Source organism: Rhinolophus sinicus, linkage group LG10 (assembly GCF_036562045.2).
Source record: "Rhinolophus sinicus isolate RSC01 linkage group LG10, ASM3656204v1, whole genome shotgun sequence".
Classification (NCBI taxonomy): Eukaryota; Metazoa; Chordata; class Mammalia; order Chiroptera; family Rhinolophidae; genus Rhinolophus; species Rhinolophus sinicus.
The window spans coordinates 87,211,284-87,499,641 of record NC_133759.1 but is presented as its reverse complement, the minus strand read 5'-3'; the positions used below and the strand labels follow the sequence as shown (position 1 = coordinate 87,499,641).

The 288,358-nt window shown below is 38.2% G+C and overlaps 4 protein-coding genes across 7 annotated transcripts; 3 read left to right on the top strand and 1 right to left on the bottom strand.

The window, feature by feature from the left end:
* The first annotated feature begins 58,182 nt into the window (after positions 1 to 58,182).
* LG10H5orf46 (linkage group 10 C5orf46 homolog) lies at positions 58,183 to 66,087 on the top strand. The gene is made up of 2 exons (XM_074312194.1): positions 58,183 to 58,272; positions 65,813 to 66,087. Exons 1-2 carry the CDS (start codon positions 58,203 to 58,205, stop codon positions 66,013 to 66,015), a joined length of 273 nt encoding a protein of 90 aa, XP_074168295.1. The 5' UTR covers positions 58,183 to 58,202; the 3' UTR covers positions 66,016 to 66,087.
* Positions 66,088 to 79,536: 13,449 nt separating this feature from the next.
* Positions 79,537 to 83,138, bottom strand: SCGB3A2 (secretoglobin family 3A member 2). Its single transcript, XM_019739035.2, has 3 exons — positions 82,988 to 83,138; positions 80,079 to 80,278; positions 79,537 to 79,681 (listed from the first exon to the last, which is right to left on the bottom strand). The coding sequence occupies exons 1-3, from the start codon at positions 83,040 to 83,042 to the stop codon at positions 79,658 to 79,660; spliced, it is 279 nt and encodes a 92-aa protein (XP_019594594.2). The 5' UTR covers positions 83,043 to 83,138; the 3' UTR covers positions 79,537 to 79,657.
* Positions 83,139 to 116,395: 33,257 nt separating this feature from the next.
* SPINK1 (serine peptidase inhibitor Kazal type 1) lies at positions 116,396 to 122,027 on the top strand. The gene is made up of 4 exons (XM_019739036.2): positions 116,396 to 116,545; positions 117,281 to 117,312; positions 118,793 to 118,899; positions 121,907 to 122,027. Exons 1-4 carry the CDS (start codon positions 116,491 to 116,493, stop codon positions 121,950 to 121,952), a joined length of 240 nt encoding a protein of 79 aa, XP_019594595.1. The 5' UTR covers positions 116,396 to 116,490; the 3' UTR covers positions 121,953 to 122,027.
* Positions 122,028 to 147,871: 25,844 nt separating this feature from the next.
* Positions 147,872 to 282,129, top strand: JAKMIP2 (janus kinase and microtubule interacting protein 2). Of its 4 annotated transcripts, XM_019739109.2 has the most exons (22): positions 147,872 to 148,179; positions 227,337 to 227,612; positions 237,705 to 238,202; positions 241,893 to 242,102; positions 243,924 to 244,022; positions 247,185 to 247,331; positions 248,027 to 248,167; positions 250,087 to 250,143; positions 251,187 to 251,306; positions 252,276 to 252,404; positions 254,850 to 254,933; positions 255,618 to 255,680; positions 258,323 to 258,421; positions 259,678 to 259,776; positions 261,493 to 261,546; positions 262,426 to 262,491; positions 265,001 to 265,069; positions 267,412 to 267,489; positions 269,287 to 269,490; positions 272,305 to 272,370; positions 274,572 to 274,642; positions 281,587 to 282,129. In XM_019739109.2, exons 2-21 carry the CDS (start codon positions 227,484 to 227,486, stop codon positions 274,620 to 274,622), a joined length of 2,463 nt encoding a protein of 820 aa, XP_019594668.1. In that variant the 5' UTR covers positions 147,872 to 148,179; positions 227,337 to 227,483; the 3' UTR covers positions 274,623 to 274,642; positions 281,587 to 282,129. The 4 variants fall into 4 exon arrangements, with proteins under 4 accessions (XP_019594668.1, XP_074169834.1, XP_019594669.1 ...); XM_074313733.1 differs by lacking the exon at positions 274,572 to 274,642 and having other exon boundaries at positions 147,889 to 148,179; positions 281,587 to 281,741; XM_019739110.2 differs by lacking the exon at positions 255,618 to 255,680 and having other exon boundaries at positions 147,889 to 148,179; positions 281,587 to 281,724.
* The last annotated feature ends 6,229 nt before the right edge of the window (positions 282,130 to 288,358 follow it).

Here is a 288,358-nt window from a genome sequence, read left to right as displayed (position 1 = left end):
TTGAGCAGGCCATCGCAAAGGGGCTAAGGCTAGCGTGCTTTCTGCATGTGCAGCTTTAAATCTGCATGTCCAAGCCACACAAGTGCTCCTTAAGCCTTACTTACACTGCCCAGGCTCTGGCCAACCATGGTCCTGGTGAAGAGAAACATAAGGCTAAGTGGTCAGGGGAACCCTCCTGCTTCTCCAACTTTGGCCTCATCTCTAGTAAATCATAATATAAAAGGAGTCTGAGTCTTCCACTCCAGTCTGTCATGGGTTGGCTCCCCGTGGAACTTAGGGCAATGACGTCCGCCTTTGAACTTTAGTTAACTTTCCTGTAGAATCATAAAGTAGGCCACATGGCCTCTCAACCCCTTCTACTTCTGTACACCAATGATTCTACTGGCTAAGAACAGAGGTGCTGCAATTAAAAAAAAAATCTGGATTCAAATCTCACCTCTGCTACTTACTACATATGTGATCACGGGCAAATTATTTAAAATCTGTACCTTGCTGAATGCATCTTTAAAATGGGGATAACAATAGCATCTACTCACAGAGTTACTGTGTAGATGAAATGACACAATATATACACAGCTCTTAACGCAGTGGCTGGTATTTAGTAATTGCTCAATAAATATTATAATTGCCTGTCCTCCAGGAGCTTGCCCCCAAATGTCAATTCCTGTGGGTTAGCCCTGTTTTCTGAAGCCACCCACAAACCTGACTATAGTTCTACACACTGTATGTGGCTGGATACACCTACACATATCATAGCCTCCTTTTATCCTACTTCTGGGGCCCTCTTAGATCATTTGCCCTGTTCCCCATCTGTGTATCAAGTCTCAAAATCTCATCTCTTCTTACTCCACCCTGTTCCACGGGGAGAATTAGCCTTGGTTCTGACATAAGTCTGATGGACCCATCAGCTGCTCTCCTCGTAATGTCTTCGACCACAAATTTGCATCATCTAGTCTGACAAACTGAGCTTTGCACAGGAACACACAATGGCAGCCAAATGGAACTGTCTGCTTTGAATTGAAAGACAGGTTTCATTTCATGTTCCCTGAACCATGCATTCCCATTTAATCTTTGCCTTTCAGCTCCATGCTCATTATCCACCCATTGCTTTCTGATGTTGTGCCATCTGCTTTAGCTCACAGCATTCTCTCTGTGCCACAGGGACCTTCCAATCAGCTCCTATGAGTTCTTTCAGTAGGGCTGGCTGCATTATCCACTAAGTCTTCAATGTTCTATTGCAAAATCCTTCCAAAAGCTGCTTTCCACTGAGGGGTTAGATTATTGGCACATATCATTTCTGTATTGGTACCAGAATAAGTAACTTTAAATTCCTGACACTGCCCTTGTCAGTCTTCACAAGTAAATCTGTCACCCAATGTCACCAAGCAAAGTATGAAACAAATTGATCTAGCCTGCCTATTCCAGAGAAAGTTAACAATGATAATGATTATTCTTACAATTAGTAGGTAATATACATGGGGCACTTACTATGTTTCCTATCTGCCAAGCTCTATGTCTTCCTGCATTTTTATCGAATCCTCAAACAATACTAGGAGACAGCTACGACTTTATCCTCATTTTAAGTGTGAAGAAATGGAACTGAGAGCTAGTGAGTTACAGTGACTTGCCCAAGGTAACATGACTAGTAAGGGAATACCAGGAGTCAAATTCTGCTCTGTTTGACTTTGAAACCCATGAAGCAGAAGGAAAAAACATACATGCACATGCATAATTCTGATACAAATAATATTGCTAACAGCCATCAGAGTGGTATTGATAGAGGTCTGTGGGGATCTAAAGGATGGGATCCCTCCCTGCTTGAGGGAAGAAAGATGGAAAATGCACCTTGGGTATTGGAGCTTAGCTTTGAAGGATGTAAAGAAATTGAAGGACTATGAGAGAAAGAAGAGCAGGAACACCATGGAGACAGGAAGCCATAGGACGTATAGCAGGAAAATCATGTTTGACTTGAGCCAAGCTCACACATAAACAGGTGATGAAAAATCACTTTTGAAAGAAATATTGAGACCAAAATGGGGAATACCTTTAATATTAGGCTAAGGACATGTTTCTGAGTGAGGTTTTAAGCAAACAATTCATGCATTATCATGTGTGTGTTTTAGGGAGAGTCTTCAATTAGTGAACGAATGATGTCATTTGAAGAGGGAAGGATATAGGCAGGGGAGACTAGCTAAGTTATTTCAACAGTTTAAGTAAGAATTATGAAGGTCCAAAGTAGGAGAGGAAATAAGAGAAGAAATGAAGAAGAATGGCCGAAGGTGAAAGATGCTTGCTTCCAACATTGTGTTAAATGTGAAAGAATTTGTGTTCAAAAACTTCCCAAGTGTTTTTTGCGAAGACAAGATGTATACAAAACAAAATCAGAAACATTATTTAAACTTTGGCAATAAGTGGCACCAGAATACAGAGGAGGAATATATAACAACTAAGGTTGAAATTTCTAAGGAAGATTTTTAATAGGAGAGTTTATTTGACTCAACCAAGGGACATTTGGCAATGTCTGAATACCTATTTGGTTATCACAGCTGGAAGGTTAATCCTAGTGCCACTGAATGGATAGATGCCAGGGAACTTACTAAACATCCCACAATGCACAGGACAGCTTGCCCTCACTATTCTCCAACAGAGAATGACCTACCCCTAAATGTTCATACCGCTGAGATTGAGAAACCTGCTTTGAAGGAATTTGATAGACATGGGGAAATTTATTTGACCTCGCTGATGCTTCTTTCTCATTTGTAAAATGGAGCAATAAGGGTAACAGTATCTCCTTCATAGGGTTCATGACAAGATTAAATAAGCATTTATCATATGGTAAGTGCTCAATAAATCTCTATGAATATCATTTTGTTATTGTTATTTGCAAAAATGGGAAAATGAAGGGACAATAATTCAATCCATACTGGAAAATTTCAGCTCATCTGAAGTCACTGTGTTTAAACATGTAACCCAGCTCTGACCTCCCTACTAGACTCCCCGCCCACCACATGTTAAACTGCCTGCCATTTTCATTTGATTATCTCACCATTTTTCCAAACCCAACCTATACGAAATAGAATTTATAATCCCCCTGCAAACTTACCTCCACTGGTTCTGGCAAACACATACTCCCTTATTACTGAGGAAAGAAAGACGGTAAGTACGATTCAGAAACACCGTCTTCATGATTCCCATCTGCCACCAACATGGCATGGGCTGTGCACCGTTAGCAGCTCTTCTCTTCTTGGCCTCAACTCCCCAACTGCAAAGTTGAAGATGTTACCTGGCATGATCTAAGAGGCCCCTTCCAGAACTAATACCTATAGTAAGACTCTTCTCTACCCACCCTCCATCTCTTTCTCTACCATATAATGCCAATAAATAATGTCATTTCTTTTCTGGAAACGACACTCACATTTGCCCTCTTTCTCCCAGTTCCACTGGAGCAACGGCTCAATATCTTTTAAAAGGAATATTGCAACAGATTCCTAACTGGTCTCCCTGCCGCAAGCCTTTCTCTTCCAAGCCACTCTACATGCCACAGGCATCCTTCACGTCTCTTATATGCCACTCCTGCTCATCACTCTTCAATGACTCCCACTGCATGTCTCATTCACTGAAACTCTTCCTCTTGGTATCCAAGGATCTCTATGATCAAACCCAGTCCTGTCTTCCATGGTTCTCCTCCACATACTGCTTTCTAATCTAGACACACTTATCTCCTCAACAACACTCTGGCATGACAGATTCATTCCTTGCATGGTCCTTATATTGTTATGCCCTCTGAGATGCTTTTATGCATATCCAACCATCCCACTTGTTCTTCATTAGAGAAATACTAATCAAGGGCCTACTCAGACATAGTAAACATGCCAAATATTCTGGTGAGCAAAAAAGAAAAAAGAAAAAAAAAAAAGCATAGTCTCTGCCCTCACAGTGCTTGCAAGTTTGGAGGGAGACATGGACATTTATCAAGTAAATGTCACATAAGTAAATGTGAAATCATATCTGTGTTGAGTGCTACAACTGAAAAGCACGTAGTGCTCTAAGAGAATAATGTGAGATTTGACCTAATCAAGGGGGGCAGTTTCCATAGGTCAATAAGGCTGGTATTTGGATATCAAGCCAGCCAGGCCATGAGGGAGAAGAAGCCCCTGTGAGCGAGCTCACAGTCACATGAGGTTTGTTCAGTTTATGCAGAAACTTAAATAGTGCCAACTCATTTGATCCTGATGGGTACTCTGCAATCATTAATAAGAGCCCATTTTACAGATGAGTATATTCAAGTTCACAGATATTAACTAGATTGTGCGAAGGACAAAACCTGGAGTAAAGTATGGTCACTCATCCCTGGTACAGGAATTTTTCTTCCCAACTACAGTCACAGATCCTACAGTTTGCAAAGTCCATTCACCTCTGCTCAACAAGCAGCCCAAGTGTGACTGTTTTTTCCTGGGAGCCTTTTCAGTCCTCTCTGACCCATAATCAAAAGTAACTAGAGCAAAGCAAATGGTATCCTACAAACCAGGAAAACATCTGTAACATAAATGACAGCAAAGGGTCACTATAAAAAAAGGCTCATAAAATTGATAACAAAAGCAATGACAATCCAGTTAAGGAATGAATCAAATCCATAGAAAAGAAATTTAAGGGGATAAACAAATACAAAAATAAGTCAAACTTCATTAACAATCAATGAAGTGCAAAGGACAAGGGGGGGTAACTTTTCTCCATTAAACTAATATTTTTTTTAATTTGAAATAAAATGAAAAGCTGTCAAACTTGCCATAAAAAGATGGTATTAATGTGCATTGTTAGTGGGAACATAACAAAAACAGCAGTTATATAAAATTCTATGTACTTTACATCCACTGTTCTAAGTACTTTCCATATATCAACCCAAATCTATGAAATAGGTACTACTGTTATTTCTATATTAGAGATGAAAGAGCTGAAACACAAAAAGTTTAAGTAACTTTCCCAACCACTAATTAAAATAATACAACCATCTGAAAATTACTTAGCTGCTAAGTAATTTAAAGTATCAACATTGACTTAGTATAATAATTTATTGGAAAGATTAGTGGTCAAACAATTCAAAACTGTGTTAGCATCCAGATTGTTCCTGATTTTTTAACACTGTTATAAATGTGAATAGTAAAATGAAAGAGTGAAAACTCAGCAATGGTAAGAGAGAAATTGTTAAATAAGTATAGCCTATCTATATGACAGAACATTATTCACCCTCCAAAATAATAAGGGTAATAAATTTTGACTGATATAAGAAAATGTTATGGAATATTATTTAAGACGTTAAGGGAGAAAAATAAGACAAAATCATATACCATATAATGATTCCAACTTTGTTTTTTAAAAAGTACGCAGTTAATATTTCAATGCAGCTGCAAAGAAAGGCAATGCTATCTTTGGCTAAATGAAAAGAAATATATTATATAATCAATAAAGAAGGATATGGTAAATCTCCTTTAAAGGGGTATCTAACATGTTAACAATTTAAGATCAGAGGGACATTCTTCTTTTAAAATGGGAATAGTGATTAAGACATTATTGTTTTCATAAAATAGTTCAGAGATTACAAATTGGAGGAACTTCAACTTTGTTGCATTACACCTAAATCTCATTAAAGTGAATCACATCTGTGAGGCTTTTTCAGTATTATGGGAACAAAACTTAACTAAATCTGAGCTACTTGGCCAGAACCCTGTTCTTCAGGTTTGGCCAGTCTCCTTGACCCACTGGGGTTAGGTCCAGCTGACTCTCTGAACCTAGGGAGTCATATCTAAGAGTCCTGTTGATTCTTTTAAGTGTACGAGTTTAGTAGAAAGAGCCTCACCCTCTGGTCCACCCAAAGGAAAACCTGCAGCCATCTCCAAACTCTGAGAATCTTCCTTCCTCTCTTAAGCCTGTTTGGTTCAGTTAAAGAATGAATAGGTCCATAAAGTTCCCAAACTAGCTACTGTCAACCCCATTTTTCTTCTCTTAGGGCCTCAACATAATCCCTGATCCTTGGATCAATCCTCATTGGCGTTGGAGACTGGATTGTACTAATGAAATACTAATGGAACCTGGCCAATTCCCACCCTAACTCCAGAGATCAATTGCAAGACTCAAGCTCATAGGATATGGTGAAGGAATCCTAAAGCTCTGCTTTCCCATGCCCACCCTCACAATGAATGGAGGCTATGTATCCAGTTACCTCATCTCTGTGTCTCTATTTTCTCATCTGAAAAATGGGTATAATTATATTCTTTATCTCATTAGGAATATACCATGAAAAAGTTTTTAGCACATGGATGGCAAGTCCATAAATGTTAGTATTATATTAATGGTGAGTTGAGAATGATCACCAGGAGAAGCTGACCAATTCCCAGTCAGCCACAGCAAGTACAGAAATTCAACCAGACTGTGAACTCCTGGCTGCCTGATTCTACCCATTCTTTTATCTTCAGTACCCATGGAGTAGTGAATGGCACACAGTTGATACTTGACAAATATAGATAAATAAATGGATAAATGGATCTGGTAACCACGTTCCAGCTGCCCAGATTTTGGCATCCCTGGGGAGCTGTGATCTCTAACATACCTGGGTAAAAAGTGTGGGATTTCTGGGAGGGGCCTCTAGGTTCCCAACTCGAGAATCAGTATCTAGGTGTACTTTTCCACCAGTGGCTACCTTTTACTAGGTCTCTGTAACACTAGGCAGAACTAAGATTTCCAGTTCAAACTGACTGTAACGTATGGCAAACGCTGTCTGAGGTCACTCCCTTGGTTTGGGCAAAAACAGCTAGCACTGTTAGAGTTGGGAGCCTGGCAGTACAGACACATCCTGCCAGACCCTTTTTGGCAGAGGACAGATGAAATGAATTGCTGTGATCCAAGAGGCCACTCCTTGTGAGAGCCATCTGAGAAGTCCTGAAGCTTCTCTGTATGAGACGAACCTCATTAAACTCTGATGCAATCGTCACAGATTCAAGCAATCAAAATCTTATGTTTGTATAACAGAGCACAAGGAAAGGATTGTACATGGGTGGAGAGGGCTGCTTCTAAAACTGCTCTCCCAAACTACCTCCTCCTTCACTAGTTCTCATCTCTCCCAGCAGGCTCTTAGAATATGAAACTTAGTAGCACATACTGGTCTTTGTACCGAGACTAAAAGTCTCAGAAACCAGGTTTCTATTCTCCGATTCCCAGAAGACAAGCAATGTCACCTCTTTAGCATTACTAGTTGCCTGATTTGCCATATTGTTTGTTTGTACCATGAAAACAGCAATTGTTATGGGTACAGGTATCCTTAAAAAGCAATCTGGCCATTAGTTTTCATTTGCTAGTCTCATGAACTGTATACATAAGAATCACCTAGGCAGCTTATTAAAAATTCAAAAGCCTGGGCCCAAAACCCAGATATTCTAATTTAGTGGGGTTTAGATGGGACCAACCCAGTTACTTCCTTCCTTCCTTTTTTTTTTTCACATTAACTTCCCAGAAGATTCTGAAAGTCACAAAAATCTTCCAAATTTGTCTAATTTCCAGTCTGATGCTTCAGTCTCTCCATAACATTCACAGTAAATGACCAGCAAATCCATGTTTGACAACGATTAGAAATAGGAAGCGTGACTTCTGGAATAAAACCATCTTTTCAGATAATGATATAACTCACCGTAATTTTATCCTTTTATTCTAGTTTTAATCCCTTTGGGACCTTGAAAAATAAATATAATCCCTCTTTTACGTCTCAAATTTCTTCATTTGACATGGCTTTTTATAGGAGGATTAAAGGATTATTTATAATTCACTATTTCTCAAATTATGTTTCAGAGGACAGTGCTGTTAGGATGCATTCCAGAAAAATGGTGGTCTGTTGTCAAGTAATTTCACTGCTTACCAAAAACATAAGATGCATTCAGTGCTAGCAAGTACACATTTGATAAGCAGAGGCAAGATGGTGATCTCTTTCACGCATGCACGGGAAGGGATTTCCATAGTGGATGAAAGCATTGAGTTGATAACTAAACTATCATTTCTGGTCCCTCCATTATGAGTATTTTTATGAAAAGAATCTAGTAATTCCTTCTTGCTTACAATGACCCACTTCCATTTGAAACCTCATAGAAAAAGCAAGGAAAAGTGAACATTCTCTATTTAATCCATTCCCAGTCATCAAGGGTCAGCCCTTGGTCACACCCAGTCAGTAGAGTTTGTCAATGAGTCATCATCTTGAGGGAAGGGCCGGGTCTGTGTACTCCCAATATAATTCACTTAGTTCTCATCAATGGCAATAGAAGATTTCACCCTTCACTTAAAAGCTCAGCAGATTTCAGAAGAAAGAAAATCAGAAGTCAGGGAGGTCCACACCTACCCTTTCCCAGACACTTGGGAATCTGACCTAATTTTGTTTTTACACATTGTATAAACCCTTAGAGAAATTGTTTAAAAGCGTTCTTGTGATATGCCAACCTATTTCATGAACTGCTTCTATTTTTCCATAAATTACTCTAGTCCTATAGCAACCACTTACATATTTTTCGTAGTTGAAAACATAGTGCACGTATAATTTTGTGTACTATAATTTCACATATGTGTACACATCTTTCATATTCTTATGGAATTCACATTTATCACGCAATATATATCTGGGGAGCTCCCCCTAAGTGTCTTGAAGGTTAAATAACTTCAGGTTATTTCAAATACTTATTATGATGTAGTGTTAAAATAAATATTTTGTACAGAAAGATTTCTCCTCATCTTAATTTTGTTAGTGTTGAATTTTATGAGTAGGATTATTGACCTAAAAAGCATTAGCAATATTAATAATTTAAGGCAAATTAATCTTTTATAATGCTATACTAATTTATAATGATACCAAGAGTTATTAGAATTAGAATAAATAGTGTTTTAGGATACACATTTCATTACAATTTTAACAATATTGTATAATAATTTTTCTTTTACATTCATCTATATTTACAGCACTTTCACAACATTTTTAGAAAGAATGTATCAAAACCAGAATTTTTTCCAAATACTACAAAACATATCTATACAGAAAGATATCCTCAAATAAGTCTTTAAAAAAATTTCTTCAAAGACCATGAAAAACTGGTATGATTTAAATTAGACCTTGTGATAAGCAGAATTCTAAGAAGACCCCCAGTATTCCCACCCCATGTTTACATACCCTGTGAGTGCTTTTGAGTATGGCAGTTCTCATAAATATGAGAGCAAACCACCACCAACATTAGGCTATGTCATATGACAAAGTAAAGGGATTTTGCAGATGTAATTAAGGACACTGATCTATTAACTCTAAGTGAGTTAAATGGGAGATAACCCTGGGTGGGCCTGACAGAATCAGGTGAACCCTTGAAAGAGGGTCTAGAGAAAGGTTAAAGATGGAAAGTCAGAAAGATTTGAAGCAGTAGCATACACAATCCTGCATATTCTCAAAGAATCATACTGCCATATTTTGAAGAGGGCACTCTTTCAAGGAATGAAATGTGACCACTAGAAGCTGATGACCTCAGTTCAACCATGGCAAGGAACTAAATTCTGTCAACAACTGGTGACTTTGGAAGAAAATTCAGAGCCTCACATGAAATTCAAGCATCAACATATTGATTTCAGTCTAGTGAGACTGAACATAAGACCCATGTAATCCATTGGTGGACTCCCAACTCACAGAAACAGTGAGATAATAAATGCGTGCTATTACAATACATTTAGTTGGTGATAATTCATTACTCAGTGATAGAAAACTAATACAGACCCAACAACATATTAAAGGTAAAAAAAGAGAAAAAGAAAACTCGTGGTGTTCAAAACACTCAATTCATATTAGAGAAAAAAATAATAAAACATTAATGGCAAATTAGAAAAGTCAGAGCTAATAATCATTCCAAATTAATGTAATGTTTTGGAGAAGTGATAATGACGAATAAAATGTTATAGTCAAAGATGGGATTTCATTCTTCAGATTAAAAAAACAAAAATGCGCCGTAAAAATGGTCTCTTGTTTTTCCTATAAAAGTAAGTAAAATATATATTTTAAGTCAGCATAAATAGATAATTTGGTTAACAATGTTTAAAATTATATTAGGAAATAACAGCATAGAAAAAAGAATCTTTATGCAATTTTAAATATAAAATCAAATAGAAGATAGTTTATGCACTGATAAGCAAATAATAAATATAAATAAATCCAAGAAAGTGTACAAAAAGATAATAAAAGTAAAATTATGAAAAATTATTAAATAAATATATATGCTGTTAATTTCTCTAATCAAAGGCAAGGAGTCTCTAATTATATCTGAAAAGAAATTTAGGAACAATGTCTTGAAAGATATTTTTAAAACAAAATTATAAATTAATTAATTATTTCATTTAAAAGGCTGGGGGAAAATGAAAAAAAAAAGTTATATTTAAACAAAAGAAGAACAAAGTTGCCAATATCAATTTCCGGGGGAAAAAAAGAATTGGACAAAACAAGCAAGTTTCATAGGATTATTTTATAATAAAGTTATAATAACTTAAAATATACAAAATATTATGAATGGAGGGAATGTGTAAAGCAAAAATGTTATACATATTTCAAGAATGATCAGAAATATAGTTTTATATTAATGCAACAAAAGGAATCTATTGGAGATGAAACAAATATGTGACAAAAGCAGACCATTGAAAAATAATTAAAGTTTAAATCCTACATACTAAAATTTATCGAATCTGGTCAAAGAATTACTCAGAGCAAAAAATAAAATGAAGCCACATCATGAGAAAATAAATAGAAGAAAATCAATTAAATATAAAAACTGTTATATTTAATTTAGAAATTATAAGCACATTTAAATTAATCAAGCCCATTTCCTTAAGTATGACTAGCAACATAGACCAAAATCGTGGAATTTAATCAAAGGCAAAGCAGTAGCATACACTTTGGAATACTGAAGGGAGGATACATTAGTAAAATGGTCATTTTAATGACTGAATTTGTCAAATAGTGCCACTAACATGGATGATTTTATATAAAAAAAAAAAATCCAAAATATCAAAAATACAACACAAAAAGAAAGCTGAATAAACCTAAAAAATAATAATGGAAATGTAACTTAATCAAGGTGATTCTCTTTTTTTATATTTTATGATACAGGAAGTAGTCATATTTAGAGTCCTTCTGAAATTAAGGAAAGGGCCTTTGTGTGTTAAGCCTTTTACATGGTTTATAATTCTCTCAAAACTGTTAAGTATATGTCCTTAGTTTTGTTCTACAAAAGAATTTTCATTATTTCTTTGTGTGTGTGCACATACACACACACACACACACACACACACACACACGCGGCACCAATGGAATGAATACTAAGAACACTCCTACGTCCTCAGTGTGATACCAGAAAGGCCCCTGAGAACAATCCCACTGACAACATTGCTGTGTCCTCTCTTCTTCCATGAAGTATATTTTGGAAGTGAATCACGTAGAATTTTTCAAGGTCAAATATACTTTATGCAGTTTATAATAAAAAGTTCCCTTTATTTTTCCTTTGTGTGAGAAAGCCCATCTCAGCATCATGGATCTAGGGCTGAAGGACATGTCAGATAATGGCTTTATTTTTGCTTTTCATTTGTTTACAAACACTTCCTAGAGAACAGTACCATGAGCAGTTTAAACTTAGGTATAAGGCAGACCCAAATTGCCGAACTTCTCTGAGCTTAATTTCCTCATCTCTGAAATAGGGCTAAAATACCTTGCTTGTTTGTTTTTCTTTGAGACTTAAGAGAAATAGAGACTGCATCTGGAACAATACCTGAAACATTGCGCTCTTCTTTTTCTTCTTCAGAATTGTTTTAGAGGGGCAATGCTGGTGCTGCCACCGACCCACAAACTCTCTCTCTCTCTCTCTCTCTCTCTCTCTCTCTCTCTCTCTCTCTCTCTCTCTCTCTCTCTCTCTCTTCCCTCCCTACCCCCCACACTATTCACTCCTCATAGCATAAAGAATAGCACACTGGTGCTTTCCCAGTGGCTGATGAGGGCAAAAATCACAGAATACGCATATAAAGAACAGGCTTACAAACTGGGGAAGTGCCCTGGATCTGTGCTTGACTCTTGGAACATTTGCTTACCAACTCTGTGAACTTGGACGAATTCTTGAACTCCTCTCCGCCTCAGTTATAAAATACAAAAAAGTAACAGTAGCTCCCTCATAGAGACGCTATGAGTATTACATGAGTTAACAGATGTACGTAAGCCCTTGGATGGGAGGGTGACAGGTAGTTCATGTTCAATAAGTGCTAGCTGTAATTATATCATAAGTAGTCTTTGAATGTATGCTGAACTAAAATGCTCATCGCTTTGTATAATCCACATACTCCGGGCTTCACCAAGATATGACAATAACATAAGGTCATACTTCCTTTTTATAACCAAATTGTGATAGGACTAATGATCTCAGATCAAAAATCACACATCCTCTACAGGTCCCTCAAGTATTTCTGAGATTTTTTTCCCCATGACTGCTATTTACGTCATTAGGAAATAGAACCTTCTAGTCCATCTGCCCTTAATTCTTTCTCATGGCATCATCCCACAATCTCTATTCCCAGTGACCCTTGGAAATTATTATCTTGTTGAATATAGCTGTTATCCAGAGGAGATCATTGTTTATTCTCTTCTGGTATCAGCTGAGCGAAGGTGGAATACTGAGAATAACTTTAAAGGTTCTTTGCGTGGACAGTTCCTCTTAATTTCGGAATCATTTAAAATGTCATCTTCTCAGAGAGACCCTCCCAAATCATCCCCCAACACATCTTTCTGTTACAACTTTCTTCTCCTCCTTTTCCTTTTTATTCTTCACACTTGAAATTATCTTCTATATTTGTTTACTTGTTTATTTATCTATTCCCTTGTTTTAGAAAGAGGGTTCTTGTTCATTCCTGAGTCCTTACAGCCTAGAATAGGGCATGTCTCATTGTAGGAAAATAATACGCATTTGTCTTAAGAAAGGAAGAGTGAATAAATGAATGAATGGATGGATGTCCAGAACCAGACCGGCCATAGAGCATAGCTGATTTTTGCTCCCTTTTCACATATCAATTTACACATGACTTCCTCAGGCAAGGTCTTCCATGACCCACTAGACAAGATAAGCTCTGCCTGTGACATAATCCCTCTGCATTCTTTATTTATCTAAAATCATTCATTTAGTTATCTGTCTTCCCTGCTTGATTGTCAGGGCAGGAATTAAGTCTATTTCCTTTCATCACATGTACATGCCACGTAGCTCGTGCTTAATAAACTTTTTCCAATAAAATAATTATTAAAACGACTATTTGAATTGATGAAATAATATACAATTAAGAAGTAGCCTTATTTAAAGAAAACACAAAACTGAAATTTATGTGAAGGAATTATTCTACTGTAAAGTTGACCTGCCCAACATTTTTACAAATTATTTTTTGACTCTTTCCATCTCTCATTTATGAGTCATTCTGTTCTCACCATTACTAAATGTTACAAATTGTTTCACTGTAATTATAAGAGAATTGCTGAGAATACCACTTAGCAATAAATGCATTATTTAACCCATCAAGCACTACTGCCTTCCATTAACAAATCTATCAACTAAGGAAATAGTTTCCCTATGTGTACTTTCCCATTATTCTGTAGGGGGCAAAAATTATAACAGTCAGTGCTTGTATTGTTACATTTGGGTGTCATCATGAGAAAGCAACAAAGTGACGTGTCATGGGAGTCAAACTGCCTAAGGTTTCTCAGTGTTCAGGAATGTGAAGATAATAGCACTTTCCCACCTAAATTTCCATGACTTAAATAATAAAACAGCCACTCAGCTACTTTGATGCTTAGAATTTAAACCCTAGTTTTCACATAGGTTCACACGGTGGCAAAGAACACCATTTAACTAAATAAAGAAACATTACAACTTAAAAAACATTAGATGTATAAGTTAATTCTGTTGAAATAATGTTATTATATTATTTAATTCTATGGCAAAAGCTCTCAGCCTAGAAGCATACTTTATTTGTGCCTTGAAAAAGATATATATATTTTTACAGTGCCTCAGTTTCCTCATTTGTAAAGTAATATAATAATGGCTATTGAGCTGAAAGAACTGCCTTAAGTTTAAGGGAGAACATGGTCATGATCACAATAATTATAGCTCACATTTATGGTTTTCTATTTGCCAAGGATTGTGTTAATTATCTTATTCACATTACCTACACAAACTTTACAAAAACACTGTAATATTGATGGATTTCCAAGAAAAAAAATTTTAAATACGGAACCAAGGCACAAGAGATTAAATGACTTGCCCACAAGAACCACCACAGTGCAAAACTCTATTTGGCACCACATGTTGTAGGCTGTATGGATGGCTGGCCCTTGTATCGTCCAGCAACACAGCCCTGTGTGCCAGAGCCAGGATTAAAATCAAGCTCTTAAATATAATGCTCTACCACTCGGTTGGCCATAAAGTACACCACTGATGCAAAAATACTACCTAGTATCGACATAAACAATTACAAATATTAAAATAATTAATTTTGCTCTGGTGTCTTGCCTAGGAGAAAGTATGTTAATTAAATGTATTTAAATGAGAAAAATGGTTATTAAGTTTACCAGAAACACTAATTCAAAAGAAAAACCATTTAGTCAGGCTTGGAAGAATCACCAGTTTGACCCAAAAAGCACAGAAGAGAGTTGACCACTGGCTGAGCTTACAATGAGCTGTGATTACATTCTGTTGGTTCAGAGTATAACAGACAAAGGAACAGCAATATTACATGTGTTTCATGGAAAGAAAAACAGAGATTCAAGCTACAACATTATAAGAATTTGTATTCTAAAAGGATCCCTTCACTGTTGTATTTTTTGATCAAAGCTTTTGCAGTCCAGATTTCAAGAAACTGGTGTGTACATTAAGACTAGTCTTAATTCAAACTTAAAATCTCGTCTTGTCTCCTTAAAAATAATTTTTTATGATCTAATAATAATAACTACTTATACTTAGTTAGGGGTTACAATGTGCCAGGCTCCATAGTAATGATGTTACATTGATTACCTAATCTAATCCACCCAGCCTCTTTAAGAGTTACTAATATCATTATGACTCCATTTTACATAAGCAGAAACTGAGGCACAAAGGTATTACATAACTTGTCACGGGTCACGCAAGCTAGCTAAGAAATAAAGCTGGTACTAAAACAAGGCAGTCTAGACTCTTAAATGAGGCAGTGATAATACTCTTAAATGAGTCAGTTTCTTGAAAAGGGATTAATTCTAGGATCATTCCTGAAAACTGACTCTTTCCACCCAAACTACTTACCAGTCTTTGAAAACACACTACACCTTATTTCGCATTTGAGTCTCTCTCCACATCATTGTCGCTATCTGAACTTTTATTTTCATGAATTATGAAATAGCTGTATAATTCAAATTCTAGATCCAGGCCACTCTTCCTCATGAAACTCTTCTTCCTGAGATTTCTTATCACAGGCTGCCTGTGTTGTAGTTATGGGGAAACAGGAACCAGAGTCCTTTCTGTTTCTTTCAATGTGAAAAACTGCCATTATTCCAGTGTCTTCCAATGTCAAGTACAAACAGCTATTTGAGAGTTATCAGTAGAGTAAATAAAATCAGATGAAGAACAGAAAAAGAAAAGCAATTGATCAGACAAGAATTTTTTAGTTACATCAGACTATTAATATTTCCAAGATTTTAAAAGCAAGGTGTGACAAGACCATAATCACCAGAAGGACAGGTGCGACTCTTCTTGCAGCTTTGACTCTGGTAGTTCAGAATTCTCCCTTCTCTGTGGGTTTTTCTCTTTGACATCTGCTGCCATTTCTATGCCCAGAATCAAGAAGAGCCTACTCCGTCCCCAAGTGCAACTGTGTCCCCGCTTGGACCAAAATCATTTTTCTTTGATAATGTTAGTGTGGAAAACAGGGGAGTAGTATTTTTTGAAATAAACATCTTCATCAGCCTATGCCAAATGGAAAAATAAGATAATTTTAGGGAATAAAATTAAACAAGTTTTTCCAACAGAGAAGTTTCTGGTTCATAGTTAGTAAAGGTAGCAAAATAGTATCACTTTGCCAAACACTTTACATATATTACCTCATCCGAGTGAGAAAGGTGCTATTTTTATTTCCATTTTGTATTTGACAGAGAATTTAAGTAACTTGCCTAACTACACCTGATTGGTGATATAAGGGGAATTTGAACCCAGCTTTGTCTGATGTTAAAGTCATTTCTATTAACCGCTATGTTTTACTGAGTCTCCCAACTCCTTAAACCTAAAGAAAGCCTCACCAACTTCCCAACTGTGCTTATGTGTCATTTCTTCTCTCCCTCTTCAGTGGGATCACTGTTATCACTTTCTTTGTTGGTCTTGCTTAATTCCCTGAATGATTTGAGAAAAGCCTATAGAAAAATTTTTTACTCCTTGGTTTTTCTCATTCATAATTCCCAGAACCCGTAAACTTCTTTCATTTCTAGAAGAAGCTACAGAGAAAAGAGCAAGGAACCAAATCCTGGCTCTGATTCTGGAGACTTCCTCCACAGATGAGGAAGGTGTAGACTCAAGACATGATTTTGCTTCCTTTCCTTTCCTTCTCCTCTGTCCCATTCCAGGGACTGTTACTCAGGCAAGTGTCTCCATCCATCCACACATATGCACGGACTCGATTTTATTATTAATGATGATAACAGCGATGACGACAATTTGCATTTACTGGCATCTTCTATTTTTCTCAGTACTTGCTAAATGCTTCATATTTCTTATCCTACTTAATTATCACATCCACGCTAAACACTAGATATTACTATCACCATTTTGTAAATGACGAAACTAGAGCTCGTACAAATTAATTTTGCTACCAAGTGTGTAAGCTTCAGTTAGAACACTGGTCTTTCTGACTCCAAAGCCCTTGCTCTGAACCTTTGCTCCAAAATGCATTCGATCCCATCCCATCAAAACTGAATTAATATTGGAGCATAAATATTTGAGCATGAACACAGGTATAGTACAAACACGTACACACATGCACACATAAAATCTCCATATTTATACATTATGCAATTCCACACCTACAGGTATTTTCTCACAGTGTCTGTCAAGTTTCACTTTGCAGTGAGGTGACCAGGCAAGCCATAAGAATTCCACAAATAGCATTGATAGTCTAATGCAATTCAGTGGAAGCATTATTATAGACAAACTCTTTGTGGCTTTTTATAGTTTACAAAACTTTCATCTAGTTCTCACTGGATGTTCACGTGTCATGTGACATTACCCCATCCTACAGAGGGGGTGCAGCCTCTGATAATTAGGTAAGAAGCTGAAGTTAGAAGCGAGCAGAGCAGAGTGGGGAATTGAATCTCTGCTCAAACTCCAAAGACTGAGCTTTTGGCATCACTCCCCAATGGCTCCCTTCATGTGTTTCCTGGATTCCTTCCTGATATTGGTCATTGGTGGAGTCAAACATTTCCCCAGAAGGAAATCTCCAACCAATGGTATTACACAAGAATGCTTTTACCTAGGTGGAGTCCTTGATTTTCCCCCTAAGTCTTTCACTTTGCAGTTAAATGTCTGGATAAGGTCCAAAATAAAATGGGCTGAATGGCTCCATGCCCTCTAATGCTGAGTCAGCTAATGTGGGGCCTGCGTGACTGAGACAGCTGATTTCCAAAGGCAGGCCTCTTCATCTTCTCAGTAGCCCCAGGCTTAACAACCCAGTAAGCCAGCTCTTTGTCTGGGATGGCTTTTTGGCTTCTACACTGCAGCACTTTTATTACTTCATTTTTTAAGTGGAAGAGAAGGAAGGATGAAAGACCTTTCCCATCTGGCACTCTGCATCTACAGTTATTCTTTGCACCTTCTCGGATTCCATGTACTTATCTGAATGGGACACCCAGCCATCATTCCAAGCTAGGACTACTTGTGAATTAATGTGAACTCTTACAAATTACTGCCAATAACCCTAAAAAACAAAACAAAACAAACAAAAAAAACACTACGATCCCAATCCAGCAAAGAGAAGCCATATGTAGGACATATTAAGCAATTCGATGCTGTGGCACTGCCAAGGCTGGTGAATAGGCTAGACAGCACGACCTGTGATCTATTCTTGATGTCCCATAGGTCAAACCACACTGCAGCTGGGCTATACTGCTGCGTTAGCCTCCGTACTATTCTCTGCACACATTCTTTTCCCTCTACAGCCTAATCTCCAAACATTAGCTAATGTGATACTGAAAACATATACCCAATCATGTGACTTCCCTTCTTAATTCCATCCAATGGCTTCTCATTACTCCTAGAATAAAACCCAGATTCCTTAGAATGCTAGCTTCTTAGATTTTATTCAAAGAACATCCTCAGAGCAATGCATGGCAAATTCAGTATCATTAGTCCCTGAACACTCAGCAGAGGAAAGGTTTCCCTGTAAAATATGTGGATTCAAGGGGAAACTTGAGCGCAGCAAGAAACAAAGATCTTTATAGTGAAGAATGACAGACTGAGAGATAATTACCCCCCCCCCCCAAAAAAAATGATTTACTTCTTATGGGGAGCTGAAGAAAAGCTTTTCGAGTTGTGGTGGAGTTTTTACCAGAAAACAGGATTAGTTGGCTTGAAATCAAGCAATGGAGGTTTACTCAGTTAATTTTTTGCTTTAAAAAATTATTTAGGATTCTTGGAATGACAGCATCTTGAAAGCTGAAATGGAAATTAAAAATCAGCTATTCCCAGGTTCCTAATGCATTGGTTTTAAGTATAGGGCAGAAGGCCACACACACTAAGCATTGTGATCAACTTCAAAAATACTGAGACTGACTAAACAGCCATGACAGTTTCCATTTGGTAAACCTTTTTGATTTACCAAGAATTTCTTCCAACATTTATTTCCCACAGGAAGAAAACTTTGAGGAAGGTATAACCATTTTTCCAAAATTACCCTATGGTGTCCTCCTAGCCCAACAGCACTTCTTAACTTCTCCTGATTCATTTTTTTCCACATCAGCATTCAGCATATTTGTTTATTTGTTTTCCTGTGCCCACCAATAATAATAGTATGCATAGTATAATAAATTCAGCAGTTACTATTCTAGAACTTTATATACATTTATTCATTTAACCTTTATAACAACCTTGTGAAGTAAGTACTATTACTATCCTCATTGCTGAGATGGGGAAATTGAGAAGAAAGTCGATGTGTTCAGTTTTGCGTTTGATGAGACTGAAACACCTGTGAGATATTCCTGCATAGGTATCCAGCAGGCCACTACACACACTCCTGGAACTCAGGAGAGAAACGACATTAGATTTAGACATTAGAATCCCCAGTCTATGCATGGAAACTAGGGCAGCAAAACTGGAGGAAATCTCTTCAGTTGATGGCCCTGGTGTGTGTGGCTGGGTCTTTTTGTGCTGATCTTTTTAGGTAGCTGGAAAAGAGGTAGCTGGAAAAACTCAAGTTCCAAAACAGGGGAGACAAAGGTAGCATGCCAACTGCTATGAGCATGACAGGATGTGTGATGCTTTGTTGGCTTTCTCTGATACACGAGACCAGCATTTGGGTAGTACAACTTTCTCTGTGACTTTGTATAAGTCTTTTTTACTTTTAAAGACTTCTATTTCTCTGCATGAAAGATGAGTGAGCTATACAATGTAATCTCTAGGTCTCCAAGCTTTAAAATTCTAAGAAAATAAGCTCTCATATACTCTGCTTCTGGTATTGTAAAGGGAACATCTGGTATGGAGGGTAATTTGTCAATATCCTTCAAAACTACAAAGTCCTATACCTGCTGGCCCAGCAATTATACTTCTAGGAATTTATTCTGTAGTTACATGTGCATATGGAAAAATGATATAAATTCAAAATTGTACATTGCAGCACTGTTTGCATATCAAAGATTGGAAACAATCTAAATATCTATCAATAAGGGATCAGATGAATCATAGTATAGCCTTGCAGTGGAATGTTACATAGTCATAAAATAAAATGTAGATACAATGAAATACTATGTAGCCATGAGAATGAACAAAGTACTGTTACATGCAGGAGTATATAATATCAAAACAATATAGAGGAAACGCAAACACAAAAAGAGCACACTCTAAGAATATACTTATCTAAAGTTCAGAAACAGAAAAGAGAAATCTCTAGTGTTAGAAGCTGGGCCAGTGGTTACCCCTGGGCCAGAGCTCTAAAGAGCACAAAATACACCACAATCTATCACCAGTGGCTTCCTGTAAGTACATTCACTGGCTCCTTCATAACTGAACTGTTATGGAGAGCAACTCCCCTTATGAAGAAAAAGGGCCCCAGATTCCACACTCTCCGGCCTTCAAAAAGAGCAGAGATGCACTGCATTAGAACATGATGTTGATGACTAGGAAGGGAAGGTACTGGAAACTGTGCTTGAGAGGAACAGTGCATCTGTGGGAACAATGGAGAATGGCAGAAATCAACACCCACTGGGCAAACACGCCATCCGGCTGCAGCTTCCGAAGGGTTTCCATGGGTGGCAATGGGGAGACTCGTTCTTTGTGGTTCAAGGAGATGAAACTAGGACATGTGGGTGAAAGCTCCAGAGAAACCTATTTCAGCTTGTTTAAAGAAGGATTTTCCACAGCCAGACTCTCAGGGTGGAACTGGTTGTCTGTCAGCAGCCACTACTGAGAAAGACCAGGTTCCAGCTGAGAATTAGACAGGATGGAACCTCTCTGTACCCATGAAAAATCCTCACGGCCTTTCCCACGGCTGTGAGGAAGAATGTGAGGACAGAACAGTCCTTTTCCCGGGTTGGGCAAGAACTATGGGACAATAGCTGTGTGGTTCTCAGACAGCTCTCCTTGACAGTGACGTGGGTGATCTAAAGGCCAAGTCTGAGTGTCACAGCCAACAATGGTGCTCAGAGAGCAATGGCTCTTTGAGTCCTGATGAGCTGTAACTTAAGTGCCCTGCCAAGATGTAGGAGAAAAACTCAAGTTCCAAGCTTCTTCAGCATCTTGGAGTTCAACAACAAAGCAGAATTACAGAAGTCTCTCAGCTGGAATCATGTCAAAGTCCTAGCTGAGCTCCCACCCATGTAGGAGTCTCCCTGCAGCGTCCCTAACCAATGCCCAGCTGCTCTTGTTTACACACCTTCGATAATGAGCAGCTCTCTGCTTCACAAGGTGGTTGTCCATAGTTCAACAGTTCTCATTGTTACTGAAAAAAAGTCAAAACAATAGCTACCATTTATTGAGTTCTATGTGCCAGACTGTTGAATATTTTCCATGCGTTGAACTATTAAATCCTTGCCACAAACTTATTAAACAGGAAAGGAAATTAAGTATCATAATGTTAAGAACGTGTTCAAGGTCATGTGAAGTCATAGAATGAGCTTCAAGAAATACAATTTTCACAAATAAAAATTTCAATTTTATTTGCCGCTCGATCACCACTTGCAATATGTCTGAGAATCACCTTTACTATTTATTATTCACTTAACATTTCTCTTTAAATGAGCTTGTTTCATTAAAAAAAAAAAACTTACATACCTACTTTAACCACTTGTTATATATCTGAAATCACAAAATTTGTCTATTAGCTATGTATTTTCTCTAATACATATTAAAATAAATTCATAACTAATAAAAGATTTCATATATTCAACTGTGTTCAAAGTAAAAATATCTTCCTTAGCATCCAATTTGATGTACCATATTTTGGTAAATATTGTCCTAAGCTATATTCTCATTTTTAAATGAATATTTTTAATAAAAAACCTGATTTTTGCAATTATTTTTCACTGTTGGTATTAACTCTGCCCTGTGAGATTGCTGAGAAAAAGTCTTGGCAATATTGTCTTCACAACTGGTTTGTAAGTGTCTAGGAAAATTAATGAGATCTTCATTAAGGCTTCTCCAGATTGGTCATTTCTTGTTCCTCCAACTTCTTAGACAGGGTTTCTATGTTCCTCAAGACCCGCATAGGCTGGTCACTCTTGTTGGAAATACCCTATTCTGTAGCCCAGCCATAGCTATCATTCTATAAGGACATATACAACCCTCATTATGATTCCAGAATCTTTACACCTATATCCAGTAGCTGCTTCAATGCTCGGTTTCAGTTCTATCCAGGGCTGGGGACAGCCTACTAGAAAGAACATAGAACACAGTCCCAGCCCAGAAAACATGAGTTATTTCCCAACTCTGCCCACCCTTTAGCTATCAATTGACCTATAAAAGCCTCAGTTTACGCAACTGAAAAATGAATACAATAAGTCTTGTTTTTCCAACCTTTCAGGATAGTTATGAAAATAAAATGGGAAAACTGGTGTGTAGATTTTGTAAACAATGAAGTTACAGACATTAGTTATCATTAAAGCAGACCTCATGGCCTAAATACACCATTACTTATCCTCTTCTGCAATTTATAAAGCCAGGGCACCTTACAGCTCTTCTAGAAAACATCGAGTCGGAGAAAGTGGCATGGGGGCAAGACTTGATACTCCAGCAATTCACTGCGTGAGGAACTGCTATTTTCCATCACTGTTCTAGGCCCTGACATACAGTGTTGAATATGGGAGACATGTTGAATATGGAGGGATGATATTCAGCCAGTACAAACTCCTGGCTATATTGATTACTGAAATATTTTCATACTAATGGGCACATAGCCATTTCCTTGAGTTTCCTAGGTCACATGTGTCGCCCTAGTTACTCCAACCCCTCCCTCAGGACTCCTAGACCTCCCCAAAAACCAACAACTTAAAGGGTTAAAGGGCAGCTAGAGGTACCTCCTGGTACCTGTTCCAGGACTTTGGCAGGTGTCAATTCTGATTGATCAGTACCATGTGATACTGGTTGTTAAATATTTATAGTGTCACCCAGGGAGAACAGGTTTCACTCTATTGAGAAGATACAGAGTAAACAAGTCAATGAAACAATGCATAACTCAACTGCAGAGTGTGATAAGAGCTATAAAGGAATGAGATGGTGATGGGGGCAGAGGAGGGTACCCCAGGAAGCCTGACCGGGAAAGCCCTCCTTAGAGAAGTGAGATTTGAGCTGAGACAGGAATGAGGGTGAAGAAATGAGAGTCAGCCATGCAAAAATCTAGGAGGAGAGTGGAGCCGGAAGAGGGAAGAGTAGGAGCAAAGCCCGAGGGCAGGAATGGCTTTGTCCTGTGTGAAGAACAGAAAGGCCCATGTGATCAGAGTGTAATGCAGGTTGCCCAAGGTAGGCCAGGCCAGGGCATGCGAACACTGGCAGTCTTTGGTAACCGGTCTGGATTTCATTTTGAATATGAGGAGAAGCCATTAGAATGACTTAAGTACGTTGCCATGTGGTCATCATATTTACAAAACTCCTTGTTCTGAGAAGACACTTCCTTTCCTATTGTTTCTCTATAGAATTGGAAAACCTGAGGCTAATGAATGTCCTGAGAGAAGCATATGTGTTGGATGATAACTACCCATTCACCAGCATAGAGTGACCAGCTTTGGAAGCTCCACAGAGACCTAGTAACCCTGTCCTATGAGGTTGGAAGAACAAGAAATCACCAACCTGGAGAAACCTTAATGGGAAAATAGTGAATCTTTTCAGACACTGAAAAACCAGCCTTGGAGACAAAGTTGCCAAAACATTTTCCTTTATATCCATCTGATCTTCAAAATATCCAGGTAAAGTGGTCCAAGCTGAAGTTATTATTTCTTACTGTTTTATAAGTAAAAAGCATCAGATTCTGCAAATAAAATTACATGTGTGTTCTATAGGACGATAGTTCCATAGGCAAGGGTGATTTCCCCTCTTTTGCTTAATGAGAAAGCAATTAAGAATATTTGCCTCACTTTACATACAATTGTCACAGCTGGGTTGGCACTGGAATAGTATAGGTGCCCTGATTCTCATTATAACACTGCACTGCCTCCTTTTGACATTTGGGGACTATGAGCATTTTGAAACTTCTATGCTAGTCAGCTGAGGAATGACCCAGCCTATTCCCCGCGTACAACTCAGCTCACACACAAGCCATGACCATCTGGTCAGGTACTCAGAGAACGTGCATGCTCTATCTACTGTAGAGAGGGCATCTGTGCATCCAGCTCGGCATACATACATGTCCATTAAGTTTTATCCCACATTTTAGAGATGGCAAAACCTGCCCAGAAAATCATATGTCATTAAATGCCATCCAAGCTTTTAAATTATGAACCAGATGATCCCGGTGGTATAAGTGAAAGACGGATGGACTAGCCAGAAAGTGACGTTGCTTTGTTCATTTTCCTAGAGGCCCCTAATGACCTGTAGCTTTAACCCAGGGGAATCCCCCCGAAATACACAATAATAGCGGCATATATTTTCATGGTCCTGATGCAGTACTGTTGAGTGAAAGAGTCGCACAGAGGGCCACGGGGATAAGCTTTGGCCCACAGGATGGGGACATGACAGCAAGGTGGCCTTTCCCACACCTTTGCAATGAAGTTTCTTCTGAACTCTTCTCCAGGTTATAAAGTTCCAACTTCATCTCCATCAGTTCTTTCCCTCTAACTTTATCTCCCTTGTCCATTCCCCTTACTTATTTTGCTAATTTCTATCTCTTCCAATAGCCTGCAATGTTCTTTGAGGACAGGGAGCATGCCTCCTCCTTTATCTACTTCTATACCCTGTTTCCCTGAAAATAAGACCTAACCTGACCATCAGCTCTAATGCATCTTTTGGAGCAAAAATTAATATAAGACCGAGTCTTATATTATATTATGGTACATAAGACCTGGTCTTATAGTAAAATAAGACTGGGCCTTATATTAATTCTTGCTCCAAAAGACGCATTAGAGCTGATGGCCCAGTTAGGTCTTATTTTCGGGGAAACACGGTAGTACAACCTTGGTAGTTTTCATAATAATGATTCAGTACATTGTTATTAAATGAAACAGAATATAACTATGACTAGCCTTTATGGAGCAACATGTGCCAGGCATGATGCTAAGTGCTTTACATATTTTATTTTATTTAATCCTTACAGCAATCCAGTGATGTAGGTGTCTTCCGTCTTGTTTTATGGAGGAGCAAATGGAAGCTTTAGGAAGTTAAATAACTTGCCCAAGGTCACATAATTAGTAAGTAGCAGAATTGGGACTCAATCCATATTTTCTCTGATGCAAACGCAGAGTAACTTACACCCTAATCCATGCTGCCAACCTGTACTGAATACTATATTACAAAACTGGAAGAGAAGAGCCAGAGTGAGACAAGCAGCCACTTGCATTAAGGAAGCTGGACCAGTTGAACTGCCAAGTAGAGTCCACATTCTTGACTGGGTATTAGAGGGTGGGCAGGTATCTGTGGGAAGGAACTCATTTCAGACCTTAAGCTAGTTCCCACCTCCTTTTAATACCAGACAAACAGGCTGAAAAGGAGCTGCCCTGTGCTCGGTGTGCTAAATGCTAATCCTAGTCTCCTGGGAGAAGAGAAGCAATAAGAGATGTTTCCGACAACCCTTTGCCTGGTTTTGTAGATAGTGAGCTGAGTCAGAGAGAGAGTTGGCTGAAACAATGGAAAGGTAGACCAGCAACTTAATTCGGGGTGGTGCAGAGTTCTTGTTATTCAGCCTTTACCAGGAGTTGGAGAGCAGAATGCTCTCACAGTGAGAGTGGAGATTTAGTAACACTGGGTGGTGTACCGGTGAAGGTGCAATACGTCACTGCCCGTTTGGAAATCCAAGGTCTTGAAATTGTTTCTGAAAAAATTATTGAAATGAGTACGCTAAAGACAGTACAAAGGGTGTGGTCGACTAGAACAAGCACGAGTCGTGGACTTAGGAAATTGTGTCTTTGCATTTCAATACTGGAACGAATCCTAAAAATCATGAAGATGGATACTATTTTGAAATGTTTCGTTAATATGCTTTTGTTTTCAGAATTCGTTTCAACCCATGTTTCTTTCCTCATCCAGTCAGCTGAGCATTCTCCATCATTGCCTTAGAGATAAAGTGACAGGAGACAGCAAAGAGAGTTAGTTGTTGGTTTTTGAGTTTAGCAAAGCACATATTATGGCTCAGCTATAGGACACATGAGATTTTGAGAGAACAGATGGTATCATGATGAGATATGAATGATAAGAGAAAAATGTCCCACCTTCAAGATAAAGGGTAGAATTTTCTTACCTTCAAGATAAGCGATAGGAGAGACTAAGAGATTAGTTGAACAGAGAATGAGGGGACATAGCTAGTGAGACCATGAGGACAGGAGTGAGTCAACATCCAGGGAATGGCAGTGTCCATGGAAGGGTGCAGCAGCTGTAGCCATGGCCCATTTAGAGAAGCTACTGCCGTCAGACATGAAATCGTACATATTGTCTGTTCTGAGGCCATCCCTTTGACAAAAGTCAGCATCTATATGGTGATGGAAGGAGGACTGACTCGGGTAGTGACCACACCATGTGATATACAGATGATGTATTACAGAATTGTACACCTGAAACCTATATAATTTTACTAACCATTGTCACCCCAATAAACTTTAATTTAAAAAAAATGTCAGCATCTAGCCCATTGATCATCTAGCTGGAGTGACAGCCGTTCATATCCTCACTCTTAAGCATGTTTTCTTCCCATACATATTACCCTAGAATTGTCTGCCCTCATGAGCCTCTTGGGACATGAGTATACCAAGTATACCAAGGAGATGGGCACTTAGAGGGGTGGGGGTATAGAAGAAAAAGATCTTACATGTGGATTTAGGTGGGAATGAATGAAATCATCTAGGATATCTCTGTGTAACCAAAAATACTAGGTTATCATCTATGATAGAATGGCCTCCCAAAGATGTCCACATCTTAATCCCCAGAATCTGTAAATATGTTACTTTACAGGCAAAAGTGACTCTGCAGGCATGATTCAATTAAGAATTTTGAGATAGAAGATTACCCTAGATTATCTTGGAGGGCCCAGTCTAATCACAAGGGCCCTTAGAAGAGGAAGGTAGAGGGTGAGAGAAAGGGAGATGTGACAATGGAAACAGAAGTTAGAGTGATGCACGGCCAAGAACCAAGGAATAAGGGCAGCCTTTAGCAGCTGGAAAAGGCAAGGAAATGAATTCTCTTCCTAGAGCCTCCGTAAGGAAGCAATTTGTTAATAACACAGAATCTTGAGCCCTTCTCCATAGATAGTATACTAAGTCAGATTATCTGGATTTGGGCCCAGATTTATGTATTTTTAAAGCTACCCCAGGCTATTCTGATATAGCCAGCCTATACTTGCCACTGCACAGCAGGTTAAAAAATACTGAATCTAAATTGACAAGTCACTCACTGAGACCACTATCACATTCAAAAATTTGAATGTCCTTTACCATGGAAACCCCAAGGAATCATTCAGTTTCAGGAGAACACCTGAAGGGACTATGACCTCATCACCTCTTGAATAATAATAACAGCTTCCATTTATGAAGATATCCTAAAACGAGCAACATGCTAATATGCTTTCTGCATTTTGTCATTTCATCGCAGAGCAACCTTATAAAATACTCATTAATGTTAAAATCTACAAAAGAACAAAAATACCTAGAAAAGCTAACGCTAACTGATGGGCAGGGTAAAGAACGGCTACCATGTAACTGGAATTGCTGTTGTGAGTGTGAGGCTTTCCTTCCAGGTCATCAGTCCGCCAACAGGTGTTCAGGAGGCCTCCTGTCATGTCACGGGGACGTAGCCCGTACCTGGTGAACAAAAGTTGTTCCTCCACAGGGCAAGTTGGATGGAGCTGAGCAAAATGTTGGTCCCAAAGAGCTGTGGGAACTCTTACAGGATGATGAGCAGCACTCTGCTGGGGGCTCAGCAAGGGGTCTGCATTGGACATAATGGGGGGGTACAGCTCCATGGCATGGGGGGTTTAAACAGTAGGCCCACATGCCTACTGTGATCCTGTGATCTTCCTTAATGACCTGACTCCCATCCCACTTGGTGATGGGTGATGTTTCCCTGTTGGGAGCTGATGGGTCTTGAGTGCTGATTCCGCTGCTCTATCCCTGGTTCCTCCAGGCACACTGAGCCCCAGGCAGGCTGGGCTCCACCTACCTCCTCCCTCCACACCTTAACCTGTAGCCCTTGGAATTTTTATTTGGTCTTAGAGGGTGGTACAGTATGACTCCTACTCTGGATTTCCAAACCTATTGTTTTAGTATATACTTTGGGTGCTACTTCTTTCCAGATGTTCTGGCCTTTGATTTTAAAAGCCAGACTTCCGGTATTCAACCCCCGCCCCCACCTTTTTAAATCAAACTACTCTTGAGTTTCAAAATCCTGACAGTATAAGTTGGTAGTAAGACCATGAGCGACAAGGGCATGCAGAAAAGAGAGAGACAAAAAGAGCTATATCTATACAATGTTGCAAAATGTTATTTCTTTTCAGAACAGTCATTTCCAGCGTCATGTAGGCAATAAGGGATGGAGCCAGGAATTAATACCCACATCTCTCTGATGTCAGTCTATATGACAACTAGTTCATCATTAGACAGCTCTGACTAGTAAGCCCAACTGTAAATCCCAGCACATTCTATCCACGGGTCCTAGTTCTGGGCTTATGGAGCAGCTAAGTTCCTCCCTTCCCATAACAGTCATTGAGATATTTGAAAATCATTATTTTGACACCTAAGTCATCTCTGAGCTAAGTACCCAGTTCCTCCTACTCTCCTTAGACATGGTGTTTCCCATTTTTCATTATCCTGGACCTTCTTTTGGATAGGCACAAGAACTTGTAACTTTCCTAAATAAGCTGTGCTATTCCAACCAGGAAAATCGAAAGTCAACTACAGAAACTTTTCTGATCTCGTTGTTCCTGGCAACACACTCCTAAAGTGAAGGGTGTTTGTACCACGCAGTATATGTGCGAATTTCTACTGCATCTATCAATGAGATATTTGCAAACTCAGAGAAGACATTTAGATCAATTTAGGGTAGGCCTCAAATTCTCTCTAGAGCCCAAAGAGCGCTCACATGGCCAGGACATGACTAGACACATAAAAACACGAGGAAAAAGTTTTTAAAATGTATTGCATAGTAATAAACCCAGTGAGAGAGAGAATCTGAAGTCATTACAGGTGAGCCTTACTTTAGAAACACTAGATTGGAAGGAACAAAGGATGGGGTGGGCATGTTTGTAAAATGACATAGTGAAAAGGGCAGGAGACTAACAATTGACCCTGCCAATAACCTTGAACAATCATTGTTCCTTTTTTGGTATTATTTTTCCCTCTTGCAACACAGTAGGGTTAGATTAGAGTGTTTTCCAAATGTATTTGTTAACGTACTTTGATCAGAAAAACATTTCTGCACATGCACATAAAATTATGTATATTTTTTTATTTATAAATCATATATATATGAACTATTCAATATATTTTGTATAGTATAAAACAAACTACAAATGAAAGTTTTTAAATAGATTTTTTAATGCATCTGTTTTCCTTCATCCCAGTGAATCACAATAAGCATCTAGGGCAGGGAGCAAATTTTTTTTGTAGAGGGCCAGATAGCAAATATTTTAGGCTTTGCCGTCCATACATTCTGTTTTAAAGACTAATTCATCTGATGTTAGTATAGCCACTCCAACTTTCTTATGGTTGCTGTTAGCAAAATATATCTTTTTCCATCCTTTTACTTTTAACCTATTTGTATCTTTGTGTCTCTTGTAGGGAGAATGTAGTCGTATCTTGGTTTTTAACCCAGTCTGACTGGGTTAAAAATCTCTGCTTTTTGACTGGATTGTTTAATCTATTCACATTTAATGTTATTATTGATAGAGTTGGATTTACATCTGCCATTTTGCTTTTTTTTCTATATGTCTCATATCTTTTTGCTATCCTATTCTTCCTTCACTGCTTCCTTTTGTAGTAAGTGAATATTTGCTAATGCAACATTTTAATTCCTTTAATGTTTTTTACTTTTTAAATCTTTCAATTGCTTGCTGTAGGGGTTATTATATACATTTTAATTTATCACAATCTGCTTCAGATTTAGACTAACATAATTGAAGTCAGATATATAATTATTTCTATAAACTCTATTACCTCTATTACCCCTTTTTGTGCTATTATTGGTACACATATTGCATCACATCTGTTAAAAATCTTACATTGTTGTAATTATCTTATATAATTTTATGGATATTAAAGAAACTGAGATACAGAGTCTATTGCAACTACTCAGCTCGGCAACTGTAGCATAGAAACAGCCATAGGCACCATATATGTGTGTGTGTGTTCCACTAAAATTTTATTTATGAACACTGAAACTGAATTTCGTATGATTTTCACATGTCATGAAATATTCTTCTTCTTTTGCCTTTCCCCAACTGTTTAAATTGTAAAAATCTTTTAGCTTGCAAGCTGTACAAAAACAGGCAGGGGGCAGGATTTTACCCAAGGATGTAGTTTGCCAACCACATGACCTTCACCTTCAACAATGATTTTTCAAAATCTTTAATGTGGCACCCTGGGGTTACCCAGAGAAGCTTCAGGGCCTGCCACGGTGCAAAGGTAAGATTAGAGACTGGGCTTCAGCATCCTACCTCTGTTTAAAGAAGGATACCTTTGCTTATATGATGTTTTGTTTTCCAAGCTGGAAAGATTGCATTTAACAGTGTCCAAGAAGGAAGGAGGAAGGTAGGGAAGGAGTGGAATAGGAAGGAAGAATAGGAAATGCTCTCAAATGTTCTATCTAGCTCAGAAATTTTACTACATTCATCAAAACGGTACCAAATCGTCAACAACTCTGGGACTGACTTTAGTTAATCTTTAAATCTAAACATTTGTACATTAGGCTATATTTTCATTATGTCTATTAATATGGTCCCTAGATTTGTAATCTAAATTCTTTTCCACAATGGAAGCAGCATTAATGGAAGAGAACGTGGATTTTCTATGCCTGCGTCTAAAGAACCAGGAGAACAGGTATCTTTTAGCACCCTCTTGTGTCCATAATTAGTGATCACAATACTCAACCCTGCAAAATATCAGGGATGTCTAAGGCCTAAGGCAGTGGGTGAGAAATACATGGAAAAAAGAAGCTGAGGTAGTAATAGAGGTTCTTCTCTCTTATTTATACTGATCTGCTCTAATTGAACACATCTTCTACAAACAAGAATATGTTACAAAGAAAAGTGCTTCCTTTCTCCTCTTTATCTAAATGCTACGTACTCTTTGAGGGAAAATCGATCACCCTTTTAGGTTTTTCTTTAGTTCACCATAATGATCCCTTCTCTGCATAATTAGAGCAGTGAAGATGACAGGTTTTAACACCAGGGGTTTGATTCTCAACTCGGCCCTTCATTAGTTGTACAACTGTGGGTAAATCAATTAACCTGCTCTCCTAAGTATGTCTGCAGCCATTTATCAATAAATGGGACCCCGCACATTTAAGCATAGTTATTTCATCTATGATTGAACTAAGCAAGGTCACATGCCCTCAATAGTTATGACTGGAGGCATAAGTCACAAAAGAAAGAACAGACATATCGGACTTCATCAAAATTAAAAACTTTTATGTATCAAAGGATACCATCAAGAAAGTGAAAAGATGACCTACCAAATAAGAGAAAATCTTTTCAAATCATAATCTATTCTCCTTATTTGTGATACTTCCATTCTAAAAGTCACTGTAAACACTGAATTAGGAAAAAAAAATGGAAACATTGCTCCTAGGGATAAATATACACACAGAGAAAGGGGATTATACAGAGAGAGAAGGGAATAATCACGTAGATTACAATCTTAAATCCTAAAAACAACTCATCCTGGCAGATTCTATTTTCTTTGTTTTACAAGAGAAAACAAGGTTCAAAAGAGTTAAGTGACTTACTGATACCACCCTACTCACAGATACCAGAGCTGGGATTCCGGTCCCACTCAACTGCACCCAGAGTGGGAGCTTCTTCTACAGTGTTTCCCCGAAAATAAGACATAGCCAGACAATCAGCTCTAATGTGTCTTTTGGAGCAAAAATTAATATAAGACCTGGTCTTATTTTACTGAAAGATCAGGTCTATAACATAACATGACATGACATAACATAACATAACTTAACAAAGCATAACATAACACCAGGTCTTATATTAATTTTTGCTCCAAAAGATGCATTAGAGCTGATTGTGTGGCTAGGTGTTATTTTCAGGGAAACACAGTAAGTATACTGCACTGACCCTGCTGTCACCATCTTCTAATCACCTCTGTATGAAAGGCAGCACAAGAAGGCAGAGTGACACCTTATTTGACCTCAGCAGGGAATGTGCACCTCTGGCAAATAAATTTTTCACTGCTCTGCGTGTCTTCACATGACCACAATACCGTATTGATTTGGGGTTATAAACAAATTTTAGCAAACAGGCCAATTTGCAAATGCAGAATCTATAAATATTAAGAATCCACTGTATTAGGTAAGGCACTATTATACATAATATATAAATGTTATCACTCAATAAGAAAAAGATAAACAAGAAATTTTTTAAATGGGCAACAGACTTACACATATAAACACTCCTCCAAAGATTTATACATGGCCAGCAAGTACATTAAAAAGTGCTAACTGTTGGTGAGATTATAAATTGGTGTAACCATTATAGAAAACAGTATGGAGGATCCACAAAAAAATTAAAGACAGAGCTACCATATGATCCAGCAATTCCACTTCTGGGAATATATCCAAAGGAAATGAAAACACTAACTCAAAAAGATATCTGCACCCCCATGTCCACAGCAGCACTACTTGCAATAGCCAAGACATGGCAACAACCTAAGTGGCCATCGATGGAAGAATGGATAAAGAAGCTGTAGTATAGATAACAATGGAATATTATTCAACGATAAAAAACTGAGGAAATCTTCCCATTTGCAACAACATGGATGGACCTTGTGGGCATTATGCTAAGTGAAATAAGTCAGACAGAGAAAGACAAATACTGTATGTGAAATCTAAAGGTACCCAATTTGTGGTTATCAGAGTTGGGGCGGGAGGAGGGGGAAAAGGAGAAAAGTGGTCAAAAGGTACCAACTTCTAGTTACCAGATAAGTACCAGAGATGTCACGTACAGCATAATGACTATAGTTAACATTTCTGTATGATACATACCGTGTTTCTCTGAAAATAAGACCTAGCCAGACAATCAGCTCTAATGCGTCTTTTGGAGCAAAAATTAATATAAGACCCGGTATTATATTATATTACATTACATTACATTACATTACATTATATTATATTATATTATATTATATTATATTATATTATACCTGGTCTTATAGTAAAATAAGACTGGGTCTTATATTAATTTTTGCTCCAAAAGACGCATTAGAGCTGATTGTCTGGCTAGGTCTCATTTTTTGGGGAAATATGGTATGAAAGTTGTCAAGAGAATTAATCCTAAAAGTTCTCATCACACAGGAAAATTTTTTCTTTTTTTATTTCTCTCTTTATTGTATCTACATGAGATAATAGATGCTAACTAAACTTACAGCAGTGATCATTTCATGATATATGTAAGTCAAACCATTATGCTGTACACCTTAAAATTACGCAGTGATGTACTAGGTTGTCCAATTAAATTCGTGAACTTTCCACTGTGTAAATGCACAGTGGAAAGTTCACGAACTAATTGTGCAACCTTTTTTGTATGTCAATTATATCTCAATAAAACTAAGGGAGAATAAGGTGCTCAGCATCATTAGTAATTAGGGTAATACAAATTAAAACCACAATAAAATACCATATTACACCTATTAGAATGGCTATCATTTTTAAAAAAAGAAAGAAAATAAGTTTTGGCAAGGATGTGGAGAAATTGGAACACTTGTACATTGCCAATAGGAATATAAAATAGTGCAGCCATTGTGGAAACAGTTTGGCAGTTGCTCAGAATGTTAAACACAGAACGACCATATGACCCAGAAATTCCATTCCTGGGATATTCTCAAAAGAATTATTAATACAAGTGAAAACTGTAGCACTATTCACAACAGCCAAAAAAGCAGAAACAACCCAAATGTCCACCAACATAAATGGATGAATAAACTGTGGTATAGTCATACAATGGAAATTATTCAGCCATAAAAAGAAATGGAAAAAAAAAAAAAAAAAGAAATGGAGTACTGATACATGATACAACATGGATGAATCTCAGAAACATTCTACTAAGTAAAAGAAGCTAATCACAAAAGGTGACACACTGTATTATTCCATTTATATAAGACATTCAGAATAGGCAAATGCACAGAGACAGAAAGCTGATTAGTGATTGCCGGGGCCTGGAGCAGAGAGATGGGGAGTGACTGCTTAATGGGTAAAAGTTCTACTTTGGAGGTGATAAAAATATTTTGGAACTAAATAGAGGTGATGGTTTCACAACATTGTGAAAGTACTAAATGCCACTGAACTGTACAGTTTAAAATGGTTAATTTATGTTATGTAAATTTTACCTCAATAGAAAAAATAGATCACCAAAAATATGTTGGAATTGGAACCGAAAGTAAGATTTTCTCTTCATAAAGATTGCAGCATCTGTGATATGTCAGCTCAGAAACAATCAAATGGGTCTCTACTGCCTACCATGGGGGCAGAGGAGCAGAGAAAGCTGTTCTGCAGAGAAGTAGGGAGTAAAAAATTTTAACCTGTACCCGGGATGGAGAGAGAAAACAGCTGATATTCCAGACCCTAGTTTCAGTTATCTTTATCCTGCCTGTGGATTTCTTGAAACACCTCCTAATTCTTATAATTAACATTTTCTTTCTTAAACTAGTTTTTATTCTACAACTTGTAATCAAAAGTGGAATACGTATCTCAAAAAATTGAAAATGGAACTACCTTATGACCCAGCAATTCCACTCTTGGGTATCTTTCCAGAGAATTCCAAAGTGCTAATTCAAAAAAATCTACGCACCCCTATGTTTATTGCAGCACTATTCACAGTAGCCAAGACATGGAAACAACCAAAATGCCCATCGGTAGATGACTGGATTAAGAAACTGTGGTACATTTATAGAACGGAGTATTAAACCGCCATAAAGAAGACTGAAATCTTACCATTTGTAACAATATGGATGGACCTAGAGAACATTATGCTAAGTGAAACAAGTCAGACAGAGAAAGACAAATACCGTATGATCTCACTTATATGTGGAATCTAAAGAATAGAATAAATGAACGAACTAATCAGAAACAGTCTCAGAGATATAGAGGAAAAACTGAGGGTTGATAAATGGGGGGGTGGAGATAAGGGGGAAGGTGAGGGGATTAGAAAGCACAATCGGTAACCACAAGATTGCCACGGGGATACAAAAGTCAATTTGGGGAATGTAATCAACAATGTTATAAAGCTTTTGTAGCGTATCAGATGGACACTTGTCTTATTAAGGAGACCACTTCAGGTATGATGTAGATGCCTGATCACTGCACTGTACACCTGAAGCCAAGGCTGAATAATAATGAATATCAATTATAATTATATATATATATATATACACACACACACACACACACACACACACACACATATATATTCACAAGAAGTGGAGTACAACATAGAGACAGTGGAAATGTAATGGCTGTATGCAATGTCAGATTGGTAGCAGATTGTGAGGGGTATAAATGACAAATGTCTAACTATTACAGTGTTTTGTACACGTGAAATTAAAAAAAAAAGTTAAAAAAAAAAGTGGACTATGTAATGCCCAAGTCCAGCCGAAGGACCACTTTTGCCATAAAACCTATTGCAGTCTAAAGAATGTATTGTATTTTGAAATTTATTAGAGAAATATTGACATCTAAAATTAGAAAATACCTTAATTGTCCCTCTCAACGAGACGCAATCAATCACTATACTATAACAAGTATCATTAGCCTCTGTTTAAAAAACTCTAATAATAATAAATGTTTTATTATCTCTAAGAGCAGATTACTCCATATTTGAGCAATTCTGGCTATTTAGAAAATTATTCTGTGTAAATGGACCAAAATCTATTCACCCAAAATATGATAACATCTGGAATCATTTGGAAAACAAACATGATATTCCTTTCCCTATGACAACTATTTAGCAATTTGAAGACAACCATACATCCACCATTCTCCTTCCTCTGGCTCCCCTTGTGTGTAACACACACACACACACACACACACACACACACACACACACAATTTGTCTTTTCTCCAACAAATATTATTTCCTTGTCCAATCCTCTCACAAGCATCTTAGAGCAGTTAAGATGACATGCTGTAACGTCAGACTTGGATTTTATTTCAACTCTGCCTTTGTTAGAGATGTAACGATGGACAAATCTGTTACTTCAGAGTCTCAGTTTCCTCACCTGTGAATTGAGCGCAAGAGTTCTTCAATACAAAGAACAACTGTGAGGGTTAAACGAAATGATTCATATAAAGCAGAAGTGTCCAAACTTTTTTCAATGGTTTTCATCAAGGGCCATATGCAGTAAAATACACAAACAGCTGGACCACTCACTCGAGGTGATGTACGTATTGCCTCACCTGGTTTATTTAAGTAAACTAAATATATTTTTGGAATTTGCTGAGGGCCAATTAACAATAGATTGCGGGCCGCAGTTGGCCTGCGGGCCACAGTTTGGACACCCCTGATGTAAAGAATGCAGCACAGAGCCTGCTACCAGTAGGTATTCATTATGAACAATATCATTAACACTAGTCTTATTTGACAATGCCCTCATACTGAACCCAAAGGCATCAGATTAGCAGTTCTATGTGCTTACTATAATACCAGGCACCATGGGCGAGGTAGATTATCCCTATTTACAGAGGAAACTGATGCACGGTTAGGTTAAGTAACTTACTCACAGTCACATAACTAATAGGTAGCAGAGCAAGAATTCTAATCCAGGAATTCTGTCCCAAACACTGTGGCAACATGCCAATCACACCATTATAGCTCATTATTTATCCACAAGATGGCGCTCAGCAATAGAGTGGCTTGTTCCGCTGAAGACCTCTCAAGCAAAGGGATTAGCAACTCAAAATGAGGCCCCATGGTACTGAGCCACTATTTTAAACAAAAGCATTTTCATTCAATGGTCAGACTTTAAGCCAGCATTTAAGGAGAGTAAATAAGTCATGGGGATATAATGTACAGCATGGGAATATATTTAATGATACTGTATTACATATTTGAAAGTTGCTAAGAGAGTACATTTTAAAAGTAAAATACTACTACTACTACGAAGAACAGTAGATGGGTAGTTTGGTCAGTAGCACAAATTTAGGGCACAAGAGAGGCATTAAAATGCTTGAAAAAAATATGATGGATAAACTTATATGAGTGTAAACCAGAAAACAAGCAACTTCCTACAACTAACTACCTACCCTATGGCTGGTCCCATAACACAAATTTCACATCCCCATAGCTACACTGTTAATTCAGTCATCCCCTTGTTGAGACAACAACAAACTATTCTAAATTTAAACTACGTATGTATTAATTTACCTGTTCATTAACTTTTACCCTTCTCCAATGTATTAAAGAAAATTCTGCATTGTTCTGGGTTTTTTGCTAGACTTCAATCCTTGCCCAACTTCAAAAGATAGATTCAGAGTGTACCAGTTCTGCTGCTGGCCCATTTTTGACACAGAATTGGCAAATGAGAAGACAGAACAAATGGAAAAGAGGGAGATAATTTTCATCAGAAAGGCAAATATTTAGTCAACTAAGAGCATAAAATATAGAGGCTAAAACTAAGAGAGGGGAAGAAAAATGAAGGGTCACTCAGGCTCAGTCTGGTTTGGTTTTGTATTTTTTTCAAGATGAGTTTCATGAAAGATTGATAGTAAAGGTTTAAAATCAGGGCTTGGGGTGGCTGTAGAGTGTGAGAGATGTGAAGATTGAGAGAGACAGGGGAAAGGAAGACTGTAGAAGAATTCAGTATTAATTGCATCTCTGTTGATGTTTTCCAAGAGAGTCAAGATTTGAATCACTTTGAATTAGTTTTGGATAGCACACTTGATTTCTTGAGGAATACACAGAGAACTTCAGCCGGCTAAAGTTCTCAGGTTAATTCTGGTAACAGCAACATTCACGAGAAGCAGCCACACATGCACCCACCTTGCCAGAATGAATGATTCTTATCCCGTTTGCTCCCCCCAGCTCCATAGCAGAACCAGGCAAATCCGTTATTTCCAAAATGCTGATGAACAAATATTAAGCAAATTATGCTCCCTTGCCACCTGTAAGGATATCATATAAATACAAATCCCTTATACACCTGCTGTTCTTTACAGTTTGCAAACTTCTTTTTTTATCTCATTTGAACTTTATAACATTCCTGGAAAGCAAGCAATGGTCATTATCCCCATTTGACAAGATGAGGGAAAGGAGGTTCATAGAAGGGACATGGCTTTCACAAGGTCACACAGTCGGTATGTGGCAGAGCTGGATTTTAACTTTGGTCTCTGACAGCAAAATCCACTGGACTCCGGGAAACTGGTCACCACACGTTTCTACTGTTCCAGTGTGCTTCAAATACTACTTCATGGTGACTGCTCTGTGTGTAGAGGCAAAAGCATTTGGCTTAGAGCTTCCAGGACTTGGTTCTAGCCCCTACCTTTCTGGAACTTTGGTTAAGCCATTTTGCCTCTTTGGTCCTATGTTTATCAACTTCTTCATCTATTTGTATTTTAGAACTCCAATATTCTACATTATCAATCATAGTAGCTATTATTACTGAAGCCTTCTGTAAGGCAGGCACTACTAATAGATACATAGACTTGTTATTCATTTGATCTTCATAACCTTACAAGGTTTCAGAGGGGTTAAAGTAACTTTCCCAAACTGGCCAAGTAGTATTATAGAACCAGGATCTCAATGCAGATCAGACAGACTCTTTTTTCACAGTACCATACGGCTTCAGAATCTTGTGTTGAATATCAGAATATGTGAGTGACTGTGAAAGAGACAGGCCACTCCAGATTGGAAGGTGGCCATTTTAATAAGGAAGGGAATGTCCATACAAGGTTTGCCTTGGGCATCCCCCAGTGGAGTAGATTTCCACACCTGCCCATTAGAACCTTAAAAGTGTATACAGAGGCCTGGAACCGGGTTCAGTCATGTATGCCGCCCAGGCGGTCTCCACAACACATTATTCTCTCAACTTGCATCGCTGAAAACGGACCCTAGTGTGGACACAGTGGGCAGAACGTACACTGCAAGGATAGAGGAGGGGATGAGGAGCCTCCAGTTGCCCGGGTCCAGCTCGAGGGTCAACCAGCAGTCACATCCTCTCATGATCCCCTCCAACAGGTTCAGATCTGGGTTTGTCTTCCTCTGAGCCCATGTACTTAAAAACTGCATTGTACTGCTCAGATAAGTGGGACTTTTTCTGTGGTCCCTGTACCTGAGCCTCTGTCTTGAATCTAGGTGGGTAGAAAAACGTCTCCTTTGAGTGGAGCACAAACCTTTCCTCCATTACCTCAGTACCCTTTTCTCCATGTCTACTCCCTGCCGCTCATCGGCTGAATCACCTGTCTGAAATTGCTGGTGCATAGCCATCTAGTTTCCTTTCCCATTGCACTAAACCAGGATACACTCACTTATACAGTTTCTATTTATTAGAATGCAGGAAAGTAATCTTCAGGAAGTAGAACTTAATAATAAATTAGGCCTCTTTTCTCCCCATTAAAGGCTTGGGAACTTTATGTGGGAGAAGTGACATCCTCAGAGCACCTGTTGAGACAAGCTTTGGGCTTCATTCTGGATTGTGGCCACATTTCTGAAATACATATTCTAAAGCAAGTGGGACAGGTTTGAGCACTTAATCTAAAACAGTAGGCCTCTCCAATTCTTACACTGGGAGAGGAAGCCCAGCTTTCACTGGGGAAAACACAAGGGCACTCGAGTTCACCTCTGAATATCTTGGGAACCAACAAGCAGCTCTGTCCTTACTGAAGGCAAGTAGGCCTTTCCCACATTAGGTTCCTACCCAGCTCAGACATAACCTTAGCATTCCAGACCGTGACAAAGTCATCAGGCTTACCCCACGCCCTCTTATAGACACAGAAACTAAGGGCTGGAGACTTGCTCAATGTCAGACAACTCCTAAAGACCGTGTTTCTAATCCCAGCCCTTTTTCTAAAACGTGACACTACCTCTTGGCCAACCCTACAACGATTGGGAGTCATTTAGAGAGGAATGCCCTTGGCAAAATCCTCCTTCCCTCCTGAATTTTCTAAGATAGATCCACAAACTACCATATCCATAAATGGTGTTAGAGATCTCCCCAAATTATTGGGACAGAGAGAAAGAAATGAAGGAAGGAAGGAAGAAAGGAAGGAAGGAAGGAAGGAAGGAAGGAAGGAAGGAAGGAAGGAAGGAAGGAAAGAAATCTTGGTCAATGAGTGCCATAAATGCTGGTTTAGACCAAGTTAAAGAAGTGTTTTACTTGCTACTTCTTGAAGTCTTTAATATGGTAAAAGGTATTACGATTTCCTAATAGGGAAATAAACTTCCCAACTTATTTGGCCACAGATATGTTTTTTATTCCCTCCATAGAGAAGTGTACACATTTAGTGTTATATGAAGCATACTTTGGGATAGCGAATGTATGTAGTCCAATACCTTAAGATCTGATTTGCAGCATTCAGAAAGCTGCAGTGACTTCTGTAAGGTCTTACAATACACATTTAAAAGGACAACTAATTTGCGACATCATGAATGAACCTGGAGGGCATTATGCTAATAACCCAGACAGACAGAAACAAATGCTGCATGGTATCATTTTTATGTGAAATCTACAACAACCAACCAAACAAAAGAAAGATGATCTCATAGAAACAGAGAGTAGAATGGTGGTTGCTGAGGGATGGGGTGGTGAAAATGGGGAGGTGTAGGTCCAAGGATACAAACTGTGAGTTATGAATAAATTCTGCGATCAATGCACAGCATGGTGACTGCAGTTAATAATGTGGTCTTGTATACCTGAAATTTGCTGAGAGCAGATCTGAAGCATTCTCACCACACATGCACAAAAAAGAGTTAACTACGTGAGGTGATAGAAGTATTAATTAGCTTGATTGTGGTAATTTGTGTGTGTGTGTGTGTATGTGTATGTGTGTAATCATGTTGTCCAGTTTAAACACATACAATTTTATTTGTCAATTATTCCTCAATAAAGCTGGAAAAAATAATAAACAAAAGAGGGCTGCAATCTATGTATTCTCGACTTTGATGTCAATTATCTGTCTACAACACCATGCTGCCACAATCCAGAACAGGAATAACTTTGGTCCACAAGACTCAAGAACAATGTAAGCTGCACGAGGCCGGGGACTTTGCCAACTACTGAGCATCTAGCACAGTTCTTGACACACTGAAGGTATCCATAAGTATTTGTTTAATGAGTAAGTGCTACACAGCAATACAGGATCTCTTTGTCTTGTTGACTCTTCACAACAACCCTACAATTATTATTATGATTTTCAGATTACAAACTTGAGGTATAGATAAGGACAGTAATTAGTCACGAGTTCATACAGCTAATAAGTTAACTATGAGTGTATACCAGCTTAGTATTTCTCAAATCCTATATGCATATAAATCCCTTGGGATTTTTTGAAAATGTAGGCTCCAACTCATTGAGTTGGGGGGTAGAGTCAATGATTCTGCATTGCTAACAAACTCCCAAGAAAAGCTGATTCTGCTATTCCACAGACTACACTTTGAATAGCAAAGCGCTACTCCACAATCATGGAATGCCAGAGTTTTAAAGGTGGCCAAGTTAGAAATATGAAGCCCAGATATTACAATCTATCTATATTATAATCTAAATTATCTCTTAGGTGACTTACGGATGCTCACATCACTATTCTGAGTGTAAATTAGGCCCAAATCCTACTGCACACTACTACACACAAAGCCAACACACAAGGACGCAGCATGCAGGCAAGTGGAGGAAAAACACCCCATAACACTGTCCTACGGCCCTTTGATTTCCCACCAGTGATCACCAGTAGCCAAACCCAACAAGAAAACAGGAGTCAATTAAGCCCACTGATATAATCCAACCGAGTCGGCTTCAAAGGTGAATAGCAGAGTACAGAAAAACAGACGATGGCTTTAGAAGGGCAAACAGACTATCCAATGTGCTGGATTCTCTGTAGAGACCAGACCAAGCTCATTTCTACCTCCTTTCACCCAGAGTAGAACAAATGTCAAGAAAATAAAGAAGAACTGGGGGTGGGAGGGATACTTCTTTATTTTGTGCCTGAATATTTTACCTAGAACTGGATCATATTCCTGTCTGTGGAAAGATACATCTCTTTATTTAGAAAGATAAACCTTTTGCCTGTGCTCTTAGCATCATCTCAAAAACTTCTCACTCTTTTCTTCTAAATAGGAATCCCTTACCTCTAAATTCTCTTCTTTCTCATCTTCTAGAGAATTAACTCTCAGGATTCTACCTCAAATTATTTTACAGTTTCTATTCAGATACATTCTTCAGGATCTCATCTTTTTTTTTTTTTAAATCTGTAATCCAAAATGTTCTATCTGTTTAAGGTTTTAGCCATCCCATCTTTGGGACTCACCCTCAACTCCATTCCTGTACTTCTGTTTAACATCTACTGATGGGGAAATGCCACCTAGATGTTGAGGAAACTCTTCAACGTCACTAAGTGCTCAACTAAACTTTACATCTTTCTCCTCATATTCCTCCTTTGCTTTCTCATCATGACAAAGTCACACCACTCTCCTGCTAATCACCCAGGCTCAAAGCCAAGTCTAACAAATTCTAGCTTGACAATACCACTGGTAGTTATGCAAGTATCCTCTGCTTATTTCCCACTGACAAGATTGTTTAATTCCTCATTTTTTCTTGTCTGGGCTAATTAAATTGTTTCCCAATTAGTTTCTTGCTTCTTGTTTTTTTCCTCTCTAGTTCAGTATATGTGCATGGCCATAAGATTAATATTCCAAAATTACAATTCTGATCACATTATACCTTTAAAAAAAAAAAATTCAGTCTCTGAACAACTGGTAAAGGGAAAGGAACTGTGAATGTGTATGAACAAGGAAGGGCAGGCAAAGTTAGCATTCTACCTTTTTGGATTCCATCTTCTAGCATGTTCTTTACCCTCTATAGCTTTCTGTGGTGGCGATTGGTATATTTGTCTTCCTTTTCGTTCATTTCCAAATCTCTTGCAAATTTTGGAATTGCAGATAGTGTGAGAGGGGAAAAAGGAGAAATGTAATTTGTGGTAGTAGAGGAGGAGGGAGTAATGAAGCCCCGGAGTGACCAAATTGGTCTTTGCTAATTGCCAGTCGTTAACTTGGAAATTGAAAGCATGGATGGTTGTTTCAAAGAAGAGGATTTCTAAGTATGGCTAAAGAGGAACTAACTTCATTGACTAGTGTTCTCAGTGACAATATCATTGCTGGGGACTTGGACGTTCCGGAAGGGAAAAGTCGGAATTCTAACTATTTCAATATGAGTGGAACCAAAATCAAAATATTCCGTTCAGTAGATGTGCAAAATCTCAAAACATAGAAAATTCATGACTTGCTTAACTATGAGATCACAGCCCTAAAAGTTGGGAGAGTAGTTTTTAACTGTTGCAGCAAGACATACTTAGAGTGAGATGGTAAGAAAGATAATAAACATCAACTCTGAAAAGGAAGAGGATAAAGATGGAAATAAAGGTAATGAAGATAATGTGGAAGATGGAGCGAGTCCACCAGAGAATATAAGGAAAAGGAGGAGGAGGAAGAGAAGGAGGAGAATGTGGGCAAGATGACGCAAGCTCAGAATTGGGAAAGGAAGAAGACACAGACCTCTCATCTTCAGAAAAAGAAGAATTTCAAGATGGCTATTATGATGACTCTGTTGCCAAGGAAAGAGTAGAGGACAAAGAAGGAAGTCTTCAAGGGTAAAAGAAGAAACCAGATGCTAAGGATGAGAGAAAGAGATGACTAGGTAATTCTAAAGCCAGACCCCCTAAATGCTCCTGGTTTTGTAGCTGAATGGTCAGTACAATTATGTTTATAGAAAGCAAGTAACATGTAACTTTTATAGGAAGAATGTGTTTTACTGTCTTCACATTGTCTTCATTCATAATGAGCTTTATTAACCGGTAATGATTATATGTGTGGACAAAATTTTTCATGATCTCATTGTCAAATTCCCTAGAAATTTACTTGGAATCTTATTTTTTTTTTCCCTCATTTTCTTGTTCTTGTTAGTCATGACTAGCAATCAGTGAAAACATGGCTGATTTTACACAGGTTAAATGATAATTTTATTCATAGTGTTTTAAACTTATTTTTAAAATAGCAAATAAAAGTTGCTATAATATAAAAAGGTGGCAGTTTTTCTTTTGAATGGCAAGTCGATTATCTGTGTAGTTACCCAGAGATCTCAAGTGTTAAAGCTCTCAGTTTGTTGTCTGCTCGTTTGGCAAGAGTTTTAATTCTTTTAAAAATTTGATTATGTGTTTGTTTTGTCACATGAGTAGTTTGGAGAGTAGGAGTCGGAGTAAAATAATAAATCTCAGCCACATAGTTCATGGATTTTAGAAATTTGTATGACAGCACATATATATGTAGTGTGTGTTCAGTTCCTCATGAATCTCTTCTTAAAACTTCAAAATGATTATTTTTTTGTGTAACTGCATTTTTTCAGCATTATTGAGGTATAACTGACAATTAAAAATTGTACATATGTAAGGTGTACAACTTAATGATTTGATAGATACATTGTGAAGTAATCACCATCATCAAGCTAAATAGCACATCCATCATGTCATTAGGTACCATCATTTTCATGTGTAGTGAGAACACTTAAGATCTACTGTCTCAACATATCTCAAGTACACGATACAGTATTGTTAACTATAGTCACATTGCTGTACACATTGCTGTACATTAGATCTCCAGAACTGATTCATCTTGCATACTGAAACTTTGCACATCTTGACCAACATCTCCCCATTTCCTTTACCTCTAGACCCTGGCAAGCACCCTTCTACTCTCTCCTATGTTCATCAGGGATATTAGCCTGCAGTTTTCTTTCCACCTTCCTTTGCTTACTTTGTCCTTTCCACCTGAAGTACCTTAATTGTCTCTCATCACATAGTTGAAACATAACTATCCTTATAAGTCAAGTTCAAATGCCTCCCGCTCTGTGAAGATTTTTATTTTGACCACACTACACAGAATTGTGAATTTCCCCAATGCGTCACTTCTATTTTCTGATTCCCTGACATTTAAAAAATAACATTTTGTAAAAATAAATAATATTAGTAAGTTTTGTTCTAAAAACTAGACAAGTGTGTCCATACTCAATACCCTAAGAATCAGGGAAAGTTACAATGCTCCTATGAATAGCTAACACAGACCTTACGTCTGTTCCATTCTTTCTGGTTAACAACTGTCTGATCATGGCTCACATTCACTCCAAAGACACTGAGGAATCTCTGTCATCAACCGAATAGAATTCATTCCTTAAAAAAGCATTCAAGCCTCTCCCTTATCTGGCCCCCTAACCTAGATCCTCAAACTTAATTCCATAATACTTCCCATTGCACAGCCTCACTGCAGTTTAATTTTTCACCATCTCTGAACGCATCCCAGAAGGTCCACCTCATATCTTTTTTGCCTGCTGTTTCCTCAGCCAGCAATGCCCTTTACCTGCCTACTCCCCCCACTTCCAATGCTACATCTAAATTATGCCTTTGGTTATTAATAATCCTTCAATTCTCAGATCAAATGCCACCATCTCCACTATGGAAGAACAGAGACACCTTGGAGTGAATTCAAAATACAGTAACAATGATGGAGATGGACTTTAAAAGCATGGCATTTAATGAAATTGAAGAAATGGAGATGTTTACCAAGAAGGAGAGAAGATTTAATGATGGAAGAGCTGCTTGGGTCCAAGAGCAAAAACTAAGGCCAATATTTGGGAATTGGAGGTAAACACTTTCGGCCAAAACAATTAAGAAATATTCAACCAGTCAAAGGTGTCAAAAAGAAAACAATAAAAAAATACCTATCATTTTTTAACAGTGTCTGTGCCAGAGGCTGTGCTATTTGCTTTTTATGCCTCATCACCTTTGAGTGTCTTGACAAGTCTGACAGCTAGGTATTATCATCTTCATTTTACAGATAAGAAAACTGAGATTTAGAGAGATTACCTAACTTGCCCAAGATGTCATTGATAGAACAGCACCCACACCTAGTTCTGACTACATAGCACATGTGCTATGTAGCACCCACTGTGTTGTCCTAAAGGGTAATGAAGTGCCCAGCGTTAGAAGCAGAAAAGCAAAGTGTGGGTGCACACTTGGGGGGAACAATAGAATGAGGCTCTAAGAAGAGGATGAGTTGTTGAACGAAACCTTTCAGAACCATTAAGACCTTGATTTTAGCCTTTCCAATCACATGAAACTTTAAAGGTTATAACATTTTATAACACGCAGTGATGAATTCAACAGGACATTTAAGATGGAAGCAGCAGAATTAGCAAGAGCAGAATATTGTTTTTCCCTTTCTCTCCTGTATATCAAGATTATAACCTTATCATATTCTGCCTTATATTAGAAGTTTTTACATTTCATATATTTCTGAGGTAGAGAGGAGCCATCAACACCTGTGTTTCACAGGTAAGGAAACCAGCCCTGAGAGAGATGCTTATCCTCGTGGAATCTCCTATCTTGATTCCCACACCATCTAACGAGGAGTATGACCACCATGACACTAGCACTTCTTGCTACTAGGTTAATAAAACATCACAGTCCTCATCTTCCTTGCGCTCTAAGCAGCAACCAACACAGCAGAACCGTTTCCCCCTCCATGAATCCTCTCTTCCCAGTTCTCACAGTATCTAAATATCCTCTTTTTTCCTTCTGTCTTTCTGATAGCTTTTTCTAAATCTCCTCCAAGGCTTCTCGCTTGGTGGAGTCCCCAAATGTTGATGTTTCTCAAGCTCCTGCTTAAGCGCGCTTCCCTTCTAATTCTCCCCACTAACTATCCTTGAAGAGTCTCATCTACGCTCACAGCTTTATTTTCCAGTGATGACTCCCAACTCCATACCTCATGTAAAGTCCTCTTTCTGAGTATAGATCAGAAAGTATTTGTTGGTAAGTGATTAAATGCAGGAATGAATAAATCAGTCCATGAGAAGTAACCCAGTTCTCATATTTCAGACGAGAACTCAGTTAAGTGCATTCTTATCACTGGTTTTAGCATCAATTAGAACTAAATTCAAGTCCAAACTTTGCCCCTTGCTAGTAGAGTGACATTAGATTAGTGAATTAAAATGCTCACCCTTTAGTTTTATCTTGTCATTGTTGCTGTCTTTGTTCTCTGTAACAGTTTATAAAATGAGGCTAATTATACCCACCCTGACCTATATTTCAGGTAGATAATTGTGAGGAATGCATGAGTTCTCACATGGGAGAGGGCGTTAGGAAAGAGAATCCTTCTTACTAAACTGAATTAAGCTGTTCAAGTTAAGAGACAGCAGGAAGGATGCCTAGCAGTATGCAAACCAGATGTTTTGTTTTGTTTATCCCCAGGCTCTGGATAGCTGTTGATGGCAGCTGTTCACAGCTCAGCCATAAAGAGCCTGCTGAAGGACACTGGGTGGTGGCCAGATTAACTAGCCCCAGACATCTAACACATACCAGCCTATCAGGCATGGTGACACCTCAGAACAGGGGTCCAGCCTAGGCCACAGCCATAGTACCTGGTCTCAAAGATTAAGAACAGAAAGGCAACCAAAGAAACCACCTCTTCAGTCATCATAGAATGCCAAGGCCAGAAGGCACTCAAGCCATTATCCCATTCAACGTTCTCATTGGACAAATGGAGAAACTTGGACTCAGAAAGGGGATAAAGAAGTGCCCAAGGTCACCTAGCAAGTTAGTAACAGCACAACGTGATTATTACAATGACTTTTCCTGTATCAGGGAATAATGTACATATAGGAAAACACTGCAGTATAATTTACATACAATTTAAATATTTGTGTAATAAATAAAATATGAAGTTCTGTGAGTTTTGCCAAATAGAAAATTTTATCACTATGACCTCACGCATGGCATAAATGTCCATCATCCTGAAAAATCCCTTCATGCTCATTTACAGTAAGACCCCCCCCCCCTGCTCAATGCTTTTGCACAATGTTATGCAAATGAAATGAGAATTATACAGGATGTAGCATTTTGAGTTTGGTTGCCTTCACTTAAAATAATGCATTTGAAGCTCACCCATGCTGTTGCATATATCAGGAGCTCATTCCTATAGAGCTGAGTAGTATTCCTTTATGTGGATGTACCAAAGTGTGTCTATTTATTCACCAGTGAGGGACACTGGATTATTTCCAGTTTGGGGCTATTACCAGAAAAGCCTCTATAAACAGTCATGTATATTTTTTGTGGGAACGTATTTATTTCATTTGAGTATATACCTAGGAGTGGGACTGCTGGGTCATATGGCTAAGTATATATTTAAGGGTATGAGACAAAGCAAAATTGTTTTCTCATTTTACATTTTCCCCAGCAAGCTATGGAGCGTTCCAGAGTCTCTGTATACTCTCTAGTATTTATCATTGTCAGTTTTTGGTTTTTAAGTGTAGCCATTCTGATAAGTGGGTAGTGATACCTCATTGTGGTTTTAATTTGCATTTCTCTGATCACAGATGGTGCAGCATATCTTTTCATGTGTTTATTTGTTATCCACATATCGGCTTTGATGAAATATCTGTTCAAATATTTTTAATCTGATTATTTTCCTGTTACTTGGTTTTGAGAATAATTTATGTATTCTGCTATAAATCCTTTAACAGACTGCCTAGGGCTGGAGGTGAGGAGAATGAGGAAGAGGTCAGGAGTGGCTGCTAATGGGTACAGGTTCCTTTGGAGGTAATGAAAAGGCAATAAAATTGATTCTGACAACTATGTGACTATACTGAAAAACATTGAACAGTACACTTCAAATGCTTGCATTGTGTGGTATGTGAATTATATCTCACTAAAGTTCTTAAAACAATTAAGAACTATTTCCTCCTCTTCTATATTTTCAGTGAGTTTTCTGTAACTTATTATTTGTTCGCTGAATGTTTGATAGAATTCATTAGTGAAGCCATTTTATCCTTGATTTTTCTCTACTAAGAAGTTTATAAGTATGGATTTTATTCTTTCATAGATTAGAACTATAAAAATTAGTTATTTCTTAATAATCCTCTTCAGTTTGTATAAAGAAATGTGTCCATTTCATCTAAGTTGTCATATCTATAGTTGTTCGTGTTATTTATTTCTTATTATTTGTTAATAACTATAAGGTCCATAATGATGTTCCCTCCTTGGTCCTGATACTGGTAATTTGTGCCTTCAATTTCTCTCTCTCCTTCTCGCTCCCTGTCTTTCTCTCTCATTGACAAGTCTGTTTTGACGTTTATCAATTTTATTATTGTTTTCAAAGGGTCAGATTCTGGTTTCATTGATTTTTCTCTATTCTCAATTTAACTGGTTTCTGCTTTTATTTTTATGTTTGTTCTGTTTGTGTTGAGCTTAACTTGCTCTTTTTTCAGTTGCTTAAGGTGGAAGCTGAAGTCACTGATTTCTTCTCTTTTAATACAAGGACTTAATGAGATTAATTTACTGCTAAGAATGGCGTTAAATGACTCCCACAGATTATAATGTGTATTTTTATCCAATTCAAAATATTATAGTATTGTTTGGGCATCCTCTTTGGCCCATGGATTATTTAGGACTTTATAAATTTAATTTCCAAATATTTGGGGACTTTTGACATATTTGATTATTTGATTTCTAGTTGATTCCATTATGGTAAAAAACGTCCTTTGTATTATTTCAATTCTCTTATCTGTGTTAAGGCTTATTTAATGACCCAGTAAAGTCTACCTTGAAAAATGTTTCCTTTGCAAACAAACAGAAAAAATGTATATCCTACTGTTTGGGGTAGAGTATTTTATAATATAATTTAGGTCAACTTGGTTAATAGTGGTATTTAGGTTTTCTGTATCATTCCTGATTTTCTGTTTGTTCTATCAACCACTGACAGACTAGTTTTGAAGCCTCCATCTATAACTATTGATTTGTGTATTTCTCCTTTCTTGTCTGTCAGTTTTTGCTACATAAATTTGGAGGTTCCATTGGTAGTTGTATACACATATAGAATTCCTAAATCTTTTTAATGAATTGATCCCTTTATGATTATGCAATGTACCTCTTTATCTGTCATAATATTCCTTCCTCTGAATACTATATTTTCTGATATTAATAGAACCACTGCAGGTTTCTTTTGATTAGGGTTTGATGATATATATTTTTGCATTCACTTACTCTTATCTATATCTTTATATCTAAAGTGAGTTTCTGTATCCAGTCTGACAATCTCTGTCTTATTATTGATGAGTTTAGATTGTTTCCATTTAGTGGCATTACTAATAAGGTGTGTTAAAAATCTACAATGTTGTTAGATGTTTTCTTTTTATTCCATCTATTCTTTCTTTTCCTCTCCTTTTTGCCTACTTTTGGATTAAATTACTATTTCTTATGGATCTATTTTATCTTAATTATTGACTCAATAGAAAAGCCTCCTTTAATTAATCAGTTTTCCTTAAATGTATAGTTTTCAATTTGTAGTGGGATAATTTCTAGTTTTCCAATCAATTCTGTATCTACTACCTCATTTGATAATAGGAAAACCTTGTGATTTAAGTATTATGCCCACATCTGGCATAGGCAATTTACATATGGCTGGCACAGAAATATTTACACTCTGAATTCAGAGCTAGTGTCTTCATAATTTAAGCAAAAGTCGCTATTTCCATGTGATTAAGTAACCTTTTTTTTTTAAGTCCCCTTCATTCTATCCCATGTGCTAAGTGAGGCATGACCAAGTATGTCTTCTGGAATGTTGCCTCCTCCCTCAACCATAGCTCTGGCTGCTAAAAAACAAAAGCCACTAGACTCTTCATTGTTTGTACCTCATTTATTGGCCTTCACTTTGACTTCGTTCCAGTGAGGCTCTGGAATCACCTCCAACACTGGCCCAATTGTCCATTCACACACTTTATTAGCATCCACTGAATATCCATTGTATCTACTTGTCGGTCTAGTTGTAGGCAAAGGCTATTTGCGGATAAACAAGGCATGGCTCATGCTTTAAAAGCCTCTTGCTTAATGAAGGTGTCAGATATGAAACAATAACATGATTCAATGTAATACATGCTGTAATAGAGATGTGTGCAGAGTTGCGCACAACAGAAGTGATTGATTTTGCCATGGATTATGTAAGGATGTGGTCATGATGTTTTTCTGCAGGACATAACATTTGAAAAATGTATTGGTTGGGGTTGGATATTCCAGGCAAAATTAACTGGATGATAGAATAAGTAATAGTCTGGAGGTATGCCTGGTAAGGTAAGAGAGGAAGTCACATGCTCAGAGAGGGGTGGGAGGTTATAATACACATAGTAGCAACTCTTTATAGCCTGATCTCATTTAGGCTTATAAACATTTTATGAGGCCCACATTCTTGTTATCTTTATATTAAAGGTGAGGAACTGAAGTTTAGAGAGTATTAGCAACTTGCCAAGTTGCACTGTTAGGAACTGGGAGAATCTGATATAACAATGAGGGTACAGATACTGACCCTTCACAGCGGACTAGGTAGAAACCACCAGTGTAAGCATTCTAGTGCATGCCAGGTAAATACTAGCCCTGGTGAAGTCAGAAATGGAATGCAGAGATCTGACTGTGATTCTGCATTCTAAGACTTATTCTATACTACGACTGAGATACAGCTGGAGCTTTTGATTGAGAGTAAAATATGAAGGGCTTTCGCTATGTGCAGTAAGGAGCCAAGGAAATTACTCAAGAAGAAAAATGACAGAGGAAGTAAAGATAATTGTGTTTTGGAAAGATATAACAGCAATGTTGAGGAGGTGGGGGAGCCACACATCAGGAAGGGTGCACGGCTGTTACAGCCAAGACAAACTCCTAAACTATGATACTTAGTGTCAAAATAAAGAGAATTGGATACATTTGGAAGATATTTAAGAGGAGAATTACTAAGACTTTGTGAGCAAATGAATTCTGTGTTAAAAAAAGTTAAAGAAAATTCACATTTCTCACTCAGGTAACTGTATAGATGGCAAGTACTTATCTGAGATGGTATATAATCGGGAAACAGGAACAGCAAAAGCTAGCTAAGGGCTGTAAACTTCCTGATTGGTGGTTTCTTACTCCCCACTCCCAGTGCTCAGTTTCCTCTGTTCTCTCTCTCTCTCTCTCCTCCTCCCTCTCTCATTATCTCTTCCTCGCATGCTCATTAATAAAACAAATTTCAAGGTTCAGTTCGCTCACTTTAATTTTTACTTCTAATAGCAACACCCAAGAATTTGAGGGTCCACGCCTAGAAGTGTGCTATGCTCTTCCGTGCCTCTGTGCCTTGGCAGATGTCATTCCTCCTGCCTAAGTGTCTTCACACCTTGCTCACTTAGTCAACACCTGCTAACACACTTCACAAGGCCCCAAATGAACGCTACCTCCATGATGGCCTCACCAGGCAATGCTCACCACTCACCGGCTCGTCTCCCATAGGAATCTGTTCTTACTCCATTAGCATTTCCCAAATTTAAATTGCAATTATTTGGTTACATGTTTGCATCCTCCACAAATGTGAAGTCTGGGACTGCTGTTTTGTCCCCAGTGTCTAGCAGAGCATCTGGCCAAGAGTGCAAGCTCAACATATGTCCATTAAATAAGAAATTACTAAACTGAGCAGTGGCGTGAGGACCGGCTACTCGTACGTTATAAGCTACGTTTAGAAAGGTGATTGGCGTGACGAAGGCTGTGGCCACTCCTCAGTATATGGACACCATGGGAATAAGAAGCCTTCCTGAAGCCACATACGTCCCTTCCAGGGCTGGAATTAAACTTTAGTTGGAGTGAATCAAGAACAAGAAAGGGCCTAATGATTTTCTTATGAGGAATACAGGGGAAAAACATGCCCTAGCTGTGATATTAAAGAACTGGAGCTCTTCAATATCTTCCACTTTCCATATATGATTTTAGCTTTTCACATACTACCTGTTCATCATTGATTTGACCCCCTAAAGCCTGTCCTTCACTTCTGATCTGAGGTTTAATGTAAGAAAACACTCATGAGGGCCTCTACAGGTAGGGTTTCCAGATTCAGCAGATACAAGTACAGGATTAAATTTCAATTCAGCTAAACAATGACTTTTTTTTTTTAGTATAAGTGTGTCCTGTGAAATACTTGGGACCTACTTATACTAAAATAATAACTCACTGTTTATCTGAAATTCAAATTTAATTGAGCATCTTGTATTTTTTTCTACAGCCCTATCTCCAGTTCACTTTCGGCCCAGGATTAAGAAGGCACTCTACCCTGCATATTAAATACATCAAACTGAGCTAAAATAAGAGGTGAAGGCGTGGGTCAGGCCTTCATTAAGAGGTTAGTGGGGGCTGGCCCAGTGGCTCAGGCAGTTAGAGCTCCATGCTTCTAACTCCAAAGGCTGCTGGTTCGATTCCCACATAGGCCAGTGGGCTCTCAACCACAAGGTTGCCGGTTCAACTCCTCGAGTCCCACAACGGATGGTGGGCTGCGCCCCCTGCAACTAAGATTGAACACGGCTCCTTGAACTGAGCTGCCCCTGAGCTCCCAGATGGCTCAGTTGGTTGGAGCACATCCTCTCAACCACAAGGTTGCCGGTTCGACTTCCTCAAGGGATGGTGGGCTGCACCCCCTGTAACTAGCAACGGCAACTGGACCTGGAGCTGAGCTGCGCCCTCCACAACTAAGACAGAAAGGACAACTTGAAGCTGAACGGCACTCTCCACAACTAAGATTGACAGGACAACAACTCGACTTGGAAAAAAGTCCTGGAAGTACACACTGTTCCCCAATAAAGTCCTGTTCCCCTTCCCCAATTAAAAAAAAAAAAAAAGAGGTTAGTGGGAAATCTAGATCCTAATGGGGAAAACAGAGGAGACAAACAGGACAATGGCTGCAGGGTTCCTTGCTTGGCCCAGGCTTTTTGCCAGTAGCTGCACTCAGCACATGACAGCGCAACGTAATATAACAGTTAAGAACACAAATTTTGAAGTCACTTGCCCTTAAATCCGATTCTTGCTCTGGCTCATACATGATTTGTAACCCTGGACAAATTACTTAACTTCTCCAAGCTTGAACTTCCTTATATAAAATTAGGACAATAGTGGCAGCCTCCCAACAGCTTTGCGAATATGTTGCATCTAGTTTGATACCTGGCCAGAGTTAACAACATTAGCCTATTATTCTTATTCTTATCATTATCACTATTCTTAGCTAGTGATGCTTGCATGGCTAACTGTCACCACCTCCTCCAGCACAACCCACGGTAGAATAGGATAGGAAAGGACAGAACAGAATAGAACACAATAGAGTGTCAAGTCTACCATTTATTTTTCACTTAAGATGTACAAGGCACTGTGCTGTTTGAATGTATTTTCTGAACCAATGCTCATAACAACTCTGAGAGATATAATTATTCTTATTGTGTAGACATTAGATCCAAGGCACGGAGAAATCAGGAAATATTTCTAAGGTCACAAGGTCATACAACTTGTAAGTGGAAATTTAAAACTCAAACCCAATTCTGTCTGATCCTGAAGCCCAGGCTTTTAACCACTGACACACACATTAAAATCTCTCTATGAGATTTCTAACCCAGATTGTAATTCTTTCCTACCCTAAGAAAGAACTCTGATTACTTTCAGTTATGCTGGAAAATGTCCATAGGAATTAAAGTGCTCCATATTCCTTTCATTTTCATATCTTCTTACCAAACTAGAAAGGCATTCTAGAAAAAGGCCCTCACCTTCCTCTCCCAGACTGCGTAAAACCATCTTTCATAATCGCAGTTTTTCCTATCCTTAAAGTCAAATTCCTTTGCTTACACCAATGGAAGATAAGTGATAGCTTCTTAACTGCTAGTAATGTGGCATACATTAAAGGTTCCTTACAGTGTATCAAGCATTTTGTCTCGTATCTCCCACATCTTTAAAATAGTGCAGATAAACAGGTAGGAAATTGCAATATGTCCCAATTTTACAGATGAGGAAACTGAAACTTAGAGTGCTATCAGCATTTGCCATAGTCACACAAGCAATAACTAATAGAACTATTACATGAGTCCAGGCTTCTCTTCCCAAAATTATTCATTACTTCATCTATTCAGTGTATATTTGTTGGGTAGTTTCTGTGTGTAAGGCAAGGCCCGAGAAACCAGAGTTGAATCTGTGAATGATGGAGACCAGAATCCTTCCATCCTGGATTTTGACACTACTTGGAAATAGAGACATTAAATAATCAAACAAAAAAATAATATTTAAGTGCTAAGAAGGAAGACTACAGAGTGAATATAAGATTACAATAGAGAAATCTGTGTTGGATTAGAGGGTCACAGAAGTTTTCACCAAAAATAAAGACATTTTAGCTGAAATCTTAAGCTAAAAAAAAGAATAAACCAAGAGAAGAGAAGAGAACGCAGTAAACAGAGAAAGCAGTGTCAGGCCTGGCGGGTATTTAATCAGGGTCACACAGAGTAATGGTACTGACAGGACTTAAAACCAGCTATCCTGAAACTCGGGTTGGTGCTATTTCTTTGACACCAAACCACCTAAAGCACCTGATTCAGGACTTGCCTGCATGACCCTTTCAGCTGATATCCTTGAGAAGCCAGCACTTCTCTCCCCTAGGTTGCAATATCCAGAGCTTTTGCTTGCCTGTACAGTGTTCTTGTGGTGAATTAGAAACATATGTCTCCTTCTGGGCTCATTAAGCTCTGAGGGCTCCAAGTTTGTACAAAGTAAAAGATATCGATTGCTACTCTTTCCCCGCCAAATACAGCCACATGGCAGGGTTTATGGCATGGGCAGCAGAGGGCACTTGGATGTTATTTCTCCACACTTGGACATGTACAGTGCTCAGTCCTAAGCAGTGACCCTGATGGCATCAATCTAACTTGCTGAAAGCTTCCTACCGTGGACCACTGTCGTTAGATCACAACTCTTGGCATATGAGAGACAGGATCAGTCTTCTAGAGAAGATATGCGTAGGTTAGAGAGGCCTGGGAGGGCTGAAGTAGAGCTGCTTCAAGGCTTTCGAGTGCAGTTTGGTGCCTTGTAAAGAGTACAAAACTGGGAGCCAGAAGACAATGTCCTAGCCTTGGCCCTGAGGCACTAGACCAGCCTCCTTTGCCCAGACCTCAATTAATTTCACCAGTCATGAAAAGGGCCCTCTGACACTCACATTGTATAAGATTTGGTCAAACTATAAGTTTAAGAACCCCCAAGACCTCATCTCAATTGACTGAACTTACAACATTCCTCAGGATAACCAGGATCATCTAGACTTGAACCAAATGTTATCTCCTTGAGTGTTTGTATCTGAAAGGAAAGGTATTTTGCACCTGACATCGTACATAACAGCATCTCAACTCCAATATTCCATTGCACTGTGTGCAAAAGAAAACTGTCTTTTTCTTTCCTTTTAATGTTTGCTATATACCTTGAGTCATATGTTCAATGTATGATCAAAAAATATGGTGCAAAGTGGGGTGCTCACGCTCTTATGTGAGATGTGCCTCCCTCAAAAAAGCAAAAAACATATATATGGTGCATGTTTAAGTAAAAAAAAATATTACAGTAAAAGACACATTGCCATTAATCCTCCTCAAAATACCCCCCCTCACTTTGAACACACTTTTCCCATTGTTCTTGCCACTTTCTGAAGCAGTTCTGGAAGTCCTTTTTCATGTCTTTAGCTGCGCTGTCGTAGCTGCCTCCATGTCCTGAATCGATTTAAAACATTTACCTTTCATGGTCATTTTGACTTTGGGGAAGAGCCAGAAGTTGCATGGTGCCAGATTCGGTGAATAAGGTGGATGAGGACACCGTAATGTTTTTATTTGACAGAAATTGCAATACCAGAAGCGAAGTGTGACATGAGTGTTCTCAAATGGAAAATGAAACCATTTGCTCATTTCTCAGGCTGTTTTCTACACACACTGTTTCTTAAACGCTCATAAAGACACTCACGAAAGAGGACTTCCAGAACTGCTTCAGAAAGTGGCAAGAATGATGGGATAAGTGTACTCGAAGCAAGGGGGAATATTTTGAGGGGGATTAATGGCAATGTATCTTTCACTGTAATGATTTTTTTTTTAATTTAAACATTCATCATAGTTTTTGATCACACCTCATATTCAACTCTGAAAAAAGACAGTCTTGCCTTCAAATAGCCTACAGCCTATTGGTGGAGATATTTACTCAGGCACCTATTAGGCACATGAGAGAAACATCTAGTTCTTTCCAGAAGAACCAGAACAAGCTTCCTAATGAAGTCAAGCTAAGACCAAGGCCAAGCACAGGATTAGGCTCCTTGAGGAATTAGGAGTGAATAAAACATTCCGACCTTAAGAGATCCATAGACTAAACGAGAAGAGTATTATTAAAATACTTAGTTCTCAAGAATAGACCAAGGATTCTATATAATAGATGATGGAACAACTAATTCTCTGGAATTGGGTGAAATGGTCATCATGAAGATTCACAGAGAAGAGAGCACTTGAATCTGAGCCTCAGGAATACATAGGAACGCTCCAAGAGGAGATGATGGGGAAGATATCACAGGAGAAATAAAGAACAGGAGCAAAGGCATCAGGGTGTGAATGGACATGCCCCTGCGGGGACAATTAATTAGCTCAGGGCATGGGAAAAGAAACAGGGTGCCCTGGATGGGAAGTAGGCACACCTCACCTGATTTGATGTTTGTTCCTTGATACTGAATAATCATTCTGCCTGACACACATCTAATTGTGAATGCTGGCATTGGAACCACCTCTGAAAAAATTATCCCAGTGCCATTTAGAAATACATATTAAAAAAACCAATATGGTTTTTCTTTTCCTATATGAAAAATTGTAGTCTGGGCTCATTAGAGAAGATCCAAGAGCAAGGTGCATAGATATCTTGTGCAACAACCTAAATTCCATAGCAGATGATGTCACCTATAAATGCCCTATAAATAGGGCAAGGTTTCAGGTACATTAGAATGCTTTATCTGCATCAATACCCAGTGCTACAAATATGGCTGTCTCAGTGCTTCGGATGACAATCGTCCTGGGACTGCTTGTCTTATTCCTGACTTGCCATGCCGGTAAGTGTTTCCAACAGCAGCTCATGCAGTGAGCAGCCAGGATTTGGGGAAGTTGGTGGCACTGATCCAGAACAAAAACGCGAGAGAGGGGGAGGGACCTTTGCACACTGGACTGAGATACAAGAGGCAGATCTTCTAACAAAAAGAAAGTAGAATTTTATTCAAATGTGCTTCAGGTACAGCCTCTATCCTCCATGAATGTATGAAGTTCGAAATGGTTTTTTTCTTATATATTCATGTGATATAGTCACACTATTTATTATATTATAAATCCCTCAAGAGCCAGGGGTGTTTATTTTTTGATGATTATGAATAACAATGTTCAAAAGTTAAGAGTATATACTCTGGAATAAGACTCCTAAGCCTGACTCCACCACTAATCAGAAATGTGACTTCAGGGATGTTATTTAACCTCTCTGGACCTCACATGTAAAAGAAAATGTCAATAGTTAACTTTCTCATAAAGTTATAATGGAAATTAAACAAAAGAGACAAAACAAATTGGGTAAGTATTTGGTCCATAATAGGCACATAATAAATATTAACTGTTATTATTATCATGTATTATCTCATTTGATTCTCATAATAAACTTTTTATGCAAAAATGCACAGTTTTATAATTTCCCTTTTTGTAGGTTAATAAGTGAAGCTTGTAGAGGGAAATATACTTGCGCATTAAACACAGATAGCAGTAGCACACTGGGGACTGAAACCTAAGTCCCTCAATTCTTTCCATTGTAACTAAGCATCAACTTTTTCATGTCTGTTCCAAGCACACAGGGAACGTCAAGGCAGCATGCAGAATGCTCATTAATTAGTTTATTTTTTGTCTGCAGAAGATGGTGAGCTCTTGACTTGTCTCTATTCAGAATGATAGTTCAGAAAACATAGACAATGCAAATATTGCCCTTTAAACTATTTTAAATGTAATTTGGCAGAACTCACATGCTTCGCCACCCACAGTCCACTGGCATAACACACAGGCAGACACTCCAACAGTATTACTGTAGAGATGGCCTCAGAGATTACTATGTCCACTCATTCCTAAACTAATAACCGTGGTAAAGTGAAAGGTGAGATTTATATCCTAAAGACCATTCCCAGCTCTGTCTCTCATGAACTCTGAAACTGGTTAAATTAGTTCACTGCTTTGAATCTCAGTTTCTTCGTCTGTAAAATGGGATAACTATCAACTTTACTAGGTCAAATGAGCATACTTTTAGAATTACTTTGTGAACTATAAAAACTGTACAAATATCAGCACTACTGTATTTTTTCAGAACTTTTTGATGTAGTTAATGTAAATAATGTAGTTAATATAAATAAAGGCTATCTCATATTATATTTGAAAAGACAAAATATTCAACTGTTGGCCTTGATCATTTGTTTTTAGCATGTCAAATTTCTTAATTTTATTATTATTAATTTTGTTTTGCTGTCCAACATTTTCAAATTTCTTAACATTTCAACAGCACTTCTTAGATCTCCTAAAGCACTAGAGGAAAAAGCTACTATGAATCATTTTGTTATTATTAACCATAGTAACAATAATAGAGCAAGCATATCTTGTGAGCTTACCTTGGGTCTGGTACAAGACTAAGTGGTGTACACACACACACACACACACACACACACACACACACACGATGTATATGAAAATACATGACATATCTTTTAATCCTGACAATAACACAATGAAGAAACACAGACAGAGTGATTAAGTATCGTGTACAAGATTACCAGGCCAATTTTTGAAGCACTCAGGTATGCAGGACTCCAAAACATGTGAGCCACCAAATCCTAATATCTCTCAATACACATGTGGTCCAAGGACTGGGGCCGAGGCTCTGATCTACAAACATAGTCCAATCCAGGGCTCTTCATGTAGTAAAAAGCTACCATTTAGTGTCATGTTCAAATACAAAGTTGGTAAAGTTAAATAGTTACGCAAGTAGGCAGACAGGAACACGGGAAAAATTCACTTTTCGTGCAAGGAACTGCTATGTTGTACCTGGTCAATGTCTTCAGGGGACAACTGCTTAAAGGCAGTATTAGATCACACACATAACATAGTGGAGTTGAAAAAAAATAAATGTCAAAACCTGGCTCAGCCACTTTCTAGATGTGTGATTTTAGGTGAGTCACTGACTTTCTCTGATTGTCTGTTTTCTCTCCTGTAAAACTGTAGTATCACCACTCAACTGAAAAAGGATGAAGGCATGCTATGAAAGCACGATCCCAAATGTGCATTCTCATTCCTTCTCCTTCCTGTGATGAAAACAAAGCAATTCTGGCCGCTGTGGTTGACCTGCACTTTATATGAGGCTCATATCCATATATGTCCATTTTTACCCTAACTCTTAGCATATGCTGCTATGTACATAATAGTAGGCTCACAAAATACTTGTTGAAGGAAAAAAACAACCGCTGAATGAACGAATAGCTGGTGATTAGTATATTAATTTTGGTTATAGGTCCCAGACTGGTGCTTTTATCGAATCTTTTATTGTGGCATAGTAAAGTGTTTGCGGAATCTAAAGCCATATTTTTTTACTAAGAGTTTCCACTTTAGGATATAATATAGATGCAAGGTTTTCTAACATAAATTGACAGTCTCCATATTTCATTCAGAGTCAGGGGATACATTGTCTGGAAGTTGGGACTTCCTGAGTCACAAGTTGTGGTGGGGTTACCGGATAAAATACAGGACACCAAATTAACATTGAGTTTCAGATAAATAATGAATATTTTTTTTTAGTTTAAGTATGTCTAAATACTGCATGGGTCATTCTTATGCTATAAAACTATTTGCTGTTTATCCAAAATTCACCTTTAATGGGGCATCCTGTGTTTTTATTTATTCAATCTCTCAGTATTACTTGTGAGGCTATAATAAGAGGAAAAGATTAACGTCCTACTTTATCCTGGCACCAAGGTCCGGTGGGGAGGCCACATGCAGCTGCTAACTGCCACTCTTCATTCCTTTGACTCTCCTGCACCATTTAGACCACTAAGTAAAGGCAAACCCCTCCAAGGTCATCAGTCTCACTCTCTGGATCTTTGGCCTCATTCCAGAGGGCACCTGATTAAGAGTCAAGAATAAGAAGCCTGCAGTTATAATTTCATCTTCTTCTCTTGCAATTTGTAAGTCTTTTGCAAGTCACGTTACTTTTTCAGTTTCTTAGTCCAGTGAGCTAAAATCTACATATCGCATAAGATTGGTCAAGGGTAAAATTACACAGTAGTTTCTTTTCTTTTTTTTTAAATTAAAGTTTATTGGGGTGACAATTGTTAGTAAAGTTACATAGATTTCAGGTGTACAATTCTGTAATACATTATCTATATCTCACATTGCGTGTTCACCACCCAGAGTCAGTTCTCTTTCCATCACCATACCATACATTAGACCCCATTTATCCTTGTCTAGAGACCCCTCCCCCCTTACCCTCTGGCAAACCCTAAGCTATTGTCTATGTGTATGAGTTTTTGTTCCTTCATTTGTTTGTCTTGTTCTTTTGTTGTTTTCAGTTTTATATACCACATATCAGTGAAATCATATGGTTCTCTACTTTTTCTGTCTGATTTATCTCGTTTAGCATTATAATCTCAAGATCCATCCATGTTGTCACAAATGGTATTATTTCATCTTTTCTTACCACCAAATAGTAATCCATTGTGTATATATACCACTGCTTCTTTATCCATTCATCTGTCGGAGGACATTTTGGTTGTTTCCATGTCTTTGCCACCATAAATAAAGTTGCAATGAACACTGAAGCACGCATGTCGCTATGGATAAATGTTTTCAGATTTTTTGGGTAGCTATCCAGGAGAGGGCTTGCTGGGTCATATGGTAATTCTATTCTTAATTTTTTGAGGAACCTCCACACTGCCTTCCATAGGGGCTGTCTCAGTCTGCATTCCCACCAACAGTATATGAGGGTTCCTTTTTCTCCACAACCTCTCCAACACTTATTATTTGTCTTGATGATAGCCATTCTAACTGGGGTGAGGCAATATCTCATTGTGGTTTTTACTTGCGTTTCTCTGATGATTAGTGATGTTGAGCATTTTTTCATATGTCTATTTGCCATTTGTATGTCCTCTTTGGATGAATGTCTCTTCAGGTCCTCTGCCCATTTTTCAATTGGGTTGTTTGTTTTTTTGTTGTTGAGTTGCATGAGTTCCTTGTATATTTTGGATATTAGCCCCTTATCGGAGGCGCTGTTTGTAAAAATCTTCTCCAATTCAGTTGGTTGCCTCTTTATTTTGTGGATGGTTTCTTTTGCTGTGCAGAAGCTTCTAAGTTTGATATAGTCCCATTCACTTATTTTAGCTTTTACTTCCCTTGCCTTTGGAAATGCTCTTTGACCCAAGATCCATAAGTTTAGTACCTATGTTTTCTTTTATGCAGTTTATTGTTTCAGGTCTTTTGCTTAGGTCTTTGATCCATTTTGAATTTTGTACATGGTGACAGATATCAGTCCAGTTTCATTCTTTTGCACATGGCTTTCCAATTCTCCCGGCATCATTTATTGAAGAGGCAGTTTTTTGTTTCTTTGTCAAAAATTATCTTTCCATATTTATGTGGGTTTATTTCTGGGTTCTCAATTCTATTCCATTGGTCTGTGCCTTTTTTTCTGCCAATACCATGCTGTTTTGATTATTGTTGCCCTGTAGTACAAGCTGAAGTCAAGAAGTGTGATACCTCTAGCATTGTTCTTTTTTCTACACAGTCTTTTCAAAATCATTATTTTCAGAATGATCAGCTGATGTACAAGTGATATAGTTCTCCTTCTCCTCATTATTATCATACTACTTTCAATCTTATAACACCTGTGGTTAGATTACAAGTTTTCTATCAAAGACTATGCAGTTCATCACCGAGTGCTTAAGAATCAGAGTTTAACCAGGTAGACATGGGATTGAATTCAGTTTCTGCCGCTTCCTACCACTGTGACTCTGGACCAGTTTCTAAACGTCTCTCAAATTCTGTTTCGTGATCTTTAACTTGGAATAATAATTTTGCCTACCTCATAGCGTGGTTGTGAGAATAAAATGAGATAATGTATATTGATTTCCTGTCATAGGTATGTCCTCAACAAGTTCCATCCATTATTATTACATCCTCATCATCATCATTACTAAGGGCCCAGGGATTACGTGGAGAAAGAGATGTGAAACCAGGCATTCTGTGTTTCAGTCCTGGCATTAGCACATACAGAGGGTGCCAAAAAATATATATACATATTTTAAGAAAGGAAAAAATTGTATTAAAATTGTAATACTATACAACAAGGATGTTTTTCACAGAAATAGAACATATAATCCTAAAATTTAGATGGAACTATAAAAGACCCCGGACAGCTTTGGCAATCTTGAGAAATAAGAACAAAATGGGAGGTATAACGATGCCTGACATCAAATTATACTACAAGGCTACAGTAATCAAAACAGCATGGTACTGGCATAAAAACAGACACATTGATCAATGGAACAGAATAGAGAGCCCAGAAATAAATCCATGCCTATATGGTCATTTAATCTACAACAATGGAAGCAAGAATTTACGGTGGGGTAAAGACAGTCTATTCAATAAATGGTGCTGGGAAACCTGGACAGACACATGCAGAAAAATGAAGCTGGACCACCTCCTTACACCATATACAAGAATAAATTCAAAATGGCTTAAAGACTTAAATGTAAGACCTGAAACCATAAAATTCCTAGAAGAAACTATAGGAAGAAACTTTACAGACATTATCCAGCGTAAGATGTTTACTGATATATCCCCTCGGGCAAGGGAAGCAAGAGAAAAAATAAACATGTGGGATTACATCAAACTAAAAGGTTTTTTCACAGCAAAGGAAACCATCAATAAAACAAAAAGGGATCCTACTGAATGGGAGAAGATATTTGCCAATGATATATCCGATAAGGGGTTAATATCCAAAATCTATAAAAAATGCACTCAACTCCAAAAAAGCAAACAACCCAATTAAACAATGGGCAGAGGACATGAAGAGACATTTTTCTAAAAAGGACATACAGAAGGCAAACAGAATTATGAAGAAATGCTCAACCTCATTAATCATCAGAAAAATGTATTGTGGCAAATAAAAACCACAGTGAGATACCACCTCACCCTACTCAAAATGGCTATCATCAATAAATCAACAAACAACAAGTTCTGGAGAGGATGTGGAGAAAAGGGAATCCTTGTGCACTGTTGGTGGGATTGCAGATTGGTGCAGCCACTATGGAAAACAGAATGGAGGTATCTCAAAAAACTGGAAATGGAACTAACTTATGATCCAGCAATTCCACTCCTAGGTATCTATCTAGAGAAATCCAAAACTCTAATTCAAAAACAATTAAGCACCCCTATATTTATTGCAGCACTATACACAATAGCCAAGACATGGAAACAACCGAAATACCATCGGTAGACTACTGGGTTGAGAAACTGTGGTACATTTATACAATGGAATATTATGCAGCCATAAAGAAGAAAGAAATCTTACCATTTGCAACAATACGGATAGACCTAGAGAACACCACGTTAAGTGAAAGACAAATACCATACGCAATCTAAAGAAAAGAATAAGTGAATGAACTAATCAGAAACAGTCTCAGGGACATAGAGGGAAAACTGAGGGTTGCTAGATGGGAGGGGTGGTGGGGATAAGGGGGAAGGCGAGGGATTAGAAAGCACAGTCGGTAATCACAAGATGGCCACAGGGTTATGAAAGTCAATCTGGGGAATGTAATCAAGAATGTTGTAAAAATTTTGTAGCGTATCCAATGGACACTTGTCTCGTTAGGGAGACCACCTCAGGCATGATGTAGATGCCTGACCACTGCACTGTACACCTGAAGCTGAAGCTGAACAATAATGAATGCCAACTACTATATATATATATATATATATATATATATATATATATATATGTTTACAAGAAGCGGAGTACAGCATTAGGAATAGAGACAGTGGAAATGTGATGGTTCTGTGCAATATCAGAGGGGTGGTGGATGGAGGAGGGGTGTTGATACAGTGTGAGGGATATAAATGATAAATGTCTAACTATTACATTGTTTTGTGCACCTGAAACTAATAAAATAAAAAATAAATTAAAAATAAATAAATTTAAAAAAAAGATCTAGAAAAAGAAATTGTAATACTACATACCAATAACAAAAGATGAATTCAAGTCATGTGTATACTGTGTTTGGCACCCCCGGTCCTAGCTGCTTAACTCTGGGCAAGTTCCTGAACCCCCATGAGCTTCTGTCTTCTCATCCGGGAGGGGAAACAACATCTACCAAAGAGTGAATGTCTATCGGTCCGTTTGATTATTTTTAGGAATAAATGAAATCATGCATGTAAAGCCTGTCATTGGGCAGATATTAAGTGTTTAATAAACAACTCTACGAGGCTCTATAGTTAGAGTGGTGGTATCACGGCACAAGGGACTGCCTACAAGAAAGATGTCCCTCTCTTGTTGCTGAGAATCACCCGAGATTCTGTTGTATTTTTCAGATGACAAACCAGATGGCAAACCAGATGGCAAACCAGATGACAAACCAGATGGCAAACCAGATGACAAACCAGATGGCAAACCAGATGACTCAAACAAAAAACCAGGGCAAGACTTACCCCATTTTCTAAGCCTGTTGGGCACAGAGATCATCGAGAACGCAGTGAAGTTTGTCCTCAAAACCATGACGCGAAACAACCTGTAAGCACCGAGACAAGCCTTGCTTTTGTCCCCTTTGATGCTGGTAAAGACCGCCTTGTATTAAAATGAATGAGAAACAAAAGTGTGGCACGTGCCAATGCATTATTTGAATGGAAAAGTGTCACCCTACCTGAACTTCTATTTGCATTCAAATGAATTTTCCCTGAGCTCTTTTGGCGTGAGCACACTCCCACTGGGTGGTTCCATAAAATACATTTTAGCTCAGGACCAAGGAAAGAGGAAGAAGAGCAGCAAACCAGGGGACAGAAAGCCAGGTTCTGGTCTTGACACAGGTGCTACTTTACTGAGTGATCTTGGGCAAGCCGCTCCCTCTCTGCGTGCCTCAGTTTGCTCATCTGTAAAGTTGTAAAGTTAACGGAATAAGAGACAAACCCTGTATTATAGACACTGGGATTATTTGGTGAAGGTGGTAGGTAATGGTCTGTTCATTAGTTGTAGATGTGATGAGTCCTGCCTTTATTTTCTAGTTTGAATAACTCAAGAGGGTTAGCAGAGACAGCACTAATCTCTCCTCACAGGCATTCTAGAGACACTCTCGTCATATGCGTGTTTTAATCATGAGAGATTGCCTTGGTGGCAGATTCCACAACCCAGAATCTTTCCAGTGTTCTCAAGCTGCTTCCAAGCCCCTCGTGCATCTTACTCCAGACTACACAGCTCTGACTTTTACTCCTACTTCACCCTGTTCTTCATTCTCCCCACATTCATCTCCCCAATTTCAGCTCTCTGGAATGCAATTTGTTCTTCTGAATGTCCAGATACTTTTCATCTCCACCTCTCTGAACCTCTGTTCTCTGATGCTCTCCTTCTTAGACCTCTAAGCAGCGTCTGCCAGAGTGTGGTCTGTTACCCACCTGCTTCAGAAGTCCCAGGAGAACACAAAATGTAGGTCCCTTCATCCCATCTTGCACCTTCCTGGGACAAGGCTACGGCTATGCTTTTTAACGAGCTTTCAGGTGATTCTGACATACCGTACAATCAATTTTGAAAGCTCTTGATTAAATGCTGTGGGCTACATGGCTGGGCCTTAAAGGTCCACATAGCCTTTAAATTTGTATTCATATTTTGTGTACATGTGAGTATTTGCATTTTTTCTAGGGAAATTGCTTCTAACTTTCCTTTGATTCTCAAAGGGGTCTATGACCAATAACAGATTAAGAACCACTTCTGTATAGAAATAATCAGGAGTCATTTTGTAATATCTGATCTGCTTAAATCAAAATATTATCATGTGGGTGGGTAGGATTCTGTATACAAGCCTTATGCACAAGTGTTGAAACTCACAGATTTTACTTTTTCGATGGTGGTTGCTTTTGCAACTGTTGTATTTCCATGACTATCAATGTAAACAAGGAGAAAACTGACCAGCAAACAATAAGCATAACACACATACGTATAAAGTACAGATTAGACTCCAGTTGAATTCATATTGTCATAGAGCACAATAGCAGTAATGCAAGGTGTTGGAACAATAATAGATCTTTTTATTCCTCCCCTGGGAAATTCCCCAAATATATTATAAAATATAACTTTTTTTCTCTGTTAACCCTAAAAGTTGACTATCTGAAATACTAAAGACTTGCTCTGTGCTCTGGGTTCAGAAATGGCACCTTCATTTTTCTCTTTCTCTCATTATATTTTGAGGAAATGATGGTCTTTCTGTTTTCTGGAACTTAGAATCATGTCAGGCTCTCTGTCCTTGCTTTCATTTCTGCCTAAAATGCTTTCTCCTTTTCTCATGACTAGTGCTTTGTCCTGCAGCTCATAGAAAAGTCACTGCCTCAGAAAACTATTCTACAACCACTCATTGTCTTGTTTCATTCCCTGGTTATTCTCTATTACTTTACCTTGTCACAGTGTCATTGTGATATATATCGACATCTCAAATGATTTCTTTTTAATCATGTAGCTATATGAAAGTAGAGACCAGATCTATTTAGCTCATTGCTATAGCATAGTACCTTGTAAGTTGTATCAGGCACTTTATAAATAATTGTTGAGTTAATTAATTAAGGAAAGCTATCTTAGAGATCAGATCTAAAGCCCATCTACCTCCAACGGAACTGAGGAATCCTGAAGCATCTTTGTTGAAAGACACAGCAATCCTTGCTCAAGGGAACAAATCTAGCTCTCCTCCTTCTTGGGAGGAGACCATCAAGAAGTATTCCCGAAAAAAAGAAAAAGAAAAAGCTATTCCTAAACACTTAACACATACGGAGTGAGGACAGGAATTGTGAAGGAAAAATCTAGACTGTAAATCCCTTCTCCTCAAAGAATTTGCAGCTTTTATGGTAAGATGACAAGAGCAAATGCAATGATAATTAAAATGCTACATAAAATAAATGTCAGCCAAAAATCACAGGTAATTTCTAGAGAAAGGAGCTTTCAATGAAGCCAGGATGCTTATGGAGTGCTTACGACAAAGGTGAGATGCAATTTCGGCCTTAAAGGGCTCAATGAGATTTGATTAGAAAGAGAGAATGACAGGAATGATGGAACATCAGAAAGTGGAAATTTTGCTTTATTTACTCCAGTATACCTGACGTCTAAGTACTGTGTCAGGCACATAATAAATACTAGATATCTGCTTTCAGGACAGTGAACAGACCAGCTTGTTCCCTCTACGTGCTACCTCAACCTGCATTTTGAATTACCTTAGACCTATGGAAATTGGATTCTGGTCACTTTTGAGAAGGCTTCAATTCTTGTGAATTTTCCCCCACCCCTGGGTTTCCATGACATGACATTTTTTTGGTTCTCTTCCTACCTCTAGCCATTCTTTCTCATTCTTTTTATTTGACTTTTCTTCTTGTACCTGTCCCTTAAACATCATTGCTCCTCCAGGCTTCAATGCAGCCTGCCCGGTTTTTCATACTGGGAATAGTACTTAGAATTTAATGGGTTCCAATTTCAGATGTCTATTGCACTCTTTTTCCTAAGCTACATTCTGAAATGACTAATTGCTACAAAACCCCAGCTAGGTTTTCCATCAACACCTCAAATTCAATGGATCTAAACCCAAGCCCATCATCTCACTTACATACCTGCTCCTTGTCTCAGTAAGTCACATCCACTATCATCCCAAATCTAGAAACCTCGGGGCGGGGCCTTCTTGGGTCCGTCCTGCTCGTCACCACCTGCATCCAATTGCTGAATAGTCTACCCTTAACTGTTTTTCTTATACTATCCCTTTTCTTTAACTCCACTGACTCGTTGGCCTAGTCGAGTCCTTCATCCCCTCTTTCCCAAGATCTTTTTGTTAGATTTGTAGTAGTTTCACTGTTTCTGTCTATCCTTACACCAATTCGTCCTCTACCTACTACCAGAGTTATGTAACAAAAACACAAATGTGATTCTATCACTGCCACGCTTAAAGCTTTCACGAATTTCCTTTGCCTACAAAATCAGAGCAAATGCATTCAGCGGATGTTAAATGTTCTTCCCTGATGCCAATATATCTTTCTTTTTTTAAAAATTCAAGTTGATTGGGGTGACAATTGTTAGTAAAGTTATATAGGTTTCATGTGTAGACACAGACAACCTATCTCTCCATCATCTCTCTCACTCCTGAAGCCAAGCACTCGATGCACTAACGACAAATGATTTCTGTTTCAGAGCAGGTCATGTTTGTATAAACTACCAGTATCTTTGCATATGCTTTTGTCTCTGCCAGCAATGCCTGGCCCCCAAGCTCCGTTTTCTTCACCTGACAAGTCTAATCATTTTCTAAAGTCCAATTCAAAGACAAGCTCTGTGAAAACATTGTAAGACCCTTACCATTAAAAAATTCAGGTATTCATACTCTGGGATTTCATAATGCTTTGTAGGACCATACATAGCAGTTCCCCCCGCCACCCCCCCCACACCTTATTGTTTAAATTACTTGTGTCTCAATGCATCTGTTTTCTCTATTAGACTATAACCTCCTCACAGACCATATTGAATTCACATTTGACCTTCTCAGCAGCTACCCCATACCCAATCCTTGAACAGCAGAGTATAGTGGTTCTGGCATTCATTCATGATTGTGGAGATCTAAGTTTTAGATTTTGCTTTGAGATGTACCAGTCATGTGACTTGGACAGGTTGTTTAATCTCTTTGAGCTTCATAGGGTTTTTTCCATATATAAAAGAGATAAAAATTCATTCATTTTCCCGTTTAATATATATTTATTAATTTTTAATTTATACTATATACCAGGCATTGTTTTGGTGCTGGGGATATATTGCTGAATAAATATATCAAAATATATGTATACATGGAGTTTATATATGAATAGACACCTAACTAATAGATTTGTTTGCAGATTCAAAGAGATAATTCTACATAAATGGCTTTTCAACTATGAACTATCATGGAAATCTTAGATCTTATTTCTTTATGACAGAAAAATCTGGAGAAGAAAAGTGTGGCTTAAACATTATAAGACACCCTAGTGATTATTCTAACATTTCTATTCAGTCTGAATTATAATTCATTACTCTCTCTCTCTTTTTTTTTTTTTTTTTTTTGTTCTTTTCAAGAAGATGTATGGAATTTGATGATAAAGGAGAACACTCATCAAATACTTCCCAGGCGATTTTAACTGACATTTACAATTAAAATAACAGTATATGGAATAAAGAAAAAAGGGTCTGATTTTATTTAATGAATTTGGACACCCATGCCTACCTACAAACAGGAAAGGCGTTTCTGTTTTTGGTTTGCTCTTGCTGGATTTTTTAAAGATTAATTTTAAATAGCTTGCTTTTTATCCTCTTGAAGACAATAATAACATTAGGATTAAGGAGGAGGCCCGATGGCGGGGTGAAACAGGTAAGCACACGGGTTTAGGAGACCTGGTTCCTGCCCTGTCACCACTCAGATAGGAACTTGTTTTGTGTACATCCAGCCTATGGAATGAGAGGATAACATCCACAAAAATCTAAGGGCCCATATAATCAAGCAATTAGTTACTCACAAGGGTAGTGAGATGTGCTGAACCTAAATCCAGAAGGAAGGACTAGCAATCTCCCTAATCCCACACAGTCAGGTTTATGTACAAGCTATATGGTTTGAGTGCTCAGAAGTATCTGCTGTTTTTTTATCCAGTTCTCTCCAGAGAGTGGATTTTGAAATAGCAAAACCGAAATGCTAGAGCTGGAAAAGTAATTATATCAATAGCTAACATGAACTGAATACTTCCTCTGTTTTAGGCATTAAGCTAAGTGCTATATATGTGCTACCTAATTTAGTCCTAACATCCCTATGAAAAACAGGTATTGTTATCCTTAAATTTTATAAATAAGGAAACAAAGGCTCAGGGAGATTCACATATGGGGCCAAGTTATAAGGGAGGGAGGAAGGATTTGAACTCAAGCAGCCTGATTCCAGAGCCTATGTTGTTTCACGAAGCAATAGAGCTTGTGGAGAACAAAAGAGAATAGTGTAGAAGGAGACAATAGGAAAGTCATTAAGCTGTTTTACCTGAGACATGCAGGCCACAAGGTGTCCACATTAGGATATAAACCACTACCCCTTTGGTTAGTTAAGTTACCTTATTTGCAACTCCAGAAGGCACGATCTTTCCCACCTTCTATTCTGTATCTGATCTAGGAATGCTTCTTTTCCCCACTTGCTCCATTTCATAACTGGGGTGTGATTAGTGTAAGCTCAGCAAATCCCTATCATGTTATGCCAGAACTTAGCCCACCCTTTTCCATACGCTTTAAAGGACGGAAATCAGACTTGAGCATTGGAATCAAGACATGTCCAACTGACATTCCTGACTCTCAGCCCAAAGCCAGTTAAGCTCCTAAAAACGTATGTTTGCACTTTTCCATCTTCCCAGAGAACAACGTACCTATTGTTACAGGTCTCCTAATTCTTTGCCCTCATTCATACCTTTACCCATTGGTAACCACCCCCCAAATCCTTGCAGTATTTTCTCAGACGTTCAATACGCAGACAACATGAAGGAGTCAGAAAGAGTAAAAGGCATAGAAAAGAAGTAAACTCAACTTCTAACTTGATTATGTGACCATAGGGAGATCAGTTGACCTCCTTGAGCCTCCCTTTCCTCCTTATCAATAGTAAATATATGAGGGACTTAACTATTCCAGATCTTAATGCCAGATTTGTTTTTAATGGCACCTAAACAGCTTTGAATAGATTCATGAACCAATAGGCCTTACTGGTCAAGGAGGAATGGCTCAATCTAGGGATGGGGGGAAAAAATATGGGTTTGAGAGCAAAATGCCTGTAAGGCAGAATTAAATTTTGGATGGATTGATTAGGAGTATCTCTTTAAACCCTAGGGACTGTGCATTTAATTAGTAGTTTTATGTTTCATTTGTGTGATAATTGCCTCATCTAATCAAAAACAGGTCATTACTTTAGAAGCAAGTGATTCCCAGAAATGCCCGTTTCTAGAGTATAAAACATTTGGCCCAAGTTCCAGATTATTTCCTAAATTAAGATATATACATAGATAGACAGACAGACAGATATCCCATCTTTCTCCTACAACATACACCTTTTTCTTACACATTCCTCTAATGGTTAATCCATGCCTACTATGGGTCAGATTCTGCCAGTGCTACCAAGATGAATAACACTGTCCAGCCACTGAGAAATTGATAGTCTAGGCTATCACTTAGTACAGTGTACCCCAGGGCTGTGGAGAAAAATGATAAAGTTATATATGAAAGTGCCTTGCACATGCCTTGGAGAAAGGAGAGAAGAGGGAACATCTGGAGGAAGGGGTAGGAATTAAAAGGGCTTTACAAAGAAGGCCAGCTCTGCATGTGTTCTCAGATGATGTGCAGAGAGGGGCCAGGTCTCAAAAACAAATCAGCCAATATTTGGACACATAATTAACCTGAGACCATCAATCACACAAGCATGATTTCCTTGTGTTAATAGATTTACATCCTGAACTCCTGTTGTCCGGCATCACTTAATATCCTCTGTCTTAAGTTATTTGACATCTTAAAATGTAAATTTCCTTTCTTGTGATAAAAAAAAAAAAATCTGATAGACCTCACTAGACTACTAAGATTATCAAAGAAGTAAAAGATGGGAAAGTGCTTTATGAATTCTTAATTTCTATAGACATTTATTGAATTAAGAAAAATACACTATGGACACACTAGATTGCATGATTAGACTTGCTGAGTCAGAACTTCCTAAGGAATAAGTAAATTTAATAGGTAATTCTCATGTGGCTGATGAGCAAAACTGCAGTTAGACATGACATCACTCCATATCCACAACATGAAGTCTTATGGGAATAGATTCTTTTAGAATTTTGAGGGAAAAAAATTTGCCTTCCCTCAGAACTGCTTCCTCTTTTTTGATTATAAAATTTATATAATTTGGTCTGTTTCTTTTACTTTTTCCCTCTCTATCTGAAAAAAAAAAAGAAAGTGAACGCTCAATTTATCCTTAATGTTAACCTACGGGCATTCTCTCTTCATCCCTATTACTGATTCTTGCCCTACATATCTTGCGTTTTTGTTTGTGTCGTTATTGCTTATTTCCTTAAATATGTATTATAGTTGATTTCATTACAAATCATTTCACATTCTAAAGTGCAAAGGTATAAAAATCTTAAAGAAAAGATTTAAAGGCCTTTGTATGTTTCTTAAATCTGAAGCCCTCTCAAGCTGGTAATTGTCTCCCTCTGGCTTGTGTTTCTAAGGACACACCTACACAGCTCCAGAATAATCAAAGGGCAGCCAAATCCTGCTTTTCCAGTTCTTCTGTTTCACGAGTCCTTCAGTACAGAAGCCTTAAAGCCCCTCCCAGCAAGTTCTCAGGATTCAGGCCCTGGCTTCAACCAAATACAGCTTCTTACGGCACATCCTGACTTTGCGTTTTCGCTATTAGGTTGGTGCAAAAGTTATTGCGGTTTAAAAGGTTAAAAATTATAAAAACCGCAATTACTTTTGCACCAACCTCTTAGAAGTCAGAATAAATGTGTCCTATGTGAGGTGACATATCCTAGTTCACTGAGAAGATTTTTGTTAGTGGCAGTAATTTTTCCTGATCATGTTTAAAGTTTTTGATGCTGCAAGAAAATATTAAACATATAATTATTATTAGCCAGAATAACCAAAGAATGGTTCAAAATAAGGAAACTAAAGCCTGAATAAACTAAGAAGTCCAACATCGGACAAACAGTAGATGTTAAAATGAGGATTTTAACCTGACTCCAAAGAAAAAGCTCTTAACTCCTAAACATGTATGAAGTTTCAGAGTTAGACATTTCATACATCCTTTTTAGAAAATCTTTCAAAAAAGTATCTGAGCCTATGGGCGGCCGGATGGCTCAGGTAGTTAGAGCACGAGCTCTTAACAACAAGGTTGCGGGTTCAATTCCTGCATGGGATGGTGGGCTGTGCCCCCTGCAACTAAAGATTGAAAATGGCGACTAGACTTGGAGCTGAGCTGCGCCTTACACAACTAGATTGAAGGACAATGACTTGGAGCTGATGGGCCCTGGAGAAACACACTATTTCCCAGTATTCCGCCCCCCAAAAAATTAAAATTAATAATTTTAAAAAAAGTATCTGAGCTCACTCTCCTGGGCTAGTAAACAAAAAACTGACCTTTAAAATAATTAACAAGGTTATTGCTGTTCCACAGAGGCTTTATCAGTCTCTTAGAATAGCAAAGTGTTAGGGATGGAAGAGTCCTTGAAAAGTCTAGTTCAGCCATGTCACTGGTGCGAGCACCTTATCCAGAGGTTGAGTCCTCAGGAGGTGGCCAGTGCTGTGGGGCTTGCCAATTCGTCACAGAGGATGGTACCATCATAAAACCTGACCCAGCGGAGCCAGAAAGATTCTTCCAGGATTATTTAAGATGCACAGCAAGACAAGACTGAAATCAGAGCATGATGACAATTATAGCAGCAGTCTAGTCTGGAATAAAACATCTATATGCTCTGTTACTGGGTTCTCAAGAGCTGTCCTAAGTCCCATCCTTCTCAAATACTTGACTCTGAAAGCAACTCCTGTGTATTTCCAATAAATCTTTGGTCTGTTTGACTGTCTTCCTCTTTTTACTTAGCCAAGGGAGGTTCTCATGAAATGCAAAGATCCTTTAATAATACAAATGGCTAAATAGTGAACACCTACCAAATGCTGAAAAATATATATTACTTTCTACAACAAATTCAGAAGAACCACTCTCTGCATTTTCCAGAGACCGTTCCAAATTCTTTTTTTCCAGCTTTATTGAGAGATAATTGACATATAACAGTAAGTTTAAGGTATAAACGTGATGATTTGATATACATATATATTGCAAAATAATTACCACAATAAGGTTAGTTATAACATCCATCACTCACATAGTTGCCTTTTTTTTATTTGTTGGTAGTGAGAACTTTTAAGATTGACTCTCTTGGCAACTTTCAAGTATATGACATTTGTACAATATTGTCAACCATATTCACCACGATGTATTGTACTTTAGATCCCCAGAATATACTGATGTTCTAACTAGAATTTTGTACCCTTTGACCTCCTTCACCTATTTCCTCCACCACCTCTCTGCCCTTGGCAACCAATCTACTCTCGGTTTCTATGAGTTCCATTTTTTTTTTTTTTTTTTTTAGACTTCACATAAAAGTGTGATCATAGAGCATTTGTCTTTCTCTGTCTAACTTATTTCACTTAGTATAATGCTCTCAAGATTCATCCACATTGTTACAAATGACACGAGTTTCTTCTTTTTTCTAAGCTGAATAATATTCCATTGTATGTATGAACCACATTTTCTTTATCCATTCATCTGTTGAGGGACTCGAACACTTAGGTTGGTTCCATGTGTTGGCGATTGTAAACAATGCTGCAATGAATGTGGGGATGCAGCTATCTCTTCAAAATAGTGATTTTATTTCCTTTGGATATAGACCCAGATGTGGGATTGCTGGATCATACAGAAGTTCTATTTTTAATTTTTTAAGTCACCTCCATACTGTTTTCCATAATGGCTATAGCAATTTACATTTCTACTAACAGTGCACAAGGGTTCCCTTTTTTCCGCATCCTTGCCTGCTCTTATCATTTACCTTTTGATAAAAGCCATTCTAACAGGTATGAGGTGATACCTCCTTGTGATTTTGATTTGCATTTCCCTGATGAAAAGTGATGCTGAGCACCCTTTCATATACCTGTTGGCCATTTACATATCTTCTTTGGAAAAAGGTCTGTTCAGGTCCTTTGCCCATTTTTTAATCAGGTTAATTGTGTTGTTTTGCTATTGAGCTGTATGAGTTTCTTATATATATCTTATCAAATATATGATTTATGAATATTTCCCCCCATTTCATAGGTTGTCTTTCCATTTTAATTATTTCAAGACTATGCTAATTTCAAGTATCACACCCTCATAACCAAAATCACCTAAGATTTTTATTATATTTAGCATCTGACATGCAAACAGCTTCTCTCCAACAAATGTGACCCAAAAATCCCTTTGCAGATTCTGAGTGCCTAATTTGTACTTGGGAAACACCAGTACACTGGTTACTGTAGTTACAATAAGTATACAAAAGTGCGATCAAAACATACGGTGAACGTTTAAATAAAAAAAAATTATTACAGTAAAAGACACATTGCCATTAATCCCCCTCAAAATACTCCCCCTCACTGCGAACACACTTTTCCCATCATTCTTGCCACTTTCTGAAGAAGTTCTGGAAGCCTCTTTCATGAGTGTCTTTAGTTGCACTGTCGTGGCTGCCTTGATGTCCTGAATTGATTCAAAACGTTTACGTTTCATGGTCATTTTGACTTTGGGGAAGAGCCAGAAGTCGCACAATGCCAGATCCAGTGAATAAGGTGGAGGAGGACCCACAGTAATTTTTTTATTTGACAGAAATTGCCGTACCAGAAGCGATGTGTGACACGGAGCCTTTCTGTTGTGATCACAAAATACGGTGAATGCAGCTGCCTAGTGCCATCCAATGTAAAAGCAGGGATCTTCAATATGGAAAGTGGTGCGTCGAACCTCAGTAACAGTGTGTGACAAGTTTCAACTTGTTTGGTGCAGTCAGTTGGGTGTGAGCTATGGTTAAGAGAAAGTGTGTGTTAAAGTGTGCCGTAAATCATCCTCCATCATGACAACGCTCTGTGTCACACATCACTTCTGGTACATGGCAATTTCTGTCAAATAAAAACATTACGGTGTGTCCTCACCCACCTTATTCACCAGATCAGGCACCCTGAGACTTCTGGTTCTTCCCCAAAGTCAAAATGACCATGAAAGGTAAACATCTTGAATCAATTCAGGACATTCAGGACAGCATAGCTAAAGACACTCAGGAAAGAAGACTTCCAGAACTGCTTCAGAAAGGGGCAAGAACAATGGGATAAGTGTATGGGAAGCGAGGGAGAGTATTTTGAAGGGGATTAATGGCAATGTGTCTTTTACTGTAACAATTTTTTTTAATTTGAACATTCACCATACTGTTTAATCACACCTCATATACTAAGTTTTTTCCTATCCATACAAACTTATGATACAGTTTAACTTATAAATTGGATACAGTAAAACAGTAACAATGACAAATAAAATAGGACAATTATAACAATATATTTTAATAAAAGTTATATGAATGTCTTTAGGGCCATTATGTAGCAAAATAAGGGTTACTTGAATAAAAGCACTGCAATATCACCATAACTAATCTGATCACTAAGAGGGCTACTACTATGATTCCCCGAAAATAAGACCTAGCCAGACGATCAACTCTAATGTGTCTTTTGGAGCAAAAATTAATATAAGACCTGGTCTTATTTTAATTTAAGACCGGGTCCATAATATAATATAAAATATAATATAATATAATATAATATAATATAATATAATATAATATAATATAATATAATATAATATAATAATATAATACCCGGACTTATTTTAATATAAGAACAGGTATAATATAATATAATGTAATGTAATGTAATGTATAATATAATACCAGGTCTTATATTCATTTTTGCCCCAAAAGATGTATTAGAGCTGATGGTCCGGCCAGGTCTTATTTTCAGGGAAACACGGTAAGTGACTCATGAGTGGGTGTGTGTACAGTATGGACATGCTAAACAAAGGGATGATTCAAATCCTGGGTGGGACAGAGCAAGTCAGAGTAGGATGACACAGATTTCATCACACTACTCAGAACGGTACAATTTAAAACTTATGAATTGTTTCTTTCCGGAATGTCGCATTTAATATTTTGGACCGTGGTTGACCAGGGGATAACTGAAATCATACAAAGCAAAACTGCAGGTCAGAAGGGGATACTGCACACAGAAGTGATTCAATAGATGGTAGAAGACCTAAAAAGTCAAATAGGTGATGGTGAGGCAACCTAGAAACTGGTAACAGGAGGAAGCCACTACCAACCTAAGCTGCCGAGGGCAAGAGGTGGTGTAACCAGAGCCAGGAACCAGAGTCACCTGGCAAAAGCTAGCACCAATGAAGACCTATTCAGCAGGATCTGGCGGCTCAGACATGGTACTGGCACTTCCAGAGACTTCTCCCAGATAGGGAGGGAGAGGAGGCCACATTCTGGATTTCCCTCTTCCTACCTCCTATCTCCTGCCTGAGGCTCCCAGGGGCAGAACACAAGCCAAATGTCAGCTGACCTTGGAACTCAAGAAAGGCAACCTGAAGGGGTCAGCTTCATGACCCTGTCTTCCCACAACACAGGGCAGAGCAGGGGAAAGGTGGGGAATGGATCTGAGAGCAAACAGTTCCACGACTGCCACAAGATCAGGACTGAAGACAGACTATGGCAGAAGTTCAAGGTGGGAAGAAACTTGATTTTTCATTAAGGCATAAATGTTTTAGCAGCAAAGAGATGTAGCTCTCGCTTCAGCATGGCTGGGGCTAGCACACATGTGAAGAAAGGAACATCAATGAGACTAGACATGTATCAACGGACAGGGCAGGAAGGGTCTTGCAGGCCATGCTCAGGAGCTTGAAGTCTATTTTAGAGGTGGTTGTGTATAACCAGAATGACGTCTTGGGAAGTTAATTCTGGCAGCGTTGTAGATGGTAGCACAGGGGAAAGGAAAGGATAGGTCAGAACCCATTTGCCAAAGGCTGAGGTAGTGCAGGCCTAACTCGATGGAAGGGTCTGTGAAGCTATGGAGTGGCCCTACTGTCACTACCAACTTAATAGAAACTCACCTCCTGGTGGTATCGACTGCAAACCGATGAGGTTTGTAAGACCCTAGTCTTGTCAAACAGTACTTTGAAAATTCTTTCACATTTTGTTTTAAAATTTCTTTAGAAGTAGGGGAATAGGAGTATAAAAGATCTGGAAACACTGCTGCAGAAAATGGAGATGTTTAACTTACAGGGGAAGGAATGAGGATGTCTTATTGAAAATATGAGTTATCGTTATAACAACAGGCTCTCTAGAGTTTATGACCCAAGGGAAAAGTTATCTAGTTAGGCCCTTCTGAGTAGAGCCCCCAGAAACAAAAATAGGACCAGAGGAAATCTATTCATTGCTTTATTCATTCTTTTCAGGGGTCACTGCGTTTTAGGATGGAAGCAGTTTCAGCCAAGGAGGAGGAGGCCATCATCCTCCTTCCACTTTCACTCCTGCTTTATCCTGCCGTCACACCAAATGTGATAAGGCCTCCTGAAAGGCAGAAGGACAGTAATAAAAATAAGAGCAGCTTACATGCAATTAGCAGATTTGCAAACATAATCTCTCTCCTACTTAGACACCTTCTACTGATAGGAAAACAAAGGCTCAGAGTGGTGAAGTCCAAGCCAGAATCACAGAGCTGGGAAATGGCAAAGGCACAACACACATCTCTCTCGTTCAAATACTCCTGCTAGAAACTATGCGTAGATATTGTCCTTTCCTTGAGGTTCCTGGAGAGGCAAACTTTATATGAGCATAGTCCGTAAGGGGGAAATACAGGCTCACAAGTGAGAATAGGGTGAGGTGGGAGTGGGATGGACAGGGTAGGCATTCAGGGTGACTAAGCCCTGCCCCTCGGCCAATTAGCCCACAAGCTGTATGTAGTTACCAGCAGTTTCTTCACAGCCTCAGAAGCCTCTGGGCCCAGCTCATCCACACATTTCTTGAGCCCTGCCACAAGGTGCTCAACAGAAATGCCCAGAGTTTTCAGAAGAAGCTTTAATGGATCCAAGAGGGTGAGAACTTCCAGAGGCGAAGGTAAGACATTGCTGACAGGATTTGGCACACTGTTGATGAGGAAGGCAGTAGCTGCAGAGCAAAGGAGAGACCAAGTGAAACAGGAACATCCCGCTCCTATCTGTGACCTCACCGCCTTTCATTCTGTCCATCAGTGGCTTCATTCCAGCCTCACTCATCTTGATTTCCCATGAAAACTTCTGCCTCAGGGCCTTTGCACCTGCTAGCCCAGCTCCCTGGAACTTTCTTTCCCCAGATAGGTAAAGGTCTTTCTTCCTCGCATTATTTGGTCTGTCCTCAAGTGTTACATTCTCAGAGAGTGATCTAAAATGGCACCCCTCTCACCCTCTATTTGTATTTTTTTCTTACCACCACCTAAAATATTAAATCAATTTTGTGTGTGTGTGCCTTCATCCTCTCTCCAGAAGGTAGGATCCATGAGAACAAGGAATTTATGTTTTATTCATTACAGACCCTGGAATGTAGTAAGCACTCAAAAAATACTGGTGATTGACTGAATAGGGATGTATTTTGCTCATGGCTGTCTCCACAGCCCACAAGTTTGGAACCAAAGGGGAGATGCTACAATGTATCTCCATTTGGGGATATGAATGCACCCAACCACAGTCCAGGACAACTGCTCCAAACTAATTCAAGTCAATGCTACAAACATAATTGAGCACCAACTCTATGCCAGTTGGTACAGCTACACAGATGAGTAAGACAAGAATACCCCATTCAGAGAACTCACACAATCTGGTGAACAGTGAAAATCTGTGTGTCACAATGCAGCTTATGCTGTGCTAACATTAGGGACAAAGCTCTATGGAAACACAAAAGAAGCAATGACTAATTCTAACGTGCGAGTATGTTGCAGGAATCTTCCCAGAAGCTAGAGGAGTGTGTTGCAGCAGATCCCGGGATCACAAGGTAATGAAGGGAACAGCATTTTAAAAAAGAACAAAGTTAACAAAGGCACTGAGATGTTGAAAGTGCATACACAGGATGGTGAGTCCTCCCTAGAATAGCTGGAGTGCAGATTCCATTGGGGTGTGCTGAAGGGACATACAGGTGAGGCTGCAAGATTTGGGTGAAGTCAGATTTTTAAAAGCCTTGAATGCCATACTAACAAGTTTGAGATTGGTTTTCCCTGAGGGCAGTGAGGAGCTATCAAGGCTTTTATATGAGACAACTGCAGTTTATATCTTCAGTTTTAGAAAGACAACTTTCACAAAGAAAAGAAACCAGAGGGAAAGTATAGAGAATGAAAAAGTATGTATGACATATTTTTATAAAACACATGTGCAGATATGTAAACACACATGTACATCTCTCACACATAGACTGCATACCCTCCTGTTAGCTAAGACCCTAACATCGTTAATTTTCCTTTAGAATCCTTTTTGTTTCCCCATTCAAATTATAAAAATGGAACCTGTGCACCTGCCTTCCTTTCATCCTCTACCACCTATTTCCCCTCTTTCTCTTCCAGAGGGGTGATATTTATTTCCCTCTCCCCCATCTTTCAGTTGCCACCTCTGCCAATAGATACTTGTCCCTGGACACTAAAGAACAACAAAACAGCTAAAACTGGTGAAGTTACAAATTTGCGGAAAATGCAATAAAAACACAAGAAAAAGTTACCAATGTATATACAGTAGGTGTGGGCAGCACCCAGTTTCTCATGATTAATTTCCTTACTGCTTATTTTAAACACTTTAGTGAGTGTCTTCTCTGTACATATTTATACAGAGCGTGCCCAAAAAATGTATACACATTTTAAGAAAGGAAAACTGTACTAAAATTGTAATACTCAATATATATCGATAACAAGAGATGAATACAAGTCACATTTGACTTCTGCAATTACAAGAGGTGCTCAAAGTGGTTACCATCAGCGTCCAGACACTTCTGATTACGGTGAACTACTGTTTGAGCAACGTTGATCGAAGTGTCCACTTATAGACTTTTTTTGGCACCGCCGGTGTTTTTCTGGGGAAAGACCCTCAAAGCTCTCTGTTCTCTGAATGAGCAGTGGCCAATCACAATGCATTCTGATGGGAACTGACCCAAATATATCTTCCTGATACTTACAATAACTCCCTCCAAAACGAATGAGTCAGTTTCCATTCTCTTCCAAGAAGCCAGCTTTTATAGCCCACCTAGGAACTGAACTGCTTGCCCTTCAGTGTTCCCACAGAGCCCTAGCTATATACTACTGCACTGACTTCTGTAGAAGTCTTATCTCCCCTGCCAGACTCTAAGCACCTTGAGAACAGTATCTGATTCATTTCTGAATCTTCCAATGCTCATCCAGTGCCCAACAAGTTGTAACTACTCAATAAATACCCATTGAACTTGTGAACAGATAAATGTAGCTAAGTCTCAGGAGAAACAACCTGGCAACCTGATTGATTAGGGATGATAGATAGCAAGAATGACTCCATATGGTTTCAAGAGCATAAAGGAAAGAAGTTGCAAGTCAAATTGGACTAAAGATGAAGGAAGATAAAGAAAACCTATAGCGATGAGTGTTCAACAATTAAATCTGCTTTGTTGACCCTCAGTGAGAATTGGCCACTTCTTATGGGGGATGCACTAGGGGTGTTGGGTTAGGGCTTGGATTGAGGGCTGAGTAGGGTACCTCTGAAATCCCTTCCAACCTTACTGTCGGGTGGTTCCAAAACTCCCTCTACCATATTCCAGTGGGAGCCTAAGCTCACTAGTTGTGTTTCTAGGAACAGAAAAGTAGAGAAATACCCTATGTTCCAAGCTACTTACCAGAGTAACTGCAAATGCTGATGGTCACCAGCAGGAATACAGTGACCAGCTTCATGACAGGTTATCTATGATATTTACTTGGAGTTTAAAATTGAACTGGAAAACCCAGTGAATCCACGAACCAGTGTTCCACTTGCTGAACCAAGTGTAACAGCTGCTTCTGCACACGCACATATTTATATACCCACCGAGGACCTGAAATTCAGTCATCACCACTTGACTCGCCCCAGCGAAGAAGAGCGTGAAGATCATGTTTCCTCACTAAACACTGGAGGTTTTTCTGCTTTCCCCTATGTTCCCACGAGAAACCAAGCCCTAACTGAAAGCCTTCTCAAGGACCTCTTGCACAAGCCTTGCTCAGAGACGCCAGTGGGAGGCAAAGAATTCTACGAGTCCTTCTCCTGGAAGAGCACTGAAAAGAAGGGAAGGTTTTATATTTGGATTAAAAGGAATGGAAGTGGGTGGGAGATGAGGGTAAGGGGGATCGAATATATGGTGATGGAAGGAGAACTGATTCTGGGTGATGAACACACAATGGGATTTATAGATGATGTAATACAGAATTGTACACCTGAAATCTATGTAATTTTACTAACAATTGTCACCCCAATAAATTTAATAAAATAAAATTAAAAAAAAAAAAAAAAAAAGGAATGGAAGCGCTATTGTTTTCCTCTAGCTTTCTACTCATTTCAAGTTCAGAGAATCATATTACCTGAGGAGCTACCCAGCTGGAGAAGCAAGCTGGAGGTCCCATCAGCTGTGGTATAATACAGACTCAGCTTAATGGCATTTCGTGCCATATTTCTCTAGAATTTACCTCCACCCACCCCATCCTCACTCACACATCTACTATGGCAAGATCTTGTACCTTTTCTCGTTCCTCCCAGTTATTTGGGGAAGCCCCGGGGTACGCCGTCTCTGTGCTCTCATATAGAATAATAGGCTCAGGGTTTAAAATCAAAAATGCCTTTTTAAAACCCTGGGATTCGATTTATTCTTTGTGCAATCTTGGATTAGACTTTTTATTTTAAATCTATAGTATTGGTCTTCTCATCTAAACATTAACAGCAGGACAGTCCCAAAGCTGTGTGATCTTGAGGGAAAAAAATTTTCAAGACCTTCTCTGTATAAGCAATTTGAGTCGCCAGAATACGCATTCTAGAACCATTCTGACCATTCAACCCCTTGTAATCCTGCAAAAGAAATACTATGCTGGCCACAGAACAATCTGCTTAAAAGGGTGCCCTCCTGGAACCAGGACTCAGCCATGGGGACCAGGATGACCCTATTTGTAAGCCCGAATCTGGAGTGCCTAGGGTACCTGGTGCCTCACATGCAAGGAAGGGGGGTGGGGAAGAACCTTGAAGGAGAGAAATAGGGGTCAGGGCCCAAGTGGGTCCCTGTTCCAGCTTCTATTGGGCAGCTTCAGCTTCTGACCCCAGCTTCTCATTCTGTCCCTCCTGGCCAAAGAGCAGTAGCAGCTTCCAGCATTTTCTAATCTCAGTGTTGGCTCACCTTCACTGCCACACACTTGTTTTTAAATTGTGTTTCTAACACCTTGCAAATTACATTCCAAGTTAAGCTCTTCCTATTGGATCACCTGGTACGGTTTTGATTTTCTGGCTGGATTCTGACTAATAGAACAATGCTGTCGCACTTTTGGTAAAAACAGATCTTTCCGTTTTTAAACATAGGCCTCTCTTCCACAAGCACCACGTTATGAACCCATAAGGGGCAGGGCCAACACCCAGCCAGGACAAACGCAGCTTCCATACGCAGGGATGCTTCTCCCTTCCGGCTTCACAGGTGTGTGGTACTGTCTCGAGCTTGCCTGCGGGTCTCAAAGGTGAGTTCCTTCCAGGAAGCTCCTTAGACTCTGTGCTTATAGACTTCTGGTGGGCCTATCAAGTAGTCGGCCAGATGTGCAGTCGTGGCCGAAACCTAATAGGAGACATGGATGGCTTACACTAAAGACTAAAACCTGCCACACACACACAAATATCCACATGCAAATATCACATAGTCTTCAAGCAGTGCTGTTTTTACTCATTTGTTCCACAAATATTGAGCACTGATTGTGTGCCAGACACTGTGTGAGGAACGAGGACTGGACCAGTAAACCAGACAAGAAAATGTCATGCCTGCAAGGAGCTGGCAGTGTAATGGGATAAACAGATAAAATACAGGTAAACAAACAGAGAAAAGCAAATAGGGAGCCATACGAGAGAACAAGTGGATTGGGGTCCATCAGACTTGAAAAGAAACTTGGACTCGGCTACTTCCATGGTCTGGGCCATCGCATTAATCGGGTCTTTTCATTCCTTATTTTTGATGCTTTGACATGTTGGGGGCCTTGCTTGACCCTGGAGAGATTGCTCCTATCCGGGCTATTTAGTGCCTAGAGATAGCAAGCAATGTACCTGGGAGTGTACCTTTCATATGCAAACCAACCAATCCAGAGCCCACCCTGCCAACCACCTCCTCCATGGAGGTGTTACACTCTGGGCCACTATTCCCCTGCCCCACTCACCCCAGCACTAGGTACCAGAGACCTAGGGATAGCCCCTCCACCCAAAGCTCACTGACACTGTTCCAACTAGCCTATCCTAAACCCGCTTACCCTGTCTCCCACATCCTTTCTTATGGAAACCACAATAAAGGCTTTGCCCACTTCCTGTTCCCCTCCTAACAAACCTGGTGCTTCAGGAGTGCTCCCCACACCCCTTGTGGTGTGGCGTGCTCCCTTTTCTCGGGATCTGTGAGTATGATAACTACCTATTCAATGGCAGTCATCTCCTGATCTACTAGGCTGAATAATAATAAAACATATTTCAAAACAACCATCTAGCCTTTTCTTGTGCCTTTGTTATGGTACAGATAACTGTCTCTCTTTGAAGCATACTTATTGGTACTAACATCTTCTTTCCCAGAAAATGTATAAATATCTTGAGAGCGGTTTGTCTTGTTCATGTTTGGATCTGAACACAGAGCCCTACACACTTGATAGTATTATTAGGAATCACTAATCAGTTCCAGGCAACACACTGCATATGGTACCCATTTAATTCTCACAAAACCACTGCTGATAAGAGCTTTTATCCCATTTTATAAATGAATAGTCTGAAGCTGGAAGCAATGAATTCATTGCCAAGGTCGCGTAGACAATAAATAATGTGGCCAGAATTTGAGTCCTCTCTTTTCTGATGTGTATTTCTTTACCTTTCGACAATTAATATGCACTTCCAGTAAGCATTTATTAACTAAATTAATTCATGAAGACAAAAAGAAAGAAAAATGAATGTCAGTGTTTCTAAATTAATTTTGGATGTACTTTTCGAACGGGGGTTTGTGGAGGTTAAGTTTGTAATTGGGAGTAGAAATTCAACTAGCCATTCAACAACTATTTATTGAGCACCTTTAGTATACCCGGCTCTATGGTAGATTCTGGGAATACAGCAGCAACAAATCAGGCATGACTCTGGCCTCATCTTAATTATATTAAAGATAACTGTTAGAAGCAAGTTGGTAAGTTGTTTTTTTTTTCTCTGTAAGAAGAATAACAATTATAAAGTCACCTGAATGTAGATGTAAGACACTGATTAGGGAAAAAGAAAAGAATTGGCCTGAGATTTTTATCTAACATCCTTCTTCCTAGCTGAAAGGAGATATTCTTTGCAAATCACATTGGAAACAACAAACTAGAGCCTGTTATCTTCCCTCTTCCACTTTCTGCAAATTGGATTGTCAACATGGCCTAAACTTAAGGCTATATGAAAGGGGGAAAATTTGTCTTAAAAACCCAAGCATATAACATATAATCAAATGTCACAGCTCAGTATATAAACCTCATCAAGCTGGGAGAAAAGTGAAAATATCTGTTCCTGGCTCCCTTCCATATATAGTGCAAATCAGCCCATTGTCATTTGAAGCTAACTTTCCCTTTTCTAGGCACTGCAGGGAAATCCCAATGGAATATGAGCCCAGGAGGATTTAACACAGGAAATGATGGGTAAACCAAGACTCAGTCCAAGAAAAATCTAGGGAGCATCAGAGGGGAGATAAACAATCCATCCAGGCTTGGTTTTTCAATGAAGATTTCATGAATTCAAGTGGTTCTTGAATTCAAAAGTTTGAATGAGCAGAGAAGATGAGAAATACAACTAGAATTTGCAGTGTTCTATTTTAGAAAACAAACTGAGACAATCAGACAGGCTGAAAAAAATATGTGTGGACAATGTGCCTTTCATCCTGTGCTCACCACCATTCATTCAGTGTCTGACCATGGTGGACATCAAGCAAATATTTAGTTTACAATCAAACAATCAATGAGTTGTGTCAGCTGAGTTTGAGGAGAAGGAATGGCTATAAAAGACTCAAGTCTGTCTGAGCTTGATCTGGCAAGAATTGATCAATAGAAATATGGGTTCTTGAGCAGGGAGAAACCTGATCACAGGTGTTTATAAAGCAGATCAGCATAAAGGGAGGCAGAAAGTCCTTTCAGGGACCTGGAGTCTGGGCCCAGATGAATACATACAGCCAATCCATGGCCCACTCCCACATTCACAGCTAATGCTATTGTCTTTTTAGGGGACCAGGATAGCATCTGCTACACCTACTTTGAACAGGAGGGCAACCCCCACAGAGAACAGCTCTTCAGTGTCCAATGGGCATTCTCCATGCCATGATCCTGGCCTAAGGCCTGCCTTACAACTGCCCTTTGTAGGGGAATGATTTCGCCATGTACCCTGGCAAACTTGCAGGGATCCACACAGGCAAAGAGGTGAACCATAGCTTATCTGAGACTTAGGGGGACAACTGTGATCCTCCTGGAACCTGAGAGAATGGGAGGCCTGTCGGAGCTGCTACGAGCCATCTCCCACCTGCCTCGCCTGGACGGATGTCACAAGACGTTTCTCATTGCCTCTCAGGTTCTGTGAGTTGTGGGACTTTCTGCCCTTCCCCCCCTCAGAATACAGAGGCAGAATATAAAACCAAAACCTCTTAGCTCCAGTCTAGAGGTGACTCCTTAGGAACAGGGTATCCCACAACTCGCATTGCAGTCATCTGGTTCCTCTTGTTTGGGCGTCATCCTTTTTGATGTGTGAGACAAAATGACAGGGAGCTAGCACTCCTGGGGTTAGCCTTCTCTTTGCTGTCTACAGAAGTGATAAACTGTCTAAATCTAAATGTGATTCACTGGATCTTCAGCAGTTGACTCTGTCAGCCCTTGGCTTTGCCTTGTCCTGTGTGTGCAAGCTTGACACCCGGACAAGAAACAGCCAAAGTGCACGTTCTCCATGTGGGTGTGACCCAAAGAACATCAAAAGTTCACAGTGTACTTGGCCAAGTTACAGGTCCTCACTGAGTGCCTCACGTATAAATCATTTCCCCATTTTCCAATGTTTGTACTATGCCTCTTGGGACCAGAAGTACAAGCAGGGGGAGAAGGGGACTTATCACTAAGGCATGTGGGCTTCTGGCAAGCCTCACACATAGGTGCATAGTGGATGAAGCGTGCTCAACAATGTCTCCAGTTTCTCCAAATCGTCCCTGTGTGAGGCTGCGCTTTCGTTCCTTAAATGCCCGTATGCTTACTTTCGTGATGAAGAGCGCTGGTCCGAGGGCCAGCCTGTCTGGATTCATGTCCCAGCTCCTCCACTGGGGAAGCGAATTTAGCTCTCAGTTTTATCAACCTCAGTTTTATCAACTTACAAAATGAGACTAACAAAAGTATATTTATAAATGGATTGTTATTATTGTTGTTGTTGTTGTTATTCCATCAACCTCTCCATCTCTACTTTTAGTTTTGCAGCTTCCTTACCATGACCTCAAACACAGCAATCACGATTAACAACAAGTTCACGAATACTACTTCTCAATTGTTGAATTCCCAGGGAAATTTGGAGAGGTTTACTTATAACTTTCTCTTTAACAAATTCCGTATTGTGTTGGCTTGCTATATAGAAGGAGAGGAATGGATAATCATGGTATCCAGTAAACAAATAGTGGATGGTTATTTTGGTATAAGATTTTAAATTTGAAACAGTTTCAGACTTACAAATGTGCATAGATCTGAGTATAGTACAAAGAATGTTTTTTCTGAACCAGTTGAGAGTAAATCGCTGACCCAATGCTCCATCACTCACAAACTCTAGTGCATACTATAAGCAAAGATATTGTCTACATACCATAATAAGTAATCTAACATTGATACATTACGACCATCTAAAACTTAGACCCCATTCAAATGTCACCAGTTGTCTCAATAACGTCCTTTATAGCAGAAGGATCCAGTTCAGAATCACGTGTTATACTTAGTTGTCAGGTCTTTTTAGTCTTCTTTAGCCTAGAAGAGTTTCTCAGTCTTTCCTTGACTTTCATGACCATGAGATTTTTGAAGATTATAAGCCAGGTTATAATATTGCTCAATTTGGGCTTGTCTGATGTTTCCTCATGGCTGGGTTCAGGTTATACAAGAAATCAGGCTGTGTTCTCAGTGGGTCCTGTAAGGTAGCACATGATTTGTCCCCTTACTAATTTATGTTGTTTATCTTGATAACTTGATTAAGGTGGAGTCCACCAGACTTCTTCACTGTACTCTTTTTCCTCTTGTAATTAACAACTATGTTGTGGGAAGGTATTTTGAAACTACACCAATATCCCATTCCTAATCAAACTTTCAATTTGTCTTTAAATATCAGAATAGACTCGTGGTTTCCTACTTTATTAAATGGATTATAATCCATTACTATAATGTTTTATTTGATAACGAAATTGACCTAAATTTTGCCAGTGAGAGCCCTTCAAGCTGGCCTCTTTGCCTTCTGGTGTGTCCCCATCCTTCTTTGGGCAAGTCCTTGCTTTCTGGTATAATAAAATGTTCCAGGCTCATCTTCAATACTCTCTGCCCCAACCCTGGAATAAACCGTTTCTCCCATAGTGACCCTTAGTTCTTTTTAGAAGAGTAATATTGTGGAATCATCCATGCACTAGGTTGCTCATTTCAATTAGAGTGTCCTGCTCCAAGAGTCTCTCAGTGGGCAGAACTAAGCAAATATATATGGGCATATACAAAATTTAAATATGAATTATATATATACATATATAAATTATATATATATAATTTATATTTAAATTTATATTGGTAGCTTTTCTTTTGGCTTAAATTATTATAAATTCACTTACTTGAGAGCCAGAAACTTAAAAAATTGGGATCCATAGGGAAAAATGATTTATGCATCAGTATTTCCTGAGTTAGAGACTTCTGCTTGTGATACAGCCCCAGAAATGGCAGGTGAGAAGCTTGACCAATCTTGAAGTGGTTTATTGTAGCCTTGAGCACTTTTTTCTTGAATTAAGCTTTAGTTTAAGGAAGCTGTGGTAATCGTGATCATAGAATCGGAAAGGGTAATGAAGATGATCTAATCTATCCCCTTGTGTACTGTAGGAACTTTTCTACAGTAAGTATGACATTAGTCAACCACTGTTTGTGGGATTCAATACTGAATCACTAAACTGTACATTCTTGTAATTTCTAATCACGTATCAAAAAAGCTCTCAAATTCTATTCTCTGTGTGTGTGTGTGTATATATGTATGTGTGTATATATATATATATATATATATATATATATATATATATATATGTATATGGAGATATATATCCATATACATATATATCTTCTCTGTCTCTCTGTCTCTGTCTTTGTCTCTCTCTCTCTTTCTCAATCTCTCTCTGTATATTCTCTCTCTCCATATATATATATATATATATATATTTTTTTTTTTTTTTTTTTAATTTATTGGGGTGACAATTGTTAGTGAAATTACATAGATTTCAGGTGTACAATTCTGTATTACATCATCTATAAATCCCATTGTGTGCTCACCACCCAGAGTCAGTTCTCCTTCCATTACCATATATTTGATCCTATTTTTTTTTAAACTAAGAAAAGTGAGGTGTCCATGGGTTTGGCCTGGCATGGAGAGTCAGGGCCCAAATAGAGTAAGAAGGGCATTTTCCTTCCTCACTAGGCAAGGACTGTGACTCTCTAGCTGTTCGACCTCTCAGTGGATGCCCTTCTTACTCTTAGTTAAGTCAGTTCTCCAGTGAAAGAAGGTTTTCTGTTCCTATCCTGTGTTCACATCTCACTTTACAAGCTCCATCCATTTATACTGATGATGGGATGGCTAAATATACAATATACTGGCATTTGGCTAGGAGGTCAGAGGGGCTTTCTCCATGAGTTCAAGAAAGGCATTCCGAGATAGGAAAGTTGAAAGAATAGATTTCCTAATGTTTAGTATCAAAAGATACACAGCATCTCTTATACTACATTCTATTGTTCCAATCAAACCATAGACCAGTCCAGATCCGAGTGGAGAGGAAATGGACTCTACTTCTTGGTGGGAGGAATTACAAACAATACGTGCCATATTTAATCCACAACAAACCTGTATTAAGAAGGGTATCCAGGCTTTCAAAGGATCATATGAGAGACAATTAATGAATATGGGGACATTGGCCTACAGACAGGATGAATCAAGAAGACCTTAAGATATTGTTCAAATACTTGGAAGGTTATCACAATGAATGAAGAATAGATCTGGAGAGAGAATAGAATTTGAGAGCTTTTTTGATATATGACTAGAAATTACAAGAATGTGCAGTTTAGTGATTCAGTATTGAATCCCACAAACAGTGGTTGACTAATGTCATACTTACTGTAGAAAAGTTCCTACAGTACACAAGGGGATAGATTAGATCATCTTCATTACCCTTTCCGATTCTATGATCACGATTACCACAGCTTCCTTAAACTGAAGCTTAATTCAAGAAAAAAGTGCTCAAGGCTACAATAAACCACTTCAAGATTGGTCAAGCTTCTTACTTGCCATTTCTGGGGCTGTATCACAAGCAGAAGTCTCTAACTCAGGAAATACTGATGCATAAATCATTTTTCCCTATGGATCCCAATTTTTTAAGGTTCTGGCTCTCAAGTTAGTGAAGTTATAATAATTTAAATCAAAAGCAAAGCTACTTGATCTTCAATAACAATTTAAATACTTCGAATATTTATTTTTTGGAAATATTGAAAATAACTCAAAATTCCTCACCAATATTTTAAAGAGTGACACTATCACGGGTCCTGAAATCTAGGGCCTTCTTGTTGACAAGCTAGATTAGTTATGTCTGATACTCCTCCTGGTCTAGAAGCACCATAACTACATTTTATTTCTTCCCGGGAGGATTAAGAAGTCCAAGCCATGGGAAACCATGCAAGTTTGTGAAATTTAATGTTGAACAGGAATAATTTTCAAAACAGTTCACAAGTGCCCTCTTGTGGCCAGCTCAGAGGCTGTGCTACAGTTTGTCTATGAAACAAAGCAAACCTTAAGGGACAATAGGTTAGTAAATCCCTCTGCACTAGAGGAAAATACATATTGTGAAGTTAAAAAGGGGAAGGGAAAGCTTTTTGTTTTTCAGTTGTTTGTTTTCCTTCCCAGGTGATAAGAGAGCTAAAAGGAACACTATGCCAAATGTAGCATAAGGTTTAAAAACTATCCTAGTGGATTTGGGCATACACATGTGTTTCTGTGTCTCAGGCGGCTGAGGTGCATGGACTGATAGCAGGCTAGTCAAACCGACTAATGGACCTGGAAGCCCTGGAAGCCCCTAATCCTCAGAGATTTTCACAGCATCCCTAAATATTTAGCAGTGTAGGATCCTTCTGTCGTGCCAAAACTTTAATAAATAAACAGACAGTCTGGGGAATACAGGCTGAATTAATATTCAGTCCTCCTGGCATTTCTAAGACCAAATGCAGGACTTCCAAGATATTATCATCAACTGTAATAGAAAGCATTTAGAAAGAGTAGAGCTGTTTTCTGATTCCACATGTAAGGAGGTTGGCAGTTGCCACTCTGTTCTAAGGACAAGTAAAAAGCTGAACAGAGGACGGCTAGTTAGCTCAGTTGGTTAGAGCGCGGTGCTCTTAACAATAAGGTTGCCGGTTCGATCCACACATGGGCCACTGTGAGCTGCGCCCTCCACAACTAGATTGAAACAACTACTTGACTTGGAGTTGATGGGTCCTGGAAAAACACACTTAAAATAAATAAAAGTTTATATATAACAGATTGAAAAATCAACAATTCTTCTTGTATCTGTGAGAGGGGAAGATATGCCCCCAAGACTGGAGAGACTAAGAAGCAAACAGAGGGAGTTATGACTAACCATAAAGCTCAGAGAGGGTAAGTCTCTTGCCTACAGTGTTAAGTAGAAATAGAGTAAGTCGTGGCTTCTAAGATGAAGATTGAGACCATGATTTCTGATAAACAGGCATTACTGCTGGAATAAAGCATATACCGAGTACTATGAGTTATCAGAGGGAGAAGCAACTAAATCTACTAGAATAGGTGTGCGCAGAATTTCATCACTAGGAAAGGATAGAGGGGGGCCATTCTAGGCAGCAGGAGCAGTAGAAGCAAAAACATGAGCGCTTAAATAAGATTGAAGACTGTCCCCAGAGCTTGAGGAATGTATATATTGAAATAGGAGACCAGAACAGAAATAGACAGCAATATCAATAACGTGAGGCAAAACTCACTAGGTTCCCCCTGAGAAACAGAGAAAATAATAATTCATAAGGATTAGACATTGATGTTACTCTTATGTCTGGCTCCTAATATAGCCAATGTGACCATATTCCCTTAAGAGAAGGTGGGGGGTGGTGTCACTGGGAGAGAGCCCAACACCTCCAGGACACCAGTTTCAAGATACCCTTTCCCCATAATGAGAAGCATTGTGACGAGGTGGGGAAAAGATAGGGTTTGGCATCAGGAGGTCTTAGTTCAAGACCCAGGTCTTCTACTTCCTAGTGTTGTAGCTGCATGAAAATAGCCTCTTGGAGTCTTTGCTTTCAAACACGTAAAATGAGATCAATAATAAAACATGTTTGGCCAAGCATTCCATCTTAGGAATTGTTAAATACTGTGAAGTACGGAAAAACTCCTTTGTACACCAAATAGAGACTATAAGTGTAAGCCCCATTCAAAACACCGAGGGAGGAATATACAGAGAGAACCAAAGAACAGTGCCAAGACTATGAATTTTTAATTAAGCAGAGCTAGACTCAAAATTCAGTTCTGCTTTTTTACTCATGGATATCTGACATTCGGGAATGTACTCACCTCTCTGAACCTTATTTTCCTCATCCATAACAATTCCTTTCTACATCATAGATTTGTTATGAGGAATAAATTAAATGCAAATGTGATCAAAGCATTGGATTCATAGTAGGTGCTTAACTCATTATATGCAACATCATATGAAAAGTCGGGGGCATAGTAGCTGGCATAGAGTAAGTGCTCAAATGAAGCTAAGAAGCTGAATATAAAATCAAAGAAGAGGAGGAAGAGGGAGGAGGAGGAGGAACAGACCAAGGAGGAAAAGGAATATCACCAGTAGAGAAAGACACATCCTAAAGCAAGGACATGAATGCTCTCTGCAGTTATTATGAGAAGGGAAGTGGTAAGAATTTAAGCAATGTATGCAGTTGTAGAAGTTTGAGTCTAACTAAACCTTGGCTGATTTTACAGTAGCATGGAGAATATATCTATGTTATCACGGCTGACCATGGAGAGTTCTACGCCTCTGTCAGACTATGTTGATGATTCTTTGGAGAGTCAAGTCTCCTGTTGACCCCTGTTGCATGATAGTCTACTCAATGACTTACTTCCTAGGGTTGACTGGCAATGGCCCTGTCATCTGTGTGGCTGGTTCCACCCACCCCACACAGTCAACATGGTGTGGAACCTCAGCCCGGCCATGGCTGACTTCCCCATCATCCTCTTGTTGCCTCGCCAGCTCACCTTGGTGGCTCTGTACTACCACCGGCCCTTTGGCCAGTCACTCTGTAAGCTCAACAGCACCATGTCAATTCTTAACTTTCTGCTTCTGGCCATCATCACCTGCTGCTATGTCCTTGTAGCCTTGAAGTTAAGACAAAGCCAGCTGGTCAGGTTCAGCCAACCTTTCCAGATCCTTTCAGCCACAATGATTGCCTTCTTCTGCTGCTGGTGGCCCTTACAAGTATTCCTGTGGATGGACTTTGCCTCCTCCCTAGATTACAGTCAGGACCTATACCATGTGGCCTTACATAAGCCCCCTGGTCTCATCTATTGCCTTTATCAACAGCTGCCTCAACCCAGTTCTCTGTCTTCATTGGTCGTGATTTCTGAAATCACTTGTTTTTCTCCCTGCCGACTACATTAGAGAATGCGCTCAATGCAGAGCCAGAGGTGTAAATCCAGCTCCCAGACAATAAATCCTTTATAGTATGATCCAATTTCCCGGTCCATCTGATCACAACTCACTCCATCTTCCTAGACAGAGCTACAGGAATCCAAGATCAAATCAGAATTATAAATCACACCTTGTCAATGGCCTCCAAGTCTTGAGTTGTGTTTCAGGAATAGAACCTTAAGTGCCTTGGAGGCAGGAACAAGAAACAAATAAGGTGTCACTCTACAAAGAAAGACATACTGAACAGCTCATCAAGACTCAAACAGAAAAAAGATAGGAATCCTGAGACAAAATTGATCATAAGATATGATCAGGACCCACAGCAAGAATGACTGAGCACTAGAATCCAGAGCACTGATAGGAAACTGCTTAAATTTTGCCTATACAAGGTCAAGTTTAGACATAAGTATCAGGCCAAACCTGGTGGAGATGAGCTAGTTTGACCTTCAGTGGATGGCTCAGTGTCATCAAGGTCCTTTTGATGACTTGATGGTCATATGGAGTCTTTGAGCGAAGGAACTGGAGAAGATGGGTCTAACACTGCTTATGTACATGTTATATCCTAGGTGATTGGTGGATGTTTAATAAGGGAAGGAATGAGGGAAGAAAATTAACGAGAAACCTCAGTCATGCCCAACATAAAAGGAATCTCTAGTTGTAGCTGTCCATGGGCATGTTTCAAAACCTCGGCACATGTGCTTGCACACACACACGCACACACACACACACACACACATTTTCAACTCCCGTTATAAATTTAAGAATGGTAAATCTACCCTTCTTTTTGCCCAAATGGGAGTAATTCTGCATCCTGGAAAAGGTCCTGGTACTAAGCCCAGAGGTACTAAGGAGGCACTCATCAAAAGATAAATAGGAAGGATGAAATTTCCCTCTAAGCTCAAGGCTTCTTGATGGTTTTAACCCTCACCTTGCAGGCTTTCTTGTAACACTGATGGATACTGGGATGGTAGCTGCCTATACTTTCTGCCTGAAATACACCCAGCAGCTGTAGTCACCACCCTCCTGTCCATCTCACAGCAAGTGGAAGAGGGCACTGCATCCCATTCTTGTCCCAGCTAAGAAATAAGTGGACACTGGGAGCCTTCCATTTCTGCAGGAACCACAAAGCTGATGAGAACAAAAAAACAGAGTCACCAGTATAAAGATTTATGTATCCGTATAGGTTCAGAGTACCAGGTTGTGAGTTTCATTTTTTTGGCTGTTCACCAGAAGTCTGATATTGGTTCCTAAATAACTTGGGTTGGGCAAAGGTACAGAGGGAAGTTTAACGAGCACCTAATAGTTTGCCAAGGCCAAAACAATCAAATGTTAAGCCTTCCAGGCTTAACATTTATGGTATACATGATATAACAAATGCCATTTGGATTATAAATAATTAATCTCCTGTTTAAGTGATAAGTGGTTTAGATGGCTCATTTTCGCTTTTATTAGATCTATACAGAGAAAAGACCTAGTTAGGGAGAAAATAGATTGAATACTAACATGAGAACCTAATTCCTTAAAACGTAGGTAGGTAGGAGGTAAGATAGAAGACACCTGCCATTTCAAAGATAACCCTGCCACGTCAGGGTAAACAATATTCTCAAAGTTAGAGCCTATGCCAGGATTGACAAAATCTAGAAGGATGAAGATTGGCAATACATGATTTCAGAAACTAAAGAGAAGAGTTCCTGGGCCAAGTTAAATGGACTAACTAACTGGTAGCTCATGATAGTTGTTCCCAGTTTATACCACAATTCAGAGTTGACTTATTGCTAAGGAAAAAGAGAAGAGTATCGGGAACCCTTGATCAAATAAAGGAAAATTCTCAAAAGACAACAGATCTACTGCAACATGACTAACAACTAAAAGGGAGTGGGGCTGGGAATGATGTTGCTACAAAAGAGAGAAAAGGAAAGATCATGTGCATAGGTTTCCCCACAGGAAATTGCTTTTAAAGAAACGAATGATAACCAATTGCATCAAGCTTAGGCATGATTCAGACACTTAAAGTTACAGTCGGAAAAAAACATTCTGATCAAATATATGGTGATGGAAGGAGAACTGACTCTGGGAGGTGAACACACAATGGGATTTATAGATGATGTAATACAGAATTGTACACCTGAAAGCTATGTAATTTTACTAACAATTGTCACCCCAATAAATTAAAAAAATAAATTAAAAAAATAAAATAAAACAAAGCACAAATAACAGAAAAAAAAAAAAAATTCTGAAAAATCTGTAATTTGAAGTTGCAGAGATAGAGCTAAATCCTGAAGAACAAGAACTTGGAAATGGGACTGCCAAAACAACTGTGAGTGCTGAGATGCTAAATGTCCCCAGAGTGGGAAGATGAGTAACGCTGGCAAAGTCTGACAAAGTCTTCACGGAGAGTGGAAATTTAGGCCAGGCCTGGAGGAATGGGCAGAACACAGGAATGTAAAAGTGGGTGACGAGGGTTTTGCCTATGGCAAAAGGCAAGAAAGACATAAAGAATTCCACCTACACTATCTCAATAAGCTTGGAAATATCATCAAAACTCAGATACCGGTGGGATTCTATATTCAGTCAAACTCATACCAGAAACACCAAAAAAAAACTAAAATAATGGTGTTTGGTAAGCAGAACACTGACAGGGCTGGTACTAGGGTGAAGCTAGTAAGACACTGACCTCAGGTTCAAAATTTAAGGCAGCCCAAAAAAACTCAGCATCAAGGTAAGTCATACCTTGAGGCAATATTTTTTTAAATCAAAAGTAATGCCACAGAAACCCATGACGAACAAAACATAAAATTTTAAATAAAGACAGGATTCAACTCTGCTCTTGAATGCTCCACCTCAGTCACCTCACCCTAACCGGGGTCCTCAACAATAGGCTCGTGTTTCATCATCTGAGAAAGTAAGCTCATCAGACGCTACACAGTAAATAGGAACAAAAACTAATGCATTTTTAAAAATACTTTAATAAAACTGAAAATATTATACTCTAGACCACTCTTGTTACAGCGTAGCTTGGGACCAGATACTTCATTTTAGTTGCTTTTTAGTCTTTGAAATCAGGAAAAGTAGCTGCCTCACAGTGTTGGAGAGTGTTAGAGAAGCCATATGTATTTGAAGGCATTTTGGACATAAAATGCTTTAAGGAAATCTAAGAGATTCAATTCTGCTGGGCAGGCCAAGCCTCAGGATGCCTGCTGTGCTGATAGAAGGAAGCTATTTCTCCCTCAGCCCTTGTTTGCTAGATGACCATGAAGTTTACCAGAAGACCCCAATCCGATGTCTCTGATGGATTTATCCAGGGAGTAGGCACCTAGCTCCAGAGCAGACAAATTACAGTCTGGCTTGAGAATTATGGAATGAACTGTCTCTCTCTCTCTCTGTCTCTCTCTCTCTCTCTCTCTCTGTCTCTCTGTCTCTCTGTCTCTCTGTCTCTCTGTCTCTCTTCCCCTGAGCTAGGTCAGAATTTGTAATTTAGGAACATGAAAGTATTAATACAAGAAAATGAAGTAGTGGGTGGCAGAAGCTGAAAACAAAAAGCTGTGTTGTGTCAAGAAGGGTCATGGCAAGGTGAAATTATAAGCAAGCAGAAACTTTAAGATAAAAGATACAGATAAGTTGCTATCTAGAAAGGAAGACAAGAGCAGAGAGAAAGTAGAGTTGCTTTAACAGGTGACAACCTTGTGACCCACAAGAAAGAGCATAGCGAGGAGCTGACCCCTAAAGCAATCTCAGCTTCTGATGGCTTTCTAGCTCCAATTTGAATCCCTCCTAATGAAGGACCTTTTCCCTTAAGCAGGTCCCTGTTCCTTTAAAGCCACAATCCTTAATTCAACACATTTTCATTATTATGTTTAGACTGTAGAAGAGAAGGCCCAGCCTGGCAAGGAGGGAGGAGAATGGGAATTGCCTTCAGTTACTTGATGAACTACCATCATGAAAATACTCCGTGTGTGTCTCCAAAAGCTTGAGCAGGAACAAACAGAAGTTATAGGATCCGTGAGGGCTCAAAAAGGAAGACCTTTCAAACAACAAAATTTTCTTTTTATACTATGCTTTTATCAAATTTTCTGTCATGAGCATGTTTTATGGTTTAAAATTGAAACCTGTTTTGAGTATGTTTTTCAACATTGAATTCTTCCTATAAACATCTTTAGAAAAAGGTGTTTCCTTTGGTAAACATTGCATGAGCAATGTTTGCTAAAAATATCTAGGACAAGTTCAACAGATGATTGATGGGATTTTAACAGTCTTAATTGGCCCCAGTCTCTGTTTTGAACTAAGTGGACAATGTACTCTTTGACCAAGGGACTCTTTAGCGCTCAAATTCCAACCTAAGAATCAATATACTGTTCTTTGGAGATTTCCTCCTTAATCCTTTTCTCATATAGAAAAAGAACAACTTGTTCACATGATTAAGGCATAACCTATTTTTCAGAGACACACACAAATATTTCATCTGCTCCAATTTCTTGAATTGAGCATGTGGGGATAGGAGACGGTTACAAGCGTGTTTAAGATGTGGACTCACTCAGATCTGGTTTTGAATGTCATTTCTGTGTGGCCTCAAGTGGGGCAAGCAAGATTCTTAACCTACATAACCTTGGTTTTCTCATCAGTTAAACAGGGATAATAACAGCCTTTTATGTGTTTTTGTAGCATCAAATGATTTCCATAGCATCTGGCCAGTTCTTGACATTCAATGAGTACTTTTTATTACTTATTCATAGACTTTTATTACTACTGGTGCTTTCATTATTATTTTTGGTTTTGCCATTATTAATGATGAAAAAGAGTTACTTTTGTTTTCTAGACTAAAAAATTACCAGTTACGCGAGCTGTCTTTTCAGTCCTCTACCTAGTAACCTCATAGCTACAAAGGTAGACATTTTTGTAATCTCAGCATACATGGTGATTTAAATTTAATAAAATCTGAATCAGGCATTTTACCAGCTTCAGAGTTCACAAGTATCTGAGGACCCTTCCCCCCTCAGCCCTGATAAAGCTTAAAATTAGGGAAGAAACCAAATGAAAATGGAGGTTGAACATACATATAATTGAAAGTTAGCTTAGAAACCTCCCAAATTTTACAATTCCTAGGTACATGCCTTTCTCTTCATGTTTCAATTAACTCAGCAAGGGAATAATTCAATTGGAAAGATACTTAAGGCCTTAATCCAATATCCCATCCGTACCCTGTAAAATTATTTGTCCTGTGGCCACCCATACCCTCCCAAATACCACTGAGCATCCCATTAGACATTTGACAATCCTGACTGTTGACAAGTGCTTTTAAATATTTGTCTAATATACGTAATATTTGTCTAATATTTGTCTAATACTCTTTCACTCATTGGTCCTAATTCTACCCTCTGAGAACACAAAGGAAACTGTTCTCCCGTTTTACTCAACAGCCCTTCAGATATATCATATATCCCTTTATGTTATTCTTGCATGATTTTAATTAGAATTGCTTATTTATTCAGTTCATTCAGAAAAAGTATTTACTTACTGCACACTCTATCAGAAGCTGTGCTTGGCACTAGGGGTAAGAACAGGAGGAAAAACAATGCAGTCTTTAAACTCTTAAAGCCTATATTACCCTAAGTCTTCTTTTTTCCACATCAAAATTTCTCATAATAGGTTTTTTCAACTCATACAACTCAATAGCAAAAAAACCAAATAATCCAATTTAAAAATGGGAAGAGAAACTAATAGACATTTTTCTAAAGAAGATATAAATGGCCAACAGGTACATGAAAGGGTGCTCAACATCACTAAACACCAGGGAAATGCAAATCAAAACCACAATGACATATCACCTCACCTCTGTTAGAAGGGCTGTCACCAACAAGACAAGAGATGGCAAGTGTCGATGAGGATGTGGAAAAAAGGGAACCTGAGTACATTGACCCTGAGTACAATGTAAATTGGTGCAGCCACTATGGAAAACAGTATGGAGGGTCCTCAAAACATAAAAAATAGAACTACTGTATGACCCAGCAATCCCACTTCTGGGTGAATATGCAAAGGAAAATGAAATCACTATCTCAAAGAGATACCTGCACCCCTATATTCACTGCAGCATTATTCACATAGTCAAGACACGGACACAACTTAAGCGTCCATCAATGGATAAATGGATAAAGAAAATGTGAGATAGATAGAGATAGATAGATAGATAGATAATTATTCAGCCATGAGAAAGAAGAAATTCTTACCATTTGCAACATGAATAGGCCATGAGGGCATTATGCTAAGTGAAATAAGCTAAACAGAGAAAGACAAATACTGCATAATATCACTTATATATGGAACTTAATTTAAAAAAGATAAAACCAAACTCATAAAACAGAGACTGGAACAGTAGTTGCCAGGATGGTGGGAGGGTGGGAGAAAAGGGGAGCTGTAAATTTACAGCTATAAGATCAATAATAAGGTCGGAGGATCATTAGTTGATAACACTGTAGTGTATGATTGAAATTTGCTTAGAGAGTAAAACTTAAATGTTCTCACCAAAAAATGAATAAATATGTGAGGCGATGGATGTGTTAATTAACTAGATGGGGAAAATCCTTTCACAATGTATACATACATCAAATCACCGCAATGTACACATTAAACATAATATTTTACATGCCCATTACACCTTAATAAAGCTGAAAAGAATAGTATTTTTCAACTATTATTCATATAGCACAATTTCACTCCTCTCCCCTCCTATAAGCATCATTTCTGATCAAGCTCTAATGTATCTCTGATTCCCCTAAGGTTTGGCTTACAGATCTTTCTAGTTCTGGTCTAATCAGTGTAAACATGTGAACACTGAAGTGGGTCCACCTTCTTCCCAGCCAGTTCCTCGTCTGACTCCTGATTTCTCTGAGGGGAACGATCACCAAAGTAGGAACTCTTGAGAATCTATCCTAGTGTTGGTATCAGCTTCAATCAGTGACCAAATCTTTTTAGGGTTTCCTTTTGAGATATTTCTTACACCTATCTTGTACTTTCTACTTGTATGACATAGCTCCAGTTCAGACTACCAATAGTTCTCATCACCTTATTTTTCATCTGTCTAATTCTAATCCTGTCAAAGCACCACAAAAACAATATTCCCAAAATACAACTTTGAACAGGTATCTTCTCTGATTACACATCTTCAATCGATCCCCTTTATATTTAAAGTAAAGCCCAAACTCTTTGCCTGGCATTCAAGCAACATCCTTTCCAATCTGCTTTCTAGGATTTTGTTTTCCTCCTCATTCTCTGATCGCATGTATTTCATTTAGGCAACAAAACATGGGGAGAGGCCAAGTGCTGTTTATTTTCACATTCACTCTACTCAGGAGACACTCAAATGATGTTGCATGAAAGGCTTTTGGGTAATATTGAGGACTTCTCCACTATTCCTATCTACTTCTATCACCCTCTGAATGCCAAGTCTACCTTTCATAACAGTGAGAAAAGTGGGTAAGCAAGTTTCCCTATGTGACAGGAGCCTCATAACCCACAACATTAGTGACAACAGCTGGAGAAAGGGTAGGTACAATATCTGTCATTTTTTGCCAACCGACATTCTCAAATGTTCAAATCTAGGCAGTCTTATTAATAAGATACAAGATTTCCTTCTTCCTCTGCTAATCCAAATCTGAAGCTTCTTTCAAGGCTCATCTCCAAAACTCTTTTAATGATACTTCCCCAAAAGTCTGGCAAGTACAAATATCTACACTGTGGGATCATTCATGCAAGCTAACAACTCTTCAATGTCACACAGTTCTTCACTGTCTTCTAACTTGTAGCATTTTTTGTCATGTGTCCAAGTCTTATATGACTTAATCCTAACTGAGGACTCATGAGTATGTTTCCATAACAAATGATTTTTGTGTTTTCCAACACGACCGCTCAGCCCACCTCTGATTTCAGCTTGTACAGCTGTGCCAACCAGTTTTGTGCATAGTGACAACCTTAGAACAATGCCGAGCCTTCTCAGCCTTTCTGCCTTTACCCTGTTCTAGGAGCTTAAGCAAGGATGTTTATACACCTGGAGACAACTTTTGAGAAATGGGAGTCAAAGTTCCATAAATACTCTGGCTTCCAATTCTGTGCATTTCCTCAGAGAACCTCACTGGGGATTGAGCCCCAGTTGCCCACAATGGTAATCAGGACAATAATGTATCCCTTTTTCTCCTTTTTTTGGCTGACACTTCCAGTTCCCTTTCTCTTTACTTCTGCCAACTAAACTACTTGTCTTAGACTCTGCACTGGTGTGTGTTTGATTCAAAGTAATTCAACTTATTTCATCCCTCACCCCAATTTTCTATCATAATTTATATCTGTGAGTTGATTAAAATTCACATAGAATTTTCACAAACCTACCACACTGCATTCAAACTATTAATCTATTAATCTCTGAGAAGCCACCATGTCCATTTTTCAAATGAAGACACTGAGGTTAGTTGTCATTTTAAAGATCACAATATTCGTCATTCAAAACAATTTATTCAGTGCCTACTACCTTGTGGTCAGAGCACTATGGAAACACATAGAAAGGTTTCTGAACCCACGTTTGGGGAGTGGGAGTTTTATGAAAGATAGTTTCTCAGAAGAAGTGAAATCTAAACTGAGATGCAGGTGAATTGGTTTATAAACAAGGGACAAATCACAAAGGATTAATTACGCCACATTAAAGAATTTGCATTTTATCATACTGGCAAAATGAGTCAATAAAAATTTTTAATTAAGGGAGTTACATGATCATTCTGCTTCCAAATGAAGAACAAATTAGAGGATTAGAAAACTGTCAAGGGAGAAGTGGCTGATTCTAGGGCTGAGGCAAGGAAAATACAAGACGAGTCTCAAGAACCTTGTAGTACCTGAAACAAAAGAACTGCTCAGAAAAACAGAAAAATAAGAGCATGCCATAGGGCTTCTGGAGTCAATCTGAAAGTATGCTCAATGGCAAATGCTAAAACAATTTGACCAACAAAATAAATAGCTTGGTGTTGGATTATAACCAAAATATAAAACAAATATTCTTGAAACTTTGTGCTTACTTATATCAGTATTTATACTGATTTTTTAAAACTATTGGATGAATAAATAAATAAATAAATAAATGGAAAGAGACAAATCTTCCTTATAGAGGAATTCAAAATAATTTATGTAAATACTACACCCTCAAGGAAATGGAGCTTAACTCCCCCTCTCCCTCATGTGGGTTTCACTTGCTGACTTTATTCCAAATAGACTGTGGAAAGGAGATGAGAGGAAATACTGTGGTTGAGAAATTTCACAAGCACTCCCTGGACCAGGTGACCAAGTTTAACATCATCAGTGACAAGTCATACTAATAGCATATATCCGTAATATATGGTAAGAAGCTTCTCTCATTCCTATGATGCTTTCCCCAAATCCACAACTCAAGTTGAACTATGAGAAAAACATCAAACAAACCCGAATTGAGGGGCATTCTAAAAATACCTGGCTAGTACTCCTCTGAACTTGTCACACCATGACAAACAAGGAATAAAGGAAACTGTCACAGACCAGAGGAGTCTAAGGAAACATGACTACTAAATGTAATGTAGTATCCTGGATGAGATCCTGGGACAGGAAAAGGACATTAGTGAAGAAAGTAGTGAGATCTGAATAAAGTCTCAAATTCATTTAATACCATGGTTCCTCGAAAATAAGACCTAGCCAGACAATCAGCTCTAATGCGTCTTTTAGAGCAAAAATTAATATAAGACCCAGTATTATATTATAAAATATTGTATTATATTTTATTATATTATATTATATTACACTGGGTCTTATAATAAAATAAGACCCAGTATTTTATAGTATTATATTATATTATATTATATTATATTATATTATATTATATTATATTATATTATATTATACCTGGTCTTATAATAAAATAAGACCGGGTCTTATATTAATTTTTGCTCTAAAAAACGCATTAGAGCTGATTGTCCAGCTAGGTCTTATTTTTGGGGAAACACAGTAGTAGTGTTCTAGTGTTGGTGCCTCCGTTTTGACAAATGGATGGAGGTAATGTAAAATGTTAACAATAGGGGAAACTGGGTAAGGGGTATGCATGGACTCTTCTGTACTATCTTCCAATATTTTGTAAATCTGAATGTATCCTACAATAAAAGGTTTGCTTTAAAAGGTAGTAGGATGCAGTGAGAACAGTTAGGAGAATGTTTCTATGAGTTCATAGTGGTCAGAATTAGGGAAGTATCAGCAGAGAGAAAAGAAGAGTTATGATTTTGAAAGTAGGTTCAACATGACTTTGTGACTATGTTAGGGGACAAAGGAAATGGGTGACAGAAGACAGGGGACATAGATTACATTGTTGAGAGGCTGAAGCAAGTCATAATCCAGGTCCTCTGCCTCTTTAGGTTCATTAGATGAATTGCACATAGCATCTGGGAGAGCCCATCTGAAAGGTTATAGGGGAATAATCAATGCATGGGGCAGAATGGTACAAAGAAGTACAAAGAAGGATGTGGATAAAAGATGAACTAGGAATTCTGGTTGATTAGATCAAGGGCCATCGAAAAGTAGGGACCAAAGATGGCTTTAAGCCTAAGATTTTAAATGATGTTGATGCTCTCAAGAGAATAGGAGAAGTTTGGAAGAGGAGGATTGACAGGAAAGATGATCAGATCTGTTTTACAAAATATATTTGAAATGATGTCAGGCCATGAGTGGAAATGCTCCAAGACAGAATGAAGCCAGGTAGAGTCTGGAGACAGATACCATTTTCCTAGAGATGTGAGAACAACTGAAAAGACTGTTTTAATTGGCAAGAAAGAATTCATTAATAAAATGTGAGAAGTTAAATTAAGAGTGGTAGAACCCAAAACCAGAATTTACTTCAATTGTTTTCATTTCTTTCACATACTCTCCCTCTTGCTGTGGTTGTTCTATACCCATTTCCTTATTTGAAATGTGGTTAGTTATTTATTGATCTTTTGTCCCCAATTCTATGCCTCTACTTTTAGCTATAGACTTTTTCTTCAGTATCTATATATCACAAAAACATTTTCTTTTCTTCCAGCAAACATTACATTTCTCACCTGGAATGCTTCCTTCTCTCCTGTTTGAGCATTTAGTTAATTATTGCCAGAGAGGAATCAGTGCCAGGCTGGGAGAAGAACAAAGTTTGTGGAAAGTGAGACTCAGGGCTCTATCAATAAGGAAACCTGGATGGGAGGTGTTCACAAATGTTCTGGGTCCAATGGGGGTGGTCTCCAACACTGATGACTAGCCATTTTAAAATACTTAATATAAGAGCAGTTTAGAAGATTCCTATAAGTCAAATATATATTATAGAAAGATTTTACTAATAAGAGGAAAGAGAAAGGGCAGGAAATTGATCCCAAGTTTAACATGAGCTAAAGTATGGCAGCGATAATAGTAGTAACCATTTATTAAGCTTTTAGTGTCATGGTCTCAGCTATGAGCTTTACATGCACCGTCCTCGTTATTCTTTATGACAATTCCATGAAGTAGGTATAGGTCCACAGTCCCTAATTCATAATTCCAAACTCCACGGATTTATGAAAACCAGTTTCTGTTTTATTTTGTAACTCATTTGACAGCAAAGCCTATTAAGAAATGATTTAGGGCTACATATTTTCTTTATATTATTTTATTATATTACGGTGTGCTTGATTAGGGGGGTACTACCCTAGATATGACTCAACTTTCTGTAATGAACAGCAAATGCATCATATGACTTTTCTAAAATTAAAAGAATTCTGAATTCTAAAACTCACTTGGCACCAGGGGTTTTGGAGGAAATAATGTGAAAATTGAGAGTCAGAACGTGAAGCTTAGCTCACAGTTACACAGGCAGAGATTGAAACTGAAGTCTGTGGTTCTCCAAAGTGGTTTTTCAATCACTATATAACATGCTGGAAATGTTATTATCTTAACAGCTGGCACCAAAATTTATCTTAGGGAAATAACTGTCTTTTGGGAGAAAATACCCTGAAAAGAATGTATTGGATACAGTATCTTAAGGACCTTAAGAATGCAATATTTTAATTTCGTCATTTGGTTCTGCTTTAGACAAAAAAAGAAACTGCCTGTTTTGTTCTGGAGTGGAGGGGTTAGAAAAAAGAAAGGAAGAGAAGGAATAACCAAACATGTGGGTTTGGCTTCTGCTTGGGGGGTAAATGACTAAGAAAGACTGCCAAGTAAGAGTGGTTGTAAAGGCTAATGTGTTATTTTAAAGTGCTTTATTGTCTGGTATGTGATACAATACCCTCAATGCCATTCCTTTGCAAGCTTGTTAAAGTCTACTATGCCCACAAACAGTTAGAGTGAATACATTTTTTTTCCTCTCATTATATCAAGAAACTCTAAATTGAACAGTGTGCTTAACTCTGGAGATTTGAAAAACAAAGAAAGGTCATAACTTCAGGAGTTTAGTCTAATAGAAGAATGAGGAAGGAAAAATGAAAAATTAGAATTCTTCGTGTAATGTTCTATAATAGAAGCAGGCATAAGTGCAGGGAGGCCGAGATAAAGGAGCATCTCTTACGGCCTAGTAGAGTACCATTATTCTATTAGGTTGGTGCAAAAGTAACTGCCGTTTTAAAGTTAAAAATAATTGTAAAAACCACAATTACTTTTGCACCAAGGCAATAGCTATATGTCTGCGGGGGCAGCAGAAGTAGGGAACACCATCTTCACATGACACTGAAAAGTGCTTCTTTAATACTATTATTTGGAAATATGCTACTAAGTTTCCAGTGCTGGAGGAAATTTCCCTCCTGAGTAGACAGTTGCTTTTGATCTTTCTTAGCAGTCCTGTATTCAAACACATGATTGTCTCAAGCCGTTTTCTCCTTTTATTACCCCCACAGTAAATACTTATCATTTGCCTTTTATGAGTTGAATATTGGAAGGCTCTATAAAGTGTTTATGACACTATTTTCTTGCCATTCTGGTAAATGATTAAAGGAACAAAGAATTTTGGGCCTTCAGTAAAGAATATTTACAATGGGCCTAGGAGTTGTCTTCATAAATCTATATTTGAAGTATGTTATTTCCCATCTTAAAATGCTTTGTAACCCCATGCCCACTTTCACCAACAGCCTCCATTTCTCACTCTCTGTGGAGTAAAACTTCTTGAAATAGGTGTGTTCTCTTTGTCTCTATATCTAATGTTTACTTTCTTACTTTAAATGGAATTTACATATTCCTTCTACCAACACCTGACACATAGAAGTCTAAACTAATATTTGTTGAATAAAAAAAGTACATTGGTTATAAAATTTCCAAGTGCTGAGGAAGTGGTAAGATTGAGGCATTTCCCCATCTGGTTTACTCAAATGATCTGATATGCTGAGTGTCAGCAAGAGGACAGAAGTGAGAAAAGGAACTTAGCAGCATTACGTAAAGGGAAAAACAGATGTAGGTAAATTTTGTGTGGTAAAGTAAAAGTATAATTTTGAGTTGGAAGATAATTAAGGAGATTTTAGACACCACTATTAGAATTTTGTGCATAGAAAGAGTAATAGTCCTGCAGGCCACTGCAGTGGTCAGACCATCCTGGAGTAGCATTCTGGGTAGTTTCCTTTAAAAAGCACAAAGACAAAGTGGAACCATTTTGAGGAAGAAGGGCCTGAAGTAATATCAAATGAGAGGAAGTAGGTAGACTAGGTTAGCTCACGGAAGAGAAGATTTGAGTGGATTATTGACATTATTAACAAATATTTGAAGGAAAACCATGGCCATCATAAAGCAGAATTGTTCTGAGATCAAGATTAAGACAAATAGAAATTCCAGAAGGACAGGTTTCAGCCGCATATAAGAACCCGTCAATCCCTATCTATCCCCTGAAGCATTTAAGCATTGGCTAGACCCACTAATAGATAGACAAGATTTAAACATCAGATCGAGAGTTGGAACAGATGATTCTTATCATTCCCAATCCTATGAGGAACATAGTTATTCTAGAGAACAACTGCAACCACCCCGGAAAGGTATGTTGAGACAGCCAGCTGATAGCCACTTTGCCTTAAAACTGTGTTGTTAAAAAAACCAGTATTTGCATTCCCTAAGGTTAACTATGAGATGTGGATGATGATGATGATGATGATGATGATGATGATGATGATGTTAAAACAGCCAGTTGATTAGAATATTGAGGAACATCTAAGCTCAGTCCCTAACTGACACCAACACAGCAAGTGCTCACCTCCACTGTCTCCAAAGTTCTTTGATTATAAAAAAGCAAGCCCAAGAAAGAGAAGAATATTTCAACTCCAGTTAGAGTCCCAGTGATATCAGTTAAAGATCTACTTCAATAAGACCAAAGTGGGCTGACATAGGTCAGAGTGGATTTTCCATTGACACAGGACAGGCCTCTACAAAGTCAAAAAACTTTAGCCAACAGCGAAGACAAGGCATTGTAGAGGGGAAGGCTGCCACCTCCTGTGCATAACAGGAAACGAAGGTGGTGCATGTGTGAGCGGTAAGTAGATATTATACAGAAAGAAAAACGCATTAGAAAAAAAGGTCCAGTATCGCATCTGAGCAAGAATAGATGAAAGAGAATAGTATGTGACACTCACCTGCAATTATATGGCCAACTTTTTGACAAGAGTGACACTGCATTGTGATGGGGGGAAATGGCAGTTTCAATAATTAAAAATGGACTGACTATCCACCAATCAATGTTTAAAAAAATTCAATGTTAAAAAAGATTCAATACTCTTGACACCTATTTACATCATCCACGAAAATTAATTACAATGGATTGTAGAGCTTCTAAAATTATACAGAATATCTTCATCATCGTGGGGCAGGCAAATTTTCTTAAATAGGATACAAAAAAATTAACAATAACCAGAAAAGATTGGGCTAAATTAAAATGAAGAATCTTCATTCATCAAAAGATATCATTAAGAGAGTGAAAATGTAAACCACTGAGTGGAAGAAGATACTTGTAATTCCTATATCAAGGAAACTGAAACTGGCAGAGTAGAAACTTTGCAACATATCAGACAGGTTGCCAGTGACAACATTAAACTAGGAATCAAGCCCTCCTGAAGCTTAAGCCAGAGCTCTAACCATGTCATTAAGCTTAAATAACTGTTTCAAAGTGAAAAGTGGTGGACATAAAGAAGTGCCTGAGGAAGAATGAACAAGACTTTTGAAGTCAGATATACAGTAAACACATACATATATATATATATATATATATATATATATATATATATATATATATATAATGTATACCTGTGCATATGTACGTGTACTCGTATATGTGTATATATGTATATCTGTGTGTATTTTATATGTGTGTATATAGTATAAATATATGTCAATATTTAATATAAATATATATATGTGTGCATGTCAGTATTTAATCTCTGTGTCCAGGAACACGACAACTGAAATATTTGTGCTTCGGTTTCCTTATGGGAATGATAATGTTGTAGGGATTAAAAATTATGAAAATAAAGTACCACAGTGCGTAGTGTAGAAGGTTTTGAAAATTTTCAGCAGTACCAATTATAATAATAGCTATATAATGATGTAATTAATATAATTATTGTTTAGTGATATTTTATGAATTGGTATGAGAGATAAAAAAGAGGGGTGGAATTGTTACTAATTGATTCAAGCATCACAGATATTTTAGCCAAGCTACACAGAATGGGTACAATCAAAACCATTGGAACCTGTTTGGAGAGTAAGCAGAAGAAGGAAAAGGGTCATTAAGAAAAGTCATGAATCCCATGAATAATAAATAAGACTGAAGAACTAAGATACAGCTAAGTCAAAGAGGTCTTCAAATCTCAGGTTAAATATATTAGGCTCCATCTCTCTCATTTCTGTCATTTTTCTTACTAGTTAAAACTTGGGCACAAGGTGGAAAAGGTGAAGAGGAATAAAAGGTACACACTTCCAGTTACAGGGATGTAGTGTACAGACAGGGAATATAATTAATAATATCGCAATAACTTTGTATGGTAAAAGATGGTTACTAGATTTATCATGGTGATCACATCTTAAGGTATATAAATGTTGAATCCCTTTGTTGTACACATGAAACTAACAGAACATTGTATGCCAATTATTCTTTAATAAAAAAGCAACTTGGCCATAGGATGTGAACATTAACAGGTGCTAAACAAACATGCCCATTCCCCCAAGTATTATCAGCAGTCATTAGAACTGTTCTCTGAAGTTTTGTCATCATTCTGTATTCCGGTGAACAATTAGTCCTTGAAACAGAGAAGAATATGTTTGCTTGAGTTCCTGATGATATACACACATAGAAATGAGCAGAGAGGTAATGAAGGAGGGACAGTCCGATTTATTTAAGCCTAGGCCGTGTAAACACATTAAGTATGATTAATAGCCTAGCACAGTAGCAGAGTTGTCTCAACCAATGCCCATCCCATCCCCAAGGTCAGATAATATTTATTCTGTCAAGGCATTGATCACATGAAGCCTGAATGGATTATCCATTATTCCAACCCAGAAGAGTATTATCAGCTAGCAATTATTATGTCAGGGGAAATGAGGATAATATTTTTGTACAATTTTTATTGACTTTTCTAGGTTTATTTTCATGCCAAAAGAACATATTACAACATGCATATTTGTGTAGTCAAAGCAAATGATTTACTCAGAGTTACACTGCAGTCGAAATGGCAGATCTGTGACTGGAGCGAGGTCTGTCTCTTCATGTACTCATCAACTTGCTGCCTCCAAAGGGCCATTTCCCATCACAATTTTAGGGCCAGTTTCTAACTAAAATTTTATCCTAGTTTTATAACAGTTAAGAAATAGGATTGCACGGAGTCCACGGGATATCACTATAGTCAAATGTTTTTGAAACTGCAAGTCAGGATTGGTACACTAGAACAGAATAAAAAGTACCAAGAATCATCATGTATAATAAGGCTACATTTTGTTTCTTAATTATTTTATTTGTCCATAGATATGTATACATACAAGTATACTAGGTCATAACACAAAATTACTTTTTTACTTTGGGTAAAAAATAAAATAAAAATAATGAATTTTTACTCTTTACTGTGGAGTACATTTTCAAAATGTTTGAAAATCATTGTTTGGTGGGAACAGGCCAGGCTTCGGCATCAAAGACAGACTTATATCTGAATGCCAAGACTGCGGCTATTATCACCGAAGGAGTTCCTGTGACAACATTCCAGCCAATTCCGTTCTCCTCAGACTGCTTGTGAGACCAAAGAAAAATTCGTTTTCTCAATTATTAAACCCCCTTTACAGTGGCTATTGGAACCTTCTGATTCGCAACAAAACTACTATTTAAATTATGATTTAAGATGGGGAAAAAAAACAACTTTACTCCTCCAACCAACATCTACCAATGCTTAGCCTAAATTCCAGGAGGGCAGACATGACGTCCATTTCCCTAGCACTAGGCCATAGCTTTTAAATAGTAGGGACTCAATGAATATTTGGATTATAACAATGGTTTAATGAATAAGACTGAATGAACCAATGAATGACTATTCTATAGCAGACACTGGAGACACAGAAATGAACACGGCATAAATCTGGGTCTTCAAGCAAATTAGTATATATATGTAAGCCTTAATTCATGTTTTCACCAAATATTTATTTAGAAGCTACTATTTTCCTGGCAGTCTGCTAGGTACTGCAGTAAACAAAAGAATCATATTTGTTCCCTAAAGTTGAAAATACATTATGTAAAAATCATACAAACCGATATAGAATAAAATGTAAGTGCTATGAAGGGAACCATGAAATAATAGCAAGGCCTGATCTGGATGCAGAAGAGAGTGAGGGAGGACTTGAAAAAGCAGCACCATGAGAAAGTTATATTTAGCCTGAGTTTGAGGGTTAAATGCTAGAAGCTTTTTTCCCCTCTATTAACAGAGCACAGAGGAAGGACCGATGTAGGTTGACAGACTGAACAAGGAGAAAACTGGCAGGGGAGACAGTGAGAGAGGTAAAAGGAGCCAAATTATGAAGAATCTAAACCATCCCTGAGGATTCTGAACAATGGGAAGCTGGAGACCGGCACGATCACATTTGCATTCTGCACAGAACATTGGACTGTTCTATGGAGAGCAGCTTTGAGGAAGAAATAATAGTAGATGTTGTTGGGAGACCACTTGAAGGAAATTACAGAAAGCCAAAGGGGAATCAATGCCATCATCTCAGATGTGATAGGGTAAGTTGATGAGAAGTATCCAGAATTTAGGTTATTTTGGACACATATTCAAGAATAGAACTTGGTAACAAATTCAGTGTGGAAAATGGTGCATTGTAAGGGCCAAGGGAAGTATCAAGGGGAACACTGAGGTTTGGGTTTGAACAGCCAGTGGAAGGAAAAGAAGCAATGGGGAGACAGAAAAGAAAAATATTTGTGGTGAATTATCAAAACAGTAGTATAGGACATATTAAATTTGAAGTGCCTAATGGATGTCCAAATTGTCAAGAAGAAGCTTAATATCTGGTCTGAAGATCAGAGGAGAGATCTAACAAAGAGATACTTATATGGGAAATATATATATATATCACTTAAATGATATGAATGATTGAGCTCATCTAAGGAAAACGAAAAATGAGGCATGAATAGGGCCCAGAGTCAATATTTGAGAAACTCCAAGTCTTTACTCATTAGAAGAGGAAGAATCAATAAACAGAATGGAGAAGATACAAGGAGACGTAGGGGACTGTGCAGTGAAGAACCCCAAGAAAAGAGCTTATATCAAGTGTGATCAAGTAAGAAGAATTAGAGGGCCATACGCTCTGAAAAAAAAGGTCCATGGAATTAAGCGACCTGAATTGGTGACCTCCACTAGGACAAGTTCACTGGCAGTGGTGAAGGAGGAAGCTAGAATGGTGAAGGTGGAAGCACAAAGGGAAGACCAGGAACTAGTCATATACACACACAGTTTCAACAGTGTGTCATGTGTTATGTTCATTATGTATTATGTTCAAAATGCCACAGAAGCCCAGGATGAGCTGAGAACGTTTTCCAGTAAGAAACAACATTCAAACTGAGTCTTAAAGATTTAGGAAGAATTTATTCAAGTATAAATGTAAAGAGGAGCATTCTAATAAGATGAAACAGCAATGTAAATATTGAAAAAATAACAGCAATAAAAATAATAGTGATGGGCAATATTTCTAAGTGTTTACCATGGGCCAGAAACTGTTCTAAAAGCTTTACATGGTCTAATGCCCATAAACTACAAAATCAACCTCTTCCTTCCACCATCATCATTTGGTTGGACTATTACAGTAGCCTAAGCACCTGGCTTTCTTGCTGCTGTACTTGCTTTCTGGTTTATTCTCATAGAGCAGTTAAAGTGGCCTTTTAGGACAAACATCATATCATATCGTTCCTCAGCCATAACTCGCCAATGGCTTTCATTTGGTGAAAACCAAAGTCCTTCCTATGTCCTACATGGCCCTTTATTATCTAGGCCCCCACTGCTTCCTTTATCTCACCACTTGTTTCTCTCTATCACTTTGCTCCAGCCAGACTATCGTCCAGGATATTTGTCCAAAAAGTCAAGCAAGGTTCTGTCTCTAAGCCTTTGCACTTGCTATTCTGTCTGGAGTGGATGTTCTTGGATATTCTCATGGTTCAATTCCTCACTTCCTTCACGTCTCTGTTCACATGTTACCTGATCAGCAAGGCTTTCTCTGACCAACCTATAACTATCTCCCAAATCCTCTAGCACACTTACCCTCTCTATTTATGTTCTCAATGATATTTATCATAACCTGATATACTTTATAATTATTCATGTTTTTATTGTCTGTCTCCCCCAACTAAAATTCAGTGGAAGTTCTATGAGGGTAGGGACTGTCATTTCTAGTCACCGATATATCCCCAGAGATGGGTACAGTACTTGACATATCAAGACCTGGTAGGGTCTGAGATTTTACCCGACTTGAAAGCTAAAAAGCTAGCTTGCTAGGGTTGAATGGATGCTGTCAGAGGACAGACTCCTGGGTCAGAGGCAAGGTGCTTAATTGTTCAATAGCAATAGTCAGAGTGTCAGCACTTGTTCTAGTTTCCACAGGTGATGTGAAACCAAGCCTCAGTTTCCACAGGTGATGTGAAAAAAGAGGGCCAAGTGGTACCTAAACAGAAAGTGTAGTGTATTACAAGAGTAGGAAAACAAGCTTTAAAAAAATCCCTAATCTTTTTAAAAGTGCACTATACCTACCCAAGCTTTGCCCTGGAGAGAGAGATATTATCTTTATTTTACTGAATATAAACAAACCTCCCCTTAATTCCAGAGGGAGACACTAATCCACTTTCCAAGGCCATCTGCTACACAAACACTCTTGAGAAGATTGTCCGAAACACAGGCAGTCAGCCTCTCAACTCACAAGACATGCAGAAACATGAGAGAGAATGGGAAACTGTCTCCCAGTAACACATGGTAGAAACAAGACATATTTTTGAATGAAAGGTTAACATTTTGAGATAGGTACTTTTATTATTTCAGTTCTCAGATGATAAGTTGAGGCACAGCCAAAGTGAACTACGTGTCCAGTGTCAGAGCTTTGAAGTGTTTCTGTCAAGCACAACTTTAGCCCCAGAGCACACACACCTGAGGGAACTGAGACCCCCATGTCTCTAACCTGTCCCCCTGTCTGCTACTTTAGGCTTTACTAATGGGTGAGAGAAAAAAAGAGACAAGAGAGAAAGAATGAAATAGGGAAACGCTGAAGAAAAGCAAGAAAGAATGGAGAGGGCTTTTTAAATATCCCCACCTGTTCATATATCCAGAACTACAGAGTACAACAGACCTTCGAGTTCACCTTACAGAAGTAAAAACTGGGGCTCAAGAAAGGCAGGGCCTCCCCGTGATCACAGAGAAGGTTAGGGAGAGAACCAGCTAACTAACCACCAGAACTCTTTTCCTGACAGAATCTTGGCCTTGCACCTTTCAGGCCTATGGCGTTCCTTCTACCTTTCTTACCCAGGTGACATTACCGAAACCTGGGAGCCAGGTTACACTACAAAGTCAATCAATAACCAAGGAGATCTGTGGCGCAGGGCAGCAGGTGGAGTCTGGGCTGCCAACCTGCCTATATAATCCTTCCCATCCAAGGGTTCTGAAGAGAAGTCGTAAATTCAGTGCAGCTTTTGACTGAGCTCTGGACACACAACTTCAGCCATGAAGGTTACAGGCATCTTTTTTCTCATTGCCTTGGCCCTGTTGAGTTTATCTGGTAGGTGTCTTTGCGTATTTTTCTAATTTGAGTAAAACCTTATAACCTATTGCTTTATTGAACACATTACCTTCTAGACTTAGACTGAGTCTAGTCTTGGACAGAACTTTTGGTCCCAATGAAATGAAATAAGATCAATGGATGAGAATTAGAGGGAGAGGAATTTTAACATAAAATAAGGAAAACAATTTTTTAACATTACTTACAAAAGGAGACTTTAATGTAATTGCAAAAGTTATTTTTGCGTCAGAAGACCTGGTTGCTACTAGTGTTAACTATTTCTCAGCCAGTTATATAAATGCTCCTTCATCAATAGACAAAGATCAAGAGAGTTATACTTCCTATGTCACTAATCGTGAGATCGAAGGTCTAAGTAACTAATATTGAGAATGTCAGGGAACATTCAGAAGATACTTGCTCAGTGCTTGATATGTGTCAAACAGTAAATACATCATTTCTATTTTCAAGGGAATGGGTCAACTTTTCTGAAATACCAAATTGAGAAACTTTGTTCATAATCAAATTTTTGCTGAATTTTTTGAGGTTTCATCACGCAGGGAATGAATGGCACCAATGAGATGTCTTTGAGAGAAAAAAGAAATAGAAGGGGTGGGGAGTGGAAGAGGCCAGCAGAAAAGTCACAGTCTTAAATGAAAGCAGACAATTCTGAGGAAGACTAGATCTGGCTTCTCCCATTCAAGACCGAACTTCACATGTCTAATTTATGTTTCCTAGGCAACGCTAGAGCTGACACCCTGGAAAGAGAGGTAAAGACAATTTTGTAATTTCATCTCTCTCAGGCTAGAACTATTTGTCCCAATAAAAGCACAGTCTAGCTGTCACCTTTCGGTTCCTGAAGGCAACAGGCGTATGAATGCTAGCGAGGCTTAACCTATTAAATGCAGACAGTAACAATAGTTACCTACCCCACAGGGGCTTATGTGGAAGAACAAATCACTGATACCGAGCGATTTCTATGTAGTCATATAATGCTTGCTGTGAATGGGGTTTCTATGCATACTAGGGCTATCTGGAAAGACAAGGATTTGGGGTGGAAGCCTTCTAAACTTCACTCCAAATAGCACTTTCTCCTTATACGCCCCCCACGTTGGTATGAAGTTCTCCAGATCACCAAGGTGAAGCTCTAATTAACAGTGAGCAAAGGAAAAAAATAAACCCGGTTCTTTTCTAGAAAAATATTCTATATCTAACTTTTTCTATTTTTTTCTGTGTTTATAAAGTAAATTTTAGTAAAGCTGGAGACTAAAGGAAGAAGTATCCCTCTTCTCATTACATTTATATCTATCTAGTGGAGAGGCAGATGACAAACTAAAGTACATAAGTGAATAAATTCTTACATTTGTGATAAGTGTTATAAAGAAGTTCTGGTACCATGAGGAAGCTAGCCTCGTTAGAATGACCAGGGAAAGTGCCCCTAAGTAAGGGAGATTTATTTGGAGCCATAAAGGATAAATTAGTGTTAGCAAAATATAACTGGTGAGAAGAAGTAGTAGAGTGAAGTGGTTAAGAGCTAACGCTCAGGACGTACATAGACTGGGTTTGAATCCTGGATCCAAGAGCTGTGTGGCCACGAGTGATTGAATCTTTGTGCCTCATTGTCCTCCAGGAGAGGAGTATAATAAAAAGTTGAGGATAGTTGTAAGTAGAATAATAAATAAAAAGCACTTAGGACAGTCTCTGGCCTGTCACAGTCATTTAGTAATCACTAGTTCTTCCTGACATAGAGGAAATAGGCTGTATAGAGACTCCAGCGGTGGAAGGCACCTAGTGTCTTGAAGTGATTGAGAGAAGACCAATGTGACTGGGCCACAGTATGCAAGGAAGAGCATGCCCCAAGGTGTGGCTCACTTAAGAGGAGCCGGCACCTGCAGTAATTGAAACTTGAACATTATCTCACTCATCTTATTAAAACTTCCTAACACCATTATAAGGTCGGTGGGGAAAATGGTAGTATCATTCTCATGTTGCAGATGATGTGACTGAGATTCAGAGACATCGAGATTTACCAATGTCACACAACTTGTAAACAGCATAGGCAGTGCGTAAAAGCAGGCTTTCTGACTACAAATTGTGGATTCTTTCTCTTGGAACACTTAGTATCACTCTCCCATTCACAATCATGCTTCCATCTTTAATCTGAGCAACTCCCGGGAGGTAAAAACCATTTTAGAGACTTTGTTATAAACTCAAAGAATGGAAAATGATTCTATTTAACTCCATTTTTAGGCCATATGTAGGAATCATGTTGACGGATGTACCAAGATCTATAACCCTGTCTGTGGGACTGATGGAAATACATATCCTAATGAATGCGAGTTATGTATGGAAAATAAGTGAGTACAAACTTAAATTTATTTTAAAATATATTTTAAGCTAGTTGGCTTCAAATTTTCATGTATCTCATCCCTTGAATTCCCAATCAATATACCAATAACATCAATCTTATCATGAGAGAACTAAAACATCTAGTTTTTCCAAAAATAATCCTCAATGTTTCTTCTCCTTATTATAGCTATATCTGGTATGATTATATAGAGAGGTGTGTTTGTGTGTGTGTGTGTGTGTGTATGTGTGTGTGTTAATAGAAAATAATATTTACTATGTCAAGCATTGTGCGAGGCATTTAATATTCCCAATGAGTCTATGAAATAAACAATACTAAGCCCGTAATATGCATGATGAAATTGAGATTCAGTTACTTTAACTAACTTGTTCAAGATCACCCAGCAGTAAGTGACATAGCTGGGCCCGAATCCTTGCTCTCGCTACTGTGCTTTCAAGTCAGATATCAGCCTAAATATTTGTGAAACGCAGAAGAAAACCCAACATGCTTTGTCTCTCCATTTGCTTACACTCAGTGCTAACACAGTGTGGACAATGGAAATTTGAGCATAGTGCTCTAAGAGCACAAAATTTAAAATGATTAATTATGCCAGCTAGGATTTGGAAAAGTTTGGAGGCTTTCTCTATGCCACAAACAAGGTGAGAAATAAGAAAAAAATGAGCAAAAGAGAGACAGGTATAAATTACATGGTGCCGTATGAAATGTGTTAAGGAAAGGGCAATAGAATAGATGAGGGAAAGTAGTTGAATCCTTCTCCTAATGAATTAAAAACTCTTGTATGATAAAAGCCCATGTTTTTGCAGCAACACAGAAGACAGTCTGGATTTTCAAAAACTCATACACCCAAAATAGCTTTAAATTTAAAATATCATTCTTGGTAATAGTAATAATTGCATTTACTAAAACCTCAACTATGCAAATATGAGTTATATAGATTAGGTGACCAAAACATATTTCTGCAACACTTTTCTTCATGGACAAGAGAGCCTGATGTCATGAGCCACCATGTTTCCATCTTAGTTGGTGCCTGGGCTAAGCCTCAATGAACCTCATTTTCTGAAGAGATTGTAGGTAGGTGATGTGAATCTGAACTAGGCACTCAGAGAACCTGACGTGCCACAGATTTTCTGTCTTACTCAGCTACTGAACACTTAACATGTGCCAAGCACTGCGCTAATCTCCTCTGCTTTTCTTGTTGTGCTTATGACTAACAGGAAATAGGTCATGAGCACAAATAAGGTATCTTCTTGTAACTTGTAAAAAATGCCATCAAACCAGCTGTGAGCAGAGTGCTATAGGAGTGAAGGAGAAATACAGATTTCTTTTTACTGAAAGGTCAAGAAAGGACTCAGGGAAAATATGTTATTGAAACAGGGCTCTGAATTTTGGTAGCATCGCAACAGCATTCCAGGTTAAATAAAGGTGTAAAATGATCAAAACAAATAAAAGAGATTTCACGAGTGATCTAGAAAACTCTAAGTTATTCTGGAACTGACTTGGTATTAAAGACTTTGATTTAGGCTCAAATGACAACATACGTTCCCATTATTCCACTGTATAAATTCCCTATAACATGAACCCTCTTCTTGGTCTGCTTTAAATCATTTCAGAAAATTCTCAGTGTTGAACAAGTATTGTGGAAATAGGTCCTCAGGGAGAGAGATCTAATATCCTAAAGTTTTAGACCCAAACATTAGGTGTTCTGCTTTGTGGTGAGTTTGTTTCCACATGAAAGACTTGTCAAAGGAACTTGAAACCACTTGTTAATTTTCTCATGACCTATGTTGTTGACATTAAGCTCAGACATCATATTTCCAAGCGAGAGGAGGAGAAAACAATAGAACAGCCTTGAGAGTTGGGCAATTTCCAAGTGCCAGGACCAAAAGGCCCAATATTTGGGGTGAAACATACTAGGAAAATATGAGCATAGAACTAAGACAACCTTTAAAACCTACCTGTCCTGCTGGCTCTTTCTATTCTTTAAGAAAGATATGTAAATATGGGAGGAACATTTGAATGCCAGAAAATGTAACTTCTCTTCCTGTATTTTTCAGATTAAGAAAACAGGCTTACAAAGAAAATGTGGTTTTCTCAAATGCAACATCTTTCAAACGTACCGTGTTGCCTTTCTCTCTACTGCCCATTAAAAGTACCAGATAAATGCCAGGTTCTGACTCTAGTTGTTGGGGTTTGAGATAGGTAGACAAACAGGACTTGGACCATGACATGCTTGGCAGATATAGTCAGGAAGGGCCTTTTCCTATTTCTTCCACATCTTCTTAGGGACTTTGCATTGGCAAATTCTTTTCAGCAATCTCCAGTAGAACTTGCTGTAATGACGGAAATGCTCTATATCTGTGCTATCCAATATGGAAGCCATTAGCCACACCATTAGCACAGAAAATGTGGCTAGTGCAGCTGAGAAACTTAATTTTAATATTACTTAGCTTCAACTGCTTTTAATTGAAATAGCTATGAGTGGATAGTGTCTATTATATTGGACAGTACAGCTAGAGAAAATAAGTGAATTTGTATGCAGACATCATATGGGATAGAGAGCTGACTTCCTTTAGTGAGATATGACAGATACAAATCCCGGGAGTTCTAAGGCAAACGATCAGCCCATCAGAAGGCCCGCAGTAGCCCAGGTACCAACTTAGATGGAAACATGGTGGCTCATGACATCAGGAGCAAAAGATGCAACAATGGATTAGAGATTAACTTCAGAGGTTTACTGGAATGCCCCGCTAGATCTGTAAACTCTGTGAGGACGGACGTTTTTCCTTTCTATTATATCCCTAATCTATATAATAGTTCCTTAGCAATACTTGACGAATTAATAGTGAATGAAAAAAATGAATGAGAAAAAGAGAAATGGGAATAAATCTCAAATCTCTCTATTTTTAATAAACTAAATGTTTTTCATTTTTCTTCTCCCATAGTCACTTTTTTGTCAGCAAAGTTTAAGCTAATTTTTTTTTCAATGTCTTCTACAGGAAGCGCCAGAGTCATATCCTCATTAAAAAATCTGGGCCTTGCTGAGAACCAAGGTTCTGAAATTCTGTGAGGTCACCATGATGCCCAGCTGATTGTTGAATAAAATGCATCTAAATACTTCTTGTGGTTCCCATATGTTTTTTTCCTCAAAGGCATTGTTTGATTATACTGGGGACAGAGGACAGTCTGGATTTTCAAAAACTCACACCCAAAATAGCTTTAAATTTAAAATATCATTCTTGGTGATAGTAATAATTGCATTTATAAAATCCAGCAATCCTGTAATTTCAGACAAGGTTTCTTTTATGGTGCTTCTTCCTTCCCCACCTTCCTCACATTCTGAGGACTCTGTCAGGGAATGTGACTTCAGCTATGATGTGACAGGACACAGTTGATCATTAATACATGTAGCATTAGACTAGCATTTTCAGAAACAGTTGGAAAACTCTCAGCCCAGAAACATGTTACCTACTCATCACCTTTCACTGACTGAAATGATTCCTTTAGATTTCCTTGGGATTTCATTGAGCATCCACTCTGATAGTAGTATTAGCTGTACTACTCTAGACAAGTTATTACCTTCTGAGACTATTTTCAGTTTTGGAAAGAGGGATAATACTCATTTCCTATAAGCCATATGAGTATTAAATATTTGTTATTATATAATTGTGCCTGGCAATGGGTCTAGGTACATAAATGTAAGATTTCGAACAGGTGCCTATCTGGTAGAAAACAATTTAATCTTAAGAGTTTCCCTATGTCTCAGGTAGATTTCAGGTGGAACACGATTTTCTCGAAGAGGCTCTGAATTATTGAGGAAACCAAAAAAAAAGCTGCAGTTTCTCAACTCTGCTGTAGAATGGCCTCTGCATTCGGCCTTAATTCTTGCTCAGCTGCAGTAAGTCCCCATTAGTGACTGAAGTGAATAGCAGTGATGTAGAGCTCTCTGTCTTCCCTGGTACCTGAGGTTTGGAGGGAGAACCTCATCCAGGGCTGGACTGAGAGATTGGCTTCATAGGGCCTGATAGGTTTGTGCTGAGATAACCAAAGGAGAAACAAAGACCCAATTGTGAATTAATTTTAGGAATGGTCTCCTTGACCACCAAAGCATCCCCAAGCGATGATCCAGGAAGGAGGGAAGGAACTCTAGACCAGATGAACAGATTGTGAGAACTCTGGTTAGTTCACTTTGCTTTACCTGTGAGCCACAATAACCCTGTAAGGTTATCTTTATCTTGTGAGTAAACTTAGAAAAGTTAAGTAACCTAATAGCACCAGCAAATAAGATGGCAGAGTTAGACTTTTTATCCAGGGAAGACTCCAAATCTAAGCACTTCTTCATCTAAACCACAATCACCTCTGGTGAATTGTCCCTCGTCTATTTCTTCTGTAGGAACTTTAGGTAATACCCTCATATTAAAAGGCCAATGTGTTTATATTCAGAGATAGAAAAGAAGGTAGAAAAAAGGAATTACCTCCAAAAGAAGAAAGTCGATAATCACTGAAAAAGAAAAGGGAAAGCAAGTTGAATTTCTGAGCTTATATGAAGAACTAGCCTAGAATGGAGAAACTGATAGAGGGCTAAAAGAGCCTGAGAAGCACCACGTTCCCTGATATATAGTGGGGAATAGACCACCCATCGAACCAGAAATAGCCAATCAAAATCTGTCTCACCCACACTTGCAAAAGACTGACATTCTAAGGTTTATGCTAATTTCTTGTGATAGTCAGAATCTGCATGTCTTTAAGTTTAAATTTGACCACTAGAGGATGCTGTGGTCTGAGAAGTGACTCAGCCAAACAAGCACATAGCACGCTAACATGCCAACAGATGTTACGGATGCAAGATGGCTTCCAGCATCTTGTCCGTGATGCTAGAGGACACTGGAAGGGCACCCATAATATTCAAAAACTTTGCCACAGTAAACGGAATTTAAATCATTGAATGCTAGAAATAGTCATGTCTAATTGGACCATTTTACAAGTCTTGAGAGAAAAGTTTAAGAGATTGTCTGCCTTGAATGGTTCTTTTCTCTCTCTCATCTGTTAAAAGATAAACTGAGGCAACTCACATTTCTGCCCATCCATATTTTTAGGGTCCCCCCCCAACCTGAGTGTTGTCAAGCCGAGTTCTCAAAACACAAGACAAACAAGAAGAAAATAGTTGTCCCTGGTAGAGAAAGAATCAACCAACAGATACCCAAAGGCAAATTTACAAGTCACAATACAAAGATCTAAACTTTTTTTTTTTGCCTGTCAATCTGAACTTGGAAAGGAAGGAACAAAGTGAAATTTTACCTTCCTATCTAGACCAGACACCACAGGTAGAACTAGAGATGAGAGAACTGCCTTAGGTAAGAATTCTTATTCTTCCTGGCATCTGTCAGTTTTCCCAGGATCCTGTCTGCAGACTCTGGAGCAAGTGGGATGTACCAGCGGGTCTCATCCTCATCACCAGAAGCTATAGAGAAGGAAAAATAATTTTCCCTCTACCATTTATAATGAGAGCTTGGCTGAGAGGCGCCTTTTACTCTAGGGTACCTCATGAATGAATAAACTTATCTAGGTTAAAAGTTCTCTAATTGTGGCCACTGTAATTCAAGATTATCTTCCGTAAGGATAACATGCTTGTTCAGCCTTCAAACAAAATTTTATTCACCCAAGGCCTCACACTGGACCCAGTCCACCTTAAGTTGGACCTAGTCTGACCCTGGACCCAGCCTGGTTTCCAAGTTGGACCCAATTCAACTCCAGCCAGTTTCTGGACCCAATCTGGAAAAAGAAATGCTCAAATATATTCTGAAAGCTCATAATGCAAAAGCTGTGAAGCTAGGATCCAAGAAGGACTTACTCACAACCCCCAGAGGCAGCGAGAAAGCAACAAACTCAAGGGGCTCAAGAGATACTCGTGATGCTCGTTGCTCCTGGGGGGCCTACAGGGGTCTCCTTTGGTTCCCTCTTCTATCACCCAAACTGCTAAAAGATAAACTTGAGGCATATTAAAAATTTTAACAGTTTATATGATCAAAAGTCTATTTGAATAGTGAAGCATCCAATCTAGCAGATGGAAAGAGCTCCAAGGAGCTGTACGAAATGAAAGACGTTTTTCAGAAGGCAGCGGGAACAGGGTTATACTAGACTTGGTTATTGCAAGGTTTCTTTCCTTTAGGGAATGTCAGGGGTCGATCAGGCAGATTGCCTAACTAGTGCTGATTAGGTGATTTTGGTTGACTGGTTTAAGATTCCATTTCTAAAGAGCAAAAATTATAATTAAGTCTTGGTTTGGTGATGTGGGACTTAGCTTAAGTGACTCCATGTTGGGCCTGTTGTCTTGTTTTTAATACCCCATCAGAAAGCACATGGGTTACTGTTTTTATGCCTGGTGGTTACATTTTAGAGATATTTACAAACTGGAATATGTTTAGAGGAGAGAGACTACTGAGATTGATAAGACTTTGAAACTTTGTCCTATGATGAATGGTTGAAAGAAGAAGGAAAATTTGATATGAAAATAGGAACACTCTTAGAAATCTGGTGGGTCTTTTCAAACAATTTAAGGGAGAGAATGCTATCACCATGACAGCAGAAACGTTGTTCTGTTTTCAATGCTGTATTATAGGCTCGAAGACAGTAGTATCTAACATGTGGAGGTGCTCAGTTAATATTCTTTCTGTTACATAAGTGAATGGGGAAGAGGAATGAACATGTTCTGGGTGGCCCCAACAAGCAGAATTTAGACTAACTGGATAGGAATTAAAGGAAGACTGATTTGGGCTCAGTAGGAAAGCATATACTATAATATAACTGCTAAGATCAGAGCTCTGATTTAGAGTCCCTGGGCTGGCATCTGGCTTTCCCACCATCCAACCATGTGTCCTGGGAGAAGTCAGAGAATTTTTCAAAGTCTCAGTTTCCTCATCTCAAATATGGGGTTAATAATAACAATCCCCTCACAGGGCAATTAGCACAATGCCTGCCATGTAATAAGTACTCAAGAAATATTAGCTATTATTATTGTTACTGTTATTGTTCATCTTGTAAGCCTTTGAGCTCACGAAAAAGGTCACCTGGTACATGAAGATTTCCTGGAAAGGAGGAGCTTTGCTTCTTCAGGTAACAATTCATTGCACTATTGAATGGTCAGGGATTTTAAGGAAGAGATTCCTCAACAAGGTATAAGGTTGTACTAAAATGTCTCAGCTTTTAACTGAAACATTCCAGAATCGTAAACCACACCCCCACAAAGCAGGAATCAAGCTTAGTGGCCGAGAACGAGTTTTGTGGACTGAGAAGGGTTTTGTGGCCCTGGTAGGGAATAGGGCAGTAAACCCAGTTCCCACTGTTAGGTCCCCATCCTTGGGTAAAGGTAAGTACTGCAATCCTCATAAATGTAGGACCACATAACAGCAGCTAAACTTCAGGAGGGCCTGGTCACAGGCCCAAGGGATTTCTGGTCAGTTTCCTTTCTTTGTTTCAGAGTACTTGAAATATAAAGCTATTAGAAGGGAATAGTATGCCAAAAATGCTTCGTCCCATTTGAGAAGTAAACTTGTTTAAAGGTAAGTAGTTTTTTAAATGAACTATACTGAGTCTCCTGAGAAATAGGAACATGAGAAATACTGAACCTTTATTTCCATTTTTCTGACCCAATTTATCCCGTCAACCTTAGCTTACTCCAACTAAGTAAAAAATAAAATGTATTTGCATAACAAAGGAGGCGATTACATGAAAAGATGCAAAGCTCCTACCACTCAAAGCCTTAGCACTGCCAACAATTTCCTTTGTTTTCTTTCATTGTTTAAGCAGTAGCTAATTTTTAGCTAAAAGTATGGAATATGTAGATAAAATGATGCTCCCAAAAAAGGAATAATATAGATCTTTTGCTTTTAAACACTTCAATATTCACTGAAAAGCCAACACAAATAAACAAAAAAAGTTTGTTGGGGTAATAGGTAACACATTCTACTCACTGCATGTGTAGCATGAATAAGGACTGTAAAATAAAATTAATACTTTTTTTGGCTTTTCCACTATTCCCTGTTGAAAGGAGAAGGAGGAAAAAGAGACTAAGTTTGGGGATTAGGAATCACCAGCAGAAGAGATGTGCTAGAAATAGAAACAGAAAAGTAAACACAAAGAGAAAACTATAAAGAAAAAGAAAGAAAGAAAAATACAAACTTGTTAGAAGTTAGAGTGGAAAACAGCATAAAGAGCTATGTGTGCTATAAACCAAACCAAACCAAAACAAACAAACAAACAAAAAAAAAACCACAGAGATAAGCAACCTGAATAGCAAAAGAATGAGAAGCACAGAGAAAGACAGTGAAAAATTTAGTAAGTTTTATAGTAAATGTGGTTCTGGAAGGCCACATTTGTAGTTAAGTTATATTTTGAACTGCTTATATTAAATTTCAGGTTTTTTTAAAGGCTCTTTAATTGACTGAAATAAACTGCATGTGTTTTTCTTTACAATGTACAACTATATTTTTGAAATAATTTTTTTTGGGAGTTCTAGAGACCTTTACAATCTTCAATAAATAACTTAAGAGAAATGAACTGCCAAATCTTAAAGATGCAAATTAGCCCCAGGTTAGAGTTCATGAATATTAATAAAGATAACAGAAGCTAACCTGCATTGAGTAATTCTGTGTTAGACGCTACATCAAGAAATGGCAGTAGGAGTGTAGTATCTGGGGTTCCTGCTCAGTTCCGTGGTGTGGATGCAACCACCGAAGCAGCAGCAGTGCATTTAACAGCAGCAGCAGGCTTACAAGCCCCTGCATTCCTGCTCGACTGCAGGATGCAGTTTCAGTATCAGTGGCGGCACTTCTAGCAGACAGCTGGCCAGAGGAAGCTAGGCTCCCGTCCAGGTTCCATCGCAGCTTCTGTTCCTAGATAACATCCTTCTTTCTTTATTTCCTTCAGCCCTTCTAAGTCACCGATTCCCTGCATTCAATGCCTCTTTGAAATACTTAGAGTGGTCTCTGATTTCTGGGCTTGACACTAACAAATACAGATCGGAATCTCTGATTTATAAAATATGTGAGAAAACTCTTTTCCAAAGCTGTCTGCTCTTTCTAGTTACTATTTCTTACCCTGGGAATATTGTTTGGGAAATTGGGCTGATTGTCTCAGCCAGGGAAACAGTGTGGCAAAGAAGAAAAATAGTTACGGGATTGTGGGCAAATTAAAATTACCTTTCAGGGCAAATTTCCTTCAAAATGGAATAATGAATAGAGGGTTGCCAAAAGAATTGAGATAATCATGCACATTGCAATACACAAATTATTTGCTTATCAAATGAGTTAAGCGGTGTTAGAATTTAAAAAAACAACAACTGAAATTGATAGGAGACATGAGGCTATCTGACTGCTTATAAAGAGTTGAAAGTTTCTGTCTGTCTACTCTTCTTTATCCTTCTGCTCTAATCTCTCCCCCCCACCCCCACCACCACCCCTTAACACTATCTCTATCTCTCTGTATTCATTCTTTCTCCTCCTTTCTTTACTCCTCTGTTCTCCCTCTATTATGGATTCGTCCCCAGAGAGACATAGTTCAGTATCTCCCTTCCATGTTTAAGGTCACTAATAATGTAGCCCCATTAGCCCAACATCTGCATCTATAACTAAAAAGTTAATTTACCAGACTTTATAAGTATTATCCACTGGACGTTCCCCTGCCATGTAAAAAAAGAAGTTTCAAAACCTGCAGAAGTACAATTCAGATTTCATTGAAATAACTTGGAAGTATACCAGGCGTAGGTACTTAAAAACAAATCTGGGAAACTCTGAAGAGGATGGCTAAGCAAGCTACCGGTCCAGGCTGAGGGTAAAGGGTCAGGATCCCATCCAGAGATGAAGGTGTTTTGTTGATAGATTCTAGAACAGAAGTACCCTTCTTTGCTCTGCTGAATCAGAATTCCTCTGAAGAAACGAGCAAAGGAGTAAAATGTCAAAGAATATGTTGGGTCAGCGAATCAGTAGCAAGAGAGATGCCATGTCTGCAGAAGGAAGAAGAATGCAGAAATTGCTGCCTTCCTCTCATCCAGAGAAACCTATACCTATCCTGACTTGTACCCATGAAAGCTTCTGCTAAGGGAGAGCCTCGTGTGAATCCAAAGGCCTAAGCGCCTAGAAACTCAGCCTCCTCAGTCTCCTCTATGGGACTGCTACTGATCACAAGTGTAATCAAGCAAAATGTCCTGAGCATGGAGGACACCTGGACGAGCTGCTCAATAGATAAAATCCTGAACACACAGGGATGGGAGAAAGGGCCACCATCATAAAAAAGAAAATACAACCATCATTGGAGGCAAGGCCGAGGGTATTGGGGATTCATGCTTTCAGTGAAGCTGGCAATGAGAACAGGGCTTCTTATGGGTCAGAGAGGAGAAACTTGGAAGGTACGGGAAACAAACCTAAGCATCAGGGCAAGTTATCTTCAAGGCAAAGATTATCACTATTCACAAAGATACCATCCCTGTGCCAGATTTCTCACCCCTCCCACCAACACTATTCCAAATCATGCCCCAGTGTAACTCACGCCCTTACTTCTCTTATTTCTACCTTCCTCTAATCTTGCCTTTACTTGTTTCTACCACATTTAGCTAGAGTTCTATTGCAAGACTGTGAAGCATATCATCTCTACAAATTTAGTCCATGAACTAGGTAGGGTATTTTGCCCACCTGACTAGGAAGGAGGAGGCTGATTCATTGATTTTGGAATGCCAGACAGTTTTCATCTCAGATATTCAAAGAGTTAAAGGCCAGAGGTTACTTACCTGATATAATGTACTTGCAACCAAACCTCCTTGAAAAAGACTGGTCTCAATGATGCTAAGTTCTGAAAGGGTGTAATTTGGCCTACACTAAGGAATATGTGTGCAGTACAGGCATGCCTCATTTTATTGTGTTTCACAGATGTTGTTTTTTTGGTTTTGTTTTGTTTTTTGTTTTTTAAATTGAAGGCAAGACACTTCACCAGCAAAGAGATTACAACTTGCTGTACTGTGATACTCGCTTAATCGCCATAGGCTGGAACCAAACCCACAATCTCTCCGAGGTATGCCTGTACTCTGTTACTAGAGTAGGCAGAGAGCAAGGTTGGGATAGAGAGAAAAGCCCCCTAGCACCTGATTTCTTAATATATCACTGGCTGGAGGTCAGTTTCAGGTGGTAGGCAAGAAAGTAAGGAAAAATTCATCCCTATAACAGTATTCTTTTAGCAATGAGAGGTCTGCGCTTTGCTCCCAGGAGAGGAGCTGTGAACTTCCTTAGAAGGCATGGAAAGGAGGAAGAAGCAGCAGGTAACTACGCCCTCTCCACTCTGACCTACGCGGCCCTGCGTTGTCTGAGATGAAGCTCCTTTTGGAGCCCAGAAAACCCCGGTTGGAAGACCTAGTGCTTTATATGATGCTCAGCGTGGCCCTGACACCAGTCTATGACATGACTGTGTAATTATCCACCTACCCTTTAAGAATGAAGGGGATTTCAGGGGTCACATCTTTTTCATTACTTGGAAACAAAAAACAAAAAACAACAACAACAACAGAAAACCAGAGGGTATCAGAGCAACATCTGGCTTTGTCCTCCTCAACTTCTGACTTCTACCCTTTGATAGCCACCAACCAATTCCCCTTGAAAACCAAAGAGTAGGAAGGGGTATACACTTGGGTTTCTCCCCCGGGATGCCTTCATGTTACAGACACCAGTTAAGCATGCTCCAAGACAACCGTTTGAAATTAACGTTGAGTGGGCAAGATTTGCTAGAATTAGTTGTTCCGCTGAACTAGGAGAGAGCACTTTAAGTGACAGAGAAGGAGAACCACAGGTGTAAAGGGCAACAAAGACAAGATTGACCAGAAAGGACAAAGTAAGAAGAGGCAGAGCAAAAGCAAATCGAGCATTAGGGTAGGATTTCCCAGAGCTCAGATCAGACTCCTATCAAGACCATTTTTAGTGTTCCCTTTCCTCTGTCCCAACAAAGCTCTCCTCCAATCCTCTGCCAAATCCCAGGTTAACCTAGGCATTCACCTGACCCAGCTTCGAAATCTTGTAATTAACTGTTTATCCTGCTGTTTTCTCAACATTTCTGGCTGCACGTATCATTGCCCCAGGCAGACCAGATTCAAGACATGTCCATCTGTCTCCCCAGATCAACTTAATTTAAATGAGTATGTCCTCCTGGCTGCAAACAAGCGAGTTTTGTTTTATGGATGTTTCAGGAAAACTGGGACGAGTCACTTCGAAGATAGAGCACTGCATTTATTTACTCAAAGCCACTGGGAAAGAATGATTGATGAGCCAAGGTTTGCTTTTCACCATATGTAACCAAAGGAGCATGCGTTCAGTGTTGCTATGTTTCTCAGCATGTAGTCAGTGGAAAGTATATTTAATTGGAACAAGAGAGAGCTATTTAAGTGACTTCCTTTGTTTTAGTATTAATATTAGACCACAAATGAATCAGGTTTTCTATATAAAAAAACGGAATTTTTTTAAGTCATTAAGTAAATACAAAACTAACTTTCACCACTTAAACCAAGGATGATCCATGTATCAACGCATATGAGCATTTCTGGAATCAGAAATACTGATTCTCAGGCCTAAAAATTACTTAAATATGAATCAGAGATTCTGACTAAAGGGCTTCTTCCTAAACATTGGTAAAACATTTTCTCTATAATTATCTGGATCCTTGGTAAACCTACCTTTAGGTTTAACTTCTAATTTGCCACATTCGCTTACCTTCACTTTCTGGTTGGTCTTTCTCTCACTGTCCTTTCCACCTGAGGTTCCCTTCTCAAATAACTAATTGCAGGAAACTCTTCCCCATTCCACAGAACACACTCCTAATGTTCTTTACTGCACTATCCTTGAGGTGTTTCCTTCTAGTAAGGGCTGGCAGAAAATCACATCAGTGTCAATGCAGTGAGATTTGTGAGACAAGATAATGTTAAATGCAGTTTGGCTATTTGTAAATTTTCCTACATAAATAGACTCTATGGGGCATTTGAGCTGTGCTTCCTGGAAGAATAATTATATCATAACATTGGTCAACAATGGAAATTGTTACTGGACTAGGTGCAGGGCTAAGATAATCCCCCAGCCATCAAAAACTCAACTGACTACCCCTATTATGCGAGAACCGTGGAGCAGGACCTCGGGAGTTAGAGGGAGGAGACAGAACAACATATTCCATTTCCTACCTCTTCTAGCGCCTGCTTTACTCATTTGGCCAAAGGGGTTTCTCCATCACTTCGCCACGCTGAGATGGAGAGCCATGGAGAACCAGGAGCATGGCTGGTGGTGCACAGGAAACGGCATTCCTCCTGACTCTACCTGAGTTGATCTGTGGCCCGTGGCAGGCTATGACCTATAAGAACTGTCCAAAAGTGGAGGCCCTGAAAAGGGTCAGCAGCCACCCCCGAGAACTCACAAAACCTAAGGAGCTCATAGCACTTGATTCTCAACTACAGTTCCCAACACTAGTGTTGTAAAAACTTGCTAAGAATTTTATAGAAACTTCTAACCACAAGAATAAAGCATATGGCTCCCTTCCTATGGGAGAAAAGTGTCTCCTTTAAGAAAACGACACTAGGAATTCTGAGCACTCAGAGGTCAGAGTCCTGCCTATCTAAAAAGCAACATGCAGCCCCCTCTCCAAGGCTGAGTCTCTTATACTGAAGTATAAGTCACGAAGGCACCTCCTAGGAAACTCTGAAGGGCTAACAGAAAAAAAAAACACACATTGTCTCTCAACTCAAATCCGCCCTTCAATCTTTGATTTACGATATTAGGGCTGGGACTATGTAAGCCCCATTGTTACCTGACCACCTCTGGCAACGGGTTGGGGGTGGGGGAGGGGTGTTAGAGGGTCTAGAAGACTGTAGGAGGGAGGAGGGAGTCATTCTTTTCCATTTGTATCCTTTGTGCTTGAGGTTCCTGTAAGCATCACTCCAGCAACACTAGGAATTGGGGGGAAATAGGGGCTGGGAAAAGAATTAGTAGAGGGCAAAGGGTGGGGGGAGAGAAAACTTGCAGAAAGAAGTTACAGATACTATGTTCTTTCCCCTAAATACTGCGTGTATTTCCTAAAAACAAGGACAATTGTTGTATTTCTCTCATCCCGAGTTCAATGATCAAAATCAGGAAATTAACATTGATTTCATTCTCTCTAATCTATATCCCTTATTCAACTGGTGCCAATTACCTCATTAATGATCTTTATGGCAAGCTGTTTTATTTTGTTTTGGTTCCGCAGGATCCAACCCAAGATTTCATAGCATTTAATAATCATGTCTCTGATCTTCTTTAATCTAGAATATTTCCTCTTACTACCTTAACATTTTTTAAGAGTACAGGCCAGTTATTTTGTAGAATGTCCCTCAATTTGGGTTTGTCTGCTGTTTCCTCAAAGATTAGAATCAGATAATGCATTTTGGCAGAAATATCTCAGAAGTGACATTGTATTCTTTTCAATGCATCATGTTAAGAGGCATATGATTTTTGTTTCTTCTCCTCTTGGTGCTTCTAACTTTAATCACTCGACTAAAGAGATATCAGTCAGCTTTCTTCACTGTAAAGTTACTATTTTTCCCTTCGTAATTAATAGGGACTTTACAGAGAAATGGTTTGAGACTCTAAATATCCTTTCCTCATCAAACTTCTTTCTATTAGTGTTAGCATCCATGGATGATTCATGCCTAAAAATATTATGATGATGTTTGCTAAATAACAATTTGCCAAATGATGGATCATTCCTTTTACAATTATTAGTTGGCATTTTCCTGTAAGAAAGAACTTTCCCTTTTCCCCATTTATTCCATTTTATGTGTGGGTTTATAACACTATAGACTCACGGATTCTAATTTTATCCTATGGATTATACTCTATTTCTACCATTATTTATTTTGATGCTTAAACTTCCCCGTGTTTTGCTAGTGGAGTCTTATCAAGCTGGCACTTTGGACTTTTGAATTGTTCCGATTATTCTTTGAATACTTCGTTACTTTCTGGCCTGGCAAGATATTCGAAGATCATCTTGTACTTTACTGCCCAACCCTGGAATCAGCCATTGCTCCAAGGAGCCCTGGTTTCTTTTCTTTTCATGAAGTATGGTACTTAGAATTCATGATCTGAATCCTGTTGTATCACTGTGGCGAGGCCCTCTCAGCAGACAGCTAGTGGGTACAGGTAAGTATCTCTCTCCCACCTCTCACTACCAATTTGCATTCACACAAACAATCTATGAGAGTGTTTCTCCATGGCCTCATGAACAGAAGCTGTTTTCATAATAATCTGATTTTATAACACAGTTTCCAATGGTCTGTTCTAATCGTAAAGGCGAGATGCACACAGATCTGGGAAGGGCCGATGCTCACCGTGCACTCTGAAGTGTACGCTGCATCCTGGCGTGGAGGCACAGCGTGGTCAGGTGTCTCCAAAGGGCTCCCCTCAGGGGAGCCATCTGTGACTGAGGCTCTGCCTGCAGCTCTCAGGAGAAGACAGGACAGGTATTTCTCAGTAATCTCTGTCCACCTGCCCCACTGCATAAGAAGGGCCAACACAAATCAGAGCACAAATTATAGAAGATGCATGAAGCCCTGACGCAAAATCCAGCCCTTGGTCTTAGATTTGCATTATTAAAACTCCTGATAATTCTGGAGAACTCAGGGGTTTCTCAGTGGGAAAAAAAAAAAAATGCTCTTTTGGCTTTAAAGGTTCACATAAAAACTTGCCACAAAGACAATTAAGAATAGATAGGAATATGGGGTAGATGAGTTTGTAGCATAAAGCAAAGGGTTCTGTTACTCCTCTTTGGCCCTCCTTCAATGTTAGGGTGCTTGTTCAGAGTAAAAAGTGACTGAAAGTAGAAATAAGATACAAGAGGTAGCATGAAGCTCTACTCCACTAGATTCTGCCATAGCACAGTGGTGCACCAAACTGTACATGTGAAAACCAATCCCAGACTGTTTCATAACATAAGGATGTGTCCATGATTGCCCCACAGTTTAGATGAGGTCCTGCCAGAGACATGACTGAAAAGATCCTGGTCTTGATGGTTAGACTCAACAGGTTCCAGGGATGGTCCTAGGAGGAGTGCGAGTTAATGTTCTGTTGATCAATTTTTAATCAAGCCAAGCCTGGAGGAAGAGTTAAGTGAGACACGTTCAAAGGCTTTTCATTGGAGAAGGAAGGCACAACTCTAGTTTCTAACTGCAGCTCCTACACACAGGTACAAAGGCTGAGGGATCCTGATAACAGCCGTGGAGTCCCTTTCTCTACTGAGAGGTAGAGGTGGAGGGGAGATGCCCATACTAAGAGGACACTAGGAATGTTGGGGACGCATCACTCAAATACTTGTTAAAGAAAATGGGGAGAAACAGCATCAGGATTCCTCTCTGAGTTTGGTCTCTCAGACTAGGCTTTGGATTAAGACATTCTCATGTACTTAGAATTTATTAGTCTCAATCATCTTCATTTTCTCATCCTCTGTTTTCATACACGACTCTATCTGACCTGAGACTATGGTGCTGAATGGAGGAAAGTGCGAGGACTGGGGACATTAAATGATGCAAACAATTATTTGGAGATATATTAGCTAAAGTACGAAGAAATCTGGGAAGCCAAGAAGATGTTAGTAACCAAAACATGAAGCTCCCTTTTCTTGGTCTCATACCGTCTGCTTTTAAAATCCTTTTTATAGAGTCTTACCCAAGTTGATCTGAGGAACTAAGGCTAAAGACCTAAATTTAATATCCATTCCAACATTTGGTTCAAGACATAGAAAAGATTGTCATTGTGACCTATAAAAGGCCAGGCCTTTGACTTAGTCTAATTTAGGTCACAGAGGTCACAGTTAGGCATAAAATATTCTTTCTGGGCTTGCTATCACAGACCTCAGTCTGGGATGTGAAGACTTCCTCAGGGAAAGTATGTGAAGAAACCTACTCTTGTTCTATATTATCTCTATATAGATCTCAGCATAAACTCACACCCAAGTCATTTTCCAGAGAATTGTAGGAAATTAGGACACAGCAGGATATAAAGCACTTTGCTCTTCCTCTTGGATATCCCATGATATTATGTCTTAGGGCCAAAATAGAAATGGTTGAATAAAAATGGAGAAAATGTTAGGAGCTCCTTCACCTCTGATACACAGTAGGTGATTTGCTCCCAATAATTAGTATTAAAACTGGACAATCATCAGTCATTCCACAAAAGAAAGAATAAAGACCTATCCTCAATTCTGAAGGCCCAACAAATCTTAAGCATTACAGAGAAGTTTGCATGAAGAGCAATAGACTACATCTCCTTTTGCTGTTGTATTTAAAAGTTGTTCCATGTTACAAAGGCATATTACAGCTTGCTGGGAATCTAGGGGAAATAATCATGGAGAAAGGTTACCTATTCCTCCTCTCTTGGTCTCCAGTTATTCAGTGACTACAGATAAAATAAAGAAGACTTGGAAACTGAACTGTTTGGAGACATAGAAAGAAGGGACATTTTCCTCACTCAGTGAGAATTTGCTCCTGATATAAAGACTTTTCAAACCTCCCTACGAAATATAGTAGCCGGAAAGGAGAGGTTAAATGCACAACTCATATCATCCTTACATATCAGGCATTTCATGAAATAAGAGGATGGTCTAATAGTCCAGTCTTGAATTCTACCACTGATATTCCCCGCTTATGTATTGAAGGCCAAACATCAAACACTCTGGAAAAGGGCCCAATTTTCCATATTATAAAGTAAAATCTAAATCTGCCTGGAGATGGAATGATGTAAGTGACCCTTAAGGGGACCTCTGTGGTGTAAAATCCATTGACTCTCTGCACTGCTCAGAAGCATGGCTATAATAAGTCTGCAGGGAGTTGTGGCCACATTGTGTTAGACTTTCTAAGAGGAGCTTCCATTTGAAGGGGACACTAGAGAAGTAGTGACCACAAAGTTTGCAGTTCTATTGAACAGAAGGAGAGGCATGAATTTCTTTCTGCAGGCTGGATTTTTCATACTTTCTCTGGGCTCTGACAGCCTCTGCAAGATAACTCTAGACAGATTAAGGGAAATTCATAAAGCAAAAATTCCTCTCTTCTCATGCCTTCAAGAAATTCTCTTTCTTGAGGACAGTGGGATTAACAGAAAACACGGGCATGAGCAAATTGTATGATTAAAAAAGTCTTTATTTTGCTACCGCTGTCCCATGGCACTCTGATGTGGAGGCAGTGAAGCATGGAAAGTCAGACAAATGATGGGGACAGAGCATGACACTGCCCTGCATTTCCGTAGCTCACTCTCAGTTTACCTGACTGCAAAGAAGATAAGGTAGATTGGAGAAAGAACCTAAAAATAACTATTTGTTGTAGAACCAAAATATCCTGAACCCTGATTTGCCTGGTGAATGAATGAGCCCTGACCTACTCACACTGAAAGGTTACATTCCTGCCAAATATACCCCATATGCCCTCCACATCTCCCTTCAGTATTTCCCTAAATGTCCCCAAGAGGATTATTGTATGCGCTTGAGAACTGGAGCAGCAGCCTGTGGTCTTTCTTCTCAGAACCAGGCCTTCATCACTAAACATGCAGGCCTGCTACTTCCGGATGCCCCTCCCACAAGTTTTGCGGTGCGTCCCACCCCTCTGCACGGGTCCTCAACTTCTCCATGACGCAGTGGTTGGCCAGTTCATCCTGCCCACTGATGCCCTCAATCGGGCAGAAATGCTTAGCAGCCCCTTTGAAGGTAAGAGTTCACTCTCACCTCTGCCGTATGCTCTTTTAGGAAAGGGGGAGCTCTTTCCCTGTATGTCAAGCTCTTTCAGTGAGGTGAGAACAATTATTTCTGCCTTCTTTCAAAAGAGTTGTCAAAGCAGGACTACTGGCACCCAGTGTGTGAAAGTGTTGTGTGGGATGGATCTTTCACTTTTCACACAGAGCACAGCATATGTGACACCCCCCTACCCCCCAGCGTGACAGGGTCAAGACTGATTCAAGGATCAGCGCCACACTCTACCTGAAAAAGCTGTTTTCCTCCATTCTTCTTTTTGTCCTCTATTTTCCGTTATCTCTCTGACATAAACAGTTGTAAAATGGGAGGATATCGTGAGAGATGAACACATTGCATGAAATGAGAATCCCAAAATTTAACTTTGGACATGTTGTGATTAAGTGGATGATGTTAAAAAAATTATCTGGCAAGACCAAGATATGAAATTCCATTTCTCCATCTTCGGTATCAGATCATTGTGCCCTTAACATTCTGTGTAAGTTCTCTACCAGGAACAAGAGAAGAGATTGATATTTATTTCACCTATTGATTCAGGTGATAACAAGGGGTGGCCATTACGACCTATAAAAGATCAACCACTAATTTAGTTTATCCAAGGTCATAAAGAGCAATAAAATTTGTATCTCAAATACAACTGCAGAAGTAAAACCATTCTTGTCCTTTCATCTGTATATTACCTGTAAGTATCTAGCTTCTCAATACTCTTTGGGCCAGTTTTAAAAATATTACAGTTCCTCTGATATAAACAAACAAACAAATAAATAAAAGCATTGATGTGTACATTTTGCATTTGCCTGAGGATCCTGATTTTACCATTTTGAAAATTATACTTCAACAAGAGTTTAGAGCTTTACAGACTTATTTCAGAGATGGATTGTGAAATATTAGGAGAAATAGATGCTAAGAGAAGAAAAGCAGTTTGGAGTTAGGGTAGAAGAGGTATAAAACGAGTTAAAATGGGAAAAGCTGCTTTCTTGAAATTTAACTCCCCCTCTCTGGGTTAGGCCCTGCCTTCCTCCCATCAACACTATTCAGCATCAAATCCCCCTGGTTCAGATTGGTGGTCTCTGGGTCCTTGGGAAGACCTTGAAGTTTGTGGCAGGAGCTGGAGCCAGGGGCGCGTTAAGGAAGAGTGTTCCAGAAGGTGGCAGAGGGCAGGCGCAAGGGCTCTCCAAGATGTCCTTGCAAAGTTTTGCTGTCCTTGGTAGGGAGGAAAACCCATAAAACTTAAGTTTCTTCATTGTGCATTTTTCTAACATGGAAGTGTTAGCAAACTCCAGGCTCCCAATTTCACACTTCAGACCAACTATAAGAAACAAATCGCATAGTACTCAAATGTAAATGTGGGATATAAATATTTAAAGAAAGGTGGCTCATGAATGTGAGACAGACCATGAAATCTGTAAGCTCCTTTTAGACTACCCTTTGCTCCTCTCAGCCCCTCTGCACCTGGCATGTCTGTCAGAGGAAAACAAGTCCTCAGCCATTTGAGACACCTAAGGGATAATTTTGGGGCCCTACGGTGGGAGGTATTAGAGGCAATTTTCAAAAAATGGGGGGCTGGAAGGAAAAGATTGGGGCTTTAAAGATTTTAATCAGAAAAGTTCAGATATGGGGAGGGGATAATATAATAGAACAACTGGAACTCATAGAGATCGTTTTACATGCCAGGCACGTGCTAAAGTTTTTACAAACATAATTCATTTAAATCTCTATTAAGTAGGCAGAGCAATTTTAATCCTGGCTTCATATATGAGACCATGAGTCTGAGAGCAGATATTACAAGATCTCCAGGTTAGAAAGTGGCGCAATCAGGACTGTATCCTTAAGAACCAGGGTACAGTCTGGAAGACAATATGGTTTGGAATGTTCAGGGGCCTGCTCGTGTCAGCAAGCCACTTCTCAAGGCTGAGGGGGTTTTCGGAGTCAGAATCCTGGTGTTCCTCCTCAATCCCTTCTCAGCCAAGTTGCTTATGTGCAGTGATGATTTGCCCAATGCACTGATTGGTCATTAATGCCTAGTTGTCAAGAGCACTAGGCCTGGGGAGAAAAAGAGGAGACACCCCTGAAAGTTGAGTGCTTAGAACCATCCGAATTTCCCCACACTTTCACAGAGCCAGAGCCCTGGTGCCTTTCCTCACTACAGAAGGTGAAAACTAAACCTTAACAGAGAAACCTTCAAAATGGAAGATAGTCACTCAGCAATGACCCTTGATACCTGTCTCTCCTTCAAGCCTTACATCTAATCCGTCAACAAATCCTTACAATGCCACCTCTAAAATATATTCATTCGAAAGAGCTCAACTTTCTCCATATCCACTGTCACTACCCTCATCTTGCCACTATCATCTCTAATCTACATACCATAGCATTTTAACAACACCCATTTTTGCCCACCACTAACTCATTTCCCACAATGGCTTGAACGAAGTTTACACTTTTTAATGGCCCGTCACTGCATTTAAGAAAACTCCAATTACCTGAGTTACAAGGTGCTGCCTAATTTGGTTCCTGACCATCTACCCAACATGCCACTGTCCCCCATGCTCACCATATTCATCTGTACTGACCTTCAAAGGTATTTCTCACTCCTGACCTTCTCCTCTGAGCTCATCCTTCCATCTGAAACTTTTTTCTTAGTTCTTACACGACTGGCATGATCCATACTTCATCTCCCAGTTTAAAAGTCACCCCACAGTGACTCATTCTCCCTCTCCCCACCTCCAGTCTTTATCTTTCTTTCTGTTGTTCACTGTTTCATACGTAGCACTGTGAAAATTTGCTAAGGTATTATTTTAGCGGTTTGCGTTCTTGGTCTGAATCTACTCACCCACTAGACTCTAAGTTCCATCAGGACAGAAACCATGCCTGTTTTGTTCACTGTGGGATATGTGGGCTTATTGGATTCCCTGGCTTATGTTCTCTACCCTTTGTGCTGTGTGTGATAAGACATTTTGAGTTCCAGAGTACTGTAAAAATTATGAAAATTATGGTACTTCTCATAGATAACTAAAAGTAAAAACTACACTAAAATTAAAATAAACGTGCATGTGCAGTGAAATTAAATTAGCTTATTGTAGATTTTCCAATTGCAAAATTTTGGAAAAGATCGTTAAAATGGAACTTTTCTCATTTCTTTGATGTCCCTGATTTCCTGGTAACCGAAGTGCAGGCGTTGTCTGCCATTGGGTAATGTACAGCTGCTCAGGACCTGAAAGGAAAACCTGTTTCTTGTTTCAATATCAGAGCAAAGGGTTGTGTTACCAAGTAAATCTTAATAAATCTGTAATTGAGCAGTGGTCACTGCCAGCATGACACCTCCGTTTCTAAGGTAAAAACAATGACTCTGTTGGCCTCTCTTCCTCATCCCACACAGCCTGCAAGCTCCTTAGCTATTGACAAACTCGAATCCCCCAATTACATTCACAGAAAGAAAGCATGGAGGAAAGAAGTGGTGTGCTTATGTGTGTTAGGAAGGTAAGGAGGCAGATACTTTCAACAAATGTGTAAGTGGCGCATAATGTATGTACACAGGTATTTTGCTAGGAACTAGCATGAAACAAAAATTGAGTAATGCACCATGTTCTTCCCCACCTCAGGACCTGCATACATTTCCTTCCCTTTGTCTGACACCACCTGTCCCCATCCCCCACACACACACTACCTCCAGTAATATCTTCCCTAGGCTCCCATACTCAGTAATATCCTCCCTTCAGCTGTGCTATCAGAGCTCCCTGTAGTTCTCTGTTGTATCCTTCAACCTCATTTATTTTAAGTAATTATGTAGTATTGCTTCCGTGTTGAATTATAAGCCCATAAAGAGAGTGCTCATGTTATCTCATTCGCAGCTATGTTCCTGGTCCCTAGCACAGCACACAGTAGCAGCTAACAATGAATATTTGTTAATGTATCAATAAATGAATGAATGAACAGTATCGCTGACCTCAAAGTGCTTACAATCAAACAGGGGAGAAACATAAAGAAAAAATACTGCCATTCAACATCATAAGTGTAGTCATCAAGACACGATAGGGGTCAATGGGAATCTTGTTCTCATGCTAATCCTGGAATCAGTGAAGACTCCCCAAAGGAGGTGATGGGTAAATCTTGAAGGTTGAAGAGCAGGGCCAAAGAAGGGACTTCTAGAGGAAATGGGGTGAGCAGAGGCAACAAGTGTTCTCCTGCTATAGAGGGAGTCATCCAAAAGATGTTTGGACTTCGGAGTGTAGAGTTCATGGGCGAGTTCTAACACACTCGCTTACGGGTAAAGCACTAGATGAAGTACTAGATGAAGGACAGGCAGTGAGGTCAGAAGGAAATCCTTATTCTTAGTTGCCTCAAGAATATCCTGGCTGCTTACATTTAATGTTCTCTGCAAATATACAATATATTAATCGTCTCTTACAGAGGAGACGGGGAATAAACAACAGTTCATTTGAACTCTCCCTTTTTGTACCGTTTTCACTGGAAATCAGGATGGTCGTCTATCTCTGAGATAAATGTCTCCAGAAATTCTCATAGTCTGCTGAAAGCTGGTCTGCAGTCATAACAGCAAGTTCTTAAAATTGAGTGAATCTGAATGTTTAGGAACCATACAGAAAAATGTGCTATCCAGAATCATAGTTATTATAAATTATATTAACAATATTCGTTATACTATTTTGCCATTTACGACATGCCAGATACTCCTTAACTCTTTGCACACATGAACTTTGATCTTCAGAACAACCCAGTGAAGTAGGCATTGCTATTATGTCATCCAATGAAGAAACCGAGGCACAGAGAAATTGAGCAACTTACTCAAGGTCACTCAGAATATACATGGGGAAGCATGGACACAATCCAAGCAGGCTGTCTCCAGAGCTCACACTGTACAGCTTCCTCCCATTATGCTGTGATTTCTCCTGAAAATTTAATGCGGTTTTTGGAGCCAAGCTCCACACGCTGTACTTTTTCAGACATGTCATAGAATTCAGAAGTCAAAGTTGGAAAGGTCCCAGGAGAGGTACTGGTCACTGTTAGTACTACTGGAGAAGACACTCTCTAAGTACAAAATCAGTATTTCCCAAAAAACCCTACTAAAGCTATTGGCAACATGCTAGGTGACTCTGAATATGTATGCACACACATTTCCATTTTAATAGCTATGTATATTTAAAATATGGATTAGATACACATTTTGCTAATATGCATGTATACCAATAAATAATTAATACTTTTTAACTTTGAGAAATATCAAAAATATATAACCAGACAAATACTATTATAACTTATATGTCCATGACTCAATTCAGAGTTATTGATATTATAATTTACTGGTTTAGTCACACAAGAAGTATTTATTGAGTACCTAATATGGGTTGGCAATGTTCACAAATGAACAAAAATTCCCACCCCTTGCCGAGGACCTGAACAGACATTTCTCCAAAGACATACAGATGGCCCATAGGTATAAGAAAAGATACTTAACGTCACTAACCATCAGGGGAATGCAAATGAAAACCATAGTGTGATATCACCTCACTCCTGTCAGAATGGCTATCATCGATAAATCAACAAACAAGTGTTGGTGAGGATGTGGAGAAAAGGGAATCCTTGTACACTGTTGGTGGGATTGCAAATGGGTGCAGTGACTACGGAAAACAGTATGGGGGGGTTCCTCAAAAAATTACAAATAAAACTACCATATGACTCAGCAATTCTACTTCTGGTTATTTATCTGAAGAAACCCAAAACATTAATTTGAAAAGACAAATGCACCCCTATGTTCATTGCAGCATTATTTACAATAGGCAAGATATGGAAGCAACTTAAGTCTCCATCATAGAAGAATGCATAAAGGAGATGTGATACATATATACAATGAATATTACTCAGCCATAAAATAGAATGAAATCTTGCCATTTGCAACAACATGGATAGACCTAGAGGGTACTATGCTAAGTGAAATAAGTCAGAGAAAGACAAATACCATATGATTTTATTTATATGTGGACTCTGAAAAACAAAATAGAAACACACATAGATACAGAGAAGAAACTGATGGTTGCCAGATAGGAGGGGGTTTAAGGTGATCGGCGAAAAGGAGGAAGGGATTAAGACGTACAAATTGCCAGTTATAAAAACAGCCAAGGGAATTTAAAATACAGTATAGGGAATAGTATTGTAATAATATAGTCAATAATACTGTAATAACTAAGTAGGGTGTCAGATGGGTACTAGACTTATCGGGGTGATTACTTTGTAAGGTATGTGAGAAATGTCTAATCACTAGGTTGTACACCTGAAACTAATATAATATTGTATGTCAACTGTAATTGAAAAATACATTTTAAAAAATCCCCACAGTTTCATAGCTTACCTTCTAGTGGGGAGATACAGATAACTAAAAATGTTAAAGCACAAATAAATAATGTAGTGTATTATAAGATGATAAATACTATGGAAAAATAAAGCATGGTAAGAGAGGGGATAGCAATGGAGAGAAAGAATGAAATTTAAAGGTGTTTTTTTTTAATTAAAAATTATTACAAATACAGTTAAAGTCTGTTTTACTCAAAAAAAAAAAAAAAAAAGAGTATGGTTTTGCTTTAAGTTCCTTCTCTGTCACACTCTCTTTACCATGCCTATTTTTATTATTGTTCTGCTGAAGCCAGAGACAAATTTCAAGTAAATAAGTAACAAATAATTAAAGTAAATAAAAATACTACATAAGTAAAGTAAATATCCAAAGAAATTATTCAACAATTATTAAATATTATTAAAAATGATAACAGTGCTGCATGGATGTGGCAAAGAATGGGAGAGTAGGATTTGAACGTTTAAATTGGGGAATCATTCAAATAGGGAACACCAAACATTTTTCTCTCCCCCAGCTGATTGTTTGTGTCGATGGGAAGAGAAAACTAGAATCACTCACCCCAGTCAGGTCAGCTCTGGGTGCTAAAGATGAAATAAATGCTCTTTCATAAGGCCAGTTGGAGAGGGTTCTGTCACCTGAACACGTCTGCACTTCTCCAACTTGCAGGTTTCTTCTCTGATTATTGACAGGACCAACTCTGTGGAGAAAGCAGAAGATGAAACACAGAAAAACACAAAACTAAATGACATCATCACAACCTATTCCTTTATGTTACACAAGTACACTTACATGATGCAGATGGTTCTATAGGTACTTTTGCAGTGAGTGTTTTTGCCGCAAACATTTTCGCTGCAAACACTTTCGCCGCAAACATTTTTGCCGCATAACTAATTGGCTGTAAGGAAATCTTGCTGTAAAAACAAGAAAGAACAACAAATTGAAAGAGGGATGTTAAAAGGCACATAACATGAAAAAAATGAATAACAAAATTAAAAAGTCTTTTGCGAAATACAAAATACTTGAGTACATTTAAAATGTCTGTAGTATCATGGCAATACTACACGACTGATTTTATTTTGTGGATTATACCTAAGCAAGTATCTTTCTTCTATGGAAAAAGTGGGTCCAACTCTGTGTCTTCAGAGCGTCCTTACCTTTCTCCTCCCAATGTTGTTTCAAAATAAGCAACCACCAATTCTTGGGGCAAATCATCATCTGGAAGAAATGCTAACTATTTTAAGACCACCAGCACCAGTCTACTCATAACTGTATTGTCATGCAGGGACTCAGCTCCCACTCCCCGCACAAGAACGCAGGACATGGTGAGGCCAAAAAGGAACACCCACGGAGCCATAGATAGGGGGTTCATACTACTATATTCTCGATGGTGGCTGGTCAAAACACAAAAGCAAACATCTGCCAGTCCCCAACGAGGCGTCTTCCTGCACTCCCATCTTGCTGGTGGCTGGACAAAACACAGGAAGCAGGATCAACACGATCTGCAATCCACCGTATGCTTCCCTGCTAACCAACTAACTCCCTAGTGTATTCACGGCAGTTATATTAGTGGCTAATGGCTAACTGGTTACAGCTGATGGCCAACTAGTCACAGCAGATGGCCATCTACTACCAGAGTCAGCACCTTTCCATGTGAGGGCGAGAGCCTGGAAATTGCTCTCTGGGACTCTGTCCCCACATGTATAGACCATTATGAGGGCCAGGTAAGATTTATATATGATATAAAAATAGGAGTAACTGCGAAAAACATGTCAAAACAAACAAACAAAAAACCAAGCAAATGAAAAACCCCAAACTGTCAGGACAAACTGTCAACTAGTTATTTTTTTCTTTTTTACAGAGGTTGATTTGTCAATGGAGAATGCCCCCAAACACTTAATATATCTTTTACGACAAAATTGCCTTAATGCCAAATAGTGTTGCCGCAAAAATACTTGCAGCAAAGATGTTTATGACAAAAGTACCTGATAACGACACTGACTTGAAGTGAGTGAAGACTGTGATTGTTCAGACTCTGCTGGGAGCCTGGGAACACTGGGCTGCAATGCTGAGTGCCGAGGATAAGTTGCAACCCTTTCCTCAACCACCTAAATACCTTCAAATCAGTTTTGATAGAATAAGACCTTGACTTCAAGAGTAACCCCATGCAAGAGAAAGTTCTCTCACATTTGAATATTAGTTATTTAAGAATGAGTAACAAGTAATCATAGCTAACATTTATTGAACACCTACTATGTACTAGATGTGCCAATACTGTATATGCATCATCCTATTTAATTCTCACAATGATTCTGTGAGGTTCTGTGATTATTTCCATTTAACAAGGGAAGAAGCACAGGTTCAGGGAAGTTAATTAACATGTCCCAGATTATACCTATAGTAAATCAAGCCCAGGCTGTCTGACTCTGAAACTTGTATTAATCCCTCTTGAATCTATAAATAACTCTATGGGTTAAGAGCAAAGAGTATCTTCATTCCGTGGAGGAGTGGCAGAAAAATGTAACAGTTAGGAGAGAAAATGCTGGTGTTAGAAGAGTCATTTTTAATTCTGCCTCTGCTATTTATTAGCTGTGTGAATTTGGGAAATTTGCCTAACTCCTTGAAGACTTACAACCTCTTCCATTGTTACACTTTAGAGAATTTTTAATCTCTCAGGACCTCCCTATCTTTGCCATCATCATCACCATCATCATCATCATCATCATCATCATCATCACATATTAAGTGTTTTCTCACCTTAATTTTTTCCCTTATCTGAAATTGTGCTATTCCTTTAACTCCTTGGATTAAGAAGTGGCTATAATGAACTACTACTAATAGTATCATTTATTATACACTTGCTACATGAAAAGTGCTTTTAGTGCATTTTCTCATTCAACCTTTGCAACTACTGCATGAGATAAATACTAGCGTCATCTATAATTTATAGTTAGAAACAGAACTCACCTAGAACTCAACACTGTTGATTTCACTTCGTTTTTTCCTATCTACCACCCTGACTACCAGCTGTCTTGGGACCTCCAAAAGACCATCCATGAAAATGACACAGAATTTCCTGCAGGGAATCGAACACTCCAGGAGTTTGACACTAAAAAGGTTTGATACTATTCACCAACTCGTGCTATTGAGAACCGTGATTGCTCAAGGAATTTCTGTTTCCTCTGTTCTAACTTCCTTTCCCACAGAGGAGTGCTAAATAACTGCGGGTCCTCTTCAGAGGGGAGCTAGAAAAACAGTAAGAACAAGACTCACCTGAAAAGGACAAGGGAGAGTCAAGTACTGCTGGGGAATCAAACAGACTCTTGTTTTATTGCCAAGTCCAGGCACTCACCTTGCTTTTTACCAACCTTGAGTGGCATTGAGTAAAAGATGTTATAAAAGACAAACATATTTGGAGAGATAATCATCTCCTATTACACGACATCATTTTCTCCATGCTATTTTTTTTTAATCGCAAATGTAATATATTTTATTGGAAAACCATAGAAAATGCACAAATGGCTAAGCTATTTTGAATGTTTCAGTGTCGATTCCGATTAAATTTAAATCATTCTCCTCCCGTGCCAATACACCCTTGACGCATTTTTAAAGTCCCGAAGTCCAGTTTAGGAGAGACCAAGAGCATCCCAGAGGCCAGCAGCACAAATGCACTCGCCTCCAGTCCCTGAATCTCCTTCACCCATCTCCCCTCCCCCTTAGTCAGGTCGCTTACCATTGGTCATTACCATGACAACCAGCAGCTGCCGGGGCAGGCAGCCTCTACCGCAGCAGGGGTGGGGTTCTGGGGGAGGGGGCAGGAGAGGAGGAGCCAGAGGAGGTGTCTGCTGCAAGTTCCTGGCTGTTTCTGAGCTCACCCCATCCTCCGAGAGGGAGGAGGCCGCCAAGTGGTGATGCTGCTGCTTCTACCGCCTCGACTGCTGATACTCTAGTAGGGCTGGAAGGGTGGTTCCTATTCGCACCATCGCCAACCAGAAACGGAGGGGGAAAAAAATCCCAGCAGCCGCTGCTGATGTTGGGTTCGGAGGCTGCATCCGACTCGGTCACAAGGAAAATGGACTCAGTTTGCATCTCTCCCTCCTTTCAACAGCTTCTCCGGGTCTCAACATGGTAAGTAGGAGACAGTGCGGCTATCTTCTTGGTTTATCTTGCTATTAAATGACCTGTGTATACATTTGTGGCCTGCACTTGAACAATGACTCCCTTGGAGTAGGAGAGGGAGATTTGGAGACAGAGATGGGGATGGAGAGAGAGGGGGGTTGCCAGGAGAAGAGAAGTAAGAAGGCATCTGCTTGTGTTAAAAAAAAAAAAGAAAAAAGAAAAAAATGGTGTTCTGATTTTATCTTAAGCTGGCTTACAATGCAGGCTGATCCACTTGGTTCCTTTCCTTCCAAGCTTAGCAACCGAATCCGGGGGTGGAAAAAGAGCTAACAAGAAATGGGTGTTATTGAAAGGAATTATTTCATTTGCAGCTCTCACATATGGGGCTGGGCCTTCCTCAAAAACACATTCCGTGGCTCATAAGCTTCTCAGTCAGCCTAATTGTAAGGTGATTTTGGTTATTTCCTTCATTGCTTAGAAAAGGTGGCCCCAGAATTTAGCGTTCTGTTTCATATTCTAATGTACTCTTGTTGAGAAACCATTTGCCGGATACAGTTTCATTTTTAGTGCATGGATTTGATTGTGAATATACAAATGTATACCTATGGATACGCATATCATATATACACATGTCAGCTAGCATTTATGAAACATATTTATATGCAGAGCATTCTTTGCAATCAGTTTTATGGGTTCATAAATGCCCTTGCACGCTTGGAGGTAATTGCATATTTTTGAAACTATGCTTCTGGTTTGTAATATTATTCATTGGCTTCATTTGGATTGATGTGAGATTTATTCTTGTTATTGTCCCTTAGTTTCCTTGTGACCAATTAGAACAGATGCCTATCATTTAATCTGTATCATAGCTCTAGATGTGAATTCATAGCCTGCCTCTTTTCTTTATTTTTAATTAGGTTTGTGGGGGGTGATTTGAGATCCCTGACTTGACAATGATGGGAAAGGGAGGTGGCTTGTGGTATTATTTTGTGTCCAGCATCTTGCCAAATGAATGTTGAAACCAATCAGTTTTCTTGAAATTCTACCCCAATCCTTTCATGTTTCTGCCTTGTGTCCCAGAAAGCAAAGACGAGCTGGACAGTGAAATGCATTCATTTTATTTAATAGTGTTGGTATTTGCTGTTCATTCCTTCAGTATCCTGGCACCATTTTGGAGTTCTCTCAAAGGTTGTCTTATGGATTTACTTCTTTAGGTGGTCGAGCAGGAAAGTAGGATTGTTTTGAAAAATCTAGGTGTTCCCACCTACCCTAGCCATTACCAAATTAGCCTGCTTATACAATGACATGAAACATGAGAGAGCAAAGCTTAGCACAAGAATGTGTGGTTTGTAGCCGAAATGGGGAGCTATTGTAGTTTTCAAATGCTTACTGGGATCTGCTTGACCTTTTATTATGCCAAAGCTTCAAGGCACCTCAGGAGACTAAAGATGTCTGAGATGAGGAGGCTATAGGGCTCAGTTACCACCCAGGATAATGGATTTCATTGAATGAAAGCCAGAAAAATCCTTGCAGGTAAAAGTGTGTTAGTAATACTGCATTCCTCATATGGACTAGTTTTAACCATCTATCTCATCTCTAACAATACCATTGTCAGTGCAAACATTTTTTTACAGTGTAAAATATAAGTGTTTTTTGTCTTAACCTTTCATTTTATTTGACATACAGCCTAGCCCCCCTCATGTAAAAATGTTATATGTATTTGAATCAGGTTCATAGTTTAATTTCTCCGAGAATAAATATCCTATTTGGTTTATATATGAAAAGGCTCTTCAGCAACTTAATGGGAAGAATGGATTTAATATGCTTATGGTGTGTCATATATAGATTCACAACTCTGTATAGTCATGCTACCATTTGCCTAATTATAACAACTACATAAAGTCGACCAAGGAAGGAAGTACTGGTCTTATATAGCATATCAAAATGTTTAGAACACATTGCATCCTGAATTCTTCAGTCATAACTTAACCTCCCAAAATTAAAATTTTAGATATTTCTCCAGTAAGCTTTAAAAAATTAAGACATATTGTAGTTGACCCTGTTTCATGAAAACATATCTTAAGGCTTTGCTTTATTTCCTTTGTGTTGACTTTTCATTGGGATGTGGTGAAGTTGGTACAAGGTGAGCAGAGGCAAACCACTGTAGGCCATGGACATAGAACTGACTATTGTAAGTTTCAGCTATGTGGTCCGACCCTGATGGGAATACAGGTCTAGTTTTTGGTCTCACAACTTGGGATGATTACATGGCCTTTTCTGAGGAGCCACAGAAAAGTGAAGTATGTTTAAAGAACTACAAGTTGAACTCTTTAAGAAAGGATAAGGAACCTAGGATCATTTCATTGGAGACAACTGAGAGATGACAATCATTTGCTTCAGAAGAGCTGTGGGTTTTTACATAGGGCATTAATTCTGGCCATTTTTTGAGACCTAAAATATGGTCAATGAGATTCAACTTCATTAGGATGAAGATTATAAATACAAAGTGTAGAACTTCCTGATAGTAAATTTGAGTTGTCAGCTCAATAACCTGATAAGGCAGTGCATCCTTCTTTCATCAAAACTTTCAAAAGTGGGCCGGCCCGGTGGCTCAGGCGGTTAGAGCTCCATGCTCTTGACTCTGAAGGCTACTGGTTTGATTCCCACATGGGCCAGTGGGCTCTCAACCACAGCGTTGCCAGTTCAATTCTTCGAGTCCCGCAAGGGATGGTGGGCTGTGCCCCCTGCAACTAGCAATGGCAACTGGACCTGGAGCTGAGCTGTGCCCTCCACAACTAAGACTGAAAGGACAACAACTTGAAGCTGAACAGCACCATCCACAACTAAGATTGAAGGACAACAACTTGACTTGGAAAAAAGTCCTGAAAGTATACACTGTTCCTCAATAAAGTCCTGTTCCCCTTCTCCAATTAAAAAAAAAAAAAAAAGAAGAAGAAGCAAAAATCCTAACTAAAATGTTAACAAATTAAAAAAAGAAAAAAAACTTTCAAAAATATAACCTAGACCCGGAGTTATTGGGAATGGACTAGATTCTTTCTCAAAAATGTCTCTAGTTTGTTCTAGAGTACACTCCATTTAAGAGTATGCTTTCGCTGTTTAAATTCGGGGACTTCTAGACCTATAATAGTAAGACTTCATTTTGTGATGGGCTTCTAAATTACAGAATCTGGATATTTTTAAAGAAATCAATTGGCCATCTGCTTAGAGAAATGTATATGTCATTTTTTTTCAAGATGCAGGGAACTGAACATTGGTGTCTTCATTAGAGTCCATTCTCAGCAACTTTATGGAATGTGACGCCTAACAGCCATATTAAAATTATTCCCTTTTGTATAGCTAACTTTGAAAAATGAAATGGGTTTTGATGGGATCTATATCCAAAATAATTCAAGAGCCATCAAATTGATGTCAGAAAAAAAAAAACCAAACATATGAAAGATACATCCAAATTATTGTTTAAATGTTCTGTTTAACAACAAATTTGTTTTATTAGTTATCTTTTTCTCAAACGCTATTTTTTTTTTCACTTGGGGAATGTTGGGGGACTCCAGGTGTGTTTCTCCAGGGCCCATCAGTTCCAAGTCATTGTCCTTCAATTTAGTTGTGGAGAACACAGCCCACCATCCCATGTGGGAATTGAACCAGCAACCTTGTTGTTGAGAGCTCGTGCTCTAACTGAGCCATCAGGCTGCCCCTCAAACACTATCTTGAAAATGTCATTCTTGTTGAGATATTAAATATTTTGACTGGTATTTAAACTTTAGTAAAACTTGTTTTAATGGGAGTAAAACACACTTCTACTTCATTTGTCTCTTTGTGATAGGATGCTCCTATTTCTTCAAATGACCTCAGAACATATTTCAGTTTTTCGTACATGCATCAAATCTTAGTCGGGGTGACTTAGAAAGTATCTGGAGAGACAAACCTGTTTTCTACATTTCTCATAGGTTCATAAAAAGATTAGTGCTTTCTTTCCGTGGTCAGAGCTTAAAAGAAAACCAAATTTGTTGTGAAAGTTTCAACATAAATAACTCAACAATCAGTTTTTACTGAAATAAATAAATTAGATTTATACTTGGGTATTATTCTGAGAGGTCAGGTACAAATCCACATTTGCACATCTGAACTATTCTACCAAGTGAAAATGTGTTTTCAAATGAGTTGAATTAGTCAATTGAAAAACAGCTGTTTGTAGAGCTCTTATATGACTAGCACAATTTACATATACTAGCAACATAGAATTTCCTTGGGGGATATAAGATGTACTCATGTGAAAAAGTTAAACAAAAACAATATACCTTATATTAATCATTACAATTTATATTAGTATAATCTTACAATTCTCAGTCATTTTACATTCTTTATTTTTTACTTATAGTCCCCCAAATTCTATCATGCCAGTAAAGCTAATGTCATCATAATTGTTTTAAATAAGTACAAACAGGCTCAGAGAGGTTAGACTTGTCTCAGTTTGGGTTTGGTAAATGATTTAACTGGGCCTGAATTCCAATCTCATGAGCCCACATCTGGCATATTAGAAAATTTAACAAATTATTTTGACAATTTGAATTTTTAAGTATCAAACATAGTAAATCTGCATTAAATGTGGCTCATTTTTGTTTGGACTTTTATTTGAATATTTCAGGTGCCATGATTTGCTCTTTGGTCAGATTGAATTGTCAAATAGACTGTATGGTTAGGGTATCAGCCAAAAAAATAAATAAATAAATGGCACGCCAAAATTATTTTGAAGAAAATCTGGGATTCCTCATATTTCAGAAAAGCATAGAAGCATTTATCTAGGAAAAACTCAGAACTCTGTTGGACTGATATGCACTTATTTTATGGCTAAGTATTGTTTTTATTTTTAATGACATCCAGTTTAGGAGGCAACATACATTTTTTTGTGTGTTTTGGACCAAATTGAGATTCCTATAGGTCCTTGACCTTGAAACAACTTAACCATACCTCCTACCAATATATCCTAAGCATCTCTCCACCTACGTGTTATTAAAAATAAAAATGATATTAAATGATAAATCTGTACATCAGTTCAACAACTTTCTGATATTTTCCCTGGTCAAATACTTTTACACTTTTCTGAAATATCGAAAATCAAGTACTTTTCTCCAAAATATTATAATTTTTTGGTATCTCCCTTTTTGTGCTAATACCCTGGGCACATACTTTTACTATTTGGTAATTCAGTGCTAGCCCAAGAGCAAATCATGGCATCTGAACTATCATTCCACATTTGGGAAATGTCCTTTAAAATTAATGAGCTTGCAGTACAAGTGAGATCTGTCACACTACAGACATTCTGCTTAAAATCAGCATTCACCAATACAATTTTTAAAGGCATTTTTAACATTTGAAAAATACATCTTCATTGTGAGAAATAAAAAATAGATAATACAGAAATGTATAAAAAGAACATCATCCATAAGCCTACCATCAAGAAGTAATTACTGATAGTATTTTGGAGTATTTCTGTCTAGGTTATTTTTTTCTATATGACAATATAAACATACTCAGACATACAATTTCCTAAGTGGGACCATACTCTAGGTGTTGTTTTATAATTCTTTTACTTTATATAAAGTGGCCATGTTTCCATGTCAATGAAATATGTCTCTACTACATTTTTAATGTCTGTGTGCATTTTTCTTAATGATTCAAGATGTTTTTTCCCTACTTGGGGGCCTTTACACTTTGCTTTTAAATACTTTTTGTGATGCAGGTAGATCCTGCTTGATTTACGGGAGCTGTGAGTTAAGCATTATTTTTCAGGAAATATGAGATCTGTTACCCTCGCCTGCCACTACTTCTCACAATGGGTATTCATTCAGTTAACCTCGGTCATCTTTTGTTTGCTGGTAAAGAATGAGTTTAAGGCCAAATCAGTGTAATCCCTGTTTGAATCACTAGGAATTTCACCAGGTTCATGTATAAGCAGAAGTTTAAAAAAAACAAATGTCTTTCAGATTCATGTTCATTTTCATCAGTAATGGTAGTGGTGTCCTGCAGTCTTAACCTCTGTGACCAACTCAGATCCTTTATGAAAACATATTTAAACAACGTACATTAGCTGTCACATGACTCAGACTAAACTAGGCTATATTTTTGGCATCTGTATATTCCTTAAACCTGTATATAGTTTTTATATTTTTATTTTTTATTAAATTATTGTTGATATACATTATTGTATTAGTTTCAGGTGTACAAAATAGTAATTCTACATTTACATACCTTACAATGATCACCACAATAAGTCTATTAACCATCTGTCACCATGCAAAGTTATTATGATATGATTGACTATATTCCCTATGCTGTATATTACAACCCCATGACTTGTTTATTTTATAACTGGAAGTTTGTACCTCTTTTTCCCCTTCACCTTTTTCATCCATTACCTCCACACTCTCCCATATGGCAGCCATCAGTTTGTTCTCTGCATCTTTGAGTCTGTTTCTATTCTGTCTTAAACCTGAATATAGTTTTTAAATGAAAGCCCCGTCATCTGACTCTTCTCTTAAAACATGAATGGATGGATTATTTTTATATGTTAAATTTGAGCTTTAAATATGACTCCTTGGAGAGGTTGCTTTCCTTAAGTATATAGATCTCCACTTTTACTCTCTGCAACCTGTGTGTTTCCTTCATAGCATTTATCGAAATTACAGAGATATTTATTTGCTTACTTGATTTTCCTTGCCCTTCACTAGATTGTAAGTTCTGTGAAGGCTGAAAATGAAACTTAATAACAAGTAACTTGCCACAACGTATGTATTCAGTAAATACTGGTTGAATGAATGAATGAATGGGGGTGCCCTGAAGCACCTCTGGCCTAAGATTGTAGAAGAGCTTCCCATTAGTAGTTCTTTGCACTGTGATTCTCATCCTTTTATTTTGGATGTGAAAATAAAATGGACTGTATTTCATATATGTGATATTCTCAGGATTTTAAATTTTAATAAAAGAAAACCAAATTCTTAACGGTAACAAATCATAACACTTACAAATCCATTGTTGAAAATTGTGCAGTACATGTTATGACATAAATAAGAAAAGCTGTGAACATTTCTTCCCTTGTGGTTCCTTATTCCCTTTCGAAACGGAATTGAAAGTCAGAAACAGTGAAACCATTAAGGGAACACCTTTGGAGACACTGTAATTTATTGAAATAAATTAGTAATTTAATTACTATTAGCATCAAATTACATGATACACACTCATAGCTATTTTGCTATTCTAGAAATCCACTCTACTAAATTCACTAATCATAAACAAATCATTCCTTCATATCTATACCAAAAAATTAAGCTGAAATGGGAATGGAGACAACAGCCTGACTCAAAAGATAAGTTAAGGCAGCATCTTGCTCTCATGAAAATTTTTAAATCAAATATAAAAAGAGTGACTTGGAAGAGAGAGGAATACTTGGCAAATACAGAGAAATGTCTTCAAATCAATAGGACCAGCTACCTTTATAAATGCCTGACCTGCTGACACATTGAAACTTAAGTATGAGGGAAAAGTCTTTGTTCCCTCCCTCCCCCCCCCCTTTTTTTAATCTTTGGTATCTAAATCAAGATCATTTACTGCAATGCATGAAATTCTGGAGTCTGACTGCAGTTAAAATATACATAGAAAACCAAATCTGAGTTTAATTGACACTATGTGGTCAGAAAACGATTCATTGGTATTATTTTCAAGAAGAAAATTTTGCTGAGATCATTGTGACTCTAAAAAAGCCTTGTGAGCATGTGCTGAAGAAAAGAGGGTGATATTTTCATCCTGCCTTCTGTTCCAAACTGGAAATGTTCCCCTGGAAAATGCTACCCAGTGTAACCACAATGAAAATGTAAACCAAGCAAATGTTTCTCACCCACATTTCTTATCTGGCCCTTTCTTGTACAGCATTTCTTGGAGAGGGGTACTTTCTAAAAATAAGCTGAGCTCTTATTCTCTAGTCATTACTGATCCATATTTAAGGACCATAAACAATTTGTAGGACAGGTTTATGTAATTTGAACATATTTTCCAAAATAAAAGTTTTTTTTTTATTGCAATAATACTGATGAAAGCAACTAGAGAGAATATTTTAAATGAGTATCATTCTATAAAATTTAGGATATGGTATCATTCTACCAACAAGCCATTAAAAGAATAGCTAGATAATTGACAATAATTTTTTATATAACAATAGCCAACCTGGAGGGTTTATACTAAAATCAACAATGATTTCACATGAAAATTCACAAGATGCGAAAATTCTGCCAATTGGCAGTGACAGGACAGAGAGAAGGACTTCAGTGTTTTAAAGATGTTATAAATCCCATTTGCTTTCTTTTGAATTTCCTAGATAATTCAGATTATGAAAATGGGTATTCTGGGATGGCTGGGGTTTCTCTAGCAGGTTTCTGTTCTGCTCTGGTTACCTAGATCTAAAGGAAAGAATTACTCCTACTCCACTGATTCAGCCTTTGTCTCCTACAGCTCTTCAGGATGAATTGAAAGGGTAGTTCATTAACCATAAAATGAATTTTGTATTTTAGAGAACATGATATTTTGCTATATTAAGAAAAGCCTTTGAATTATGACTTACTTTTATTTTTAAAGCACTTCATTTGATAAAAGCGTCTACAAAATTTAGATTTTATAGTATTTTGAGCCAGGTGCCTAAAACATTAGCAATCATTAAAACATAAACCCTAACTTTTTAAAAATGAAGTAACAAGAAACTCCATACTCCTCGTTAATTTTACATAAAAGGAACATTTAGCCATCTTGCTCTCTCTCGTAGCGAGACTGCCCATATTTTAGGCTCGACAGGGTGCACTGCTACACTCTGAAACAAGAGAAAGGAAAATATCAGCCTGCAACGAGGGAAATTGACTCTTCCACCACTGCGTGACCTTCAGGCTTTTTTCCTCCCTAAAGCCCAATCTCTAAACGCATGCTTAAACATGCCTGATTCATAACACTCCTATCTTGATAGGTTTGACTATATATATTGTTCAATCTCTTCCAACTGTGGTAATATGATTTTATATTTTTCTTATTTCACTCTACTTATGATTTTTTTATGTCAAACCTAAATGGTTTAAGCCAAGGCCCCTGGAAAGTAGTAAAGAGAGAAGATTAATTTTTCTAGTCAGTCACTGGTCATTTGCTTACTGAACTTTCACAAACATTTGTATAGTTTGAATATATTTATTTTCTACATTTATTTTATATAATCCTCTTGCTTGAAACATCGATCTTTGGCTGTAGATTCGACTGTAATCTAAGCACAATCGATCTGTTCTCAGCTCACAAGGTACCATCACTTACCACATGTTTGGCGTCCTTAAATGCTGTTTCACTAACGAAAGGATCTTTATGACAGAGAGTAGCTGATAAAATAGTGGGAAAGCATTTTGTACAGGAGACAGTAATTTTGCCAAGAAGCATTTTCCCTTGGGTCAATCTGAAAAATGTTTTAGACTTGATGCTGACTCATCTCTATCCTTTGGAAGAATTGGGGATATCCATAATTTCAAGTTTTCTCTATATTTCAAGTAAAACAATTTACTCACAACAAGGGAATGGATACTCCTGACCTTCTTAATAACAAGGATATCTGACATGCTTTGAATATAACAAGTATAAAAAGAAGAAAACAGAATGACTAAGTTATCCAGAAAAAGAGCTAAATTCTTTGAGCACCTATTACGTGTCTGTTATAATGTTTTCATCCATGTCCATTTTTGCAGTTTTTAAAACAAAGGCATTGTTCTTCCAATTTTGCAAGAAGAAAGTGAAGCTCAGATAGGTTGAATTTCTTAGCCAAAGCCATTCAGAATGTTGGTGATTAGAGCTGAGATGGAAGTAATATCTGATTTTAAAGCACAGTGATCAAAAACTGGAGCTTTGTGGACTAGACCCAGCTCAGGGAAGTGTTTGTAAACATGTGTAAAGTGCTTGTAAACAACAATATATGCTTCCAGGACAGTATTTTAAAAAACATACTTTTATCCAAAATTTTATAATTTTCACATTTCAGAAAACATCTGCCTATTCTTAGAAAATAAGAAAATCTGGCATCACTAGGCCCACATCTCCTCTTGGCAAACACATCTGGAGTTGAGTAATGGGTATTCCTATGGGTGGAATGTATTGTGCTCTACAGAGTGTGCTACACTGACCCCCAACTCTTTGGGCCCCTGAGTTGATTCGCATTAACTCTTGGGCCTTTGAGACAGTTGGGGTTTTGTCCCGTTTAGCCCATTTTCATTTCACTACACCATGTTACTTCCCAGTTAAGCATGAGTTTTGTTTTTCAGGTTAACCTTAAGTTTTCACTAACATAGAAGCTGAAAATGAATGTAAAGCATAACCTAGCAGATAAGGATTCGATAAAAATGAGCTATCTGTATGAAAGTGAATGCTGTTGGTCTGTTTTTGGGGCAATCACAATGATATTTCAACAGGATAATTTCCAGCTTCGAGTGTTTCCTCTTGTGCCCTATCAATTACTTGTTTTCTCGCTTTCATAATTAGTGAGCTAAGGCATTTTTTCCCCACAATTAATTTATTAACAATTAACATGTGTTAAATGTTTTATGTTACAAAGAACTTTGGGTAGTTTAAATTCTCACAAGCATATAGATAGAGAAGATGCTATATACTACGTTATGTTGTATTATATTACGTTATATTATGTTATATTATTTATAATCATTCTCAGGGTAAAGTTTCGAGTGTCTACATATGTTCAGCATCACTTGATCAATAAGTGAAAAGCAGGGGATTCAAATCTAGATTTCTTTACTTCAGAATTTTTTTGTTCTATAAGATGCTGCCCCAAGCAACCAAATGATCCATCAGTGATGTGATTCATGGCCAGAGAGTCATGACCAGAGAATCATGACATGGTCTGACCTGGCGTATAAGTCCTAACTCCGGGACTAAGGTAATTGAGGTTTTTCAGTTATCCTCACCAAATCCTTTCACACACAACCAATGGGTGTGTGTCTGTATATGGAAACAACTAAATAAGCCAAGAGCTTTTGGAGGGGTGCGAATAAATAGTTCCCACATGTGGATCGTTATCATCATTGCCAATACCATAAAAGCCTATTGAAGCTCCTCAAAATAGATGGCATTCACAGACTTCGAGTATTAGCCCTGGTCCCTGTCCAAAAGGAACTTACATTTTTAAAAGGACCAAATTTAACTAGAATATTAACACATGTAACACTTACATGGAATGCATAAATAGCACCAGTTCCCATCAGAAGTCTTTGTGACCACTGTGGCTTCTGGCTAATGGGCCTACATTGTTCATGCACCTGTGGAGGAGAATGGCTTTGCATCCTTGTATTCAATTGTTTCTTTCTTCTCCTAACATATCTTTCATTTGACACGCCAAGTATAATAATGTTTACATTAGTAAATAGAAATTGTTAAGACACATCAGTCTTCTTTTTGGACCAAATTCAGGTTTTACAAAATGTCTAAGAAATTGTTTTAGAAACATATTTGCCATTAATGTTAGTTGTTGTGTTGGTTTTTGTTTGTTTTACTCTCCTGCCTCGATGCCAAGCATGACACTAAAGTCGCTGCATACCTTCTACCAACATACTTTGAAGAAGGTAATAGTATCCCTATTTTATGCATGGCTAAGCTCAGGTTTATTGAAGTAAAGCAATTTAATACTTACTCAAGATTACCTAACTAATACCTGATAGATCTAGATTCTGAACTCAAGTCTGACTCCAGAGTCACCCTTAATAAGCTAAACCACTTCCCTATTCTAATGAAAATCTGATTGTGCTTCTGAAAATTAGAGTAAATGAAGAGAATGGCAAATATATTTTAATGTTATTAATATTGTTAAATAATCGTCAAGACCCAATGCTTGCTAAAAGAAGGATAGCAACACTCGGCTAAAATTTACGTCCAAGGACATAGTCCACATAACCACAGATTTCTTAGTGAAATAAAAATAAAGAGCCGAATGAATCCAACTCCTGAACTAAACCATTTGAAGATTTTGTGTTTAAATAACGATTAAGAGATCATCTGTGAGTTGTGTGTATTTGTATAATACAATTCAGGCTTTTCTTTTTAAAACAAAAATTTAAGTAAGAATTAAGTCTAGTAATAAAAGAAAATTACCTAATTATCCTCCCTACTTTTTTCAAGCAATAAAAAAGCAAGGAAACATTTTGTACTGTGTTTTGGACAATTTTTAAACTGCGAACATTTTCTTTTACTCTAAAGAAATTCAGAGACTAGTTTTATGGAAATTTAATCTCTGGAAAAAATTTTGAACTGCAAAATAGACTGAGCAGCACAAATCCTAGAATGAATAATAAGGCCATAAATAATACACTTCGGTGCAGGTATAGCTTCCATGGTGCTAAATTCAATGCAACTTAAGACTTTATTGTTTAAATCTTTTGTTTATGGTGAATAGCGGGAGTTTTGACAAGAATAGGTTTGGGTGAGAACATGTTGAAACCTTGATTTGCTTTTCTCTGTCTATAGGCCAGGTATACATGATAAATTAATTATGACCTATCCCAATCATGAATATAGTGAAGCCCTTTAAACAATATGTTGTAGAAAAAGGTTTAGTGACATAGGGAAATATGTAAAATATGTCTTTTAAGTTAATACAAAACATCAAAAATCAAAAGATGGAATTAAGTTCTAATTTTGTGAAAAGGGAGAAAAATCACACAAACATGTATATATTTTTTTAAAGTACCAAAATAGTATAAATCAAAATGTTCACAAGAATTAATTCTGGATGGTAAGTTTATGAGAAATTTCTTCATTGATTTTTTTAATGTTTTCTAAATTTACTAAAATGTATCTTGCTTAATTAGCAAAGTGTGGCAAATATTTTTAAATGAAAGATTTTGTCATCAAAAGTTCTAAATTATCCTCAAAACCCGAATATTTAACTATCTAGAGTAACTCTGCAGGACTTCTGGAAGATAGAAGTTTTGCTTTCTCCGGGTCAGATGGGCCAAACTGGTTTCCATAGGCAACCGCAGTGTTCCTGAAGAGCCATAGAGAGAAGAGAAAGGATAGGATAGGATCCAGGCTCTCAATACAAAATACCCATTGGACGTCCTACTAAAGTTTTGAGAAAATGATCCTTGTCACAAAATCGATTGAAACCCCATAATATAATTGATGTTATTGATATTCTGTGTGCCAAAATATCTAATTTCTTTAAAAACTAAAAATTTCAATTTTTACTTAGATATTCATTGTCTTATTTTCATTAGCCTCTGGGTGGTTTTAGTTCACAGTAGTTATTAGAATCGGCATTAATAAGACAAAACTCCAAGCTTAACTCCATGTGATTCAGTCATAATTCATTTTTACTGATGACCTCAAATAAGGATAATTAGATGAGAGAGCAAAAATTCACACGAATTATTCAAAATTCTTACCTTTTTCCTTTTGGGACGCAGATACAGTTATCCCCACCCGGAAGGACCTGCTTATAATTTTGCTGCCCTCTCTGTAGTTTAGATGAAGTGAAATCTTTCTGTTGTTGAGCCTAGTAATAGTGATGGTGGTGGTGGTGATGATGATGATGAAGAAGACAGGACACACTTTGAGGGTGGGGTCTGGAGTTGCTCAGCTCCAGGGAGGTCTGTGTGAATGACATCTCCAGAGTTGTGCAGTGGAGCAGTACTGAATTAGCACCTGCTGTGTGCCCGGCAAAGTTCTGAACACTTTACAAGTATAACACAGTTAGGTGCTGTTGTACTCCCTTCTTACCCCTTCAGTTGAGGAAACTAGGACAGAGAAATGTTCAACCAGCTAACCAATGGGTTCTAAATGCTTTCTAAGGGCTTGTCTTTATAATATGTATATGGGATAAAGATCGAGGCACTATTCTCAAAAGGCTTATAAGAGTAAAAAGGGAGACGGGTCTTTAAACAAAGAGTTAACAATAAAAGATGGCAAATATTGTAATGGTTTGGCTTTTCCATTTAGCCACCAAAGGACATGGTCTCATAACAGATTAAATATCTTAACTTTAGCTGTCAAGAGACAGAGTTTTATTTAAGATAAATTGTATTTGTTCTTTACTGAAGAAATAAAAACAGAATGTGAATGATTTTTAGGGACAATTTCCTGTTCCTGTGTATTACACATTGGAATACTGTACTTTAGAGCGTATATTTTATTAGGTTGGTGCAAAAGTAATTGTGGTTTTTGCAATTATTTTTAACCTGTTAAACTGCAATTACTTTTGCACCGACCTAATAATGCTATCTGACCAAAACCATCTCAATTGATGGATCCTTAAAATAACTCAGCTGTCTTATTGCTTAGGTGAATTACTAACCAAAGGTTATTTTTTTTATCTTTATGATATTCACCTGATGAACCTGTTCAATTAGAAACCAGGGATATATTTGAATATTTTGAATTGAAACAGAACTTTGATATATTCTTCAAACCAAATGCGAATGGGTATTCTTTAGATTTGTGGTCCTCATTTTAACACCAAGAAAATGTAAATTTAAAAATAATTCCAACAACTCAGATGTGTTTTTCTAAGTTACATGTTTTTGTGGGGGAGTAGAGCATGGGGAACATAGTACAACGATGTATAAGGCTCAATCCCAAAGATACAGTAAGCAATAAGCAAATTTAGGCACAAAATTATGCCAAAAGACATGGAAGCCTATATCATAACATAAGTACATTTGCAAAGTGGATATCAAACATGAGAAAATCTATGCAAGAAAACTTGGTTAAGGAACATCACTCAGGGAACAAGAATAAAGAAAAACAGTAAATTCACAAAGGTGGAGTTGATTCACCCGCAAGTTGGGGAGGGCATTGTAACGTACCTGGCTTTAAAGTTAAAAAAAGAATGTTGTAGTGACACAGAAACAAGCCATAAATGGCCTCCTTTTTCAGAGAATAGTGCAGAGTATGGATTTTGAAAATAAAACAAACCACACAAACAATTCCCATTGCAGCACAAATAGTTTGCTATGCTCTGAATTCCAGGATACTTGAAGATGTATCACTTGGGACGTGTTAGAAAACAGGCTATGAGACAAAGTAAAAAATGACTGTTAAATCCTGAAGAGAAAATTATGAATGGCTTTCTAAAGTGTTTTGTTTTTTTCTTTGAACTCTTTCTTGCATGTGAATCTAATGAGGCCATATGCAAGTAAGTATTGGAAAACGTGTTAGATACATTGATTCCAAAGGTACAGTAAGCAACATTGATTCGAGCTATAGTCAAGGGACTCTTTCATTATTATTTTTCCTGTATTTAATACATAAAAAGTAACCTAGAAAGTGAGAAAAAATATAAATCCGGAGGGAAGAAGGTCACTGAGTATTTAATGAGAGTATTGATCTTGACTCACTTGCCTTCACTTTGGTGTTTTTCGTTCTTTGAACTATGGGTATCAGTACTCCTATCTCTGTATTAAGTAATCTGTAACCTCTCTCTCTCTCTCTCTCTCTGTCTCTCTCCCTCTCCCTCTCCCTCTCCTTCCCCATCCCTACCTCCCTACTTCCCTCCCTCCCTCCCTCTCTGTATTCAAATATCACTGAGGCAGAAACATGTAAAACCCTGGCAAATCTCTTAAACTCTATTTCTCTTTAATGGAAAGGAAAGGGTTGGGCTAGATGATCTGCAAGAAGGACCCTCGCAGCTGTGAATATGTTTATGACTCTGGCTGTCCACATTTTCTGTCAGTCCTGTGTCATAATAAATGCTTCCCAAGGTAATAAAGCAATCTCAGCTTCTTGTCCTTTTCCTCTTTCACTGTGTATGTGTGTGTGTGTGTGTGTGTGTGTGTGTGTGTGAGAGAGAGAGAGAGAGAGAGAGAGAGAGAGAGAGAGAGAATGTTGCCATTCCGTTTAGCAGAAGGTCATTATATCCAAACCCTACATCTAAAGAGGCATATAATGTGGTATACTGGTGGGCTAGTCAGTCCAATGCATAAAAATATTGAGTTTACTTTTTCCTGATTGTATTCATAAGTGCGGATGGATATTCAAGAACAAGGTGAATGATTGATTGACAGAGATATTATTGACAGGTTTTCTGACTTGCGTAAGAGGTTAGATGAGATTAATTTTAAAGACTCTTTCCACTCAACATTGTGAATGCATGGTAAGTAGACCCCCAAGGCAGGAGCATTCTCTGCCTTATGAAATACTTGCTCTTGCACATTCAGAAAGTCACTTTCTAGATTTCCCTTTTTAGAGGCCATGTTGGAAGCCAGTTTGCCATATGTGTGATATTTTAATCGATATATGAAAATAGCTCTGCTTGAAAGAAGAAAAAAATCAAATGGAAGGATACAAGATTTTTTTTTCTTTTTTGGTTCTCTCCCATTTCTCAGGATACCTTTTGCTGTTGTATTATATATAGAGTCAGTAGAATTTCTGATAAAATCAGAGAATCCCTTGGCTTGACAAGTATTCATTGCAGACAGTCTTTAATCTTGGTTCATCTGTTCCAGCTGTGATTTTTTTTTTTTTAGGGTGACCCAGTGCAACATAGTGTGAAAACACAAAACTGGGATTCAGAAATCCTGGGTTTTATATGAATTCAAATAATCATTAACCATAAGTATATGTAGGAAATGAAAACCCTGGGATTTAGACAAGCCAACTGAAGCCCAGCAAAGCTGGCCTGCCAAGTTTAAAGCTCTAATGGTGCTGAAGGAAAGCCACAAGATCAGGTCAAGCAAACCAAAGTGATTCCATCACCGCCATCAATAAGGGAAAAAAACACACCAAGCTTTCTTGATGTTCTATCTAACTAGTAATTATACATTTAATATTGGGGACATTTTATTCAAACCAATATGACCTATTGGTTTATATTCATGGATCTTTTTGTAATTTATAAAATGAATTCTGATAAGCCATTATTGTCATCTGTTAGTATTTATTCAGTACGTACTCATACTGTAATCCTTCTTAGTCATTGTAGTTATTTTTAATGTATGTATTAAGAGCATGCATTGCTCTTTCCATAAATTATAGATCAGTTGAAGAATTTCATGTATCACTTTTGCTTAATTTTATTCAATGTCCTTATCATTTATTTGTGTCTTTGCTCCAGCATCCCCTCCTCCTCATGCCTCTTTCAATGTGTTCTTTTCTCAATTTGCTGCCCTATGTTACTTATCCCGGACACCCAGAATGTGAAACCCAACATTCAGACGAATCTTTCACTGGCAGAGTAGTCCAGTGCACTCAGATCTCCCCTTGTCTGAATTCCTATCATATTTGTGATCAGTACTGCACTGTTTAGTGCATAATTGTTCTCCTTGTTTCAAATGTTTTCATTTTGTTTCCACATCTAGATTGAAAGCCCCTTGAAGAATTTAGATCTCTTCTTCTTTTCCCAGAAGTGGAAGGAAACCTCTGTTTGATGAGTGAATTCTGTATGTCATGTACGATGCTGAGTGTTTTGCATGTTATCTCATTTAAGCCCGATAACTACTCTGTTACGTTGGTAGTAATATCCTCATATGTCATGTTAGGACACCAAACTTAGAGAGTTTGCCTACTTTCCTAGGCCACACAGCTGCCTAATGTCAGAACTGTCTGCCTCTGGATCCCTAATCATTTTCCACTTCACTATGTTGCCTGAGTGGTTGATAATAGGTCACTTTAATGTGGTAGCTTATTTATCATTTTACTTAATTTTCTACTTTTCCATGCTCTTGCTTTGGTTGACATAGTCAGCGGAAACATTAAATATAATCAACTCTTGATTATTTGCTTTTAAATGGTCTTCCCTGTGCCTGCCAAGTTTTCCTTCTCCTCTTGGTGTCTTCCCCATATTTTTTCCACCCACCAAAACTACATTAAGCCTCAAAGTTTACCCAACTCATTCAATTGCTCCTCTAGCCCAGGCATAATGTTAGAGACATAAATATGTGGCTAAGCTCTCTCTATTCCCCGTGTGAAAGAACCACCTTCCCTCTTTCAATTTGAGCTTCTGCTCACCTCTAAGTTACCAATCGTGGAGGCACCAGACTCCAGAGACAAAAGGCACGAAGAGGAAGCAATGGTCCCAGACTGCATGCCCTCTAGTGCCTCTAGGATACTCAGAAGCCTGGGGTAACCTGACCCCATCAGGAGACGCAGAGTGGAATATTAACGGAGAGAATGCTGAGCAGGAAAAGGCTCCCCTGTAATTGTGTTAGTTTAGCAGGAAGCAGGAGACAGCCTCATAGCTGCCCCCTCATTAACCATATTTATAAAATTCTTCTAACAGTACTGACAGTAAGATTGTACAGGTATTTATTAATTCCATGGAGAATTAATACTGGGGCTGGTATGTAGTGTTTATCAGCAGGAGCATCACACTGTCACGGGTTTAGCACATATCAGAAACAGCTGTATATCTGTCACCTCTTTTGTCACTGGATAGCTGGTGAGAACTCCTTGATGTAGGAGCTTTTTTGAGAATTTGTTACTTTTCAAAATTTGTTATAAAAACAAGTATTCAGCGACACTAGAGGAAGGCAGATTCCTCCTGGTGTCCTCATTTAACTCTTCAATTATTCGTATTTCCTTCCAGCCTGCCTAACACATACATGAGGTCATAGTTATAATTAGAATGTGTATATCTTTGTGTCGGGCCTCATGCTTCTCACAGTGGAAGAGTGTCCTTTCCACGCGATAGGAAGAGTGAGGCCAGAGAGGAGCCTGTGGATTCTGAATCCCATCCCCTCTCACCTTCTCAAGGTCTTTTCACCTGCAATTGTATTCTCTTTCTCCTGAATCATCCATTTCTTCCTCTCAACTCAGTTACTGACATCAGCATATAAATGTGCTCTTGTATCTCAAATCTTAAAAAATTTCTCTTTTGACCCCAACATCTCCTTTAGTCACTCCCCCTTACCAGCAGCAACTGTTGAAAAATGTGTTGCTTGATGCTGTCTACCTACTCACCCCATACTTTCTCCTTAAACTACTATACATCACTCGCCTGACTGCATTTGTCAACTCCCCAAGGACCTCTGTGATGCCAAATTCTAAATCGTTAGCCCTTTTCTTAGCTTGACTTTTCAGATAAGATTGTTGACCAGTCCCTTCTTACTGTTTTTTCCTTCATGGGTTTTATTACTACACACTCGCTGATTATTTCTTCTGTTTCACTGGCTCCCTCTCCTCCTTTCTTGTGCCAGTTCCTTTTCTACTTTCTACTTCTAAGTATTTGAGTTCATCAAGGCTCATTCCTAGACCTGCTCAAGCTCTCTAGCTACATGCTCCTCAGGTAATCTCATGCATTATCTGTAGGGTGACAGCTCTCCTTTTCAGTCCGGACTTCCGGGAAGTCCAGACTCATACTCAGTCACCTCTTTGACATATCCACTAATGTATTTGCTAGTCTTCCAAATTTAACAGGGACAAAGGAGAACTCTTGACTTATGTGCATGTCGCAGGGAGCACAACTCATTCTTCCCTGGTTTCCATCTTACTAAATGGCATTAATCCTCTCAATGTTTAAGCCAATTTGGGGAGCTGCCCTTGATGTCTTTCTTTCCTTGATACCCCACATCCAATCTAGTAACATCCCTGTTAACTTTTACCTGAAGAGATGACCTAAATCAGCCTACTTTTCCATCTTTATTTCTACTTTTCTAGTTAAATCCGCCATTTTCCCCTGCCTGACCCACCTCAGTAACCCCCGGCAGTATTTCCTGCTTCTGTCCCCCGTACAGTAAATTTTTCACACAGAAAGCAGAGCAATTATTTTAAACATAAATCAGATCGTAACTTCCACTTCAAAATTATCTAACAAATACAAGCTCCTTATCTAACTCTGCATAGCCCACAACTTGACCTTGCACGGCTCTGTAATGTGATCTTCTATTAGTCTATTCCTCGTGGGCTCCATCTTCTGCTCGTCACACATGTCCATGTACTTTTCTATAACTGTATAGACACAATTGTAAAATTGGGAAGTAATGGGTGATATTTTGATTGCCCCATTACTTTCGTGTACTCACTATTAGTCTAGTGGCATTTTAATTGGAGGAATCAAACTTCAGGGACCTGTATTATTTCCTCCTGACTCTTAACTAAACTGTTCCTGACTGCATCCGACTGTGTTACCTAAAATAAAAGTTAAAGAACACATGGTATAGTTTATGCATGAGTTTAAAAAAAAATTCATACCTCATATTATCACTCACTTCATAGAAAAGGAAACCAGGTCCAGAGATTACATGACTAGGCTGAGGAGAAGTAGCAGAGGCTGGATTCTCCTCCAGACCCATCTGACTCTAGAGCCACTGGAATTCTATGGCTGACTTGGTTGACTGGAGTATCTCTCTTGTCTTGTGAAAACTATAACTTTTAGAAGGTCTTCTCTAGATTTTTATTCAAAAAATTAAAGAGCAAGTTTAATCCTGTGGGTAGAGAGAATAAGAAGACATCGCCCTAATGCCACATCTTCCAGCCTCTGCCCCGCTACCAAAGTCAAGAACTAAGGCAAGGACTACATATGTGAAGAGTTCTCCTCTACCGTCAGTACTCTACCCGTCCAGAGAAAACAAAAGATCTTTGGCTAATTGGGATTCTTTGTCCCAGTGGCTACTTCTGTTCTTTGTGCCTTGGGTTCTTCATTTTTGGTAATAATATTTTCTGTGAATGGAGTGGGTCCTACTGGGTGCAATCGCTATACAGAGCATATTAGCCAACTTGAACCCATCACTATGCCTGCCCTTTGCTTCGTGCCTCCAAACACTGCTACACACATAAATCAGCTTCCTTCACGATCAGCAGTTTTAATTCGCAGCGACTCCTTTTTCTCTGCAAAAACCAGTTTCCTTAACAAATAGCGTACATTATAGCATAGATGTCAAATTCCACCAGTCTCTTCATTAAATTGGCATAAATTAGGGAAGACACTAAGTGTTTTCTGAGTGCCTATTAGAAATGTGACAGCATCCAGCACAGTTTCTGAACACAGGGAGTACTTCGTTAATTATTCCTTTTTCTTGTTTTCTTTCTTTTTTTTTTTTTTCCCCTCCCTACCCTCTGCACTTCTGATGTTTTGTTCACAGTTGCTCACCTGTGTTAACAGATGGCAAAGTCTAGGAACAGCAGCTACCACCTGAGAAGGGTAGAGTGCTGGCTGTTTATATTGATAAGTCCTTTCAGAGGACACATGTGTGCAGCCCTGCACTTCTTTGGTGACTAGATGACTGGGTGCCTGCCACCTTCCTTTCTTCCTCTCAGTCTCTGTTCTCCATTTATCTGTCCCCAGTGTCCATTGAGTGGGGAAGCATTCCCACAATCATCTGTCTTAAAGAGATTTATTAGATCTTCTTTATAAAACTTTTTTCAATTCCTCAAAAAGAAATATAAGGATGTCTGGATGGCTCAGTGGGTTAGAGCACGAGCTCTTGATAACAGGGTTGCCGGTTCGATTCCCACATGAGCTGTGAGCTGTGCCCTCCACAGCTAAATTGAAGACAATGAACTGCCTTTGAGCTTCTGGAGGGGCGGCAGGATGGCTCAGTTGGTTAGAGTGTGGGCGCTTGACAACAAGGATGCTGGTTCAATTCCCACATGGGATGGTGGGCTGCACCGCCTGCAACTAAAGATTGAAAATAGTGACTTGACTTGGGGCTGAGCTGCACCCTCCACAACTAGATTGAAGGACAGTGACTTGGAGCTGATGGGCCCTGGAGAAACACACTATTTCCCAATAAAATTATAAAAAAGAAAAAAGGAAAAAAATATAAATACAATGCATCACCCTGTACAAGGGTTTCTGTTTAATGTTTTATAACTATGAGAACTTTCCATGAGCAAAGCCTTTCAGAAGGCAAAGTACGCAGTAATTCCAAGGTTAATTGGTTAGAATATTCTAATGCCTGCATGTACCAGGGCAGGGGGTGAGGGGAGGAACTTCCCTATTGTTTTTATTGACCTTTAATTATTTCTCCTGTAAAGACACACAAATGCATGTTGTCTTTGATAGTATTCCTCTCTCTGACGTTTGAGTCACTACATAAAAACACAAGATGCTTTGAAAAGTAATTCTTTGAAAACATTGTACTTTCATTTAATTCACTCTATTGCAATATTAGTAATCACCGTGATTATTACTTTTTAAAAAGCATTTCGATATTCATAATGGGCCCTTCCCCTTGCACTGATAGACTCATCTGTCCCCAGTTGGGATAAGTTCAATTTGCTGATACCCTAGTATTGGTGAATGCTCAGACCCTTTAGCCATTAAATACTTGTACATGGACTAGTTATAAAAAAAAAAAAAAAGTTACTCTTCCTTGGTTAATTTCAAACAATTAACAAAAACAAGTTACAGAGGCACTGGGAAGAATAGTGTTTAATATCGAGTTAAACCTTATTAACATCTGTGTATAACTATTGTTGGTGTTGCTATTGTTTTAGGTCTTTATTTCTTCTCATTCCCTCACTGCCTGAGTGCAGCTGATCTCCCCATTCTTGTGGCTCCTAAATCTATGTTTTCAAGACAGATTTCTGTATTACCAATTATTTCTTGGACTTGTCCACTTGAACATTCATGGACTTTCCCCTTATGTCCCAAACTTCACATCACCTACCCAGTTATTCAAGCACAAATCCCTAGTCTCACCCATGATACCCGTCCTTCATCCCTCCAATCAATCCAGTCTGAAATCATGTTTATTCTTTCTCTGGAAAATGGACTATCTTATGTATCCTTACCTTCTTTGTCCTCACTGCCAGTACCCGGGTTTAGACCATCATCATCTTTGGTCTAGATGATTTGAGTAACTTTTTAACAGGTTTTCTAGCATCTGGTTCCTCCAAAGCGCTTCAGAACTCCTGGATTTATCTAACCAGCTCTCTTGATCATGTTGCTGTGATCCTTACAAGCATTCAAAGAGTCCTTGCTGCCTGTGGAGTAAAGCTCCAACTCTGTAGTCCTAAAATCTGGACGCAGTTTGCACATCTTACATTTCCTATAGTATTGAAATATGCACAGCTGCTCTGTACCTGCACCCCCCACCCCAACGCACATCAATGAAGCTATATTCTACTCATAACGGACCAATCTCTAGTCCTCAAACGAAGATATTTTATGTCACATACTGGCTCCCCTACCTGGTGATATAATGTTTAGAAGCCCAAGTCTTCACGTCATACAGATCCGGAATAGAATACAACTTTTTCCAATGACTAGCTGTGAAACTCTAGCTAAGTTACTTTACCTGTCTAGGCCTCAGTTTTTTAATCTGAAAAATGGGGGTTTAAAACATATTTAACTTATTCGGTTGTTGTGAAGAGTAAGGTCTAAGTGCTCAGTACAATACCATATCCATGGTAAACTTTAGGTAGATATTAGCTTGTATTACCTAGAATGCACCTCTTCGTATACCTGAATTCGGAAACTCTAGCCATCCTGAAAGTTAGAGCTGAGTTCTAACCTTTCCTGTATAGCTTTCCTAGACCTAGACTTCTCCCAACTCTGTCTCCATGAAGTCATTATTAATCATCTTTTTATCTAAGTCCCAGAGCATTTTGTAATCCTTCTATTATAGCCTGTGTCTCAATCTTTTATTATTTATGTATCTGTTTCCCCCACTGGAACTGTGAGTGCTCGCAGCCGTGGGCCGTGGTTTCTTTATTTTGTATCCTGGGACCTAGCACAGATCCCGGCATATAATAGGCATGCAGTAATTGTTCACCAAATTGAATTTGTTAGATTCTTTAAACATCCTATTTCCCTCCTTGTTACACAATGTAGAGGTGGTTGTGCTTAAAATGGAAAAAAATTAGCCAGGGATAGCATTTTCTAATCTCCCATTTTTATAAAATTAATTTAAGTTGGAACCATCCATAGGATATCCAGTCTCCAAACACCAGACTTAATAACAAGAAATGAATCTTCCAAAAAAGGAAGCATTCAATATCTTTAATTCTAAAATCGCAGGATTTGTTGGCACAGTGAGCTCAGTGAAGTTGCATCATTGCATTAGGAGGACTACCCGAATTCATTAGCCATGCAGACAATATGATTTGGGGTTTCACTCCAGTCGTCAGGCAGATGTTCAAACATCAGAGAATGGCTACAGTGTTCTCGACACAAAAAGCAAGTGCCTAGTGCAACCCTTAGCTATTATAAGAAACATCTTTGACAAAGAATACATTTGGTTGAGCACACAGGGACAGTGTGTTACATCAGATTCACCGATAATATTTACTAAGGAGTAGATTAGTGTTTCTCCCCACTAAAAAGGCAGTTAGTACACAAAGAAAAGTGTGAGAAGTCCTGCTGTGATTGGATTCTCGAGTGCTTGCTATAAGACAATCTCTTTTAGTCTTCTTCTTCAGAGATTTCACATTTATAAAATACATTGGATTTCCAGCTTCTCTGGAAGAATCAGACCTGGCAACATTGGGTGGCTGCTTTTCCACAGAGTAAGAAGGCTCAGTGGCAGCCAAGAAGCAGTCACCTCCTTAAGGAAGGCTGTTGCCCTAAGGTCCCCTTCACCCATTTATACCTCCTGACACATCTCGGTAGGAAAGGCATTTGTGCTTTTGATCCCTTGCTCTAAGCCTCAGTTTCCAAATCTGTAGAACTGGTATAGTAATGACTAGCTTGTTGGATTAAGTAGTGTAACTTGCCTCCGTGAAGTGCCTCACTTGAGCTCCTGATGTCATAGTAAGTTCTCAGAAAATGGTTGCTGACTATTTCTTCAAAACCTATAATTAATTGAGCATCTATGTGTGCCAGGTACTGGACTAGGCATGGAGATATACTGGTGAGCAATACAGGCATGGCTCCTGCCTCCAGAGTATTTATGGTTTAGCATCCTAGGAAATGTCTGTTTTCACTCTGCTGGTCACGTGGCTTTTGTTTGTGTTATGGTACAAGAAGGGAGAAAAAGCCATTAGGTTCTTTTGAAAATCACTGCACTGGACTGGAAAACAAAACAAAACAAAACAAAAAAACCAGATAGGCTTTATTGAAAGACATTTCAAACTGAATGTTCCCCAGCAGCTCTTCATTCCCATGAAACTGCTCTCCCCAGAAGTCCCTACTGAGCATATGACCTTGTTATCCACTCAGTTGGTCAAGCCCAAACAGTAGGAATTTTTTGATTCTTCTCTGGCCTCTCCTCTTTCCCCGCCATGTTTAATTTGTCAGCAAATTCTGTCAGCTCTCCTTGCAAAGCATGCTGAGACCTGTCCCCCTCCCTCTTCAGCTACCAACCACTCTGGTCCAAGCCATCAACACCTTTCCATTGGATGACGGCACAGCCTACTGACTGCTCCTCATGCTTCCACTCCACCAAGCCTTTTCTATTAAAGGGCCAGATAGTAAATATTTTTATGTGTTGTAGGTCATACAATCTCTGTCACAACCACGTAGTTCTTCCCTTACAGCACAAAAGCAGCCATAGATGACACTCAAACCACTGGACATGGCTGTGCCCCCGTCAAACTTTATTTACAAAAACAGGTTGCATGCTGGATTTGGCCTGCAGGCCACTGTTGTAGTTAGACTCTCTGAACTCAAACCTCTGCAAAGGTTTCTGAAAGGACTCAGAGTACATCCTCAGCTCTCCTGATCATGTTCTGCGTGGCCCTCTTCCTCCAGCGCCCCTTTGACCCCAGCCACACCATCCTTCATTCTCATTTTCAGACACACCAAGCTCATTCCTGCCATAGGTCTTCGCACCAGAATTCTCATTCCAGATCTTAGCATGGCCAGACCACAGTTCTGAATCACTCCAGATGACTATTTAAAGCCATCCATTTCTACCTTTTCTGATCTTATCAATACTTAACCATCATCAGAAAATACCTTATTTATTGACTTGGTTCATTTTGGATGGTGGTCAGTATTTATTTACATACTAGTTTGTAAGCTGACTGCAAAGACTCAGCTTGACCCCCAGGACCTTGCCCAGTACCAGGCACAGAGCAAGCCTCAAAAAACTACTTTGTGGAAGGAAAACTGAATAGATAAATACTCTTGATCCATATGAATCACAGCACCATTTAAGCTGTAGCCCTTAAAGGCCAGTGGAACCTTCCTTATCAGTCAGTGCAGGCCACGGCTTTATTCTGCCCTCCTTGATCAAAAATTGACAACTGTGGCTGGCCTGAAAAGATGGAATTGTAAATGCCTTTCATCGAGAAAGAATTTAAATTTCAGAAGGAAAAAGTACAATCCATGTAACAAAGAGCCTGTGTCATGGCTAAGTTTACACTGATTTCTGCTGTGTGGATGGTCTTTGTCTGCTGATGGCCCTTTGCCCGTGCTTGATTTCTGGAGGGAGGTACTCAGAGACGAGATCCCTAATGAAAAGATGCTTTACAAATCAAGTGTTAGACGTGGGGTGTTAATATTTTTTTTTCTTTTTGTATGAAGTATGAAAGCTGGAAGATCCAAACTATGTCTCCAAAAGGGATTTCTTGACTTGAAAGAGATACAAAAGTTCTTTGTCCGATAAGCCATCCTGATTCTTCATTGAGAAAACATAACCATTATTGTTATAGGAGGACAAGAAATAATTTAAAACAAATATTAGTCAACATGTTAGTCTGTTCTAGCTGTCATAGTGGAATGTGGAATAGTGGAATACCGCAGCCTGGGTGGCTTAAACAACAGAAAATATACTTTCTCAAATTCTGGAGGCTGGAAATCCAAGATCAAGGTGCCAACAAAGTTGGTTTCTGGTGAGGCCTCTCTTTCTGATTTGTAAACGGCCACCTTCTCACTTTGCCCTCACATGGTATTTCATCTATATGTATGGAAACAGATCTCTAGTGTCTCTTCTCCATAAGAGGACACTAGTCCTACTGGATTACGGGCCCCATCCTTATGACCTTATTTAACCTTTATTACTGCTTTAAAGGCTTCATCTTCAAATATGGTCACACTGGAAGTTAGGGCTTCAACATACGAATTTGGGGGAACACAGTTTATTCCACACAGTGAGGAATCTTCAAATGTTGCAGTAATAGATTTCTCTCTCTCTCTCTCCATATATGTGTGTGTGTGTGTGTGTGTGTGTGTGTGTGTGTGTGTGTGTGTGTGTGTGTATTTGTATTCACTGGCAAAATCAGTGATGTCTTCCTTGGGAAATCTTACTCTTTTTATCTTGTCTGCTCTAATACTTTACAGCTAGCCTCAATCATGCAACTCTTAATAAATTGGAGATCAGAGTTTCCAAATAAATGAGTACTACATGTGAAATTTACTCTGTCAGTGAAACTGGAGAACAAAGGAAAACCCTCACTGTGGGTCCTTTATAACACATGGTAACAACACAAAGGCACCCACTGGGGATTGTGTCCCTTGGGTTAAAATGAAGCTGTTTACCACAAACTTCTCCCCCACCCCCAGCCCGCCATTTCTCATATGCTTGTCCCTTTTAGGGGACGCTTTCCTAGAGAGTTATTTATTTTATTTCCTTCATCTTCACATTAAATAAACATCTTCATGTTTATTTCACAACATTTATGTCCTTTTCTGAGGAAAATTTTAGATCTGGATAAGAGCAATTGCTTGAGTGATCAAGGAGCTCTTCTTTAATTATTTGACTTTTAAAAAATGATGTTTTCATTTATCAAACAAACTTTATTCAGGGCTCACCAGGTAGGAGTCGCAATGCTAAGTAGCTTTGATGAATATTTGTATTTAATCCCATCAAAAAACCTAAGAGGCAGGTATTATTCTTATCTTTTAATTATATACGAGGAAACTGAGGTTTGGAATAGATAATTTAAAAAAAACAGGTTAGTAAGCCTGGGGCTTGATTCCAGCTCAATCCAATTTCAAGGCTGAGCCTCTTATCTAATGTGAATGTTGTTTCTCATTCATTCGTCATTCTTAGTGGAACTGTACTCAAGCCTTTTGTCATTATAACTTAAAGTGTCAGCATATATGCAAAATATTTTCTTTACAGCATCCGATTCTTCATGATCCAACTTCCGACATGAAGTTCAGTTCAGCCCAAAATGTATTAGGCATCTACTACTTGGAAGAAAGACATTGTTTTGTAGGCAGTATGAATGGGACAGGGTCCAGCTTTTTGGGTGATTGACAGGTTGGCAGTGGTGTCTGACATAAGCACAGCTAACAAAATACCCAGTGACATAGAAATAGCTTCCACTAAGAGAACTGGAAGAACAGAGCAGTAAGAGGATGATTTCAGCTAAAAGTGAGGCAGACTATCTTTTCACATAAGAGTCTGGGTTTGGGTCCTAGCTCTGGCACTTGTAAGTTGTATGACTGAACAAGTTTCTCTAAAGCAGACTTCCTCCTTTATACAATGAGGATAAAGTGGTCTCTGGTTGCTAAGTCTGCTGTGAGAATTAATGAGATAATGCAAGAATAGGGTTGAGAACTGTGCCTGGCACCTAGTAAGTATTCAATAAATGTTAGTAAATATTGTTATTGCTATTATTGTTCAACCCTCAGTCAGGAAAATCGCTAGGTTGAAAACAACTAGTCTGCCTATGTTGCAGAAAATAAGATCACAGGTTTCGAGTTGACAGATTGATGTGTGTCCTGGGTCTGCCACATATGAGCCATGTAACTCTGGACATGTTCCCTCCTTTCTTAGTTTCAGTTTCTTCATCTCTTAAATGGGAAGAACGATGATATCTACCGTGTAGCATAGTGTGAGGTATAATAGTAACAGCATCAGCTATTTATACTGTAGTTACAATGTGCCAGGAATTGTTCTAAGGGATACACATGTATTATTTTACATAATCCCCATAATAACTCTATTAGAGTTTAGCTGTGTGGTAACTATCCCCACTTTACACATGAGGACGCTAAGTACCCAGAAGGTAAATAAATTCCCAAGTTCGTCAACAAATGAGCAGTACAGCCAGGATTTGAATGCTGGCACTCTTTTAACACTATGCTAAACTTTTCTCATTTGTTACATAAATGTATGAAACCTTTAGCAGAGTGCTTAGTGCAGTGTAAACATTCAGTAAATGTTCCCAGTTGTTGTTATAAATAATAACATATAGGAAAATGGCTCCTCGGAAGAGGTAGCGTATGAGATACAATTTGAAGGATATATGTCACCAAGTAAGTTAAGCAAACCCAGGCCTTGAGGGAATTTTTGCATTTAGACATTCTAGCCATTGTAAGTAGCTTATGCAAAGATACAGAGGCAGGAAGATGCAGGACATATATGGAGAATAATGGGAGTTCATTTTGCTAGAACATAGGATAAGGGAAAAGGTTTGGGACAATAAGCCTGAAAAAGGTGGGCTGGGGTTAAATATTGGAGTGGTTTAAATAGAATAAAGGGCTCTCATTAGGGGAAGTCACGTACTGATTTTGAATAGAAAGAGATACTCTCGGGCAGTAACTCTGATGGCACCTTGAGGATGGGTTGCAGGAAGCAGGTTCTGGAAAAGGGAAGACTGACTAGTAGCAAGCCACTGAATTGGTTCAGGTGGCATATGATGAGGTCCTAAGACAGACCAAGTGGCCATGAGACTCTATGAAAGTCAGCCTCTGTCTGTTTGCATCTTTGGTAATTCTCCGATCTTTACTGCTAGAATCTTCATATTTTCAGGTCAGCCGTGTCCAGTGTTGGAATGTTTGTTTTTCAATGTGTATAACTTACTCCCACAACAGAAGCTCTTGATGCCACGTAGAAGTGATGTTTTAAGCAATTTTTCTTGCAGGGATGTTTATATGTGTCATGGTTGCCAGCCTTTATCCCCAGTGGAAAAATGAGAGCAATTTATTTCCCTGTGCTTGACTTCTCTGGTTACACCATGGCACTACCAAAATTTTTAAGAACCCCTTGTTTTTTCAAAAAGAACTCCTAATGACTCTACTGGGTAAAAAATGTAGGCGCTCTGGCAGGTGTGCAAGTAAGGGGGCATTTGTACTTACATGAAGTCTTTTTCACAGCCTAGGATTCATAACGGTGCCTGTTCATTAGTAAGCACTGGACACATAGACAGCTTCTTCCACATGGAGGGTTGGCTCTGGTGAAGGCTATTAGAAAAAAACTTCAATGTCCTGCTTTATAGCACTAACTTATAAGCACTGGGTCATATGATGACTTCATTTTTATTATCAGAATAACTGGCTTATAAATGTTTAAAGATGAAAGAAACACAGAACAAACTATGCTAAAGCAAACCAGTGGACTACTGGGTCACCAATTATAAAGTTAAATACGAGAACATCAGTAATAATGCTTCAAATGTATGTAAATGAGAATTTCTCAGTAATAATCATTTTTCAAAAAACAAAAGTGTGTCTTTTATACTAATGAATGAATTAATAAAGATACCTATATGTAAATATAATTAATGTAGAAAACATAATGTATGAAATAAAAATATATAATTTATAAATGTATATTGTATTATATTATATTATATTTACATATAGTAAGAATTTATCATGGAGCCTAAAACATGTAAAGCATTCAAGAAATATTACCTAGTTGCATTATTGCAGAATTAAATATTTGCCAAAATATCAACTAATTATACCTCTATTTTCTTCTACTTTTATATAGATATCTTTATTAATTCATTATATTCATATATAAACAGTAGTTTATATAAGGAATAAGGGTACCTAAAGTCTTAGAAGAGCAGCTCGCTCCAGAAAATTATATTTCTTCCGGCAGATTGGAGGTCTATATCCATGTTAATTCTATTCCTGGTTACAATCCCTGGTTATATAACTTATAATATAATTTGGGTCATCAGGCTTTTTCTAGGGAGGACTAGACGAGGAAAGACCTCTACCAGGCACATCTGAATGAGAGACCATTAAGCAGCCTTGAAGTTTGGTGAAGCCCTGCCACACCAGATAGCTTGGATGCTCTAAGCAACCCTGAGAAGGCGTACCTATTTCCTCTGGCTGACTCTGGTGCCTGTATAAGTCCACTTCTCAAACCATATATTTATTTGGGGTATTCTCAGCTTGGATCCTGTACTCTCAGAATTTCAAAATTTGCTATCACCTCCCCAGAATTCAGCTCTCTTGGAAACATCATCTATCCTTAACACAACTAAGAATAATTATACGTGCCTGTCTATATTACTATAAGGACATAACTTCTGTTATACCATGTGACTATGTTAATTGTCACATGGTAGACTATATTAATAGACTATATTAATAGATGCGCATTTTTCTGAATGATGAATCTGAGGCTCAGAGAGTCTCTGAATAGGCAACAGGACAAAAATAAATTCACAGAAGTTCAGGTATTAAACTCGATGCCGTGTATCTTGAATTCATAATAACATTACCCCAAGGCTGTTTGTGCTTTGCTTTTGTTTTTAAACACAGCCAACAAAATTAGTCCTTTAATCTTTAAGCTCTCAGGGGGAAAAAAGTGCAGGTCAGGGGAAAGTTTATTATTTGCAGGCTCAATAGCAGATGTGAGAAATATAATTGTTAACTATAAAATGGGAGAAAGCAAAAGGCCATAAAAATCCAACACAAGAGCTGAAACCTCCATGGTGGTCTGGAGCAGTGAAGGGAGGAGGGTATTCTTGTCCTCCTGGGTGGACACTGAGGGAACAGCTAAGCCGCAACAAAGACAGTCACTAGTCATTATGGTGATGACACGGAGACTGCAGGCCAAGACTTAACTCTTGTTAGTCGCTGTTTACTAAAGCAAGGAGTGGTTAATCAAGCAGAATCTAACAAAATCTAAAAGTTTGGGAAACAAAAAAACTAGGTCTTGAGTTATCCCAAGGATTTCAAGACAGTTTTAGTTTTTGTTTTCCTGCACTGGCAGATATTTTACTGATGGGCTATTCTCAGGTCATTGATAAGTGTGAGTGTAAATCAGTATAAATCTAAGTTTCATTAGTATAAATCTGAGGCTTCTCTGTCTGTTTTCCCAGGGGATCTGTCATTTAGGGAGCAGTCAATGGGCCTAGAATAGGGGCTGAGGGTGGACCTCATGTCCCAAGAGAATCTCACATTTAAACTTTGATGCTATGTCCATGCAAGGATCTGTGTACAGTCATGGAGGCAACTTGACAGGATTGAAAACATCCATCATGCAATCTACAATTTTTGGCCCATTACAAGACCTTATGGCCTTTAGTGAACTGTGATTAATTTTATATAGTAAATACTGTAATTATTTTTATGAGGAGCAAGTTATTTTGTTTTGCACCTTTTGCATTGAAACAGTATTGATGGGTTTAATAGGTTTATAATATATAACAACTTTTGGAGAATTGTTTTGGACTTATATTTATTTTGTAATACAACTGGCCTTTGAGAGTCTGGTAATTTATTTATAAATGTCAGAGAATGTTTCTCCAGTGAATTTTTAAATGAATTTGAGCATGTTCTTGATATCATCGTACAAAAGGTCCGGTTGGAACCTGGTGGCTCCTTATCATAAACATAGAGTCCCCTGTCATTACAAAATATGACTTGACAAGCTGGAAAAGTCTTGTTGTTTTGTTTGTTTGTTTGTTTGTTTGTTTGTTTGCCAAGCATAGTTGGAAAAAAATTTCGTTACCCATCCTAGGTCCTCCCCTTGATCTCTCCAGATACCTTTTGGAAACAGGCCAATTCCCTGTGTTGGTTTATTTATTTGTCCTTTATTATTATTTTTTTAAAAAAACAAATGAGACAACTTGCTTTAAAGAAAAGAAGGAAGAAAGGGAGGGAAAAAAGGAAGGAAGGAAGGAAGGAAGGAAGTTAGTTAGAGAAAAGCTGGGTGCTGCAAGAAAGGAATATTGAATTCAGGCTTTGATTAACCTTGGGAAAACATAAGTTTCCACAGAGGAGCATAATTTCTAGTTCTGTTGTCAAGGCTGAGCCTTTTGGAGAAGAACGTCACTATGAGCTTAAGGTTTTCAAGGGCCTCTGTCGGGTAGCTCTGGAGAATTCACATGGAAATCAGAGCCAACTCAAATGTAATACCCTAGGCCAAAAACAAGGGGAGGAAGACAAATCTCCAAGACATATGCCCTACTTTCATTAGGTTATTAGGTACTATGGAACAGTCTCAGATAAATTCTGACAGTAGCATTGGACTGTCCATTCAGGCAGCTTACGTATCCGTGAATTATTTTCTAGGATAATGGAGAGACAATAAGGATCCACTAACCCAGGTTCCTCTCTTGCTCAACCTCTACTTCATCCCATCAGTGAACAGAAGAGATTCTTAAAATACCTGAGCTAAAGTTTCCTTTGATATCAAAGTGTGATGCCTGCATTTTATTGTGAGGGTTACACAGATTCTAATGAAAAGAAAGGATTTCTCCACCATATATACATCCACTCAGGTACTAGCAGCGATTTTGGTATGTTTAACATATCAACCCGCCTTCTACATAAAAGCTATTTCAAATTACATGGATAATACAAGGTTTATTTGGACAATGTGGGTGAGAGTGATGAAGAATGCTCGCTTGGCGCAAATCAGGTAGCCTCGGCTCCAAGCCTGTCATACCTCCTACAAGCTGTGTGATGCAGAGCAGGTCACCTAACCTCTCTAAGCTTGTTTCCAAATCCAGAGAAAAAAGGATCAATGAATGCGTCCCTCATAGTGTCAGTGTGAGGACTCATAAAACGATAATCTAGAGGATTAGCACCACTCATTTATCATAGTAAATGTTCAATAAGTTCGGTTATGATTATTATTATTTGAAAGGTTTCTCAAAGAGAGAAAGTTGAACATTGAGGATTGGGATGTTGTGTATAACTAAAGGGAGAATCAAGATTCAGTCCTATTGCAATGTAATTACTTATAAATCAACAAACCTTGTAAGATACCCAGTATATGCCAAGTATTGTGCTAGACATTTTTCTAAGCCATTCATATTTTTATTTTAATAATTTGCTTCTAACACAAAAATAGTGTAAGGATGATTAACAACCCACTAAGTGAAAAAGGAAACTCCTTGGGGAGGAGTTAAGTATGACAGGTCATCATTTCTCCAAGGACCAAATAACTGAACAAATACAGGATTGTGTGCATAGTGGCACTCTTTCACTTACGCAACAAGCATTTATTGAGCACCAACAGTGTACTTTCTTAACCATGCTGCATAAACAAACCCGCATCTCGTTTCCTTAGCTTGCTTTACTTTTTTGTCTTAATTACTTGCCATACTATATACTTAGTCTTGTTTTGTTATTGTCTGTCATCCCTCAAAAGACTGTAAGTTCCATGAGAGCCAAACTCATTGGCTGTTTACACCTGGCACATAGTCAATGCTCAACAAATATTTCCTGAATGAATGAATGAAAGAAAGCAAATTTGTTCCTTGCCACCGAAGAGCTTATGCAAGTCAACTTGCTATGACTGAGCCAGATCTCAGAGGGCATGATCCTGGGAAGCCAGGATTGAGAGGGGAATGCTGTATACCTTAGTTGCATCGAATAAACAATCACCAGGGTATAATACGCACTTTTGAGCCAATAGTTCAGTGTTGGCTGGCCCTGCATTTGTGACAGCTCAGGGTGTCGCTAGTTACCAGAAGGAACATGTTGCTATCCCACCAAAGGCCCACAAAAATTCACTTAAAACGTACCATACAATAGGATAAAAATACGTGTGATCTGCGTGTCTTATGGAGAGACAGATAGGATCCACATAGCTTAAGAGAGAAGTTCACAGATATTCAATATCAAAGTAACAATACCCAGTTGTGCAGTGTGGTCCCACAGTGGCAAATATTTCATGCCTAAATGTGTATGTATGTGTGCGTGCATGCGTGTGCTCAAATGCAATTTTGAGCTGAAATTTGTATAATTTGGTCAACATTAATATTATTGTCACCTTGATTGTTAAGGTTAGGTAACCTCCAACAGCAAATGGAGTTCATCTTGAGTGCTCTTTCTCTTCAGTTTTGCTGAAGCCCATCCTCACATTTCATTCAGGCTCAGGTATTGATCGTACTGACCATTGATTCTAAACTGGTAGCATTAATTCAATACTTAATTATAGCTCTCAGGCTTTCCCTGAAGCTAGAAAGAAAATACTTTCTTGAGCACTGTGGAAGGAAAATTATTTTCCTTTAATGTCTAGAATGAATAGTGCCCATCTCTATTTTCTGTGTATTTTCTTTCACCAAGTAACGAATACTCATATATTACCAAACTCTACAGACTTACAAAGTAAAACAAAGGTTTCTTAATTTTCTGGTGAGTTAATCAAGAAAGCAAAATTCCTTGCTTCTAGGAAAAACATTTATAACTTTTACCTTCTTATAGATTAAACAAGTTCCATGTGTACAATTTGAACAACTTGGAAAATAGAGTAATAAAATTCAAAGGAATAGATACAAAAGAAACGCCACCCACAATTTTCCTCTCTAAGAAATAGCATTTTGGCAGTCACATTCTGAACCTGCAATTGGTATATTTTTTTAAAAGTACATATCTGATTTTTTGTTTTGCAATGCAATTATCAGTATTATTTTAAATATACTTTGTGCAAATGTTTTTCATTTATATTTGGAGCAGTACTGAAATTATTTTAGTATGTAGGTAAGGTTAAAAAAAATAGTTTCATATAGTGATATCCTAACACTTAATTCAGCTTATTAACAAGTTTGTATTTTAGTTCATTGGGTTTCTTGCTGCAGGTTATAGCTGTAATGCACTTCCAGGCCTAAATGGAAAGGGTGCTCTGTACTGATCAACTCCCCCCCTAAGAAGTCAATCTTATATGAAGTGGTAGTTGTCTAGGATACTGGGAGCGGCTGCAATAAATCATATGGTTGGGCTTCCAGCTCTAGAGATTTATGATTATGCCGGGGGTGCCAAAAAAATGTATCCACGTGACTCGTAATCATCTTTTGTTATTGGTATATATTGAGGATTACTCTTTTAATACAGTTTTTCTTTTCTTAAAATGTGGATACATTTTTTGGCACCCTCTATTTAAATTTCACTTCACCTAAAAGGAACCCACAGCTCATTTTAAAGACAGTGTTCTCTTCACCAGGCTTATGTGTGAGGTTTGTGCTTCAAGATGGGTTGTGGTAATGATGATGAGACACTTTTTTTCCCCAACTGTCCCCTATTCATCACACACTAAGTGCCAATCACTGTGCTAAGCTCTGGTTGTGCAGACAAAGGTGATATCGGAGCTGTAGCTCTGGCCCTTTCATTATGCCAGGGGATTCCTGGAAGGTGAGAGAAGAACTTGTAAGACTGCAGGATAATTGTGATCATCGCATGCTACTTCTAAGTTGTCCAAAAGTTTTTGGAAATGCAGACATGCTGAACACTGACGGGAAAGACTTGGCATTGGAGGGAAGGGTCATTGAGACAGGTACCAGGTTCTAGCGTGGGAAAGGCTCTTAGTCAACTGGCAGAACAAAGAAATTTCATGAAATTAGCTTGTCCTTTAGAAATAAGACTATAACCAGACCTACTTGTCATAGCTGCCATGGTTAGCACCTTAACCCCTTTCCTCCCCCAGTGCTGTTCAGTCTGGCTTCACAGAGCGCTGATTGTGTGTGTGTGTGTGTGTGTGTGTGTGTGCAAAAATATGCATATATATGTAATGGCAATCAATCCTCAATTTCTTCTTTATATCTGAGTAATTAGTGTGTGCCTTGCATTCTGATTCTATAATTAGGGCTTAGATCTTAGTGCTACCTACATCCTCACTTTACCTCTGATTTGCACTTATATAACATTGTGCTGGAGTGTGTGTAACAAGTACTCCTCCCTGGTGGCAGCTGCTTAAAGCCAGGAGAGCAGGTTTGGAGTGTGACCCAAGGAAAAGCATTATATAATTATATGGATAAGGGTCTGGTATCTGGTACATAAGGTTTTCTAGTTGATTAAAAAGAGAGAAAGAGAGAGAGAGAGAGAGAGAGAGAACTGTTTATACCCATAGGCAGTTGTACTTTGAACAAGTACAGCTCATAGAACGTAATAAAACAATTTGTTTTCATTTTTCACTGCTCCCTCTAAAATTTCCATACTGAGCATAGTCTGTCTATGACCCTGGATGGAAAAGTTAGGCGCTGTGACATTTTTTGGTCAGTCTTAGGTAATAGAAAGTCCTGCGATCTCTTTAAATCACAGATATCACAGATAGTCTTATTTTAGAAATGAGACTGTCTAGTCCCAGTGGATAAACTTGATTTAACGTTGGATTTTTCTCCCATCCACAGTGGAGGCTAGTTTCTTGCAGTTGGTGTGGGTTGGAGGGGGGGTCCTTCTCTTTTTCTCACCCCCAACTCCCCTCTCTGTGGTTGGAGCATTGGAATAGGGACGGGCAAAAGGGGATAGGGGAGTTGTTACTACTTGAACTGGTACTATTTCAAGATGGCTTCTCCTATGGGCCTTTTTTCTTTTCTGTTCTTTTTTTTTTTTTTTTTTTTTTTTCACAAGAGAAAAGAGTTCAAAGCTATCTTTTTTACCTTGTAGACACTTTGATGGGTTCTTCAAGTAGACATTTTACGGCCCTGGAGCTGTTACTCTCATGAACCAGGCAATGTCGCTCCTTTGGCTGGTCACCCCCTCACTCCGCTGCTGGTTATCTGGGAGGACATTCCACATGGACGCTCATGGGTAGTGTCCCCTTCCAGGTGGTACTCTTCAGATAAGTGAGAATGCCCCTAGGCTAGCTTTTCCTCCCATGTCGCTTAAATTGGAGGGGAAACACATATTCTTTGATCAGCTATTAGAGGGAATGCAGTTACAGCAGGAACTCTCTTCCCAGTAACGCATCTCAGCAGCCTCTCTGCTGCTCTCCGAAATTCCTTGGTAAAAGTCCATCCTGTAAGGTTTCAGGTGACCCACATCAAGCCCTCCCAGTGGGCATGTTAAAGCCCATCCCTTGGCTTCTGTAGAGAGGACAGTCACCTCCTCCTCAGATGTGATACACCATCCTCTGAAGCCACTTTTTTCTAAAACCAGCTAGACAAAACCCTTCTCCTTTTCATTCTCAAGCATTTTTATATTGTACAACTTGTTTAAGATTCTTGGATGAAGACCCAAGGGTCATGAAACTGGTTCTGAGGCTAAACACTGAAAACTTGTATTTCGATCTAGTATCTCTCTTTGGTTTGCAGCATCTATTATATCTTTAGGCTTGGTTAGAATTTGGACATCAGCCCTCTTTTAATCATGATCATCTCGTGATCTCATTAAATCTTAATGACAATCATGTGAGGTAGCTGACACTTACCATTCTTATTCCAATGTGCAAATTAAAACTTAACAAAGTTACTGGCTCAAAGTCACACATATGGTAGGTGGCCGACTCAATATTTGATTCTAAGTTTTTCTCCCTCCAAAGCCCAAGCCCTTTTTTTTTTTTAAACCAGGTTTCCCACTCGCGGGCATTGCTTGACAGGTGAGGTGGTGGCCCACTTTCCAGCCACTGCCCGTTTCCCAGGACAAGGGCCTCTCTGCATGGGACCCCGGTCCCTAAAGCTCAAGTTCTTAATCATCATCTTCACATTTACTAACACACTTGCCATTATTAATCTAATAGTTCTGTAAAGGAAGTTCAAATTTCAGTGTTCAATACTAAGTAATTGTCTGCCTGATCTATACATTAAATATCCATACCTTGAATTTTCTTATAAAATACTAACTACCTAAACCCATTATATTAACATTTTGTAAAAAGTATATTTATATATATATGTGCTCAATAAGATACTTGTATCAACTAAGATATTTAAATCACTCAAATTAATCCATCAAGAATACTGACTACCTTTATTGAGAATGGTATTTTCCGGTAGAAGAATGAACATATTTCATGAGCAGAAGCTTAAAATCAATCAGCAGCTGTTGGAACCAATCCCTGTATAATATTTTTAATAGCTATACCTAGAGGTCTACTATAGCTTAAAGGCATTCTTGGTCGGAATATATACCTTAAAGATTATAAAAGTAGGAGAATTATGGAAAAGCTGTGACATTTCCAATCTTTGAGGACTTCAATTCTAAATTTATACCTTCATTATCTCAGTTAAAGGAAATTAAAAATCTCAGTGCTATTTGTTAGTGAGTTCTTTCTTCCTCATTTCTTCCTGCCTCTAGAAAAAAAGTCTTGTATGTCTTGGTCTAGAAATGAATACAAATTTACTTCCTTCTTTATTTATAGTCCTAATTTATGACACTGAAAGAGCTGAGTTACAGCAAAGCTAGCGCAGGGCACCGAAACAAAACAAAAAAAAAACAACTTAGTGATAATCATATACATTAGCTCTATAATTAATTTTATTAGTAGATGTTTTGACATTAAAGTGGGAGTATTTTTATTCTACAAGATTAGGCAGTACTTAAATCAAAGCAATCAAAATAAAAAACATAGCATTCGAAATTTTCATTATTATAATGACTGGAAATATTCTGGCTTTTTTCTCCAAATTTATGTTCTTTAATGGAGACTGCTGGAACTGACATCAGATAGTCAGCAAGTATCTTTCCTAATAGGACAAATACCCATCAATATAATAAGAGAGGTAAATGAACACGCATATGGTGTATAAATCAAATATCTCATGCAATAACAGTAACTATGGACACCTCAGATCTCTCCCTATTAGACATAGTATCTCTTCTAGTAAAGTTGTCTCTTCCCTTGGGAACGCAGTTAGGAAGTAGTAGTACTCAGCAGATATGTGTGAAGAATTAACCTTAAATTCCCTAAATTGCTATCAGTTACCTGCATATGTCCAGTATTTTAACATTGAAACAATACAGGGCTCACATAAAATCTTTGTAAAAGGTACATATAAGTACTCAACATTAGATTGCTTTAAAATCCAGGATATCTTTAAATGAGCTTTTAAGATTCCCCTTAGTAACTAACGTTCTTTAAGTCAAATGGATTACTCTTTCTAGAATGTTCTTGGCCATGATTGAAACAAAAATTTAATTAATCAGGAAATTGAATGAACTAGAAAACCTCATCTCTTGAGACTTGTAGGTTAGAAGCAGTTTACTACATTTCTTTCTTAAGCCAGGTTAAGGAATAAGAGGTGGGAAAGAGTATTCTTTTGTAGGAATTGCCTCATTTAATTTGTGTGAGGCTGAAGGAGGAGAATGACTTGCCCAGAGTAGTAATGAGTTGGAATCCAAACTGAGACCAAAACTATCAAACTGCTAACTTCGAACCCAGTTCTCATTCTAGTCTATGTGCTGACGTCATTATTTCATGGAAACGGTACCTACACTGTGTAACCAATAGCAATGTTTGTTAGGAAGTACAACAGCTAAACACATGTAGTGTCATGTCTAACAAACAGAATTTTGACATGGCCAATTATTAACTCAGGTTCATCCTGAAATACGAGAATGCAATTGGTAGAAATATTTGGAAAAGGATGCCTGTAATAATAACAAGCAACACTTAAAGTAGGCTTTACTGTTTGAAAATCACTTTCGTATTCCGTAAATTATTGATTTGAGTTTTGCAACCGCCCATTTTTTTTCAAACAAAGGAACTAAGACAGTTTTATTATTTTGACGAACGTGACATTGTTGGCCGAGCCAGCACTCAAACTGAGTTCTGGCAAATGAGAAACACATTGAAATAGAGACACCTGAATAGCAAGGATGGAGAAGAAACCCTTGTTCAGGTGCTGACCCAGCACGTGCAGATCCTCAGGAATCCATTTGCAGGGAATTCCCACTCTGGCCCTCTGCATGGAACCTTCCTTGCAACACTGGTGGAAAGTCTGCCTGGAAGGAGGCTGTTTGCTCCGCTTCTTGCAGTGGAGCGTTTTCTTCTCACACAGATGTCTGCAAGAGCCCCGAGGGTGCCCCCTGCACCTCCTCCCTTTACACAGAGGATCCATCAGGCTCTGTGTTCACACTCATTAGCAAGAGGAAGCAGTTTATTAGCAGTTTGTTATGATCTGCAAGTCGTTTGTAAATCTTAACTCCCACATCAATTTCTGTTGTTCTCGGAAAGCAATCTGTTTTGTCAATAACCTTACATTCAAAGATGCTGAAACAGCAATGACAAATGGTAGGTAGAATGGAAAGTATATCAAGAATAAATAGGAAAGTGAAAGGGCATAGGGAGCAAAATACCAGCACAAAAGGATAATAATTAGGGAAAGCAAGAATAAGGTAGTGTAGTAACAGCAGAAACATAATGACAGATATTCTCCTTCATTCGTTCCCTCCTTTGTCAAACATGGAGCCCAGCATGGACTGAAGTTGACCATTTCAGTTTTTCTATGGCTGATCTGCTTTCACAACTAAAGTGAATGATATGGTCATGAGTAAAGTTATTTTTTCTTTTTCAGTTGCGTTTATTCAATAAGCATTACCTGGTGACAACTACCTGTCAACTCTGGTTCTTCAATGGAGATGAAATGATGGATACCATCTCTCCCCTTAAGAACCTCAGGGTTTAATGGATTAAAAAACATCCTCACCTAAACCATGATTTCATTATGAGTAACAGTTTCACACAAGCAATCTCTATCAATTTTAAAGTCTACAAGCATCATAAGGATTTTCATTTGGGATATTTCCTTGAAGGTGCTAAGAAGAAAGACGGATTCGAATATAACATTGTAGAATCACAATAGCATAGTGCTATGGTGTTAGGTATGTCAGACCTTCACACTATGGAAGAGAAATATCATCGCATGAGATTAAGAGCAAATTCAAAGGTGAGACAGATGTGGGTGTAAATCCTGATCTCATGAAAAAGCACCCGCTATGTGACACCGGTCAAGCTATTTAACCTCTCTAAGCCTCAGAGTCCTTATTCGAGCAATAGGAGAGTGACAGTGCTGACCTCTTCAGGTGTTTGTGAGGATTAATTGACATGACACGGAGAAGGCCTTCAGCACCTAGTATATGTTCAATACACACTTCTCATTATCATTGGCAGCAGAGGTAGTAGTGCTAGTCTTATCACTCATTACTATTATTAAATGAAAGATCACAGCAAGCCCTGTGTTTTCTCTGATACCCGCCATCGAGGCAGAAGAGGAGAAATAGCCACATTGAAATTCTAACACACTCCACTTCTTGCAAGAGATGGAGCCATCTCTTTTTTTCTGTGTTGATAATAGCAGCTATGAATAGAACTCCTGGGGGCCCACAAACACATGATGAAAGAGAAGAACATTAAGGATTACTCCCGCAAGATAGGGGAAGGGCATGAAAATGGCAGTGATTCCAAATAAAGCCACTAATCTTTTTTATAGTTATGTTGGGTGTTATGGGAAATACATTGAGTCACATGACCTGTTTTCTTAGATCCCATTTAATCAAAGCTTCATACAGAGTCAACTAAATGTGCTGAAAATAATCTATTAAACATTGACTGAAAACCTAGTGGTAGGAATTTGGAGATGTAAATCAGGAATCTGTATTAACCACCTTTCTTCGAAGAACAGCCCAGGGACAGGGGAAAAGATCCCTCAAGCAGAATATAATTTAACTTGCAACTGCTCAGTAATATTTAGTTTTTAAAACCCACATAGTCCAACCATGTTCCAAGATTTTCTGTAGTGATGCTTTGTATGCACAACACACGGATCCTAATTGAAATGCTGAGTAGTTTGTTTCTGCAAGGTTCAAATTCTTGATACATCTTCTGAATATCAAATACCCAGAACAATGCTTCAGTACTGGCAGATGTGCAAATAAATGTGTTATGCCGGGTCTCTGACATGCTATCAAGAACAGCTCATTTCAAAATCGTCCTCAACCCCTATTGGCTTGAAACAAAATAGTTTTGAAATCTAGGTGACCTATTTTTCAAAACGATTGTTGCAATTAATTTGGAGGAAAATAATCTAGTTTAAAAAAAAAAAGAGGAGAGTGTTGCTGTGTTCTCTGGAACTCTAAATCTGAGGCTCTTTCTCCTGGGTAAATAAGACCATGAATTTAAGAGACACAGTACAAAACCTCTAAAGCAGGGGTGTCCAAACTGCGGCCCGCAATCCATTTTTAATTGGCCCGCAGCAAATTCCAAAAATATATTTAGTTTACTTAAATAAACCAGGTGAGGCAATACGTACTTCACCTCAAATGAGTGGCCCGGCTGTTTGTGTATTTTACCGCATATGGCCCTTGGTAAAAAACGTTGAAAAAACTTTGGACATCCCAGCTCTAAAGCATATAGCATATTATTGAAGGATCTGCTGTTTTCACAATTATGACCACTTCGTCCGGAATCCCTCCAAATAAGGCCCCCTTTATTATGAGGCCTCAGAAGTAGGGGGAATATGTATAATTCATGGTCCAGACCTGGACACTTTTAGAGCACTGTTTGTTAATAGTTACCCCAGTAGAGCAGTTGTGAAACAAGTCTGTCCTGAATGAACTGGAATATTACCATTGCTTTACTCAGAAGTCCAAATTATCTCACTTCCCCCAAAGGATTTCTTTCATCCTTAATGATTTATTTTCCTAAAAATTCCAAGCAATGCCTGTTATTGTCATACTAAATCCCGTGACCTCATTGACCTCTCTCCCTAGTCCATTAAGTTAGAACCAATATTCGTATTTCTGCCTCCCATCACCTCTGTGCCTCTAACCTGGGACTCTCTCCTTCGTGTCCTGCTCATTCACTCTGTTCCAGCCTAACAAACTTGCCTCAATTCTTCCTAGCCCGTCTATCTGCTTGCATTCTTTATTAACCTAAAATGGCCTGAAATCACTCAGGCTTGGCCCACAGTTAAACAGATACAAATGCATTGGTAGGAGATGACCTGGGATATCATTCTGCAGAGACCATTTCCTGAGCATTGTTCTCTGTGCCAGGCGTGATGCCAAACACAGTGCAAGCACTTTGCATACGTTATTTTTATTTGATTTTCACAGCCCTATTTCAGATTGCCGTTAAGATTCCTGCTTTATGAGTATAGATGGGAAAGTGAGGCGTAGAGATATTAAACAGCTTCTATGGTCTTGTAGATAATGAAATGGCCAAGCCCATTTCAAACTGGGCACAGCTGACCTTGAAGTCAGCTTCCCTAACTGCTGCACCTGCTGCTTCCTCTGTAGGGACAAACCCTTGCGTTTGCTCTGCTCTGCTCTGCTGGGAGAAGTTTGCAGGGAATACATATTTCATAGAACAAAGCTCGTTATTTGACAACGTCTAACCCTGCCTTAGCCTTTTGAAATGATAACACTTTAGAGACATGTAGTTTGGTGATTTTTCTGTCCTTTATTCTTCCCCTCCCCGCAGTTTCTTGATGACACTCTCAGTTTCCTAAATTTTGTCTCAAACGTCCTCTCATTTTATCCTCATGAAAGTTGAGGACCGGATCTAGGCAAGCATGGAATTAAGACTCTATAGATGAGAAAACAAACATGGGAAGGTTAAATGTGTTGGCCAAGATTATGCATCTGTGACAAAAACTGATGTCAGCTAACTGTTAATTCAGGAACGCCCTGACTTATATGGGATAGCAATCTATCTATGTATCTATGTATCTATGTATCTATGTATCTATGTATCTATGTATCTATGTATCTATGTATCTATCTATCTATCTATCTATCTATCTATCTATCTATCTATCTATCTATCTATCATCTACTTATTTACCTACCTACCTACCTGCTTACCTATCTACCTCGCTCGCGCCCTCTCTCTCTCTCTCTCTCTCTCTCTCTCTCTCTCTCTCTGCATGTGTGTGTCTCTGTCTCTCAGCAGTGATTTTAAAAAAGAAAAGAGAACTGCTGATCTAACTCTTTTAAAAATCAGTTCAAACTGCCTCGACTTGTGAAGACTTCGTGAAGATGGAGCAGGTACAGGGAAATCTTCCTTCTATATCATGATTCTGTGTAACATACCTGAGGTTGCGTTTGAACTGAGCCTCTTATTAGCTGGATTAACTCAAGAACTTGAGTAAATCACTCCAAATCTCGACTGCTTCTCATTAAATGAAAATGATTGTAGTTCTTACCTGATAGAGTTTTTAGATGGATTTAAAGAGATGATGTCTATAAAACCTTTAACCCGATGCAGGACACGGGAATACACAACACATTCTATGTTTTTTCTTATTATTACAGTTATCAAAGAACAAGAAAGACATAAAAAAGATACTGCTGTACAACACCTTGCCTCATATTATATCAAGCTGCAGGTGTGATAACAAACAAATAAGAGGAAGATGACAAAAATAATGGTGCTAGGAAATGTATGTTTGGCAAGTTTTATATGGGCCTTCACTTACGAGCATATGGCACATTAGGTAGTGAAAGAAAAGTACCTTGCATTCTAAGTACTCTAGAATAAAAAACTGAATTGAAGTCAAATGTCTGTCATCCTCAGGACCTCCCTCAGTGCTTTGAAAATAGTAAGTTCAAAAAATTGTAGATTTATGAATAAAGCAATAACTTTACTTAACTTCTTATTGGCCTTTGTCATCCTATCATTTTGCAGTGAGGCTGCCACAAAATAAATCCTCAGTTAAGAATCTGGTGAAGTGGATTGTTCTTCTTTATAATAAATAGTATCTTCTAGATATTGAGTTCAATTTGATTGGATCCCCTTTTGAGATGTGAAAATGCTTTCCCACAGGTGGTGTAAATGATAAGGTCATTGTACCACACTATCTTCCAGATATGTTTTGCATCTCTTCTTTTGGGTTTTAGACCATTTGTTATATTTTTTAAAGAGTTAACATGTTTGGGATTCCTATCCCCAGGCTACTATTAAGAGATAACTATACAGCTATAGCTGGTGGGTAAGACAGAATGAGTACTTTTAAAACCATGTGCGGTTCTTTTCTGTAATGTTACTGATGGTTTATACAAACTGCATAATGAATGAGACACAGGCAGAGCTGTTATGGCTAAAAATAACTACATCAAAAGGCATAGAAGAGAAGAGAGAATCATCTTCTGAATATTAAGGAGGAGTATCAACTTTTTACTATATTTGGATCAGTTTTTACGTGTTTTAAAAAATTGCCTGTGACTGAACAACTAGCAACGAGAGAAAATGAGTTCTTTTTTTTTGAAGAAACAGTGACCAACCTTCACCCCAGGGTAGTACCCAAAATGAATGTTAATAATCCAAAGGGCGAATTGTAATAGAACATATCACCTAGAATGTACAAAGTTACTGTGTTATACTCTTTCCCTACCCTGTTTGAAAAGTGTGGTTTTTTTTTAATCACTCAAATGTTTCTTATTTTGGGGAGAGTTATTTTACATGGTCTCCATTACAGTTTGAAAAGTCTTCCAGTTAACATATGTGGAAAGTTGCTAATTTGTTGAGTTTAATTGTGTTTTATTTTCTAAAGATGAAATCTCTCACACAAAAAAGTCTAGGAAATGAAACTGTTTTGTTTCTTAAACATTAATGTAAGCTAGAAAGTGGGTATTAAAACCACAGTATTGTATACAAGTTTATAAAATGTTTAGCTAGTATATTAGATGCCATGTAAATCAACATTTACAAAATACACATATATCTGGATTGTGTGTCTGATTATGTGTAGTGTATGACATTGTTTTTCTCTCGGTCTGATATTAAAATGAGAATAACAAGGCATAAAGCCCATGTAGCTTAGAAAGACTGCCCTATTGAAATGTAAAATTTGTGGATGATGATTTTCTAAAAGTCCCACTATTTCCTTTGGAGTCAATACCATACTAATGATGCATGGTTACATATTTCAAAATTCACTATGTATTTAATCACAGAATATTCTTATTTTTCCTCTCCCACAAATGCTTCGTTGATGCTGGGTAACTATACTAGCATTGTCAAAGTAGTGCAATTTTTCCTGCACTAAGGGACATGAAATGGGGTAGCAGGAGGAAAGAAAAGAAACATGCAGATGAAACTGAACTATACTATTTCCTACCTTCAAATTTTTAAATAGATAATTCTATGAGAAAATAAGTTATCATGGCATTAAGAGAACAGTAAATTACAGATAAGTTTGTTTTATAGACAAAACACCAAACGACATCTTCAGCATCAGATGATTTAGTTTCTTCTTCATTTCACTTGTAATATAACGAAAATTGTCACCATCCTTGTGTGACTAACATTGTCCCCTGTTATCTTTTCATTAACCACACTTTACTGGAACTGGTCCTGTACTTTAAAAATCTCAGGTCAAATGCTCTTTACTCTGAGAAAAAAAGAAAAGAAATTTCAGTCTGTGATATTCAGGAGCTCATTGGTACAACTCTTCAAAGATTTGGAGAAATGGGAAATCATTCAGAAGAATTGTCAGGAAATAGCCACTCCTTACATAAAGAACCACGAAACAGTCAAAAACAAAGAAAATGGGAAAGGTGGGGAGAGGGTGTGGGGGTGGAAGAAAGAGAAGGGAAGGCAAGGGATAACTAAAAAGAGCAAGGAGACAAACCTGAAATCTGCAATAGCAAGTTATAACAGCATCTTTAAAAGATTGCATGGGTGTTTGTAAAACACTCAGATTCGTCGTTTGCAGTGAAGTTTGGTAGAGAGCGCAAAGAGCAATTAGTTGATTTTTAAAATGTTGTAGATACGGAGGACCCTTTAGAAATTATTCAGTTCACTGACTTTAAAAATGTTATACCTTCAAGTACTTTTTTTAATGTCTCAATAATTCTGTTAGTTTTCTCTCTCCTTCCTTAACTTCTTTTGGATTGATAAGAAAATAATCAATACATCTTTCCGTTAATTTAGAAGTTGTACACTCCTTATTTTATTATTTTAGTGTTAACCCTAGTAATTATATTCTTGAGTTATCAAAGTCTAACTTTAATCCCTATGTCTCTTTTCCCAAGTCCTTAAAACTATTTATTTTTCTTGAATTATAAAGTTAAGTTTATTTCTGTGAATTATAATTTTATATATATATATATATATACTTATATATATCAAGAAATATTCATAATTTTAAATAGTTCATTTAGATTTGTCCAGATTTTATTCTGCCTGAAGACTATCCTTTAGAACTTTCTTTAGTATGCGTCTATAATGTCTATTTTACCTTCATTCTTAAAGGATATTTTCAGTGGATGCAGGATTCTAATTTGGCAGTTACTTTCTTATACTGAAAATATCATTCCACTGTCCACTGCTTCTCATGTTGCTGTTGAGAAGTCAACTGTCAGTATAATTGTTGTTCTTTTATAGGCCAGACATCTATTTTTCTCTGGCAGCTTTTTTCTCCTTGTCTTTAATTTTTGCTGGTACTTATTAGATTTCTTGAATCTATGGATTGGTATGTTTCATCAATTCTGGAAAAAATTTTTATATCTTTATAAAACATTGCCCCTGCCACATTCTACCTCTCAGATTCTTCCATGGCTGTATTGAACCATATGCCAGACTTTCATGTAAATCTTCTGTATCTTCTTTCATATCTTGTATCATTTTACATCTTTTGATCTCTCCATGCTTCTGACCAATCTTTCATTCACTGATTCTCTCTTCTATTGCACCGAAACTGCCAGTGAACTCATCTGTTGATTTTTAATTCTGGTTGCTGTTTTCTTCAGTTTTATGATTTCCATTTTGTTCTTTCCCAAATTTCCCGTACCACTTTTTTTTTTTCAGGTTTCCTTTCAAATTTTTCAAGCTTGATTTTTATCTCCTTGAATTAAGTAAGCATAATTGTTTTACAGGACTTTTCTGATCATTACATTACTTAAAGTCTGTGTGTGCTGTTCTCTCTTAGTTCTGCTGGTTCTTATGCATGCTGTTGTGTCTCCCCATGTGTTTGGTCACTTTTGATTGTGTGCTGAGCATGGTATTTCAATAATTGTTAGTAGAAATCATTGGAGCTCTCCAAGTCCATTTCCTCTTGCCTTTTCCGGGCTCCTGTGGGACAGTGGCAGTCTGGGATTACCGTAATCTAAATTTGGAGTTTGAGATATTCTGGGACATCCAGATGACTCACAGCCAAGCTGCAGTCTTTATGAATATTCCCGTATTTACTTTTACTTCATCCTTTCTTTTAGCACGCAGCACTCTGAGGTCCCAGCCCAAAGCAAAGGCAGTTTACCTGAACAACTTTTTTCCTGTAGCCCCATGAGTCTCTCAGAAACTCAGTGCAGCATTTTAGCCATCGGTCCTGGATCAACAAATGCCATCACACCCAAACCCCTGAGTGCTCTGTGTTCTTGGCTCTGAGTTTCTGTTTCTCCCCAAATCTCAGCCTGGTAATTCTTTACAATCTTGCTTGCTCTTTAATGCTTTTTAAAATTTGGAATTTCCACTCCCCTTTTCCCCTACTTCCATCCTAGCTTTTTAAATTGTCTTTATTGGCTGAAGGTTGGTCAGAATTATCCAGTCTGTCATGAACTAAGTATAATCACCAGTGTACTTAAAATTTTTACCGTTTTTCCTACTATCAGTGTCCTCATACGTATAAAAAGGATTACCTGCTTTTTAGACTGTTTTAAGTAAACTGATGCATATAGAGCGGCAAGAACAGTATCTAGTACTTAGTGAATATTCCATAAAGTTTAATTTATATGGTTTTTCCTAATATTATTGCTATTTGTTAAAAATGTCTCATGTAAAAAGTGGAACTTTGAAGTGTGAGCTCACACTTGTAAAAAGGCTTCTTAGCTTGTAAACTATCAAAAAAAATTGAACAAACGTTAGCAATTTTGTATTAGTATAACAAAAACATAATAATTATACAATCCTTGAAGTGAGCCACCCGCCTTATGTCATTCCTGGCTAGAAATGTCTTACATACAAAGTGTAACAAATTAAATCTATACAATATATTATTAATATTCAGGATGTGGTTTATTTCAGGAGCTTGCCAGTTTTGACAATTCCTTTTATTCTGACTTTCCTCCTCTCATACACACATTTCTAAATTGTTAGCCATATCCCTTAAAGGAACCCTGTCTACCTAGACTTACTTAGGTCTATGAACTCAGCGTAACAAAGAGTACTCATTTCAGTCCTTAAATTTCAGCATTCTTAAATGGGTTATGGTTTAGGGTTTTACTTGAAAAAGAGAATGGGAAGTGTTTGTGTTTGAAGCCGAAATGGATGCCTTTCCATTTTTGCTTTTAAACATTCATAGACGTGGCCATTATTTCCATCAGAGTGGAAGGGGTGTGTGCTAGGTGCTGCGTGGTTATGGTGTCTAAATTAAGATGGATGAGGGAGCAGCCAAGTGAAACATCCAATTTCTACTTTTCAAATGTGCCCTCCCCCCTCCTCTAACTGATATTGGCAATGCAATTTTTTAATGTGAGAAAGCCACACAAAGAGATGAGAATGAAGGCCCATGTAAGAATTATTCGTGGAAGGACTCCAAAATTTGTTCCCTGGCCTCTGTGTCCCTACTGTTTCAACAGATTTCATATGATTTTTCGAAGGGACTATATACAAAATGTGATCATTTTCACACTGTGATTCTCAAGGAGCAATGTTGCATATATTTTCGAGAGCTAAATTATTAATAAAGCAAGCTTCTTAGTAGAATGTTATGATGTAATATGTTATAACATGTTATAACATGACTAGTTTAAAGTTGTATGGCTGGTAAATAAATCTTTATCAATACCTTAAAGTCTACCATTTAATAAGAATTTATTATGTATCACATACTGTGATTTATATCCATTGTTTCATTAATCTTCTAAAAGACTCATGAGATCAGTGATATATACTACCCATGAAACAGGCTTAATAAAATTTGCCCCCAAATCTCATAGGTATCTGTCTCTTTAAGCTGTCTTCATTCTTTCCAGTACGCCACCCTGCTTCCTTGTTCTTCATTTTTTTTTTTCTCTATCTGATTGAAAAATTTGGGAAGAAAAGAAACCCATTAATTTTATTTACTACTGAGTCTCCACTTCCAGGCATGGTACCCAATGCAAAATAAATACTTGTTGAATGAAGTTATAAATGAGTAAATGAATAGCATATACATACCATTTTATCATCACTCCCATGGACTGGCAATTACCTCATTATGACTCTAGGAAACCACAGACTCTCTGTTTGATGTATTTCCCCTTGTATTAGGCACACATCTATTTCTTGGCACTAATAGTCATATTCTCTTTTGCCGTCAAGCCCATATACCCAAAGTCCCTATGAAAATAAAAATTAGGAAAGTTATTTTTTAAGGTAGATCCATTATAGAATGTTGTCATTTAGCATGTTATTTTTTCAACATTGGTGAATAGTTTTCAGACAGATTTAAGAGCCTACAACTTTTCACTTTGATGAAAAATAGTATAAAGATTTTTATTTCTCTCTGTTCAGAAACATTCATTTGTTACTTAGACATTTTACTACTTGGAATGTGTTCCTATAACTGATTCAGAAATCTGCATCAAGATATAAAATAATATTACCTTACATTTGCATAATGTAATTAAGTTTCCTGAGCTGCTTCCCTTCACATCTATCATTTTATTTTATGTTTCTTTTTAGCAGAGCCTTGGTGCATTTTAAATTTGTTGTGCCATAATAATATATAGTTGAATATCATTAAAACATTGATACTGAGGAATAAAGCTACTGCCTTCATTTGTACTCTATGAATTGCTTTCACATATATTATCGTAATGGATCTCACAACAACCCTGAGAAGGAGATAAAGCAGGTATTAGAATCTTTATTTTACAGACCAGGAAATGGAGCCTCAGAAGTTAATTGACTTGTTTCTGAAGGTCACCCAGCCAGTAAGTGGCAAAGCCCAGACTAGATTCTGGGATTTCTTCCTTTTAAGTGAGATCAGCCAGTTGCGAAAGACGACACATTGTGTGTGTGTTTTTTCACTTCTTGACACTTTGCTGTACATACAAAGCATAACCTTTTGGTTTTAGCTACTTTATTTGACTTTTCTTTTTTGATGACTAATATATTTGATGAAAGAAATGATAAAATCATGTGTCACAGCAGAATCTATTTATCTCCATAATGTTATAAAGCATATTATTTTTCTGAAGAAAAAAAAATTAATATGTGAAACAAAAGAAACCTCCCAAATCCCTCGGAGAATAACTAAACCAATCTTGTCATTATAAGGCTGAGTAAACTGGGTTCCAAGGAAATTAACTGACTGGCTCAAGTTTACGAAGGTAATTACTGAAAGACCTCAGAATGGAGCTCATGTCTCCTGACTCATCTATCCATTTGGTATTCCTTCAGATTTTATTGAGACTCTGTTATACGCAGATCACTTTATTAGGCACTGAAGGATACAAAGACTGGTGGAATATCATTACCTTTAATTTGTTCATTGTGTTGTTTTCAAGTTGACATTTATCCTTGCATTGTCAATTGAACCTTAGTTTGTTGGAATGTCCCCATACGTATCTCTGTGTGTAAGATATTTTTATACTTTTTGACTCAATAATTGCACACTTTCAAGACTGTCTTTAAAATATTTTAGAAAATAAGTAAATATTTGTTGATGTGTATCTAATATAAATCAAAATCACCCTTCTCTCTGACTTATAATCTTAAAAAACATTGCTCAGCCATCATTCTGGCTTAAGCTTTCTTCTAACTGACTTTCCTTTGACCAATTCATAGCACCTACATCAAAACAGCCCCAGTTCAGTGCTATGGAAGATTTCAGTTCAGATCATGGCTTCCTCCCAACATTGTGTTTCAATTCCTTTTTGCTGAGACTCTTTACTTACTATTTCTGATCTGATTTAATATCAAATATTGACTTATCATAAATTCAGCATCACAAACCTGCTATTACATATTATATCAACAGTCGGAGTCCAACATTTGGAAGGAAAATGCCCCATGGAAAATGGATATGTTTGTCAGTTTTGGAATAGGGTATGTCACAACGTTAGTGACAGTCTGGTAGCTACACATTGCACTTCTGAATGCAATAGCATTGTAACAGTTCAGTGAGAGAATCTCCAGGGGCATGGGAGGGGGCACTGTCATGCTGCCACAAGCTGCCATTAATCCAGAATTTCCCAAAGTGTGATGTTAGATGGGACATTAATGGATTTTTTTCCCCCATAGTAATATATTTATTGTAGCATATATTAGAAATATATTAAAAAACCACAACTTTGGTTTTACAGATAATGTGCTTAGATTGAGGCTAAAAGAGATGGACTTTAAGGGGGGAAATGAGTTGATTTAAAGAAAAATGAAATAATATTATAGTTGGCATGTGGATATAGTGAAATTGGGAGGGCAGTATAAAAGTGCCTGAAGTTTGGGAAACACAGCATTTATCAGTACTGGTTGCACATCTAACATGGCCACCCAGGATCACTGAGCACACAGGTCCACTGCTGTCCGTTCTGGGACTCGACTGCTTGGCTACCTTTGGACTTAGCACAGTGCCTGGCATCTCGTATTAATTAACAAGCATTAAATCACAGTGTCTGCAAAAATGTTTAACTTCCTATGTAAAAAACTGTTTACATGCTCTCAAAGAAGGCCTAGGAATACAACACACAAGTGAACACACTTCAGCTTTAATAGAAGAAAGGACAAAGTACTAATTTCAACCCCTTACTGACTGTCATTCTTTGAGTCAATTATTAAACTTCTGAGAGCCTGTGTTTTCTCATCTGACACATGGAGACAATATTTAGGTAGATCACAGTTTTTAGGATAAATGGCAGAATCTACATAAATTTCTACTCATACTGCATGGCACATTGTAGGTACTCAACGCTATAATTGCTATTCTTTTTTGTTTTTAATAGATGTCCATTATATCATGTGGCCCTAAAAAGTGTTAAAAAACAGAGTTTTGAGTATCACCTAAGGTGTTAACACAGGCATCACTAGGAAGGGAACTATTGTAGGAAAAGGGATAAGATAGAAGAAGAGACCATGAATGGCGTACCTCAGCCAGAGTCCCCACACGCCATCCTCGTCAGTGTTGACTGAAAAGAGTTCCTGGTCAATTCTTTGTTAGGATGTAGTTGCTGGCCTTACACCCATTCCTGATATTCAAGGCTTGGGGAACATGAAAAAAATCTAGCTTCCCTTTTGAGCATCTCTTTAATCAGCTAGCTAAGGTATTTAATTTCTGCAAGAGTTTTCTTGTTAACATATTTTCATACTTTTGTCCGATCTAGTCTTTACTTGTAATAGCTGCATGATATTCTACTGTAGAGCTATTCTATTATAGATACTGATATTTCTTTCCAGTGTGCCACTACCACAAACAATGCTATAATGACTTGTCTTACCCAAAAATCATTGGACACTTGTGCAAGTATATCTATAGCATACATTTGAATGTCTCAATCAAAGGTTGTGTACATTTTCAGTTGTTAAAAATGGTGCCAGAATTCTCTGCAGAAAGGTTGTGCTAGTTTACAGTCTCACTACAGTACAGGAGTTTGCCCACATCCACGCCAAAACAATTTACTCAAAAAACATGGTTGTTGTTGTTTCTGATATGTAGAAAACAGAATTGTAGTTTTAAATTGCAAGTCCTTAATTATGCATGAGGTTGAACTTCTGTTCTCTTTCAATGCTTTCGGTCAAACTGAATGACCAACCTCCCAACCACACACTTTATCCTGAGGATAGAGGATCAGAGCATTTCTGCCCTGGAATTGACCTTAGATTTTTCTTAGTCCAACTCCCTCATGTTGAAGACCTGGGAGTTGAAGCCCAAAGGGGAGAGAGTTTTTCCAAGTGCCTCAGACGTACTCTTTACTTAACAAATGACCATTCACTGTCTGATTCAGGTGCTCATGACCTTCCCTTCCAGCCACAATAATCCAGTGCTTAAGATGCAGAAAAAGAAAGTGACTGTGTTAGAATTCTGGGGTTCAAACCCAGATTAAGCCAGACAAGTTTTCCTCTGCATTCACAGTAGCCTTATCTGATGCAAAAGGCATTCCAAGGGATCAAGAAATCAGAGAACAGTTATCCTTAAGAGTAAAGAATACTCTCTCTTGCAGCACCAATGAACAGATTCCAAAGAGATTGCAAGCATCATGGTTATAGCAGACGACGCGATAAAAATATCCCAGCTGACTTTTGTGCAGACGTTTGCCTGTACCTTGTTATTCACACCCCGCTATGTTGTTAGTGCTATTTTCTCTCTCTCCAGCTCCATCCCATAAATGCTGTGTCCTTCAGAAAAGTGAACAAACACCCCTCCAGTGGGCTTCTGACTGCCTTCACACAGTCACACTGCAGAGAAGCTTCCTAACTCCACCCCAGAGCCTATCTTCAAAGTCAGAATCATCAGCAATAGCAAGTGAAATAAGCCAGACAGAGAAAGACAAATACCATGTGATTCCACTTATATGTGGAATCTAAAAAAAATTTAAAAAACGGACAAACAAAACTAAAGCTCGTAGATACAGAGAACAAATTGATGGTTGCCAGGTGGGAAGGGGGTAGGGAAATGGAAAAATAGTTACGGGAATATGCAGTGTATGGCACAGAGAATATAGTCAATAAAATTGTGGTAAGTATGGTGTCAGATGGTACTAGACTTACATGGTCATCACGTCATAAGTTCTATAAATGTCTAATCACTATGCTGTACTCCTGGAACTAATGCAATATTATATCTCAACCATCATTAAAAAATAAATTTAAAAAAATTTTTAAAGAAAAAAAAACACTTTCCTGCTTTAAACTTTCTATAATAAGAGGAAAAAAAAGAAGACTACTCAGCAATATCACGTACAAATAATTATTGACAGCCAAAGATACTTAGAAGTTAAGGAAGCAAAACCTCTGCCAGACTCACTATTGATTAATGACCAAGCTGACTGATTATCAAAGAGAATCCAGTTGATTTTTCATGGAGAAGCTGACTGATTATTAATGGATAATTTAGTCTTCCTGGAGAATGAGTCATTCTCCTTGGTTTTATTTTCTCTTACCTTGCTCGACCTCTGTTTTCTTGAGAGAAAAAAGTATGGGAGACCTGGAGTTCAGCACTGGATCTAACATTCACTTACTGTGGGACTTAGAATTAGTCAAAACATTTCCCTGGGTACCCTCTTTATCTGTAAGGTTCTTTACTGCCTTGAAACTCTAGGATTAGCTTTTTATGCTTTGCAAAATGATTGCAAACCCATTCCATTTATTTCAAATTTTCCTAAGTGTATTTGTCAGGAGTTATTCTTTTGCAAGTGACAGAAGCATGTCAGTCTCAGTAAACCTCATACCATATAGAATAAAATCTTAAGCATAACTGACATTTGGTGTCTGCTTACTAACTTTTGTCCAGCCTCCAAAGGGACATATCTTAACATTCTTTTTGTAATTATCTAAACCTTGTTGGGATGAGGAAAGTTAGGACAGGTAGCAGCCTGTATATTGGGAGGCCCTTTATAGAACGTTGCTTTGTTTTTGTCTCCCCTTTAAAATGGAAGCAAATATCATAATAATTATATTCAGATTTTACATATGGGGTTTGTTGTGGCTTTAAAATGTGTAGTATAATACAAGTATGTATATTCAGCATAACCTTGCCAGAAAAAAATGTTTTCAATTATGTCTCAGTCTAAGTCAAGCAGATATGTCAAACGTTAGTCCTCAACTCCTATAAATCAGTATACAATAAATGACTATAAATGAGGAGAAAAGTCCCTGAGCTAGCGAGAGTGAGAAAGAGAGAGAGAGAGAGAGAGAGAGAGAGAGAGAGAGAGAGAGAGCTTTATCTGTAACAATAGGGGAAGAAAAGAGAGAAACAAGCCTTGCTTTGATGGTCAGAAGCTAGGGAGGCCCAGAAATGTCTGGACTGAGATAGGGATTCTGCAGTTGAAGCCATGCTCTTTGCATTAGATAATGCCATAAGAAGAAATCCTATCATCTGGCACTCCCTAGAGAGGAAATACGGGAACTGTAGCCAAGCAGCAACTATGAGGAGCCATCATAAATTTCACATACCTCGTGTCTAAGGAAAGAAAACCTGCATCCTTGAAAGCACTCTACCTTGTGGAGTGGGTGTGGAAGGAAACCCTGCAATAGATACCCTTCTGCTTTTCTTTTTGATCCCCTCAACCAATTTATAGGCTTTCCTTTGTTTAAGCTTGTATTAAAGGGCCCTTAATTTAGTTGGATAAGTAGCTATCTATAAACTGCCAAATTTAGTACAAAAATCACTCTACAAGGGTCCTGAGAGTTAATCCTTATCATGTCTTCCTATCGGTTTGACTGGAACTTGATCATGAATGCTCATCCTCAGTCTAAATTTGAGGATGGGGGGAGAAAATCCTTCCGGTTCTACATCTAAAAATGGTCACACAGAAAACAAATTGGCTTGCTTGTATATGCTTCTGTGATCCTGTGCCTTTCAGTTACTCAGCCTCCAATGTAGAACCTTAAACAAACACAAAACTTGTCACAATTTGATAAGCTCTGAGCCACGTATGTGCCTTACTTTTGGTCAAAAGGACAAGAGACATAAAATTTAATTTCTCTGCCTGTCAGGACAGTTTAGTTCTCTGTTTTGTTTTCTTCATTTGACAGCTGTTTCCATCTTTACTGTATCTTTTTCAAAGACGAACTCTGGCTCTCAACAACAAAGAATGAATTTGAATGCTAAGAAAAGTTTGAGATAGGTAGAGTCTCACTAGGAGAAGTAACATGGAGCCACAGTCAGGGAGGCATGCGAGGCCGAATTACACATCAGACTGTAAAAGCTACAGATGGAAATTGGGAGCCACAGAGAGCCGGGGAGGGAGAGACAATGACAAACAGTGGCTTTGACAAGCATAGCCTATCAATTTTGCTACACAATTATAGGATCTGTAGGAATCTTGTTGGGGTGGCCCATTTCCCTGTGTGGCCCCTCCGTCTCAGGAGGTTCTGGCGTGGCGTGATAACTGCTTGTGGTATAGACCACCCACCATTCTGTATTAGCTGCTCCAAGTATATGAATGTGATCCCAAAATTAGCCACAAAGACAAGATGGGAAACACCCAAAAAGATAACAAGCGGTTGGCATCCCCCTGGACAATGAACTTTATCTTCTCTAGCCAAAATAGAATCTCAAAGAAATTTTTTACACCTCAGTACTTTTCCGGTGGGGGCAGTAGCTACCGCCTGCAGATAATTCAACATTAAATCTGAGATTGAATGACAGTGATCCTATTTGACACCAAAAGAAGAGCTAAGTTGTAGCCTGACTACTCTGATCAATGGTTTAAATATATTAATTGGCAATACAATTCTTTAACAAACAAGTTATTGAATATGTTGTTAGAAGAATTGTTTTTTTTTTTTTAAGAAGGAGCAAACACCACTGATATGCTTAATAGATTTGGTTTCTCCTAAAATCTGATTTGTCAGATAGATATTCAATCCCCAAATTAATTGGAATTCTGAGTCTTTAAACCATTCTGTTAACATGAGTTTTTAACACTCCTTTGATAGTTGGACTTGATTTTTTTTTTTTAGACAAGACAAACTAAAGTGCAAAGACTTGAACTTAAAAAAATTACCATAAAAAATAATGCCTTTAAAAGAATGGAAATTGGGCATTTTCATTTCATTAATCCCATTTTTGACATTTTGTTTTATGCTCCCTACTCCCTTGCCAAAAATAAAGATTAATTAAAGCTTTCAGCATTTTTTGTTACAAAGAGATGTGTTTGCAAAATCTCTTTGCTATCCCTAACCCTACACATCACTCACCTGTCTTTGTTGTTCATTGCTTCTAATTCTGAAAGATGAAACAGGAACATGATTTGTAATTTGTAGTTATGACATAGACAAATAATATCAGTGACTACTCACTATTGTCTCGTTAAATATCAGATGTCTAATAGCAATAATAATGCTAAAATGTATTGAGTTTCACTATGTACCAATTACTCTTATATGTATTTGCATATATTAGCTTTTTTGATCCAAACAACAACGCTATGAGACAGACATTAATAGCTGGGCAGAGAGGAGTTAAGTCACGTGTCCAAGGTCACACGGTTAAGTGGTTAGAGCTAGTCTTTAGGTCTAGGGTTAGACTCCAGAGCTCTTGTCCTTAACCATTATGCAACATCATTTTTCTGTAATTTTTAAGATGTATGAGTATGTGATTTAGCTAATTCTAAAGACGGAAAAATGTATGACGTTTACTGTTTTTTAATCAACTAAAAATTGTCTACCATTTCAGATTATAAACAAAATTGATGATACAAAAAATTACTGCGCTGTTTGATAATAAGACAGAATGATAAAGAGCATCCAATTTCTCTAACTTACAGAAAGAAATCATTTGTTTTCATTTTTCATAGTTTTATAGTATTTATTATCAGTGTCAGTGTTGACAGTTTTCCCTGATGTCATGAACCGTTTTGTCAATCTTATTCCCCACAGACTTTTAAAAAGACAAATGTTCTGACTCCAACTTGGCAAAAGCAAGAGAATAAGAGAGACAGACTGAGAAAGGGGTATGCAGGGAGAAAAGAGGGAGGAAGGAAGGAAGATCTTTGTTTTTCTCAGATGGGCCATTTTTCCATACCACCACCTTCAAGGCCAAAGTGACAAGTACTGTACTCTCCTTGTCATTTATCAATCCATTCATTCATTCACTCTTCTTTCATTTAAAAAGTATTTATTATATTCTGTACTTTTTTTTATGTTAGTCACAGGGCTTTCATTTTAGTGGGGTAGGGGAGGTGATAAATATTGATCCAAAAAATCAAGCAAACATAAGCAGAAGTGGTGATACAAAGCAATTCAGAAAAAAGTTAGTTGATGCTATGAAAACATATACTAGGAGAATCTGGCTTGATCTGGAAAAACCAGGGAGGTTCTGTGTTAGTTTCCTAGGGATGCTATAACAAATTACCACAAACTGGGTGGCTTAACACAACAGAATTTTCTTCTCTCTCAGTCCTGGAGGCCAGAAGTCTGAAACCCAGGTGTCAGCAGAGTTGGTTCTTTCTGGAGGCTCAGAAGAAATCTCTTCTGTGCCTCTCTCCCAGCTTCTGGTAGTTGCTGCTAGTCTTTGGTGTTCCTTGGCGGTTAGAAGCATCACTCCAATCTTTACCTCCAACTTCAGTGGCGTTATCGCCTGTGTGTGCCTGTGTGTTTGTGTGTGAATTTTCCTTTTTTTGAAAAGACACCAGTCATTGGATTAGGGCTCACCCTAATCCAGTATGACCGCGTCCTCACTTGATTACATCTGCAGAGACCCTATTTCAAATAAGGCCAACTTGTAGGTGCCGGGAGTTAGACCTTGACCATATCTTTTTGGGGAACACAGTTCAACCTACAACAGTTTCAACAATGAGTCAATTACATTTCAGCTGTGATCATGAGAATCTAAGGAAGAGAGGACCCTGCAAAGGGAGTGGGATGTGTGAATGTCCGAGGTAGGAAGGACATTCTCTTTGATAACCTGAAATAAGGACATAGAGACAGATAAACACAGGAAAACCCTGGAACAGAGAGACTCACAGACTTGTACTTACAGGTGTGGCACACAGGCTGCTGTCACACGGTGTGGACAATGACAAATCTAATAGTCTTTACTCCGGTTCAGGTCCTCCTTCCTCTGCATCCCGTTACTCAACCAGCACCGCCATGTGCCCTTGAGTAGAAAGAGGGGAAACACGTCCCTGTTCTGGGTAGGGCTGTGGGCCAGGAAGTCTGTGTGGCAAAGCCTCCTCCAGGGCTCAAGCATGGGTTGTGAAACATGAACACAGGGTGTAGAAGAAGACAATGTAGGTTGCATCCCAGCTCTGTAGCAACTTGGGGAAGTGACTTGTCACTTCTGAGCCCATTCTTTTCATCTATAACATTGGGGGAAGTAGCATCTGCCTCAGTCTCATTGTGCACGTTAAGTGAGATAAAGCACGTTCCAGTGCTTTATAAACTCATAAAATAAGGAGTAAGAATGTTAGGCGGCACTAGGAATTGAGAAGATTAATAATCCTTGGCCATTTAGTGCTAGCACCGTTCATGCAAATGCCTTCCCAGTGACAGAAGGAGCAGGGCTGGGGGAAGGGATTTATTAATCGTATTTCCCAGTCTGTATACCGTGGAGGAGGTGAGAAGGTTAATAATAACAATAACATTTAATCTGTGCACAGTGGTGAAGGTGGGAGAGTTAATAGTAATCATTTTAATCACTGAATTTACGTACAGTGGTTTATGGGTAACAATGAGTTTTTTTCTCACGTACAATCTCCTGCAATGCTTGTCGCTTTTTAAAATAAAACCCACATATCAGGGGGCTGGGAGAGTCTGTCAACACAAACCTTATCAGCTAGCACATTGGCAGGAGTGGTTTATCACATTTACTGATCTTGGGAAGGCTAAATGGAGTGAGGCCCTAGGCGAGAAAATGGTGACAAAGAAAAAGGAGAAAGAGGCCACAGTGGGGTGCCAGGCACCTCCACACCCCTAAGAAGGCCCTAGGAAAGGGGGGAGGACCTGAAGAAATCTCGTTTTCACCCGAAACTGATTCTGTCCACTCTAAAGGTCTCAGCTTTTCCAGAGACAGGTCAAAGTACGCAGTTGTCAGAGCCGTCCTCAGGGTGAGACTTACAACAGGATGACACAGCCACACTGCTATGGAGAATTATAAAGACTGACCCATGGTTGAGAAGGGAGGGCTGGGAGCTGCATTCCCCAGAAGGTTTGAAGCAAATGATGTGAAGCATTAGGAAGCCTTTTGGATCCCTGAATGAGGTGGAACTCTTCATCCAACATATCCATCCAAAAAATGTAATGGACTTTTATATACATACGTGTACACATAGAAGTTGTGTGTGTGTGTGTGTGTGTGTGTGTGTGTGTGTTCGTGCTTCATTCATCATCTTGCTCTTTTGACTCAATAATCTGTCTTGAAGTGCAACTAGTCTGATTGGTTCATCAGTTCTACTTATGTATTTTTTAACTATTGCATTCTAATTTGTAGACTGGACATACCACTTCATTAAGCCAGTTCCTTTTATGTAGACATTACTTTGTCCCTACTTTTTCACTATTACAGTGTTAGGTGGATATGGGTTTAATCTTTGTGAAGTCACTCATTGTTACCTCTCAATATGCTATATAATTTATATATTTATCTTGCTGATTTTCTGTCTTACTCTACTAGACTGTAAACTCCATGAGAGCAGGAAATTTTGTCTAGTGTACCTACCGCTCTATCTCTAATACCTAAAATGCACCCAATAAATATTCGGTGGACCCCTGAATGAGGTGGAACCCTTCACCCAATCTATTATTCTAAAATATGAAGTGGCCTTATTTACATATATGTACACATAGAATGCATATGGCCACATTCCGCTCCCACATAGAGTTAGGAAGTATTGTCCTCTTACTAGAGTTAAGTTCTCAAAGGGGCAGGGAGGGTTACCCTCATCTCTTTCATCTGCCGTGCCTGGCATTATGCCTTTCCTAGAGTGGGAGCGTAATAAATTTCAGAGACAAACAGTGTAGCACATCTCAGCTCAACAATTGACTGGTTGTAGTTTTGGCCAAACACCAACGTCAAAGGGATTAACGGCAGTTTATGTCTGGTTCCTTTTACCACCTCCAGAGCTCCCACCCTAGCCTAAACCACCACCATCTCGAAGCTGGATTTTTGCAGTGGCCTCCTGACCAGTCTGCTTACTTCCATTCTTATGCAAAGTCTTCTACTGTCACCGTGGCCATTGGTGAAATGCTAAAACCTCAGTCAGATCAGGACACCTCCTGTCAAAGCCTCCAGTGGGACCTCACTCTGAGTAAAAGCCCAAGTCGATGTATAATGGCCTAAAAAGCACAGCATGGTCTGCCTGCACACACTGCCCTCCCATTAATGTCTGCCCTCGACTTGGCCGCTGTCCTGGCCGCTCACTCTCTCCAGCCCTGCTGGCTTCCTGCAGTTCCTGGAACTTAGATGTCAGTGCCTGGCTGTGGAGCTCTTGTACTTGCCCCAAACTCTTCCCAGAATGCCCCACCAACACCACCACCTCTGGGCATCCACGTGGCTCACTCCCTTCCAGCCTTTAGCCAAATGGAAATAACACCTTCTTGGTTAGGCTTTTCCTAATCTCAGATTGCAACCCCATCTGGACACTTCCTATCGCCTCTGTGTTTTATTTTTTTTCCTCATAACACGTTGTTTCATCTATCATAGAACTTATCGATTTATCACGCTTATTGTGTGTCTCCCAAGTTAACACGTGAGCTCAGTGAGTCAGAAATGTGTGCATGCTTTATTTTATTTTATTCAGTGCCAAGAGCAGTGCTTGGCAGTTATTATAAGGGTTGAATAACTGTTTGTCAAAAAAACTGATTTAAAAAGAGAGCACTTATTTGACACACACCCTACTAACCCCTTTGCCTGTTTTGTTCCATGTAATTTTCACCACCACCCTATGAGGGAAGTGCTATAGTGACAGAGTGCAGACCATGTGTTCTACAGTCAGACCTCACTCCACTGCTTACCAGCTCTGGGCTGAGTGTCCATCATCTCCACTAAGTCTCTGTTAGTCCATCTGAATGAAATCAAGGACAATATTAATGATTACTATTTACCACTACTGGTTGTATTTTGTCAGATTCTGTATGAAGCAACCAGGTCAACACTGTAAGAAGTTTTTCAATCACAGCCCTAAATTTAGGCTTCAAATCCCATCTTACTTAATTATCTCTCTCATGTGATCATTTAAGACTTAATAACTATTTTGTGCATACTGTTTTATAAGAGTAAAGTACTCCCTTGTCTTACCCTGTTTCACACAGGAAAAATGTTAACTGCCAGATCATAAGTGCCCTGAAAAATGGAATTTATCAACGAAATGCCCTAGGCGATTAATTTAGTGGGTACCCGGTGCCTTGCTACAATGATACACAACTTTGTGTTAAATCTTTCTAATGCTCTGGGCAAGAAATGTGTTTAGTTGCCTTACACTCTGATTTCTGCAGAACAGGACTTGTTTTTGAGTCATCTGAGAGTTTTAAAGATAATAATAGATATAAAAAGGAAAAAAACATCACTTTCTGACACTAAAGGAGAGACAAGTGCCGTGTAGGGGTTAAAATAAATGGTTTTGAATCTGGCTGACTGGGTTTTAAATTTTGACAGACACATGATAGGCTCTCAAGAAACAACTGAATCAGTGAATGGCTCATAGACATACAAGCTATATAATGGTTGGGCAGATTCTAAAATTTTAATGTCCTCTCTTGTATAATGGGAAAATGATATCTGTATCATGGATTTGTTTTAGTGAGAGAATATATGTGCAGTGCTAACTACTGTGCTTGACATATAGGAAGACCTTAATAGAATTATTGTTAAACATTTTTTCCCACTGTACAGTTCAGAATATGGAACCCTGCTCCCCCAAATTAAATGTTTCCCCTGATGTGTAAAAATACAGATGAGCTTAGTGTCAGATATAAAAAGGAGCTCTTTCCAAATTCTGCCCTTCTCCTCCATCCTCCCCCAACTCTAGTTAATCAATAGTCTTGGGGACATCCATAAACCAAACCTTCTTACATATTTATTCAATTCTTTCTCATTTCCTCGACCACGCGACAGATCTTCTCTTATCTCTCAAGACGCAGCTCAGCCCTCCCTTCTGTCAGAAGCAGTCTGAGTCCTCCCCAGGGAACTAGCTCTCCCCTTCTGTCCCCAGTAATGCCTGGTTTGCTTCTCTCTTATTACGCTCATTACATCGTCGGGCCTACAGTTCATTATTTACATATCAGTGTCTCCCAACGGGGAGAGTTGCAGAGAGGATTCATAAATCATACACTCAATGCTGGACGAGATGACATTTAACACGCATCTCAGCGCATTAAGAAGATAATGCTTGTAAATACATTAGCACCGTGGCCAGCAGTGGTAAATGGTCAGTGATAGGAATTGTGACGATCATTAGCAGGAGTGGTGATATTCATCTGTCACAGTACGAGGTGAGTAAGTGGATGAAGTATAATTATCTATACATATGCCCGTATGGTCTAGAATATTACAGGCCAGTACCCCAGAGCTTTGGGATATCAAAGATTGCTTACTGTGCAAAGAGGAAATACTGGCTCTCAGAATCTTCCTTTAGGGTCTGTGTGGAGAAAAAAAAATTTGAGTCTTTGAGACTGCTTTAAAAAAAACACACCATACACACAAAATACCTGTCTCTAGAAATAGTTTAAAACCTTAAATGAGATTGTAATTCCTAGTTTCTGTGCCAAGAGATAATAAGTCAAAGAAAATGCCGGAGGAAAGTGTGTTTCTCAGGTGTAAATTGCTCACACTTCAAAGAATATTGCTTAAATTTCTGAGTACTTGGATACTATTAATATACTATGGAGTTTAATATGGGGTAAAATAACATTATCATTAAGTCAATGGTGAATTACACCTCTTCCTGTAATAGTCCATATTGTGGGAGAATGACATTAATATTTTGTGGGTTTAAAGGGTTCTTTGCTCTTGCCAAAATTTCATTTTGGCTCCATTCACTTTACTTCAATAGACATTTTTATTTTTGAGTACCTACTGTCAAGTGCTATGCTAAGCACTAGGGATAAAGTGGTGAATAGGTCCAGGGCAGTCGCTGCCTTTGTGAAGTAGAAAGGGATAGAGATACTGAAGAGGGGACAGTTCGTTTCTTTGGTAATGCAATTTATTTCCCTGAGTGATCTGTACTCTTGAGTCTGTAAGATATACATGGGGAAAGCTAGCAGACAGTGAAGGCTTCCATGAAGAAAGTCGGTTTGAAAAAAAACAGTACCCCCAGCTATTTTTAAAAAAAATGACTTATTCAAGGTTCAATCTAATTGATTACACAGTCCCTTTGTTATGAGCAGGGGCCCGGCATCCATCCAGAAGGAATTTGTTCTGATCTTGTTGATTTCATTTGTCAGGTTTCGCAGAGTGAGAAATTGTGCTGTGACTTGCTGTGCCTAATGGTTGGTTCTCTCTTCAACAGAGAGGAGAGGCATTTGAGGATCCACAGAATTTCAGGTGTAGGAGGAAACTCTGTATGCTTGTGTTAATTCTAACTTCTCACGATGGGATGTCAAAAGCATGATGTGGTCCAGCCTCACTCTTGGCTTCAGCTGGTTATTTACCCTTACTTTGTCTGTGTTCCACTTTCCTCACTGAATTCTTCTTCATTTATCCGCAGAAAGATTGTTTTGTTCAGATTATAATTGTGTTAAAACAATTACATCTTGGGGAGGAGGAAGAAAAGCCTCGATAAGTTTAAATTAAGATCTCTCATCACCTACCACTCAAAGAAAACTCTTGCTACTTGAACACGTATCTTTCTGTCCTAGCTACTTCATTTTAAATGTCTTAAATCTTATTATGTTGAAGTGTATTTATGTGTATAAAGTGCTGCTTGGAAATTGTTTTCAAAGAAATTGTGGAGTAGATTTTTAAAAAATAGGTAAATCAATCAATCAATAATAAAAAGACGGTACTGCTGTCCCTCAAGTGGGATTTCTCTAAAAGCACGCTGGGATTGTTCTGGTACAGGATAGATGTTGCGTTTATAGGCTCTGCAGTAAAAATGTCTATGTTATGTCCTGACATTGCTATTTACCACCTATACAATTTTACACAATCCATATTTCTTTTGGGGCTTCTTTTGCTTATCTATAATATGTATAGTGTCGTGAATTAAAAGAGAAAGTGGGTATGTATTATTTAGCATAGTTCCTGGCTTATATTAACCACCCTGAAAATATTAGCTCTTATTTTTTCTAAGCACATGGGTGACTCCTTTCCTCTTAATGAGTTTGTTCATGGTACCCACATTCTGCGTGTCCCATGCACAGAATTGGGTGTCATCTCCGACCTTGTGTCTTTCACTACTTTCCATGTGGACTCTTCACACATCACAGACCAGCTGGAGAGAAGTGTAGTACTTTAAGTCCATAAGGCTCAAACATATCTTGACCATGCCCTTTACCCAGCTCTGTGAGTTTGAGTAAGAGAATTGATCTCCTGTTAACTCAGTTCTCTCATTTACAAGTAGGGAATAATAACTGCATGTATCTCATAGTCCTGTTTTAAATCTAAAATGGGAGCAAGGACATAAAATGCTGCCTTGTACAGTGTACAGCACCTACTAAGTGCTCAGTAAAGAGAAGATGTTGAATGGTGATGAAGAAAATCATGGTGAGATGAATAAAAGTTCCTTTAGCTTAGAGAAAAAAACCCTCCTACCCTACATCCTAATCCAAACTTCATCTCTTTATATATGAACATTGGCAATGGATTCCTATCTGGACCTCTAACCTCTAGTTTCTTTCTGTTTCATTCTGCCCTGCACATAACTTCAAGATTAAGTTTCCTAAAAAATAAAAAATAAAAAAATAAAAATGGATCATGCCTCTTTTCTTAAAAATGTTTATCAGATTCCTGGTAATTATTAAACACGATGTAAATTCAGTATCTAGACAGTGAAGACATACATAATTTATCTTTACCTCATTTTTCTAGCTGTACATCCATTAGTTCCCTACAAGGAAACTTCCATGCCAGACTTGTGATCTATAATTTATTCCTTGCACTTACCTTCCACTTGTCCTACCTGCTTTCCTTTCCTTGATCTCTCCAGTTCACCCTTCATTGTCCCTGCCTTAAACATAAGGCCCGCTCTTTTGGTGAAGTCATAGTTTATTCAGAAATATTTATTCAGAATCTACTTTGTGCCTGGCACTGTACTAGGCGCTGAGATGTGCTTGCATGCTTCCCACTCCTTTGTCACATAGTATATGCAGCTTTGTTTGGTATATACATATTGTATCATCTTCAACTCTAACATAATACCTTGCACATAATTATGGTTCAAGAGATACTTGTTGGGTGGCCCAGTTGGTTAGAGCACAGAGCTCATAACACCAAGGTCACCGGTTCGATTCCCACATGAAAACAACAACTTGATTTGGAGCTGATGGGTCCTGGAAAAGCACACTGTTCCCCAATTAAAAAAAAAAAAAAAAAAAAGAGGTAGTTGTTGATCTGTTTTTTGAAATGATTTTTCTCTAGTGCATGGCCCACATACCTTCTGTTAGTCAACCTCACAGTCTTGCTTCAAAGATCCCATCAGTTAAAAAACAAAAATATAGCTAAACAGAGTCCTCAATGTTAGAAAAGGAATAATCTTTATTGTTCTGTAATTTGTTATACTCTATTATGCCATAGTATACCATATGGAAAATATTGATAGCCAGTTTCTTTTTAGTAGAGTGTAGGAAATTAAATGCAATTCTTTCTAACAACTATGTATGGTAGCATATCCAAAAGTTATTTTATTCAAACTTTATGTGCTTTTATTTAATATTAATCAATGTAAGTCTTAATACAGACATTGTTCTGCTTTTTCTAAAATAGCAGGTGCATATTATTTACGTCCTATATGTAGAAATTTCTGCTCATGTTTGATACTGAAAAGGTATCTTTATGATAGTTTTTTTTTCTTTTTTTAATTCAAGGTCTTTGAAGACAGTCACCAAGGAAACAACAGAATAGGTTATATATGTTTCATTTAAACCTAAAATGGAAAAGTTTGGTGTCACTTATAAATACAATTATCTGAAGTCCACTACCTCAAGTGATTTGGATAATTTTATTTAACTTTATGTGCCAGTTTGCTTTCAATAACAGTGTACACACAGAGCAAATGCGTGCTTTCCGCAGGGGCTCTGATGCACTTTTCTTGCTCTCTCTGACCTTGAATACATAATTGTTTCCTGCTGTGTTTGAGATTTCTCCCCCATGTCCCATGAAGTTGGTCCTTTTAATTCTACAACAGCTGTAAAATAGTTTGAATCCAGAAAGAAAGGAGAGTGCAAATAAGAATATACAGCACTGAGAGATTTACTTTGTTAAACTCAACCTTATGAAAGCCTTCTAAATCCAGACAAAATAGTGCTATGCAAGTTGATTTACTTAGTGCCTCGGAACGAAATTAAGCTTGGGAGTATGATAGATAGCAGCAAGGATTATGAAATCTCAACATATGGCGTATGTAAAAATTTACTTAATTTTATCATTTATTGAACTGTTACACCAAGCTTTAACTTTTGCCTGAAATCAAAACAGTCATTCAAGACCACCTGCAAAGTAAAATAAGTTTCCCACAATAAACCTTATTATAAATGATCTTTGTAGAAATTGTGACATATGTCCCTCAATCTCAGTATTTTCCTTGGATCTGAATCGATGTTAATTAAATTGAACTTTGTGATGGTCATTGTAATAGATACTATGAGTACAAAGATGAATAAAAACAGTTTTAATCTTAAATGGGACTCAATCATTCACCTGAAGAATAACTATAATACTAGTGGACTTGGCCCCGGCCTCCTAACTGTTCCTTCTGCTTCTGTTGACCCCTTCAATCCATTCCATCCTCTGCTGCCAGAGGACTGTTACTAAAAGCAAAATGTGATCCAGCCACTCCTCTCTATGAAACCCTTTGGTGACTACACACTTCTGTGGGGATAAAATCCATCTCCTTTGACAGAGTTTATACTGGTCTCTCCCAGCTACTCCCCGCCTGCCTCTCCAAGCTCATCTCTTACTCTTTTCCCGTTCACTCACCAAGCTCTTGTCTTTATTTTTCTCCGGAGCATTCTTCATATTCTGTTTTACCTCTAGACCTTCATACTCCTTCTACCTAGAATATTCATTGTTCCCCCTCCAATCCTTTGCTGGCTGATTCCTTCTCGTCTTACAGTTCTTTGTTATCTATCTTTCCTGAACCACCAAGACGCCTGTGATTTTTATCGCCTATGAGATGTGCAGTTACCAAGCTGTACGAAATTGCTGATTCCTTTTCTGGGAAGGACAGGGACCCTGTCTCTCTTGTTTATCACAGACATCCCCCACCCTCCAGATGTTTCATAAATATTTGTGGATTGATGGGAAGGAAGGAAGGAAGGAAGGAATGACTGATGAATACAGTAAGAAGTGCCTTCACACTGAAAATGGAAACACAGACGAGGGAATAATCTATTACCTCGTCAGGGTATGGGGAAGAGGTATGCAGGAAAGCGATGTGCGGTGACATTGGATCTGGACCCTAGAAGATGAGTAGGAAGGAGTGGAGGAAGGGAAATGGAAGCCAAACAAGGAAGTGTGTGAGCAAAGTCAAAAGTTTGCAGAGTAGATCAATTCTGGATTAATCCTGCCTGCTTTAGATCTCAGCTTAGACATCACCAAGCCTTCCTGACAACTCCCCTTGAAGAAGTTACATAGGTGTTTCTTGTACATGTGCTGAGATCTCTGTCTTACTGTAGACTTCATGAGGTGTATTTCTAATGTGACGTTTTAAAGCTGAGATCTAAGAACAAATCATCAGGAGTCGTAAACTTTTGGTTGTGTTTTTATATAGCATTCTTTCATATGAAAAGCATGACATGTGGACTTTAAATAATCTATAATAATGGTAATTGGTATTATTATTAAGTGATACAGAGGGCAAGTCAGTGGAAGAATAGGAGAGAAAAATAAAGAAAAAGGGACATACAAGCCTGGCACCTTACAATCCTGAAAATGCATTAATCATTACCATGCTGAATGTCAGCATTTCAGATTCATTTTCTTCTCACAGGTGAATAATGTATTAAAAGCCTTTTGACCCCACAGCCACACCACCACACTTTTTTCATGTAAGAAAACTAGGATTCCAGGGTCGGACTGACTTACGCAGCACTTCCCTTCCTTTATATTAAATTGCTTTGTCCAGTTCATGAATCCACAGTGAGACATTTTTCCGGCATAGAGAAGGGTTTAAGAAGTGATAACATGTCTCCTCAGGTCACCCGGAATAAATTAAGTAAGTTTGATTCATTCATTTTAAAAACTAATGACATCTGAATCTAAAGCATCATCTTTGGAAAAGATGGAGGAAGGGCTTAAACAAACTGACAGGCTTCGGTAGACTGGACATATCCAAATATTAATTATGGAGAAGTATCACAGCATTTAGCTTTATACATAGGAAGTCTAGCTCTTTTATATTACAGTTGCTTTTCAAATCATAATTCAGAAGCAACAGCCTTATTGGAAACTCTAAAATTAATAACTACTTTTTTTAGTTTATAGCTTAGGGCAGAATCCGCCACAACACCAAGACTCTTAGGAATACTGATCCTGTCAATTCAGGTCCCATTTCCCCAAAAGCATAAGCATGAGTTCCTTTAGTCTTTCCAGGGATCGCTGTGCTTTTCCTGGTCTGACTTTTTAACACAAATGGCTGACGAATATGTTTCTTCTTCCTTTAAAATTTAAGTTGGCTTTCAGTGGATAGTTAGGTCCTAGAAAAATAATAATTATGATAAGGGTAATAATAATAATTGGCTAATCATTTTGACACACTTTAGCTCCTTTATTCCTTGTAAGAACTCAGTGAGGTAAAGATATCCCTTTCCCAATTTTACCATCAGGAAACAGAAGCTTTGAGATGTTAAGTAATTTCTCAAGAATATATAGCTAGGAAGTTTGATGCAAAGTCAGTGTTTCTGATTTCAGAATTCAATCTCTTAACCACAACATTCCACCATTCTATTTTGTAAGCTCCCAGCTGACATTTTCATGCCTTTGACATCTCTTTACCCACAACCAGAGCTGAATCCTGCCCTTCCTTCAAGAAACTGTTTTTATAGTTAAGAGGTTTTAGAGACTGACATGTGTATTTGAGTTGCAGCTCTGCCATTTCATAGCTGTGTAAATTTTATCAAGTTAATTAACCTCTCTGATCCTCAATTTCCCTGTCTAAAAAATTGCAAGAGTAAATATCTGAAAGTATTACTTGGAATAGTTAATGTACCTAAAGTTAGTGTCCCTTTGCACGGTTCCTGGCACAGAGTGAGAACCCAGGAAGGTATGCAGCGTCACTCAGCCTCAGCTCATATGTCACCATCTCTATCAAGTGTTCATCTTTCTCAATCTATTCTAAGCTATGGCATTTACCAATGAGATAGTTCGCTTCTTTCCAGAATGTTTTCTCTTTACAGATATGTATCTCCTTTTATAAGCTGGAAGCCACCGGAGGGTTGGCTGATTATATAATGATGTTTATTATACTTTTTAACATCTATGAAAAACTAAGAACAGTGCCCAATAAATAATGGCCATATTTTCTTGACCAAATACGTGTCCATATTTCTGACAAAGAATTATATGGCATTTTAGGATGTGAGAGCCAGTAGAAAATACAGTTGGACATAAAAATATTAGAATTTCTTGGACATTTTTACTTTTCTAGACAGACTGTACAACCAGGATTATAATCTGCGATCAATAGCATAGATTCATCATATTTAAATACTTAGACATTCATCTAATAAATGTTTCTAATTTCTTGACTTTAATCTTGTGTCTTAAAGAGAATAATGCTGAACGGGAATTTTTAAACCTGGACATTTTGTTAGAAAGAACAGACGCTGATGTTTCTAAACACGAAAAGCCATAAAAGGGCTACCCCTGAGAGTAGATGATCTCAAGATTATTTAAAATGCAGCATCTTGAACTTGGAATTTCCAGAAGTGACGTGCATGGAGAAACCATGGTGAAGAAGGAAAGAGGCCTCATCTGCTCATGCTAATGTTCACTCACCTTTCATTGGTTTCTCTCTCTCTCAAGGGTTTTGTGCCAATGCCTAAATAAGTCTATGGAGAACCAAGAATAAGAACAGCTTTTTTACAAATGAGCAAACAAAACAGAAACAGACTCATAGACGCAGAGAACAAATTATGGTTGTCAGATGGGAGGGAGATTGTGGGGCTGAGTGAAAAAGGCGAAGGGATTAAGAAGTACAAATTGACAGTTACAAAATAGTCACCAGGATGTAATGTACAGCTTAGGGAATATAGTCAATAATATTGTAATAACTACATATGGTGCCATGTCGGTACCAGACTTATCAGGGAGATCACTGCATACATTATATAAATGTCTAACCGCTATGCTGTACACCTGAAACTAATATAAAATGATATTAATGTCAACTGTAACTGCAAATAAAAATGAAAATCAAATCCAATCCAGATCTATGGAGGCCCCTTATGTACTGAGTCACTGTGAGAGATGAAAAAATGCCTACATACAGATTCTACTTTCAAAAGCTCATAATCTAGTGCAGAAGTAAGACCTAAATACATGAAAACTCATTATAAAAATAACACTAAATGGGGGGAGGGGGAAGATGGGGTGAATTGGCAGAGCACAGAGGATTTTCAGGGCAGTGAAACTACTCTGTATGATCCTATGAGGATGGATATGTGTTGTTTTGTCCAAACCCATAGAATATACACCACGAGTGACCCCGATATAAACTATGACTTTGGGTGATGATGTGTCAATATAAGCTCATCAGTGGTAACAAATGTACCATTCTGATGGGGGATGTTCATAATGGGAGGAGATGTGTGTGTGCCGGAAACGGAAGCTTATGGGAAATCTGTACTATCCACTCAGTTTTGCTATGAACTTAAAATTACCCTAAAAAATAATTACAAAAAAGAAAGAGAGAGAAGAGAGAGAGAGATTTTTTTAAATATATGAAGCCTTCTGTATGTGGCACTTGAATTATTATTTTTGTGCATCCCCCATCATTCGTATTCATTTTAAGCATCTTGAGGACAGCGTTTATGGGCTAGAGTAGAAATAGAAAGCACTCAGTAAATGGTAACTCTTGTGTGTCATGAGCTGTGTGAGACCATCACTTACATTCTGTCATTGAGTTGTCAAATAATCTAATTTCATAGTCCTATATATCCCCGTTTCCCTCACCCCCCTTTCAGAGATGAAGAATACTGAGGCCTAGAGAACTAAATTATTTCTCCAAGGTCCACATCTACTAAACACAGAGGTGGGACTTAAACTCAGGTCTGTCTGACTCTATAACCCATGCTGTTAATCATATGTTCTCAAAATTGCTTGTGCATCAGAATCATCTGGCAAGTATTACATCAAAATCTCCAGAGGTAGAGCTCCAAGATTATTAAAGTTCTCCAGTACGTTTTTAACACAACCAGACCACAGATTTGGGAAGCTCTACTATCAATACTTCCTTATATTTCCTCCTTGATACATGTCTGTTTGAATGAATGAATGAATGATGGCGGTAATTCGTCCATTGATAATCCATTGCTGCATTAAGGTTTATTCTTAAGCAATGATTCATGTTTTAAAATGCAACTACTCCTGAGAGTACTCTAAATTTTCTGATATCTTTAGCAGAAACTTGGTTGCAGAGAAGCTCAGCCTTGGTAGCTATGAGAGGTACCTGATGAAGACAGGGTAGGATCAGAAGGATAAGCTGAAATTCACACCTTTGGTATCTCACAGTGTTGCCTGGGGTGACCACTGACTGCCCTAGCAGCTAAGAGCTGGAAACCTAGGGCTCATTAAAATGCTTCAAGTTTTTTTTTTATGTTGTAAAGTCCCCCAGGATTGGCCCTAAGTTGAACAAGGCTTTTATTCCCACTCCTGATCGTTTGGTATAGCAGAAATTACCAGTGACAAGGGCTCTTCGGCCTTCCATCATTGTGCAGTGAGTGATACCTTCAAGTACTCCTTTATGCTCTCAAGCACGCTCCTTAAAGGGGCTGTGTCCCTCTTCATGGCTGGCAGCTTCTCTGCAAGACTGACCTCAAGCCACATAAGCAAAGGCAGATAAGTGTCCATCAGCTGATGAATGGATAAGTAAAATGTAGTTTTAGCCATATGATGGAATATTATTTAGCAATAAAAAGAAATACCAGTGCATGCTGTAACATGGATGGACCTTGAAAAGATTAAGCTAAAGGGGAAGAAGCCAGTCACACAAAAAATATATATATTGTATGATTCTATTTAATACAAAATATCCAAAATGGGCCAATCCAGAGAGATAAAAAATAGATTAGTGAGCGCGTAGGGCTGGGAGAGTTTGGTGGGGAATAAGGAATGACTGCTAACAAGTATGGGGGTTTCTTTTTAGGGCAATGAATCACAAAATTCTAAAACTGATTGTGGTGGTGGTTGTACAACCTTGTGAATATGCTTAAAACCACTGGATTATACACTTCAAGAGTGTAAATTTTATATGTGAATTATATCTCAATAAAGCTCTCCAAAAAGGAAAAAAAGGCAGCACAAGGTGACAGAAGCATTGTAGTGAAATTATATATGAGAATCATGAGATGACCAGGCACCAGTCACAACTGGAAAAGACTTTGGAAAGTTCCCCTCCACCAGAGGCGTATATAGGACCATGCTTACGAACAGCTGCTCACCTTAAGGTATCCATAGATTGATTGTACCAGGAACTTTCTGGATGCTTTTTTCTCTCCTGAACATGTTTCTAACTTTTTTTTACCCTTTTCTTTTCCCCAGCTCTTATGGGACTACGTTCACAATAACTCCCAGGCTAGAAAATAGATGAAGTCAAGTACAAAAAGTATTTTTCTTTTTTTTTTTGGCGAGAGGGGAGGGGGGGAAAGGATTATAAATTAAAATGTAAACCATGACTGTTGCTTTGCCCATTTTTGTTGCACGCAGTATCAGAGAGCTCATATACCTTACTTACGGTGAGAGCGAATACTGGTTCAAACCAGTAATAATGGTTAAAAGTAGGACACGATTCTATCAAGTCTCCCTCTATGTGGCAGAGTTGCCACCTCTGTTTTCATCCCCAAGGCCATGGCCTGGTTCAGGGCGGCATTACTTCTCGCCTGGACCGTTGAAGCAGCCTGACTGATTTCCTGCCTCCAGTCTTTCCCTCCCCAGTACTTCCTCTTCCATTATACTGCCATTTACCTTTTTACAATACAACTAGGAGGCAGGGCAGCCCAGGAGATAACGGCTTGGGTCCTAGTCTCAAGCTGCTTGGATTTGAATCTGGGCCTCACCCTCTCTCAACTTAGTCATCTTAGGCAAATTACTTAATCTTTCTGTTGAACCCTTTTTCTTCTATTTTTAGTGAGGGTTAAATGAGAGCAGTGTGTTAATTGCTTAGTCCAATGACGGGTTCAGAGCTGTCAGTCACCATAAGCTTGTATTATTACACTTATAGTCAAATGCCATCATGTTTCTTCATTTCTACATAATCTAGTCATTATCAATGAAATCGAATCACCAACCATGCAGGAACCTATGAAATCTAACCTCAGGTTGTCTTCTCCCTATTCACAAACTTCTCTAAATACCACTGGCAAATTTGTGACTCCAAGGTTTTCCCAAGCTCTTCCTCTGCCATTCCTGTAGCTCCAACTAGAAAAGTCCCTTCTTCATTCAGGACAACTATAAGGCTATGAAGTGACCAGGATGCTTTTCCCCATGTGGGGTTTGAGAGAAGTTGACAAAAGTGAGTCATATTTTAGAGGTAAAACAAATAGGACTTCCTGGTAGACTAAATAAGAGAAATAAAGTATGAAAGAAGAACGAATGACTTCTAAGCTTAAATCTAGAACACCTGTGCATGTGAAGGTACCATTTATGGGTACGGGAAAACCTGGGGAGGATAAGGTTTCGAGACTAGTAATAAAGACACGTGTATTGGTTGGGTAGATTTGAAATGCCAATCAGATATCCAACTAGATTTGGTAAGTAAGCAGTTGAATATATGAGTCTGGGGTTTGAAGGATGGTCAGGGCTATGGATACAAAACTGTGGGTCATAACCCTATGGGTGGGGCGAGTGGAGAGGACTGGGGACGCTCTGGGACCCGCAGCAACTAGAGATAACTAGAAGAAGAGAAACCTGTCAAACATACACATGTAAGTTTCCTTACCCAGTACCTGCTTGAAGTTACTAAGTACTGTCTAATCTATCTTTGTACCTAGTGGTGTTTGTCATACAAATTTTGAATCACGGTTGTTGAATTCATTTTCATTCTAAAAGTGAAGAATGGTGCCTCTTAGAAGTCTCCCAGCCATACACTTAACTAATTTGGCAACATTTGCAAAACAAGCAGGAAGGACAAATCCAGCATCTAGTTTAGGGTGGAATACTGATGGACGGATCCATGACTGCTAAAGACAGGCTGATACTCCCTACCCTCTTTCCCTAGTGGCACACTCCAAAAGGCATGGCCCCAGTGCTCACAAAGGGATGGCCAAAAGCCCTGGATCCCAGCGTGTTCCTCAAGGCTGAATTCCAGGGGTCTTGAGAGAGCAACAGCTGCTGAAGCAGATGGATGCTCAGTAGGAATTCCCTTTAGTCCCGGACCGAAGCGCGTCCATGTACACAATACACAATTTTCTAAAAGCTTCCATGGGAAACTTTCTCTAGTATCTTGTCATGGTTTCCCCATTGGCGTTAACAGTTTAGTGTTCACATTTTTCTAACCTCTTTGTTCCTATGAGGAATTTAAGAATTTGTAAATCAAAACACACCCCTCCTTTTTTTTCTCTCTCGCTACTGTTCTGATTAGGCCTTCATCATCCTTCACCTTAGCAAGTTCAGTAAGTAGCCTTCTATCCAGTCTCCCTGCCTCCATTCTCTTGCTTTTCTGCCACCCGAATAACCAAAGCACCTCTCTGTTAGGCCATCCCCCTGCCAACAGCTTCCCCACTGCTTACTGAAAAAAAAAAATCCAAAATTCTGAGGTTGGCGTTCCAGTTCTCTCACAACCTACAATTTTCAGGCAACCTTTCCCATTAGTGCCCATCAGTCATATCCTGGGTTGTGATTTACCAGGCCCCCATTTTTCCCACAGAACAGTTGCTGTGCTTCGTCTGCTGGGTCTTAGCACCTGCCATTCCCAGGATGCTTCACTGGCTTCTCCACCTGTTAACATCCTACTCGTTCCTCCAGTTCCAGGTCGACACCACCTTTCTCAGTGAACTTTCCTACTCACCCTGTCAGAAGTCTTGTCTATACTTCTGAAACAACTGGTTTATTTTTCTAAGGCAGTTATCAAACAGATGATAAGACGAGGATGGATAGATAGATAGATAGATAGATAGATAGATAGATAGAAACAGATAAGAGAGATAGAGGTTTTGTTGAGGGTTTGTTTTGTTGTTGTTGTTGTTGCCTTTTGCCTTGGAACTCTAATTTATTTTCAGTTTTAACATACTATACCTAGTACAGCACATAGAAGGCACTCTAACAGTGATGACTGAATGAATAAGTGAGGCTTAGTTAACCCAGTATAATTAATCCCCACTTCTCAGTTTATCCACTGTATAATTCTAGGTCTTCATATATAGAATTTTCTCTTTTTTTTAATTATTTATTTTTTTCAGTTACAGTTGATATTCAATATTATTTTATACTAATTTCAGGTGTATAGCGTAGTGGTTAGACATTTGTATAATTTACGTGGTGATCCTCCTAATTAGTAACCAAAACATCATGGTACTGGCATAAACACAGACACATAGAGAGCCCAGAAATAAACCAACGCCTATGTAGTCACTTAGTCTGTGACAAAGGAGGCAAAAAATAAAGAGTGGGATAAAGACAGTCTAATCAACGGTGTTGAGGAAAACTGGACCACCTTCTTACCATTCGCAAGAATACACTCAAAATGGATTAAAGACTTAAATGTAAGACTCCAAACCACAAAACTCCTAGAAGAAAATTTAGGCAGTAAACTCTCTGACATTGCTCTCAGTAACATCAGATTTTCTTAAAGTTAGAGCCCTTTAAAAGGGGACGACCATGAGGTCATCCCATAGGTGACTTCCTTTCACAAATACTAATTAAGTACCTGGTATGTCCCAGGCTGTATGATGCATTCTGAGAAGTAAGTTGGAAATAAGAACAACACATTCCTGCCCTCACCAAGTTTGCAGTTTCATGGCCGTGGGCACAATTAAACAATGAGGGTGTGTAAGAACCTCAGGGGTGTTTCCAGGAGGACCTGATGTGGAAGCTGAGACCCAGGGACTCCTAAAAGCTGGTCAAACCACAGTGTGTGTGTGTGGCAGGGCGTGAGGAGGAGGACAGAATGGAGGACCACGTGAGGAGGCTGGGCAGAGGATGGAGAAAGTCCTCATGGGAAGAGAGAAAGAATCAGAAAAGTAAAAGGCAGTCCTTATGGCTAGAGTATAAGTGAGTGAAACAGATGGGATAAGGCCGGGAGAATGGGCAAGTGTAGTCATAAAAAGCACTGAGATGTGAAAGATATACTCATAGGTCTTTGGAGGATTTTAAGCAGGCATTGACATGATCAGACTCGCCCTTTGGAAAGATCTCTAGAAATTCATATGCACGGTGGACAGGAGATACTGGAGGGAGGAACCTTCAAGGGGAGGCTCTTAGAGGCAGCTCAGGCAGAGAGTGACTGATGGGCACAAGCCAGGGTTTTTGCCACAACAATAACTACTGTCTCTGCCTCTTCTCAGGGCTTCCAGGGCAGCGGCTAAGGAGACCTTACCAAGGAGCATCACACAGTAGATGCTGAAACATCGCACTCCGGAATAAGAAGCAGTAACATGGCAGCACCTGTTTGAAAGGAATTAAAAGCCAACAGACTCATTTAGAAAAGAACGATGTCCAAGAAAGGGCGGAATAAGGGCGAGAAGCCCGAGGCGCTCATTGTCGCCCTTCAAGCTGCCAATGAAGACCTCAGGACCAAGCTCACAGACATCCAGATAGAGCTACATCAAGAGAAGTCCAAGGTGAGTGAGGCTTCCTGAGGCCACAGCCTGGCAAATGGCTCTGGTCCAGCTCTGCCTGCTGGCTCCCTTCAGTGGGCATCTTTCTGCCAATTCCCAGAGAGCAACGGCCCCTGCACGTATAGAGGTTGTCTTGTGTGTGGCAGGAGGCCGTTGTGCACAGGACTCACAGAAGATGAGAATCACATGCTCACGAGGCTGATGTCTGCCTCCTCAGGAAGCCTGCTCAGGAAACCAGATAATAAAAATTGAGGCAATGAACCCCCACGCCACCACCTTCCCAGGACACTTCATAGTTGTATGACCTTGGGCAGGTCCCACCCTCGCCCTGTATGTTATTCCCCCGACAACATCTAGAGTAATCTTTCTAAACTGCATCATGTCAGGTCACTACACTGCTCAAAACCCTTCAGTGGCTTCTACCTCTCTTGGAGTGAAAGGATTTTTCCTACCACTGCAGGGTATTCTTTGACTCCTCTCCCACTACTGCCCCCCTCAGCCACTCTGCTCCAGCTTCTTTGCTGGGTCAACAGAGAGGCCAGTCACATCTAGGACCTTTGCTCTTGCTTTTCCTGGCCATCTCCTTCCGGTGTCAGCGGCAGCATCCTTTATCGGACCACAATCTCTAACACAGAACACCTCCTGGGCCCAGTCCCTCCCCAGGGCCTGACTATTCCTGAGCCATTTTATAGAAACTTATTTATTTATTTTATTGACTTATCTCTCTCCCATCAGATGTAATCTCTATGAAAGCAGAGACTTACACTTACCTTACACCTGTATATCTCTGGAGCCCAAATAGATGTCCAGAACTGAAAAGCTCAACATAGGTTTGTTAAATGAGTCAAGGAATGAATGAAAGGTGATTCATGCCTTATACTTTAGTTTCTTCATCAGTAACATACTGCTGTCTCCCAGAGCTGGGATGAGGTTTAAATTATATGAATAAATAGAGTAGTTATGAGGATTAAATGAGAAAAGTCATGTCACGGCTCAGAGAGCTGCCTGGCACATAGGAAACTCTCAAATTGTTAGTAATAATATGCTTTCTAATATGGTCTGCATTTGAATCAGTTGCTAACTAGGCTTAGAAAAGGCTCTTTACTTCTCTGAATCTCATCTCTTAAATGGGTTTGCTGACACTCACCAAAATTATGTGGATATCAAATAGGGTCATAGATAGGAAACACCGGACATACATGAGACATTTTTGCTCCCTGCCAACCTAAGACAACCATGTCGGCGCTAAGTTGCCTTGTCTAGATGATTCTTTGTATAGTAAGAACATGTTCTTGATCAAGCTGTATGTCACAAACCAATAAATGTTCGTACTCTGTTTTATCTACCTCTTCTTCCTTGACATTGCTATTAAACTTTAGTTATTTCCCCCAAAATCTGCTCCTCTTGGTTTCAGCCATAATGAAGCTTAGGTTTGCCAAAGTCCCTTGCCTCTTATCTCAGCCAAACCTTAACCTTGGATAAACAGACTCCAATGTAAAGTTTGTGAAGGCAACGTTTTAGTGTCCATGAAGCTAAAAGGAACATGATATTGTTTGAAAACAAAACAACAAAACAAACCAATAACACATTTGTTTGAGAGTCAGAAGACCAGGATGTTGTCTTTCTCTCTCCTCGGGGACAAATTTAAGTGACTCAATGCCTTGATCTGTAATTCAGATGAGTGAATCTGTTTCTCCATATCTGTGTCCCTCAGGCATCACTGGGCATTAGATAACCTGCAGGAACTTGTTAAAAATTGACATCGCTGGGCCCATAGTCTGAGGATTCCTGATAAAATAGGTGTGGTGATAACCAGGATTGGCAGTTCTAACAAAAGTGCAGGCCGTCCCCCTGCAGGTGGTTCCCTGCTGTCACGGTGACAAAGGCTCCACTCCATGGCTCCTCCCACCTAGGAACATGTCATTGGTTTTAACTTTCCCTGGAGCAACGTAACATTTCAAGAGAGGCAGACGTCTTTAATTGCAGTAACGACAGGGTGACAGTCAACTACATGCATAGGAAGAAGCCGGTATGTCTGGAGACTAGTAACCATAAACTGCCACTGATTCACAGAGAACAAACTCCTGAGCTTTCAAAGAGACAGGGGCCCTGAGGACCTTACCACTGCCAATTTTCCACACATTCAAGTCTTTTCAAAGGGGTATCTTGAGCCTGGGCAGGGCTGCCTGTTTCTCCTGGGCCTGGCATGGGTGTCTAAGTCAGGAAGGTCAGCGTACTCTCCCCTTCCTCTGACAAGAGACTGGAAGCCAGCCTCTGGAATAAAAGCGCGGCCCTTATCCTCCCCGCTACAGGCGGCCTCCCTGTCTCCCTCTCCTTGGTAGTTAATTACAGTCCTAGCACCGGGACGAAAGCAAAGCCTCACCGCCTGTCAGCAGCCTTCCCTAAAGAACAAAGGGAATTTAGAGGGCAAACAACTCGTAAAGCAGTTTTATTAAAATTAATATGATTGTATTTCCAAAGACCCGAGGCTTTCAAAGAGAATATGAACAATGCCAAGATGTGAATTCACACTCTCAGTTTGGGTGACAAAATAACAATTTAAGTATGGGGAGTAGACTAGTTAGAGAGTGGAAACCTTTGGGGAGATGGGGCATTACTTATTTTTACGGAAAGACAAGTCATCCCGTTGACATTTACAGAACACATTGTGTAGAGAACAGAGTCATAATTGCTTTGGGCTGATAATAAAAATAGCTACAATTTATTGAATGTTTACTACCTGTAATACGCATTTTTCCTCCTGACATAATCCTAGCTCTTTCAGTTAGCACCTGAGTGACCATGGGCAGGTTACGAAACCCCTCTGTGTTTTCGTTTTCTTGTCTGTCAAATGGGATAATAGTGCCTGCTTCATAAAGGTGTATGTGTGCATGTTAGTTTTTGAGCAGTTAGTTTGTGTCAAGCATGTGAAGTGTTTTAATTCATTATCTCATTTCCTCCTCACTTCCACCCTCTGAGATAGGCACTATTGTTATCTCCATTTTATAGATGAGAAAACTGAAGGTCGGTAAGGTAATTCATACAGAATCACATGCTAGTAATGGCAGAGCTGGTTCTTTAACCCTCCTCCCCTCTTCTCCAAAGTCTATGCTCTTATTCTTTTGATATGTTTTCCTCCCAGTTTTATTAAGATATAATTTATGTGTAGCATCACATACATTTGAGGTGTGCAACATAATGATTTGACATGTATATATTGCAAAATGATCACCACAGTAAGTCTAGTTAACATTCATCACCACACATAGTTAAATTTTTTTTTTCTTGTGATGAGAACTTTTAAAATCTACTATCTCTTTGTAACTTTCAGATACACAATATAGTATTATTAACTATAGTCGCCATTTGGTACATTGCATCCCCAGGGCTTACTTATTATAACTGGAAGTTTGTACCTTTGATGCCCTTCACCCATTTTTCCCACCCTCTACCTTTCATCTCTGCCGACCACAAATTTGATCTCTGTTTCTGTGAGTTTGGTTTTTTAGATTCCATATATAAATGAGATTCTACAGTATTTGTCTTTCTCTGACTTATTTCACTTAGCGTAATGCCCTCGAGGTTCATCTACATTGTCACAAATGGCAGAATGTCCTTCCTTTATATGGATGAGTAATATCCTATTGTATACATGGATATATATACTACATTTTCTTTATCCATTCATCCATCAGTGGACACTTAGGTTGTTTCCATGCCTTGCAAAGCCTATACTCTTAAAAATCTGTGAAGTGCTGGAAAAACCTGCAAACTAGGCAGAGAACAAGAGAATGTTAGAATTTTTCTTTTCATTATTATGGAAATTTGAAATGGAGAAACAAGTGGTAGGGGGTATGGGTATATACCCAAACTTGGGTTGCAAATTTCTTGCTTTTTGTACCTTTAGTTTTGTTTTCAGGAAGTACAAGTGGCTAAAAACAAGCAATGAAAAAATAGAATCCTTTATAGTTCCCCAGGTTGTATAAAATGTCCCTTGTAAATGACCTTCCTATTGTGGCACCTATTCCCTCCTTCACATCTCCTGTTTGAGTGTTACTTAGCCCCTTGAAAATCCCAGCCTACTATGAGTTTAGACCTCCAGCAACATCCAAGGCAGATAATCCAAACCAAAGCTTTCCTTAGCTTGTCTTACCTTGATAACCTCTCAACCTTGATAACCCTCCTTACCTTTGACTGGGCCGTCTAATGTTAAATCCTAGATTTCTAAGTCCACATTTAAAGCTCAAATCACCACCATCTTTATCTTGGCAGAATTTACACGGCATTTTGCAAAGGCCAGAGTAGAATTAGGACAGAAGAGGAAAATATGATGTGAGGCCGGTGTGAGGTAGCCATGAATTGCCTTCCTTCTGTCATAGTGTAAGCTTTCCCCATTCGAATTAAATTTTCCTAATGATTATTTTGTTCAGAAAACTTCTTGGGTAGAAGGGATTTGGGAGGTGTATCATTCAAATCCCTGTTCAATGCTCACCCCTCTGTCCTATCCCCGCCCCCACCATCTGTGTACACATCATCCAAGTGTGTTCAAAGTTAAGATTCGGTGCCACCAATGTCGGGGACTCGTCACATCCCGAGGAAACCCAGTTTTACCTTTGAATATCTGTTTCTGCTAGGAAAAGTCATTGCAGTCTTAGTGCAATATTAATAATGTTTGTCTTATCACGATAAAATGAATACATATATTTATATTGTTGGTATTCATATAACATTGCATGATATAATATTAATATATACAATACTATTTATCAAAATTAATATTGTAATATCTACCATCTATAGTAATTAATAATTATTCATCTCCCATGTGGTCCAGCCTTTCCAAAGTATTTTTGATACATTATCTAAGTCAAGCCTCACAACTCTTTCAGAATGATGGCTCCAATCCTAGCTTACACACAAGAACAGTGAGGCTGAGAGATGTGAAGCGCTTACCCGAGGTTTCAGAGCAAACAAGGAGATCTGGGCTCTGACCCAGACCTGGCTCCCGGCTCACGCTGGGCTCCAATCAGCTTCCTTTATATCACACGCAAGGGGAGACTATTCCTCACTTTTCTTGTCCGAAAATCAGATGAAATAAATACTAACTATATCACAGAGCTGTTAAGGAGGCTAAATGTATTGATACATGTAAAGCCTTTACAAGGGTTCCTGACTCACGCATAGTAAGCCCTTGATAAATGCTATAATGTGGTCCAGCTGAAATTTTTCTCCATAAAACATTTCCATTAATCAAAATTGATTCTTCTACTAAGTATATTTTTTCCATTTCAAGCGTTACCATCTTCATATTTTTTTCATTGTTACACAGGAATAATTCTTCGTCTTTTGGTATACTCATTCGCACAATTTATATTAAGATATAAAATCTATTTCTTTAGTGGTACAATCTGAGCTGCAAATAATTTTCAGAAAATGCTTTTACTACAAAATTTTTATTGGCTGTCTTTTCCAAATGTTGGTCAAATCCTTTTCATCTCCTTTATAGTGAAACACTTTTCCTAAGCTTAAAAAAACGGTCATACTTAGAAATCCTACCAAAAAAAAGGTAGTTTACATAACAACCAAAATAACTGAACATAAAATTGCCTAATGTTATTTAATGCCTTTGAATTTTGTTTGGGTTCTATGGATTCATTTAATTGACGGACAAGGAGGCCAGTGTTTGTATTTGTTTTTGTCTTCAGGCTGGAATGTATTTTCCATACGCTTGTATTTTCACTTTTTTTCTTTGCCATTCATCTCTACAGTCCACACATGAAAGAGTAGTGTTTATAATTTGAGAGAAATGACAGAATCACAAAGTGATACAATCTAATGTGCCTGCAGAGAATTTGACATAATTTTAGATTATAAGTATCTCCTTATATCCAGTAATAATACCTTACATTTCATAGTACTTAACAGTTCAAGATACTTATTCATGCATTATCTAATTTAACCCTAAATGTAACTCTTTACAGGTATTTTTTAAAGTGTAATCAAAGATCCTCAGAAGAATAAAGCAACTTTCTTAGAGATAGCAGGTGGTGAAATCAAAATGCAAATCCAGAACGCCTTACCCTTTGTCCATTTTCACTACACTTTCTCATTATTCTAGGAAGAATTGCTAAAATTTCCCTTCGTAACTTGTTACCAGACAGCTGTTGTGGTCATGATTCTATTCCAAATGCCTAATGTAAATACATCCTGTTGAAATGGAAGATGACTAATTTCCCATTATTTGAGCTAAAGTACTTTCCCAAGGTCCTAGATGGAAGATAAATGATCAGAGTTACTAAATCAGTGAAAAATAATGCCCCCTTTTAAAAAAGATTACATTTCCACCCAGAAGAGTAATCAGCACACTTTTTCTGTAAAGGGCAAAACAGTAAATACCTTAGATTTGGTGGGACAGTCTCTCTAAGACTACTCAACTCTATTGGAGCCTGAAAGCAGTCCAGTTAATAATGTAAATGCATAGGCATGGCTGTGTTCCAGTGAAACTTTATTCACAAAAATGGGGCAGGAAGGATTTGGCCCACGGGCTGTAGTTTGCCCACCCATGGTCTAGAAGGTACCTACTTCAGTTTATTGTAGAAAAATGGAGAATAAGATTTAGGCTTTCTTTATCAAGGCACTGAGAGAAACATAAAGCAGAGGACAAGAAACATTCTTGTATGTTAGGGATGTCTTTGTTGTATTTTATACAGGGAAGGGATGGACGAGGGGCTGCTCTGGGTAACCTCATTAGCCTGTGTTCTCTAAATTCTATGACAGGACATATTCTTGCCTGTGGTCAGAGGGCTAGTTAGGAAAACATATTGGAACACATTCTTTAATTCCATGCATGCTCTTTGGCTCCATATTATATGTTGTCCTGGCAATCATTGGGTAGACAAAGATGATCAAGACTCATTGGCTGCATTCTAGGTGTTTCCAGTCTGGATAGGGGTAGAAGAGGAGGTAATAAGGACACACAAGTGTACAGGAAACCGTAGCATAAAGAAAAATGTGACTTCAAAGGAACATGTGCTTCCAGCCTTATGTTCACGGCAGCATTATTTACAATAGCCAAGATGTGGAGGCAACCTGGGTGTCCCTGAATGGATGAATGTATAAAGAAGAGGTGGTACATTATACAATGGAATGTCACTTAGCCATAAAAAACACACGAAATCTTGCCATCTGCAACAACATGGATGGACCTGGAGGGTATTGTGTTGAGTGTTGTAAGTTAGACAGAGGAAGACAGATGCAATGTGATTCCGCTTGTATGTGGAATCTAAAGAACAAAATAAATGAACAAACAAAACAGAAACAAACTCATAGATACAGAAAACATTTTGATGGTTGCCAGATGGGAGGAGGTTTTTGCGGGGGCAGGGATAAGAAGGGGGAAGGAATTGAGAAGTACAAGTTGGTAGTTACAAAATAGTTACAGGGATATAAAGTATAGCATAAAGAATATAGTCAATAACGTAACAACTATGTATGGTGTCAAATGGGTACTAGATTTATGTGGGTGATCACTTTATGTGTTATATAAATGTCTAATCACCATGTTGTATTCCTAAAACTAATATAATGTTGAAATTATATTAACTGTAATTGAAAAATTAAAAAATTATAAAAAAAAGAAAAATGGGGACAGGGCCAGTAAAGAGGTATTAGCAAAGTGCAGTGAGAAGACAAAGACAGGAGAAATGAGCTTTGTCCTGGGCAGTCAGGCGTGGCATGACCAGAGAGGGTGACATCTAGCTGGGCCATGAGGAATGAGAGGCTCCCAAAAGGAGTTGAGGGAAAGGCAGGTCAGGAAGAGGAGACTGTAGGCACACAGGTACAGAAAGGCAGGGCATGTGCAGAAAGCAGCACAATCCCCTGTGACTGGAGAGGAAGAGTAAGGAGCAGATATGGGAGCCGGAAGTCCAACCAAATCTTCTGAGAGCCTGAAAGGCAAAGCTGACGGGTTGAGATTTTATTCAGGAGCTCAAGGGAGCCCTGGGTAACTCTTGAGCAGGCACATAAATCAGATCAGAACTAGGCTTTACTCAGACAATATCGCCAGCTGTGTGGGGAAAACTAGCTTCATCACATGAACCTCCAAGAACTCGAGAGCAGTGCTGTCTGGCAGAAATACAACCCGAGCCATGATGCAAATCATATATGGGACTTAAAATGTTCTTGTAACCACAACGTTAAAAGTAAAAAGAAACAGAATTAGTTTTAGTAATGTATTGAACTTCATTTAACCTAATTTGCCCCAAATATTATCATTTCGATATGCAATCAATATAAAAAAAACTAGTAATGAGCTATTTTACATTCTTCACCTCACACGAAGTCTTAGAAATCCAGTGTGTATTTTACACTTAGACCAGGTCTCACTTCAGACTTACAATATTCCAAGTGCTCAGTGTGGCTACTGACCACCATATTGGACAGCACATCTCTAGAGCATATGAGATAAGAGGCATCGGGATGGGATCTTGGCCTAAGCTGGAGGCAAGATCGGAGGACGGTTGTTTGAGGATGCCTGGCTGCGTATTTTGCCAAGTCTCCTTGTGTCCTGAGTTCTTTTAGAATAACCAACATGGGAATAATTGCTGTACCTTTAGAATAAAATATTCATAAAATGTCATGTGGATTTAGAAAATTCTGTTCTAGCTATAGGTAGGGAAACTCCGAAGGTAAGTAAAATCTCAGACACTTTATCATTCCAATGGTTTCAGTAAGGAGCTTGAATCTTAACATTTTTTCAGCTTGACAGGCTCTTTTTTATGAAACATTCCAATTTATGAAATATTCCAAATTATTTTATGAAACATTCCAACTTTACAAATGGCAGAGACTCAGTTATCACTCAACGAGATATGACTTCTGGGTCTGCCCAGTTCTTCCTGTTTCCAGGTAACTGTGCATGCATGTGCGTGTGTGTGTGTACACACATGACAAAGAAAAAGAGGAACAAAGACAGGCAGCAGAGATGAAAGTTGGGGGAAGAGGAGAGTAGAACAGGAGTCATGAGGCTTTTTGAAGCTACAAATTCCAGGGCCCCACCCTAATCTACTGAATCAGCGACAGACAGACTCACAGCCAGATTAAGGAAGTGCCATTGCTAATCTATACGGATACCATATTATCATTGGAAATGTAACAAAACACAAGATTTTTTTTTTTAACCAGAATATCTGAATGGTATAAAGGTTAGAAGGAATGCTTTATTAAACTACTTGGTGTTGGCTTAGTGGGGAGCAAGAGAGGTAAATAAGAGAGGATAGAGAAGGGTGCAAAGAGGCAACCGTGGTACATGCAGAAATAACAACAGCTACTAAACTCCTTTAACAGAGAGACAGTCTAATGGACCGCAGGGTTTGGGGGCTGGTATGTGTATATGTATGAAGTTTGGGATGGAACTAAGTTGCCATATTAAGAAAGGAGAGGTGGAGCATATATCAACTGTCTTCATTCTTCACCTTCCCCTTAGCAGCAGCAGCATCTACTCTTCCAAAAAAAAAAAAAAGAAAAAGTGGAAAATATTTAATATTACTTTAGGTACAGTTTACTAGTCTTATCGTAATATTGATTGACGAACCAGCTTGAGACACCCACTTTTATCAGTTTGGACCTAGCTAGTGAAACATAGTCTGAAGAGCCCTTCAGGTGGTCTGCTTGGAACTCCTTCTTGCTGAGGTGAAAACCATTATAGGACTGCTTCCTAATTTTATTGTGTGTACCAATCACCCAGGGATTTGTTAAAATGCACGTTCTGATTTGTAGGTCTGGAAGGAAGCCCTAGATTCTACATTTCTGACGTTTCTAATCTGCAGATCACACATCAAATAGTAAGGCTTCAGCACATCAAACCTTTGTCTCAACAAAGTAATATAAGCATCCTTAGGCATTTCCTCCTTTTACACACCTCTGTTCCCATCTTTAAAACCTGTGGTTCCCTTCCCTCGGAGCCCATAGTGGCCTGGAATTTGAAAGGAAATGAGGAATTGAGAGATCACAAGGGCCTGAGCTGTGAATCCTGCCTACGAGCACACCTTTCCTTTGAGGCTCATCTCTTTCATCCTCTCGTCTTTCTGCCTTTAGGTCTCTAAGCTTGAAAGAGAGAAGACTCAAGAAGCAAAGAGGATTCGTGAACTGGAGCAGCGCAAGCACACGGTCCTGGTAACGGAACTCAAAGCCAAGCTCCATGAGGAGAAGATGAAGGAGCTGCAGGCCGTGAGGGAGAATCTCATCAAGCAGCACGAGCAAGAAATGTCAAGGACAGTGAAGGTGCGGGATGGGGAGATCCAGAGGCTCAAGTCGGCTCTGTGTGCTCTCCGCGACGGCAGCAGTGACAAAGTAAGGACCGCGCTCACCATTGAGGCCCGGGAGGAGGCCCGGAAACTGTTTGATGTGGAGCGCCTTAAGCTCTTACAGGAAATTGCGGACCTGAAAACTGCCAAGAAGCAGGTGGACGAGGCTTTAAGCAATATGATCCAAGCGGATAAAATCAAGGCCGGGGACCTGAGGAGTGAGCATCAGTCCCACCAGGAAGCCATCTCGAAAATCAAGTGGGAGTCGGAACGGGATATCCGGAGGCTGGTTAGTAACATTGCCCTAACCCAATGCAGACCATTCTCTTTCCAGTTTCAGAGCACCATGGATTTGCTTTTTCAGGTGTTTCTCATGAGTGGATTATAAAGAGTGCCCACTTTTTGTCTAGTGTTCTATCCAAAATGCAAGATAGGTTGGTAAGCAGGCAGGTGGGTGGGTGGATGGATGGGTGGATGGGTGGGTGGATGGGTGGATGGTTGGGTGGATGGGTGGATGGATGGGTGGATGGATGGATGGATGGATGGATGGATGGATGGATGGGTGGATGGATGGATGGATGGATCGATGGATAGATGTTATGCCCAGGACAAAATTAGCATCACAAAAGGTAAAAGATTTTGGATCACCTTTCTCATAAAAACTAGATTGGTCCAGCACTGTGTATATGGAGAGTACCTATTCCATGATTCCTGTTTTCTTGGATGTCTGTAAAAATACTCTAAGTTATAAACTCTTCCAAAATCAGCATGCTCTTGTGGACTTTCCATTTATAAAATATTATTGGGTTTTTACAAGTGTAGAGAAAGTTTCTATGGCTTTCAACATGTCTGAAAAAGCGCAGCCACTTGGAAACATCCTGAGTGATTCACCACCCTTCTTTCCAGGAACCTTGTCTGGAAGCAATAAATAAAACTATAAAATACCTAGTCATTTTTAAAGTAGATCTTTTTTTCCCCCAAAATAAACAGGCACCATTGTAATTTTTAAATTGGACATCATTGTTAAGTAGCTTTCTTGCTATTACCAACTTCAAAATTTACTTCAACACCTACAGAGTTGGGTCTTTCTTTTTAATATGGATGAGCAAAAGCCACATCGATCTCTCACTATGTTTAAAAATAAAACAAATACCATTATTGTGGGAAAGCTATAATGTCCTAGGATGACCTTGTCCAGTTATTTTAGAGGAAACATTTACATGCATATGAAAGGTCAGACAATTAAGTTCGTGAATTTTCCACTGTGCACTCACACAGTGAAAAGTTCATATATTTAATTGTCCAACCTTTCATATATACTCAGAATGTTTAGCATTAGTTGTATCTTAGTTATCTTGTCAAATTAACCATCACCTGTGAGAATGTACTTTATGCTTCTCTAAAAATAATACTTTCTTAGGTAAAACGACATTTTCCCTCCTGTGCATGCCGATTCTAAGTAATTATTTTCTAAGAAGTCTAATTATGTTCCTTGATTGATATCTCTAGGATTTCAATTTCAAGTTAAAAAAATGGTTACCATAGAACATTTTAAAATGTTAAACGTGTAATTTTCTTTGTACTGAAACACAGTGTGACTGTAAAATGTTGCCTCTGCCACACTTTCCTCATTCTGTATCTGCAATTCATTCTATTGCACTGGTGACAAAAAAGATCAAACACAGTGCAGAAATACTGATTTCTGCCCTGCCTTTGGTTTTTGAAACAATGGCTGATAAGGAAGAATCAGTACTATGAAATCTGGAATCAGCAGGTAGATCATTGAAAAGGAAGCTTTACATTAAATATTTTTGTTTGTTGATGGTTTTCAATGTAAAATCTGCGAAGATATTCACTTGTTGATTTGTAATGTTTTTCCATCACTTTCTTTCACTGACACATTGCTGAAGTAGATATGAATTCCCTAAAACCTACGCTCCCTCAAGAGTGGTTCAAATATTGGGTGCAAACAGAATAACAGGAAATGTTTTCAGTCATATAGATGCAGTTGTCTTAATTTTCACCTTCTTCTTATCGTGTCCCTAATCTCACCCCAGCTCCATTTTTGAAACTGGAAGTGAGAGAAATGGGAGCAGTTCTGTTGAGAAAATTTCCCCAGGGAATTTGGGTATCTAGCCCCTTCCCATCTAAGAACAGAACTTTGGAAGATTTTGGTATTCACAGACCAGAGTCCATGCTTATAATCGCTATATGATAGAGTCTCCTCAACACTAATTCCTGGATATTCTACAGAAAACCACTTTGGGAAATGCTGGAAGTATATGGATATTCTTGGTGCCAGTAGAGTGTCTAATAGAATGGGCTCTAGAGTCAGAAGGCTGAATTTAAAATCAGGCTTAACCACATATTAGCCATATGACTATGACCACGTTAACTCTTCAGGTCCTCAGTCATCATCTGTAAAATGGTGATAACAGAACCTACATAAAAGGATTGTTAATAAAATGAGAAAAAGTATGTAAAACGCTGTGTTCAGTGCTTTGAATGTGGTAAAAGACCAATAGATTTCAGTGATGATGCTGGTGATGGTGAATATGATTATATGGGCAGTAACAGAATGATTTCCCAGCAAGTTTAGTTCGATAAGGTACATCAGAACCAAGTGGGAGCATGCAGATCTGGAACTACAGGAAGCAGTAAATAACACCACAGATGACAGGTCTGATAAATGAACGTGCTACTTAGTTAAAGATAACATTGGACTCAAGTCTTCTATAAGGAGACAGAAATTAAAGACAATGCTTTTATTCCCAAATTTACAAAACAGTGTTTGATTCCTCACCAAATTATCAGATGGTATTGTAGGATCATGCAGAATTTAGTCCCGTGCTCTCTAAAAATTTACCTAAAATTTCATCATGTTGCTTGGAGGCAATAGCTCACAGATATTTACATGTGGCAAATATGTGACTATGTAACACAATTTCTGTCCCAATTTTTTTTTTTTTTTTGTCTAAAGAGCACAGCAAAGAAAAGTTTATACAAAGTTACTTGTTTTTATAAGGAGACATCTTTATAAAGAGAAGAGATTGCATTAAATGTCTCCCTAACCTCTATTTTGAATATTTACATATGATATAATGAAATAAAAAACAGGTTTCATCTGATAGCTATGCTTTCTTCAAAAATTGTTTATAAACAGTCATTTCACTAGCCTTTGGATGGCGAAGACATTTCAGTCCGGTGGAACTCTAGACAATTGGTATCGAATGCTTCTGAGACCACACCCAGGCTTAGCAGGAATGAGTGTTGGGATCAATAAACATAGCCCACAGATGCAGGAGGGGAAATCGTGCTAATATAATCAGGTATTTTCTGCCCCTATTCTTGTTCCAGCCATGGTTTTCTGACAGTGAGGGTAAAGTGGTGGCCAAGAACCACTCCGAAACATGGATAGGAATGGAATGTGCCATGTGACACGAGCCATGGAAGGACCTAATGCCAGGTTCACTACACATTGGTATTGGGGAAGGATTAAGCTATGGGGAAGTCTGCAGCTTCTTCAGTTCCAAGCGATCCATTCATAGTGGCTACTGCTATTTGAAGTGAACTCAAAGGTCATTCCCTGCAAAGAGGACGTAACACCAAAAATTGTCCTGGGAAGCATTGTAGTGGAACATTTAGTATCTGTCTTTATTAACACTGATGGCCCATTTTACAGTTAACTTTTCCTTTCCAATTCCAACCAACCCGGACCATTTCAAACAATATATTGATCAAAGCATCTACACGGAATATACTGGAGAGAAAAAATTACTCTCTTGGACCCCGGATTAGCCTAGGATAGCCCTTCATTACACAGTCTTGCCTTGTCTTATTCATGAATTCGATACACTTGTCATATCCATGACTTTTTTTCTATCTCAATATGCAGAGAGAAGTTAAACTTGTACCATTATAAAAATGTGTTTCTTTGCAGCATTGTTAAATAAAATGTCGTGGGTATCATTTAATTCAGATGGATGAAATCAAAGCCAAGGACAGGATCATCTTTTCCCTGGAAAAGGAACTGGAGACCCAAACAGGCTATGTACAGAAACTCCAGCTGCAGAAGGAGGCTTTGGATGAACAACTCTTTCTGGTCAAGGAGGCTGAGTGTAACATGAGCAGTCCGAAACGAGAAATTCCAGGGAGAGCAGGAGATGGCTCCGAACACTGCAGCAGTCCTGTAAGTTCTGTTCAAGTTGAAGTTAAGAACACAGGAGTCATCTTTTATTTAGCTCCCAACTTTCACGTTTCACTTAAGCTCTTTTCCTGTTTACTGCAAAGAAATCAATTCTATCTCCTAGTATAAAACCAGCTAGTAGCTCAGGAACAAGATTTTCTAAACTCATAGGCAACAAAGTGGTCTGCACTACATTAGCAGATCACAAGAGAATTACAGATCTTTAAAAATCCTTCATAGAATTTTTCTAGTCAAGCAACACCTATCCAAACTTCAACATATTACAAGAATTATAAATTAGATGAGAATACTTTGCATCTTGCCAAGACTGGTAATTTTCCCTTGTGTGAACAATTGGGTTGGAAATTGGTAAAGACGGTTATCATCTACAGGGGTCAAAACGTGTAACTATAAAAGATTAAACCATTTATATCATCATCTGAATGTTTCTAGTTTGATTGAACTTGTCACTTATTTCTGTGGATTTTCATCATTTTATATGAGAAATTATTTTCAGAAGTGCAATGATAGAAATCAGCTCATACATAGTTGGCTTTCATGTCTTATACTTTTCAAATCATTTAACTGCTAAAAAGATGAAAATGAATTATTTAGGAACAGAGATAGGTTCCAAAGTAGTACTTAGAACCAAGTAATGAATAATTTATGAGTTGGTATTCAGGATATATATATCCCAGTAGGTGGTGGAAAGACTATAGAATTAGGATTTAGCAGATGTAAATTTTAGTTCTATCACACTTAATTACCTGCAGTGTAGCATAATTGTCAAGAGAATAGGCTCTAGAGTCAGACCCTTTAGTTCAAATTCTGGATCTGCCATTTACATTGTGACCTTAGGCAAATCATTTCACTGCTCAGAGTTTCTTCATCTGTAACAAAGATGGTACTCCATACTACTGGTCTAAGGTTTAGAAGAGGTGATATGTGAAATGTTGAACAGTGTCTGGCAGTTAGCATTCAATACACATTAGCTATTGATCCATTATTAGCCAGGAGACCTTGAACAAGTTATGGCCTCCCTGAATCTTACCTGTTCTGCTAAATCTTCTAGGATATTGTAAACCTAGGAATATAATGTGTGTGAAACTGCTTTGTCAACAGTATAACACTATCAAAGTATAAGCCGATGATGGAATTGCAAGTGTCTGATAAGAATGGTCCTATGGGCTCTGGAGAATAGAATTAAGCCATGACTGCTATGATCCATGGCAATTCTGGCAGTCGTGAAGCTCTGGCTGGGTAAAATATACCAGTGAAAGCTATCCTATAATACATTGCCTTTTATACATGGAAGTCATGCACTGACTTCCTTACTCTGACCTTTTTCTCCAGGAGTATGCAGGAATTTACAAAGCCCATTCCCACCTCATACTCAATCCCTTCTTTGGCTAAGGGTCATAGCAGGACATCTGTCTGAGCTGTGGGAAGCGATGTGCAGCCATGACACAAGGATACTCCTTGAACCTCATGTAATCATAGCAGACCATGGTCTCACAGCTCATAGATTTGATAAGCTGGTCCAACCATCCACCACTATCCTGCCAAGAGTCAGAGCTCCTGGGAGTAGCTGCCACATGAAATTCATCTGCAGTTTCAACCACTCTTGGTCTTAAACCCAAGTGGTAAATATTGGGGGTGGGGTTAGAAGAGGGTAAATGTTTACTCTTCTCTGAATAAGAGAACACTTTGCTCTCACCTCGTAAGCCAGATAAAAGAAACTAAACCTATTACTTTTATGAGTGGTATTCCAAACTTCGTAAAAAGTGTTGCTGAAGAAATACCCGTTTTAATTTTCCTGTGTAGGATTTGCGAAGAAATCAAAAGAGAATAGCTGAATTGAATGCCACTATAAGAAAATTAGAAGACAGGAATACTTTGCTTGGAGATGAACGAAATGAATTGGTGAGTTCTAATCGGAATTTTTTATGTTTTGGTAAGCATTATGTTGTAGAAGTACATATGATATTATAGAGATATAGCATGATAGAGAAAAGTACACAAATAATAAAGGTACAGTTCAGTAAGTGTGCCAAAAGTGATATACCCACATAACCACCACCCAGATGAATAAGTAGATTACCAGCATCTCAGACCTCCTCTTTTTATGACCCCGACCAATCACCACCCTTCTAAAGTTAACCACTACACTCTGTTCTATCATGATAGATGTCTATGACCATTTTTAAAATTTGTTATAAATGGAATCGTACAATATTTACTCTCTTGTATCTGGTTTTTTCCCCCTCAGCATTACGTTTTTGAGACTCATCCATTGTGTTCCATGTAGGATTCATTCATTTTCATACTCTAATATTCAATTAATATACCACAATATACTTATTTTTCTATTGTTAATGAACATTTATGTAATTTCTTAACAGTTTCAAGCTGTTAATGGTGCTGCTACATGTCTTTGGTGAGAAAATATGTTCATTGCTGGTGAGAATATACCAAGGAACAGAATTACGGCATCAGAGGGCATGTATATAGCCAGCTTCAGTTAGTTTAGAAAACTAAACAGTTTCCCCAGCTGTTCAAACAATTCACATTCCCACCAGCAATGTATGAGGGTTGTAGTTTTGCCACATCTTTGCCAAAACGCAAAGATAATTGTTCATTTTAGTCATCTTGATGGGTGTGAGGTATATTTTTATAGTGATTTTCATTTTCATTTTTCTTCTTAAAAATGAGGTTACTTTTCAAATTTCTCTTGGCCTTTGGGTATCCTGCGTGTTTAGCCCTTTATATTTTGCTCATTTATTTATTGTGCTGCCTTTATTTTCTTATTAACATTAGGAATGTTTTTAGACCATCTTCTGGATATTTGTATTTAAAGTGTCCTGCTCTGTGGCTTATATTTTATATTCATAATGGTGGTTTTTGGTATAAAGAAGTTATGTCCAGCCTTTTATTCTTTTAAATATCTGCGTTTTTTTAGGTCATAAATTTCTCTCTAAGTACGACTTTAGCTTTATCCCATGGTTTCTTATTTTATAATGTATTGCTATTTAATTCAAATCTTTTCTGATATCATATAATTTCTTCTTTGAAATTTTAGGTTACTCAGAAGGGTGTGGCTTAATTTCCAAATATTTGAGTTTTGCATGATTTTTTTGTTATTGATTTCTATCTTAATTTCACTGCAGAGAACATTCTATATTATTTAGTATTATTTCATTCCTTTAAAATTTTGTTGAGATTTACCTTATGACTCCAGCATATGGTCAATTTTATAAATGTTCTATGTTCACATGAAAAGAAGGCATACTCTGTAATTATTAGATGCAGTTTGAGTCAAGTTTATTAATAACCTTGTTTAAAGTCTTCTATATCCTTACTGATATTTTGCCTGCTTTTTCTCCCAACAGACTATTTGTCTATTTCCAGTCTTAAGTCTGTCAATTTTACTATATATATATATATATAGTAATATATATATATATATATATATATTTCAAGTTATGGTACTAGTTATATATAAATTGAGATTTGTTATAGTTTTTGGTACATTGACCCTTTTATCATTATGAAATTTTTTTTTTTATCTCTAGTAAATCTTTGTGTGATATTAATTAAACTATATTAGATGTTTTCCCTTTAGCATTTTCATGACCTATAACTTTCAACCTTTCTCTGTTGTATTTAAAGTATATCTTTTAAAAGGAATATTTTGTTAAGGATTATGAACTGTGATTATTGATGTATGGTACATTAGACTTATAGATATTTCCTTTTTTGTGTGTTTATCTGCATTTTCTATAAATAGCTTGTACTAGGTAAATTTAAATATTTAAAACCCTTGTCACTGACCTCCAGAAAAGAGACAAAGTTAAAAATAGTGTGCCCCGTGCAATAATTTATTTGTCCATATATGTACTCAGTATTTAGTATTAATACTTCAGGTACTAAAGCTCAAAATGAAGGTTAAATGCGATTATTTATGAAATATAAATTCAATTTTGGCCTTTGATATAAAATGGGAGTTTTCAAATGGCAATTGGCATAGAGTTGGGGAATACTGTTTTAGAATCACAAGAGAAGCTTTTTCAAATATTTGTAGGTAGCTACCTCTCCTTCCCTGGCACTTCCCAAAATGTTAAGTTCTCAACGGTAGTAAGTACTTTAAACATAGTTCTGACATACCCCTTCGTTGTCCTTGCCTTGGAGCCCTCTCCCTCGATACGTACGTTTAGAACCATTAGTGTGAGAACTTGAACATGGAACTCCATTGTGTATAGGGTGACCATAAAACATGTCATGCAAATGGGAAAGTTCTGAGAGTAAAAGGGGAGACTATTAGCAGTTACCTCAAGATAATATTCATAAACTTAGACCAGTGGTTCTCAGCTCGAGACATTTTGGCACTATCTGGAGACATTTTTGGTTGTGACAACTGAGAGGGTTGTTACTGACATCTAGTGGGCAGAGGCCGGAGATGCTGCTAAACATCCTGCCCACAGTGCACAGGACAGCTCGTTTCAATGAAAAATATCTGGCCCCAACTGTCTAGAGGCCGAGAAACTTCCTTCGACTAAGCAGGCGATCCAGAATATGGTCACAGTTAATTAGGCGGAGGTGACAATACAACCATACTTTTCCAAGCCTTGGTGACAATGAGGTGTTCTTAAATACAGATATCAGTAGAGTGTCAAAGGTTATGTTTTGTTTTGTTTCCTCAATAAAATTTTCTTAAAAATAAACAGCTTTAGTTGGGAGTCAGACTTGGCAAGGTCTCTGACGGAAAGAACAGACTTTGGGGGACAGCCAGGCTTGGATTTGGGTCCTGGTTGTATTATTTAGTGACTGCATGATTCCAATGAGCTGCTTTATGTCTTTGAGCCAGTGAGGCCCAGGGAGAGGTGTGAGCAGGGTGGGATCAGGGCTGAGCAGAGCAGGGTAACTGGGCTGGAGGAGTCGGGGGCAACAAAGAGTGCAGTTCCCTTTTCTGAGCATTTCCAAAAGCAGACCCTCAGCAGCACCTCCTTTAAGGTAATAGACTGATGGAGGGTGATGAAGAGTATGATGAAAAGCCATTAGAGTCAACTGTAATTTGTGTCTTCCCAGTTAAAACGCGTGCGGGAAACCGAAAAGCAATGTAAACCTCTTCTGGAAAGGAACAAGTGCCTCGCCAAGAGAAATGATGAACTGATGCTGTCTTTGCAACGTATGGAAGAGAAACTAAAAGCCGTGACCAAGGAAAATTCAGAAATGGTGTGTACCACAGACTGCAAAATGGCAGCTTCCTCTTTTATGTGACGCCAATTACCTGACTGACTTACGGCTCTTTCTCCGTTTTTCTTTGTTGTTGTTTTTTTTTGTGTTTTTTTTTAAATACAATGCTGTTTATGAAAGGTTGGATTTTCCCTTATGTAAGCAAGGAACCTTTAAGGAAAAAATGCAAGAGAAAGTTGCTGGCTCTGATTTTATGGAATTTCTGAATTTGCAGAATAGCAGAAGTGCTTCCAGGAATCTGCACATTCTCCAAAGTCCAAAATAGAGAAGCAAAGTTTCAATATAGCTCCTCAGCCACAGGCACCTCCTTCCAAGAATTTCACTAACGTGCTCTTTACAGAACTGTACAGTGGCTATCCCTCATCTTCTAAGAGCTTGCATAATAGTTGGGAAATGGATGCCATCTTTTATATAATGTATGGATAAGTGATATGCTAATGCACTCCTTAACAAACTTCGAGTATAGCTGTAGAGATCTTCAGGCATTCCCAGTGATTTTGACTTAGAGCAGATAAAATGTACTTGAGGGTTTTAGTTGGGATGTGTGTGTATTGAAACTGGGCAATTTTCAAATTTAGCTAGAGCCTCATGAAGTTTCTGCAGATATTTTATGTTAACCCTAACGTTTGGGAATTTTAAAGTCTCCACCTGTCCTTTCTTCTTTTGCAATCCAGAGAGAAAAAATAACATCCCACCCGCCCTTGAAGAAATTAAAGTCTCTAAATGACCTCGATCAAGCTAATGAAGAACAAGAGACAGAGTTTCTAAAACTTCAGGTCATTGAACAACAGAACATTATTGATGAGCTCACCAGGGTAGGTCTTGATCAATCTATAAACTCTAGGCTGTTCCCAAGGGCAGGTGGCCAAGAAATCAGCATACACTGGAAGCGCTTAATTTTGGATTAGCCCCAAACACCCAAGTTCATATGTTCAATTATGTAAACAGGTTCAGAGACTCTATTCCAAAAATACTTTATATTACTAAACTGTTTGATATCGTTTCAGTCATAATCTGATTATAAGCAATTGTAATAAATTAATTTGTTAACTAATTTTGTAACACAAATAATACCTGCAAAGCACATTAAAAGAACTTTCAAATGCATTGTAATGTGACTAGGTAGGTAGTGTGGGTATGTATATCTTATCATTGACATCCAGTATCAAGATTCTGAGACTCAGAGATTAAATATTTTGCCTACAAATAACAGGACCCTATGCTTCTTTTCCAACCCCTAAATAGTGTCTAGCACATAGTTGCAGTTTAATAAATATTTATTGTATGAACAGCAGCATCATAAGTACATGACAGAGCTGAAATTCCAGTCTAGATCTTCTAACCATGACTCTAGTACCTAGTGAAGTAGAGCAGTTATGACTCCCATTTGCATCTGGCTGAAGTCTGTTACCAACAGTTGTGAACTAAGACCTTTAGTGCCTTTGGGTTTCCTCTTTGCCTCTCTGTCTTTATTCTGTGAATGACAGCTCTGGCCACTCTCACTTCAAGACCAAGCCAGGGCCTAGAGAGGGGAGGAACTGGTGGTGCGGGGTTTTAGGCAACAGTCTCCAGGGTAAGGTGAGCAGGATGATTCATCACCATTGAGGGAAGAAAAGATGATAACTTCTGTGTATAATTAATTATGGTTCATCTTTTTAAAGTTTTCTATGTTGGGTCTATGTTATAATGCATGTACTATATTAGGAGGGTAATCTAAGTGTAAATTTTAAAAGTTTCAGATATATGGAGGAGGTTGCATGATTAAAATGTTTTTACTTAAAAGGTAACAAATTAAAAAGATTAACACCACTGGCTTTAAGCAGATTATTTATGAAACGTGGTCTTCTGAAGTGCTATGCCCCTCACTTCATTTCTACACTCTTAATTCCTTAATAATACATAAATCTCACTGATGCACTAGTGCAGGAATTTGCTTGGCTTTAAGTATCCTGAGTTTAAGCTAAAAGTTTCTTACAGAATTTGGACATGCCTAGGCGTGTCAACCAGATTTTTAGGGAGACACTTATTTCATTGAGCTTTGAATTTGTATATGAATTATTTAGCTGATGAACACTAAATTCCCAGGATATCTCCACTCCCAACAAGAATGAATCAAGAAATTATTTCTAGATATTCTTTTAGTTTCCCAGAAAATTCCAGTGAGAACACCACCACCCCAAAAAAGAAAACACTAGATGATTTCAACCAAGTAGATACTCTGTTCCCATCTTCAGAGGCTTCAGGTGAAAACAAGGATCCAAACATACTCAAAAGATAGCTTTCTATGCCTTTCAAGTAATTAAATTAAAAGAATAAGATTTTACTTTATTGTGAAATGATATTTTTTCAATACTTAAATTTAAAGTGATTTTGGGTCTGAGAAAACTGAAGAATTATGCCTTGGGAGAATATGAGTGTGTATTTTCAAAGCTACTTGATCTTCAAGTATAAAACAAAGGATTCTGATTAGAAACACAATGTGCTTCCTGAATGGGAGGCTTTCAAATCCACATAGATTAACAGGGAAAGTTGTAGACTATTCCTACTCTGAAAACATTTAAGTATAAAACCCAAAAGTTGCTGAAATTTACAAAACACAATCTTATTTTAAATAGAAATATGTAATATCTCGGGAAAAACAACTGTCTGCAAAACAAAAAAACAAATTAAAAAAAAAAGTATAAGGAAAAATGTACCAACTCAAGGTCTGAAAAGTCCTTCATCTGTTTTCCAGGACCGAGAAAAACTCATCCGTAGGAGAAAACATAGAAGAAGTTCCAAGCCAATTAAGGTAATGAGGAAACTAGGTTATCAGGCTTTTGTCACAAACAGCCAGAAAAGTGAGGCTTGCCAAGGAATCTTATTGCAAAGATGTGATAAATCAGATGTTCCTGAACTTCAGCAAACCATGGGCTTTATCTACTAGAAGAAAATTTCTTCTCTTGATATTTTTCAGAAGTCCAAAAATGTTGTGTATTTTAACCTGAAAGGATTTGCTTTAATATGACTTTCTCTGATTAAAGAAGCCACTAGGTTTGACATAGAAAGGGTTGTCTGACAAGGTGGAGAATCACACTCCAAGGGCATGGAGTGATACGTATGATTTGATATCTCCCACTGAATATTAGTGTCTGACACCACCTTATAATTATATATTTTCATTATTCATTTGAACAACATCATTGATAATGATATTCCCAATTCACCAATATCTGTATAGCCTCTTATAATCCAGTTTTATTTGTCTATTTGTTTGATTTTTGTTCTTATCAAGCACATCATTTGGTTTCGATATGGAATTAGGCGATAAGATATAAGATTTGATAATCCTTTTCACATAGATACCTAGACTTTCATCTGAGTCCCTTGATTATATTTTAAATACTGGAGAGAATAAATCACATAAACTCATCATGTTATAAAATGTAATATAAAAAAGGCTCCAGAGTTTCTATGAAGAGAGCCAAAATTAATGAGTCTTCAAAAAAAAAAAACAGAAATGAAATAATCTGGGACAAACATTTATTGGAATGATTATGTTTGTATCCATACTTTTATTTCATCAAAGGAGCATTAAAGGATCTATGTCTTCTACCGTGTTTCCCCCAAAATAAGATCGGGTCTTACGTTAATTTTTGCTCCAAAAGATGTATTAGGGCTTATGTTCAGGGGATGTCATCCTGAAAAATCATGCTACGGCTTATTTTCTCGTTAGGTCTTGTTTTCAGGGAAACACTGTTTATTCATTTGTATCTATGCCAGGTGACAGTTCTCTAATAATGTCAACTTTACCCACTTTACTTGTGTCATAAATATGTGCTTTCCCTCCATTAGAGGCCTGTTTTGGACCCGTTCATTGGCTATGATGAGGACTCAATGGATTCCGAGACGTCATCTATGGCCTCGTTTAGAACAGACCGAACACCAGCTACTCCTGATGATGACCTGGATGAAGTAAGCTTTTCCACTTCTCTGGTCTTTTCTGATATTGTCACCGAAACTTTTCTTTAAGAGGAAGAAGACGCATTTCACTTTTTGTCTCCTTTATGACCAGCACAAAATGAGCTCATACTAGTGACCAATTTTGAGACTACGCTTGATTTTGTTACCTCTTAGAAAATAATAGTTCACCTATGTCATGTAGCCCTTTTTAGAAACCTCTTAAAGTTGAGCTCTCTAACTTGAAGACCTCTTTCAAAATAAAAGGTACTGTCCCAAATTCTTCATGTAGGAAAGGTGTGAAACGAGGAACAAACTTAGAATGAGCTTTTAGATATCACTTAAGAGAATGTTAAGCAAAGTGCTCTGTAGACCACCTTTATCAGAATCATGTAGGGGGTTCACTTCCAATGAAGATTCCTGGACTCTACCACATAACTCTTGATTCAGGATCTTGGGGGTGGAACTCCAAAATCTGCATTTTTCACAAAACTCCGTGGTGGTTGTATTATGCTCTGAATTTTAAGACCTTCATCTATAAAACTGTATTTTTTATAAACTATCTGGGGAAGAAGTTGTTGGATATGAATGTATTGAAAAAAAGTGAGACTGAAACTCTGAATACTATTTCCTTAAGTTCGGATCCATAATCAGGGTATAAGTTTTTCTCATTTGGATCCAAACCCAAATAGGTAATCCTCAGAAATGTAAAAATAAGCAAGTGCTTCTATTATTCAAATAAATATGTAAATATTTCTTCAATGCCCATTTTGAAAGTATTACAGTATCTGTGTTCATCCACATACTTTAGAATTAAGAGTAAAATTGCACAGAATCCAGAATCAAATAAATCTTTAACTTCTCTTTAGAAAGTGGGCAAATGTTAATATTTCACATTGAACATAGGACCTGAACATACTTTTTTTTTTGGACCTGGAGATGTAATTATTTTTTTGGCTTTCTTTTATCTTTTTTCACCTCAAGAGTTTAGCAGCTGAAGAATCTGAGCTACGATTTCGACAACTAACAAAAGAATACCAGGCCCTCCAAAGAGCCTACGCCCTCCTGCAGGAGCAGACTGGAGGTATCATTGATGCTGAGAGAGAGGCCAAGGTTAGTGGGCATCTGCAGAAGGCTCAGAATTGGCTTTTTTATGCTGTGGTCACAGCATAAAAGTATCATGGACCTTAAAAATATCAATAAGGTACCTTTCCTTGTACCATTCTTTTCACTATGGCTTTTGAACTGTTGTATTTTTTATGTCAACAAACCTTGGATCTGGAGACATTAGAACCAACTTAGATCGATGCTTTTGTTCCTTTTAGAAAGTTGAGTACCTTGCTATTTGAAAACTTACATTTTCAAAGGTAGACAATATTGAATTTTTATAATCCATTAAAAAAAATTTTTTTTTACTTTCTTGCTTGGAAAAAGAAAATTATCTTTCAAAAATCAATAATTAGCCAGTTTCATAGTTAATAAATGGACAGCATTACATTGACAACATACCAAGAATTTTCACTGAAAATATTTAATCATTGTGACAGCTCCTTCAGGGAGAAATTTTATCAAAGAGGAATTTGAGACTAAGAGGGGTTAATTGAATTGCCTAAGATCACACAGGGTAATAAATGGGAAACTGAGATTCCAACTGAAGTCTTCCTAAGTCAAGTGTTTTTCCATTGTGTCACAACTGCCTCTCATAAGCCTGTTTCAAAAATAAATAAATAAACACATGCAATACCATTTAGCATTTATTGAGTGCTTGCTGTAATCCAGGCATCATGCTAAGTACTTTACATGCATTTGTCTCATGTAATTCTAAAACAACCCTATGAGTTAGATGCTATTATTATCATCTTCTTTTCACAGGAGAAGAAAATAATATCTTAGTAGGAATTAAAAGTAGCTTAGTTAGCTTAAAACTTAGATTAAAGCTAGGATATGAACCTAGTTTTTCTGAATTCAAGTCATAACCACCATGCTATAACAGCCTCATAGATTAATATACAAGGGGCAAGGAGTGTGACCATCCAGTGATTTTATCCTACTTCCTACTTAGACAATCTATAGTATGCTGAGGAGGGTTGTAAGAACTACAGTGAGTTGTTTAGTGGGAAAGGATAGATATTGTAATTATGTATTTTTAAATGGTAACACATATACATACATGCACATACATATATATATATGAGTAAACATGTTCTTAAAAAGCACTGTGATTTGGAGTAGACAGATAAGTAATCATTGCAAGTGGATATATGTGTGTGCCTTCATGTTTATGCCCTAAAACTGTAATAGTTGTGTTTTCATTATCAGCGTTTACTAAGTATTCTTACCAATATAAGATTGGTCAATTAAAATAATAGCACATGTCTTGTGTTTTGGAGAGATGATTATGTAGAAACCAGTTCTCTTTCTCTTGTCTCATTTTCCCATCTAAATAAAGATAAAGATTTAATATTATTTCTGGCCATTAAAGTAAAAAAAAAAAAAAAACAAAAAAATCTTACCATCCTAAAACAAATCAAGATGTTAAAAAAAAACAAAAACAGTAGACTAAATTCAAAGAAGTCAAAATTGAAAAAAAAAAAAAGATAATATAGGTGAAAGGGAGTCAATGAAAACAAAAGACATAATCATTTCAATACCAGAAAAAAAAAATAGATTATACTCAATATCCATTCAAAGTTGAAATAATTCTTAGCAAAATTAAGCTTGGAATTTTCTTAACCTGATAAAGGTAAATATAATATTTAACAGTGCAAAGAAATATTCTCCTCCCAATAAAGAATAAGAAAAGGATACCTACCATAGCTGATTTTATTTGACGTTGTACCAAAAACCTATCTCGATCATAAGATGAGAGAAAAATATATGTATGGACAAAAAACAAACAAAAAAACCCTAATTTTTCACAGAAAATTGGATCGTATACAGAGAGAACAGAAGAGAATTTAAAAACACATTACTAGACTAAATGAAGTAGGGTTGCTCCATGAAAGATCAGTGTCCAAAACTGTTGACTCACACACACACACACACACACACACACACACACACACACACACACGATAGATACACTCATACATACCTACATAGATTTGGATTTAGATTTAGATATAGATATAGGGCACAAAGTTGGCTCTGAAAGAATGGAAAGATTTTGGAGAAGCAAAATGGGAGAAGGCTTTCCATAGGGGAACTTGTTCAAAATAGAGAGAGACGTGGAGAGTAGCAAGACATATTTCGCAAACAAGATCACCAGCAGGTAAGGGTTGAGCTCAGTGTTGATGAGTGTAGGAAAAGATTGGAAATATAAGGGAGATCTCGAATCCCAATCTAAAGAGCTTGGATTTTAACCCAATGGAAAAGGAGCCAATGAAAGTCCTAAGCAAGAATTTAGATCATAAAAATCATTTTAAGAGATTCTCTGGTCAAAAATTCTTCTATATATTTTGTTTCTTACTTGTTGAGTGCTAATCAAGGAATATGAGGGGAAGAAAAAAATTGAATTACCATTTTACTTACTGAGTTCTGGAAATTTGATTTCACTAGGCTCAAGAACAGCTCCAAGCAGAGGTGCTAAGGTATAAAGCCAAAATTGAAGATCTGGAAGCGACTCTGGCTCAGAAAGGGCAGGTAGGCATTTGGTTGCTGGCACTTCTGCCAATGCAGACAATTCAAACCGACCTTTCTCTAGATCAGCCTGTGCATGGGCCACATTCAGGACACGGCTTGGCTCTCCACAGTGACCTTTCTCAAACGGTGTCAGAATGTTCACCTCTGTGTTTCTGTCCCTGGTGTTTTTCTGGCCAGAGCGTGAACCCAGCTACAACAGCGAATGAGGTTGGGCAAGAGAGAGAATACCAGAGGAAGAGGAGCCCTGTACAAATAGTCTAGAGTGGTCCTAAACTGCTAAGAAAAAGACCCACCCCTCCAGCTGCATTCTTTGCCTCTATGCTACATTTATGGTTCTGCATTTTAATGTTTTCCATCCATATGTATCTAGCCTGTGTGCATTCTGACCCTTGTCACTTTTTGCCTATGTGGTCACTTCTGAGTCCCCAGAAGGCTGGTCCTGGATTATTCAGACTGAAAAAGGTAGAGATAGTGAGTGACAATGAAAAGGGGGATAAATTTTCCTGGCAACTTTGGCCCCGATGTCTTTGAATAAGGAGCTGGCAAGGGTGGGTGTCATTTACCAGGCATTGGCAGGCAAACCACCTGGGCGAAAAGAAGACAGTTCTGGCAAAGTGTTTTGACGACACATGCTCTTCCATGCCACTCTGAAATGCTGACTGCGCGATATTCTTTGTCAAACAGGATTCACACTGGGTAGAAGATAAACAACTTTTCATTAAGAGAAACCAGGAGCTTTTAGAAAAGGTATGTTGGGCGCAACACCCTAGTGGGGCAGAGGAGAAAATGATGAGAGATCCAGGAGCAGCAGGGGGTCCGCTCAGGAGTGGCACAGGGGCCAGGGGAAGGGGGGGCTTTTCGGCGCTGCGCTGTCCTCTGCTGCGTGCTCAACTGCATCCCTGTCACCGCCATCACCATCAGTGAAGTGGCACATGTGCATGGCTCTGCGCTGGCCATTGTGCCGATTTGAAAGGATGTGATCCCTGAAACCTACTGATTTGTTAACCGTGTATATATATAATGTATGTACTGTACATATACATATATATATACCCACACGTCCACACTTCGTATGTGGTTGTCCATCTACAAAAAACACACTATGAATAGGACTTGTTATTTTGTTTAAAGAAGTGACAGAATATGACTCAAAGACCATGATGCAACCTAGCGTAGACTGTGTTCTCACTTTTAAACTTTTTGCTAAGCTTTGCTATTTATATGTATATATATTTTTTAAATAAAAGAAAGCACAAACAGCACGTCCAGGGTTTTGCTCAACAAATCAAGATGGGAAACTATGGTTTAGCCCAATCAATAAAATTAATTGTGGGTATCTGAACATAGGTTTCTGATGTGTAGAAATGAAAAACAACAAAGATCATTTTAAGTTCAAAGGCAGTTTCTCCTTTGGTATTTACCTTCCACACATCTATTAGGTGTGGCAAAAGTAATTGCAGTTTTTGCAATTATTTTAAATCTTTTAAACCGCAATTACTTTTGCACCAACCTAATAGTGGAAAAAAAATACAAAACAATCTTAAATTTATTCTTGGCAAAAGCAGAATTTGCAAGCCTATTTGAATAAAGGAAATTATTCTGTAGGTCGACCCCAAATTATGTAGAAATTATTTTAGGATTATTTCTACGAGTATTCACTAGCCTTGACAAGTAATAAAAATGAACCATAGCACCCGTATGCGCATGAGAAGGGAAAGAAAATGCTTATCTTCCCTGCCCTCTGATCTGGCAAAATTAGGACATCCTATCTCACTTTCTGCATGATGAGAGACAGACCTGCTATATAGAAAGCGGATGAGTGAGTAGTCCAGGATTAAGAACCAGGACTCTCAGAAAGGTCAAGGGGCCCTATAAAGAAACTTCACCAGATATTGGCCCCTGCCTATGAATTGCAACCTGTGAACCACTGCTCTAATGGCTAGCCCTACCTACCAGATCTGGGACTCTCCCTAAATATTCCATCTCTGATCCCAACCCAAGATGCTAGGAAGTAGAATCTCTTTTGTGATCTAAGTCAACTTCACTAGACCACAAAAATGTAGTGTAAAAAACTTGAGTTGACTACATTAATTAATGTCACATAATATTACACTGTTTCCCAATTATTATTTTCCTATAACTTTGGTATATCGTGAGGCTATGAGAAAAAGAGGATTTCAGTAGTCTCAGAGATGCCCAGTAATAAGTGTTATTACATCTCTTTGTCATCTAAAAAATAATTCCCATTATGTCTTCTGTGTGATTTCCTTTGGTCTTGATTTCTTTGAGCTAAAAATCAAATTTTTTAGCTCAGCTTTTATGAGTAAAAGAAAACCCAAGTAACAATAAAGTCAAACATCCTACTTCAAGTATATATACTTGGGAAAGTAAAATTCATCCTATGCTAAGAAGCCCCTATTTTTTTTATTTCTACATTAAAGATTTTACATTGTTACAGTGCATATGGCCCACCAACACAGCTAATATCAAAGGCAGCCCCAAACCTATTGCATATCATGAAAACCCGTTGATTTCTTATGAACATGGTCCCTTGTCTATAGGGCAAAGCACGTTTGTAGACAACTAACTTAATTCCATGCTTCATGAGGTTATACTACAGGTCCTATAGGAAAGCCCTATAAGAAAACAGAAGGAAGAGATGTCACTTCTGAATGGGTAGTCTCTTACGGTAGGAGATGTTAGAGTTTGCTATGGACAGACGTGTAAAATTTCCTCACCTAGAAGAGGAAATGGGGGAAAGCTCTTTTCAGGCAGACAGATGAGCAAAAACAGCTCCATAAGTAGTCAGCCCATAGGTCTGGGCTGGGTTTCTACATTCTAGTGTGAGTATGATCACATGTGAGTGTGTGAGTGTGTAGAGGTGACAGTGATAACATTTAAAACTGGAAAGCTATGTGGTGACCAGACAATTAAGGATTTTGCATTGAATATTGTGGAGTTTGGCTTTACTTTGTAGGTAACTGGAATTCAGCAAAGTTGTGTATATGATCAGAGCTGTTTCAAAAAAGTTATTTCTCCGACAATTTGTAACTCCAGAAATGAGAGGTGTCAGTCTCCCTTTTACACTATTAAATCTAGTTCTGGGACACTGTCCCTGACCCCAGGAAGTACTCTCAGATTCGCTATTTACAGGGTCTCTAGACTTTCAGTGAATGGAGTGTCCTCTAAACATTTTCCTCTGTGACCCAAAAAACTCAACCAACAGATAACTAGAAGGAAAGCCAAAGACTTTTCTTATTTACATCGCCTGGGGATTTTTTTTTTCATGGTCTAGATGATTTATTCACTGAGTCAATGAACGCTATCCATGCTTGCTTTGCAAAGTTGTATTTGCAATGTTTACCTAACTTGAGGATTTACTTTATTAGATAGAAAAACAGGAGGCAGAAAATCACCGGTTACAACAGGAACTGCAGGATGCCAGAGACCAGAATGAGCTGCTGGAATTTCGAAACCTAGAGCTAGAAGTAAGGAAATGATGATAATAATGATGATGGTAACCATTAACAATATACACTGAGCACATCCTATGTGTGAGGTGCTGAATTAAGCATTTCAGATGCATGTTCTCATTGGACTTCACAACCACAATCGAGATTTTATAGATGAGGCAACTGACGTTAAATAACTTGCCTAAGTCCTGTGGCTAGTAACTGATAAAGCATTGATGCAACTCAGAATTGTCTGCTCAGATATTGTACTTTCAACACTATTACCGCCTTTATGAGCAAGACTAATGAATACTTTTTAAATAACTTACATAAGAGGTTTCAGACTTCATCAATATTTTATTGCTTTTAAATAATCATTTACATCCTTCATTGAATTCTGATTCATAAAAATGTCACCTCAAGAATTACATTTCAAAATGTGCTGTATACAAAAATATTTTATTGTTAGACACTTCAATTTGTAAGTCAACTTTCTAGTCTATAATATATTTATGCCAAAGGCTAAGAAGCAAGATAACTTGTTTTAGGAAATACTTTGATTAATCTGACCAAATTTCAGTCTTTCTTTCTTTCTTTCTTTCTTTCTTTCTTTCTTTCTTTCTTTCTTTCTTTCTTTCTTTCTTTCTTTCTTTCTGTTTTAGAAAAATATATCAATCAAATCAGGTTTTGATTGTATCATGCAGAATCTGGCTTAGGGTCTAGTTGAACGTATGTCGATATGTAAAAAAAAAAAAAAATCCATTTGATTTCTCTTATTTTGTCAGCAATTTCTTCTTGAAGTTTTTCAAATTAGATTTGGATAGAGTTAGCAGTTGATATGCTTGAGTGAAGAATTATCTTTGGTAGCCCCCACATGTCTTACTCACAAAGCTTGAGTGGATTGAATATGCAAAAGGCTGTTTGCTGCCATAAAACTTCATGGTCAAAAATCACTCTTTGTGATACCTGAAAAGCTCTAAATATTCATGTAGTTTAAATTGGAATTCCACTTCCCACATTTCCCCAATCAAAACATTTGCAAGATTGGACACCATCTATAAATTCTCTCTCCCATACCTATTAGTTAACTAATCAGTTATTTCCATTAAATGTAACCATGAACATCGTGAGTTCATTTTTTTAATTTCTTTTTTTTTTTTTTTTTTTTGCCAAATGTCATATTGATAAACTGCTGAAATAGCATAAAGAGAGAACACAGACAACTGGTTTAGTGTTTGATCAGTTGTTGCTTTTTTTTTTTAATTCCCATATATTCTTCACTGTATTTCAAGGAAAGAGAGAGGCGATCCCCTCCATTTAATCTGCAAATTCACCCATTCTCAGATGGTGTGAGTGCTCTACAGATCTACTGTATGAAAGAAGGTGTCAAGGTAGGCAGATTTTTTATGTTTGTAGAAAGTAGAAGAACTGGGAATTGGAAAAGGGGAGGTTGCTCATGACTTTTGTATTTCAGTCTCTGGATGTCATTTTCATACAAACTACATAAGAATTAAAATTGGGAAATCAATAGAGTATAAACAAAATAAATGTGTGACAGATGTGTGAATGGTAACAGCAAAGAACACAGGAAGCCATGATTATTTAGAATCGAGTAACATAAAGAATGGTACAGAATCATAATATTTATTGTGATAATTACCTTTAAATATCTAGAGGAAATGCTAAATAAATTCAGTATGTCAACAAGCATATTTCAGTTATGTCAGATTAAAAAAAAGTATTTGTCGAGTCCCTTTGTTGTGTTGTTTCAAGTGCTGTGAAATTCATCGTCTTGGAATTTTAGCATTAGAAGAAACCTTGAAATCACCCAGTCCACCATCTCTTTAGATATGTTTAATTTAGGGAGGTTTCTCTTTTGGAAGGACTTAACAGTTTATCACATATTGCTCACTTAGACAAAATATATTTCTATCTATAGGGATATTGGAATACATTTTAAATATTAAGATTGAATGGAGGTGACTCCACCTCTTGGAAAATATATTGTCCTTCAATGTAATGAAAGCACACGGTGACTATCTATTCCAGAGGTAAAGCTGGGAAGCCTCCCGCTATTCCTGGTCTCTCCTTTACCTTCTGCATGGCCCTTTTTGCTCCCACTCTGAGCTGCCAAATATACCTGCTTTAGTTGCCTTCTCTCTACCTGTGATATTGAGCTTAAGACTTTCCCCTTCCTAGTGGTAGGGATCTGCTATACTGCATTTGAACATAAGTAAGAAGAGAAAGTGGTACTAAGGAAGTAAAACATCGTGGTGGGCGGGGGGAGGGAATTAGGTAGTAAAATTGTGCTTCTTTGTCTTCCATCTTAAACCACTTCCAGGGTGTTTAAACTTCTGACCTTCCAGGGCTACATGAAAATTTGTAAACCAAAGCAATTTTTTGACTCAACTCTAATGAAATGAAAAGCACTTTACTTCATCTTTTCCTTAGATGCTTTTTATCTTAGATAAATCAAAAACAGCCTAATCCAATGGATATAATTTATATCCAAGGGCACTCTTTCAAATGGAGTTCAGCTTCTTTAAACTGATTCAAGGAATACAGTAAAAATCAGCTGTTTTCCATCGGATGGAAATAATGCTGAACACCTAAAAAAATAGAACTGCACTATAGTTTTCTATGTGGCAGTCAAAATCTCAACCAGGTCAGAATTCTGTTTATTGGAATAAAATTGGTTGATTATTTATGTTTATTACCTATTTTCTTTATACCCGAAATCTACCATAATTGAAAAAAAAATTAACAACTATAAGAAAAAAGTTAATGAGCTAATTTGAGTCCTTACTACATCCTAGACTCTTGTACACAAACTCGTTACCCTCAGGCTCAGCCTACGAATGAGGCATTTATTATCTCCATTTTGCAACTGACAAAATTGAGAATGAACTGTTAAGTAGTTTTCTGAAGTTCATATAGCTAATACTAAGAAGTGAAGTGGAAACTTAAAACTAGGCATGCCTGGTTGCAAACAACCCAAGGAATTACAGGTCTTAAAATGTCTTCTCTAACTAAAGGTTTAGACACTGAAAAAGTGGTAGGCTATGTCTGTGTGTCTTAGACATGAATGTATCTCCTTGATTTTGCAGGATGTGAATATCCCTGATCTCATAAAGCAGCTCGATATCTTGGGTGATAATGGGGTAAGTATCAATTAATTAAGTGCAGTAATGATATAAATTTGCCTAAAGAGTGGCAAGAATACTCGCCAATGTACCATGTGTAAAATAATATCAGGTGGGAGGCCATGTTCACTGAAGGGTGTAGTACCCTGGGGAGAACCAGCAGTTTATCAAACAACTTGACTACAGGATTGGAAGGATCTCTGGAAAGTTGCAAGAATGGGAACTGGTAGTGCTTTTCATGAGCAGGTTTGAGGTTTGAATGACGACCACGTCTGCAGTGATTAAAGCTAATTACCTTCTGACTGTTGCTTGGAGTCATCCAGTGTGAAATTAATCAGCCAGGCAGTTGCAAATAAATGCTGCTAAATAGTAGCGTTGGTGGCAACCCCTTAAAAATGGACCAGCAAATGATAATCCCTTTTCTTTCTGAAAACACCTTCCAGGCAGGGTCAAGGCATATTAATTCAGTGGGAGAATGATTCAATTGAGATATTAGATGAATGATATATGTAGGTTGAAGGAGTCATTTTATTCCCTTGAAAAATTATCAAAGGAGAGAAGGCAACCAATTAAACCACATCAGACTGCTGTGAAGAGATTACTCTTTAGTTCATTTTGATTTCTGCTCTTTGCATAACTTCACTATGAATGAAGTCTGCTTATAGTGAAACATAAAATCAAGTTAGTATTAGATATAAAAAAATCACAATAGACTTTTTACATGTTTTGAATGAACTCTTGGTTAAGAATTATTATTAAATAGAATAGAATATTTGGTCAGGTTCCATGCATGCATAAATAGTAGTGTCTGTGACCAGCACGTAGGCAATATTTTTGGATAGTGTAAATATTGTCAGTGTCTTCAGCTTATTTTCTTTCTTTCTTACTTTTTCACAGAATCTGAGAAACGAAGAACAAGTGGCCATAATTCAGGCCAGCACTGTACTGTCCCTGGCTGAGAAGGTAACAAGCTGTACTAACATTAAAATCATCTCAGTGTCGGGTTTAACACCTAAAGACCAGGCTAGGTTTAAAGGACATTTGTACAAGACTTTGCATTATTAAATACCTAATAAATATTCTATTTTTCAGGGTGATACAACCCCGATAAAACGAGAACACATACCCAAAAAGTCTACACACTGGTGGGGAGTGAGGTGATAATTCTTGCGTTGAAATCTCTTAAAAAATTTAATTCTTAAAAAAAAAAGTGGGAACCCCTCTAAATTACATCATTCAAGCAATCCCTATCAAGTTAGGGAACCAATTAAGAAGGGTTTTGTTATTAGAACAAAATTCAATCTAGTAAATCTGAAGATCTAATTGGCTTTATTAAGATACTCATGAATATGGAAGCATCCCATCTAGCAACTCGAAGGGTACTCCTTGGGGTTGTACAAAATGGATGGTTTTTATAGGAAGAAGGGTGGGGCAAAAGAGCTATTAGCAAAAGAAAAGAAATCATTTTTAGGTAGGTCTGAACATCTTTTGGGAGGGTTGGGGGAGGAAACTGCAAAGGTTTTATCATATAGGTTGCCTCTTCTCCCTATGGGGGATAGAGAAGGGCCCACGTAACAGATTACGTCATTAGTGTTGACCAGAAAATCCCAGACTGATTTATTAAGATTACATATCTGGTTAAGGTCTAAACTATAATTAGGTCAGATACTAAGTTTAGGTGTGGTATCATGGGCTTTAGCACAAATGATGCCGTTTTGGGCCTGTGGTTTTCTCTTTAACAGTTGAGAGGTGGTAAACTGGAGCATGGCTCTTTTTATAGGCTTTTCCTTGTGTGTGTACAAACAAATTGTTCCCAGCTGATTCTGTGAGTGGGTGGTGGTTCACTGTTCAGAAAGCCCAACCTATGGATTGTCAGAGTGTGCTCTGGCCCCCGTGTGTCTAAACTTGGTAAATGGCAGGAAGAGTGAGAGAACAGGAAAGAGCCAAATGGAGAGGCCTGATAATTGGCAATATTGGGGGTGCCTTGACAATTGGTGCATAGTTGAGTCATGTGTACCTGGTTGGATAAAATGAGAAATGTATAAGACCCTTGAGCTGCTTTCTTAATTCCCAAATGTGTAAAAAGCTCGTTATAAGTTAAATGAAACCTTGAGTGAACAATCAGCTTACTCCAGTCTGAAATGAGAGAATTCTACAGGTTAAATAAGCCAGTTAAATTATTCAAACAAAACAATACCATCAAGGAGAAAAAAAAATGGCAGAGGGAGAGGGAAGGACTGCTATAAAATAAAAAGATACTTAAGTAATAATGAAATGATCTTTTTTGGCATCCTGATTCAAGCAAACCAAGTGTGGGGAAAAAAAAGGACATTTTGCTAACAACTGGAAAAATGTTTATATGGACCAGGTATCAGAAGACAAAGGGAATTAACGTTAATTTCACGAGGTGTGGAAATGGCCTGTGGTTATGTTTTTGTTTTGTTTTGTTTTGTCTTAAAGGCCGTGTCTGTTAGGGATGCATACTGAAGTATTTACATGTGAAACAATACCTGGGATTTGCTCTTTAAAAAAAAAAAAAGAAAAACTCTACTCCTTCATTACGTGAAATACATCTTTTAATTTTGACTTTATTGTTAGTCCCATTTTACAAATAAGAAAGTTGAGTCTTAGAGAAATCAGGTAACCTTTCAAGGCCACACAATCATGAAAAGCTAGAATTGGAATTAGACCGAAAGCAGTCTGCCTCTGGAACCCACCCACTTGATTATTATGCTGCCCAATTGCCTCCTGAAGGGTAAGCTGATGTTTAACTTGGCGGAGATACATTATAAGAATTTGTTCTGTTAAGTCATATATGTGGTAGGCTCACAACATAATGTTCAAAGTCTAAATTTATTCAGGATGTTGATCAATGCTAACACAATGCCGTATAACAATGATACGTTTTAAGTGTTAGGAAAAATTTCTAAGTTCTTTTTATGTGATTTAAAATGTCTCTACTTAACAAAAATGATTCTTCAACACTTAGCTTTACTCAATTTTATATAGTAAAAAAATACCATTGCCCCACTCTCACCTGGCCTTCTTTTTTTTTTATCATGTTCCCTCCATCCATGGAGAATTGGACGTCCCTTCTGGTTGGAACTTGCCCCTCCCTCATTTTTACCTAATCATCTCTGACTCATTCTTCAGATTCCAGTACAATTGTCACTTCTAAGAAAGCCTTCCATTGAGTCCTCCAATGAGGACAAAAATGTGTTGGTTACCATCACAGCCCTGGTATCTAGCCCATTACCTAACATTCGGTAGGCATCAATGAATGCATTTGCTGGGTGAATGGATGAATGGAAAACTATGGTCTTGTTTCTGAACTAAGAGATGAAATGTACCAAGTTTCACTTCAGTTCTCAGTCTGCTTCCTGAACTCTAAGGGGATGAGACCAAGCACCTCAGTAGAGAGTACCATATACACCATATCAAGCAATCATGTCACAGGCTTTTTCTTCTTTAGTGGATCCAGCAAATTGAAGGAGCAGAGGCTGCCCTGCACCGGAAAATGATGGAATTGGAAAGTGACATGGTGAGTGCAAAGATGAGGTATCATAAAAATGAAGGCAAATGGAAAATGATTATTTACTCTCAGTTTTATCTGTCATTGATGAAAGAGCTTGTAGCCTTCCCATTATTTTGTGCATAGACTGAAACAAAAGTCCCAGAAGTATCCAATAATTTCAAGTAATAGTCTCCAAAAAACATCATGTTATATTTTTGTACTATTTCCAAAACTAATGCTAAAGAAAATCCAGTTAGGTGTTTCCTTTTTTAGGCTAAATAATTTATCCACCATTTATAATTATAGCAAACATTACAGAAATGATGGGTGTAACTCTGATTTTAAAAATCCCCAAGCCCCGTAAACGGGGTTAAATATATGGTCACGGAAGAAGAACTGACTCTGGGTGGTGAACACACAATGTTATATATAGATGCTGTATTAGAGAAGTGTACACTTGAAACCTATGTAATTTTACTAACGATTATCACCACAATACATTTTAATTTAAAAAAAACACACACACACACAATAAAAATCCCCAAGCCACCTCACACCCCTTAGGATGGCTACTATCATAAAACAAACAAACAAACAAGTGTTGGTAAGGATATGAAAAAATTGGAACCCTTGTGCAGTGTTGATAGGAATGTAAAAAGATGTGCAACCACTATGGAAAACAGTACAGCAGTTGCTAAAAAAATTCCAAATAGAATTACGGTATGCTCCAGCATTGCCACTTCTGGGTATACACCCAAAGTAATTGAAAACAGGGTCTTGAAGAGCTATTCACACACCCACATTCAAAGCAGCATTATTCACAATAGCTTAAACAGGGGAGCAACCCAAGTGTCTATCAATGCATGAATGGATAAGCAAAACATGCTCTAGACGTACAATGAAATATTAATCACCCTTTAAAAAGGAAGGAAATTCTGACACATGCTATGATGAGCCTTGAGGACATTGTGCTACGTGAAATAAATTAGTCACAAAAAGACATATACATACGGTTCCACTTATTTAAGGTATTCTAAAGTACTCAAACTCGTAGAAACAGAAAATAGAATGGTCCTCGTCAGGGGCTTAGAGGAGGAGGAAATGGGGAGTTGTTGTATAGAGTTTCAGTTTTTCAAGATGAAAAAGTTCTGGAGATGGGTTGTGGAACAATGTGAGTGTACTTAACGCTACTGAACTGTACACTTAAAAATGGTTAAGATGGTAAATTTTATGTTGTATGTATTTTACCACCATACATTTTTTTTAAATCCCCAAGCCTAGGAATTGGTGATTATTAACTTACAGCCATACATAATAGAATTTTATAACTCTCCTGTCATTAATGTCATTATTAGTAAAAAAAAAAAAAAGAAGAAAAAGTTGGTAGTGGTTCCTATCAGATTAAGGAAGCCTATAATAAGAAGAACAACTTGCATTTTATATAGCGTGTGACAGCATGCACATCATTTGATTGTGTTTTACACAGGGTTTACATTTTACCAAGAGGTTAGGCTGTAAAGTCAAAGCATGTAACAAGAACTGTTTATATTCAAAATACCTTTGAAAACTCTTTAAATGCACACATATTAATTATGCACTCAGCCAGTACCGGACACTGTTCTAGACCCTGGAGCTCAGAAGTAATCAGGAAAGTCAACAGCAAAATTGCTTCATGCAGGCACTTATGCACTGAAGGCACTTACACACACAAAGACATAACTGACTGGACTTGGGGCTATGTTACACCCAAAGATATATCTTTAAATGCTAACAGCAAGATGCTTGCAACATGAGAGGCACACAGAAGCCGACGACGAGGAAGAAAATACCAGATGTAAGTCTCCCAGCTCGCTCTGGCTTTGCAGCAGGAGCGGGCACTCACTCCTTAAGTGGCTTTGTGGTTGTGCGTAGAATTGCCACCACTCTCTGAATTATTATCTATCTTTCTGTTTGCTAATCATACACAGATAACTTTGGATAAGTTTTTTATTGTACGACTCTTCCACATTTTATAACATTCTTATAAAAATACACTATCAGAATGTATTTGCACACATATACTTATTAGCGAACATTTATCTTGTCAGAATCTATCCTTAATCACATACTCTTGGATTTGGCATAAAAATCCTTCAAAGCATTCCATGTGGATTGTTCATTATATCTTTTATGCTTCTTTCCATTGATTTTCTTGTTCTCTGTGTGAGACGATGAAAGTTGAACTATTTCCCTGACAAAATCGATGACCCTACAAATACTAGTGATTTGTCTTGTGAAGGAATTAGAGAAAACATTAATCAATACAATTTATATATCACTTTCTAGTTAACTAAGCTGACTCTGTTTATCAACATGGCCCTTTTTTATAGGAACAATTCTGCAAAATCAAAGGCTATCTGGAGGAAGAACTAGACTACAGAAAACAAGCTCTTGACCAAGCATATATGGTAGGTACAACAGGCAGTCATGACCCCTGAGTGTTTACAATTATATATTGTAGAGAAAAACATCTTATTTAATTTGTCATGCCACGTACTTAAATAGACTACAACATGTGACTCAATTATTCAGTGGTTTCCAGTTCTAATTTTAGAACAAATATATCCCTAGCTCTTTGCTGTTACATTCTTATAATACTTAATAGTATTTCATTATACTTCATTTTTAAAAATTAAATGTATGTCATTATATAATATTTTAATGAAAGACAGATTAGATGGCTGTGTAAATTAAAGAGAAATTATATGAAATCCAATCGTGTGGCAGCCTAATCTAGGGATAGAGTAATAAAGTTTTTAATGTTTGCCGTATATATTTTAATTCAGTTATTTTTCACAACAACCCTATAAGGTGTGGGTAATATTACTCCTATGTTACATATGAGGACATGAGGCTTAGAGAGTAAAAGAACTCTGCCAACATTGGTAAGTCGGTAGTGTTTCTATCTGACACCAGGCACGGGGGCCTCAAGTCATAGTAAGTAAGGCTGCGTCAGTAAGTGGGCGTGGGCACCTCTTTCTCTCCCACTGAATATTATGCTAATTGAGGAGCACATTTGATCCATTCCCCTGGACCAAAATCATGATAAGTAATTCCTAATGTTGGACTACAGCTTGTATGTCTTCTCTCCATATGCAACCCCTATCCACCCCCACCCACACACACACACTAATTCACAATAATGACTCAAGAGAAAAATAGAAAACTTTAAAAAGGACCTTTTCAAGGAGTTGCTAGTAAAGGTTTTTAACAATGCTTTCCTGGAAGCAACTTGAGTCACTTTTGGGAAAAAGTGAAGCACTTCGTTTCTGCTTAAAACAAAGATGAATTAGTATTTTCCCTCCAAAATGAATAAGAGAGTCTGAGCATTACTTGATAAGTAGGGAAAGGAGAGAGTGAGTTGTTCTCTAGAGAATAGAGAAGGAAATGATTCTTGCCCTCCCTCCTTCCCCTTTTTCCTTGCTGCTCAGGGAGGCAAGATTGTAGATTTTGGCAACTGTATCTGAAGGATATTAAAAGAAAAAACCTAGGATATAAGGAACAGTAGAATCTTCATCTGAAAAAGAGAAAACTGAAGGAGTCATTTTATATCTAGAACAACATGTAAATCTCAGAGTATTAAAAAACAAACCAATTCCAGAGACTCTAGGTCATGTTTAGATCATATTGCCCTAACTTTTATTGTTAGAAAAAATATGGAGCTTGTAAAGCAATCTTCAAGTACAGAGGTGTGTTGTGTGGAAGAGAGGTGGAATTTTATGCATGAAATATATCTCCAATTTCAAATATTTTATTCCACTTTAGACCACTTTTCAATACTTCCTTCTAAAAGTATGGACACCATGATAGATGTATTTAAATATCTGAAGGGCTGTCAAATGGAAGAGTAAACAAACTTATTTCCAGCTACATTCGAGAATAGAAGGATATACAATTATTACAACAAAGTAAGAACTTTCTAAAAATGCAAGTTGTGAAATGGACAGAATCCCAAGGAAAAGAACAAATTTTTATCATCCGAGAAGTTAATGTATTGGCTGGATGACTCTGATGGAACCTTAAAAAGGAGGTAATCAAAAGAGTCCTTACTTAGGCTGGATAAACTGTAACATTTATTTTATTGCTATTATCCTGTAAAACTAAAAACAATACATCTCTCCCCACATTCACACTTCTGTGTATAGTCACACACCACACATAAATGCGAAGTTCCAAAGTCAGACTTTTCTAATTTTGTTTGCCAGAGAATCCAGGAACTAGAAGCGACTTTGTACAATGCTCTGCAGCAAGAAACTGTTATCAAGTTTGGCGAATTATTAAGTGACAAACAGCAGGAGGAGCTGAGGGCAGCAGTAGAAAAGCTACGTCGGCAAATGCTGAGGAAGAGCAGGGAATACGACTGTCAGGTCCTGCAGGAGAGAATGGAGCTTTTACAGCAAGCCCATCAGGTGAGAACTGCGTGACCTCTGGGCAGGGTTGGTGCTAGGCAAATGGGACTGGGTACTGAGTGCGTGGCATTGAGTAGGGGTATGGCGAAGCCCAGCAGCAAGAAGCTAGTTTCAGAGAGTAAAATAAAGAGCTCTTGTTTCCCACCTACACTCAGATACAGGATGACAGTTTTATAATTCAAGCTTAAGAAAATTGGCATTTCAGAAGCATTGTGTGTTACTCCTGTTTTGGCAACTGCTTGGTCAAGAAATATCCTGTGAATCTCATGGACCTTGATTATCTCCGTTAAGCAAGGAAGCAGGCCTTTCTCCTGGACAGAAATAATGCTTTCCTCTCGTTACTCATCCCCCAGAACCTAGCCTGGTCAAATAATCTGAATAGGGTAAAAGTGAAGATGGCCTTTGTCTTTATTCCCAGAATAAACAGCGACAACAACAAAGCTTGGAAGCTGCTACTTACTTCCTGACATTTGCTGTATGTCAGGAAGTAAACTAGGGGCTCTACTTACGTCATTTCATTGAATCTCCACAATAGCCCCCTAATTTAAGTATCCTTATTATCCCAACTTAGGAGAGCAGGATACTGCAGATAAGAGTGCTTATGTGATTGGCCCAAGGTGACACAGATAGTAAGCAACAGAACCTGGATTACAACCCAGAACCCCTGACTCCAGTGCCACTGCACATACCCACGGCACCTACTGTCGTAATGTAGCTTGAGTCATGTATGATTTCTATGATTCATCTAGACCAGCAGGGCCCAAAATAGACACCCATTATTAATTTATAGCCAAAAGTCTTAATCCAACTCTTAGTTCATGTTATAACTTGACAGATGAGGACAGGTCACAAAGCAGATTCAATAAAAATTCCTGAATTAAACGTGCCAGGCTATAGTATTTGGTACTCAGAAGCTGTAACAAGCAGCTGGTACAAAATCCAGATGGACTGTACAAGAAGTAAGAATCATGGGGTCATCGGAGATGGGGGTGAATGGAAAAGGAACAGGGGTTACGTTATGACACCAGTAAGAACAATTTATGAGGAACTTGACACTCATACACTTCAGATGTAGCCAGGAGCTTTGTGGACCTTTATAGGTTAACAGACGACTCAAGTTAACAGCAAACTCTAAAGACGTTTGTCCCAGAAATGATAAATATATATTTGTGTGTTTCAGTGCCCCTTAGATTCTATAGTAAAGATTTGGGTTTTGACCCCAGAAAGAGTTTTTAAAGCCTTGAATTATAGACTCTGTGACATCATTGCAGTATTGCAGGCATCCTTTCCTGCTGTCAGGGAATGAAAGGGTCCTCTGCATAAATTTATTAGGCTGCAATAATATTTAATTAATTTCAACAAATCAGGAGTTCTGCCATGGAACCACAGAAGTGTTTATTTTTAAGGTAGACAAATAGTTATCTACATGTATTCTGTATTGAAACCTTGGGGTTTCTCTTTAATCAGATAAGGTACTTCACTCCCGAAGGAGATGGTTTTATCTGTTTTGTTTTAAGTTACCCAGTCTGAACTCATAGGTACATTACATGTCTAAGCCTCGGAGACATTTTCTATTTCCCAAACAAACGCCCATTAAAATATTCCAAAACTATTGGTCACCCCAATAAATACATAAAAAATATTCCAAAATTGTACACTTTAAAATAAATAACTTTTTTAATGTCCAGACATGGCCAGATGTCCGCTGGGGGGGGCAAAACCATTCCCAATGGAGAACCACTGTTTTAGAGAAAGGGAGATATGATTTCCAAGTTCACGTATTTTTCATTCTAGCTTTCCTTCTTTTTCTCCCACATTGAATTGTAAAAACCTCTCTTTCTGTATTATCATCCTATTTGGCTTCAAGTGTTTTATTATTAGCCTCTGGTTCTCCCTTGTCTAATGATTGCCAAAAGAGTCATTAAATAACAAACCTGCACTGTGTGACCATGTGCTATAAACAGAAAAGGCCTTTACACTGCCAGAGAGAAATTGGAAGACTTTTTTTCACTTGCAAATAATTGTCTACATAATGTTGATTTCAAATCTGTGCTATTAAAGTTACTGGAATTTTATTGTATAGTTGATGGATAAATTAAAAAATAGCCCTGGAACTTTTTTGTCTTCAGGATTACTTGTGCTATTTTTACTATGTTTGCTTCTTCCCCCCCGCCCCCTCCAAATTTATCAGTTCCCTCCTTGGAGTTTTGTGGCAATGTAATCTCTACTTTGTTTTATGAGAACTGGCCAATCGTGCTTTGTGAAGAAATTCTACCCTGGCACAGAGTTGAAATAAGGTTGAAAAGAAAGGTTAGCGAAAAACAATGGGACTGTTTACATTTGTGTGAATCAGCTTTAGCCATTTTTAACTGTAATAATAAACAACCAGAAATCTCAATCCAGATGGTTTACAACAAAGTTTGTTTCTTGCTCACTAGACCTGGTTCATACTGCTGTCTCTTCCAGGATGTGGCACAAATCACATCCCACTGGCCAAAACAGGTCCTAAGGTCAAACCCAAGGACAAAGGGGTGAAGACTATACCTTTCACAGGGAGGAAATCTGTAGGGATAGACCCAGTAGAGATAGGTAGCAAATATTTTTTAAATATAATCAATGACAATGGTTTTCTACCATAAATACAGGTAATTTTGAACGTGTAAAAATGGGTATGGAAAAATGTATATGTGATGTTTCCAGCTGCTAGTACTAATGTTAATGTTTTTATAGAAAGCTTTCTGTTTTCGGTTGCTGAACAATCTTTTTGTTCAACCTAGTACCCACTAATGCCTTCCCTTTTTTTTCTTTCTTCAGAGAATTCGTGACTTGGAAGATAAAACAGACATCCAAAAAAGACAGATAAAGGACTTAGAAGAAAAGGTATGTGTTAATTTTAACATCTATTTTAGTCTTTATTTTTCAGTCAGAAAACAATATCGATTTTACTCTCCCTGTGTTCTTTCTTTCTTCTTGGTTTTTGTGTATTTTGCATAGGCAGGTGTAGGTGACGTAAACTTCACCTTCAGGCCCCAGGATTCCAGCAAAGGTTCTGCCTTAAGCAACCTAGACTTGCCATTTTGCCTTTTGTGTTAATTCCTATTCTTTTTGATAAGTGTTTTCTTTCCTCAGTTTCCTCTAATTCGTCTTCATTTCCTTTCCAAGTTTTTTTTTTTTTGAGTTTTGTTAGTCTTCTTAGCTCTTTCTTTTTAAAATATTTTAGCACCTTTTTAAAAATTTCCCATTATTATTCATAAAACAACCTTTGTTCTTGTATTGCAGCTTTACTTCAGTAATGAATTCAGAAATTTAAATTGATATAGGATAATTATGCCCTCATATCCCATCTTCATTTCCCTTCCCGCAGTGGTCTGAAAGAGTCACTTCTTCTTCAAAGTTTGCTGGCACTTTTTTGGGGGGTAAAGTAGTATAGTTCTTAAAGAGAGCATTTGAAAATGTGTGTGTGGTGGGAGAAGGGAAAGGGCTCACACAGGGATGCTGAACAAGCTGCAGTGCATTAAACAACAGAAAATTATCCGGCCCATGGTAACTGGGAGTCGCCCTGCTGAAGAACAAAGCAAGGACGGCAAGAAGTTTTCTCTGGAGTCCCAGTCTGGTTGACTGGATGTAGCTGCCTGCATACCTCTGTCGCAAAATAATACGGTTGTTTTGCATTATCTTTCTGGTCACTCAAGAAGAAAATAGCAAGCCATCTGTCATTTCTGAGACAATGATTAGAATTTGGTTCATCCAAGTTGCTCTATAGTTGTCCACATATGTGAGACCACAGGGAGTTGGTAGGGGCCGTTCACCAGGCCATTAGCCAGACCATCAGTCACCTGGATTCTGTGTAGGCTGGGTCTTCAGGTACTTATTTGACCTTGGGTAAGTGACTTCATTCACCTCCTGTGTCTAAGCCATCGCTATAAAATAGGGACGCTAACACTTTCCCTCAGTTCCTCTCATGGGTTCCATGAGGTCACACATGTGAATATTAGGAATCTCTAAGAAGATATAAGTCAAATTTAAAAGTATAATTTTTAAAGTTCTAAAACATAAAGTACACGTCATCTGCAAAATTTTAAATTTGAATTTTCATTTCGCAAGTGTGCTATTTACTTCTATGGGATTGAACGAAGTAAATGTAAACCAAGGACTTAGTCTAATTTCCCAGTGTTTGGCGTGAAGACTGTAGAAGGAAGGGTTTGCTCCACGGCTTACCCGGTTATCAACAGACACACCTGATGTCTTCCATTTTCCATATTTTTCAATGACGAGCTCTTGGCTCTCGTCATTTTCTCTGCTAATTATTAAATAGTCCTGGGGCTGGCTCAAGGAGGAAGTCACAGGTAAGACCTTTCTGCCCCAGAAATTTTCAGTTCAGTCCCCGTTTACCTGAGGAAAACAAACAACAAACCAAGGAATTTTTTTTACATCCATCTTCATAGAAAATTTAGGAGGAGACGGGTTAAGGTTATGTTCACTGTCAGAATTCAGTAGGTCTGACCTTCCTAAACATTTATGATAATGAGATAGTGTGCCTGCTATAGTACAGGTCCCATCCCATCCTTCTCCGTCTTCAAGGAATGAAAAAAAAAAAAAAAGACAGAGTTCCTGCATCACAGACTAATAGAATCGTCACCAATACATGGCTCTTAGCACCATGTTTATAGCTTGTTCATACAATTTTGCCATAGTGAAGAGATTTATAAGCAATGGCATTAAAGGAAATATGCAAACCTCTTGCCCAATATGAGAAGGCCATACATGTCCCTTATTCGAAGACGTCATGTGCAACAGAGTGCTTTGAAGGGTGATAATGAGGCAAAAGCCTTCCAGTTATCTCCAAGACACCCCCCCTCAAATTTCTAAAATTATGAGTAGATATTAGTTGACCACCAGTTGTCACTGCATTGCTTTGCCAGTAGACAAATAAAAGGTATGTTTTCTTGAAAGAAAAGATACTTGGTGTGTATGTGAGAAGTGATCGGACTTGATCAATGTGGAAAAGCTGAGGGTTTGTACTACCTGAATGGCACTACAGAAATTCAGATTTACATAATCTTCTTCTTTTTCTTCTGCAGTTTCTGTTTCTATTCTTGTTCTTCTCTCTTGCCTTTATTCTATGGCCTTGATGTCAAGGTGCCTCTTAAAGGTAAGATTCCATTTAATTCTCAAAATGTGGTTCTAACAGGTATTTGATAAGGATGATATATATATCTATATATAGATATATATGTATATATATTAGATATATATGTATATATATATATACATATATATGTATATAGTTACTTTGCCCATGTTTTAAAATTATACACTTGGTTTGACTGGCTTAAATGCCATAAAATGAGAACTAGATTTAATCCATTTGGGTGTTTGGTAGAGAAATAAAGGAACTATGAAGTATAATGGTAACTAGTAACTGTTTTGCTTTGGGAAACCACGATTTCTATATAGATCTCAGAATTCTCATCGTAGTCATTACACAGAAAGATTGCTTCTACAGCTGCAATGTGAAGAAATAAGAGTATATTTTTAGTATCTTTTCCAGCTTGAAAATTCTGGTTGCTGTGAATCTTAACGAGCTAATAATGACTGATTTTTTTTAACCCTTTCTTTCCATCTCTCTTTATCAGCATTCAGGAAAGCAGGCTATTAATTAAAACTGGATTTTGAGTTTTCAAATAAGATAATTTTCAATGTCAATTTAGAAAAAAAAGAAGAGTCTTATTGCTAGATTATTAAGTCCATATCTCATGAATACATATACTGTGAATAATCTTAGATAATGATTCTCAGGTGCTATTAAAAATACAGGTGCCATGGCCTTCCTCAGATTTAACAAAGCAGGTTACTTGACATGGTGGTGAGATATAGGATGGGAGAGGTGGAGAGTAAAAAGTGGTCTATCTTTTTAACAAGCATGTGAGGTGATTTTGATGTCCACCCAGGTATGGAAACCACAAATCTCAATACTATTATTTTTAAATGAGGAAGGGCTAGCTGCTATTCTAAATCCATTTATCACAGTCTGTGTCAACTTTGGTTATCCTATTAAGTTAGAGTATTCAGGGGTCTTTCCTGGAGCTCATGTTACTTAACATTTTCTCTAGCAAATTGATAAGGGGAAGAGAGACACGTTCTCTCCACGGGTATCAACGCCATTACCTGCTTGTGGGACAGACAAGCAAAAGGGCTTTAGCATGTACAAGGAAGGAGTTAAGCAGATATGCCCAGAATGTTATGTCCTCATATAACCAACCCTCTGGCTTTATTCCTTCTTCCAAAATATTTTCTTTTCAGACTGACAGTTGTCTTTTGTCTGACACAAAGATTGGTAGCCTTGTAGCACATACAGAAGAGGACTGAGTCTCTTAAATTGAATGAGAATATCTAAAGTGAAATGGGTGAGATTCTCTAAGAACGGATCATAATGACCAGAGCATCAAAAACTAAACAGTCCTGATGATAAATAATAAATAAATAAACAAACAGGGCAAGAATAATAAATAAATAAACAGGACAAATAAAGTTCATGAGCCACAAGTACTACCGTGTTTCCCCGAAAATAAGACCTGGCCGGACATCAGCTCTAATGCATCTTTTGGAGCAAAAATTAATATAAGACCTGGTCTTATTTTACTATAAGACCCAGTATATGATATGATATGATATACCAGGTCTTATATTAATTTTTGCTCCAAAAGACGCATTAGAGCTGATGTCCGGCTAGGTCTTATTTTTGGGGAAACACAGTATGTGGTGACTTAGGAAAGAAAAATCCAACTTAATAAATACTAGTTAGAAAATGAGTAGGTTTGAACATTAACATCAATAACAGTTAACACTTATGTGCCAGGTGGTGTTCTAAGCAATAGATACAAAACCCCCTATAAAGTCAGTGTGTTGTCATTGCTTTTTTTTTTTACAGTCGGAGGAACTGTAGCTTTTGAATGTTCCCAAGACCATGCAGCTACAGTTGGCAGGACTAGGATTTGTACCCAGGCAGCCTCACTCCACATTCTACTCTTAACCACCACATTGCCTCACAAATGAAAGAGGGCTTTGCTCTTGCTTTTTGAGCATCATTTATGTTCATACAACAACCAGAGGTGTCGTCCACCATTTGTGTAGTACTCCTTACTTGTTGGGTTTTGAAATTACAGTGTCTTCATCTCTTGACCGTTTCCCATTTTTATGTAATTCCTTGAGGAATATATAAAATTTGATTTGTTTTTCCTCCAGAATAGCCCGTAATGGACACTTAGTAATTGTTGAATGAAAAAAAACATAATAATAACGTAGCAAACTAATGTGACAGTATATCTGGGTGGTATAAAATATGTCCAGGAAAATGGCTGAGTAGTTTAGAGTGTACAGCCTTGAGGTTAAATATACTGTTAGGTTGGAATCCTGCCATTTACTAGCTAGCTATGTCTTGGTAGAGGTTTAATTTATCCGAGATGAGGTTTTCTATTCCATAAAATGGTTATAATTATATTACCTACAGCCATGGTGTTATGTTAAGAGAATTAAGTGACATTAAGAACGTAAAGGCCCTTTCACTTATCCAGTAACGTAACACATGTTAAAAGGCACATAATTACCATATTATTGTTCTGATCCAAAACAAAACTTAATAAAACATAAATACTGTATTGTAAGAACAGCCACAGTTGATTAGTTACAAATTCTCCATTAAAATAGGCAAATGTTTATTTCTTATTACGTTTATTTTATCAGTCGCTCCTCCCACCAATGCCCATAGGTGGCCTATGGAAAACAAATGGCAATATGAGACCAATCTCTCCTACATTTGTTGTTTAGAATAGGAAACTTTTGCTCTTTATTTTTTTACTTTGGTAAAAGAAATCTATGAGATGAATTATTGTACGCCAGTTCATCAGTCCTTTCTTTGTGTAAATATAGCCATTAGCCTTCATTTAGTCATGCTAAAATTGTTTCCCTATGTCACCTACATTAGACCATTAACAAAGCATAGAGTAGGGCTCATGCTTTATTCACCTTTGCATCTTTAGTGCCTACAATAGTGCCTTATATGTACTAGGTCCTGAATCAATTTTAAATTGGCAGATGAACTGAAGGGCAGATGGATGAATGAATAGATAACTGGGAAAATAAATGTGAAAGCAGATTTGCGACATGTTAGAGCAGAGCCCTGGATAGCATGGTAACGCAATACCAAGATAACTCTCCAATTTGTTCTTTATGTGTCATTTGGAGAATTACTTAAAGACAGTGAACAGAGGAAAACAGATGCATTCTCCCCCACTCCATAGTGGAACACCCTACTAACTGGGCTCAGTGCTTCTCTTCTAGACACTCTTGTAACTCATTCTCCACAGAACCGCCCGAGTGAGTTTTAGGAAAGACAAATCTAACGTAACCATGCCCCCTTCTTGGGAAAGTACCACCCTTAGGGTCATATCTCAGTTCGTTCATGTGGCCAACAACGCCCTGAATGGTCTAACCTCAGAGAATCCCTCAGGCTTCCTGCAGCTCCTGGGTCTACCTGGATGAGCCGAGTTCCCTTCTGCTTACCACAAGTCTCTGCCCATGCTGTCCTGTGCACAGAACTTTCCCTCCTGCTTTATCTAGTAAACACCTACTGACTCATCCTTCGATCTCAGCTACTTGTGACTCCCTCAGGAAAATCTTCCTCGATTTCGCTCCTGGCTAAATTTTACATGTATTGGTGTTTTTTTTTGTTTGTTTTGTTTTTTCAGTTAATGTCTCTCCCTCATTATGTGTAAGATTCATGAGGACACAGACCATACATGACTTTATTCACACTTATATCCCAACTACCTAGACCATGCCTAGCACATAGTTGACAATCAACACATACTTTTTTAATGACAGTGATGCTTTTATGATGAGGAAGAGAAAGAGGGCATCCTGTTTTGCAGTTGAAAAAGTACATTTCATACCCGTTGTTTTATTTAATACTTACAACAACCCTGCAAAATAGATACTATTATACTTCTCCAAACATTAATTTCCTAATACGAAACATTAGCAAATAATAGCGTTATTTTTCTGAGGATTGAGCGATGTAAGTCAAGCAACCGATATAGTACCTGACACATGGAAAGGCTCATTAAAAGCATTTCTAGGACCTGCCAAGCACTCTGTCTTGGCTCATGCCTTCCAAGACATGCTTCCGTCTCCCTGAACCGCATTTCCCACACGACCACCAACTGGTTAATATCCATGTGTCCTTCCCATCTCAATGTAAAATCAGGGACTCAGGGAAGTTTCCCCTGATCTTATGGCTTCACTTAAGTTTTGTTCATTGTTACCTGTCTTCCTCACTAGGATTCTTATAGGCCAGTTACCTAATGGTCCTCACTGTCCATTTCCTCATCTGTAAAATGGAGGTAATAATAATAGCTACTATTTATTGAGTATTTTGCTATATGATAAATTGGGTATGAGGGTTGACGGAGTGAAAGGTGTCAGAAATGGCCCTTAGGACTCTAGATGGTATAACTGATTGGATGGTGGTTCCCTTTACAGAGTCATGGAAAGCAGGAAGAGGGAGTGACTGCTGTTCGTGATTTTTGGTTATTTGTGGTAACTAAAGAATGAGAGTTAACTACAATTGTTAATCAATATGCCTCTAAATATGTGTCCATAAAGGACCTGAAAAACCTTCTAAAAGTTAGAAAATCCTAAGGAATAGTGAACATAAGTAGCCTATCAATTGATCTCGACAAATACTTGCCAAGTGTCTTCTATGAATCAGGAAGGGGTGGGTACTTGGAAACTAGAGCCACGAGTCAGAAGTGACATCACTGTATTCACTGACGTAGAGTCTGGTGGCATGTAGTAAACTCTCAGAACCGATAGCTACAATCACTGTTTTACAGAAGAGAAACGAAAGCCCAGCGCTGATAAGCAACCCATTCAAAAGAATCCCTACAGTTCTGTAATATCCAGAAGGGCTTTCCGAATAAAAGATGTATTTGTATCCTATACAATTTTAAAGTGTACTGACCTTGGGCTCATTGAAAATTTTTCATCTGTGGTGACCTGTTGGGTAACACTTCAGTTATTCAGAATGCCAATTTGCATAAATCTCGCTTTCCTGTAGAAATCATAGTTCCCTTTAAAGGTACCTAATCTATAGAAATTTAACATTCTGGGAGACAGCCTTTAAGTCCCTTTGTTTTTTTAAAACCAACATGGTTTTACTCAAATGATGGGCTTTACCCCAGTTGTGACAGGCAGAAATTATGCATATGTGCTTTGAAAGAGAACTTAGGATTTATCTCTGAGAGTATACAAGGTGGATGTTTACAAGTAAAAGACTTTTGTATTTACATATTTATTTTATATATACAAATATACACATACACTATATATAGATATACATATATATGTGTGTATATATATATATATATATATATATATATATATGCGCACACACGTACACATACCTTAAAGAGTATTTTATATACATTCAGATCAATTCTCTTCTTTACCAGGGAATATAGGAATATTATAGTTGTAACTAGTTGTTTTAGGATCTCATCCCATTGGGATGTATAATAAATATGAACGTAATCTATTTCTCTCAAAACATGGCTTTCAGTCAGGTTTTGTCTTTTTTCCTTCTCTCATCCTTTAATTAAATCTTAGGTTGGCTCCCAAAATGTTCAGTCACTTTCAGTTCTTGAAAGTCTAGCTCAGTTTAAAACTTCTATCTCAGACTCCTCCTCCTCAGTGGAGGAGGAGGTTCACAGTCTGGCTCTAAGAGATCTGTTTCCTTTCCCTCTGAGACTCAGTTCTTTAGGAGGGCGGGGAAGAGAGAAAGGGACCCATGTCTTTCAACTCCATTGGCACGGTTGTGGCCATCTCCCTGGTGCTGATGCCATTCCTCCAACTATGACCCACTAGCTCCCGATGTCTTTTCTATGAAAGGTGAGGGAAGACTCACCATTTGGGGGAAATGCGAGTATGGATGAGTTCCTCAGAAGCTATGCATAGCATGCTCACTGCACTATCCCCTGACTGGCTGTGGCCCAGGCTCTTCCACGGCTTCTCTGGTACCACCATTGGTACCAGCCACAGCTTCTTGCTGGGAAGGAAGCCACAGGCCCTGTCTCTGCCCACCAGCCCTGTCCAGTTCTCTGCCCAGATAGACAAAGGAAGATGAGCATTGTTCTGTGTTTGAGCAATAGAATGTGTGTCTCCTTTGTACAAGCACCACCAATCTCTATTTATGCCCTCCCCCAGTGTACTCCCGACCCAATGACTGCACTTCCTTGCTACTGGTTCTGCTCTTTCATCCTAGTCTAACCTAATCTTTTGGAGCAGACCGAAGTGGCTCCGCAGATGTGAATTCCAAATATTTCTGACTTGCACTTGTGTCAGAAATGTCTTAGAGTCTTTAATTTGCCTCTGTTTGGTGGACTAGAAGCACCTTGGGGTTACTAAGTGCCGTCCTTTCCACCACTTCGCATCCTGGTCACCACTTCTGGGGTACCACTAGAATCCTGCTACAGAATCAGTATCTTTATTTTCTAGATGGGGAAATTAAGACTTAGAGAAGTTAAATAACTTGTCCTGGGACATACAGTGAGAAAATGGAAATCCCATTTGCTCCATTCATTGTCATTCAGACTCTAAAAGCCATGACCTTCAGCAGCACATCTTCTGTACGATTTCCAGCTTTTATTGGAAGAGAACATTATGCCCTAAACTTTTACCCAAGTGAAAAAACCCAAACACATGGACTTAACGAGAAACAGAACTAGGAGTCCTGACTGGCATAGCCCAGGGAAGTACCTTTTCAGGGACATTTCTGGGATCAACCAGGAAACGTAGTGGAAAAGTTCACAGGGAATCCCCACGTCCTTGAAATAGATACTTCTGTTTTCTCATTTTAAATTAATGGAATTAAGCCTACAGACTTTCTTCATATAACTTGCACAAGATCGTACAACTCAAAGAAGTGGTAAAGAATAAAAAATATTTTTTCTTTAAAAAAAAAAGAGCTTGGGTTGTTTGGGTTTTTTTGTTTGTTTGTTTTACAGAATGGTGATTAAAGAATTTTTTCCTGTTTTACAGAGTAACCGAAAACACGGATAAGAGCCCACAAAGGCAAATGCTTCTAAACCTTCAAAGATGGCAGAAATGTTTACAGCAGTGAGAGGGAGATCAAAAGCTAAGAACTACCCTGTAGCCAGGACTACAACTGTGTATTTTAAAGCCATTATTCAAGGTTTCTTACTTGACAGTTCCTACATGACCCTGTTGAAAATCTACAATATATGCTGCATTTAATGAAACCTGTATATGTCAACCTAGAAGAAAAGAACTATAAACATATATTGTGTAAAGAAAAAAAATTCAGCAATGGAAACAGTTTCAGCAGATCAAGCAAAGATGTGTCTTGGGCATGGAACCAAAGTTACAAAGAAACATTCTACCCCTGCTGTGCAGGGGGGGTCATTTTACTGTAACACCACACCCCATGGAAACACTAGTCCTGAAATATCATTTTAAAAAAATCAAAACAAAACAACAACAAAAAAAACACGGGTGGGTGGGGAATGAAGCACGAGGAATACCTATAAGGAGCTATTTACAATAAAATGTTTCATTTCAAAAGTCTGGTTTCTTACTACAGGGATTTGCTTTTCTGTCTTTATTATTGTTTAAAACTCAGGAACAGAGACATCTGCAATGTGAATGGGAAGAAAAGCACTCTCCAGTTTGTTTTTCTGCAGAAGGTGGAGCTGGTGGAATGCTTTCATTCCACAGATAACCGATGGGAAGTGGATCACAGTGACCCCGGCTACACTGGCAACCAAGACGAAGGACCCAGGCGAATGTAACATTAGAAGTAAAAGCAGATTTGATGCTTCCTTGACCTTCTGTCACATCTGTGTTCCTCCTCGAACAACAGACTGATCTTATTCATATTGAAAATTAAGAAGATGATGCTCTAAATCACAAGCTCCCTAACTTAGTTCTGTTTAGAATGCCAGCATCTCTAAGGGAACATGGGCCAGAGAGCATCTCTGAACTTTTCAGTTTCCAAAATACTGGTTTTCAAATGGCTGCTTACAATTGCCTGCAGATAAATGTTATATGATTTGAGTAAAAACACCATAGAGGCGATAAGCAAACTTCTACCAACTATTGAGTTTGCCACAGAGATGTGAATATTAAACTAAGTTATGATTATTTTTTAAAATGTCCTGATATGCCTAGAGCACTCGGACCTCTCATCATATAGACTGATAACATTTTTTTCCCAGAGAGCTAACAGCAACAAGAAAGCTCTGCTATTTTATACAGAAGTAACATTATGTTCCTGATAGGTTGTTTTCTACCAGAGACAACTAGAAGCCTGGTACTTTTCCTAAGTTATGTAATACCAAGTCTTGGATTCAGGTCTGAGAGCAAATAAATGTTCCTGAAAACCTAATTTTACAACTCATTTACTGTAAATAACAAAACAGCCTCAATTTTTCAAGTTGTCAAGGTTTCATTTACAGGGCTAGAATTCCTATGCATAGAGAATATGTAGGGAGCCAGAAATTCTTTCTATGAAATGCTACCCAAACCAACCCAACCCTCCCCCCACCCCCATACATGAGTTCAGTATCTTACTCTTCAGATTTCCCCCCTGGCTTTTTCAAAGCCAGCACAATAGCTGAAGAATGTACAAGAAAAGCTAGAATGCTGGGGTCCACTTTTTGTTCTTATATTTACTGCTGACACAGGTATCTTTGGCCCAGTCACTTAACCTCTCTGTGCCTCAGTTTCCTCATCTGCAAAATGAGGTTAAATGCTTTTTCATAAAGTTTCTTTTTTGCAATTCTGGAACAAGAGGTGCTTAAGGTAGCACAAAGTGCTTTGTAATTATTATGACTGCTATATTATTTGAATTTCTTGTATTGTTGAGAAAAAGTCCCCTGTGTAATAAAATAGTGCTTCAGTTTGGTTAAATGTAAGCCCTGCGGCACTGAAACTTTACCTGGGACATTACTAGCAATAAAGATCGAGAGATCCAAAGCCAGGGTCTCTAATAACCTGTAGTATGTAGATCATCTCATGATACTGAACAAGGTAGAAGAATGTGTCCTTTCAATGGTGAGCATCTCCTAGCTCTCTTGACTGCATATGCATGCCATAATACAAAACCACTTTTACCAGAGGAGAGCCAACCATCGAATTAAGGCCTGGAGTGAACTGATAGCATCACATAATGAATCTGATGATCCCTTTCATTTTGGGGGGAGGTCCAGTGATGTGTCCTACAAAATAATAATCCTTCTACTGGATTCTTTGTTCAACTGGGTAGGTTCCCGATTACATATGAATAATAGAGTCATTGTGCAGGCATTGTGAAAGATGGTGCCACTACAGTCTGTGACCCGACCCTTTCAAATTCAGAAGAGATAGACGAGGGTAAGTTACTGTCCTGCATCTTCAACTTTGCCACTGCTCTTCATTGGCCATTCCAGGGTCCATCTGAGCAAATTCATACTCCATCTCCTCCACCAAACCTACTTTCCTTTTCTTCTTACTTTCCCCACCAGGAAACTTGTAGTTTAAATTTTATTTCCAAGCACCGAGTAATTTAAATGATTAGAAATATTTGTGAAAATACTGTTTAATCGTATACGTTATGTGCTGTAAATCTGATTGCATCACACACACACACAAAATCATACCTGAGAAATGACAGCTCAAACGACGATCTAAGCATCTTTAGGTGTGTTTAGGGCAAATGCGAAAGGAAGGGTTCTTGTTAAAATCTAGATTAACAAATTAGCTTTTAGGCTAAAAGGTGATGTTTTTACCAAGTCTTGCTCATGATCTTTAAAATTAACATATTATTGGTTAAGGCCAAGTATTTTATAGGTTATCCATTTCCACAATTATAAAAACATTAGCAAAATTGTAAATGTATGTTGCAATCACTCATGGATCCATGGAAATGGATCTTAACTAAAAGAATGCTTCCCTTGTAGGTGATGTTTAACAATAGTAGAAAGAATGTCTCATTAATAGAGAGGTTGACTGTGGCCCCACTTCTTACAAAAACCAGATACTCCCCACTCTTATCTTTAATTTCTTCATCTTAACTGTCCTGATACATTTGGCCAATGAGATAGTAGCAATCAGAACAGTATTATTCAGGGTTAATTTACTTCATTTTTTCTTAACAAAATATCACCCCTTGGAAAATAAACATAACTGAAAATATTCAAAAGTAGTTTGAGGTGAAATGAAAGCCCCAATTTAGCACAGTTATTCAAGATTGGAAATTGTTTATGAGAAAGGAAAAAAAATGGAAGACTATATTTGGCTGTAAGACTAGAAAGCATCTATTATTAAATTGACTTTGTTTTAATGCTACCCCAGTTTTACTTTAGGAAACACTAGAATTTGCAGAAAACAACTATAACATCTCTTTTTAACCTATTTCATATAAATGAAATTATTGCCAATCATGAGATTTTAGGGATGAAAGGATAAATTTTATTTTCTTCCATTCACAAATAACTGCTCATGTAGGTGGCATGGTTCTTCAGAAGGATAGAGATAATGTAGAGGGCTCAGGGGTCATCACTGGAGTAGAAAGGGGACATTTTGTTCTCCACTAGTAACAGAGGAAATAAAGGTTTGCCAAATAATTTTCACTACAGTATTTTATTTCAACTTTGTTTTCAGTTTAGAATAAATCTCTGGCAAACTAGTTCCTTTTTGCCTATTGTCAACTTTTTCTGTAAAACGTGTATTTCATATATGTTCAATGTCTTCAATGTAATTTATAAGTTCATTGTTTTAAAATGAATTAAGTGTTTTTTTAACCTGCCTAGGTTTTCATGGAAACTGTAAAAATAATACTGATCAGTTGTGTGTTGATGTTTAAATAATTGGAGAATATACGTTATGTTTCTTCAAAACAGAGGGAAAGCATAGACATTTTATTTTTTAAATATTGAATTGCATTTTTTGATCTGTCAAAAAATGGCACAGAAAATATATATATTTATCTACTATATTGAAAAAGTTCAATCTAACTTTTGAGAGATCAGTAATCAAAGCTAATCTTAGATGACTGTTTGTGTAATGAGTTATTGCTTCCAGAATGGGCCCAGGCCTTTCCTTAAGTGGTCTTCTACTCTCTAAGGGAAAAAAGTAGGTCATAAAGTCTAGAGGGATGAAAGCTTCCATTCCGTTCAACTGCTTTGTCATTTCTACATGACATATTGTTTGGAGACTGAAGTTCCGGCGTATTGGCAAGAGGATTCAGACATAATAGAAGGTTGGGGTTGATCCTCTGTGATTCCATTTCAGTACTGGGCGGAGCAGGTTGACAGTCCTTTGCTGCCTTTAGTTTGGCAGTTTAATGCTTCCTAAATAAATCTTCTATTGTTGAGAGTCCAAGTCCAATATTGAATCAAAATTACTAAAGATATACTTCAAGGGTCAGTGTGGCAAACAGAAAGATTACAGTTTGCTTTGTTCAACGTAGTGTATCAAACTCAGAGGTACAAGTGGTCAATTGGGTGAAGTTCCCTGTTTTTGTCTTTGTGTTTTTGCATTGAGGTTTTTGTACCGTGTTTATATTTCCATCCTTGTTATAGCAAAGTTCTATGGGGTGGGAGTGGTGTGGATAAACAATTCCGAGTCCAATTTTGCCTACACTCAAGATTCTACAAACTTGCTAAATTGCAGATCCCGAAGCATCCATTAATAGCAGCAATCATTTATATTTGATTGACATTTCACAAAATGTGCCTATTTCCCCTGATTAACCATAATAATGAGGCAGATCAAAGTCCAAACACTTATAAATATGTGATGTACATATATACGCATATATATTCTGTATATAGTATGATGGTTGAGTGCTTACTAAATGTGTACTTCTGTCCTAGGATCGAAGACTTAAGGAAGGGGATTTTCTGATGCTGCTGGTAACTCATGTTTTTGTTTAACATCCTGTCTGTGCTCTTCCCCTCCTTGCTTGCCTCTTATCCCTCCTACTCCACCTTCTGTTCATTAGTACGATTCCCTGTTGGTGACTGAGGAAAAGAACTACCCATTAGTTTTCCAATTACTCAAGCCTTGTAGTGATGCCGATGGTTTTTTGGGAAGAGCAACTGTAAGTCCAGCACAACCTACAGTATTAATATTAGCCAAAAGCCTCATGTTTTTATCAGCTAAAAATCCCATTTGCAGAAAGATTCATGCATGTTTCAAGATCCAATTCTGTGGGGACTCAAACATTGAGCCAATGTAGTTGAATACCTAATTCCCCAGATGTCTACTGTATCCATGTAGCCAGGGGGCCAGCTTCTCAGAGCTTTCATCCAATCAACTGCCTCAATTGGGGTTCTTTCCGTCTCATTAGCATGACTCCATATATTGCTTCAGTGCTTGTTTACTAATGGAAGAAAAATATAAATTGACTGAGTTTCACCAGAATGATCCCCTGAAGTACTCCGAACGTGTACATGTACTGTATGTATTACCGTAGAGATTGGAATCAACTTATTGTACGTAAAGTTTTATGAATGGTTATTTTATAATTTATGTATTTAACATAGGAATCAATGAGCTCTGGTGTTTTAGTTTATATAAAAATAAAACAAGCTGCATTTTTTAAACTTTATCTTGACTTGTTCATAGGTTTTTGTTTTGTTTTGAACTGAATGCTTACCTACTTTTGAAAAAAAGGGTGAGGTAAATCAGGGCTATCAGTGTCATGACAGGGGACAAATTCCACATCAAGGAAAGTCAAGAGGTTTCTTCTCATATACACTCCGAATTTCTTATTATACCTGCCAGGGGCACTGTGGTGAGGAGTCCAAGGCAGACTTCCACTCAGAAGGAGAGACCTATGATCCTTACCATGCCTGCTCTGAGTAGTTTGGGAGAGAATTCTTCCAGCTAGTTGCCATCCTTATTCTAGATATTACTCTTTTTCCTTTGTCCATCCACCTTTTTTCTCTACCTTGTAGCGCCACTAGATGTAACAAGTTAATGAGTATGTGTCACGTGAGCATCCATTACGTGCCATCTCTATGGCCTGGTCTGTTGGGGTCAACCCTGAAAGAACTCAATGCAGGAAATGACCCATGTATACCTGAGACAAAGAACCAATCTGGTACAGTATGCAGTACAATTTTGTAGGTCACTGTTAAGAACCATAAAAAATACTAGTATTTAGGGGTGGGCTCTGAAAATCCATGCTAAGAAGGTCTCTTCTTTCAATTGTAACCTCTTTAACCAGCAAAAAGTGTCACTCATCAGTTCATTCCAATGTTCTGTTACCCACTTATAGGCACCATGAACATGCCATGTCAAATCTTTAAAACGAAGAAGAGTAAGACAGCCCCGGCCCTCAAGACATCACAATCTGCGTTATTTGATGGAGATTTACAACTGACTGAGTCTGTGAGAAAGGTGCCAGGCATATTAGCATGCCATGAAATGGGCTGTTATGATCATGGATTCTGTCTAATTTTATCAATGAAAAACTCTGTTTTGATGAACTCCAATTCTGGTGTAAAACTCAAATGTGCTATCATGTCAATGGCTCAAGTGACTTCTAGCTGCAGAGGAAATGGCCAGTGTCTTCTGGAGATGCTAAAAGGGGACACTTTCTACCATAGTGCCAGTGAGAGAGGAAATATCCACTAGGCCCGTACAGAGGACTTCCTCCTATGGACTAAGGACACAGCTAAAAAAGTGCAGTCCCAGATATTCAGGCGTACAGTCAAGGGCTGACCTCGCCCATAAAGATTAAAGGTGTAATCTTTAATTAAATCTGGTAAAGATTTGTGCCAAATGACTGATGAAGAATGCTAGT

Coding starts and splice junctions, on each gene's coding strand:
- LG10H5orf46 (XM_074312194.1), top strand. CDS start 58,203: ATGGCTGTCTCAGTGCTTCGGATGACAATCGTCCTGGGACTGCTTGTC. Junction 58,273..65,812: donor ATTCCTGACTTGCCATGCCG/GTAAGTGTTTCC, acceptor TGTATTTTTCAG/ATGACAAACCAGATGGCAAA.
- SCGB3A2 (XM_019739035.2), bottom strand. CDS start 83,042: ATGAAGCTGGTCACTGTATTCCTGCTGGTGACCATCAGCATTTGCAGT. Junction 80,279..82,987: donor CAGCATTTGCAGTTACTCTG/GTAAGTAGCTTG, acceptor TTTGCTCTGCAG/CTACTGCCTTCCTCATCAAC. Junction 79,682..80,078: donor AGGCTGTGAAGAAACTGCTG/GTAACTACATAC, acceptor TCTGCCTTTCAG/GAGGCCTTATCACATTTGGT.
- SPINK1 (XM_019739036.2), top strand. CDS start 116,491: ATGAAGGTTACAGGCATCTTTTTTCTCATTGCCTTGGCCCTGTTGAGT. Junction 116,546..117,280: donor GGCCCTGTTGAGTTTATCTG/GTAGGTGTCTTT, acceptor TATGTTTCCTAG/GCAACGCTAGAGCTGACACC. Junction 118,900..121,906: donor GAGTTATGTATGGAAAATAA/GTGAGTACAAAC, acceptor TGTCTTCTACAG/GAAGCGCCAGAGTCATATCC.
- JAKMIP2 (XM_019739109.2), top strand. CDS start 227,484: ATGTCCAAGAAAGGGCGGAATAAGGGCGAGAAGCCCGAGGCGCTCATT. Junction 252,405..254,849: donor ATGCTGAGAGAGAGGCCAAG/GTTAGTGGGCAT, acceptor TGATTTCACTAG/GCTCAAGAACAGCTCCAAGC. Junction 254,934..255,617: donor CTCTGGCTCAGAAAGGGCAG/GTAGGCATTTGG, acceptor TTTGTCAAACAG/GATTCACACTGGGTAGAAGA.